A 202,038-nucleotide genomic window follows, 5' to 3' on the forward strand; every position below is an offset into this window, starting at 1 on the left:
GGAAAAGGATTCTTTATACGGCTCATCGAGAAAGTTCACATAGCTACAATTCTGCAAAATTCCTCCTTCATAAAATGCTCATGGCTCTAGTACTGTCCTGAATGCTACAGGGCTGTCTGGAGAGCCGGCACCAGTTTTGTGGGAAGTCAACCCTTCCTCTGACGGAGACTTTTTTTTTTTTTTCCTGTCTTTTTGCCTTTTTTAGGGCCGCTTCCCACAGCATGTGGAGGTTCCCAGGCTAGGGGTCTAATCGGAGCTGTAGCCGCCAGCCTACGCCAGAGCCACAGCAACTCGGGATCTGAGCTGCGTCTGCGACCTACACCACAGCTCATGGCCGGATCCTTAACCCACTGAGCAAGGCCAGGGATCGAACCCGCAACCTCATGGTTCCTAGTCAGATTTGTTAACCACTGAGCCATGATGGGAACTCCCGACAGAGCTTTCTTGAGCTGTACCTGACAAACATGCAAGATATGTCAAGTGTACCTTGGAATGACTTGATATTCGTACACATTGTGAAAAGATACCCCAGTTCATTAATGCACTCATCAACTCATATATTGACTTTTTGGTGAGAATATTTTAAGTTCTACTCTCTTAGCAAATTTCAATTATCCAATACAATGTTAGCAACTGCAGTCACCATGTTACAGGTTAGATCCTTGAGTCAATCTAATCCAGTGGTTTTTCCCCGTCAGTGACTGATAAGACTGATAAGACTATCTCAAGTCTGCTATCATGATTTTGTGACAGTCGTTGACGGATACTTTTGTAAAGTAAAATATTCTGTAAAACAAAATGGTATCACCTTTAAAGCTATAAACTCCAGATGTGAAAATTAAACACACACACAAACCATACACTCTCTTGTTGTTTTGTAGTTTATTTTTAAAATGACAGTAACAAAGGCTCCTCCCTTGTTAGGGAATAACTTATCTAGCTTTAGTCGATAGGGCCGTAAAAAGTAACAGCATTTTGTTCAAATTGAACTTCTATAATTGCACAAAAGTCATACAAAGCATTAAGAAATGCTCATGAAAACTGCAGTTCTCTCAAAACCTCACGAAGCACACACCCCAGGAGGCCTTGGTTTCAGTGAGGACCCATGATCTGAATAATACTGACGCTCACCCCGAGTTCCTCGGGGACCTACAGGGAGGGGGGAGAGCAGCCAGGGAGAGCCACCTGCTTTGTGACAATGGAATTCTGCCCCCTCGCCCCCCACCAGGGAAGAATGATGTATTCACCTTCTCATATTAGGATTCTTAAAACACTTCAGCTTGAAGTATATTTGCCCAGGCTTAAAACTTAACCCATCAGCTTAAGCTTTGGACTACAGATCCCACTTCAGGAAGCAAACATTTTAAAAAATAAAAAAATTAATAAATACCATTAAAAACCTCTTCCAAACAGAGTCCTTTAGGCTGTCACCATCCTGGCCCCTCACTTAGTTTCAACACAACGCCCAATCCTTAACCCACTGAGCGAGGCCAGGGATCGAACATGCGTCCTCACAGATGCTAGTCAGATTTGTTTCCGCTGAGCCATGACGGGAACTCCTGAAACACTTCTTTAAAATTAAGGTTTTCATTAGGAGAGCCTGATGTATATATGAAGTATTTATTATGCTGAGACATAGAACTGCGGGTATGTCTGTGGTACGGCTAAGAATGAATGAGATTTCTGCACTGTGTAGAATTTTCTGCTCAACAAATCCTGAATATTATCAGACAGTCCCTAAAACACTGCTCTGAGATGTTCACTATGTCATTTCTTGAAGGTTCTGATAGTCTGATGCAAATGTTGGCTGCTGTGGTTAACCGGGGACTCAAAAGACAACATACCTGGGTCAGGGACTACAAATCACCAGAATTCCACAACAGCCAATCCGTGCGACCTGCAACACCTCCAGAACCTACCAGAAACCCAGCTGGAAGAAGTCTGTTCGGGTCCAAGTAGGCTGCTACTCACGAAAGCCACCTAGACCTTTAGCTAGAAAGCTGAAGACCACAGAAGATGATTTACAGAAAGAAAAGGAAACGCCTCATTTTAGGATTACAGAGCCAGAGCTGTGGATTTCTTTCAGGTCCTCTTCTTTTAGAGCCTAACACAGGACTGAGAAGCTGGAGGGAGGCGAGGAGGGCAGGCACGGGATGACGACTCCAGCTGTGCAGCCATCCATCCATAGCTGCTTAGCAAAGTCAAGTACTCCTGGGTGAGCACCCCCAGGACACAATTTGTGTCACTTTGGTTCACAACATTATTTTTGCCTCCTGACGACGTCACTGCGGGCCTACCTGGGGTCGTTCTGACAAGATGGGGAAACTGCACAGAACTGCCGCGTGTTAATCCCCTAACCTGTTCTTCCGTAAGGCAAACAGATTCTTAAAAATCTTAGAATTTATGCTTTAACAATCAGCATGTTCTATGCATCTTGGGCTGGTATTCAGGTCTAAAGGAGGTGAACACGCTAGTTCTCAAGGCTGCCCTCTATGCCACAAGCTCTCAAATTAACCACCCACAGTAACTTAGCCCTGTTCACTTTGCAAACTGGGTTTAACATAACCGCATCCGATGCTGTGCTGACCGAGAGAGAGGTCTTTGACCATTGCCCTACCAGTGCTAACGTCCAAGAAAGGAAGCATCACAGGTGCTGAGTGAGCTCCATATCTTGTTTTTATCAGCACTAGAGGAAATCACAGAATGATAACCAGGATGTCTCTGAATACTGGCTGCCATTCCTCTGACTTTAACAGGGTAAGCAGAGGACCTGCCCTTGGCCAGGGAAGCAGCTTTGAGGGTCAGTGCATCAAGAATCTATGAAGAAAGCATGGTGCCTGGGGCAGGAATCATCTTTAGGTCGAGAACAGACGGAGGTGGCCTGGACCTATAGCAGACACAAACATACTTTTCTCTCTCTTCCATCTCTTTCCTCATTATCTAAAAATCTAAATACCTTCCAGGTCCTAGGCAACCAAATCGTAAGAAAGGCTTAAAACTGTTTTTTGCGAGAGCCAGTGTTGCTGGAATCTGGACAGCGGCTGAATGGTGGGGACTGCAGGACACAAGTCCCTGGAGCTCACATGGCTCTGGGAGATCCCTGGGCTCCCGAATGGGTAGGCAGGTGTCATGGACGGTACCTACTGGCCGCCCACAATCACAGGGGCGGCTTTTAGAGTCGGCAAAGACCTTGGTGGTTAGCTCAGGACAGAAGCAAGACACAACCATCTTGTATTAGGTGGACCTCAGGAAAAGCACAGAAAGGGAAGGACTGGAAAGAGAATTTTCTGTGGTTAAATGTGCTAAACTGGAATGCACAGACTAAGTAACCAAGAGCTTTCTTTACGTCTTTTTGTTGCTGTTGTTTTAACGGCCACACCTGGAGCATGTGGACGTTCCCAGGCTAGGGACTGAATCGGAGCTGCAGCTGCTGGCCCACACCACAGCCCCAGCAACACGGGATCGGAGCTGCATCTGTAGCCTATGCTGCACCTTGTGGCAACGCTGGATCCTTAATCCGCTGAGAGAGATCAGGGATGGAACCCACATCCTCACGGACACTATGGTGGGTTCTTCACCCACTGAACCACAACGGGAACTTCCTTTCTTTACATCTTAAAATTAAACATGTCTGGGTCATTAATTCCACAGAATTAATGTTGCTGAAGTTGCAGTAACATACAGTCCAAAATCTCAACTTTCTGGATTTTTAGGTACAGAAAACAAAAAAGATAACACACACAATTACAAAGTCATACAGCTGCTCTCCCCAGTGGAACACGTGTATAAATATACACAGAGAGACCCCCAGAAAGCACATGTCCACAGATGGCAGCGTCCACCCCTCCTGAACCTGAGATGCGTGTGGGCTGCAACGAGGGTCAAGAGGCCCTACTGCATATCTGTTCGATGTCGTTCATCTCTTTGGGACAATCTGCAGAGAGGATGAGAGGTGAGTCCTCAGTCACCACCACATCATCCTCAATTCGAACACCAAGACCGCGAAACCTCTCGGGGGCATCTCTGTCATCCTCCGGAATATAAATACCTGGGAAGTATAAAAAAGTAGAATGGTCTATTCATAAATGGCAGTAACTGTATGATTTGGGGCAAGTCAATTAACCTCTCTGGATTACAATTCATCTGTAAAGCCTGGGTCCTAACGGTACCCACCTAAAAGAGATGTGGAGATTAAATGAGACAATTATACATATGTATGTGTATATATATAACATATATAAAAAGTCTGGCACATAAATGGTCGGTAAATGTTGCCTATCATTACCAGAACTCTTGTTATAGTTATTCTGTATATTAGACTATACGATCTATACAACTACAATAATATTGATCATGATTCTATCATGTTCTAGTGGCTCAAACAGGCCACCAAAGTTACTTAATGTATGAGTATGTCAATATATGCTGGGAACCAGTAGATTCTATAAATGCATTCTTTCTCTGCCTAACTGTCCCCTGGAAAAAGGGCACTTTGCTAAAATAAAAACATAAGGCATTTAAAAGTGTATTTAAATAGCACTTATTTCAGAGTTTCCGTCGTGGCGCAGCAGAAACAAATCCGACTAGGAACCAGGAGGTTGTGGGTTTGATCCCTGGCCTCCCTCAGTGAGTTAGGGATCCGGTGTTGCTGTGAGCTATAGTGTAGGTCACAGAAGTGGCTAGGATCCTGTGTGGCTGTGGCTGTGGTGTAGGCTGGCAGCTGTAGCTGCGATCTGACCCCTAGCCTGGGAACCTCCATATGCCTCAGGTGCGGCCCTAAAAAGGAAAAAAACAAAAACAAATAACACTAATTTAGAGAATATTAGCTTCAGCAACCAGAGGCTGCAAAAAATACTCAAATATGTCACAAATGTAACTGATGTACACGATTTAAAGAGGGAAGAAGGAGGACTTGAATGAACATTTGAAAAATTCTCAGAGGCCAAGGTTCCCTTTCTAATCATGAAGTCAGACAGACACCTGGTCTTTTCATATTAAAGAAAATGTAAACCTCCTTCTCTATACGCACAGATGCTGCTCTGTGAGAAGGAGAAAAAGACCAGCAAAGGAAAACGTAGTCAAAGTCTAAGGAGGCACCCAGGTACCGACTCGACCAGACAAATTGGTACATAAGGCCACATTGGTACATAACGCATGCCTAGGTTCAAAGGAGGGCATAAAAGATGTGTCCCAGCTATAACTTACACAATTTAGAGGTGAAAACACTTGAAATCTAAGACTGAGATCTGCTTTCATGACAGAAAGAGCATCAGTGTTTAAAACCGACTTCACCCCCCACCACTTCCCTACCGAATTCTGCCCAATGCCCACATCATTCCAGGGAAGCCATCAGACTGCCGGCTTTCTCTGATGCTTAGGAAAAAGGATCTGGATACTAAAAAGTGGAAAAATGCAGGCAGTTCAACGCAGCTTGCAGAGGAGCTGCAACCAAGGGCATGGGGAGTCTGAGCGTCTCCGCAGGAAAGCACGGGGGAACTCGCAGGTGTGAAAGCCCACTGCCAGACGGGCCCTGGCAAAGGCAGGGTTAAAGAAAGATGTATGTCTTAATATTTACTTATAGAAAGTATTCCCCATCACTTATTTATTGGAGAAGTCGAATTAAACAAACTGCATGATGTTAAATAAAAAGCTCAGGGTGGGGCCCTTCTACACCGGAGAGGTTCATTTTCTCTGTCTCTCTCAATTTAATTACACTGGTTCAGGGGAAAATAAAGTGTTTACCTTTCTACCTGACACCAAAACCATGTTTCCCAAGGGGGCTGGGGGCTTCGCGCATCTCCGCTTACCTGGCTCCACTGTGATCACCATACCAGGCTGCAGAGGGAGGGAGCGGGGCATGTCTGGGGTGTCGTGGACATCCATCCCGAGGTAATGGCCAACGTGATGCGGGCAGTATTTTCGAGCAGCCTGGAGAAGATGTTGCCGCCGCGTTAAAAGAGCAAGGACCCCTTAAGGAGAAAGCTGGGCATGCGTAAATCAGGCAGCGGTGTGCTAATTCTCCACCCTCCCACCACTTCTGTTTAATCCATCCTTGGGCTCACGCTTAAGAGACCTGAAAACTGCCAGCTGGTATGTTCAATCCTGCCAACCGCATTCTAACTAATCCACATTTCGGCTCCTGCCATTTAGTACACTACATACACGCTAACTTGGGGCAGCCCCAGGAGTGACCATGGCAAATGAAAATCTCTTTTCCTGGGGAAGGGAAGACAATTATGTTGGAAGGGTTCTCTTTTTGATGCTCATGCGTCCCCTCTCAGGAAGCCTCCTCTGGAGACCCCAGGTATCTCACAGCAACTTGTGGAGTAGGCATGAAACTTCAAATAGCACAGTAATTATTAGGTATTTACCAGCTTGGATATTTCTGTTAATTAAAGATTTGCTGTTGTGAACCAGAGGAGTTTATAGGTTCCTTCCTATTGATAAACTAAACTCTGGTAGCCAGACTTGGAGATAGGAGATGCCTTTAGCGGTCTGTTTGGCTTGACCACCTGGCACCTTGATTTAAAGCTGAGGCTTTCAATTTTTATCGAACACCATCGTATTTTGGATGCAGATGAAATTCACGAAAGACGTGGCAACTGAGGATAGTGTTAAAAGTCTCAACAATGCTACTGAAGCAACACACACCCTCCCTTCAACCCCTGTCTTTTCAAAATCACTACAAAAGGATTAAGAGTCAACCTCTTCTTTCTATGTCCTTTTCCACCCTGTCTGCACCAGACTTCATTTCATGTTTTCTGAAGACTGAGCTAGTTATGCAGTATGCAATGAACCAGAAGGTGCTGCCATCTTCTGGGAGAAATAAATACTGAACCTTTTGTTTTTAATCCATGTTCAGAAAGGTCCCTCTTACAGGTGAAGAAGCCAAATCACCATTTCTAAGTCTCATCAGCTCTACATGGGATAAAAACAAAGCAGCACATCAGGGGTTCTTAAGAACCAGGGTCAAAAGTTTCTGTTGGGGCTCAACAGAAATGAATCTATTATCCATGAGGATGCAGGTTCAATTCCTCACCTTGCTCAGTGGGGATCCGGTGTTGCCGTGAGTTGTGGTGTAGGTCACAGACGAGGCTCAGATCTGGCGTTGCTATGGCTGTGGTGTAGGCCAGTGGCTACAGCTCCGATTTGACCCCTAGCCTGGGAACCTCCATGTGCTGTGAGTGCGGCCTTAAAAAAGACCAAAAAATAAATAAATAAATAAATAAGAACTAGGGTCAAAAAGAAGTGAAGTACCTTGAAGGCATTGTTTTCCTTAATGTTCTTCATGATTCCCAGCTCTTTAAGTTTCTGTCCTATCAGTGTCAGCATCATGCTGTAGATGTTCTCTAAGCTTGTTCCAGGGGAGCAGAGGGTCAGACAATCTTTCTGGACTTCCAGAACAGCTTCATAGAGTTCTGCCTGAGGTGCCGTGAACCTGGGGACAGGAAAACCAAAGAACTTGAATTTGGAACTATCTTACATTGTAGGAAGTTTGCCTGTAAGTTTGATTAGAAAAACTCCAAGGCATAGATGATGGGGCATTGTTGATATTTAGTTAGTACCAATACATCATTAATGACAGGACCTTAATCGTGTCTAGATGCTCAAAAAGAAGAGCAATAATCCTTCAAGCTGGGGCAGCAACAACAGTCTCCCCTTCACACAGTCAGCTGATACACCCCGGGTGGGGCTAGAAGAGGCACCCAGACAAGAATGCAGTCAGAGGGCCAGATCAAGCGCACCCTCACTTTTTCTTTTTTGGCTGTTCCGCAGCATACGGAGTTCCCAGGCCAGGATCAGTTCCTGGGCCAGTTCCCAGCTGCAGCAAGGCCAGATCCTCCTTAATCGCCTGTGCGGGGCTGGGGATTGAACCCATGTTCCAGAGCTCCCAAGACGTTGCTGATCCACTGCTAGACAGCGGAAACTCCTCTTTTCCATTTTTTTTTTTTTTTAAACCATTAAAGAAAAACCAAACAAAAAGCAACCAACCAAACAAAACCCCAGATCCTAAGGATCCGCTTCTTATTGGTGAGGCAGATGTCATGGGATACATCAGTCAATACTTTGGCTACCAGTAACTCACTAGTTTCTAGCTGCCCTTAGAATAATTTCTTTGGAATTCCTGTTGTGGCTCAGCGGATTAAGAACCTGACTAGAATCCATGAGGATGCAGGTTCGATCCCAGGCCTTGCTCAGCAATTTAAAGTATCTGGCATTGCCATGAGCTATAGTGCAGGCTGGCAGCTACAGCTCTGATTCGACCCCTAGCCCAGAAAATTCTGTATGCTATAGGTACGGCCACAAAAAAAGAATAATTTCTTTAGCAATCATGGGGAAAAATGAGAGAAAAAAAAAATCAAGCTGGAGTGATACATGTGTTTTTACACATTGTTGATGGGACTGCAAACTAGTACAGCAAGTTAAATTAATGGTATTAAAGATGCTCGTAAAATTTCCAAGTTCCTGTTGTGGTTAAGTGGGCTAAGAATCCAACTAGTACCCATAAGGATGAAGGTTCAATCTCTAGCTTCACTCAGTGGGTTAAAGGATCCGGCGAAGCTATGAGCTGTGGTGTAGGCTGGCAGCTACAGCTCTGATATGGACCCCTAGCCCGAGAACTTCCATATTCCAGGTATGACCCCATGCAAGCAAAAGATGCTCATAAAATTTGCATTTGCAATTCTACTCTATGAGTCCATCCTGACAAAATACTTGATTTTCATAAAAAAGCTGAATATACAAAACTGTTCACTGTGATTTTTTAAATAATTATAATAGATACATCTAAATGTCCCCTAATAAGAATGGTTTAAACACAACAATGTAATGGTTAAATACAACACACCCATCTCTCAGGTTCAGCTGTTGTCAACACTGTTAACGTTTCTATCATTGATGAATGTACCCATACTCCACCTACCACAGTAGTTCTAAACATTTTTTAACAATTCTTTTTCCTTTTTCTTTTTGCCTTTTCTAGGGCCGCTCCTGCAGCATATGGAGGTTCCCAGGCTAGGGGTCTAATTGGAGCTGTAGATGCCAGCCTACGCCAGAGCCACAGCAATGTGAGATCTGAGCCGCATTTGCGACCTACACCACAGCTCACGGCAACGCCGGAACCTTGACCCACTGAGCAAGGGCAGGGATCGAACCCGCAACCTCATGGTTCCACATTGGATTCGTTAACCACTGAGCCACGACGGGAACTCCCTTTTTCCTTTTTTTTTTTTTTTTTCTTTTTTGGCCACCCTGGGCATGTAGAGTTCCTGAGCCAGGGATCAGATCTGAGCTGCAGTTTCGACCCAAGGTGCACATGTGCCCTGCAGAGATGCTGCACCACAGTGGGAACTCCAACAATCCCTTTTCTAATATAAATTTTACATACAGTGAAATGCAAACCGAGGTCTGCAATTCTGACAAGTGGATATGCTGATGATGAGGAGCGTGGGGACATTTATTGAATCCCTAAATTCTGCTGAGTCTTCTTTGCTAGAAGCAGCAGCCCTTCTAACCCTGGTCTGAGGATGCTAACCCTGTTTTGACTGAGAACCTACAGGTATCTCCTCTGAGCAGCTGCTTCTAGACCTATAACTAGATGCTACTTCCAGCAGGTCCTAAAAAGTTAGGTACAAAGTGTGACCCATGACGAGATGCACTGCATGACGTTTCCTATTTACATAGACAAACATCTGGGACTATCGGTAGGAATGGCTATTAAGGTATGGAAGGGACATAAAGTTGGATCAGGCCGAATTTACTGCAAGAGGTCCACTAAGGAGAGGTTCTGGATTCCAGGTTGAAGCTCCAGGGGTCAGAAAGGCTCTACAATTTATTTGGTTGGTGGCTGAAACATGGATCAAGAGGTAGCCTAACACTAAAAAAATTCAAATGCCAGAACGACCTTCTATGCTGGAGAAAGAATTCTGCCTCGAGACTATAACAGCAACTCTTGCTTGCGATTCTAGCCTGCAGTTCCCTCCAAAATTGGGAAACGCCAGTCTCTCTGACCACATGAGCCAACTCCTTAAAATCAATCAATCAGCCTACCTAACTACTACATATACACACAAATGTGTATCTCGGTGGTTCTGTTTCTCTGGACAACTTGGATCCAGATCCCTACCACTGCCATTCCCCCCTTGGAAGTTCCTCATTTCTAAGCAATACCTTCACCTTCAGAGGGAAACAAGGACTATTTTTACCTTAGTTCTGCCGATTCCAGGATACAAAATAAATGGAATCATACAATATGTACTCTTTTATGTTCAGTTTCCTTCATTCAGCATAATGTCCGTGGTGTTTTTTTATTTTTGTTTTTTTGGTTTTTTTCCTTTTTACGAGTGCACCTGCGGCATATGGAAGTTCCCAGGCTAGGGGCTGAGTGGGAGCTACAGCTGCCGTCCTACGCCATGGCCACAGCAAGACATCTGCAACCTAGCTACACTGCAGCCTGCAGCAACTCCCCGATCTTTAACCCAGTGAGTAAAGCCAGGGATCGAACCCCTATCCTCAGGGACCCTATGTCAGGTTCTTGGCCCACTGAGCCACAACAGGAACTCCCATGGTGGTGTTATTTTGATAGATAGTTTGTCACCTTTTTATTGCTGAATGGCATTTCATTATATGAATAGTCCACAAATTTGTGTACTCATGGACATTTAGGTTGTTTCCAGTTTTGGGCTATTGCAGATAAAACTGTTACAAATATTCTTGTGCAAGTGTTTTTGTCCAGCTGCACTGTATCACTGCCAATACTTGGTATGGTTGGTCTCTTTCATTTCAGCCATTCTAACGGATGCTTGGAGGTTTAATGTACATTTTCTTCAATGACTAACAATGATGAACACCCCTAGTTGTTGATGTCATTATCCTTTTGATATCTGTAGAATTTTTAGCTCCTCTTTCATTTCTTATCACAATAGCTCCAGCAAATTCACGGGAGTAATATTCTTTGAGTTCCCATGTAAGAATCTGTACCCTGTAGAGCTGAAAGTTTCTCTTGCTGTAGATAAAAGCTCTGGTTCCCACTGCTGTTTTTTTTTGGAAAGTCTAATGTCAGTCTGGTTCTTTTCCTTTATAAATCATGTACTCTTCTTTTTTTCTAGAATTCTTCTTTTCCCTGCAGGTTCATAATTTTACTACATGTACTATGTCTGGGTGTTGTTTTTTTTTTTCTGGGATGTTATTTTCAGGTACATGGTATGCGCTTTTAAAAGTAGTTTCAATTTTTTTTTTAAATTAATTTCAGGAAAAATTTACTCAATTAGTTTTAGTATTTGTTCTGTTTCCTTGCTTTGGTTTTCTTCCCTAGGGCTTCCTTTATGTGTATGTTCCAACCTCTTTGCCTATTGTTAATATTTGCCATTTTTCTTGTAATCTTTTCTCTTTTTATTTCATTTGACTTTTAAAAGTTTTCTTCCCTTTCACGGTCTATTTATTTTTGTTTTAATAAAGTAGAGGTGATTTACAATGTTGTGTCAATTTCTGCTGTACAGTAAAGTGACTCAGTCATATATACATTCTTTTTTTAAAATAGTCTTTCCTGGAGTTCCGTTGTAGCTCAGAAGTAATGAACCTGACTAGTATCTGTGAAGATGCAGGCTTGATCCCTGGCCTCATGGGTTAAGGATCCAGCATTGCCATGAGCTGGGTGTAGGTTGCAGACTCAGCTCAGATCTGGTGTTGCTGTGGCTGTGGTGTAAGCTGGCAGCCACAGCTCTGATTTAACCCCTAGCCTGGGAACTTTCATATGCTGCAGGAGTGGCCCTAAAAAGACAAAAAAATTAAAAAAAAAAAATTCTTTTCCGTTGTGGTCTATCCCAGGAGATTGGATATAGGTCCCAGTAGGACCCTGTTGTTTATCCTTACCTTCTATTTCTTATTAAGGTTTCTTGTGCTTCATTGCTACTGGGCACCTTTCAGACTAGTCTTTTTTCTTGAAGTGATTTTAAACTTTATTTCAATTCTTGAGTTTGTCACTTCATTACCAAGATTTTCTAATTCTGATTTATGTTGTTCTTTCATGTTTTGAATAATTTGCTTAAAAAATTTTTAGCTTGTTTTAAAACAGTAGGCCACTGTTTTGATCTATTTTGTAGCCGTTTTCTTGGCATGCTTTCATTTCTGCAGGGATGTTATGCTGCTCCTTGTTCTCTTTTTGCTTTTAATAACTTTGTATGAGATTTAACCTAGATGGTTTTTTTTTCTTTCTTTTTTGCTGCATCCAAGGCATGTGGAAGTACCTGGGCCAGGGATTGAACCCATGCCGTAGCAGCGACCCGAGCCACAGCGGTGACAATGCCAGAACCTTAACCCCCTGAGCCACACAAGCTACTCCCCTAGATACTTTTTCAATTGCTTATTTTATATGAAATTAATTCTCCTATACTTTTAGAATGAAGCAAGATTTAGGAAAGATTTATTTAACTTCACAGAGTGTAATCTTCTGTTGTTTTGGTGTAGTGGTAAAAAAAAAAAATACGGCAGCTTGGTTTGGATCTTCCCCAGTTTAGCCCCTCTCCCTAACTCTTGGTTTTATCTTCCCCAGTTTAGCCCCTCTCCCTAACTCTTGGTTTTATCTTCCCCAGTTTAGTCCCTCTCCCTAACTCTTGGTTTGGATCTTCCCCAGTTTAGCCCCTCTCCCTAACTCTTGGTTTGATCTTCCCCAGTTTAGCCCCTCTCCCTAACTCTTGTTTTGATCTTCCCCAGTTTAGCCCCTCTCCCTAACTCTTGGTTTGATCTTCCCCAGTTTAGCCCCTCTCCCTAACTCTTGTTTTGATCTTCCCCAGTTTAGCCCCTCTCCCTAACTCTGATGTGGATCATCTCAGTCCTTCCTCTCACTCGTCTCAGGCAGAACTTGAGCCACAGCAGTGACAACACTGAATCCTTAACGGCTAGGTCAGCAGGGAACTCCTGTTTGTATTCTGAGGTTTTAGTGATACCCCATCGCCAAGTGTTTGGTTTTGCTACCTAGCTGCCCTAGCTGCTCTTATTTGACAACTGGAGAGACTGAAAAACTGTTTTTTGCTGCCATCTTCCCAGAATCCCTGATTCTTTCTACAGCTTTTCACTTACTGATATTCCTCATATGTTCACACATTATGCTAATATTATCCCCGAACTCCTGAGCACATCTACTGTTCGCTGCCTTCAAGTCCTTGTCTGCTAAATGGAACACTAGGGTGATTCCGGATCTGTTTTTACTGACTACATTCTTCTTGGTTATGGGTCACATTTCCCTGCTTCTTCTTATGTCTAGGGATTTTTTAAACTGAATATTAGAAATCATGGATGATTAGAGTTCCCATCGTGGCTCAGTGGTTAATGAATCTGACTAGGAACCATGAGGTTGCGGGTTCGATCCCTGGCCTCGCTCAGTGGGTTAAGGGTCTGGCGTTGCTGTGAGCTGTGGTGTGGGTCGCAGATACAGCTCGGATGCTGCCTTGCTCTGGCTGTGGTGTAGACTGGCAGCTGTAGCTCCAATTAGACCTCTAACCTGGGAACCTCCATATTCCGCGAGTGTGGCTCTAAAAAGACAAAAGACAAAAATAAATAAGTAAATAAAATAAAAAATAAAAAAAATTATGGATGGTAAAATACAGAGGTTCTAAAATTCTGTTATGTTCTTCTGAAGAGTGATTTTTGTTACCTCAGCTGGATTCAAACTGCAAACTCTTGTCTTAGTGGGAAGCAATTAAAATCTCTGCTCGGTCCATTCACATTCTGGTTGCCAGTGTTTTGCTGAGCCTCCTGGAGTCTTTCCCCAACATACAGTGTAGTGATCAGCCAAGGATTTTAGAATATTTTATATGCAAATTCTGGGCTCCCCCTTTTCTGCAGTACACCCTCTTCCAAGATCTCCCCCCATCTTTCTGGTTGTTTGCTAGTACCTAACTCTGTTCTTTGACATTTTAACACCAAACAGGCTGCTGTGGCTTCCTGCTGCTTAAACTGCATTGACTGGGGAATACTCTCAGCAAAACTCTCTAACCACTTACATCTTAACCATTACAGCTCTTCTTTCAAGGAGAGAGGTATGCTCCCAGCTTTTAGAAGCTCACCGGTGCCCTCGAATACTTGTTTTTATTTTATTTTATTTTTATTTATTTATTATTTTGCTTTTTAGAGCCACATTTGCTGCATGTGGAGGTTCCCAGGCTAGGGGTCCAATCGGAGCTACAGCTGCTGGCCTATGCCACAGCCACAGCAACGTGGGATCTGAGCCACATCTGTAACCCACACCACAGCTCACGACAACGCTGGATCCTTAACCCACTGAGCAAGGCCAGGGATTGAACCTGCAACCTCATGGTTCCTAGTCAGATCTGTTTCCATTGCACCATGACAGGAACTCCTCAAATGACTTGTTTTTAATACTTTACCCAGATTCTACAACTACTATCTGTGGAGGGTTAATCTGGCCAAACTATTCTACTACATCCTAAATGTTACTTTTGTAATGGTAAATAAAAACTTTGAATTCTGTGAGCATGTGTGTTAACGAGCTATTTTTAGGTGCCTGATCCTGTGATATGGTGAATGAAGCAGTCTTAGAAAATAATCAGGAGCTTTGTAAAGGCAGTTAACCTGAGCTAGAGGGAACCTGTATAATTCTTTAGTCATTTATTTCAAATACATTTAGATTTCCACTCATGCTACTAAGAAGCAATGGGATCTGCAGAAGCCCTACCTGCCATTGACAGGCCAGGTACGAGTGATGTCGCTCACATAGCAAGAAGACTCACAACCTCCGTCCAGCAGCACCATTTCCCCATCCTGCAACAGAAGTAAGATGAGGAAAAGTGGGTGACTTTATGACTGTCTGTCGTTTCTTAAATTTAAACTCCTTATGCCTTTCATTTTATATATTCACACATATACATACATACATATATACACACATGTGTATGTATGTATATATATATATAAAGGCTCTAATTTATATATATAATTTATATATATATTATATATATAATAATTTATAATAATTTATATATATATATATATAAAGGCTCTAATTTAAAGACTAATTTTCTCTGGTTCCTTCTCATAAGAAATAGCATCTAAGTTTTTCAAATGAATTAACATTGACTCAAGAAAGACAGCACTGCATAGTGGTTAAACATACTGGCTCTGGAAAGAAAGTGCTTGGGTTTGAAGCACTAAAGGTAAATATCAGCACATTATAAATGTTACCATTATCGATAAGTATTAATTTAAAAAATTCTATATAAGTTGTTATCCAAGGCCTTTATTCAAATATAATTACCCTTAACCATTCGGCTTTAGAATATTACTTCCCCTTATGCTCCCCACCAAAATAAATGTGGAGGCAAAAACAAGCAAAAGCAAAACAAATACCTTTGGGTATATTTCTCTTACTTTTCATGTTATATTGAAAACTTGTATTTGTATTTATCTTATTCATATCTAAAAAAGCACAGAACTGTACATAGGAGAATAATGGTCAAATAAGTACATACATAATAACGGCAAGAAGAATGAATGCGATTTGGAGATCTGTCTCAAAGGCTTTTTTCCTCTTGCATAAAGACAACTCAGAACTGAAACTAGTGATGAGTGTTACAGTACATAGGAAAGGTGTTGCAAAGTGAGGAAGATGAACTGGAGATTCCTGCATTAACCGAGACCACTCATGGGGGATAATAAGGTCATTAGGACCCATTTCTCGTCTGGCAAAAGCATATGCAAATACCATTTAGAGGGAATATTCCCCACATTTGGGATTGCAGAATTTTCCCAAGAGACCAAGTAAATATGAGCTCACCACCAAAAGCTGTCAATCTGAGTGAGAGTCAGCTAGAACAACAAATACCAATTTAGATCTTCCAGGATTCCAGATAATGCAATTATCAGACACAGAAGAGCTATTATGAAATGCTTAAAGGGATAAAAATTGTAATCATGAAAATTAACAAGCAATAAGAGACAACTAAAAAATAAAAATCATTAAAAAATGAAACAATGGAGTTCCCATCTTGGCGCAGTGGAAACGAATCTGACTGTTCCTAGTCGGAACCATGAGGTTGCAGGTTTGATCCCTGGCCTCGCTCAGTGGGTTAAGGATCCAGCGTTGCTGTGACCTGCGGTGTAAGTCGCAGATGTGGCTTGGATCCTGCTTTGATATGGCTGTGGCGTAGGCCAGCAGCTGTAGCTCCGATTCGACCCCTAGCCTGGGAATCTCCATATACTGCGGGTGTGGCCCTAAAAGAGACAAAAGACAAAAAAAAAAAAAAAAAAAAAAAAAAAAAACAGAGAGAGAGAGAAAAGAAAACACAATAAAAAAAGAGACAACTAAAAGTAACTACGCACATTTGAAAGGAACCAAATGGAAATAAAAATAACTGCTGAAATAAAATACTCAATGGACAGCTGAAGTAGTAGATTAGACAAACAAAGAGAAAATTTAGTTTCCTGGAAGAAAAACCTACCAAAATCCCCTAGGATGTGAGAGACAGAGAAGGCAAATGTAAACATGAAAGACAAAAGAAGGAGTTCCTGTTGTGGCTCAAAAGGTTAAGAACCAAATTACTATCCATGAGGATTGGGGTTCGATCTCTGGTCTCGCTCAGTAGGTTAAGAAACCAGCATTGCTGCAGGCTGCAGTGTAGGTGGCAGATGCAGCTGCATATCCTGCATTGCTGTGGCTGTGGCGGAGGCCAGCAGCTGTAGCTCCAATTCGACCCCTAGCCTGGGAACATCCATATGCCGTGGGTGCAGCCCTAACAGGACAAAAAAAAAAAAAAAAAAAAAAAAAAAAAGCCAGGGCACGTGTGATAAGATAATAAATAGAGACAAAATGGCGTTAATGATGTGAGAAGCTGGTTTTTATTTTATTTTATTTATTATTATTATTTTTTTGAGAAGCTGGTTTTTAAAGACTAATGCAAACCAACAAAACTCTGCTGAGATTTCTCAGCATGAATCTTTTTTTTCTGTCTTTTCTAGGGGCGCACCCGTGGCATATGGAGATTCCCAGGCTAGGGGTCCAATTGGAGCTGTAGCCGCCGGCCTACACCAGAGCCACAGCAACACAGGATCCGAGCTGCATCTGCAACCTACACTGCAGCTCACGGCAACACCAGATCCACTGAGCGAGGCCAGAGATCAAACCTGGAACCTCATGGTTCCTAGTCGGATTCATTAACCACCGAGCCACGATGGGAACTTCAAGCATGGATCTTAAGTATACATTGTTAAGTCAGTTTGGTCAAACATATACTCAGGTAACCACGCCCTCAAGCCTCTACCCAGGTAACACCCGCAATAGAAGCAATCACTGATCTGATTTTTATCACCATAGATTAATTTTGCTTACTTCAAGTCTTGATATAAATGGAACCAGATAGTCTGTAACTTTTGTGTGTCTGGCTTATTTTATTCGGCATGATGCTTTTGAAATCATTCACGTTGTTGGTAGTGTAAAGTATGCTCTTTTTTATTTTCATTTTTTTTATTTTTGTCTTTTGTCCTTTTAGGGCCGCACCCACGGCATATGGAGGTTCCCAGGCTAGGGGTCTAATCGGAGTTGTAGCTGCCAGCCTACGCCACAGCCACAGCAATGCCAGATCCTTAACCCACTGAGCAAGGCCAGGGATCGAACCCTCAACCCCATGGTTCCCAGTTGGATTCGTTTCCGCTGTGCCACGACAGGAACTCCAAGTATGTTCCTTTTTAGCTTAAGAACATACTACATGGCAGTTTCTTTATCTAATATCCTAGTTGTGGACTCCTGGACTATTAGAAGCAAACTTGCCACCAACCTTCTTGCACAAGCCATTTTTTGGACGTATGTCTTAATCGTTCTTGGAAAAATACTTATAAAAGAAATTGCTGGTTCATTGGGAATATATGTGTTTACTTTTTAAAGAAACTGTCTATTAAGATTTATTAGAAAAAGAGGAAAAGGAAAAAATACATCAAGAAAGTAAAAACGTACATAAACTACGAGAAAAAAAGAAAAATGAAGATAAAAAGGTAAGACAATACTATGAGTAAAAACTTAAGACAAAATGGTAGAAAAATATAAACTACCAAACTGTGTCAGGAAGAGTGGAAATATAAATTGACATAATCACTTTGGAAATGTTTGGTATGTTCTATTAAAGTGCAAATATGCATATTCCACAACCCTACCACCAATTCCATTATCAGGTATTCCCCTGGCAACCCTGATAACTTAGATACCATGAATAATGTATAAGAATGTTGGAGTTCCCGTTGTGGCTCAGCAGGTTAATAAGCTGACACAGTGTCCGTTAGGATACGGGTTTGATCCCTGGCCTCACTCAGGGTAAAAGTGTAAACAGATACAAATACTTGGGAAAAAATTTATATTATCATACTGGAGTAAAAACAAAAACAGGTGAGTCCCTCAAACCATATACAGCAGTACATAATACTTATACAGTTCACAAACAAGCAGAACTAATTAATACTGTTTGGGGAATCATGTCTATGTGAAAAAAACTGTTGAAAAAAAATAAGAGAATGATGAATAAAAATTTAGGACACCTGCCAGTGACCTATGGGAGGCAAGCAGCAGGACCAAATAGCATAAGGTACATAAGCAGATGTAACATTACTGGTAATGATCCAGCTCTTGAGTTGAGTAACTGGTTCATGGGTATTCACTAAAAAAAAAAATAAAGTTAAATCATTCACACTTAATACACACACACACACGCACACACACACACACACACGCACGCACGCACTTTTTTTGGTCTTTTTAGGGCAGCACCTGCAGCATATGCAGATTCCCAGGCTAGGGGTTGTACTGGAGCTACAGCTGCTGGCCTATGCCACAGCCATAACAACACCAGATCTGAGCTGCATCTGTGACCTACACCGCAGCTCACAGCAACACCAGATCCTTAACCCACTGGGTGACGCCAGGGATCGATCATGGATGCTCGCAGGGTTCGCTAACTGCTGAGCCATGATGGGAACTCCTCATATGTGCTATATTTATTTTTTGAACTTACTGTAAATTAAAATAGATAATTAAAAGTTGATTTAATAAAGGAATATACAACTATTTATTTGTATAGTCACATGGGGGGGGGAACCATAAAAAGTAAGTTCCCTTACAGCTAATAAGATATTCACAAAATCTGTATGCTCCCCAAATATGCCTGGCCTAGTGTTGCCACAAGCCCTTAGAGAAAGGGTGGAGCAGAAGCTTTAGAGTAGAATACTTGGCTCTGTACTAATGAGTCAGTGAATGTTTTAAACTTTATTTCCTTCATCTATTTTTTCCCCCATTTTTTTAAAGTATAGTTGATTGACAGTGGTGTGCCAATTTCTGCTGTACCACAAAGTGACCCCGTCATACATAGATACGCATTCCCTTTCTTACATCATCTTCCACCATGGTCTCTCCTGAGAGACTCGATACAGGTCCCTGTGCAGACCGGATATACAGTGCTGTACAGCAGGACCTCATTGCCCGTCCATTCTAAATGCAATAGTTTGCATCCACTAACCCCAGACTCCCCGTGCCTCTCACTCCCTCCTCCCTTATTTTCCTTATCTATTAAACAGGCATCTTAATAACTGCGCCTGTCTCACGGTGCTAACACGAGGATCAACGGAGATAATGTCTGCAAAAAACATTTTATAAACAGAGTGATCTATACATGCCAGTTAGTTTGTGAAAGCTGAAGGTTAGGGGACCATGAGGTTAGTTTTCTACTAAAGCCGCTGGGGTCAGTGGAATCAGCACTGAAGGGCATTTCCTGTACCTTGATGAGTTGATTGTTCTTCACATAGTGCAAAGTGTTTGCCCGATTCCCTCCAGCCACCACAGGTGGGTAGGCTAAGATGTCTGCACCACGAGCCCGGCACTCAAATTCAAACTGAAAAACAACGGCGGCAAGGTATGACTGGAGGAAGGATTTCCCCAGGGCTGCCCCAGCCAGGATCTCTTCAACAGCCTATACCTCCATTCAAGGGCTTAAGCTATTAATGGAAAACTACTCATCACATCATTTAACCAAACTTTCATGCTCTATAACTTTAGTCTGTGTCTTTTATTCTCACCCAACTACTGTTCATCATTATTATCACATCTGCTCTTTTCTTCCGAGTGCTCTAAATTTCCTAAGATTTTCAAACTGTTAAGTCCAGAAGAGAACACAGAATGCTTATGATCAGGGATGAGTGCAGAGATAGTCAGATACTTTACACGTCACTATTTTGTTTTTTCTTACAGATCCACACTGGAATACGGCCTGCATTTTTCACAGCAGCTCTAAATTACAACTTTCAACCTTTCAAATAGCTACCAAGCTACATGCTCTGGAAACGTGAGAAAAGATGCCAGGCAAACGGTAAATTCTACCAATTTGATTATATATTCCAGGATGGAGCTGGAGAATGGTTCGTATAGCACCACCCCAGATTCTCTGCCTTTGCAGTTACTTATACAGTATTATTCCTACCTCGCTTTTGTGAAAGAAAGGCTTTCCTTCTTGATCTGTTACACTTTGTGATCTTCTCCATTGAATTATAGCTCTGCATATTTTTGACTCATCTAATAAATTACCAGTGACATTTAAGAAGCAAATCCTCTCTACTGATATCCTGGTCACTTCTGTGAAAGCTAACCAGATGCCATATGCGAATCAATGAAATTACACCTGCCGCCAACACAACTTTCCCAGTCATTTAAAGCTCACCTTAGCATAAAGAAAGCCTTCCTCCACGGGGGCTTTGCCGGCAAACATGGTCTCTATGAAAGCCTGCAACGAGAACGGAGGAGGAAAAGAACCTAGTCTCATTTTAACTATGTTCCTTATTCAAACATTCACAATACTGGATCTCAAATAGAAAGCACCTTTTCCACCAATTTTGTCGACCGGACGTTGTGGCTTTGCAGGCCTGATAATATAGGTTTCCCAAGGGGAAAATACTGCTTTCAGGAATAGCTGACTGATGAGAGACTTAGTGGAACAGCACCCAACCTTCCCACTTAGAACATAGACTGTATACTAGAGTAAGCTACATGGAAGCACAATTGTCATTTCTGTTTATAAAATGCTTCTACTGCCTTGGAATGTATGAAATTATGGATGGACTGGTCTCGGGTATGGCAGGGTTTCCCAACCTTGGCAGTATCAATATTTTGGGCTGGGTTATTCTTTGTTTGGGGGCTGTCCTGCTGACTGCAGGATGACAAGAGCGTTCCCCAACTGTGAAAATCAGGTATCGCCAAATTTCCCCGGGAGACAAACCTGCCCCCCAGTGTGAGAACCACTGGCCTACAGCACAAGGACTTTATAATTCTGTGATCGCCGTGTTACACCTGTTTCCTATTCTTGTACCTTGTTCCAAAAAGGATTTTGATTTGCTTAGATGGATACATAAAATACAAAAATATAGCATAAAATTCATGGTAGACTTAAAAAAAAAAAGAAAAAAAGAAGGCAAGGCTAGAGGGGAATGGCGCTAAGACACAAAACAACGAAGGGAAAGGCACACCATGATGATCCTGACAACTACTCTGGCGAAGGCAGACTGGCCGCAAATCAACCCGAGTTCTCCAGCAGTCAATGTGAGAAGGGAAACGCGGCCAGTTACATAATTTCCAATGTCTGTGGGACAAATCAGTCACACAGGGATATGATTATAAGATACTACACCAGTCGTTACAGTCTAAGAACAAATGAATTGTGGAAGGAATGTTTTTAATAACATTTCTTAATATAAGGTAATGACAGGAGTTCCCGTCGTGGCGCAGTGGTTAACGAATCCGACGAGGAACCATGAGGTTGTGGGTTCGATCCCTGCCCTTGCTCAGTGGGTTAAGGATCCGGCGTTGCCGTGAGCTGTGGTGTAGGTCGCAGATGCAGCTTGGATTCTGCATTGCTGTGGCTCTGGCGTAGGCCGGTGGCTACACCTCCAATTAGACCCCTAGCCTGGGAACCTCCATATGCTGCAGGAGTGGCCCTAGAAATGGCAAAAAGACAAAAAAAAAAAAAAAAAAAAAAAAAAAAAAAAAAGGTTTTTAAAGCCCAAGAGAGAAGCAAGTGGGATGAAATGGGAATATCTGCATGGCCTGGTCCCTTTCCTCAGTCTGACCTTTCCTCAAAGATGCCATCCTTAGAAAGGCCTTTCCTGACCATCCTATCCAAGTTAGCACTTTGCATCACACCATGCCCTTCCATTTAAAAAACATATATTTTTATTTATTTGTTTGTTTACTATTATTATTTTTGGCTGCACCCATGGCATGTGGAAGTTCCTGGGCCAGGGATCAAACCTGTGCCACAACAGTGACCCCAGCTCCTGCACTGACAATGCCAGATCCTTAACCTGCTGCACCACAAGGCAACTCCTATCCCTCTTCCACTCTTCATTCTTCTTCGCAGCATTAAATTCCAGATGACTACACATCCTGTTTGTTTACAACTGGAATGTAGACTGACTGAGGACAGGGACACACCGAGAGCCTGTTTCACTGTGTTCTTAGAACCTAGAGCAGTGCCTGGCACCATAGGCAGTCCTTAAAATAAGTATTTACTGAATGAATTAGCAATTACAATTAAAGGTTACTGATTTGTATATATACGCACATGTTGATAAATAACTAGTTTGCCCTGCATTTTTATCATGAAACTAAAACAAAACCAAAAAAGGGGGGGGGGAGTGTAGTGGCTCTGGTGAGGCTCATAGATGTAAAAGAGGGATTTCGTTGTCATTTTATAAATTTCCTTTCAAACCTTTAATGCATATTACAGAGAATTTTTGAAGTCATGGCCCTTTTACACTGCAGACTAAACAGGGTAGAAAAGTTCCTTTTGCTTTGCAGGTGGGCAAATAGCTGACGGTGCTTTACTCAGTGTGCCTCCTACAACCCCATTTCTTCACAGATGCTCTGGGTACATATGGTATGTGTCACCTATCCTTACTGTGTGTGTGACATTCTGTCTATAAAGATCCCTTCTTCTTAGGGTTGTCTTCTCACAGTGTAGCCCATATGCCCGATTAACACGTAACCCTCTTCACTAGGTGCTTTTTAAGTGTCTGTATTTTGAGTCTTTAAAAATGTAAAATGGGTTTTCTTTGCATTTCACACTCTGTGCACTTCATAATCAGAGCACAACATGAATACTGTAGTTTATGGAGAAAGGAGAGTGGAGAGAAAAAGCATTTTAGAAATGATTTCATAATTTTTCGGCTGTGCCTGCAGCATGTGGAAGTTCTGGGGCCAGTGATCAAACTCTCACCACAGCAGTGACAATGCTGGATTCTTAACCTATTTACCACCAGGGAACTCCAATTTCATAAAGGCTTTTCATGTATGTTCCCCATGGGGGTGATGTTAGAATAGGAAGAAGGGCACTCTGGCCAGAGGGATGACACGACACTATGGCCCATCTCAAAGTGTTCAGTATGTGGAGTTCCCATTGTGGCTCAGCGGGTTAAGAACCCAACTAGTATCCATGAGGATGCAGTTTTGATCCCTGGCCTTGCTCAGTGGGTTAAAGATTTAGCGTTGCTGCAAGCTGTGGGGTAGGGTGCAGATGCGGCTCGAATCTGGTGTTGTTGTGGCTGTGGTGTAGGCTGGTGGCTGCAGCTTCGGTTTGATCCCTAGCCCAGGAACTTCCATGTGCCACAGGTGTGGCCCTAAAAAGGGGGGAAAAAATGGAAGCAAGGAGACAGCAAAGCCATACTCAGTGTCCCACCAAGCGAGGGACAGGTGAAAATAACACAGCTTGGTACTTAGAGCCAGGTCTGTTTTCCACTCCACTATTCTGCCACATGGAGTAGACTTGGAGACTAAATAATTAGATATATCTAGTTGGGGAGAAGCAATCATGCAGGTAACTTCCATATTTCTACCTGTAGATATTGATACTATTCACCATGAAAAAGAATTCAGAAGAGTCAGGTCTGGTGGAGGGCAGAGCCCAAGTTTACGTACTTAGAGGAAATTCAGGGAGAGACGTCCAGGCAGGACATACGCTCAGCCACAGGCGAGATCAGCCCTGGAGAAAGTCTGACTCCCGTCTCACTTTTCTTTCTGCCACAAATTATACCAGCTGTCTGTAAGAGTTACTTAGCTCTAATGGCAAGGCCCTTTACTTATATTATACCAAATCTGAGTACAACACAACCCAATGGATCAGTATACACAGGCACTAATTATATTTGGGTTGGTCCACAAAAGAAGGAAAATTTTCACTTGGGCTGAGTCACAGAAATAGAGCATAACTATTCTTTGTTTGGTTTCTATTGTTTGTTTTTGCTTTTCTTAGCATAACTATTCTTAAGGAAACTATTGTGCGCAAATACCCAAAAATCTTCCAGAAACATTCCATATCAGAATTGGGAACACTGAAGGAATACAATCACTGACAGCTAGAAGTTTAAGAAAAACAAGGCCAAACTCCATCTCCCTGTCTGTTGTCATTACTGAGTTGCTAGATAAAGGCAACACCATAGACATAATACTTCTAAATTTTAGGACAACACCAAAATAAAATCTCAGGATAACTATGTATAGACAGGTAACAGTGTGATCAGAATACTGTAAAACCTGGTTTTATACCTTATTCAAAGACATCTGGGAAGTTCTCGTTGTGGTGCTGCAGAAATGAATCCGACTAGTATCCATGTGGATGTGGGTTCGATCCCTGTCGTCAGTGGGTTAAAGACCCGGCGTTGCTATGAGCTGTGGTGTAGGTCGCAGACATGGCCCGGATTCCAAGTTGCTGTGGCTGTGGCATGGGCCAGAGGCTGGAGCTCCGATTCAACCTCTACCCTGGGAACTTCCATTTGCCACGGGTGCAGCCCTAAAGAGCAAAAAAATGAAAGAAAGAAAGAAAGAAAGAAAAGAAAGAAAAGAAAGAAAAGAAAGAAAAGAAAGAAAGAAAGAAAGAAAGAAAGAAAGAAAGAAAGAAAAGAAAAGAAAAGAAAAGAAAAGAAAAGAAAAGAAAAGAAAAGAAAAGAAAAGAAAAGAAAAGAAAAGAAAAGGACATCTGATTTGCCTTGCAGGTACTGAGCAAATCTGCAGACACATTCAGTAAATCTCCAAGTAGAAGCTAAACGTCTATGTGCCATGAGATTACTGCATTGGGTACACAATCTTAATGTGCCCACTCAACCCGAAGAGCTGAGATTTTTTCATTTGGAAGCAACTGTTTCAGTAGGAACCCTACCTGTGAGGTCAGCTTCCCAGCAATCTGCATTCGTTCAATTTCTGCAGGAGATTTGATCAGCCTGAGGCGCTGGACCAGCGGCTGCACAGCCCGAACTTTGTTCTTGCTCTTGGCTTTGACCTCTGCCAGCTGCTGCATGTAGTCACAGTGGAGCTGCGTGTGCGAGGGCCTCGTCCAGTCATACCACAGAGTATGGGTCTCAGCTTAAAACAGATTGCAAACAAAACAGCAACAAAAAATTCCACCTGTCACATCATGACTTGAACAAGAGTCAAAACTATAAGCTGTGTAGTGTAGAACTCTAAAGCGTGGAGCACAAGCTCTCTTAAGACTAACGTCATTGGGAGTTCCCGCGTGGCTCAGTGGTTAACGAATCCGACTAGGAACCATGAGGTTGCGGTTTGGTCCCTGGCCTCGCTCAGTGGGTTAAGGATCCGGCGTTGCTGTGAGCTATGGCGTAGGTTGCAGACACGGCTCAGATCCCGCGTTGCTGTGGCTCTGGCGTAGGCTCGTGGCTATGGCTCCGATTTGACCCCTAGCCTGGGAACCTCCATATGCCGCAGGAGCAGCCCAAGAAATGGCAAAAAGACAAAAAAAAAAAAAAGAAAAACAAAAGGACTGACGTCATTGAAGGACAATCAGAAATCACTGGAAAGGCCATTCTCTGAAGATAGCCAAATCCTCTGAGACTGAATGAATATACAACTTTTCTCCCCTCAAACGTCAATGTTCTTCGTAAAGATGATAGATGAGACCTTTAAAGTTTTATTCAAGCTTTTTTTTTTTTGCTTATTTTTCAATATTTATTTTATTAAATATTTTGCTACAGTATACCAACTTTACATTCTTGGAATAAATCCTTGCTTTTTCCCTATGGGACAATTTTTTTTTTTTTTTATTACTCAATGAATTTACTACATTTACAGTTGTACTCAAGCTTTACTTAACTGTTAAAGAAGAATTATGACAATTGTTTTCCACACCACAACTGAGCTAGAGGCATCGCTACATAATTGAACAAAAAAGGACAGAAAAAGTACTCAGCTCATGGTTGTGTTTCATCCCTTACAATTTGAGTACTGGTGAGATTGTATAACATGTGCTAATCCACACTTATCCAGGAAAATCTTTCCTTTCCTGTCTGCCACGTATCTTCATTAGAGACAACCAGAGTTCTCGTTTCCACTTTAGAGACCCAAGAAATGGTCAGTTCTGGCCTGAGATATAAGATAAGGGTCATTACGAAAATCTTTCCCACTTACACCAGGTCTCCACTTGTTCCCTGCTTTTTTTTTCTGACAGAAGCTGATGCGTATTATTCCTAAGAATCTAAACATGAAGAGTGTATATTTTATACAATGTACTTTGGAACAGAACAGGGGAAAAAAAATCCTAAATATTTTGATGGGATATGTATTAGTGATGTAATCGCCTAAATATATCATTTTAAAGTAAAAATGGTTTTAAATGTAGATTATATGTAAAACTCCAATCTTATTTTCAATAGAAATTTAACTATAATTTTTTGCGTGTGTGTCTTTTTTTGCCTTTTCTAGGGCTGCTCCCGCGGCATATGGAGGGTCCCAGGCTAAGGGTTTGATTGGAGCTAGAGCCACCGGTCTACACCACAGCTCATGTCAACGCTGGATCTTTAACCCACTGAGAATCCTGCTTGATTGAGGAGGTATGGAGTGGGAGCTGCAGATTTTACATTTCTGTCATCAGACATTTGTAATTCTATTATGCATCACCAGGTGATTCTGAGGCTGGTGATGAACAGATCATTCTTGAGAATACTTCTTTTTTTAGAAGAGTTGGCAAAAGAAGTAGTCAAAGATCAGTAGACTAGTCAGTCATCTTAAAGAGAGGCCCATGGCTATCAGCCACTTTAAAATTCTCTCTGAGATTTCAAAAGAGACCAGTTAACAGTCTCTCTGAATAATCTAATGAAAAATTAGCAAATGAACGAATGAAATCTTTAAAGTCTTGTGGAAAAGACTTCTATTCTTTCCCTGGTCCCCAGGGAAATGCTGTGATAATCATTTTAGGAAAAGAGGAACTTTGTCTAAACAGGCAGGGAAGGTCTGAGTACCCATCTGGCCTGGGATTTCACTTCTGCTCCCATTTGTTACCTTTCAGTTTCGGTACCAGATGTTGAAATTCCTCCAGCGTATAAGCTTCGTCCACTCCAGTCAGAGCTACTGCTCCATCCGTGCCCGATCGGGGGCCATCCCACAGTTCTCGACTGGGGTCTCTTCGAGGCACAAAAAGCATGGCTTTGTGTGCTGGTAACTGCTTGCCAGGGAGGCTCTGAAGGACCAGGATGCTATCAGGTTCTTGGAATCCACACAAGTACAGGAAATTGTTGTCTTGGTGGAAAGTATAGGGGATATCGTTGCTCATATAATATGTAGGGTTCGACAGCAGAACCACGGTCTGGTCTGTTCCACTCTGCCCTTGCACTTCCTTGTGGATCAGGGACATCAGTTTGTGTCTGCGAAGTGCATATTCCACCTGGGAAAGTCCTGGCGTCACCTCCCCTAGAAATGACAGATAACAGAGATGCTCTGCATTTCTATACTGCCAAAGAACTTAAGACAGCTTAATACTAGATGGAGACACCCAAGTTCATTTCTTCCATTTATGTCAAATCTCCTCATAGTACATGGTGAATGAAGGATATAACGTAGGTTTTAAATTTCTATTCCATTGCAAAAATGTGGAAGAAATGATAAATGTGGTCCTGCCTGAAAACTAGGGTCATGACCTCTTAAGATCTCTTCCAGCTCTTGGGTTCATACTTTTACTCATTCACATATTTATTAAACATTATTACGTGGAAGGCATTGTTAGGCACGTAATACCAGTTGCGCTGAAGTTTCAATACATAAGGTGAGGAAAAGGATCACATTTTATGTGTATGACTTCCCCAAAAGAACGTAAGCTCCATGAAGAAATACAGGTTTTTGTCTGTTTGCTCAATGTTATATTCCCAGGGCCTAGAATAACAACCAGAATACAGTAAGCATTTGATAACTATCCATCAAATGAGATATAATTTTTTTTTTAAAGTCTCATTTGTTTATTTTTTTTTATTTTATTTTTTTAAATTTTCCCACTGTACAGCAAGGGGGTCAGGTTATCCTTACATGTATACATTGCAATTAGAGATATAATTTTTAACACAATAGAGTTTAAGGCCAAAAAGCTCTCCCCAATTTCAAGAGCTAGAATAAATTTCTCCTTCTGAATTTCCAAGGCATAAGAATTATCTTTTCTTTTCCTTTTCCTTTTCCTTTTTTTTTTTGTCTTTTTAGGGGCACACCGGCAGCATATGGAGGTTTCCAGGCTAGGGGTCGAATGAGAGCTGCACCTGCCAGCCTATACCACAGCCACAGCAACGCAGGATCCAAGCCACATCTGCGACCTACACCAGAGCTCATGGCAATGCCAGGTCCTTAACCCACTGGGTGAGGCCAGGGATTGAACCTGCGTCCTCATGGACACTAGTCAGATTCCTTTCCGCTAAGCCATGATGGGAACTCCAAAGAATTATCTTTCTAACAGGCTTTTCACCTTCCACCTTGTATTAACAGCTAGCTGGGTATACACAACCTCTTGGAGGGTCAGAGTCATCTCTGTATCCTTCAAAACTCTAGTAATATTATCTATCTTTTGGGTCTGTCATGAGAATCAAATTTGGTAAAGCATGTGGTTTGCAAGGATTTGAAGAGGAGTTCTCTTGTGGTACCGTGGGTTAAGGATCCAGTGTTGTCACTGCAGTAGCTTGGGTCACTGCTGTGGCACGAATTCAATCTCTAGCCCTGAACTTCCACATGCCCTGCGCTGACCCCCCACCAAAGGATCTGAAGTCACTCTAGGTAATCTTTTGAAAACTATGTATTTATTTTTCTTTTCTTTTTTTGGCCTTTTCTAGGGCCGCTCCCTCAGCATATGGAGATTCCCAGGCTAGGGGTCTAATCGAAGTCATAGCCACCGGCCTACGCCAGAGCCACAGCAACAGGGGATCCGAGCTGCATCTGCAACCTACACCACGGCTCATGGCAATGCCGGATCCTCAACCCACTGAGCAAGGCCAGGGATCGAACCCGCAACCTCATGGTTCCTAGTCAGATCTGTTAACCACTGCACCACGACGGGAACTCCTCTTTTGAAAGCTATGTATTTATTTTGTTTACTAAACTGCATGCAGGCACATACAAACTTTTGACAATTTCAAGGGTCTCAGATACCTGTAAGCTCACCTCAAAATTCCATATTAATCTTTTTAATGAAATTTTATGTGTTAGTTCTTAATACTGGTACCTAGCAGAGTGCCTGGCTGCTAGCCCAGTGATGAATGGGTGAAAACTTCACTTCTGAGATGGAAATTAAGCCTGCTTTCACTTAAGGTTCTCAAACAAAAGAACTACTAAAACAATCACTCATAAAAGCTGTATCCTTAAGCTTACCCTTAATAGTAATAGTTAAAAAAACATCTAATGCTTACTGAATGCTTACTATGTGTCTGCACTATTCTAACTGTATATATGTACCAACTTGTCTAAACTTTGCAATGACTCTATGATGTGGGGGACTATTATTATTCCCTGGGGTAGCACATGCCAGTATAGGGAGACAGCCATGAAATACAGCTGTATAAAAAAAGTTAAATGACATTTCCATTCATGTTTAAAAAAAAAAAAGGAAAATTAAGATTTTAGAAAAGAATCACAATTTTCATAGTGGTAATCTTTGGCGAGTGAGATAAACTGAAACTTTCTACTTAACGTGATATTTTATATTATTTGAATTTTGTTTCAATGAGTGTGTGTGTATATGTGTGTGTGTATATATGTGTGTGTGTGTGTACATATATATATATATATATATACATACACTCTTAAAACCATGGGCAGTCCTCTGCACTCTCATAACCTACAATGGCTCTTCAATGTCCATCAGATCAAATTCAGACTCAAACCTAGACTGTAATGGCTTTAACCAGGGGACTCCCATTTATCTGGCTAACCTTTTTTTTTTTTCTGGTAACAACTTTATTGAGATATAAGTTAACCACTAACAGTGTACAATTCAATGGTTTTAGTATGTTCACAGAATTGTGCAATGATTACCCCCATCAATTTTAGAATATTTCATCACTCCCAGAAGAAATCCAACGCCAATGGGTACTCACTCCCTGTTTCCTCTGAATCGCCCCTGCCCTTGACAACCACTCATCTATTTTCTATCTCTATGGATTTGTATATTGTAGAGATTTCATATGAACAAAATCCCACAATAGGTGATCTTTGGTGACTTGGTCAACTTTTTTCTTATCATTCCCGCCATTACTCTGAAATGAATTCCTTCTGTCTTACACAAATTCAACCTGCTCTTTCCCTATTACCTCGCTTACAATGTGTCCCTACTATCTTCCCCGTCTCCCGACGGGGAAGTTCCCAGGCCAGGGATAGAATCAGCGCCACAACAGTGACCCAAGCCATTGCAGTGACAATGCCAGATCCTTAACCCACTAAGCCACACGGAATTTCACAAGGTATCCCCTTTGTAAAATTTCTTCTTCCTTCTTAACAATTCCACTCCCAAGATTTGGGGCTCAATACAATGTGTAGACCCTTCTCAATCAAAAGGCTTTTCCTGATTAGCCCGGATCAAGCTGATGTGTTCCTTTGAATTATTTTTTTAAGTCAAATATTTCATTTCCATATACACAGCTTACAGTTGTGTATAAATGTAATCACACCATACTCTTTTAATAGTTAAACACGTTCTGTCTTTGTCTCCACTGAGTCCTCACTCCCCTTCCCTTCTTCTTTCCACATCAGAACTCCCTCTGTATTTGTAATCTAGTAAGTGTTCTTTCCTATTTTTCTCAATACTCACACCCTTACATACACATATACCTACATTTAGGGTTTTTAAAATTACTAGCGTTTTACAGAAACGGAACTGTCTAGTTGTTTTACCTATGCATAGTTTATCTCGCCAGAAAATTCTGTAGTTTGTATCCTATTAATAATTTTTTATCAAACTTCAATAGAAAAATTTACATTTTTATTGACGAACTTGGTAGTAAAAGAGATAAATAAGAGAGGGCTACATAGGCCTGTCTGAATCAGGAAAAGCAAGAGAGTTGGTCCTAGAAGAGCTCATGTCACATTTCTTTCTCTCAGGATTGAGCTGGCTAAGAGTCCCCTAGGGCTCCAGGGCAGAATAGAACTTTGCCCCAGAGCTCAAGAACAGCGTAATTATTTATCTCCCCAATAATTAGTCATGTTAAGTCTGCCACTGTCGGAGTTCCCGTCGTGGCGCAGTGGTTAACGAATCCGACTAGGATCCATGAGGTTGCGGGTTCGGTCCCTGCCCTTGCTCAGTGGGTTAACGATCCGGCGTTGCTGTGAGCTGTGGTGTAGGTCGCAGACGCTGCTTGGATCCCGCGTTGCTGTGGCTCTGGCGTAGGCCGGCGGCTACAGCTCTGATTAGACCCCTAGCCTGGGAACCTCCATATGCCACGGAAGCGGCCCAAAGAAATAGCAAAAAGACAAAAAAAAAAAAAAAAAAAAAAAAGTCTGCTACTGTCATTCAATAATGGAAAACTCCCCCTATTCACCCAAGCAGTAAAAACTCTTCTATAAAAGCAGGAGCTGGGAGTTCCTTGGTAGCCTAGTGGTTAAGGATCCTGTGGGTTACTACTGCCGCACGGATTTGATCCCTGGCATGTTGTGGGCGCAGCCAAAAAAAAAAAAAAAAAAAAAATTCTAAAAGCAGAGGCTGGTTATAATTGGTGGATTATTCAACTTTTCCTTTTTGCCTTTTTACTTTGTCCCTTTCCTGTGCTTTGCTTTTGATTACTTCACAGCTAAAGTCCATGTAATAAAACTAAATTTAAAAAATCAGGACTTCCCGTCGTGGCGCAGTGGAAATGAATCTGATTTCCTAGTCAGATGAGGTTGCGGGTATGATACCTGGCCTCACTCAGTGGGTTTAAGGACCTGCTGTTGCCATGAGCTGTGATGTGGACGCCGCTCAGCTCCTGCACGGCGGTGGCTGTGGTCAGCAGCTGTAGCTCTGATTAGACCTCCAGTCTGTGAACCTCCACATACCGCAGGTGCGGCCCTAAAAAGCAAAAAAAAAAAAAAAAAAAAAAAAAAAACCAAATCATTCTGTATGTTAAAAAATTTTTTTCTGGAGTTCCCGTCGTGGCGCAGTGGTTAACGAATCCGACTAGGAACCATGAGGTTGCGGGTTCGGTCCCTGCCCTTGCTTAGTGGGTTAACGATCCGGCGTTGCCGTGAGCTGTGGTGTAGGTTGCAGACGCGGCTCGGATCCCGCGTTGCTGTGGCTCTGGCGTAGGCCGGTGGCTACAGCTCCGATTCAACCCCTAGCCTGGGAACCTCCATATGCCGCGGAAGCGGCCCAAGAGATAGCAACAACAACAACGACAAAAAGACAAAAGACAAAAAAAAAAAAAAAAAAAATTTTCTGAAATAAGAACAAAATTCATGGTATTTAATGATCTTGATCTATGTGTTCTCTCTTTTTTCATTACAGAGTATACATATATGTATATTAGGAAGTAACTTCAGAAAAAAGATAAAATTATTTGAAAATCAAAGCAGAATTGCAAAACCGTCTTTTACACCCCTCAAAGCAGTCCTCTTTGCTGAATCTAATTTCATACAAATGATTATATGAGAAATATTTAAAACACTGGCTACATTTCCCCAAGCTTATTACTAAATATAAACACTATAGAGTGACCGCTAACTAAAAGCTTTCACACTTCTGAAATTTCAGGAGTTCCCGTCATGGGTCAGTGGAAACGAATCTGATAGTATCCATGAGGACTCAGATCTGATCCCTAGCCTCACTCAGTGAGTTAAGGATCCAGAACTGCCATGAGCTGTGGTGTAGGTCACAGATGTGGCTTGGATCTGCATTGCTGTGGCTGTGGTGTAGGCCAGCGGCTATAGCTACAATTCAATCCCTGGCCTGGGAACTTCCATATGCCACAGGTGTGAACCTTAAAAAAATAACAACAAAAAAAAAAAACCCAAAAAACCTTCTGAAATTTTAAACAAAGAACTCTTGATCAAGACAGAAAAATTACCCAAGGAAAAACACACCTCTTCTTATCATTTGAAGGAGGAAAAAAAAAAAAAGCATGGTAAAGCAATGAACTTTAGCCCCAAAGGTAAACCTCGAAGTTGTTAAGGCCTTTGATCATAGAACTAACTACTATAGTTAATCTAGCCTGAATTTTTTTTCAGATAAAACTGTATTTGAAGACATTCTGGTAATTTTGTCAAATCATAAAGTATTAAGAAGCAAAGTCGGTATTTTATCACGTGGAATTAATTAAGGAAAGACGGGCTACTCTAACAAGCTTATTTAACCAATCAAATGCCTAGATGTCACAATCTGGACTTTGTAAATAGCAAAGTCTCACACTCAATTCCGAGATTCTGCAGCCAAGAAGAAAAGCTCTTCTAGGACACTTAGAATTAGGTCTCTCAAGAGAATAAGAAAAATGCTCTTCATTTTTAATCAGCCAAGCAGAAAACCCAGAGAAGAAAGTTTTACAAAGACTGACAATGGATGGAAAGATGCAAGTCTTTGCTACAATCCAGGTATGTATTTTAATTATTTCCTGAAACTAAGCTAGGATTTTAACGTAGTCTGACTTTGAAGTGGTGTCCTCGGATTCTGCTTATTAGGTAGTTTTTATTGAATATAAGGAAGTAAGTGCTGCATAAAGATCTACTGCTATGTAGTTGGAAAATGGGGGTAAAGAAAAAGCTAATAAACATTTCCTTATAAAGTAAAATAGAGACACTATGAAAAAGTGAAATGACCAAAGAAATCATTTAAAAATAACTCTAAATGGAATTTATTTGCATATACTGAGCAAAACAAGCCAGAGAGAAAAGGTTCAATACTGTATGATTCCACTTATACAAAACTCAAGAACAGGCCAAACAATCAGGTAGACAGAAACCAGAGCAGTGGTTACAGATGGAGGTGGCGACTGCCTAGTGGGGAGGAGGGAACATTCTGGGGTGATGGAAATGTTCTATACCTTGAAAGTGGGATGGGTTATGTTGGTGCACCTTTATCAAAAATCAACAAATTGCATATTTACGGTGCATGCAATTTGGAGTTCCTGCTGGGGCCCAGTGGGATCAATGGTGTTCTCTGGAGCGCTGGGACGAAGGTTTGATCCTAGCCCAGCACAGTGGGGTAGGGATTCTGTGTTGCTGCAATTGCAGTTAGGTTGCAGCTTTGGCTCAGATCTGATCCTTGGCCCAGGAACTCCATATACTGTGTGGTGGCCAAAAAAAGAAAAAAAAAAAAAAAAAAAAAAAAAAAAAAGGACAGTTGAGCCTCAAATTCATAGGTCCTGCATCTGGGGATTCAACCAACCTCAGATCAAAAATATTTGGGGAGGAGTTCCCATTGTGACTCAATGGATTAAGAACCCGACGAGTATGCATGAGGACGCTGGTTCGATCCCTGGCCTTGATCAGTGGGTTAAGGATCTGGCATTGCTGTGGCTATGGTGTAGGCCAGCAGCTGCAGCTCCAATTGGACCCCTAGCCTGGGAACTTCCATATGCCATGGGTAGGGCCCTAAAAAGACCACCCCCCCAAAAAAAAAAAAATTGGGGGGGAAACTCCAGAAAGTCACAAAAAGCAAAACTTGAATTTGCTGTGCATGAGCAACTATTTACATAACATCCACATTGTATTAGGGATTATATGTAATCTAGACGTGGTTTATAGCATACAGGAGGATATGTGTGGATTACATGCAAATACTAAGCCATCTTAGGTAAGGAACATGAGCATGTGCAGATTTAGGTATCTGAGAGGGTCCTGGAAACAGTGCCCTGTGGATTTCAAGGGACAACTATACACCACTCTAACGCTGACACAACTTTTACACCAAGACTTCTCTGAGTTGAATTTCTTCTTACCGAAAATATTAAAACAAAGAGACTTTAAATAAATTTCCAGATGGTAATCTCAGGCACGAGTGTTAGGTGCTGTTCTCCGGTTAAGGGCAGACTCAGTGTCGGACCTCTGGGAGTTGGAATCCTGGCTTAACCACTTACTGGGTGTCTCGGAGAGAGCTACCAAACTGCTCTGCGCCTCAATTTTGACATTTCCTCAAATATAAAATAGAGATAATAATGACAGCACCCACCTCATAAAGTTGTCAGGAAGATTTAATAAGTTAATGAAATACTTAGAACAGCAAGCACTATATAAAAATTACTTATAATTATTACCAAAATAAAGAATTTACACTTGAAGAGGTTGTCATCTGCATAATACAAAACTAGGTAGGATCTTGAAAGAGTAAAATTTGCAGGGCAACCAGAAGTATCTCTATCAAAGCAATTTATTTTAGGGTCGTACCTGTGGCGTATGAAAGTTCTTGGGCTAGGGGTCAAATTGGAACTGCAGCTGCCAGGCTGCAACACAGCCACGGCAACACCAGATCTGAGCCACATCTGAGAACCACCTTGCAGCTTGAGATAATGCCAGGTGGTTAACCCACTGATTGAGGCCAGGGATCGAACCTGCATGCTCAGGGATATTAATCAGGTTCTTAACCCACTGAGCCACAATGAGAACTCCTCAAAGTAATTATGTAAAAACCCCACATGTCTCTAGCTTTCTCACACTAAGACAAGGGTGAGTTTCAAGTGATTCAGGAGCTTTTTAATATTCGATTCTTTTTGTGTGTGTGTGTGTGTGTGTGTGTGTGTTTGCCATTTCTAGGGCCACTCCTGCAGCATATGGAGCTTCCCAGGCTAGGGGTCTAATTGGACCTGTAGCCGCCAGCCTACACCAGGGCCACAGCAGCCACAGCAAGGCGGGATCCAAGACGAGTCTGCAACCTACAACGCCGGATCCTTAATGCACTGAGCAAGGCCAGGGATCGAACCCGCAACTTCATGGTTCGTAGTTGGATTCGTTAACCGCTGAGCCACGATGGGAACTCCTAATACTCAATTCTTGAGAAAATTTCCAATTCTTTTCCAGAATGAATTCTTGCTAATCTCTACCTCAGAGAATTTCTTTCTTTCTTCTTTTTTTTTGGCCACACCCACAGCACGTGGAAGTTCCCAGGTGAGGGATGGAACGTGCGCCACAGTCAAGCACCCAAGCTGAGTGAGTGCCCATCGGGTCAGTGGTGTGCATCAGGAACACTGAGTGAGCGCTTCCAGACTCATGGTCTAAGCCCTTCCCTTGAGATTCTGATTCTCCAAGTCTGTGACACCCTGGTATGTACGTGCATTTTGAAAATGCTGAGAGTTCCCCTGTGGCTCAGCAGGTTAAGGACCTGGCATTGTCACTGCTGTGGCTCTGGTTACAGCTACGGCGCCAGTTTGATCCCTGGCCTGGGGAACTGCCACATGCCATGGACATGGCGAGAAAAAAAAGAAAAAGAAAGAAACAGAAATAGCTCACCTAATGGCCTAGGCAGATTCGAACCACTTCATTTCTTGGATTATTCTCTTCTCTTCTACGCTACTCTACTCTATACTCTACCATGCCTGTACCCATGGCATGCTGAAGTTTCCCGCCAGGAATCAAACCCAAGCAAACAGCAACGACAACACCAGATCTTCAACCCACTTCACCATCAGGGAACTTCCATGGACATATATTTAAATGTTTTAAACAGTATAAAAATCTCACCCCACCAAAATAAATCTTGATCTTCTAGATATTAAAGTCAGCCATGTTCAAAAAAACTTAAAAATAAAAAAATACAACCCTTGCTTAAGGCAGAACCACAACTAAGTTATCACTGAAAGATGCATACCTGATTTTGAAACTCTTTTTCCACATTCCTTTTTTTTTTGGCCACTCCCAAGGCATTTGGTAAGATAAGTGATGAATACTTTGGATACTGTATATCTGAAGATTTCTTTAACACTGATAATTCTCTTTTAAAATTCCATCTACTTCTACTCCTTTCTCACTTATGCCAATGGCCAAAACCAAATTGTCCAGGTGAATAAAAATTAGGACAGGCAATCTTTTCCTCTCATAGTTAATATGAACATATATACAGGTCTGAACATGCATGTGCGTATATTTCTTTACATTTGCTTTTACATAATTAACATGCACATAAAACAAATAATAGTCTAGATACAGAGCCATCATCTTGACAATATGATTACTAGTTTCCAAGCCTGGAAAATGCAGCTCACCATATAAAAATATCTCACCACGAGAAATCAATAATTTTCAAAGCTGGTAAAACTTAATGTCAAATTGAAGCTACAGGTAGATGATTGGGTAGCAAAATACTTAAATGAATACCAACTGTATCGCTAGTAAGCTTACCTTACAGCTTTGAAAAACTCTGATTTCTTGTGTGTTTCAGTGGTGAGCTGCATTTCCTTAGTCTCAGCCAACTTCTCAGCAGGAATTCCAGTCTGATGAAGAATCAGCAAAAGGAAGCCCTCACTGAGAGACACACTGGTATCATTCACTGAGTGGAGACAGTGAAACAGCAACATATTTCTAAAGGCAATTTGATGATTAATACATATGCTTATAGAGCAAGTACAGATTTAAACTTCCATGGCAGAGGCAACAATTAATCTCCCTGGAAAACCTGACTCCTTTTCCTATAAAGCATTTGGTTTTACTCTCCCTACCTCTTTGGGATGAAATTCATCCACCAGAGTTCATCCCTTAACTGTCTCTTTAAAAAAAATAAGAAAACCAGGAGTTCCCATCATGGCACAGTGGAAACAAATCCGACTAGGAACCATGAGGTTGCAAGTTTGATCCCTGGCCTTGCTCAGTGGGTTAAGGTTCTAAAACAAAAAACCAAAACACTAAAGTATGAATTTGAACAACAGTGTGCTCATATCTTCTAGCAGCAACACTGGAATCTTAACAGTAGAAAAAAAAAATTCATAGGGTAAACTTTTATCAACTTTTTACGAAATCTTTATTATTGCTATTCCCACTCAAAGCTGTGAAAATCACATCCGGAAACCTTGTGTAATCTATATAGAAATAGACGTTTCCAGGCCAAGGATGAAATCTGAGCCAGAACTTCGACCTACACCACAGCTTCAGCAATACTGGATCCGTAACTCACTCTGCTGGGCCCGGATTGAACCCGCACCTCCACAGAGACAAGCCAGATCGTTAACCCACTGTGCCACGGTGGGAACGCCGTATTAATATTTTGAAATGAGCATTTAACTTTCAAGAAAAATACTTCCTAAAATGTCTTTAACATGGTAGTTCACAAGGAATCAACAGTTAGAACACAGTTCTAGAAAGAGTGTTTTAGAAAGTGACAGAACTTGTCTTTAAAATTTTTTGAAATATATACTTATGAAATACATACTTTTCACTGATACTTTTTTTTTTTTTTTTAATTTTACAGCCACATCCATGACATATGGAAGTTCCTGGGCCAGGGAATGAATCTGAGCCATATGCCAGATCCTTAACCCAGGGATTGAATCCTTGCATCTTCAAGGACCTTAGCTGCGGCAGGTAGATTCTTAACCCACTGCACCACAGCAGGAACTCCGGATATTTCTGAATTGTAAGGCTAATTCTTTTTTATTTTGCTTTTTAGGGGCACAGCTGCGGCATACAGAAGCTCCCAGGCTAGGGGTCCAATCAGAGCTGCAGCTGCTGGCCTACACCACAGCCACAGCAATGCCGGATCCAAGGTCAGGGATTGAACCCACATCCTCATGGATACTCGTCTGGTTCTTAACCTGCTGAGCCACAATAGGAACTCCAGGGTAATTCTATTTATTGCTCTAGATGTACTGTTATACAGTACTGTTAGCCACAAATAGTCATTTAAATTTAATTACAATAAAATTTAAAAAAATTAGTTCCTCAGTTGCACTAGCAACATTTTAAGTGTATAGTAGCCACTTGTGTACAGTGGCTACTATATTTGACAGCACAGATCTAGAACACTTCCACTGCTGCAAAAATTCTATTGGCTAGCACAGTTCTAGATGAAGCACCTCAAGAGAGAGATGGCATTACAGCTAAAAGGCCTTACCTGGTCTGAGGAGGTGTGGGTGTGTAAAGGGGCTGGGCTGGCCTAAGTATCGGTTTGGAATCCTCCTCTCTGGGATCGGCTGCAGGGAGTACCTTCGCTGTGAACAGGACATGCATCCTGAAGGAGAAACAGAGGATGAAACGGAACGATCTGTCTATAAAATCCTCACAGCACATGTATATTTATTTATCTCCAACAGTAGGATGCTTTAGGAAAATTCAAAATAGAATCTCCCTCAATATTTGTATGGCTCTTCCTGTGTCAGCCAGAGCCTGTATTGGAGCCTAGGAATACAGAAATAGGATCACCTTCATCTTTAGTGACTTTAGTCTGCTACAAAATAATAGAGATATGAGAGGTATGTTTACATACAATATGATTAAGGTATGAATAAGAACCTATGGGAACAGAAGGAAGGCAACAAACAAAAGCAAGGGAGGGGTTGGGAAGTATTTCACTGAGGTAGTTAGGCTCTGTCCTAAAATTCATAAAAAGAGAATTAACATTTTTATTGCGACTATGAGAAGGTTGAGGAAATGTACATACTGTATCATTTCATCTATGAATGAAATAATGTATGAAAAACACTTAATCGTAGTTAGCCCACAAGAACACTATCATTAGCATTCATTCAATAACATTTAGTAAGCCTGTGATTGGAACCCATGATGGGAAAGACACAAGAATAAGATAAGACTATTTGCCCTGGAGTTCCCATCATGGCGCAGTGGTTAACGAATCCAACTAGGAACCATGAGGTTGTGGGTTCGATCCCTGGCCTTGCTCAGTGGGTTAAGGATCTGGCGTTGCCCTGAGCTGTGGTGTAGGTCATAGACACAGTTCAGATTCCGCGTTGCTGTGGCTCTGGCGTAGGCCGGCGGCTACAGCTCTGATTAGACCCCCTAGCCTGGGAAGCTCCATATGCTGTGGGAGGTGGCCCTAGAAAAGGCAAAAAGACAAAAAGACAAAAAAAAAAAAAAAAAAAAAAAAAAAAAAAGACTATTTGCCCTGGTCTTCAAAGACTATAGTCTAGTGGAGGCAAGACAGAGCATTATAAAACTGCATGGTTAATGCAGCAGTGAATTCACAGATGAGGTCTTGGAGAGCACAAGGACAAGTACAATGCTATGGGGCAGGTGCAATGACAAAGACAGGCACACAGAGCTCTGGGAAGCAGAGAAGCACACAAAAGGTGTTTGGGGCTGCAGAGGTAGGTCATGCCTATTCTGAGTAGGAATTAGTCAAGTGATTGTGACAAGGGGAGGGGAAGGTATCGTGAGATTATGAAAGGGGAAGGCACAGAAGGCACTGCATTTCTGTGCGCATGCTGGTGTGTATGGAGGGAAGGGGGACATCAAGAGTTCCAGGTCGATGTTGCTGCTAGAGGGAGAGGAAATGACCGGCAAGGTAAGGACCACTGGAGGCTTTGTATGCCACACTAAGGAATTCGATTTTTTTTTTTTTGGCCCCTCAAAGCAAGTAATTAATTTTTTTCTTTTTTTTGGGTCTTTTTGCCATTTCTAGGGCCGCTTCCTGTGGCATATGGAGGTTCCCAGGCTAGAGGTCTAATCAGAGCTGTAGCCGCCGGCCTACGCCACAACCACAGCAATGCGGGATCCGAGCCACGTCTGCAACCTACACCACAGCTCAGGGCAACGCCGGATCCTTAACCCACTGAGCAAAGCCAAGGATCGAACACGCAACCTCATGGTTCCTAGTTGGATTTGTTAACCACTGCGCCATGATGGGAACTCCTATTATCACTTTAAAATGAAAAAAACAGAAAAAAACAACAAATAAGGAATCTGACTCAGAGAAGTAATTTATGCAATGTTACATAGTACCAGGGAAGTTGAGATTCAAATCCAGTTCCTTTTAACTTCCAAAATCTTTGCTCTTATCCCTCCTCCTGCCACTCAGTAGTCCTTTCTGTTGAATCCCAACAACACAATTAGTACCACAAAATCTCACTGTGAACTTACAATCACTACAACAGCAGAACATGCTTAAATCTGAATCAAGTTAAAGGTTTTTGTAAGGATTATAAAATATGAGTGACAGTGAACATATTTGGAGCCTTAAGAAGTCTTTTTTGTTTTGGCCACGTCTGGGGCACATGTTAAGTGCAGGCCAAGGAACCCAAGCTGTTCCAGTGACAATGCTATATCCTTAACCAGCTGCGCCACAGGGAACTCTGAGAGTTAAGAAGTCTTAAATATTAACTCTGATTTAAAGTTACAGAGGATTATTGAGAAAAATGATAGCTTCTTGAATTGATTAAAAAGATAAAATGGTACAGGTTTCCAGGCAGTATGAAAATAATTAAGAACAGTGGAAGTTGAGAAAAAGGACAGAATATTAAACAAGTATTTCCTAGAATTTATCTTTAGAAAATGTACAAAATACATACTAGGGAATATGCCCAGTCTATACACCTGAAAGTATAACAAATGAGGCAAGCAATTCACAGAAACACAGAAGAACTTGCTAAGTGACACCACAGGGATGCAATCAACAAAGTCCAGACTTTGGGAGATACCACAGGACAAACAACTGTTTCTTCCACATAAATTCCAAGGCAGGTAGGGGTGGTACGAGATGGAAAGAGGAATCTATAGGTTAAGAAAACCTTAGAAAACATTATCAACCAAACTGTAGTATGTGGACTTTATAAGGATCCTGATTCACGCATCAAATTGTAAAACAAATACACTGTTTATTTCATTGATGAGATCACTGAAAATTTGGATAGTGACTGCATATTTAATGGTATCATAGAAGCAATATTTATCTTTTTAAGGTGTGGTCACGGTGTTGTGGTTATGTTAAAAAGGAAGAAACTGGAGTTCCCGTCGTGGCGCAGTGGTTGATGAATCCGACTAGGAACCATGAGGTTGCGGGTTCGATCCCTGCCCTTGCTCAGTGGGTTAAGGATCCGGCGTTGCCGTGAGCTGTGGTGTAGGTCGCAGACACGGCTCGGATCCCATGTTGCTGTGGCTCTGGTGTAGGCTGGTGGCTACAGCTCCGATTCGACCCCTAGCCTGGGAACCTCCATATGCCATAGGAGTGGCCCAAGAAATAGCAAAAAGACAAAAAAAAAAAAAAAAAAAAAAAGGAGGAAACTCACGTTTTAGAGATATAAATTGAAATATTTACAGATGAAGTGGTATGATCTTGGATATGTCTCACAATAACAGGGGGGTGGGGTGGACTGGGGAGAAGATAAATAGGGATATGAATGAAACAAGACTGGTCATGAATTGATCATTGCTGAGGCTGGGTGATGGGTACTTCAGAGTTCATTATACCACTTGTGTATAAGCTTGAAATTTTCCATAATACAAAGTTAAAGAAAAAAATGAATTGATCACAGAGAAAAATAAAGGAAATAAGTATGCACTCTGGAAGGCAATCTAAGACAAAGAGTTACAGGCAGCATGGTATAGTAGAAAAAAAAATGCTAGTTCTAGTTTAGTTCTACTATGTGATCTTGCTACATAATTCCTCTGCACTTATTTCACCTGTGAAATAAAGCTGTTATATTAGTGGCTTTCAAAATTTAAAAAATAAGACGCATGGTAAGAAATATATTTTACACAGAAACCTAGCATATACACATACATGTATATATAACATATACACAAATTTCACTAAAATTCACTAAATCCGGAGTTCCCGTCGTGGCGCAGTGGTTAACGAATCCGACTAGGAACCATGAGGTTGCGGGTTCGGTCCCTGCCCTTGCTCAGTGGGTTAACAATCCGGCGTTGCCGTGAGCTGTGGTGTAGGTTGCAGACGCGGCTCGGATCCCGCGTTGCTGTGGCTCTGGCGTAGGCCGGTGGCTACAGCTCCGATTCAACCCCTAGCCTGGGAACCTCCATATGCCGCGGGAGCGGCCCAAGAAATAGCAACAACAACAACAACAAAAGACAAAAAAGACAAAAAAAAAAAAAAATTGCAAAAAAAAATTCACTAAATTCTTTCTATGACTATAATTTTTGCTGCCCTAGTCTATTAAAAAAAAGTTTGTCCCAGTGCACTAAAGAGTTTACTACTGCAATGTCTTGAATGGTGGCCCCAAAAGATACGTCCACATCCTAATCTCCGAAACCTATGACATTTCTTTGGAAAAACGGGTTTTGCAGGTAATTAAGTTACTTGAGATGAAGAGATCATCCTGCACTGCCTGGCTCAGTCCTAAACCCAATGATGGGTCCTTATAAGAGAAACGCAGAGGGACATCTGAGGCAGGAGAGGTGGCGGCAATGTCACCACGGGGGCAGAATTAGGAGTGGTGTGGCCATGAGCCACGGAAAACCTATAGCCACCAGGAGCAGGGAGGCGTCAACAACAGATTCTCTCCTAGAGACTTTGGAAGCAGTGTAGTTCTGCTGACACATGAATTTGGACTTCTGGCCTCCAGAATTGTGAGTCAATACACTTCTGTTTTGGGGGGTTTTATTTTGGTTTAGTTTTGGTCTTTTTAGGGCCACACCTGTGGCACATGAAGTTCCCAGGCTAGGGGTTGAATGAATTGGAGCTGTAGCTGCTCTGGCCTACACCACAACCATGGCCAGGTGGGATCCAAGCTGCATCTGTGACCTATACCACAGCTCACAGCAATGCTGGATCTTTAACCCACCGAGCAAGGCCAGGGATCAAACCTTTGTCATGGATACTAGTCAGGTTTGTTATTGCTTAGCCATGATGGGAACTCCACACTTCTGTTGTTTTAGGCCACGGTGTTCGTGGTAATTTCCTTCGGTCGCCTCAGGAAACTAAAACAATGACCTACCAAGGCTGAAATAAAAATGTCAACTGCTTGAATATTTTCTCTCATACATAGTCCACAAATTCTTCACTCTTCTAAAACAAAACATGGAAGAACTGAGAAATTATTAAGGCTCAATAACCTTGAGGTCATATTATGCAAGGGGTATGCTGTGGCCGTCAACAGGTCCCAATGGCTTATGAGGCTTTGTCTGAGACGTCCAGGAAAATACAGGGGAAACAGTCCTGAAGACTCAAGACGGTCCAGCATGACTCTGGACTAGCTCCATCTGGAAGGTCAGGTCCACACCCCAACCCGAGTGACACCATAATGCAGCTCTGACAAAAGCCTACAGCTCAGCTTGCCACATAATCAGTATCCTAATGTCTCCTAGCAGTGGCCCAGAGTAACACACTGTCTTCAATGTCAAAATGTGCCTATTTGCAGTCACTGCCTCTACCACCACTACCAGCAGAGTGTGAGCTGAGAGGAAACCACAGTTCTCAATACCAGGGCACCCTTTCCAACCACTTGTTACAACAGAGTGGATTACTATGAAGTTCTAGGAGTGCAGAGACAAGCTTCACCTGAGGACATTAAAAAAGGCTTATCGAAAAGTGGCACTAAAACGGCACCCTGATAAAAATCCAGAAAATAAAGAAGCCGAGAGAAAATTCAAAGAAGTAGCAGAGACATATGAGGTATTATCAAATGATGAAAAACGGGACATTTATGAAAAAAACATGGCAAAGAAGGATTAAAGGCTGGAGGCGAAAGACATTTTGATGAGTCCTCTGAGTATGGCTTCATACTCCGTAAGCCAGATGATGTCTTTAAAGAAATTTTTGGGAGTTCCCGTCGTGGCGCAGTGGTTAACGAATCCGACTAGGAACCATGAGGTTGTGGGTTCGGTCCCTGCCCTTGCTCAGTGGGTTAATGATCCGGCGTTGCCGTGAGCTGTGGTGTAGGTTGCAGACGCGGCTCGGATCCCGCGTTGCTGTGGCTCTGGCGTAGGCCGGTGGCTACAGCTCCGATTCAACCCCTGGGAACCTCCATATGCCGAGGGAGCGGCCCAAGAAATAGCAACAACAACAGCAGCAGCAAAAAGACAAAAGACAAAAAAAGACAAAAAAAAAAAAAATTTTTTTTGGTGAAAGGGACCCATTTTCATTTCATTTCTTTGAAGACTCACTTGAAGACCTTTTAAACCATCCAAGAAGCTCCTATGGAAGCAGAAACAGAGGTGCAAGATCCCTTTCCTCTACACCCAGGGAGTGTCCAGTTTTTGAGAGATTTTCTTCATATGATACAGGATATACACCACATGGTTCACTGGGCCGTGAGGGCTTTAGCTCCTTCTCATCCCTGGCATTTGCTAACAGTGGGATGAGCAAGTACGTATCTGTTACAACTGCAGGTAAAACTGTTAATGGCAGAAAGACCAACACAAAGAGAAATACTGAGAATGATCAAGAAAGGGAAGATGGTGAATTGAAGTCCTTTCTTTTAAACGGTGTGGCAGATGAAGAGGGCTTTGCAGAAGAAGGCAGCTGGAGAAGACAGTCGTTCAACAGTTACTCACCAAAGCCCTACAGCCCCAAACATGTATCTCAATACACTTTTATGGACAACGATGAGCAAGGTATACCTTGGGTCACCAGCAACTGGAATCCCTCTATTTTCTCAGCAGGACTCAAAGAAGGTGGCAAAAGGAAAAACAAAGGAGCATAAAGAAGTACAGAAGAAGAAGTCAACCAAAAGGAATCGTTAAACTGACTCTTCAGACATATTACGGTCATGTAACATTTGAACAACTCTTTGTGTTTGGTTAATGTTCTGCAGGCAATAGTTAACACTACACGAACATTGTTTTTAACATGTTTAGTAGGATCGTAGACATCCGATGAGTGGCTGTTTGGATTAGGTATGATAGGAAAAGATGAGGCTGTCATAACAGTGGTGTTATGAATTTAGAAAACAAAGCTTACTTTACCTTTTTTTTTTTTTTTTTTTTTTTGCTTTTTAGGGCCACACTCACAGCATATGGAGGTTGCCAGGCTAGGGGTCTAATGGGAGCTACAGCTGCTGGTCTACACCACAGCCACAGCAACGCAGGATCTGAGTGTGTCTTTGACCTACACCACAGCTCACAGCAACACCAGATCTCTGACCCACTGAGTGAGGTCAGGGATCAAACCCACAACCTCATCGTTCCTAGTTGGATTTGTTTCTGCTGCGGGATGGAAACTCCTACTTTTTGTTTTTAAGATAAACGTTTATACGTCATAAAGTTTTTCCTTAGTACAATTTATGATCTATTTCATTCCCTTGATCTAACTAAAACTACAGTACAAACATCTGAAATACACACAGCATTAGCAGCTAAAAAGGTATTAAGATACACAGGTTCAGGCTACATAATTATTCATGAAATAACTCTTTTCCCAAGATAGCAGAGCACTTTGCACATAACTTAAAGACATTCTAAGTTAAAAATTATACCTAGACTTATATTTGCACACCCACGTTCATGGCAGCACTTACGATATTTGCCAAGAGGTGGAGCCAATGCAAATGTCAACTGACAGATGAATGGATAAATAAAACATTTATAAATATAGGCATATGCATATAGTGGAATATCATTCAGCCTTAAAAAGGGAAGAAATCGGGGCTTCCCATTTCTTAGTGATAATGAACTCGACAGGTATCCATGGGGATGCAGGTTTGATCCCTAGCTTTGCTCAGTGGGTTAAGGATCTGGCATTGCCGTGAGCTGTGGCATAGGTAGAAGACGTGGCTTGGATCCTGCATTGCTGTGGCTGTGGTGTAGGCTGGCAGCTACAGCTCCAATTCGACCCCTCGCCTGGTAACTTCCATATGCTGTGGGTGTGGCCCTTTTAAAAGGACCAAAAAAAGGGGGGGGGGCGGAGTTCCTGTCGTGGCGCAGTGGTTAACGAATCCGACTAGGAACCATGAGGTTGCGGGTTCGGTCCCTGCCCTCGCTCAGTGGGTTAACGATCCGGCGTTGCCGTGAGCTGTGGTGTAGGTTGCAGACGCGGCTCGGATCCCGAGTTGCTGTGGCTCTGGCGTAGGCCGGTGGCTACAGCTCCGATTCAACCCCTAGCCTGGGAACCTCCATATGCCGTGGGAGCGGCCCAAGAAATAGCAACAACAACAACAAAAAGACAAAAAAAAAAGGGGGGGGGATCTGTAGCACATTACAACATTATGCAAAGTGAAATAAGCCAGTCATAGAAAGACAAATAATTTATGATTCTACTTACATAAGATATCTAAAGTCAGATTAATAGAAACAGAAGGTGGAGCTGTGGTTACTAGAGGCTGGAGCAAGGGGGAGAAAGACTTGTTAATGGCTACAGTTTTCAATTTGCAAGATGAAAAATTTCTGGAGATCTTTTTCACAACTATTTGAAAATGATTAACCTGAGGACTTCCCTGGTGGCCTAGCGGTTAAGGACTCCACATCGTCACTGCTGTGGCATGGATTTGATCCCTGGCATGGGAACTTCTGCATGCTGCAGGAGAGGCCAAAAAAGAAAAAAAAAAAAAAAATTTAATGTGATAAATTTGATGTTACATATATTTTACAATTTTTTTTTTTTTTTAAAGACAGAATTACCCTGGATTTCTCAGAGTATCATGTATGGTGGGTCATCAGTGAATTACACCAGATAGGAAACTTTGTTTTCTTTTCAACTTTGTACACAGAATATACAAACACATCCGCATACCATCTTCAGCCATCATAATTTAGGGTTATGATGGAAAAAAACAGGTAAGTTACAAATTCATCAGATATTGATCAAGTAGTATGATTCAATGTTTGCATACACTGGTTTCTTTTAAATGAAATTAGTTTAATTTCAACACAATTACTTCTTAGCTTCCTATAATTATTTCATTTTCAAAATATATTGCTTTTCAGCCTATTATTTTTTTTCTTCCTTTCATTCAACAGCATTTTCTGAGTACCTACTGTTTGGGCGGTAGTGTCTTAGGTACCTGGGATATCATAATGAACAAAGAGCAAAAACCTTAGCCATCAAAGCTTAAATTGGAGAGACAACAAACAGATACTATGCAAAATGACGTTAGTCATAGGTGCTGAGGAAAAAAAGTAAGTAGGGGAAGGGGATAAAGTTTTGGAGTGTGAGAGCTGAAATTTTAGCTAAGGTAGACAGTGAAGAGTGGTGGTTATATGTGAGTAAGGACCTAAAGGAAATGGAGGAATCAGCCATGTGGCTATCTGGTCAAATCGAATTCCAAGCAGCAGGACTAGCAAGTGAAATGTCCTTCAAGTCAGGCTGTGTGAGGTGTGTTTGAGGAACACAGAGATCAGATCATGCAGGGTCTGCTAGATCACAGTAGGGACGACGTTATAATACGTGGGAGAGCAAGCCATGGAGGCTTTGAACAGAAGAGTGGCACAATGCGACATATTTAAAACAGGCCTACTCTGGCTGCAGTCATTAAAAACAGACTCTAAGTAAGCAGAGGGAGATGCAGGGCAATCAGGCTACTGCCATAATCCAGGCAAGAGACTGCAGTAGCTTGGCCAGGGTGGTGGTAGAGGGATCAAATCCTGGATATCGTCCAAAGGCAGGGCCGGACGGAATTTGCTGACAGACTGGATGCTGGGTATGACAGGAGTCAGGGTTATCGGGCCTTAGCAGCTGAAAGAATGGAAGTGCCATTAATCTGAGATAGGACCACAGGTGTTAAATTTTGGATGTATTACATTTGAGACAAGTGAATTTATTAAGCAACAAAAAAGAATTTCCTGCATCCTGCATACTTCTATCTCTGAATTCTTCCCCTTTTTAGCAAAAGATCTTTTGATCATATTTCTATCTTAGAAGTGTAATTACTGTAAATTTTAATGTGGGAGCAAATAACTAGCAGCATGAAAACCCAATCACAGGTCAGTGGTACACAGCAATGCAACAAATTTGGAAACCAGAAAAAATTCTAAGAGCTACTATTTTTAAATGACTGCTATAGTAAAGTGTGAGCTTTATTGTTTTGTCTGATTTTTAGTTGGTGGGTGGGTGGGAAGAAAAGGTCGTTTATTCTATAGGAGAAACTGGGGACAATTAGCACTTAGTGCTTATTTGCAGAATATAAAATCATGAAAGCTTAGAGTATTTTATTTTTTTTTGGTCTTTTTGCCATTTTCTTGGGCCGCTCTCACGGCATATGGAGGTTACCAGGCTAGGGGTCGAATCGGAGCTGTAGCCACCAGCCTACGCCAGAGCCACAGCAATGCGGGATCCGAGCCGTGTCTGCAACCTACACCACAGCTCACAGCAACACCAGATCCTTAACCCACTGAGCAAGGGCAGGGATCGAACCCGCAACCTCATGGTTCCTAGTCGGATTCGTTAACCACTGCGCCACAACGGGAACTCCAGCTTAGAGTATTTTAGATGCTACTTATATAAAATGTGCTATTTAGCAGGCTTTATTGGTTCTCACAGACGTGGGACTAACAAGACTAAGAAAAAACGCAATTTTTCAACAACAAAAGCAAAAATCAGTGTCTGAAAATTTAAGAACACAATGACGTGCCCTCCGATCCACTTTTATTTTTATTTTTTTTGTCTTTTTAGGGCCGCGCCTGCGGCATATAGAGGTTCAATCCCTGGCCTTGCTCAGTGGGTTATGGATTTGACGTTGCTGTGAGCTGTGATGTAGGTCGCAGACGTGGCTTGGATCTGGCATTGCTGTGGCTGTGGCGTAGGCTGGCAGCTACAGCTCTGATTCGACCCCTAGCCTAGAAACCTCCGTATGCCAGGGGTGCAGCCCTTTTTAGACCAAAAAAACCCCAAAAAATTAAAAAGAAAAAAAAGACATACTTCAAAAAAGCTTCTTCGTGCTTGTTAATGATTTAAAAGCTTTGTACCAGTCTTTCTATTACAGAGTTCTGTGACTTTAGATGTTATGTCCGCCAGGATGGCTCCATTATTCCAGTTGGCTTGGTGAAAGCTTTCTTTCAAGTCTCACATCAAATATCTCCTAATCTTTTAAAGTCACGACCATATTTCTCTGCCTCCAGAAAATAACACCTTTTCCTTCTCCCCATAAGAATATTATAATTACTTGCTTTTTCGTCTATCTCCTATGATGATAGAAACTTTTTGTGCTCAGTGCTCATGTGTGATGCTCAATTAAAGGCTGGGTTTTTTTGGTTTTCTTTTTTTTTTTTTTTTTTTTTGGCTTTTTAGGGCTGCACCTGTGGCACATGGAAGTTTCTGGTCCAGGGGTCGAACTGGAGCTGTAGCTGCTGGCCTACACCACAACTGCAGCCACACCAGATCTGAGCCGTGTCTGCGACCTACACCAGCAGTTCACAGCAATGCAGAATCCTTAACCTACTGAGCAAGGCCAGGGATTAAACACGAGTCCGGTTGCTACTGCTGCACCACCACGAACTCTCTCAATGTTTGTTACATGAACAAACTGCAAACAGGCTTTTAAACTCATTTTCTACTTAATCTTTAATATTTTCAATATTCCCCTTCCTTACTCACACTTACATTTATCTTAAATGACCTAGTCTTTTTAAATATAAATTACTGGAGTTCCCGTCGTGGCGCAGTGGTTAACGAATCTAACTAGGAACCATGAGGTTGCGGGTTCGGTCCCTGCCCTTGCTCAGTGGGTTAACGATCCAGCGTTGCCGTGAGCTGTGGTGTAGGTTGCAGACGCGGCTCGGATCCCACATTGCTGTGGCTCTGGTGTAGGTCAGCAGCTACAGCTCTGATTCGACCCCTAGCCTGGGAACCTCCATATGCCGCGGGAGCAGCCCAAAGAAATAGCAAAAAGACAAAAAAAAAAAAGTATATATATATATAACTGATGCATCATTCCACATTTTGCCCTTTCTCAAATGACTAGATGGTGTTAATATCTATAGATTACAACAAATGAAATCACACTCAAATTAGCTAGTCAAAACATTTTCACTTTGAGAATGCACTGAATTTCCCAGAAGAGAAAGTTCCCTACGGTGCTCAATACACAGAAGGGCCTTTCTAACAAGGACAAGCAAGAGCACCACAGACATTCAAAGTTCTATTTATGACCACCAAAAGCCAGCGGAATTTTCTAAAACTTAATAAAATCCTAGAATAACATATTTACAACCCATTACTGCCTTGCTTGAGCCCCCATGTCACTTGAGTCAAGACACTATTATCATCCTTTGCTATATTCTTATTTATCCGTTGCTTTTCTAACATCTACCTGGACTGAGAGCAACTCTAGTGAAGTGGAGATTCATCCACAATGACGACTAAAAAGTTGTTAACTGAAGATACATTCTTTCTGGCTTACTAAAAAGTTCCAAAAGATGGAGTAGCTCAGCAGAAACGAATCTGACTAGCATCCATGGGGATGAAGGGTCAATCCCTGGCCTTGCTCAGTGGATTAGGGACCCAGCATTGCTGTGAGCTGTGGTGTAGGTCGCAGACGCAGATCAGATCCCGAGTTGCTGTGGCTGTGGCATAGGCCGGCAGCTGCAGCTCTGATTAGACCCCTAGCTTAGGAACTTCCATATGCCATGGGTGTGGCTCCAAAAAGACACCCCCCCCCAAAAAAAAGTTCCAAAAGGGCTCTACTAAGCCAGAGTAAGACCAAGTAGAGGTATAACAGCAAAAGGTCTAGATGGCAATCATACAACTAACATTCCTGACTTCTTACTTGTTACTGTGTTAGTTTCAGTTCCCCATCGGTAAAATGGTATTTGCTCTAACTTATTGGAATTGCAACGATCCAAGAGGATCATTCATCATTCACTCATTCAAAAAGCCTATCTATGTATATTATATTAACATTAAGAGGTGGTTAAAGTTATTTATACTGCTGAAGCAAAACGAAGCATTATGAATACTTTGGTGTGTACCAAATACAGTACCTTGCCCTAAACCTTGATTAATCACGTTTTACACAAAGCCTCAACAAATGCAAAAGTCACAAGTAAAGGCAAAGAACTTTAATTGTTCGTGACAGAGTACACCCTAAAAAAATGGCCCCCATATTCCCGGACTACTCCATCTGGCCTTAACAAGCAAGGCTTCCAGACATAAAAAGCCTCACGAGTATCTCTGACAGGGAACTACTCAAAAGAATTTGTATTAGCAAACATTCGTTTCTTGTCCATTCTGGAGCTGTTAAATCTTTGAAAACACGAAAATACAATCTTACGTTCACTTAATAGAAACGAGAGTCACTCGATGTGAGACACTTTGACACCTGAGCAAGTGTGATACCTGCTACAACTTCCATGAGTCCAAGTTACTGTGAAGACAGCCCCTGCGGGAAGACAGGGCACGCTTTTCTCTCTGCAATCATTTCAACCTCCCCGAATACCTCAACGGTAGAGCGAACACAAGGCCCACCCTTTTCCAGAAGCAGCAGGTAGAGAAGAAATCCCAGGAGCGCACAGAGGGTCTGGGAGTGGAGGCCCCAGCAGGAGAAGGGTCCGCCGAACCAGGAATCTCCCGAGATCGACGTGGTTCCCTCTGGTGCGCCTCAGGCTTCTCAGCGAGCAAGCCTTGGAGGGGACACTGTGGGAGGTGAGTCTAACCTGAGAGGCTGCGGGCGCTTGCTACGGCGGGAACAAGCTTAGTTGCTGAGAGCAACCAAGGCATGACTGCCACGCACACGGACCTGGGAGAAAAGGAAAAAAAAACAGCCGTAGAAGCGGCGCCCCGCAGGGCTGCGTCGCCAGGAAACCTCGGCCAAGCGCCCCTCCCCTTCCGGCCGGCGCCGCTCGCCGGGCTTTCCTCCCGCGGCGGCGCCCAATGTTGACGTCACGTGCGGAGCTGTGACCACTGCTCCGGCCGGAGAGCCCTTTGGGCGTCATGACGTCGTGTTACATTTAGTGGCCACACTCACAGAATGTCCTGTTCTAAATGGCTCCCTGCAGGGGCCGAGAGGTCCTGCCCTCCTTGAAAGCACGGCTGGGGACTTAACCATGCAGAGCTGTGGTTCTGAGTTAAGGCTGTAAGAATGCGTGCGTGCAAAGGCAGGCACCGCACGAACAGCCACACTTCTAGAATGTTCTAGCTAGTGCGCAGGGCAGAGGTAAAGGGAGCAGGAATGAACGGGCGAAGGACCCGGGGTCACGAGACCGTTGGGTGGGCGGAGCCAGCGGCCGGGGAGGTTCTAGTCTGTTCTGCCTCGCGGCAGCCGCCCCCTTTACGCCACGCTGAGCCAGCGCCCGGGCCTGGAATCGGGCCACAGCCACCGCCGAGCCCGCCGCCTCCCGCCGCGCCCGGACCATGGACCCCCGCAAAGTGAGCGAACTTCGAGCCTTCGTGAAAATGTGTAAGCAGGACCCGAGCGTTCTGCACACCGAGGAAATGCGCTTCCTGAGGGAGTGGGTGGAGAGGTGAGACCCGGGCCTGAGGACCGTTGGGGGTGGGAAGAGGGACGGCCGGAGGGGGAGCTAGGCGGGAGCTGGCGCGGGGCGGCGGAGCCTGGAGCTCGGTGGCGAGGCCAGTGGCGTCGCCTTCGCTTTGTGGCTCGCTCCGTGGCCGGGAAAGCTAGGCGCCCTCGAGGGTCCAGTGGGGGATCGGGGAGCTTAGGTAGTTGAGAGGCAGGGAAGGCAGAGGCCCAGCTGCGTTCCTTGCCCCCGGAGGCCGCCGGGGGTGTGTCTTGGGCGAGATGCAGGCGATTGCGGGGACTTGGACACGGAAGACGTGAGGGGGAGGGGCGCGAGCTGCGAGACTCGGCTTTCGCGTGGAGTTGTTTTTCTTGAAATCTGGTGTCCTGCTTAGGTCGCAGTGACACAAAACAACTCCCTTACGCACTGTGTCTTTAAAAGTGTTGTAAAAATGATACCTAGCTTTGATTACATTTACAACGACTTTAAGGGCGTAGAATCATTTTGGGAATCGCTTTTTATATCTGATTAGTGGCAGTACCATCACTTCAGGCACTTTAAGAAAAATGATTTTTCGAGGACCCGCGTGTTAACACGATCTGTTCTTGTTATCTTTAACTCCAGAGTACGTCGCTACGTGCATGGAATTAACTGAACAGGCGTTGTGCCAAATGCTAGCGAGGAAACAGTATAAGTACAATCTATTTAGGGATACAGATGAATAAATACAAAAATTCGTTTTGATATGTAGCGTGTAATAGAGATTAGTATTCTGCGTTTTGTGGAGGAATTTAAGGGAGAAAGGGAAATCTTTCCCGAAGTGATTTTTAAAATTCACTACTACGTGAGGAATTTTGAGAGGTGACATACTAGTTGCACCGCGCAGTGATAAATAGCGACATTGCAAAACAATGTGAGCCCTAAAAGGTACTACCCTAAATGATCTGTTTATTTTACTAATTTTTTTGCGCGGGACATTGAACCCATGTTTAGCAAATATTTGAAAGAATGGGTCTTCCAGTAAGCTTGTTCTAAGGAAGAAACTTAAGTTCAGATCAATCAGCTTTTGGTGGGATAATAATGTTTTTTCTCTAAGAAGTTTCTCAGTTCTCCTCCCTTCCCTACTGGTTTTTTAGCTACTCTAAATAAGATATTTCCTCATGTTATTTATGTAAAATTCTGAGACTACTTAAGGATTAGTTACTGTAGTGATTTAATTGCTAAGTTAGAATACCTTTTTGCCAATTTCTGCTTTTTAACAGAAAAAAAACCTGTAAGGTGCTGTTAGATTTTCAGGACTAGGAATTGAGGTTTAGATTTTTAGTTGTTCTCTCTTTTGTAAAACTTGATGATCCAGAAGCTTCGCTTAAGACATTTGTATGCTTTTGTTCTTTTATTATTTACTCATTAGAGGAAGTAGCTTACAGTTAATAAATTGTTTCTAAAATTCCAGGTAAAACGGACTTATACTACAGGAAGAAATAGCTGGCACCAGGGCTGAACATTGTACTGAGTGGGTACAATGTCTTGTTCCACTTACGTAGAAGTAGAGAGGGTACTGACAAAAATGTTAAAACATAGCTAAGAATAGTGTTGTAATTTGTGCTGGAGTGGCTATGTAGAGAATTCCAATGTAAAGTCTGGAAAATATTGTCAAGCCTTGCTTCAAAACAATTGCCGTATTTCTTACTTTAACGTTTCCCATAGGTGATTCTGGTTCTTCTTTTTGGTTCCACTCATTTTTTTTCTTTTGGTAGCCTAAATTGTTAGTTTGAGTATGGGATGAAGGATCTTGGCGTGTGTATGCACCTTACCCTCAGCTTGAAATTGAGATGTTACAAGTTGAGATATTACAAGTTGTTGTTTTTCTGTTTTAATCTAAACTTACATTTTTGTAGTCTCTGGGATGTATCAGTTCCTCTCTTTTCTGCTTTCTTACCGGACTTATACTACAGGAAGAAATAGCTGGCACCAGGGCTGAACGTTGTACTGAGTGGGTACAATGTCTTGTTCCACTTACATAAAAGTAGAGAGGGTAGTGACAAAAATGTTATAGGAGATTGGACTGAATGTGGAGACTCTAGGTCCAGGAATATTCTGTAAGCCTAGTCCTACTTTTAGGGCTCTTCAAGTAGAAACCGTCTCTGGTTTTTCTCTGCTCCTTACTAAATTAGACATGAATACCCATGCTTAGACATGGAAGAACAGTCCTTTTGCTTATTTGCCATAACTTCTACTATTGTTTAGAGCCTAAATTTTATTTGCTGTTAAGAATTTGTTAGTTTAACAAATTGAACAGAGAGATAAGAAAAAAAATTTGGCCCAATAGGCAGTGGGGATCAGGGAGGCTACATTTTTCAAGAAATTTGTTTTGAAATTTTTTTGTTTAGAGGTGGAAGCATTTTCTGAGCTCTTTTCTCCTGTTTGACAATCTTACCTACTTTGCATCTTGTAATTGCTTTCATCATTTCATTTAATGGTAATTTAAGAATAAAGAGCATATCTTTGTATTCTAGTCTCCAGCACAGTGTGTGGCACCTGGACTTTCAGCCAGTATTTCACATTCTTGATTTTTTTTTTTTTTTTTTTTTTTTTTTTTTTTGCCTCGCCTGTGGTATATGGAAGTTCCCTGGCCAGGGACTGAACCCATGCCACAGCAGTGACAACGCTGGATCCTTAACAGGATCACTAAGGGTGGGCCACCAGGGAAATCCTAGCAAATATTTTAAATGAACAGAATGCATTTGTACTTTCAATGAATTTGGAATATAACACCTCTTGTTTTATATAATTAACTATAGAACAGAGTAGATTGAATGTTACCAAATCAAGAGAATTATGACTGAAATCTTCCGTGGCCAACGTAAGGAAGGTCTCTGCACTAGTCCTACTTAGAAACATAAATGCTTATACTGGCAAAATCCAATTTGCAGTTTTTGGCAGGGAACTAGCTTGTTTTAAATCTTGGAAGCACAAAATGCAACTTTTGTATCTATAAATAGGTGTTACCTTCCAATAGTTAAACAATTGGGAATGTGAGAAACTCTAGATTTAGTTTATGAATAACTGTCTTGTGTTTTCCCAAGCTTTAAATTTTTTAACTTCTTGGAAACAGTTTCTAGCCTGCAGATAAAATGCAAATACAGTACAAAGACCTTTTTTCCTGAACTATTTCCAATACTGTGTCTCTAACACCATTTAGCGTGTGTTTTCTACAAACAAGGACAGTCCTTTGCAATATAACCATCTCCTCAGGAACATGACACTGAGGCATTAGCATTATCTAATCTTCAAAATTATATTGTCATGTCTCTTAATTTCCTCCGTTCTGAAATAGTTCTTCAGTCTTTCACTGATTTTCATGATCTTGGCAATTTTCAGTATTCTGTGACAGTTATTTTGTAGAATTTCCCTCAATTTGAGTTTGATCTTTCCTTAGGATTAGATTTAACTTAACACATAACTTGGTAGGACTGTCACCTCCCAAAGTGTTAACATAACATTAGACTGTTAGGACTGTGTTTGGATGTCATCCTAAACACATTCTTGGATGCTGCATTTTGAAACTTAGGGAAAACACAGTTTAAGAAGACTGGTGTCTTCATTGAAATTTAGCTGCAAAAGGATTATTTTGCAGTAGTGCTTACTGTGCTCTTCCAAATAGGTTTTCAGTAGAACAGAATTTTAAAGAATTTTGGGAGTTCCCATCATGACTCAGTGGTTAACGAATCCGACTAGGAATCATGAGGTTGCGGGTTCGATCCCTGGCCTCGCTCAGTGGGTTAAGGATCCAGTGTTGCTGTGAGCTGTTGTGTAGGTCCCAGACGCAGCTCCGATCCTGCATGGCTGTGGCGTAGGCCAGTGGCTACAGCTCCGATTCGACCCCTAGCCTGGGAACCTCCTTGTGCCACAGGAGCAGCCCTCAAAAAGGCAAAAAAAAAAAAAAAAAAAGAATTTTGTCCTGTTTGTATGCTTATTCTTTATTTTTTTCGTTTGGAAATGAAATGTTCCAAATAATTTCACTTTGCTGAATTGCATTCTTAGTTTGGATCATGTAATGATTTAATGATTGCACACGGGAGCCATTTTTCCATATCAAGCATATTGAGTAACTAAAAAAAATTTTTTGTGACTGTCACATTAAATAGAATGGGAAAGATGCGCGTTTTTCTTTTTTGGCCGCCCTGCAGCCTATGGAGTGCCCATACCAGTAATCAGATCTGAACCACAGCTCTTGCAGTGCTGGCTCTCTTAACCCCTGTGCCAGGCCAGGGATTGAGCCTGTGTCCTGGTGCTGCAAAGGCACCACTTTCCTTTTGTGCCACAACAGGAACCCACCTTTTTTTCATTGAATGATACTTAGGAAAAATTACAAATCTTGTTTCTTATTACTACATTCATTATTTTGCATTTATGTTTTTGCTTGGTCAAAAGATAACCATTGAGTGAAAGCGCAGGTCACAGGGTGGGAGAAGATAATTTGCAATTTGTAAAACTGACAAAGAGCTTGTATATAAAATATATGAAGAGCACCTACAATGTAAATGTAGATAACTTAGTAAAAGGCTGGACAAGAGTTGAACTTTTTGAAAAAGGGTTTTTTTTTTTTTTTTTTTTTTTTTTTTTTTTTTTTTTTCAGCATGTAGAAGTTCCCAGGCTAGGGGTCAAATGGGAGCTGTAGCTCAGAGCTGTGCTCAGAGCTGTAGCTGCTGGCCTACACCACAGCCACGCGGGGTCCAAGCTGTGTCTTAGACCTACACCACAGCTCATGGCAGCTCTGGATCCTTAACCCACTGAGCAAGGTCAGGGATCGAATCTGCATCCTCATGGATACTAGTTGGATTTGTTTCCACTGAGCCACAATGGGAACACTCTACAAAAAAGGTTTTTAAAATGGCAAATTAATAGGAGTTCTTTGGTGGTGGTTCATCGGATTAAGGAGCTGTTGTGGCGCTGGTTTGAGCCCTGGCCCCAGAACCCCCCCCCCCATCTTTTTAGGGCCACATCGGAGGCATATGGAAGTTCCCAGGCCAGGGGCGAATCAGAGTCTAGCCACTGGCCTATGCCATAGCCACAACAACGCCAAATCGGAGCCACATCTGTGACCTACACTATAGTTAACGGCAAAGGCAGATCCTTAACCCACTGAGTGAGGCCAGGGTTCAAACCTGCGTCCTCATGGATACCAGTGAGATTTATTTCCACTGAGCTTCAACAGGAACTCCCTGGCCCCAGAACTTCTGAATGCATCTGGCCCGGCCAAACAAAACAAAAACAAATATGGCTAATAAATACATGAACAAACAAAGATGGCTAAAAAATACATACAAAGACTCAATCTACAATGAGATACTTCTACACCCTTATCAAAAATGGCTAAAAATTTGAAAGATGGATGGTAGCTGAGTGTTGGCCAAACTGTGGAACAGCTGAATTCTCATACACTGCTAATATTTGTAAGTTGGCAGAAGAACTTTGGAAAACCAGTATCCCTTTAAATCCAGTGTACACATACTTTATGTCCAGAAGTTTCACCCAACCGAAATGAGTGTAAGTATGGGTGTGATAGCTCTAGTTAAAAAGAATTCGATGCTTGAGGTGTTGTGGAGTAGGTTTCCTTTCTGGTGTCCAAGTTAACGTATCTTTTTTTCATGAAACTTAATGGCTTTAAGAATTTTTTTTTTTTTAAACGGCACATGTTAAGTCTTTGTGACCTTGAGCCTCCATTCACTCTTGTGGAGTGCCCTTGATCATTTTAGTCACTGGGCTGTTGCATGTAGCCCTTATGCTTCAGAGTCTATCCCCAAAGGAGCATGTAATGTTAATTCTTCATGGTCTTTTATTCCTTTGTTTTTAAGTTATTTGTAAGTAACTCACAGTGTTGTTCTGGAATATTTGGGAAAGAAGGCAAGGTCAAGAAGTTGTTCTAATGGGTGAAGTGTAGAAGGGTAAGGAGGAAAATCTGCAATGTGAGAGGCATTTGAACAGAAGCAAGGAAGCATCCTTGTGGTAGGAGTTCCGTCGTGGCACAGTGGTTAACGAATCCGACTAGGGACCGTGAGGACGCAGGTTCGATCCCAGGGCCTTGCTCAACGGGTTAAGAATCTGGTGTTGCTGTGAAAACCCCGTTTAGACCCCTAGCCTGGGAACCTCCATATGCCGCAGGAGTGGCCCAGGAAATGGCAAAAAAAAAAAAAAAAAAAAAATCCTTGTAGTAGACACTACTCAGAGGAAATAAACGTTTTCAGTATTGTACTGTGACTTCATAGATATTTCATGAACTGCCTATTTGAATTTAATTGAGATAATTTTACTAAATATCAAAATTTGATTTAAAAATTCAAAGTTTTGGATTCAGATATATCTACTGAACTCTAAATTAATGACTTGTACAAATGATTTTGTCATTGCATATTTTTCTGCTTCATTTTTCCCTAGGAATGGGCAAAGAAACCATATAATTATATTATTTAGACTTTTTTATTTTTCCCAAATGGCCACACTCATGACATATGGAAGTTCCTGGGCAGGGGATTGAATCTGAGCTGCAGCTCTGGCAATGCTGGATCCTTTAACCCACTGTGCTGGGCTGGGGATGGAACCTGTGCTTCTGCAGCAACCCACGCCCCTGTAGTTAGATTTTTTTCTTTTTAGCCGCACCTGTGGCATATGAAAGTTTCTGGCAATGCCAGATCCTTAACCCACTGAGTGAGGACAGGGATCGAACCCATATCCTCATGGATACTAGTTGGTTCTTAACCCAGTGAGACATAATGGGAACTCCTTGCAGTCAGATTTTTAACCCACTGTGCCACAGCAAGAACTTCTATTTAGGCTTATTGAGGCAAGGAAAGGGATAGATTTTTATTAACCAGTGTGCTATAAAAAGAATTTTTTAAGCTGAAAAAATACTTAATCATAATACTGAAGCATTCTAATTAATTGAGTTAACTCTTGAAAGTTTGTTTAAAAGATGACTAAGTGTCGGATTTTTTCCCCAGCATAAATATATGTTGCTTGGCTTAATGAATTTTAGTTTTCTAAACAAATGTCTTTTTTTTTTTTTCCCATCATCCTTAAGCATGGGGGGTAAAATACCACCTGCTACTCATAAAACTAAATCAGAAGAAAATACCAAGGTAAGTTATAAATCAAATTTGTATGTTTAGTGATAAAGTACTATATGGCTTCTTAGGGATGTTTTTCACCTGCTGTCTTCAAATTACCACTCCTGATTTCCACAAGATCACCTTGTAAAATTTCTATTTGGACATCAAATGTCTGGAGTCTGAGTTACCACTGAGAATATGGGGTTGAATGTTCACTGTGTTGTAGAATAAAAGAGTTGAATGCTGTATGCATGTTATATGCATGACCTGGAAGTGGTAGGCTTTGTGATTGTGTGCATTTGTAGTTTTCATCATCATTTTTTTAGCATGTGGCGTAGTGTTTTTTAATACTTTATTAATATTTGGTAAGTGAACAAAAAATAGCTCAGGTTAGTAATTCTTAATTTTTTCTGCCTAACATCCAAAGGATATTTATTTCCAAGAATGATTCGTGGTGTTGCTTTATAAAAAAGTATGTACAATCAGGAGCTGAAGTTTGAAGATGAATGTGGGGGAAGATGCTCCCTTCAGAACTCTTTTTTTAAGAATGCTCCCTTCAGAACTCTTTTTTCCTCCTCTTTTTGCCGTCACTTATGAAAGGTTTTTTTCTCAGTTTTCTGATTAGCTGTCTTAAATTGATAAGAAAATTGGCTGTTTTATTATTTAGCATATCTTTGGTGAAATGAAAGAAGTCAAAGCTTCAGAAGTATTCTTTTTTAGATGAGTCATTTGTTGGTTTGGTAGGTTCTGAGCCCTTGATAATTTGCCATATGATAAACTTGTATGAAGACAAAATTACATTTAATCTATATCTCTGCTAAAAATTTTTTTATTTTGCAAAAGTAGTAATGTGTTTGATTATGGAGAGTTGTGGACTGCAGTACCCATTGAGGGTACTATGTAATATATCTACTTTATTAGCGTCTTAAATTCCAGAATATTTAAAGTTCTAAAACTCAGTGTCTAAAAGGTAGGGGCTGGACCTATACTTTAAGAAGAAATAAAAATAAAAAACTGAAATTAGTTTAATAAAACAGGAAGAGAATTAACTAAAATACAATGTATGTGGATAGCTTATACATACAGCATACTATACTTTGTAAATTAATAGCACTATATTGGGTGTGTTATTAAATACTGATAGCATTGTTTGCCTTCCCTTTACTAGGAAGAAAAAACAGATAGTAAGAAGGTGGAGGAAAACATAAAGACAGATGAACCGTCAAGTGAGGAAAGTGATCTGGGTGAGGAGATGGTAGTGGTATTTTATCTGATAATCTCGGGATATGGTCCTGTGTTGATTTTTTTACTAAATTGATTCATTGTTATCTAATAGAAGTGTAACATAAGCTACATATGAAACTTAAAATTTCCTAGGAGCCACATTTTAAAACTCAGGAACAAGAGTTCCCGTCGTGGCGCAGTGGTTAAGGAATCCGACTGGGAACCATGAGGTTGTGGGTTCGGTCCCTGCCCTTGCTCAGTGGGTTAAGGATCTGGCGTTGCCGTGAGCTGTGGTGTAGGTTGCAGACGCGGCTCGGATCCCGCGTTGCTGTGGCTCTGGTATAGGCCAGTGGCTACAGCTTTGATTTGACCCCTAGCCTGGGAACCTCCATATGCCTCAGGAGCGGCCCAAGAAATGGCAAAAAGACAAAAAAAAAAAAAACCTCAAGAACAGTTGAAATGATGTATATAAACCAATATATGTAAAATGTTACCATTTCAGCATGAAATCAGTATGGAAAAGTTATTAGTGAGCTATTTTCCTTTTTTTCCACTACGTCTTCAAATTCGGAGTTTTTATAGCATATCTCAATGCAGATGTTATCTTTTTGTTGGAAATAATTGATCATTATTCAGTTGTAGTTGGAAAAGTTGGGTCACGTACCCAAGTGTTTCTAGGCACATGTAAAAGGTTTCCAGTAACAAAATCGAGTACCACAAAATTATTTCCCTTTAGTACCTGCGTCTGTGTTAATAAAACTGGTTCAGCTAGAAGAATTGATACCTATGCCCTGGGTTTGGGGTTTTATTTGGTTTTGTGTTTTTAGGCTTCAAACGGACCCATTTCTTCATAAATTTGGACTATATAAATACATACCCCAGTTATCAGTTGGGCAGTCTCTTAATTTATAGAACCTATCTAAAAGCTAAAGAAAAATACTTAACATTTTTCAGATTGTTGAATCTCTTGATCTTTAATATGTGAGGAAGGTCTTACTCTTTGGAGGCTTAATGAGATCTTTACCTTTTTTTTGCTTTTTTTTAATGCCACATCCACAGCATATGGAGGTTCCCAGGCTAGGGCTTGAATCAGAGCTACAGATGTCAGCCTATGCCACAGCCACAGCAACGCCAGATCCGAGCCTCATCTGCAACCTGTACCACAGCCCACTGTATCACTGGATCCTTAACCCGCTGAGCGAGGCCAGGGATCGAACCCGCACCCCTATAGTTCTGGTTGGATTGTTTCCACTGCACCACAATGGAACTCCAGATCTTGTGCTTTTACAAAGTGTTTCTTAGTCTAAAAATTTTCTAACGCTACTATGACTATAATAATTTTTAAAATTTAACTCTATCTGGGAGTTCCTTGGTGGTCTAGTGGTTAGGACTTGGCATTTTTCACCAGTGCAGCTCAGGTTTGATCCCTGGTCTGGGAACTGAGATCCCACATCAGGTCACTGCACTGCACATGCTGTCGTTTCCCCCCCCCCGCCCCAAGAAAAAACCGCCATTTGAAAGCATTTTTTGCATGAATCAAGCTGTTTTATAATTAGAGTTACAAGCTCAGTGTTTGATTTAAAGTTTTTTGTTGGATGTTCTGATTTCAGGTAGCTTATTATTTATTTATTTATTTATTTATGGTCTTTTTAGGGTCTCATCTGTGGCATATGGAGATTCCCAGGCTAGGGGTCAAATCGGAGCTGTTGCTGCCAGAGCCATAGCAACATTGTTCTTTTGGGCTTTGTTTTTTTGGTCTTTTTGTCTTTTCAGGTAGCTAATTTTAATTTCATTCTTTTTTGATTAAGGGGAAACTGCTTTTATCACATTCACTTTATTTGCTAAAAAGTCTCTTGTTTATTGTTTTTAAAAGTTTTTTATGTACAGCAATTATTTTGTTTTGCTTGCAGTAGCAAACTACAGTCATCCACCATGAGATTTGCAGCATAGCCTTTACCAGTCTCTTTCTTTACCATTTTGGTCATAGTGCTATCTTTGGGGCTCAATTCTGCATCAGTAGTATGCATCAGTTTGCAGTTAAAGTTTAGGAGTTCCTGTTGTGGCTCAGTGGTTAACGAATCTGACTAGGAACATGAGGATGCAGGTTTGATCCCTGGCCTTACTCAGTGGGTTAAGGATCTGGCGTTGCCGTGAGCTGTGGTGTAGGTCACAGATGCAGCTCGTACCTGGTGTTGCTGTGGCTGTGGTGTAAGCTGGCAGCTGTAGCTCCAATTTGACCTCTAGCCTGGGAACCTCCATATGCCGCAGGAACAGCCCTAAAAAGTGCAAAAAAAAAAAATCAAATTTATCCATACTATGTCTTCAAGGACAAAGAATAGTAAAATTAAATATTTCATCATGATTTACATCAAAGTGCTATTATAATTTGTGCTGTCCGCATAAAATATTTTTAAAAAAACATTGTAGTATACTGCTGTGTAAAACAAAATTGAATCAGTTTGTTGACACTTAACAAATCAGTGGTGTGTGTAATATGTACTGTAAACTAGGTACTTGCCAGTATTCCCACTACAGTATAATAAATGTCTTACATAACATAACTGTTCAAATGAAATGTCTTTCTGAAGCAGTTAAATTGTGTTTAATAGAGAAATTTTTAGTGTATCAGTTTAAATAAAATCAGTAAAGGAAATATTTAAATCAAATAAATTAACCTAGAGTGGAATATTCAGTTCATCAGTTGTATTAGTCAAGGTTAATTAATTTTTAATTTAATAGCCTTATGTGGCCAAGAACTACCATATTGGACAGCACTGTTCTTACTGTTGTTTTTTTAACTCTTTCAGAAATTGACAATGAAGGTGTGATTGAACCAGACACTGATGCTCCTCAGGAAATGGGAGATGAAAATGTAGAGGTAAGTTTAATGACTTATTTTCTGCTTGCTGTATTGTGATTATTTTATATATTTCTTACAGGAAAAGCACAAGTTGAGTCTTCTCTGACTTAACGCATTTAGGAAAGCATTTCATTTTATCACTTGTGAAAACTCCGTTTATTTTTAATCATGTTCTCTAACAATCTCTGAAATACTTGTTTTCTGTTTACCTATTTTATTTTTTATTTTTTGTATTTTTAGGGCCGCACCCACAGCATATGGAGGTTCCCGGGCCAGGGGTCTAATTGGAACTGTTGCTGCCGACCTATGCCAGAGCCGCAGCAATGCCAGATCCAAGCCACGTCTGTGACGTCCGCCACAGTTCATGGCAACGCTGGATCCTTAACCCACTGAGCAAGGCCAGGATTGAACCCACAACCTCACGGTTCCTAGTCGGATTTGCTTCCACTGTACCACAACCGGAACTCCTCTGTTTACCTATTTTAGTTTGCATCTGATTGTACTGCTCTTGAGACTGTAGAGTTCATCTAAGTGGAATATCTAATGCCAGGTTATTTTCAAAAATGGTTTTGTCACAGTGGGAATGATACTGCCCTCGAGGTGATGAAAAATCAGTTCTTGGGAGAGGGGCTTTAAAAAGCCTAGATAATACAATGGTTAGTAGTGTTCCAAAGGTCATAGCCCATTAACATATATGCAGTATATCAGCAATATTAAAATAGAGGGACTGAGTAAGGAAAAAAAGGTCTAAAAAGGCTCTTTGGGGGTTGCTCATGAAAAACTTGAGAATCACTGTAATATACTTCGGCTTAAAAGGCTGCTCTAGATCATTACCAGTACTTGATACTGTTGTGTGCAAGTATCATATCAAGTATTGGTGAGGATCTGGACCTGTCTTTTAAGGTGTGATTAGTATGTTACAATGATGGTGTATTTTTATGAAACTTGCTGTGTGAAGTGATACATCCTTGTGGCTTTTAGTTTGCATTTTCCTGATTACTGATGAAGTTAACATATTCTGATGTTTGTTGTTCATTCACAGGTGATTGTGAGGTCCTCTTCTGAGTTTTTATATATATTTATCTTTGGCGGGGGTGCTCACCAGCAACATATGGAGGTTTCCAGGCCTAGGGGTCGAATCGTAGCTACAGTGGCTGGCCTACACCACAGCTTACGGCAAGGCCAGATCCCCAACCCACTGAGTAAGGCCAGGGATCAAACCCACAACCTCGTGGTTACTAGTGGGATTCATTTCCACTGAGCCACAATGGCAATTCCTACATTTGTTTATCTTTTTCTTTCTGATTTATAAGTTCATTTTATATTCCGGATGTTTCCTGTGTACGCCACATTTTTTCCTGCTAGTTTGTGGTTTATCTTTTCTCTACATTGTTTTATTTTCGTATTTTTGCATTGTTTTAATAACGAAATCTTTTAATGCAGTTAAATTGAAAGTTCTGTATATTATGCTTTATTATCTCAATTTTAATTGCTTTAATGTTTTTTTCTTTCTGAAAACTGTACCTTTCATTTTTTTTCTTTTTAGGGCCACGCTCCCAGCATATGGAAGTTCCCAGGGGTCGAATTGGAGCTGTAGCTGCCAGCCTATGCCACAGCAACACAAGATCCAAGCGACATACACTACAAGGAGTCTGCAGCAAACACTACAGCTCATGGCAACACCAGATCCTTAACCCACTAAGCAAGACCAGGGATCGAACCGCATCCTCATGAATACTAGTCAGATTTGTTTCCACTGTGCCACAATGGGAACTCCTGCCTTTCACTTTTAATGGAACAATCAGCACCATTACTGAAAAAGGTCTTTTTGGAGTTGCCGTCGTGGCACAGTGGTTAACGAATCCGACTAGGAACCGTGGGGTTGCGGGTTCGATCCCTGCCCTTGCTCAATGGGTTAACGATCCGGCGTTGCCGTGAGCTGTGGTGTAGGTCGCAAGACGCAACTCGGGTCCCGTGTTGCTGTGGCTCTGGCGTAGGCTGGCAGCTACAGCTCCAATTGGACCCCTAGCCTGGGAACCTCCATATGCCGCAGGAGCGGCCCAAGAAATAGCAAAAAATTAAAAAAAAAAAAAAGAAAGAAAAGAAAAGGTCTTTTTCTCACCAGTGGCAAGAACTATGATTTCTGTGTATGTGTGGGTCTCTTGGTGTTTTCTTGTTCTACTTGCCTGATTTTTTTCCACGTACTCAGTGATGCATTGTTGTACTTAGCTTTATATTGCCCCCCAGCCCTTGAGCATTTTTGGTTATTACCAGCTCTTTGTTCATCCATGTAAAATTTTTTTTTTTTTTTTTTTTGTCTTTTTTGTTGTTGTTGTTGCTATTTCTTGGGCCGCTCCCGCGGCATATGGAGGTTCCCAGGCTAGGGGTTGAATCGGAGCTGGAGCCACTGGCCTACGCCAGAGCCACAGCAACGCGGGATCCGAGCCGCGTCTGCAACCTACACCACAGCTCACGGCGACGCCGCCGGATCGTTAACCCACTGAGCAAGGGCAGGGACCGAACCCACAACCTCATGGTTCCTAGTCGGATTCGTTAACCACTGCGCCACGACAGGAACTCCCCAGATCCTTTTATAATTGATGTTTGCTGATGTAGAGCAACTCTGGGGGTGTTCTTTTTTTTTTTTTTTGGTCTTTTTGTCTTTTTTTGTTGTTGTTGTTGCTATTTCTTGGGCCGCTCCCACGGCATATGGAGATTCCCAGGCTAGGGGTTGAATTGGAGCTGTAGCCACCGGCCTACGCCAGAGCAGCAGCAACGCAGGATCCGAGTCGCGTCTGCAACCTACACCACAGCTCACGGCGACGCCGCCGGATTGTTAACCCAGTGAGCAAGGGCAAGGACCGAACCCGCAACCTCATGGTTCCTAGTCGGATTCGTTAACCACTGTGCCACGACGGGAACTCCTGGGGTTGTTTTTTATGTTGCTCTTGTATCTGAACTTTATTGAATTGTTTTAGATTTAATAACTATTGGGTTTTCTGGGTATATATAAATAAAAATAGCTTGGTTTTTTCCTTCCATTTCTTTAGCCTCTCAACTCATTTTCTTAATGAATTACCTAGCACCTTCAGTAATATTTTACAGTGATGGTGAGAGTGGTTTTTTGCCTGTTTGTTAAATTGTCTCTTACACAGAATGTTGCTATACATTTTTTTTTAATATTGTTATACGTTTTTATTACTAATAATCATTGTACTCTTAGCATCTTTTGGCGGGGGGGGGCTCTTGTCTTTTTAGGGCTACACCCTCAGCATGTGGAGGTACCCAGGCTAGGGGTTGAATCAGAGCTACAGCTGTTACCCACAGCCACACCAGATCCAAGCAGTCTGTGACCTACACCACAGCTCATAGCAACACAGGATCCTTAACCCATTGAGCGAGGCCAGGGATCAAACCCACAACTTCATGGTTCCTAGTTGGGTTTGTTTCCCCTGCACCACCACAGAATCTCAGACTCTTTCGCATCTTGTATAGTGGTGGTTCTGTCTAGTGTAGGTGCTCAACAGGTGTTTATTAGACCAAAAGAATAAGACATTTCTCTTCTGAAGATTCAAGTTTCTTATGAAATTTTTCACTTAGGAGGAGACTGCGTTTTAGTACAGGTATACCTCCTGTATGATCTCATTGCGAGTTAGGGATCTCATTTCAAGTTAGGTTCCAGACCACCACAATATAGTGAGTGAGTTTTTTGGTTTCCCTGTACAAATATAGTTTCATTTATGGAGTTTCTCCTGTGGCGCAACAGGAGCAGTGTCATCTCTGGAGTACTGGGATGTAGGTTCAATCTCCAGCCCAGGACAGTGGGCTGAAAATCTGGTGTTGCCATAGCTGCAGCTCATATCTAATCCCTAGCCCTGGAACTCCATACGCCACAGGGTTACCAAAAAAAAAAAGAAAAGTTGCATTTGCACTATACTTTAGTCTTAATAGTGTGCAATAGTTTTATGTCTAAAAATACAATGTACATACCTTGATGTAAAAATACTTTATTGTGGGAGTTCTCTGGGAGTTTAATGGATAGGACTAAACATTTTCACTGCTCCAGCCTTGGTTCAGTCTCTGGTCTGGGAACTGAGATTCCCACATCAGGCTGCTGCACGCTGCAGCCAAAAAAAAAAAAAAAAAAAAAAATATTGCTAAAAAATGCTAACCATTTACGCCTTCAGCAACCCATAGTAGTAACATCACAGATCACTGATCATCAATCATTGTAACAAATAAAATAATCAAAAATTTTCAGTATTGCAAGAGTTATGTGACAGAGGCACAGAGTGAGCAAATGCTGTTGTAAAAATGGCTCCAGTAGACTCAGAGGTTGTCATACTCTTCAATTTAGAAAAAGCACAATAATGTCTGCAAAGTGCAATAAAATGAAGTATGCCTGAGCTTGTGAATACCTAGAAAGGAGTTGGTAAAGCTAGGGCAGAAAAACCTACTCAGATTGGAATGGAGGGAAGTCTAGGGCAGAGTATAAGGAGCGAAATGTATTGTTCAGTGGAAAGATTAAAAGTTACTGATCATTTACCATAATTAACCTCTTAGAGTTCCCTGTTGGCTCAGAATGTTAAGGCCTTGTCACTGCTGTAGCACAGGACTGGTCCCTGGAGGTTGTGATTGCACATCCCTAAGAAAGTCCAAATTGCTTCCTCCTTCTCTTTGCTCTTCTGCTACTTCTAAGTTGATCTTTACTTTTCCCCTAGATAACCGAGGAGATGATGGATCAGGCAAATGATAAAAAAGTGGCTGCCATCGATGCCCTAAATAATGGTGAGTGATTTTTTTTTTCTTTGCTGCATTTCTGTAGTAGTCTGAATGTTCTCTGCTTCTACTTCTCTACTGCAGCAACTGTTAATATGGGAAAGTGGAAGATAACTTAAATTTGAGTGTATTTTACCGGAGAAGGAAGTGTCCTGTCTCCACTCACCCCTTTTCAATTGATGAAGAGCCTGAAATGACTCAGGTATCAGTTATCTTGCCTCACGGTATGTACAGCTACTGATGTCACTGTCCTTTCTGACTATATTCTGGTGTTTCTCCATTGACAAGAGGCTTTAAAAAGGTGAAAGGTTTTTCCCCCAACTTGGTGTTAGAACAGTGAGCCTCACGTTTTCACATAGTAACACCCTTGACAGACGTCGTCCATCAACATAACACCTCTTGTTCTAGTTTCTGTATATTAGAACCTCTTCAGGAAATCCTTTCAGAGTGGGAGAGTGCTGATAGCATTCATTATAATGTTTAATCAGTTGTAATTTATAAGAACAAGTTATCAACGTGGGTACTTTGCAGACCTCTTCATGGCAGTGTGATGTATTGTGTCACAGTGCCATTGTTGAGTGCATTTGGACTTCATCCATAAACTTACAAGATGACTAAAGTTTTATTTTAGAATGAGTTCAGTTTTGATTGCTGTTCCAAATTGTTTTTTGTGTTTTGTTTTTGGTAATCGTACTGCCTTCTTAGTTTAGATCCTTATGTGTTACTATTGCAGTTACTTGAATAGTTTGCTTGCCTGAAATGTCTCTTTATTATTTCTGTTCGATGCCCCTAGTTATTCTTATTTTGATTGGCTTTTTATTGTTACACACTCCTTTGTTTGTAACCTGTGACTAACTTTTGCATACATTTTGAAGGTCATCATAGCATTAGATCTGCTAGTCAGATCCCATATTTTGCCTTCCTAGCCTTATTCTCTTTTTGAATGTTAACCCTTCATTCCAGCCAGACCTCACTTTCCTAGAATGTTCCCTTACCTGTGCTTCATTGCTTCTCTATAAAACTGTTCACCTGTGTTGACTTGTAATTTGTACCCATCAGTTAGTCCCAGCTGCTGCTCATCCTGACCATCCTTTCTTCATTTTTCTGCTACCGAAGATGTTTACCCAACATTTTTTGTGCTTTCCACATTCCTGGAAGCTTTATTATGCTTTGTTTTTTGTTTTCTTGTTTTTTGCTTTTTAGGGCCACACCCTTGGCATATGGAAGTTCCTAGGCTAGGGGTGAAATGAAAGCTGTGCCCGCCAGGCTATGCTGAAGCAATGCTGGGTCCCTGACCCACTGAGCAGCGCCAGGGATTGAACCTGCATCCTCATGGATACTGGTCAGATTTGTTTCTGCTGTGCCACAATAGCCAACTCCAGTTTTATTGTTTTAATTGTGCATTACTTCATTAAAATTTCATACTTGCCCATTTTACAGATAAATGAATAACCTGAGGGCTCAGAGGGGTTTTGGCTTCCCCAGGATCTTACTGTGTCATACTGTCAACTCATTTATTATTTTTGTCGCTTATTTTTGCATATTGTCTTGCTTTATTAATTTATTTTTTTGGTTACACTTCTGACATGTAGAAGTTCCTGGGCTAGGGTTTGAACCTGCAACAAAACTGTAACCAGAGCCACAGCAGTGACAATGCCCCAAGGGAACTGCTGTCTTATTTAAAAAAATTTTTTTATATATGTTGCCTAAGCAATAGTTAACAAAGTGAAAATGAAGCAGCCACCACCTAAGTAACATTCTTGTTTTTCCTTATTTTTTTCAAAGCTGTGTTTATGTGTAAATATAGCCTAGTTCTGACTTTAGAATAAGTGCAATTTTATGGTACATCCTAAAGAGGTAAAACAGTAGTATTCTAAGCTAGGGATTGTAGGTTCAGGCCCCATCTGGGGTTGGAGAGGCAGGAATATAGTTAAACCCTGGACTTAAGAAACCGAAGTTCCTGGGTTTGAATCCCAGCTCTGGTACTTACTAGCTGGGTAAACTTAGGGAAGTTAACTCTCTTTGCCTCTGTTTTTGTTTCCTTCTCTGTAAAATAAGGGTAATAGAACCTACTTAATAGAGTCATAAGAAATAAATGAGTAAATATGTGTAATGTCCCTGGAGTAGTACTGTTCTTATTAAGACCTTAGTGTTTCCAGCTGTCACATATTTTTGTTATGCTTTTTTTAGTTTAATATGTTGGTTCAACAAGTACTTATTGAAGGCATACTGTGTTCCAGGCAGTGTTTTAGATGCTGAGACCTCTTTTGTAGTCCATATGGCTAATGATGATGGCTTGCATTGGGAAAAAGGTTCCCAAACTTCCGATGTTTATACTGTCCTTACTGTTTTCATTTTTTTCACAGCAATCCTAGTCCAAAAGGAATACATATTTTATACTGTATTTAGGTCCAAACAGTCTAACAGGTATCTGTGTCCTAGCAAGTTGGAGTTTGAAAAAGTAATTAAACACAAATTGAAAGAAAATATATTCAATTTAATTCTTAAATAACTATTTTCTAGTAAGCTGTGGATATGTGTTGGGCACTAAACAGCTTCTCAAATCTTGGAATAAGTTGGGACACTGCCACCTTCATTGCCTACTCCACATCTTTTTTCCTGCAGTTCCTGATTTTTTATTTTTATTTTTTCTTTTAGGGCTGTACCTGCGGCACATGGAAGTTCCCAGACTAGAGGTCGAATTAGAGCTGCAGCTGCCGGCCTATACCCACAGCCACAGTAATGCGGGATCTGAGCCACATCCACGACCCACGCCACAGCTTGCAACAATGCTGGATCCTTAACTCAGACCAGGGATTGGACCCGAGTCCTCATGGACACTAGTTGGGTTCTTTTTTTTCATAATTGTCTTTTTAGGACACACCGGAGGCATATGGAAGTTCCCAAGCTAGGGGTTGAATCGAAGGTGTCACCGGCCTATGCCACAGCCATACTAACATTGGATCTGAGCCATGTCTGCAACCTACACCACAGCTCACAGCAACGCTGGATCATTAACCCACTGAGCAAGGTTAAGGATCAAATCTGAGTCTTCGTGGGTACTAGTTGGGTTCATTACTGCTGAGCCCCAACAGGAACCGCTTAGTCAGGTTCATAACCCACTGAGCTGCAATGGGAATGCCAAGAGTTCTTGATTTTTACCACAGCAACTGCTGAACAACAGTTTTTTTGGCTCAGTGGGTTAAGGACCTGAAGGTGTCTTTGAGGATGCAGGTTCCATCCCTGGCCTCTCTCATTAGGTTAAGGATCTGGGATTGCAGTAAGTTGTGGCGTAGGTTACAGATACAGCTTGGATCTGCTGTGGCTATGGCATAGGGCTTTGATAGATCCCTGGCCCAGGGACTTCCATATGCCACAAGTGTGGCCATAAAATGAAAAAAAATTTTTTTTTTCTAAGATACTATCAGAATATAGTGGTAATGAATGTAGTGATCCAGTGTTGAAACTAATAGACATCTAGCCAGCAGTTCATGTGATGCCAGATAAACTGTCTAAATCTCTTTGGTGCACTGTGTGGAAACCTTGGGTCTAGGGTGATAAGGTGAGGAATAGTTTTATATATATCTATCCCCCCGCCCCCCCACACACACCCATGGCATATGGGAATTAAATTCCTGGGCTAGGGCTTGAATCCAAGCAGCAGCACCATAGCTGCTAACCCACTGCACTGGGCCTGGGATTGAACCTGTGCTTCTGCAGAGCAAAGGCTGGATCCTTAACTTTCTGTGATATAGTGGGAACTCCAGATTCTCTGGTGGTTTTTGTTTGTTTTTGCTTTTTTGCTTTATAGGGCCCAACCGAGTCTGTATGGAAGTTCCCAGGCTAGGGGTCAAATTGGAGGTGCAGCTGCCAGTCTACACCACGGCAGCACAGGATCCCCAGATCCTTATCCCACTGAGTGGGGTGATGGATTGAATCCGAATCCTCATGAGTACTAGTCAGGTTCTTAACGTTCTGAGCCACAGCGGAAACTCCCTAATACTTTGTTTCGACTATTTCTCAGTAAACTTTTGTTTCACTTCAGGTGAACTGCAGAAAGCCATTGACTTGTTCACAGATGCCATCAAGCTAAATCCTCGTTTGGCCATTCTGTATGCCAAGAGAGCCAGGTGAGAACTCTAAATAAAAAAGCTAATTTCTCCTTCTTTATTTAAATAAGAATTGCCTTGTGGCAATCCCAAAGATGTAATTGTTTGAAATGAATGCTTTTTAACATCATACTTATTTTTTAGTGTCTTCATCAAATTACAGAAGCCAAATGCTGCCATCCGAGACTGTGACAGAGCTATTGAAATAAATCCTGATTCAGCTCAGCCATACAAGTGGCGAGGGAAAGCACACAGGTAAATAATGAGACTTAGTTAATTTTTAAATCTGATGTTTTAATATATTTTCTTTAAAAACAAATTGCATTTAACTTTAATGTTATACATGCTCAATATGAAGAATTGTTGGACTGTCATAAGAAACAAAGAAAATAAAAATTCTTTTTATACTTTCCACTCAATGAATGCCACTGACTTTGGCAATATAGAGCCAGATGTAAGGTAAGGGTTTTTTCCAAAGTTATCTTGAGGAAAAAGAGTGGCTTTGTATCAGTGTCTTAAAAACTTTCTTTTATTTTCAGACTTTATCTTTGTACCTTAATGTTAAAAAACCTATATATATATTTTTTTTTTAATTTTATTTTATTTTATTTTTGTCTTTTTGCCTTTTCTAGGGCTGCTTCCCACAGCATATGGAGGTTCCCAGGCTAGGGGTTCAATCGGAGCTGTAGCCACCGGCCTACGCCAGAGCCACAGCAAGGCGGGATCCGAGCCGTGTCTGCGACCCATACCACAGCTCACGGCAACGCTGGATCCTTAACCCACTGAGCAAGGCCAGGGATCGAACCCGCAACCTCATGGTTCCTAGTCAGATTCGTTAACCACTGTGCCACAACGGGAACTCCCCAGTATATTATAGAAAAGGGAATTCACCAGCCTCAAGCTACTTTAGTGATGGTTGGGTCACCTGAAAAATCAGATAAAGAGGCGAATAAAGACGTTAATTTAGGAGTTCCCATCGTGGTGCAGTGGTTGCGGGTTCGGTCCCTGCCCTTGCTCAGTGGGTTAACGATCCGGCGTTGCCGTGAGCTGTGGTGTAGGTTGCAAACGCGGCTCGGATCCCGCGTTGCTGTGGCTCTGGCGTAGGCCGGTGGCTACAGCTCCGATTCAACCCCTAGCCTGGGAACCTCCATATGCCGCGGGAGCAGCCCAAGAAATAGCAACAATGACAACAAAAGACAAAAAATAAATAAATAAATAAATAAATAAAATAAAATAAAGACGTTAATTTAACCCAGAGTAGTAATCAAACCAGGAAGCAAAACGTAATAGGCAGATGAGTATTAGTGGTTTGGGGGATAAATGTCCAGCACTTTAACATCTTACGTGGATTGAAAAAGGAACTGTGCTTTAAGTGTGGATGGAAACGAATGAAAATAGATATGCTTGGGACCAACTGCATTAGATAACTAAAAAAAGTAGCTCTAGTGATTATGAAGATAAAAGTCAAAGGTACAGCTAAAAGGTTTGGAAAATTTTTTTATCAGTGCTGAGTATACAAAAGGGTCACGCATTGCTGTTGGTTGTCTTAGGACTGATCGTACTAGTCTTTGAGCGTTTCTTTGCCTTCTGGTACAACACGTCATCTTGTACATGGACTTAGAATAGGCCGTTTCTCCAGGAAGCCATGGTTTATTTTAGTGGAGATTATTTTGCAGAAGAAGAGGTTTGACCACTAGGTATGTCCATTGCTTCCAGGAAAGCATCACTATCATTTCAATTAAGAAAGTCAGAAAAATGTGTTTTAAAAATAATCATTTTAGGGAAAAAAGTTTTGAAATTTTGAGCTGGTATTTTCAATTAAAATTCAGCTTTAAATGTTTTCCTTTTTATTTTGTATTTTTGACATATTATCCTGGTATCAGAAGTCTTTGCTTCTAATATATTTACTTGTGTTACCCTACAATATACGTAAAATTGTTTTAGAATCATACCTTTTAAATCATGTTCTCCAAGTAAAGCTTAAAGTGCTCTTGCAGTTTTTATCTTCAGAATATACTTAAGATACACAGAATCCTAGTTTAAAACTTAACTTGAGGAGGAGTTCCCGTCGTGGCACAGTGGTTAACGAATCCGACTAGGAACCGTGAGGTTTTGGGTTCGATCCCTGGCCTTGCTCAGTGGGTTGAGGATCCGGTGTTGCCGTGAGCTGTGGTGTAGGTCACAGACACGGCTCGGATCCCGCATCGCTGTGGCTCTAGGAGTAGGCTGGTGGCTACAGCTCCAACTCGACCCCTAGTCTGGGAACCTCTGTATGCTGTGGGAGCGGCCCTCGAAAAGGCAAAAAAAACAAACATTAAAAAAACTTACTTGCGGAGTTCCCGTCGTGGTGCAGTGGAAACGAATCTGACTAGGAACCATGAGGTTGAGGGTTTGATTCCCCCCCCCCCCATTATGTAAACCGACAACTTTCAATTCAAAAACAAGGTTAATGTGATGTGTATTTAGCATGCTACCTTCTATATGAGATACAAAACAACACATTTAAACAGGAGAGGCAGGGTGGATCAGAAGAGAAAGGTAAAAATGGGAGTATAGGACAGCAGTGCAAATGAGAGACTTCTCTGGGTATACTTACTAACTCAGTTTTAACTCTTTTTGTCTTTTTGCCTTTTCTAGGGCCGCTCACAGGCTAGGGGTCAAATCGGAGCTGTAGCCACCAGCCTATGCCAGAGCCACAGCAACGCACGATCTGAGCCGTGTCTGCGACCTACACCACAGCTCACTGCAACGCCGGATTCTTAACCTACTGAGCAAGGCCAGGGACCGAACCTGCAACCTCAAGGTTCCTATTCGGATTCATTAACCGTTGAGCCACGACAGAACTCCAGTTTTAACTCTTTAAACATGCCAAAGTTCCTGGGTCAGGGATTGAGCCTGAGCCATAGCTGCGACCCAAGCCACTGCAGTGATACCATCAGATCCTTAACCTGTTGTGCCACAAGGGAACTCTCATATCTTTTTAAATTCTATTATATTCTGAATTTAAAACCATTTTTAAAAAATTTTTTAAACATTTTCAGTTGCTATTACAGAAAATTTAAGCTCTTAAATTTTTATAGAGTAGAACATAGTAATTGAATTTGTTCAGTAAAATTTATAATTTAGTATTTAATGTATTTAAATCTCTTTAGTATTTAAATCTCTTCTGTAACAGTCCTTTTTTAGGAGTTTCTGTCATGGCTCAGTGGTTAACGAACCGAAAGTGGGTTTACTCCTTGGCCCTGCTCAGTGGGTTAAAGATCCGGCATTGCCGTGATCTGTGGTGTAGGTCGCAGGTGCGGCTCAGATCCATGTTGCTGTGGCTATGGCGTACGCCGGCAGCTACAGCTGGAATTCATCCTCTAGCCTGGGAACCTCCATATGCCTCAGGTACAGCCCTAAAAAGACAAAAAAGACCAAAAAACAGTCCTTTTTTATAGTAAGGAAGAAAAGCACCATGCTACATAAATATGTACAAAAGGATCATAAAATTACTTTAAATCTATTTCAGACTTTTGGGCCATTGGGAAGAAGCAGCCCATGATCTTGCCCTTGCCTGTAAGCTGGATTATGATGAAGATGCTAGTGCAATGCTGAAAGAAGTTCAACCAAGGGTATGTTAGGGAAAGGGAGGTCATTAACTGATGGTCCATGGCTGTAGTACTTATACTTACTCTCTGGCAGTAAATTAACTGCAAAACAGATGCAAAGAAATAAACATTTGGAAGTTACAATCTGTAATCACTTAAATTTCTATTGAATTCAGGAAATCTCATTGAGTTCTCATGTTTTCATTTGTCATGCAGTATTATAGCAAGCTATAAAATGTGATCCAAGACTGAGTCTAGTCTGTCTTTATTTCTGTCTAAAATTATTAAAATAATTTTGGTGCATTTACATGGTAAATCTTTCAGCTTTGTGGGAAGTTGCATTATCAAGATTTTCAGAGATTTTGAAATTACGGAGCTAACTCAACAAAGTTATGTGAGATATTCTAGAGCTAGGTTCTTTAAAAATAATCATGAATAAGGTGTAAAGTAACGAATGTGAATCTCATATTTATTTTATTCTGTGAATGAATAATGTACTCCAGATATTTGGCATGGACTGTGTACTGGTGCCTGGTGCATATATTTTCCCATCATCTTATAGCAGTTAAGGCTATCATACTTTGGAGTTCCCGTCATGGCTCAGAAATGAATCTGACTAGCATCCATGAGGATGCAGGTTCGATCCCTGCCCTCGCTCAGTAGGTTAAGGATCTGGCATTGCCCTGAGCTATGGTGTAGGTCACAGACTTAGTTCAGATCCAGCATGACTCTGGCTATGGCATAGGCTGGCAGCTATGGCTCCCAACATTTTCGACCCCTAGCCTGGGAACCTCCATATGCCGCAGGTGCGGCCCTAAAAAGACCAAAAAAGACTATCATACTTCTCCTCCCTGCTCCCTTCCTTTACTGAGGAGAAAAACCTAACTGCTCTGTGTTAGGGAAGTAACTGACTGGTATGTGTGTTCCCAATCTCTGCCTTCCAGTGGCAGATAGCAGGCAGGAGTTGTCATGCGATTTCATACCTGTCCTTGCAGTAGTCAATGTGTTGAGACTTACAACACTTATCTTTGACTTCAAATCCAAGCCTCTTTCCTCTCTTTCACAGTGGACTTGTTAAAGCCTGAGTTAGATCTTTTTCTAAATGATAAATCTAAGTCATTATTCAGAAGAACTATGTGTTAAATTAAAACTCTTTACAAAGGAAAGTAATTCTTTAACAAAACCATTGATTTGGGAGTTCTCTGGTGACAAAGTAGGTTAAGGATCCAGCATTGTCACTGCTGCAGCCTGGGTTGGTGTTACGGTGTGGGTTTGATCCCTGCCTGGCCCAGGAACTTGGCCAAAAAAAAAAAAAAAAAAAACCATGTTGATTTGTGTCGGTATTATTCAACTTTCAGAAAAGACATATGGCGCTTCTTTTTCTAGGCCCAAAAAATTGCTGAACATCGGCGCAAGTATGAGCGAAAACGTGAAGAGCGAGAGATAAAAGAAAGAATAGAAAGGGTTAAGAAGGCTCGGGAAGAACATGAGAGAGCCCAGAGGGTAAGACTTGTATGATTAAACTGTGGAAGGCAAATGTCGTAGAATTTTTTTTAACATCTCTCTTAATTCCTACCTCTCTTACTTAGTGCTGGCTGCAGTACTCTGTAGGATAATGATTCTGCTCTGGAGTTTTCCTTCCCCTCATTATCTCTAATTTGTGGGGATATTTTTAGTCTTCAAATTCTTAAGTGAGTTTATATTTCACCAATTTATATTCTTATTTGTGTTCTCCTAAAATCAAGGCTTTTTCCTGGTTAGGTAATTAATTTTAAATTTGGGGAGTTGCCATTGTGGCTCAGCAGTAACAAACCCAACTAGTATATATTAGGACACGGGTTTAGTCCCTGGCCTTGCTCAGCAGATTAAGGATCCAGCATTGCCATGAGCTGTGGTGTGAGTCGAAGACGTGACTCTAATTCAGCCCCTAGCCTGGGGACTTCCATATGCCTTGGGAGTGGCTTTAAAAATACAAATCGATAAAACTTGGCGTATTTGTCTTTTTTAGGATACATGCCCTGATATCTTTAAGTTTTATGATTCTTTCTGTTTTAATAGGAGATTCATAGCTATTTATAATTGACTTTAGTTAGAGTTCCTCCTATGGCACAATTGGGTTTAGAATCTGACAGCATGGCTCAAGTAGCCACAGAGCCGAGAGTTAGACCCCAGCTCATCACAGTAGGTTAAAGGAACCAGCATTGCTGCAACTGCTGCCTAGGTCACAGGTGCGGCTCGAATTCAGTCCCTGGCCTGAAAAAAAAATGAAATAAAATTGATTTTAGTCGTTGTAGCAACATGGAGAGACCAAATAAGTGAAGTAAATCAGAAAAAGACAAATAATCATATGATGTTGCGAATATGTGGAATCTAAAAACATTATACCAATGAATTTACCTTCAAAACAGGAATAGACTTAAAGATATAAAAACTTGTGGTTTTCAAAGGGGAAGGAGGCATAAAGTAGGAATTTGGGATTAGCAGATTCATACTACTATACATAAAATAATAACAAAGTCTTACTGTATATACTCAATATCTTGTAATCTATATTGGACAAGAATTTGAAAAAAGCTTATATAGTTATATATATGTTATATACATAAATATATGTGTTATATGTAACTATGTATTTCACTGAATCACTTTGCTATCCACCTGAACCTAACAACATTGTAAATCAACACTCAAATTTTTAAAAAATTTAATAAGTAATGTTCGCTCTAGTTTTTCTTTAGTTTCCATTACAAATTATGCTATATAAAATTGAGAAGAAAAAAGTCCATAATTTCTCTGCAATATTGTTGCTGCTATTATTGAGGTTTCTTATAGCTTTTTTCTATATTAGCTTCTTACATCAACAGAATCAATTTTCATATGCTTATTTCCAGCATCGTTGAAGGATATAAAACTATGTTATAGTTACATAATGTTACAACCTGTTTTGTTTAATATTTTTAATTCAGTATGCTTGATTTTTTTAGGATTGTCGTTCATAATACCCAAGAGTAATTTTTACATTTATATATTCCTTCATAACTGCTCATGAGGGAAATTGTTTTCCCTTTGTTTTTAAGAAAACAGCAAAAACAAACTTGTAAGTCTCCAGTTGTATTTGTTGTTGAGTTTTGTAGAGGAGAGTGTGGAAATGGTGAACCTGGGGAACAAAAGCCGTGGCAGCCTTAGTAATGCCAACATGTGCTTTTATTTTGGAGCTTTAAAACAGTAAGAATTTAATTTTCATAATCATGAGCAGATGTCAGTGCTGTGAATTGCTTTCCAGGTTTTTTCCCTCCCCCAAGTTGAAGTAAAATACGACTTGAAATCAGTACCAAAAGTAAAATGTGCTCATTGAGAATCCAAATGAAAATTGTTTTCTTGGAGGATGGGGTGTCTCCTTTAGTTTAGTATTGCCATTTGAAACTTTTCATTCCTTTTAGTCCTTTAACTAGCTTATTTTATATTTTTTTCATTGTTTTGCTTAGCATAGAAGTGGACAGCAGACTTCCCCCTCTCATTAAATTTTTTTTTTTTTTTTTTTTTTTTATTATTAAAGGAGGAAGAAGCCAGACGGCAATCAGGAGCTCAGTATGGCTCTTTTCCAGGTATTTTAAAAGAAAAATTAAAACTCTTAATATTAAGTAATTGCAGAATACTCTGATTTGGGGGCTCAGGTACGTATATTGTATTTAGTACTATTAGTCTCTCAAATACTGTATGTCAGCCTCTAGAAGTTTGGTTCTCTTTAAAAATTTTGTTAGTGGAAATACAGTATATGACTTCCCTCGTATTTTGAGCATTATACTTTTTTGGTGGGGGTAGGGGGGTTGGTCTTTTCTATGGCCGCACCCACGGCATATGGAGGTTCCCAGGCTAGGGGTCCAGTCAGAGCTACAGCTGCCGGCCTACGCCAGAGCCACAGCAACGCGGGATCCAAGCCATGTCTGACCTACACCACAGTTCATGGCAACACTGGATCCTTAACCCACTGAGCAAGGCCAGGGATCCAACCCACAACCTCATGGCTTCTAGTCAGATTTGTTAACCACTGGGCCACGACGGGAACTCCTTTTTGGTCTTTCTCTATGGCCGCTCCTGCGGCATGTGGAGGTTCCCAGGCTAGGGGTTGAATCGAAGCTGAAGCTATTGGCCTACACCACAGCCACATCAATGCCAGATCTGAGCCTCATCTGTGACCTACACCACAGCTTATGGCAATGCCAGATCCTTAACCACTGAGTGAGGCCAGGGATTGAACCTGCGTCCTCATGAATACTAGTCAGATTGATTTCCGCTGAGCCATGATGGGAACTCCGAGCAGTATATTTTTTAAAGATAGGTGACTTTTATTGAGGCCTGATCTTTATATTTTATTAAAAGGCCATAAGAATTTATTATGACGGAAGTATTAATTTATTAAAGTATTCTTAAATTGCCGTAATAGAATTTTGTTCTGTTACACATTGGTATTCATGAGGATAGCTGGAAAAGCATGGAGTCATTAAGCACAAAACATGTTTTGAGTTCAGTGTAAAAATAATATACATTCTTCCCTTTCTTGCAAATGTCAAGTGATTAGAAATTACTAGTGAGGCAAAACCTTGAATGATTGCAGAGGCCTATGTGATACAGGCAGAAAAACTTTTTTTTTTGTCTTTTTGCCATTTCTTGGGCTGCTCCTGTGGCATATGGAGGTTCCCAGGTTAGGGGTTAAATCAGAGCTGTAGCCACTGGGCTACGCCAGGGCCACAGGAACGTGGGATCCAAGCCGCGTCTGCATCATACACCACAGCTCATGGCAACGCTGGATTCTTAACCCACAGAGCAAGGCCAGGGATCCAACCCGCAACCTCATAGTTCCTAGTCGGATTCGTTAACCACTGCGCCACGATGGGAACTCCGCAGAAGAACTTTTAAAAAAGCACTCAGAGAATGTATTTTGGGTACTTCCTAAATGAGACATTATGAAATTTACACAAAGACCAGAAGAGACCTTTTTTTTTGTCTTTTTAGGGCCATACCCACAGCATATGGAGGTTCCCAGGCTACAGATTGAATTGGAGCTGTGGCCAGTGGCCTACGCCATAGCCACAGCAATGCCAGATCCAAGCCACGTCTGCAACCTACACCATAGGTCATGGGAACGACAGATCTTTAACCCACTGAGCAAGGCCAGGGATCGAATCTGTGATTCAATTTGTTTCTGCTGAGCCATGATGGGAACTCCCAGAAGAGATTTTTTTTAAGTTAGTAATTTGAATAGGGAATCAGCGGCCCCAAAGTAACTAGCTTTCTTTTAAAGGTTTATAGATTATAGAGGCAGCTTCACACCATTTAATATGTCTCGGCCACTGCTCAGCACTTACATGGTTAGAGGTTAGAAAAGGTACTCTGTACTCTGGAAGGTCATGTGCCAAAAGCAACAACAACAGAAGAAAGAACACACTTTGCATACATTGACGATGACTTGGGAGAGAATGTGAGAAAATAAATTTTAGCTCAGAGCTGCTCTTTTGTTCAACTTACAAATCAATTTTATGTCAGGTACCTGTGTTTTAGAAAATGACCACTAATTTGGACTAATACTAGAGATAGTTTTTTGTTAAATGGATTTTATCATGTAGATTGGACAAGCAGACAGGCTAACTATTGTTGCCTTGGGCCAGTAATTTTTTTTCAGGTAGAAACTTGTTTTTGAAAGTCAGTGGCAAGAGCTCCCGTCATGGCTCAGCGGTAACAAAACCGACTAGTATCCATGAGGACACGGGTTTGGTCCTTGGCCTCACTCAGTGGGTTAAGGATCCGTCATTGCTATGTGCTCTGGTGTGTGGGCTGGCAGCTGCAGCTCTGATTTGACCCCTAGCCTGGGAACGTCATGTACCAAGGGTGCGGCCAAGACCAAAAAAAAAAGTCAGCAGGAAAAGAAGCCAGAAGTTGTTTTCAGACCCCATTAGATCTCTTTATCTGTGATGGTTAATTATTTATGGGTATGTTTGAATTATTGAGGCAGATGGAAATCATTTCGTTATACATATTTATCGTCTTAATTAAAATGACCCTTTATCTATAGAATACATTGTGACTTGTATTTCTCTTCAGTATGTCCCTGTATTAATGGTTAAGTGTGATTTTAGGATATCTCTAATAGACATGAAGATTTATTATAGTGGAAAACTGAGTAGAAAAGTTTGGGTTTGTAATCTAAAAATATGCCAGGAGAATTAAATCCTTTTTGCTAGAGCATTCTTTTCAGTATAAAGAGGCAGCACAGCACCAGGACTGTTTGTTAAAAGTACAGATTTCTGGAGTTCTTTTGTAGCACAGCTGGTTAAGGATATGGCCTTGTCACTGTAGTGGCTCTGGTTGTTGCTGTGGCATGGGTTTGATCCCTGGCCCAGGAACTTAAAAATGTTGCAGGCACGGCCCCCAAAAACCAAAACAAACTAGTGAATAAAAATAGTACTTCATATTTAAAAAAAAATAACAGATTTTCAGTTTCATTTTTAGAAATTTTGATTTTAGACGGGGTGGAGATCAAAACACAGCTGCTCTTTTTTTTTTTTTTTTTTTTTTAATGTCTTTTTAGGGCCGCTCCTGTGGCTTATGGAGCTTCCCAGGCTAGGGGTCCAGTCAGAGCTGTAGCTGCCGACCTACACCACAGCTACAACCAAGCCAGCTCTGAGTCAAGTCTGCGACCTTTACCGCAGATCACAGCAGCACTGGATTCTTAACTCAGTGAGCAAGGCCAGGGATCAAACCTGCGTCTTCATGGATACTAGTCAGATTTGTTTCTGGGTTCCCAAAAAAAAAAGGTAGTTCCACAATAGGAACTCCTCCACAGCTTTTTATAACAAGCATTTCAGGTAGTTCTTGAAGGAATAACTGCTCCAGGGGAAAATAGTTTTGGGAAAAAAACAACCTCTCTTGAATTTCCATTATTGAAACAGGTAAGTAATATCAAAGAATGAGAAAGTAATTAATTTCTTAATTCCAAGAGACTGTTAGGTTTCTCTTTAAAGTAGGATTAGTTTTCTTTTTAAAGTTTTGTTTCTAGGAAAAGGTATTTACAGCCTTATATTTTAGGAGAAAATCTGATGTTAAAAATTGTCTTGTTAACCTCCAGTTATGTTTAGGGTACTTTGTGTTTGGTAGCACCCTTGCTCTTTGCGCATGATGCATTCGTGAAGGACGTTACAGTACACTCTCAGGGTACTTGGAAATACGGTTGGTGTCTATACTGATCTTTCATTAATTCTTGCAGGTGGTTTTCCTGGGGGAATGCCTGGTAATTTTCCTGGAGGAATGCCTGGAATGGGAGGGAGCATGCCTGGAATGGCAGGAATGCCTGGGCTCAATGAAATTCTTAGTGATCCCGAGGTTCTTGCAGCCATGCAGGTAAGACTTGGAAGAACAGAGTTGGCGTTTATGTCACTAAAGCACTCTTTCATAGTTCCATGTGAAGACAGGTTACCCTGTTAACCATATTTTGTTGATCTGAATTACCCAGTAGCCAATTATGGAGGTGTAACATTCATTTTCTGTTTTCAGAATAAGTAGCTTCAGTTTTTAAAAAATGGTTTATTGTGGGGGAGTTCCCATTGTGGCTCAGGGGTAATGAACCTGACTACTATCTGTGAGTTTACAGGTTCGATCCCTGGCCTTGCTCAGTGGGTTAAGGATCTGGTGTTGCCGAGAGCTATGGTGTAGGTCACAGACACAACTTGGATCTGGCATTACTGTAGCTGTGGTGTAGGCTGGCAGCTATAGCTCTGATTCAACTCCTGGCGTGGGAACCTCCATATACCGTGGGTTCGGCCCAAAATGATAGGAAAAAAATGGGATTTATGGGGAATGCTCTGCATTAGTTAACAATTACATCCAGTTCTTTTCTTTGTATCAAAATTTTATGTCTTTTTCATTGTCAGGTGACATAATTGTTTGACTTGGAATTGCACATTAATATTTATACTTTAGGAGTTGCTTGGTAGCTCAGTGGGTTAGTGATCTAGCATTGTCACTGCTGTGGTTCGGGTTTGATTACTGGCCTGGGAACTTCTGCGTACCGTGGCATGGTCCCCAAAATATTTGTGCTTCATTGACTTGCCCAAATCTGAGTTAACTTGGCCATGACAAAATTATAGGTCTAAATAAAGAGATAGCACTTAAAATAATAAAATTATTGACCCATAGGACATTTTTTTAAATAATAAAAAAAATCTGTACCCTTTATTTGCAGGATCCAGAAGTTATGGTGGCCTTCCAGGATGTGGCGCAGAACCCAGCAAATATGTCGAAATATCAGAGCAACCCAAAGGTTATGAATCTCATCAGTAAATTGTCAGCCAAATTTGGAGGTCAAGCGTAATGCCCTTCTGATAAATAAAGCCCTTGCTTAAGGAAAAGCAACTTGGATCACCTAACGGATGTCGCAATAATACAAACCAGTGTACCTCTGACCTTCTCATGAAGAAAGCTGGGGTGCTTTGAAGATAATCCCTACCCCTTTGCCCCAAGTGCAGCTGAAACATTTTACAGTGGTTTGCCATTAGGTAGTCATTCATTCAGATAATGTTTTCCTACTAGAAATTAAAAACTTTAAACACTTTTTAAACCTTAAAAATATTTAAGACAAATTAAAAGGTTGTGTTAATCCCTACTTTTTTCTTTACTAATCATTTTAGTTTTTTCCTTTGAATTAATTAGGCAAGGAAAATACTTCAGTATGGAAGATTTATTGTTCACATTTGAGTGAAATAAAGATTTATTAATGAGGAGCAAATACAGCATTTAAATAGATAAAATTTAAGTTGGATATTTGGCTACTGAGGCATTTTGATTTGTCTTTTTAATTGCTTTGTTACTGTTATTTTTTAATGATTTGCTTCCGTAAAAGTATTGGGACCACTGGTATTGCAGTAGGACCTGGGTAGGGACTGGAAGTACTTGGCAGGGCAGCAGCAATCTTACTACAGTTTCTATAATACGTACCCTTGTGCAGATGCGTTTAAATCTTACACTGTGGTGAAGGGATGATTTTTATAATGCTGCAGTAGAATTGGGTTACATAGCTCTGTTCTTGTCTGATATCTAAAATAAATGTTTCATTTTATTTCCACATATGGGAAATAAGGGAATATTTTTCTCTTTATGTTTCTATGTTTAAAATGTGCTATTCAGATCAGAAAATGCCCAGACTCTTTAAAGTGTACTTTCTACTTGTTTTCACATTTTTTTCCTCTTCTTGGGCTAAAGATGGTCCTTTTTCACTAGCGTCATTACTGCTGTCATCATTCACAGTGTAATCATGCAAGCACATTTAATGCTGGGTTTAATATGTGGTACATATAATGACTATGTAGAGTAATACCCATAATAGCTGTAGTTTCTTTCTTGGCCAAGAGATTTCATATTTTAAATGTTAGATTTCCACTTCAGTGAAATTTTAACGTACCAAATGTTGAAAGAAAGGATTCCCTTTGCTGTTTGGCCTCCTACTTGGGAATTATCTTTTGTGGCTAGAATTTATTTTGTACTAATCTTTATAATTTGGAGAATACGAAGGTTGATACACAAAGAGGGAAACCTAAATTCTTAATCCAGCATGACCTAAAAAACTGATAAGATTAATGGTGGTTGTTCCTTGTGGAATTGTCAGCATTATGAAAGAGTCATTGTTCCATTCAGCTCTTAAACACTGCACCTATATACCCACCTCTCTTTTTTCCTTTCCTCTCCTCTAAGGATGGAGAAAACTGATAAATTTTCTGTTGTACATCCAGTTTTTATTAAATGAGACTGAAGTTCAGGGAGTGTATGAGGAATTGCTAGGTTTCTACTTACTATCTTTCAATTTAAATTGCTAGTGTTTAAAAGCCATTTCAAAGGATGAAACTCTGAACTTTGCTTATTTGAAGAATCAATGGTAGGAGCATTAAAGTAAAATCCATGGAATACATTTCTGAAATCCTAAGTTAATTCAGATTCTTACCCTTTGCTGTACACAAGCAAATAGAAATGCATCTGTTATATAAGAAAAAGCTGTATGCTGGCTGAGCATGCTTTTTAAGTCCTTTAAAAATACTCAGCATATAAACCTGTTTGAGCTTGCTGGTGTTCTCTTAGTTAATTTGAGTTCCCCTTTCTCAAAATTTCCAATATGTGCTGTGAATAACTCATGACCAGCTGCTTCTGGGTTCTTTATTTGGTTTATTTGATTAACTACTTATTACGTAAGTGCATTCTGTCATTGCACATACTCCCGTAAGTAGGTAAAAGTAAAATGGTCTTCTGAAAATGTGTCCTGTGCTTTTAGACTCTTTAAGTTACACAGACATACTTCATTTTCACAGAAACTCCATATTTCTAAGCCAGAAATGTTCTTTTCTTGTGCTGATGATGCTATAAGAAGGAAAAGGAGGGTTTTTTCCCTGCTTAAAGATATATAGTTATTGGATATTTCTAGCCATGTTAAAAATAAAGTATGGTTTCAAATTGCGTATTGGCTCTTCCCACCACCACTTTTTATTCCAGCACATGTTCTATTTCTTGTATTACTCTTGTCACTTGCCCTGAAGTATTTATTGACAGTAGATTTTTAGATTATAAAGTGTTGTTAACAAGGACCTCTAAAAATACATTCACTTAAGTAAAACAATTTTACTTCAGATAGTAGCTCTGCTGAACTCCTAGGGGGCTTCCATTTCTGCTCTGAGCAAGCAGAGAACATCTTCTAGCCTGAAAAAAAGTGGGACACGGGGTAAGTGTATGCTGAGATCCTGATGCTAACACATGGAATTAACATTTTATCCTTCTATCCCATTGGTCAGCTTTATTTTGTCCTTTATTTAGCTGCAAGTAAAGCTACGAAGTAAGAGTCCATAGCTGTGTTTTCACGTGCCCAACAAAAAATAATTATTACTGTGGAGAAATGCAGGAAAGATCTTAAGTAACAACCAGCAGTCTGCCAAAACTAGGAAATACTGGCCCAATGGGAAGAGGGAGAAACATTTCAGAGATTTGCTAATAATAGCCAAAATTAATGCACCCAAGTAGGCAAATGTATCAAGTGAGTAGTATTTAATCTGTGCCAAGCACTTCTGGTGATGACCCAATTTTATTTGGATGAGGAAGCTGAAGCACCTATGTAAGTAAATTGCCCATGGTAGCACAATTTACGGAACTTATTAGCAGGCTCTTCCCTTAAGATGTCTTTTCTCCTATATTCTGTGTTTCCCCCTATGTGTACAAGGTTGCTTCTTGGAGAATTACTCGTCTATTCAAGAAATTGTAAACAATGTATATTTGAAGGGCATTAGTTAAATGAGTGCCACGCTATTGAGTGCTGATATTCACAAACATGGGAGCTTCTCATAGGGGCTGTCCACTTGTGATGGGCCCAGTAAGAGGGCTAGTTTTAAAAATCAGGGTGTAGGAGTCCCCATTGTGGCACAGTGGAAAAGAATCCGACTGGTATCCATGAGGACACAGGTTTGATCCGTGGTCTTGCTGAGTGGGTCAGGGATCCAGCATTGCCGTGGATGTGGCATAGGCCGGCAGCTGTAGCTCTGATTCGACCCCTAGCCTGGGAGCTTCCACATGCTGCAGATGCGGCCCTAAAAAGCAAAAAATAAAATAACAAAAATTATGGTGTAGGAGTTCCCGTTAAGGCTCAGTGGTTAACGAATCTGACTAGGAACCATGAGGTTGCAGGTTCCATCCCTGGCCTTGCTCAGTGCGTTAAGGATCTGGCGTTGCTGTGAGCTGTGGTGTAGGTTGCACATGCAGCTTGGATCCAGTGTTGCTGTGGCTCTGGTGTAGGCCAGTGGCCACAGCTCTGATTCAACCCCTAGCCTGGGAACTTCCATATGCCACAGAAGCAGCCCTAGAAATGGCCAAGAGACAAAAAAATAAAAATTATGGTGTAGTAATTTTTAAAATTCAGTGTGTATCACTATTTACAGCGAATAAAGTGTAACTTTAAATGGAATGCATATAGTTGGGGGGGTAGGGTGAGATTCCCTAAAGTAGATGTAAAATTAATGAAGCTATTAAACTTATAAAAGCTCAAATTTAGCAGTTCCTACTGTGGCTCAGCAGTACAAATCCAACTAGCATCCATGAGGATGAGGGTTCAATCCCTGGCCTCAGTGGTTTAAGGATCTGGCATTACTGTGGTGTTGGTGGCAGCAAAAGGCACCACCGTTTGCACTAGTTCAGCAAACATTTTGAAACGATTGTTAAGTATTAAGCAGAACCAGAGTGAGGGGGGTTGTAAATAGAACTAGTATGAACACACACAGAAGTGCTATGAAAATCTTAGTACATGGTATATAATCAGGATGTTTTAGTGGCTCACTCAGATCACTGGGATACTTGCAGGTTGTAGTGTAACTTGACCATAAATATGCCAGTGTAGAAACTATGTACATGAAATGTAAGGTTCTGGCTAAGTTACTTTTATTTTGTAGTGACAGTGTAGATGTGAACAAAATGACAGTAAATTTTTTGAAGTTCCTGCAGTGGCACAATGGCTTAAGAATCCGAATGCAGTGGCTTGGATAGCTGAGGAAGTGCAGGTTCAATCCCTAGCCCAGGTGCAGTGGGGTAAAGGATTCGGCGTTGCTGCCGCGTCAGATTCAGTCCTTGGCTTGGGAATTTCCATGTGCCCCAGGTGCAGCCATAAAATTAAAAAAAAAAATTTATAAGTACTGTTTTTGCAGTGTGGAACTTCATGCTGATGTGATTCAGGAAGGTCTCTGAGAAAAAAATAGTAAATAGGAATACTGAGATGTGAAAGTGAATTTTAAGAGCAAGCAAAAAAGTTACGATTTTTAGAAATTGAAAATAGCTCTGTAAGAAATGCAAATCAAAACTACCATGAGATATCACCTCACACCAGTCCGAATGGCCATCATTAATAAATCCACAAATAACAAGTGCTGGAGGGGCTGTGGAGAAAAGGGAACCCTCCTGCACTGTTGGTGGGAATGTAAACTGGTACAGCCACTATGGAGAACAGTTTGGAGATACCTTAGAAATCTATACATAGAACTTCCATATGACCCCGCAATCCCACTCTTGGGCATCTATCCGGACAAAACTCTACTTAAAAGAGACACATGCACCCGCATGTTCATTGCAGCACTATTCACAATAGCCAGGACATGGAAACAACCCAAATGTCCATCGACAGATGATTGGATTCGGAAGATGTGGTATATGTACACAATGGAATACTACTCAGCCATAAAAAAGAATGACATAATGCCATTTGCAGCAACATGGATGGAACCAGAGAATCTCATACTGAGTGAAGTGAGCCAGAAAGACAAAGACAAATACCATATGATTTCACTTATAACTGGAATCTAATATCCAGCACAAATGAACATCTCCTTAGAAAAGAAAATCATATAGACTTGGAGAAGAGACTTGTGGCTGCCTGATGGGAGGGGGAGGGAGTGGGAGGGATCGGGAGCTTGGGCTTATCAGACACAACTTAGAATAGATTTACAAGGAGATCCTGCTGAATAGCATTGAGAACTTTGTCTAGATACTCATGTTGCAACAGAAGAAAGGGTGGGGGAAAAATATAATTGTAATGTATACATGTAAGGATAACCTGACCCCCTTGCTGTACAGTGGGAAAATTAAAAAAAAAAAAAATAAAATAGCTCTGTAGAGGTAGTTCTGTTTAATAGATAATGTATGTACATAAGTGCTTGCACTGTTTATATGACTTGTAGAGTAGAAAGGTAATTCTGTCTTGATTGAGATATTTTTTGATAGCTGGGATGCAAAAGATTTCACACAGATGAACATGCTGTCTGCTCTAGGTCATACCCTACAAATAGAATTATGAGAAATTACACTGTGGGAGTTCCCACTGTGGCTCAGCTCAGTGTTTTTCAGTGTTAGAAACCCAACATAGCCTCCGAGAGGATCTGGGTTGGCTCCCTAGCCTCCCTCTGTGGGTTAAGGATCCATTGTTGCCACAAGCTGTGGAGTAGGTAGCAGAAGTGGCTCGGCTCCAGTGTTGAGGTGACTGTGGCCTAGGCCACAGCTGCAGCTCCTATTAGACCCCTGGCCTGGGAATGTCCACATACCACAGGTGCGATAGTAAAGAAAAAATATTAATCGTGTTCAATTACCATCATAAAGACAGTATATTTATAAATCTGCATGCTACATAATCCGGTTTGTTCTTGAGAGAGCTTTCAATTTAATTAGGAGTTCATGAGAACTGAGTTCTCAAATTTTCAGCAGACAAGCTTCTATGTTCTAGTGCCAGAATCCTATCTTCATTTGACTTTCACTGCGCCTTCCTGTCATGACTCTAGAGGGTGGTAGAAATGATTCCTACAACAGGACATCTAGCGGCAACTTAAATTAGTACATACAAATAAGCACTTCTAAATACGTGTCCCCAGCTCGTCTTTGACTTAGCTGTGGTCACCACCCTAAATGAAAGGGAGTTTAAAGGGAAAGGGATCCTAACCAGTGGTGGTTAAAATATTTTCTGCAAATTTTGTGAAAACACAAGCAGGTGAACATCTTTAGGGCCCTCTGCTGGGAGTAAATGTAAAGGGCAGAAAACATTGAGGCTGGCTGTAGTAAGTACTCGAGGATTATCAGCAAGGATTATAAAAGTAAACTAACCGGTCCTGAAGCTGGCAGAGACGCTGAACTATGGTGCCCAAGTGAAGAAGTAAGGTTGAAGTTCTAAAGCATGGTGTATTATGCTATGATGTCGGTGAGGGGTGGTAGCGTGTGGTTTTCTAGTTCTGTGTAGTTTGGTTTTTCACTTTTCAACACAAAAGAAGTTTTTTCTTCTGCATTTTATAAAGTATATCTACATAATTTGTAATCCTCACAGCAGGTAGAGTCGATTTTAATTATCATTTCACAAAGGAAACCAAAAGGTTAAATGATCTTCCTAGCTGCTAACTAGTTTGTTCCCATCTCTTTATGATTATCTGATTCCCTGAAGCTCAAGTTCTCTTCCTACCAGGAGGTAGACCTGCCCAAGCAATACTTACTTCCGCTTGACCAAAATGTGACTAAAAACACTAGTGAGAAGAAAACAGGAAAATGAATCCCCCATCTTTCTTGTCTCCAGCTTGTCTTACGGACAGAAGTGGAGAAAAAGGAGGCTGCGTAGGTTTTCTGTCGCCCCCTGTGTTGGAGTTGACGTGAAGCACGACTGGCCAAGCCCTGGGAACTCCAGGGAACCACAGGGGTGGTGGGGCCAGCACGCACTGCCCCGCCCGGCGCAAGCCTCGGGGGCCAATCAGAACCAAGGGGCGTCCTCAGGCCCGCCTTCCCTTCCCTCCAGCCTCTGGCCGGGAGACTGGGCGCCCTGTGACCCGGAAGGAGTTGTTTTGGAGGAGGCGGGCTTGAGAGGGTGGAGTTTCTGACGCTACCTCTCGGGGCTCCAGTGCTTCTTTCCTCTCTCGACTGGCTGTGGCTCCTGCTGGAGAACTGTGACCAGGTCTGCGGGAACCGCACCTATGGCTTCCGTGCTGTCCTACGAAAACCTGGTCCACGCCGTGGCAGGAGCCGTGGTGAGGCGGGGTCTTCACGTCCGGGCCATTGCGGGTGTGGGGCTTCTCTGGGGCCGGACCGGGATGTGACTGGGGGATGGGGATGAGAAGGAGTTCGTGTGGAGTCTCTTGGCCTGACTGGGGCGAAGAGGAATGGGGCTTAGGTGAAGTGTTGCTAGAAGCATTTGGGGTGAAGGCCGACACTTACCCTCCGCCTCTGGCTACCGCTCTGGCCAGTTAGAGAATATCTGGGATGTAGGCAGCGGTGGTCCCACACACCCTCGGGGAGAAAGTAATTGCAGTTTTCTTTGACTTCGGAAATATAAAGGGCAGTCATTCCCCCTCTCCCTCCCCCACTCCACACACAGACTTTGTCTCACTGGGCCAGAGGCGAGCCTTGGTGTAAAGCTGTGTTGCTTAATCACATGCTTAATTACACATCTTGCTGCAGGCAAGTGGTAGAACCTAGTCGGGGTACCTCTTGTTCTTGGCAGAAGAAAAATACCTCTTTTTGTTTTGTTTTGTTTTAATTAAATCAAGATCAAAGTTCCCCTCTACCCAGGTGTGGTTTACTCTGAGGAATATGCTTGGTTCTTGGGCTTCTGTATGTCTCGCTTCCATTTGACACCACTCCCTTTTCCTAGGAACTTTACACTCTGGGTTTGGGTAATTTCCCCTCCTGGTTCTTATCCTGTTTCTCTGACTGCCTTTCCTTACATCCCTCTCTAGCTGTCGACGTGCACCTGGACTCATTGGGACTTCAGAAGAACATTACTGAGTCCTCTCCTAGTCCCCCCAAACTGCACTGTGAGCTCAGGATTCTGTGCATAATAATGGGAATTGAACCGCAACTCCATCATGTGTTGGATAGGTGGTCTTTAAATGTCACTTTCCGAATCTGTAAAGGGGGGGTATTGACACCTACTTCACAGAGTTGTTAACGTGATTTAGGTGACACAGTAGTTCATGGAAGTGTCTGATTTGGAAGTCTTGGTTCATTCAATTAGACTAGAAGAGCTTTCCAGCCAGTGTAAAGTCTTGCTCTGCAGTGGAGGCTTGCTTGACCTGCTCTAGGATGGGCGTGGAGACCTCTGTGTCTGGAATGGAGACAACAAAGATGCAAGTGGGTTTCAGGGGACCAAGTGGTGTGAGACTTTTCACTCTGAGTGTGAAATACAGACAGCTAGCCAACTGTTGCGTTTTTGAGCATGCAGCAGCTTGCTGGTTTACATCATTCTGGCTGCTCTGTTGAAAGTAGACTGTCAGGGAGCAAGGGTGAAAACAGAGACGCTGTCAGGGAACCAGGATGGTAGCAGTGGAGGTGGTGAGAAATGATCGTTAAACCTGTAATAGGTTGCTGAGATTGAACCACCAGGGTTTGATAGTAGGTTGGATTTGGGGTGTAACAGAATGAAAGTTAGAGTTTTGGCTTCAGCAGCTGGACGGACGATATTCCCATTTACTGAGATGGTGAAGACTAAAGGAGGAGCAGTTTGGGGCAGGGGGAGGATGAGGAGTTTGCTTTTTGACTAGTTGAGTTCAAAATGCCTGTGAGCAGTCATGAGACAAGATGAGCTCACCAAAGAAGTGAGTGTGGACTGAGAGAAAAGTCTCAAAGACTAGCCTTGGAGCACACCAACATTAGGAGGCTGGGGAAATAAGATAGCACCCACAAAGGGAACTAAGGAGGGGCCAGTAGGGTAGGAGGAAGACTGAGAGAGTATGGTATTCTGAAAATCACGTGAAGAAGGGTATAGATCAGCTGGGTCTGATGCTGCTGATGAATCAAATGAGGGCTGAAAATTAATCCTTGCATTTGTCAGGTTGGTAAACATGTTGATAAATCCAGAGGTTAGTTGTGAAGACCTGTTTTGGTGGATTGGTGGGCTGAATAGTTGGAGTACATCAAAAGGAGAATGGGAAGAGGAGAAATGTTAGTTCTCCTTTCTTTCTCTCAATAAATGCCATTCATTCGACATCTTTATTGAGTGCTTTTTGTATGCCATGCCCTTTGCTCAGTGCTAGACTATAGTAGAGAACAAAGTCTTTTTCTTCTGAGGTTTGCATTCCAGTGAGGAGTCAGACAATAATGGAGTAAATCAAAACATAAATAGAAGTTCCCACTGTGCTATTGCTGGTTTGATCCCTGGCCCAGTGTGTTAAGGATCCAACATTGCCAGATTCAGTGCCATTTGCTGTGGGTGCAGCCAAAAAAGGGGGGAAAAAACAAATAATTTTGGATGTGTTAAGTTCTATGAAAGAAACAAAATAAGGGTTGTCAAACCTTTTCTTTAGTTTTTTTTTTTTTTTTCCTTCAGTTTTATGACAGGGGTTCCTGCTGTGGCGCAGTAGGATCAACAGTATCTCTGCAGTGGAAGGGAAGCAGGTTCCATCCCCAGCCTAGTGCAGTGGGTTAAGGATCCTGCATAGCTGCAGCTGTGGTGCAGGTCACAACTCTGGCTCTAATTTGATCCCTGGCCCAGAAACTCCATATGCCGCCAAGGGATAGCCAAAAAAGAATAAATGATTGGTTGATTGATTGATTGATTATGGCTGCACCGTCATCATGGGGAAGTTCTCCAGCCAGGGATTGGATATGAGCCGCAGCTGCGGCAGCGCTGGATCCTTTAACCCATTGGGGCAGGCCAGGGATCAGAACCCTACCTGAGCTGCTACAGCTGGATTCTTAACCCACTGCAACACAGTTGCAACTCCATGTTAAGGAGATGGTAAATATTTTAGGTGTATAGTCTCTAGTGAAGCTACTCAAAACTGCCATGATATTTTGGAAGGAACCATTAATAAGTAAGAGAGTGGACAGAGCTGTGTTCCGCCTATTTACAAAAAGAGCAGTGGACTGGACTTGACCCTTGGGCTCTAGTTTTCTGAGCCCTGCAGTAAAGAGTGACTGTGAGTAGAGGTGATATATCTGTTAAAGATGCAAAGACATTTCTATTTTCTTCTCTCCTTGAGGCCTGTTTTCTCTTCTTAAAAATTCTGCTTGAAATTAATGCACCCTGGAGTTCCCATTGCAGCATAGTGGATAATAATCGGACTAGTGATCATGAGGTTGTGGGTTTGATCCCTGGCCTCGCTCATTGGGTTAAGGATCCGGTGTTACCGTGAGCTATGGTGTAGGTCAGAGATGTGGCTCAGATCCTACGTTCCTGTCACTGTGGCGTAGGCCAGCAGCTGTAGCTTCGATTTGACCCCTAGCTTGGAAACCTCCATATGCCATGGGTGCGGCCCTAAAAAGGCAAAAAAAAGAAAGCACCCTGAATTTGCAATGGCTTTTCTTTCTCTCCTAAACTGTGTTAGATTACCTAACATATATTTTTTTAAGAATAGTTTTTTTCCTCTTCCTTCGGGGCAGTACTGTTCCTGGTGCATGTCTGAATGAGAAATTACACTGTGTTTTGTTAATCTTTTGAACTATGATGCTGAAGAGAGGTTCTCAAACTTTTTTCAGAAATTTCTCTGTTAAGGTTAACCCACACAACATGGACCCTGCTTTCTTCTGGTCGCCACCAAAGGAAAAAAATTCCACAAAAATGTCACTACATTTGATGAGAAAAATGGCATTGCCTTTGCTGGTACAGTACTGTGATAATAACTCATGTTTAGTTAAATATTCCTGCCTTGGATGTTCAACCAAAGGTTTGAGATGACCAAGGAGCACTTGAGTGCCTGGTGGCTGACTGACTTGAGCCAGGCAGCCTGGGTGGGAATCCTGGCAGTTTCCCTCGCCAGCTCTGTGTCTTTGGCATAAATGCCAAAGCTGCCTGGGGTAGTTAGTTCCTGTTTCTCCCCAAAAGATTGTTGGATCATTGTTTTAAGATGTTGATTTAGACCCTTTTTGAGTCGACACGTTTCATGTTTGTTTACTCACTTCCAAGTTCTACACTTCCTCACCTCAAGGGTGGTGTTACGCGTGTATATAACGCATACACAACACAGACACACTTTAAAACTTAAAATAAATAAGTGATTTCGAGTGTTTTATGGCACACTGTGATATAATTTTTTTAAGATTGTTATTTTTTCCATTAGAATTGATTCATAACACTTTGGTATAATTACAAATAATCTCAAGTATTTGAAAACCAGAATTGTGCTGTTTCAGGAGAATGCTCTATCTCCAGTTGGTGACTGTTGTATGTAAATTCTCAAATTTTTTAGCTTAATTAGATTTACCATTTTATATTTTTGGTTCTCAAATGAGCTTTGAAAGGTAGATTTTATTTAATTACAAATGTACATTTGTAGTTAAAAGAGATTTTACTAGTCTCAAATTTGGACGGTGAGATTAGTTGGAATTGACTAGGGGTTTAGATGCTGATACAGGCTTTGGAATTGTAATGATAATAATTAATAGGTAACTTTCAGGGGTGACTTCATTTTTCCCTCCTGTTTATTTAAACATTAAAAAAATTTTAATTGCATAATTTATTATAAAATAATTACATTTCATCAAATGGGTGAGCAGAGAGGAGCACGAGCACGACTTCTCTTCGGGCCGGTTACCCACCAGGCCATCAGCAGGGGTAGGGAAGTGGGGGAGCATGCGGGAAGCCCTTCAGGGTGACCAGAGAGGGAGCCCTCCAAGGGGGCGGCGGGTGGCACTGTGAGAGGCGGCAGGGGTCGGGGGCGGCTGTGCCAGCATCTCGGGTGGGTCTGTGTCCAGCCCCATCCTTACTTCCATCGCCAGTGACATGAGGGCAGAAACTGGCTGGCCTCCCAGATCAGGGAGGCAGCAGATCAAGTGGGCGAGATCCAGATGGACAAGCGGGGGCCAAGGACCGGGGGCCAGCCCTGAAGATGCTCCCCAACGGGACTCTGCACAGTCCCCCCAATCAGGCTCCCCAGGGTAACGGGGGTGGGGTGGCGGTGGGGTGATCGTCCTGCCCTGTGACGGGAGCCTGTCTCCTCTCCCATCCCCCATGCACCCCACCGCCTGGCTGCCCACCAAGTGAGGCTTCAGCCCTGGCTTTATCCTGAATGTGGAACCAAGGAAGGCCCTGTTTTGTTTTGGTTTTATTTTTGAGGCAGAAGGATGGGGAAGGGGGAGGATATCACGTCACTTCAGAGAACTGGCCCCTTGTGACTAATTAAGCAAACTTACACTCATTAATTGACCCAGATCTTTTTTTTTTTTTTTTTTTTTTTGTCTTTTTTGCTATTTCTTGGGCCGCTCCCGCGGCATATGGAGGTTCCCAGGCTAGGGGTCGAATCGGAGCTGTAGCCACCAGCCTACGCCAGAGCCACAGCAATGCAGGATCCGAGCCGCGTCTGCAACCTACACCACAGCTCAGGGCAACGCCGGATCGTTAACCCACTGAGCAAGGGCGGGGCCGAACCCGAAACCTCGTGGTTCCTAGTCGGATTCATTAACCACTGCGCCACGATGGGAACTCCCAGATCTTTTTTTTAAAGGTATTTTGATTTTTAGTCAACCTTCTGTTTAAATAATGAGTTTCAGAGGAAGAAGAAGTCAAAGGCTGTGTTGTTCTTGGAACACTGATCATTAAACCATGAGGAATTCTGCCAGCACCATCTTTTTTTTTTTCTTCTACACGGGTACTCCTCCAGAGTCACCCCAGAAAAAGAAGAGACCTTGATTAACTTCTAGTTAGTTCCTTCCCCGCCCGCGCGCCTCCTCCCCCGTGGCCCCATCTCCTTGCATTGCTAGCTGAACCCTGCATGCAGACAGGAACAGCTCGAGCATGGCCAGTGGGGAGCAGAGTCAGGATTCCTTTGAGTCCAGGCACCCACATCCAGCACGGAGCTGCTGCTGCTGCCCTGGGCTGCCCCACTGCCGACAGCTGCTGCCGGTATCGGCTGCCAAGGGCTCACACCTGTGCCCCCCTCGAAGCGTGTGCTCTTGGCTGAGGAGATGCTGGCAGAGGATGGCCGCCCCACAGCCCCTTGCCTTTTGGGGAACCTCCTCTGTGGGACAAGTTATACTCCAGAGCTCCCCCAGGGGTCAGGCTGAGGCTGGACTTCTCCTGAAACCGCATCTTACCCCAGCATCTTCCCCTGACAGGTTTCTCTTGAGAGCCCTCCCTCAGTGAATCCCTTGCACGAGCACCACAGTCTCAGGTTCTGCTTCTTTGGGGCCTGACTACGGCACTCTCACCTGCTTGCTCTCTTTGCAAGATCGGGGGGTTTAAAAGACCCCTCCAGGCAGGAGTTTGGCCCCCCTGCTCTTCAGGTGTCAGCTCCACCTTGGAAGCTGTCCCAGCAGCACTGACCTTCTATGGTGACAGCCATCTCACACATGCACAGGTGGGAGGGATCTGGAGGTGGCATGTGGGTGAGGATGCCATCAACCTGAGCATCTCAAAGGGCCCCCTCTGTGTCCTGGCGACACCAATGGGGAAACCATGCTCCCACCAGCATTGGTTTCCAGGGCTGCCGGAACAAACTACCACAAACCACCACAAACCAAGTGGCTGAAAACAACAGAAATTTATGGCCTCATCGTTCTGGAGGCTAGAAGTCCAAAATCAAGGTGTTGAGAGCAGCACGCAGCAGGCACACTCTGAAACCAGGAAGAAATCCTTCCTTGCCTCATCCAGCTTCGGGTGTTGCCAGCACTCCTTGGCTAGCGGATGTGTCACTCCAATCTCTGCCTCTTTTGTCACACAGCCATTTTCTGTATCTCTCTTCTTCTCATAAGGACACCAGTCAGGGGGTTCCTGTCGTGACTCAGTGGTTAACGAATCTGACTAGGAACCATGAGGTTGAGGGTTCGATCCCCTGGCCTCAGTCAGTGGGTTAAGTGTTGCCGTGAGCTGTGGTGTAGGTCACAGTTGAGGCTCAGATCTGGCATTGCTGTGGCTGTGGTGTAGACTGGGGGCTACAGCTCCGATTAGAACCCTAGCCTTGGAACCTCCATGTGCCGTGAGTGCAGCTCTAGAAAAGACGAAAGAAAAGAATTATATTTCATCAAATAAATGCTGACGGTTAGAAAACTCAAGGCATGCAGAAATACGAACCCAACCTGTTATTGTTCTGTGACTCAAAGCCCAGACATACCTGTCCTTAGAATGGTGCAAGAAGCTTATTCAGGGCCCTTTTCTCCAATTGGTATCAAAAGAGAAAATTAGGCTCAACTTTCTGACTCTGTAGCTCATACACTTAACATTACAGTGGACTTTTTACCATGTAGACTCACTACCTCCCTTTAGAAGAAACCAAGTAGAACTTGTTGATTTCCGGTACAAGGCCTTCTGGATAGTAAGGTCAGTGGAAGAGTCCATGTCCTTGGGATTTTCTTCTTAGGCGAATGGAAGTGGTGTGGACTAGCCTCCTGGTGGTACCTAGGAAGAGGTGGTGGGCTGTGCCTGTGAAGGTGATGGGAAGCCCCCAAGGTTGACATATTTAGACCTGGTCTTGAAGAAAGAGTAGGAGTTTGGTAGGCAGAATGAAATAGGAGGGAAATAGAAGACTTTTAGACAAAACAAAAAGGCTCTAATGTGTAAATCAGCATTCTAGAACCTTCACCTTAGCTGGTGTCAAAGGAGATAAGTCAAAGGATGTGAGTGAAGTTGGAGAGTCTAAAATACTACAGCAAGAAGTTTGGGTTAAAGTTTGTCAGAAACAGTGCTTGTCAAAATGTAATTGTATCTTCCTCATTCTCTGTTTTCTCTGTGACATGTTATTCTCATGTCATTAAGAAATCTTTAAAAATCATTAGTTTTATAATACGAAATATTCTGTCATTTGGGTATTCCGTAATTTATGTATGGACATTTGCATTGTTTCTAACTTTTACTATGATAACTATTTAGTGTGATGTAGAAGTTAATGTGGAGTTCCCGTCGTGGCGCAGTGGTTAACGAATCTGACTAGGAACCATGAGGTTGCAGGTTCGATCCCTGCCCTTGCTCAGTGGGTTAAAGATCCAGCGTTGCCGTGAGCTGTGGTGTAGGTCGCAGACACGGCTCGGATCCTGCGTTGCTGTGGCTCTGGCGTAGGCCGGCAGATACAGCTCCGATTGGACCCCTAGCCTGGGAACCTCCATATGCCGCGGGAGCGGCCCAAGAAATAGCAGAAAAAAAATAATAATAATAAAAAATAAAAAATAAATAAATAAATAAATAAAAATAAGTTAATGTGACTTCCTACCACCCCATTATGAAGAAACGATGAGATTGCTTCATTAAATGACTTCCCTAATTTCGCTCATTGATTTATAAATTTAAAAACCTATGTTTTCAGATTCAATTTAGTTAACTCTAATTTAAATTCAAAAACCTCACAGAGCTCTGTGAATATTCATAAAATAAATTAAGTAAAACAGCTTTTCTATTCTCTGACACCTAATAGGGGCCCAGTAAGTGAAAGCTATTGATCATTTCCTCCATAACTGTGTTTTCTAGTTTTCTATGCATCCTAACTTGAGTTGGTTAATTTAATACTAGATTCTTTTTTTCTTTTTTCTTTTTAGGGCTCCACCTGTGGCATATGGAGGTTCCCAGGCTAAGGGTCTCATCGGAGCTGTGGCCACTGGCCTACGACACAGCAACACGCCAGATCCGAGCCACGTCTGTGACCTACACCACAGCTCACAGCGACGCCGGATCCTTGATTTGCTGAACGAGGCCAGGGATCGAACCCACAACCTCATGGTTCCTAGTCGGATTTGTTTCTGCTGCACCACAATGGGAACTCCTCATATTAGATTTAATAATAATACTTAGAATTTTCTAACTTCTCACATCTCTTTAAAACTTTGATAGGTAGGCAGTGTAGTTAGTGGTTAAAAGTGTAGACTGAAATCAGGAGTTCCTGTGGTGGCTTAGCAGGAATGAACCTGACCAGTATCCATGAGGACGCCAGTTCAGTCCCTGGCCTTGCTCAGTGGCTTAAGGATCCAGCGTTGCCATGAGCTGTGGTTTATAGATCACATATGTGGCTGGCATCCTGAGCTGCTGTGGAGTAGGCTGGCAGGTGTAGCTCCGATTCACTTCCTAGCTTGGAAACTTCCATATGCCCCAGGTGTGGTCCTAAAAGAAAAAAAAAGTGTGTAGACTGAAATCAGACTGCCTGAGTTCTGATCCCAGCTTTGCCACTTATCACATATGTGAGCTCCGACATGTCTCTCAACCTCTCTTGTCTCAGTTTCCTCATCTGTAAAATGGGACAATAACAGTACTCACTTCATAGGGTTGTTTCCAAGGTGCTTGGTCAAGTATTTTTATTCTCACATAGAGATAGGAAAATGGAAAAAGGTATATTAAGTGACTTCACCACATTTACCAGTAAGTTATTTGGTTATGGGCCTGAAGGCTAAAGCCCAAGTCTCCCTTCTCTGCTTCTCTTCCGCTGTTATGCCTAGATGCCTTCTCCTCCTTTTCTTCCCCTCTCTTTTCTCTCTCTCTCTCTCTTTTTTTTTTTTTTTTTTTTTTTTTTTGTTGGCCTCCCCACAGCATATGGATAGAGTTCCCCAACCAGGGATCAGATCCAAGCTACAATTGCAATGTACACCATATCTATGGCAATGCTGGGCCTGGGATCAAACCTGCATCCCAACATTTCAGAGACACTGCCAATCCTGTTGTGCCAAGTGGGAACTCCTGCCTTCTCCTTACTTCTTGCTTTTTTCTGCATCCATTTGTTTAATTCAAAACTAGCTTCAGAATATCTTAAACTTATCAGAACAAAGTGATATTAAATATTGAGTATGCACGTGTATAATCAAACTGGAGGTACGCGGATATTAATTGTTCACCAGGAGCACTTGAACTATATCTCTGACAATTTACATGTTCAGTTCTTTTTGGAAGGGCTTTCTTTTCCACAGCTGGCTTATCCAGACCCAGAGTTTGAATCTAGTTGCTCAGATTCTTACAGAATTAACTTAGGTTGGTACGTGTCTGAGGGCATTATATTACTTTGGCTTAAAAACCTTAAAAGGGAGTTCCCGTCGTGGTGCAGTGGTTAACGAATCCGACTAGGAACCATGAGGTTGCGGGTTCGGTCCCTGCCCTTGCTCAGTGGGTTAACGATCCGGCATTGCCGTGAGCTGTGGTGTAGGTTGCAGATGTGGCTTGGATCTGGCGTTGCTGTGGCTCTGGCGTAGGCCGGTGGCTGCAGCTCCGATTCAACCCCTAGCCTGGGAACCTCCATATGCCGCGGGAGCGGCCCAAGAAATGGCAAAAAGACCAAAAAATAAATAATAAATAAAAACCTTAAAAGGAGGTAATTAGAAAAAGTCTTTAGGAGTTCCTGTTGTGGCTTAGCAGAAACAAAACCAACTAGTATCCATGAGGATGCAGGTTTGATCCCTGGGATCACTCAGTAGGTTAAGGATCCAGCATTGCTGTGAGCTGTGGTGTGGGTTGCAGATGAGGCTCAGATCCTGTGTTGTTATGGCTGTGGCATAGGTTGGCAGCTGCAGCTCCAATTTGACCCCAAGCCTGGGAACTTAGATATGCTGTGGGTGTGGCCCTAAAAAAAACAAAAACAAAAAGAAATAAAAATAAATTTAAAAAATAAAAAAGAAGGAAATAATGCCATTTGCAGCAACGTGGTCCTAGAGATTATCATACTGAGGTAAGGCAAAGACAAATCACATGGTATCACTTATATGTGGAATCTAAAATAAAAAATAAAAGATAGAAATGAACTTATTTACAGAACAGAAATAGACTCACAGGCTTAGAAAACAGTCTGTGGTTACTAAAGGAGGAAGGCAGAGAGATAAAAGAGGAGTTTGGGATTAACATGTACAGACTATTATATATGATAGATAATCAACAAGGACCTACTGTATGCACAGGGAACTATACTTAACATTTTATAATAACCTATAAGGGGAAAGAATCTGAAAAATATATATATAAATATATGTGCATATATTTATATATATTCACTTTATATTTTTATAAAAATATATATAAAGTGACTAAACATTTTAGTATATTTAACATTTATAATATAAAAGGTGAATATATATTTATATATATATAGAGTGAATCCCTGTGCTGTGTGCCTGAAACTAACATGACATTGTAAATCAACTATATATTCACTTTATATGCATCTATTAAAGTGACTAAACATTTTAATATATTTTATATTTAATATATTTAATATTTATAATATAAAAGGTGAATATATATATTTATATATATAAAGTGAATCACTGCTGTTTACCTGAAACTAACATGACATTGTAATTCAGTTTTTTAAAAAAATGCCCAAAGGGTTTGAATAGACATTTTTCTAGTGAAGATATACAAGTGGCCAATAAATACGTGAAAGAAAACTCAACAGCATTAGTTATCAGGGAAATGCAAATCAAAACCACAATGAACTACTATTTCATATGCACTAGGATGGCTGTAATCAAAAAGAGTTGCAAGAATATGGAGAAATTTGGAACTTATATTTTGCTGGTGGGAGTATAAAATTGTGTAGTCACTATAGAAAACTGTTTGGTAGTTCCTCAGAATGTTAAACAGAGTTACCATTTGACCCAGCAGTTCCACTCCTGGAGAACTGAAAACATAGCCATATAAAAACTTGAACACACATGTTTATAGCATTATTCATAAAGCCAAAAAGTGGAAATAACCCAAATCCATCCACTGATGAATGAGTAAATTGATATATCCACATAACAATGTTTTTCAACCATAACATAGGCTGAAGTTCTAATTCTACAACGTAGATAGGCCTTGAAAGAAGCCTGTCTGTGTGTTATTTGTTCCATTTATATGAAATGTACAAAACAGGCAAAACAGAGACAGAAAATAGATTAGTGATTCCCAGGGTGTGGGAAGACGAGAGAATGGAGAGTGACTGCTAATGGGTACAGATTTCCTTTTAAGGTGATAAAAATGTTCTGCAGTAGATAGTGGTGAATGTTGTGTAACTCTGTGATTATATGAAAAACCACTGAGTTGAAAAACTTGCAGATACAGCTCAAATACCTAGAGGGAAACTTTTTTTTTTTTTTTTTTAATGGCCGCACCCATGGCATCTGGAAGTTCCCAGGCCAAGGATTGAGTCCAAGCCACAGCTGTGGCATATACAACAGTGCTGGATCCTTTTCTAACCCACTGCACCTGGCTGGGGATTGAACCTGGGCCTCAGCAACCCAAGCTGTTGCTGTCTGATTCTTAACCCACTGCACCACAGCAGGAACTCCAGGGAAATGAGTAGGGCTTTGACATCAAGTTTGGAAAAGAAAGACTTAAAATCAGTGGGCTAAGCCTCCATCTCAAGACGTCATTAGACAAGAATATCAAAATACACCCAAAGGAAAAGGAAGGTAATAAAAAGAAGAAATCAATAAAATAGAAAATATAAACACATGATGTCCTGCTATGTAATATGTTTTCAGTAATTATTTGTTGAAAATGAAATAACACACAATCACATTGTTAGTAAAATAGTGATCCTACCCACCCCCAACAAAAACCTGTTGGGTCACAGTACAGTCATTATTGTCTTAAAGGGGAAGAAATATACTATATTCCAGTAACTTCCAAATCTGCATTTCCTAGAATCTCTAGAACTCCAGACAGATCTGGCAACCTGCTGGACATCTTCAAATAGAAGTCTTTGAGGCGCTTAAAAGTTCAGTGAATGCAAAGCCATAATCAGTATCTCTTGCTCAGAATGGCTCCTCCTGCAGTATTTACTTCTCAGTTAATGAAAACACTGTCTCCCTGTTTTTTAAGCCAGAAACCTGGGCGTTGTCTTCGAAGTTTTACTTCTTCCTCTCCCCACATCTTGTCCAATCACTCACTAGAATAGTCTTTAATATATTTAGCAAAAGCCTTTGACTTGACCGCTGCTTACCCCTAGAGACTTTCATTCCCTTCTTGATTTTGCTGTCTGTATTCTGACAATAGTAGCCTTTGAATTTCCAGAATGTTCAGGTTACTTCCAGACTTGCATTTGCTTTTCCTTTCAGCATCTTGCTAGATGTCCTTTATCAACTGTCTAGTATCCTTAGGACTTAAAAAACCTCACCAAACCCAAGCCTCTAATAAACGATTTCCCTAAGGCATTAATTATAGGCTGTATTTATTTTTCTTAGAGTTATTTGCCTTTTAAAGTTTCTTGGAGAAGATAGTGCCCAACCCAGTTGTCCTGTGACGTTTTCATCTCCTTACGCCGCATTGCTATAACATCAGCTGAAAGGAATATTAGAAGTGATGTATTTAATAATAAAGTTTGTTAATAATGTACTTCTTTTCCTATTTAATGGCATGTTTATAACAGCACTTCTCAAATCACGTGGTCTCAGAATTTCTTTTTTTGTAGGTCTGCACCTGTGACATATGGATGTTTCTGGGCTAGGGGTCAAATAGGAGCTGCAGTTGCAGGCCCACACTACAGCCACAGCCATGCGGGATCTGAACTGTATCTGCGCCCTGTGCCACAGCTTGCAGCAACACTGCATCCTTAACCCACTGACCAGGGCCAGGGATCAAAGCTGCATCCTCATGGACACCATGTCAGATTCTTAACCCACCTAGCCACAGTGGGAACTCCCAGAATTTCTTTATACTCTTAAAAATTATTGCATATTCTAAAGAGCCTTTGCATATGTGGTAAATAACTTGATATTTATTGTATTAGGAATTAAAACTGAGAAATCATTAAGATTTATTTATTTGCTGAAAATATTAAACCTGTTACATGTTGACGTACCTTTCATTAAACTATATTTTCCCCCATATAGTAAGAAGAGTGGCATTGTTTTGTATTTTTGCAAACTTTTCCAATGTTTGACTTAATAGAAGACAGCTGGATCTTTTATCTTCTGCATTCAGTCTGTTACCACATCACGCGTCATGGAGCCTCTGGAAAACTTCATTACACACTGTGAGAAAATGAGAGTGAAAAAGGCAAATAACGTAGAGTTTACTTTGTAGTATTTTTTAATGAAAATAGTTTTGATCCTATAGAGCCCTGGAAGGGGCTTGGTGACTTTCAAGGATCCCCAGACCATACTTTGAGAATCTTTACGGTATATTATTCTGTATTCTGATGTCTTTGTTTGTTTGTTTGTTTCCTCACTTCAAAACTAAAACACATGCTTATTGTTTTAAAATAGTAATTATATAGAGATGCTTAACAAGGGAAATGGAATTCACCTTTAATTCCTTCCTCTTCCCATATAATCCCTGTTAAGAATTTCCCATATCTTGTGTGTATGGTGTATACTTTTACGTGTAGAAGAGAAAAATGAAAAATCACTCATGTCTTCATTGAAAAAAAGGTTGAGAACTGAGGTGGAAAGAACAGTGAGAGCTAGGTTCAAACTCTGCCAGTCCGGCTTTGGGCAGACCTCTTAACATCCCTGACCCAGACGCCTCAGTTTCCGGGGAAAGGGTCTGCTCTGCTGGGTGATTTCTAAAGGCTTTTCCAGCTCCAGGTGCCAATGCAGTGTAGGAATTAATTTGTTTCCCCAGCACCAAGTGGTTAAATGCCAGAAGGAGCTTTAGAAAGTTGTGACTAAAAATGTTTGGTTTTCGTGAGATACAAGAAGGTTGTTTCTCTGGAAATAGAGCCTTTTAAATTGTAATTGTTATCAGAAATAGAACTCTCACTCAGATGGTTAGAGTTCTGTGGGACTCAAAATAATGGATTGATTTGTACGCCTCTCTGGCACAACAGTATTGTACATTGTAGTGATCTTCTCAGTATTTTGTGCCTTCTGATTTTGTGTAAGTGAACAGAGTGTCCTAGAGGAAAAGAAAAAACAAAACACTTAGTATTTATGAAAAGATGAATTTTGAAAAATCATATGATAGAGCTTAACGTAAGACTTACGTAGGTAATAAATATTTTGCTTCAGGTAACAGCTGCTTATGCAAACAGTCATCTTTGTGTTCGCTTGGTGAGGTATAGATAGCAGTGCAGCAAGTCCTCAGTGTACGGAACAGCTATATTCTGAATTTACTTTGAGCACTTGGAACACATTTTCTCATGGATAGTAAGTGTATTTGTAGGTGGACACAGTCATACATTTAGTAACAAGTTCAGAGCTTATGTTGTGTCAGGCTCTGTGCTGGGTTTCCAGACCAGTCCATAAAAAAAAAAAGTTTGACAACACATAAAATAGATTCCATATTACTATATTACCTTTTTTAAACTGATTTTTAATTCCGAATTAGTAATTTCTTTTAAGTTTTAATTACAACAGTGGTTTAAGTGTGTGGACTCTGGGGCCAGACTGTCTATGTTTAAACACAATTCTGCCACCTGTAAAGTGTCTGACTTAAGGAAGTTCACTTGTGGTGCAATGGATTGAGAACAATACAGGGTGGACAAACCTTGAAAACATTGTGCAAGTGAAAGAAGCCAGACATAAGAGGTCAGTCACATCTTGAACTTTTTTTTTTTTTTTTTTGGTCTTTTTAGGGCCACACCCACAGCATATGGAGGTTCCCAGGCTAGGGGTTGAATCAGAGCTATAGCCACCAGCCTAAACCACAGTGACAGTAATGCCAGTCCCATTAAACCACCGAGCAAGCAAGGCCAGGGATCAAAACTGCATCTTAATGGATACTAAGCAGATTCGTTTCTGCTGAGTCACAATAGGAACTCCTGCTCAGTTTTCTCACTGGGCCTGTGGCATTGGCAAGTTCCCCAGCCAGGGCTCAAACCCACACAATAGCAGCGACCCAAGCTGCTACAGTGACAACACCAGATCCTTAACCTACAGAACCGCAAGGGAACTTCTTGCATGATTTTTTTGTAATATGAAATAGAAAGCAAATTAGGCGTTGTTGGGACTGAGAGGAGGGGAACTTAAGATGTGACAGCTTAATGGTTACAGGGTTTTCTTTTGGGGTGATGAAAATATTTTGGAACATGAAATAGGTGGTGGTTACACAATATATTATGAATTCATATATTACAAATGTATTAAATGTCACTGAATGGTATACTTTAAAATGGTTAATTTCATGTTATGTGACCCCACTTCAATTTTTTTTTTTTTGTTTTTTTGTTCCCAGGCTAGAGGTCAAATCAGCTATAGCCACCGGCCTACACCACAGCCACGACAGGAACGCTTCCACTTCAATTTTTTTTTTAAATAGTAATAAAAAATCCTCAGGCAGCCAACACCAAAGAGCCTGCTTAACCTTATGCGTTTCTACTCTTTCTGGCCCCTAGGAATTTTGGTTAATCATCTAAAGGGTGTTTGTTATATTTTTAAAATACTTTTATATTATTTTTAACAGTTCTAGTATTTTGTAGTGTGTGGTCTACACTAACATATTGCTGAAAGTAGAAACCCTCATTTCACCCTTAAATTTTAACTCATATTTAAACTTAAGCTTTCTAACAAAACTGAGAATAAATTCACATTTGTGTGTGTTCACCCTCTCCTTAAATAGGGTACGCTTTTTATTTCCTTGCCACTGTGCCCCCTTCCCCTGCCTCTACCTGTTTACTGCCGTTGGCCTCCAGGAGTTGTCAGCAGGTGACATAGGTTCTAGCAAGGTGTGGCACTGGCTGTGTCCGAGTGTTTCTCCTCACCTCAGGCAAGTTCAGATTTTCACCTTGGCAATTGCTGCCTGGAACTGGAACTGCCTGGCTGTAGCTATCATGGTACCAGCTAGTTAACTGAAAGCCACTCCAGAGATCCCTTCTGCTTCCCAGCACTTGTCCCCGCTATTTGTCATAATCGTGTTGTTTTTTTGTTTGGTTGTTTTTGGGGTTTTTTTGTCCTTTTTTTTTTTTTTGGTCTTTTCTAGGGCTGCACGTGCAGTACATGGAGGTTCCCAGGGTAGGGGTCTAATCAGAGCTGTAGCCACCAGCCTACGCCAGAGCCACAGCAACACGGGATCCGCAACCCACTGAGCGAGGCCAGGGATCGAACCCCCAACCTCATGGTTCCCAGTCGGATTCGTTAACCACTGAGCCACGATGGCAACTCCGTAATTGTGTTGTTTTAGTTTCTGTTGCTGCTGTAACAAATTGCCAGATTGAGTAGTTTAAAACAACACACATTTAATATCTGTAGATGTGTAGGTCAGGAGTCTGATGCAGGGTTCACAGAGCTAAAATGAAGGTATCAGGGAGTTCCCATTGTGGCTCAGTGGGTTAAGGACCTGACATAGTCTCTGTGAGGATGTGGGTTCGATCCCTGGTCTCGCCCAGCAGGTTAAGGATCTGGCATTGCTGCAAGCTGTGGTGTAGATAGAAGATGCGGCTTGGATCCAGTGTTGCTATGGCCGTGACATAGGCTGCAGCTACCGCTCTGATTCACCCTCTAGCTGGGAAACTTCCATATGCCACAGGTGCGGCTATAAAAAGATAAAATAAAGCAGAAGTGTGTTCCTTTCTGGAGGCCCTGGGAGAGAATCCTTTTCCTTACCTTTTCTGGCTTCTAAAGGCTGCCCACATTCCTTGGCTAGTGGCCCCTTTGTCCATCTTAAAGCCATCAGCGGTGGGTGGAGTCCTCACGTTGCCTCACTCCCATCTACTCTACTTTTAAGCACCCTTGTGATTACACTGGGCCCACTCAGATAATCCAGAATAATCTCCCCATTTTAAGCACCCTGCCATGTAATATGACATGTTCACAGGTGCTGTGGGTTAGGATGTGGTCATCTTTCAAGGGACCTGCCGTATCTGCCTGCCATGCCTTCTGTGCATTTTGGTCTGTGATTTCTTCTTTGAAAAAAGCTCTACTCTGCTGTCTTTAATTTCTGATCCACCTTTCAGACCCCTCTTTGTTTTTCTATGCAGCACCTTTCTATTTAAATCTCTTCTAGTCTTTTTTTGTTGTTGTTGTTGTTGCTGCTATTTCTTGGGCCGCTCCCACGGCATATGGAGGTTCCCAGGCTAGGGGTTGAATCGGAGCTGGAGCCACCGGCCTACACCAGAGCCACAGCAACGCGGGATCCGAGCCGCGTCTGCACCTACACCACAGCTCACGGCAACGCCGGATCGTTAACCCACTGAGCAAGGGCAGGGCCGAACCCGAAACCTCATGGTTCCTAGTCGGATTCGTTAACCACTGCGCCACGACGGGAACTCCCTCTCTTCTAGTCTTTACTGGTGATTGGAATGGGGAGGAGGGAAGGGTGGGTTTTCAGTTCACCATCTTGATCTTTCCAGTACTGATTACTTTTTTTTTTTTTAACAATTTTTCTATAATAGGTATTTAATTCTGTAGAAAAATGCAAACATCACTTTTATTGTTAATATTTACATTTGGTTCTATAAACACGGATTACTTTTTAAAAAGTGTTTTCTAGTCTTAGAGTTGCGGATTTTTTATGCTAGTCCTTGAGGAGATAATAGGCCTTTGAGCTCTTTGGACAGACTTTTCTCTTTATCTTGGTATGAGATGTTCTTTAAGATTTCAGGGTAGCTAGGGCAGAGTCTTCTAAGGAAACTTCCTGTGTGTCTTATCTAAAGCTGGCAGGGAAGAGGGAGAGAGGTGATTCAGTTTTTTGAAAAAGTAGTTTCCAGGCAGGACTGCTCTGCCTGGAGCTGCCCTGTCTGTTCAATACCCTGCAGAGATGTGCTTATACCACGCTTGCTAGGAAGTAAACCTTAGCCTTAATAACTTTGACATGCATTCTCCAGCTTCTCAGCCCGTGTTTTTCTTGGAAATTGCCTGTAAGATGAGCAAGGACGCTGGAAGAATAGATTTTGTAGACAGTAAACCTTTGCAGATCCAGTGTTTCCCAGATATTACCTGGTTCTTACTAGGAGAGGACATTTATGTGGGAGCCATCCAAATAGCATAAATAACTGAAAATAGGAGTTCCTGTTGTGGCTCAGTGGGTTACAAACCCGGCTAGTATTCATGAGGATGTAGGTTTGATCCCTGGCACTTGCTCACTGGGTTAAGGATCTGGTGTTGCTGCAAGCTGTGACATAGGCCAGCAGCTGCAGCTCCAATTCTACCCCTAGCCTGGGAACTTCCATATGCCAAGGCTGTGGCCCTAAAAAGACCAAAAAAAAAAAAAAAAGAAAGAAAAAAAAACAACCAACTTGAAAGTAGAGTGAATTTAATAAACATTTATTTAAGAATCTGCACTAGGAGTTCCTGTCGTGGCACAGCAGAAACGAATCCGGCTAGGAACCATGAAGTCGCGGGTTTGATCCCTGGCCTCACGCAGTGGGTTAAGGATCCGGCGTTGCCATAAGCTGTGGTATAGTTTGCAGATGCGGCTCGGATCTGGCGTGGCTGTGGCTGTGGCGTAGGCTGGAAGCTATAGCTCCGATTAGACCCCTAGCCTGGGAGCCTCCATATGCCGCAGGTACAGCCCTAAAAAAGACCAAAAAAAAAAAAAAAAAAAAAAAAAAAAATCTGCACTATACAAAGAGATAAAATGATTCTTAAAATCTGGTGGAAGAGTTAGACCTCACTGTGATGTGAGTGCTGTGAGAGACATAGAAACAAGTGCTGTGGGAACGTAGCGCGACAGACAACCAGTTGTGTGACCTGATGGATGGGAATGGTAACTTTTTTTTTTTTTTTTTTTGTCTTTTTGCCATTTCTTGGGCTGCTCCTGCGGCATATGGAGGTTCCCAGGCTAGGGGTCCAATCGGAGCTGTAGCCACCAGCCTACACCAGAGCCACAGTAACGCAGGATCCGAGCCGTGTCTGCGACCTACACCACAGCTCATGGCAACGCCGGATCGTTAACCCACTGAGCAAGGGCAGGGATCGAACCTGCAACCTCATGGTTCCTAGTCGGATTCGTTAACCACTGCGCCACGATGGGAACTCTGGGGATGGTAACATTTAATCTGAGTTTTGAAGAGTACTCATAGGACAATACAGTGTTCTCCCTTGTCAAGCAGGCTGACCTATTTAAGTGGATAAGAGACCTAGAAAATGTTTGTTCTTATCTGTAAAGTTGACCTAGTTTCTGGTTGTTTTCATGATAAAAATATTGTATGTAACCATTATTAGATCAATAGCCTAAAACTTAATCTTATGCCTAAGAATATCCCCCAGTGGGCCTGCATCTAGGCTGAGAACCATACACCCATCTGGAAATTTCATGCATGTAATTTTAACCCTAACTATATGCTTGTGGTTTTACCTGTCATCAGGCCTTGTGAATGAAAAGACTGGTTGTTGGCCTCTTTTTATTTTATCCGCTGATAATTTTTGTCATTGTATTACCTTGAATGAATTACTTATAGAATTTTGGCAAAGGTATTGTCCCTGTTTTAATTAAAACACAAGCAAACAACTATTTTAAAGAACAATGTAATTCTTAACTTTTTACTTTGCGGTGAATATATATATTGATTAAATTAAGAGTATAGAAATGTGTATCTTGGAGTTCCCGTCGTGGCTCAGTGGTTAACGAATCCGACTAGGAACCATGAGGTTGCGGGTTCGGTCCCTGCCCTTGCTCAGTGGGTTGATGATCCGGCGTTGCTGTGAGCTGCAGTTTGGGTTGCAGAAGCGGCTTGGATCCCATGTTGCTATGGCTCTGGTGTAGGCTGGTGGCTACAGCTCCGATTCGACCCCTAGCCTGGGAACCTCCATATGTCATGGGAGCAGCCCAAAGAAATAGCAAAAAGACCCCCCAAAAAAAAAAAAAAAAAGACTTGTTTATCTGTGTGATTACTAGATTTTTTTGATTTCTGAGGGTATCAGAGGAGAGCATAGGAGTAATAACCAATCAGTAAAAGTTAAAAAGCCATTTACTTGCTGCCTTTGACATGTGTCCTAGATTGTAAATCTTTAAGTTTATCAGCTCCAGGCACTCACTACATTTTTTTTTTTTCAATATCAGAGAAAGAGATTTCTTCTGGAAAATTAAATATATGTGTTAGAGTATGTAATTATAGAAGTTCAAACAATAACTTCTATAATATATAATGACCCCAGTAGATTAAAATATTTCTATATATTTATTCACCGAAAATTTGATTTGGCCCATTGATAATAATGAAGTTGTGTTCATTTAAAAGTCATGGCTCATTATTTTTGTGATACTCTAATGGATAAAGGCTCTTCAAACTTTTCAGGGAAGCATGACGGCAATGACGGTATTTTTTCCCTTGGACACGGCTCGACTTCGACTTCAAGGTGAGTCTTATTGTCATTATATTCCTGTTCATTTGATGCCAGGAAGCAAACATGTCTGTAATAAGTTCTAAATGAACCTAAGGATATTCCGTTTTATTAGAAACGTACTGCTGTCTATTTTCACTTTAAATACTGGTCATCATTGCTGTTTCCCAATTAACAGACATGTTCGTGGATCAGTCATCGCCTCAGCCGTTTTCTGGTCTGAGAGACCTGAGTGGGCTGGCATGAATAATTGCGAATCCCTACAATTCATTCTGATAAACAGTATGACTTTTCCAGGGCACAGTGTGGAGATTTTTTACTGGTAGATTTTCTGGAAAAAGAAGAGAGAATAGCAGACATGGTGGCGTCGCGTGTCATTGTCGTTGCTCATCGGGGCATGTAGTCTGTGTTTACCTCTTTCGCTTTAGAGGACGATGCAACTTCCTATGCCTCCTGCTTGGTTTTTTGTCAGTATTTTTCAGCTTGAAATTATAAGCCTATCCCAGGACTTACCTAAAAAAGATGGGAGTAAGATTAGCTTTGAGTAAACTAATTCCTATCTTAAAGCCCTTCGTGTCTACTATTTTTAATTAATTTTAGAGGTTTTGGAAAGTTCATAATTTTGTGTGACTCAGAACCCAAAGTACATAAAAAGATATATAGTACAATGAAAAGTCTCGCTCTAGTCAGCCCCCTTTTCTCTCCTTTGTAGATAATGTATTTATTAGTCTCAGCCCCATTGAAGAATAACAAGTGCATGTATATATTCTTAATTTTCTCCCCTTTTTACTCAAAAAGCGTACTTTTCACAGTGTTCTCTACCTTGCATTTTTCACTTAACAGCATATTTTGGATGCCTTCCAAATCCACGCACTGGGAGCCTTATTCCTTCTTCTGGCTATACAGTGTTCATGCTGTGGATGCAACATAACCTGTTTACCCCTCCCCTATAATAGCTTCTTGGATTGTTTCTTCTCTTGTAGAATAGATTTGTTCATATGCCAGTTTGTTTCTGTAAGTTCTATGGGGTATATTCTCAAAAGTGGAATTGTTGGGTCAAAAGGCAAATGTTTCTAATTTTTTTCTTTTTTGGGATTTTTTTAAATGATTTTTATTTTTTCCGTTATAGATGGTTTGCAGTGTTCAGTCAGTTTTCTGCTGTACAGCAAAGTGACCCAGTCTCACATACATATTTACATTCTTTTTCTCACATTATCCTCCATCATAAGTGACTAGATATAGTTCCCAGTGTTATACAGCAGGATCTCATTGCTTATCCATTCCAAAGGCAATAGTTTGCATCTATTAAACCCAGATTCCCAGTGCATCCCACTCTCTTCCCCCTCCCCAGTGGCAACCACAATTCTGTTCTCCAAGTCCGTGAGTTTCTTTTCTGTAGAAAGGTTTATTTGTGCTGTATATTAGATTCCAGATATAAGTGATATCATATGGTATTTGTGTTTCTCTTTTTTTTTAAACTTTTTATATAATGATTTTTTCCCCCATTATAACTGGTTTACAGTGTTCTGTCAATTTTCTGCTGTACAGCATGGTGACCCAGTTACACATACATGTATAGATTCTTTTTTCTCACATTATCGTGTTCTATCATAAGTGACTAGACAGGAGTTCCTGTAATGGCTGAGTGGTTAACGAATCCTACTAGGAACCATGAGGTTGCAGGTTCGATCCCTGGACTCACTTAGTGGGTTAAGGATCCATTGTTGCCATGAGCTGTGGTGTAGGTTGCAGATGCAGCTCAGATCTGGCGTTGCCATGACTGTGGTGTAGGCCAGCGGCTACAGCTCCAATTAGACTCCTAGCCTGGGAACCTCCGTAGGCCTCAAGTGCGGCCCTAGAAAAGACAAAAAGAGACAAAATAACAATAATAGTAATAATAAGTAACTAGACATAGTTCCCAGTGCTACACAGCAGAATCTCATTGCTTATCCATTCCAAAGGCAATAGTCAGCATCTATTAATCCCAAGCTCCCAATCCATCCCACTCTCTCCCCCTCCCCCTTGTCAACAAGTCTATTCTCCATGTCCATGATTTTCTTTTCTGTGGAAAGGTTCATTTGTGCCATATGTTAGGTTCCAGATATAAGTAGTATCGTGTGGTATTTGGCTTTCTCTTTCGGACTTACTTCACTCAGTATGAGAGTCTCTAGTTCCATCCATGTTGCTGCAAACAGCATTATTTTGTTCTTTTTTATGGCTGAGTAGTATTCCATTGTGTATATATACCACATCTTCCTAATCCAATCGTCTGTCAGTGGACATTTGGGTTGTTTCCATGTCTTGGCTGTTGTGAATAGTGCTGCGGTGAACATGCGGGTGCATGTGTCTTTTTCAAGGAAAGTTTTGTCCAGATGTATGCCCAAGAGTGGGATTGCTGGGTCACATGGTAGTTCTAAGCTACCTCCTTACTGTTCTCCATAGTGGTTGTACCAGCTTACATTCCCACCAACAGTGCAGGAGGGTTCCCTTTTCTCCATACCCTCTCCAGCATTTGTTATTTGTGGACTTGTTAAAGTTGGCCATTCTGACTGGTGTGAGGTGGTACTTCACAGTAGTTTTGATTTGCATTTCTCTAAAAATTAGCGATGTTGAGCATTTTTTCATGTGCTTGTTGGCCATCTGTTTATCTTCTTTGGAGAAATGTCTGTTCAGGTCTTTTTGCCCAGCAGATGTTTCTAATTTTGATAGTTATTCTCAGATTGGCAACCATTAGCCATAAGATACCAATTTTAACTCTTAGGAAATTGATTCATTTTCCCATTTTTAGGTTTTGAAAATATTCTTCAGATGTGGGTAGGAAATTTGAAGTTAGTTGAAATAGGTTTTGTTTTCATTGAGAATGCCAAGAAAAGCAGGGTTCTTATCCTTTAGAGACCTTATTTTTTTTTTTAGGTTAGGAAACAGAGCATAAGCGTAAAACTTTAGAAAGAACGTTAATCCTAGCTCTGCTGCCAACTACATGTGTCCTTCACAGCTTTTGTGCCTATAATCTCTTCTCTAAAAGGGAGATGGTAATTTATTTCCTCTCTACTTTGTAAAATATTAAGATAAAAATAAGAATATATAACCTTAGTTTTTTTTCAGAGTTTTTTTTTAAACTTAATTTTATTGGAATGTAGTTGACTTACAATGTTGTCTTAGTTTCAGGTGTACAGCTAGAATATGTAACTTTGAAAAAAACAAGAGAGCCCTCTGAAATACAAGAAATACATTTCTCCTATTACATCTTTTACTTTGGAAATTAGATGCTGAATTAAAATGCTGAAAGGTTCATGAATAACAGATGAACGCCAACGAACCTGTAGTTGGGAGTTTAACATACGGGGATCATTGAGTGCTAAGGCAAACTAGGGGGTTCATTCAGTAGGGTGGGAGATGGCTTGGCTAAGGTAAATGGCTTTCAGTGCAACTCGCTCATGGTGAAGATAACAATTCTCAAAGGCTTGAGTTTAAACATAAACTCTTTGGTCTTGTAGTTGATGAGAAAAGAAAGTCCAAAACGACACACATGGTGCTCCTGGAGATCATTAAAGAAGAAGGCCTGTGAGTACTGCCCTGCTCATCTTTGTTAGACAGAGCGGCTCATTAGGAGATTCATGGGCCCCCGTCACACCTGCTCTCACTTTCTATCCATTCTCATAGCCTTGGGTGTTGTGAGTTTATAACCGCCTGACTTTGTAAGCACACAGTTTATTTCATTTCCTTAAAGTTCTGTGGTCAGCCGTTTTGATTCCTGATCATCAAGTCTCCCATGAAACCGGTGTTTTGTTTTATGTACAGTAAATTGAAGAAAGCCATGGTTGTTTAGTTCATTCCTCTCAGATGCAGTCAGACACTGTGTACCTTTTAACCTTTTCATTTGGGAATAATTTCAAATTTATAAGAAGTTGCAAAACTAAATATAGTATAAAGAATACCAGTGTGTAGCTTTACCCCGATTCACCTGTCATTAATACTTTTTCCCATTTGTTTTACTATTTGTGCTCATGCTCTCCCTCCCTTTGTCCTTCCCTCTTACTACAGACACACGCACACCACACACAAGTTTTTTCAGAATTATTCGAGAGTAGAGTTCCCGTCGTGGCTCAGTGGTTAACGAACCCAACTAGTATCCATGAGGAGTGGGTTTGATCCCTGGCCCTGCTCAGTGGGTTAAGGATCTGTTGTTGCCAGGAGCTGTGGTGTAGGTTGCAGACGTGGCTCGAATCCTGCATTGCCATGGCTGTGGTGTAGGCCGGCAGCTACTGCTCTGATTGGACCCCTAGCCTGGGAACCTTCATGTGGTGTGGGTGAGACCCTAAAAAAAAAAAGAAAAAAGAAAAGGAGTTATTTGAGAGTAAGTTACATGCCATACATCAAAGCCCTTTACCCCTATGACTTTGACATTTTCAGAGAATATGAGCCTTCTCCCCTTTTACCCCTCAAATTCCTCTTTTAAGTTTACCTTATTTTTCTTCATGATTAGATTGAAGCTACTCATTCTTGGCCAGCGTAATGTATCAGCAGGATGTCACATCTCCAGTCATGTATTGTTCATTGCCCTTCATTGGTTAATTATGATTTCTTAGATTTGAGTTAGCCAGTGAATAATTTTATTTTTCCTCTCTTACAACTATAAATAGTCTATGAGGAAGTAGAAATTCCTGTTTTTAAGTGGTTTAAAATGGACTGTTTTGGTGCTCGAATTATCCGGGTGCGGCTAGTTCGAGCCCCTTCAGTGTGGTTCCTGTGCCCTTAAAACAGGCCCCCTTCACTTTTTTTCCTCTCCTATTCTCTCTCTCTCTATATATACACGTATATATGCGCTTTTTTTACTTTTTTTTTTTTTTTTTTTCTTTTTAGGGCCACATGTGTGGCATATGGAAATTCCCAAGCTAGGGGTCAAATCAGAGCTGTACCTGCCAGCCTCCACCACAGCCACAGCAATGCAGGATCCAAGCCGCATCTGTGATCTCCTCCTTCGTTTTAGATGTTCTTGCCCTGTAACAAAATGCAAAGGGTGCTATGTTGATGAACAGCCATGAGGAAATTGTCTCTAATTTTACGGAGTAATTTAGTAGAGGAAATCAGTAAATTAGTATTTGAATGTGTGTTGTTGCTTTGTATCATTCATGCTGCAAAAGATTTCTTGGTTTGGCATCCTTCAGAATGGATCCTTCGGAAGGTAAAGCAGGTGTGCGGTTTGGAATACATTGCGCGTGACAGGAGCCAACACTGAGGAAGTGGGAGTGCCCATCAGCCTTTCCTAGGACTCTCCTTTCTAGTGGCTCTTGTCCAGCATCTTTACTTTGTTCCTTGTGTTCTTTCCCTAGCCTGGCACCATATCGAGGGTGGTTTCCAGTGATCTCCAGCCTCTGCTGCTCCAATTTTGTCTATTTCTACACTTTTAATAGCCTCAAAACAGTCTGGGTCAAAGGTCAACATTCTACTACTGGAAAAGATCTGATAGTTGGCTTTGTTGCAGGTAACTAAGTTTTCTGAATATAAATTATTTTTATATTTTATTGTTTATATTGTAATTCATATATTCTCTAAGAGGTTATGTTAACACAAATTAATGCTGCAAAAAATGTAATTTGTTCTCTGACTTGACCATGTGTATGTTAAAAATGCATAATGCAAAACTCACCTTCTTAACAATTTTTAAGCGTACACTTCAGTAGTAGGTTTCACATTATCGTGCAACAGCTCTCCAGAACATTTTCATCCTACAAACGTTAGGTTCTACCCATTAAACAACAACTCCCCTTTCCACACACCCCCAGCCCCAGCCTCTGGTACCCACCATTCTACTTTCTGTTTCTATGAATTTGACCACTTTAGATGCCTCCTATAAGTGGAATCATCAGTATTTGTCCTTCTGTGACTGGTTTATTTTGCTCATCATAATGTGTACTCAGGGTCCATTCATGTTGTAGGATGTAGCAGAATTTCCTGTCTTTTAAAGGGTGAATAATATTCCATTATATGTATTCACGACATTTTGGTGATCCAGTCACCTGTTGAGGGACATTTAGGTTGTTTCCACCTCCTGGTTACTGTGAATTGTTGCTGCTGTGGACGTGAGTTGTACAAATATTCCTTTGAGTCCCTGCTTTCAATTCTTTTGGATGTATACCTAGACGTGAGATCACTGGTAGTTTGTTTAAACTTTTGAGAGGAATTACAATACTGTTTTCCACAGCAGTTGTACTGTTGCATAGTCCCACCAGAAATTGGCTTCAGTTTCTCCACATCCACACCAACACTTGTTATTTTCTGGTTTTGGTTTTTTATTGTTGTTTGTTTTGTTTTTTAAGATTTTTATTTTTTCTATTATGGTTAATTTACAATGTTCTGTCAGTTTCTGCTGTACAGCAAAGTGACCCAGTCATATGTGTGTGTGTGTGTGTATATGTATTCTTTTTCTCACATTATCCTCCATCATGTTCAAGTGACTAGTACCATGTGCTACATAGTAGGATCTCATTGTTTATCCACTGCCAGTGCAATAGTTTGCACCTGTTAACCCCAAACTCCCTGTCCATCACATGTTTTTTACAGTAGCCATCCTAATGAGGGCGAAGTGATGTCTCATTGTGGCTTTGATTTGCATTTGTCTGATGATCAGTGTATCTTTTCAAATGATGTTGAGCACCTTTGAAAAAATGTCTGTTCAAATCCTTTGCCCATTTTTTGAGTTATATAAGTCTGTTATTAAGCTGTAGGTTTTCTTTCTTTCTTTCTTTCTTTTTTTTTTTTTTTTTTGTCTTTGTCTTTTTAGGGCTGTACCCGTGGCATATGGAGGTTCCCAGGCTAGGGGTTGAATCAGAACTGCAGCTGCCAGCCTATACCACAGCCACAGCAATGCCAGATCCAAGCCTCATCTACAACCTACACCACAGCTCACAGCAATGTCGGATCCTTAACCCACTGAGCAAGGCCAGGGATCAAACCTGTGTCCTCATGGATGCTGGTGAAATTCGTTTGCAGTGAGCCATGACCAGAACTACTGTAAGTATTCTTTATATATTCTGGATATTAGCCCTTTATCAGAGCTGTAATTCGCACATATTTCTCCCATTGAGTAGGTTGCTTTTTACTCTGATGACTCTGTCCTTAGATGCACAAAAGTTTTTAAATTTGATATTGTGCCCTTTGCCTATGTTTTGTTTTTTGTCTGTGCTTTTGGTGTCCTGAGAAGAAATCTTTGCTAAGTCTAATGCCATGAAACTGTTCTCCTATATTTTCATCTAGGATTTTTATAGTTTTAGTTAGGTATTTAATCCATTTAGAGTTAGTCTTTGCCTGTGATGTAAGAGAAGGATCCAACTTCATTCTTTCGTATATGGAGATCCACGTTTCCTAATACCCTTGGTTGATGTGACTAGACTTGCCTTTCCCCACTGAGTGGTCTTGGCACCCTTATAAAGATCAGTTGACCATATGCACAAAGTTTTATTTCTGTGTTGACTTGGTGTATTTTTTATCTTCTTAATCCAAGGAGGAGGATCAGTTATCTCTGTTTAGCAGCCTGTACCAAGAATTTATGGTCAATAAGGTCTCTTTTTTTAAAAAATGAAAATTATAATACCTTTCCTACTTACTTTCCTTTTTTTTTAAAGTATTTATTCTTTTTTTTTTTTTTGGCTTTTTGCTATTTCTTTGGGCTGTTCCCACGGCATATGGAGGTTCCCAGGCTAGGGGTCTAATCGGAGCTGTAGCCACTGGCCTACGCCAGAGCCACAGCAACACGGGATCCGAGCCGCATCTGCAACCTACACCACAGCTCACGGCAACGCCAGATCGTTAACCCACTGAGCAAGGGCAGGGACCGAACCCGCAACCTCGTGGTTCCTAGTTGGATTTGTTAACCACTGCGCCACGACGGGAACTCCTTTTTTTTTTTTTTTTTTTTTTTTTTAACCTGAGGATCACGTGAGATGTTTAACATGTACAGAACTGGCTGCATAATTTGCAGGGCCCAGTATAAAATGAAAGTGTCATTTCAAGGTTGTTGACACTAAAGCATTAAACCAAGCAAAGACAGTTTGCACACCCATGAGTGTGAAAGCTTTTAGTCAGATGGGACAAAGCTATCTTGATGCACAGCCTAGTATAATTAGTATCATAATACTTGTTAATGTTTTGGAGGTTCATAAGAGAAAAAGAGGTCACTTGTGGTTGGTAAGTTCTGCATCTAGAAAGCAGTGGCTCTTAAACTGAGCTTTGGCAGAGTTAGTAAAACTTGTAGATAAGTGGCAACGGAGAGAATGGTAGGGAGCTGAAAAATATAGGACTGTGTTTAGAACAGTGAGTTCTGTAATTTAGTTAGTGGGTAAAGTGAGTATAGGAACATGAGCAATAAAGTTGGAGAGTTGAGTAGGAGATAGATTTTAGAAGGCTTTGAATCCTTGTCATCTGAGACTTCAGAAGCACTAGGGAGCCATTAACCTGATACTGTGAAATTTAGTTACTATCTGTCTCTACTTAGTGGAATGTGAGCTCTATAAGAGCAGGTATCTATATCTATAAATAGTATATCAAAGATATGTGTGAGATGCAGAGCAGGTATCCTATATATTGCAATTATGTGTATGTATATAATTGTTTTATGTATATGATAACATATACATATGATAAATGCTCTTATGGAGAATGTGTGTGTGTATATATATATACAGCATGTAGTTGGAGCTAAATAAAATATTTGTTAATTAATCAGTTTTATTAAACAGATAGGGAGAAAGTAGATCTATTTCCTGTGGGTTTTTTTGTTGTTTATTCATTTAGTCTGTATCTAAATTAATTTATTTAAATCTTGCGTGTTTAGGAGTTCTCTGATGGTGCAGTAGGTTAAGGATCCAGTGTTGTCATTGCACTGCCCACAGTGTGATCCTTGGCCCTGGAACTTCCACATACCATGGATGTGGCAAAAAAAAAAAAAAAAGAGGAGTTCCCACGGTGGTGCAGTGGGATTGGCAGTGTCTTGGAAGCAGTGGGGCACAGGTTTGATCAGAGTGGGTTGGGGATCTGGCATTGCCAAGGGGTGTCTTATGTCATAACTGTGGATTGGCTCTGAACCCTGGCATGGGAACTTCATGTGCTGCAGGGTGGCCAAAAAAAAAAAGAATTTGTAATTCATACCTCATGTAGAAAACATCTGCTGGCTAGCTTTATATATGCTTCCAGTTACTTTTTTCTTTTTTCTTTTTTCTTTTTGGTCTTTTTGTCTTTTAGGGCCACAGCATATGGAGGTTCCCAGCCTAGGGGTCCAACTGGAACTGTAGCTACCCACCAGCCTACTCCAGAGCCACAGCAATGCTGGATCTGAGCAACATCTACAACCTACACCACAGCTCACGGCAACACCAGATCCTCAACCCACTGAGCGAGGCCAGGGATTGAACCCGCATCCTCATGGATGATGGTCGGGTTTGTTAACCCCTGAGCCACAACAGAAATTCCCTGTTTCTAGTTACTTTAAGAAGATAGATTGAACACATCCTCACACCATGCACAAAAATAAATTTAAAATGGCTTAATGACTTAAACATAAGACACAACACCATAAATCTCCTAGAAGAGAACATAGGCATATCAAGAGAACATATCATAGTTCTCTGATATGAACTGTACAAATGTTTTATTAGGTTAGTCTTCCAACACAATAGAAATAAAAACAAAAATAAATAAATGGGACCTAATCAAACTTACAAGCTTTTGCACAGCAAAGGAAACCACAAATAAAACAAGGACACAACCTACAGAATGGGAGAAAATAGTTTCAGATGTTACAACCGATAAGGGCCTAATCTCCAGAATATACAAACAACTTATACAACTCCACAACAAAAAAACAACCAGAGTGAAAAATGAGCAGAAAACCTAAATTGACATTTCTCCAAAGAATACCAAAGACTCTCCAAAGAAAAATGGTCAGTAGGCACATGAAAAGATACTCAACATTGCAGATTATTATAGAAACACAGATTGAAACTACAGTGAGATACCACCTCACACAGGTCAGAATGGCCATCTTAATAAGTCTTCAAATATCAAGTGCTGGAGAGGGTGTGGAGAAAAGGAACCCTCCTACACTGTTGGAAATGTAAATTAGTACAACCACTACGAAAACAGTGTGGAGGTTCCTCAGAAAACTAAAAATAGAAATACCATATGATCTAGCAATCCCACTCCTGGGAATATATCCAGACAAAACTCTAATTCAAAAAGATATATGCACCTCTATAACAGCACTGTTCACAATAGCCAAGACATGGAAACAACCTAAATATCCATCAACAGATGAATGGATTAAGATGTGGTAAATATGCACAATGGAATACTACTCAGCCATAAAGAAGAACGAAATAATGCCATTTGCAGCAACGTGGATGCAACTAGAGATTCTCATACAAAGTGAAGTCAGAAAAAGAATGACAGGAGTTCCCGTCGTGGCGCAGTGGTTAACGAATCCGACTAGGAACCATGAGGTTGCAGGTTCGGTCCCTGCCCTTGCTCAGTGGATTAACGATCTGAGCTGTGGTGTAGGTCGCAAATGCGGCTCGGATCCCGTGTTGCTGTGGCTCTGGCGTAGGCTGGTGGCTCCAGCTCCGATTGGACCCCTAGCCCAGGAACTCCATATGCCGCGGGAGCGGCCCAAGAAATAGCAAAAAGACAAAAAAAAAGAAAAAGAATGACAAATACCATATAATATCGCTTATGTGTAGAATCTAAAATATGGCACAGATGAACCTATCTATAGAACAGAAAGAGATTCTCAGACCTAGAGAACAGACTTGTGGTTGCCAAGGGGGAGGTAGGCAGGAGTGGGATGGATTGGAAGTTTGGAGTTAGTAGATGCAAACTCTTACCTTTAGAATGGATAAACAATGAGGTACTACTGTATAGCACAGGGAACTATATCCACTCTCCTGGGATAGACTATGATGGAAAATAGTATTTTAAGAAAGAATGTGTGTGTGTGTGTGTGTGTATATATACACACACATATATGTATATATATATGACTTAGTCACATTGCTGTACAGCAGAAATTGGCACAACAGTGTAAATCAACAATAATAAAAAATCAGAATAAAGATTTAATATCAATAAAAATAAATTTTTTCACAGCTCTTGGAAAAAATAAGCTATTGGGGTGGAGCGATTTCCCATCTTTTGAGATTTTCAAAAATAAATGAATAATCACTCGATGATTGGATTATATCAGTGGTTCTCCACTGAGGCTGATTTCAAAACACAGGGAACATATTGCAATGTCTGGAGACTTTTTTTTTAGTTGTCACAGCTGGTGGGTGCTACTGGCATCTAGTGGGTAGAGGGTCAGGGATACTGTGAAACATCCTATACAATTGCACCCTCGCCCCACCCCAAATATAATTATCCAGCCCCAAATGTCAACAGTATCACATAGACCCTTAATCAAAAGGATTTTATAGTTCTTTATAATTCTGAAGTTGATTGTAAGTCCTCTCTTTTTCTGAAGGTAGGGAATTCCTTGAAAATCACTTTTGTGAGTTTCAAACTTCGCCTCATAACATTTTTATATCTTAATACCTATGCATTTTTACAATAATTAGAACAGCTTCTTCTCCTGCTGGGAACCCTATCGTTGTATCACAGTCACTGTAGAAAAGAGTTTCATTATCTCCAGGGAGAACTGGGAACAGTTTTATTGCTATTCCAGTTCCGTTAGAAACGTAGAAATTTATTATTATTTATTGTATTTTCGTAAAAAAGCCCGTATGGCTTAATACCCTGGAGGGAAACTTTGAGATCAGACCTTTTCAGACAACTTAAATGAAGATGACACTTGCCATTTTTATGAAATTGGAATTTTTATCAATAAATCTTTTTGAATACCAATGGTGTTATCGTTGTGACAGTTGAAATTAATTTCCTGCCCTTAGGCCTTAAATCTGGAAAGGCAGGTTTGTTCCCGTAGTGTATCAAGTTGCATTCCTTCGTGGGGAGCCCATCAGTTAGATTTTGTGCCCCCAGTCTGCTGTTTTCTTGTCTCAGTGGCCATTGCGCGTATCCCAGAAGTACACACCCAGTTAGCATTTTGTTTTCTCTAAACACAGGAGACCCGCTGCTAATAAAAATCTTAGTTTTCAAGATTTCGGAAGTAAATAGCTGTGTTCCAGTTATTTCTTAAGTCAGTGATTTTAGTGTGTTCAGTTATCGCTCGTCATCTCTTAATTTTGGTTCTGTTTTCTTGTAAATGATTTTTTATGGAAAAAAAGAATGAAAGTAGAATCATTTGAATTGGAGGAAAAACAATTTCCTGCCGAAGTAGGTAGAGCATTAGTATCCCCATCTTAGAGCTGAAGTAACAACCACGGCTTGGAACTAGCAGAAGAATTTTGTACACATAAATAAGCAGATAGCTGAATTTATCCTGCAGCTACATCTGTCGCGCTTTAGTAAGAGTTGGGGTTGCTCATCGTGTTGGTTTGTAGCTTGTTTCTCCTCCTTGGAATGTTGTCCTTTGCTTGATGATGTAGGTTGCACGTTTTTAGAGGATGAACAAAGTACTTAACTTCTCAGATAAAAAGCTTTGAAATACACAATGTTCTTACAAGGACTTTATATTCCCTTATCTTTAAATGATGTGGTGCATTTTTGTACTTGACATTGTCCTTAGAATCCTCTCAGTCTTTCGGCTCTTGTTAATAATTGGGATATGTAGGCAGAATTTTAAATAATGGCTAAATCCTAATCTTGGCTGCATTGCCTCTGAAGGGTGTTGTGTGTGCCTACCCCTTGAGTAGAACATGAAGGCAGTTTTGATTTCTAAAGAATTTATTTAGTAGGCAACCTGTTTCGTTTGTTTAGAAAGGTATGTACACTGTGCCTGTCTGCGGTATTCACAGAAGCTTGTGATCTCTGCTTTTGACCTCTGTCTTCATCTTTAAAAAAAAAAAAAAAAAAGGCAGTAGACAGCTCAGTGGCACTTTCTAGCCTGATTTTTCTGGCTCTTGATTTGCTTAAGTGATGTGCACATTGCATTGAACAGGAAGACACCATCAAGTCTGGGTAAATGGGTGTGCATTGATATTCTTCCATCTTGGTCTTTTGGGCACTTGCACTTTTTTAAAACGAGTCCAGCAGAATCTCTAGGTAAGAGTTTTTCAGATTATGACCAGTGCCTCAAATGACCATGTATGAGTATATTAAGTCATAACTGAAGATGACTCCATGGTATTATATGAAAAAATAACAAATACAACTCATAAAATTATTTGATAGTGGCTTTTATTCTGAAAGATGTGTTCTCATAATATTCCTAAGAGAGAGGTGTCAAAATATCTTACGTTTGCAACTGCATGCACCTAGTGGGAATTTAGCATTTGAATTTCCTGGTGGTTTCACCAGACTTTTAGCCTTGCTGTTTATTACGTAGTATGTTTGGAGATTCCTTAAATCAAAACACTCTTAATCTTGTATTTAAATGGCTTTTAGTAAAAGAAGAGTCCTCTTCCTTATGATTGTGCCTCCTGGTTCTTCGAAGCGTGAGGAGCCAGATAGCTTGATAAATGGTTGTTTGTGGAGTTTGTTCATTGGTTTGCTCGTTCAGTATTTAACAAATATTTATAAAGTATATCCTGTGCGTCAGGCACTTTGTTACAAGTTTCTCTGGTATCTTTCTTTAATCATTTCAGGACTGTTGAGAAATATTTTAATATCTCAAGATGGTGTTAAATTGGGATCATGTTTTTTCAAATAAGAAGCACCTGGCTCAGGGTGTCGTTCCACTCTGAGGCCACCTTGGGCGGCCAAGATCCCCGTCCTTAAGCTTGTAAGGATACGATGCTTGTGTAGCTGTTTCAGATGTTGTAACTGCTGCCTGCTGCCTGCCTGTCTAATTCCCCAGGTGATGAGGAGCGCTTCCTTGAGCCTCCACTCCCTGCTGAAGCACTTACAAACATCACCCTTTTCCCACCTGTCACCCACTGTACTAGATCCCTACTCACTTTAAACCATGTGAGTTGCTTACATGAGAGTTGTAAATTGTGTGTTTTATGTCATATTGTCATGGGCTTATTTAGCATGTGATCATGAAGTCACTTCTGTCTTAAAGCTGTTTTTAAATGTGTTTAAAACTATATCAAAATTCCAACTTTGGATACTATATAAATCGGCAAACAGATTGCCTCCTGTTATACGAATGAGGAAACTCATTACTCTTTTCATGTGGAGAGGTACTGCTGCCAGCCCTTCTGCTATCAGCAAGGCTTCTGAATTGCTTCTAACAGCAGTGGCTTGTGTTGTACCCAGCACAAGGCCACCTTACCTTAAGTCTCCTAATAGGTCAGTGGCAGAAGTGTAACTGGAGCATTGGTATGTAGCTTTAACATGAGACAGCAAAGCTTAAAAAGTTACATTTTGCTTTCTCTCTGTCCCCCCCCCTCTTTCTTTTTGCAGGCGTGGTGAACGTGCTGCTAACAACCCCACTTTGGGTGGTAAACACCAGACTGAAGCTGCAAGGGGCCAAATTTAGGAATGAAGACATTGTGCCGACCAACTACAGTGGTATCATTGGTGAGTGTCTCTTGGGTGAGTTCCTTTTAAAGGTTTTCTTTCCTCTTTGCACCTGGGATTTACTGCCGTAATAATGCTACATAACAGACAACCTCAGATCTCAGTATCCAACCGTAAGCCATTTATTTATTTAGCTCACGTGTCTGTGGACGGACAGGGATTTGACTCACCTAGGCTGACTCCAGCCCAAGACACTCAGCTCTCCTTGTCTGGGACCAGCTCTTCCTTTTCCTGAGACCAGCCTCAGCATCTTCTTCTCTTGGTGATGGCAAAAGCACAGGAGGACAAGCTCAATCATATAAGCATATTTCCAAGCCCCTATGTGCATGTCTGCTAACATCTGCTTGGCCAAAGCACAACCAATGGCCAGGCCCTGAGACCAAGGGGTAGGAGAGTATAGCCATGGAGTATATCCCATGGAGCAGAGGTGAGAGGGAATGAATGTTTCCCAAGAATAATCTGCTGCACCTTTTTTTTTTTTTCCTAGTGCTGTTGTTTGTGTTTTTTGCTTTTTAGGGCTACACCCTCAGCATGTGGAAGTTCCCAGGACTTTACAATAAATCGGAGCTGTAGCTGCCAGCCTACACTGCAGCCATAGCAATGGGGATCCGAGCCGCTGTCTGTCACCTACACCACAGCTCTTGGCAATGCCAGATCCTTAACCCACTGAGCAGGGCCAGGGATCAAACCCATATCCTCATGGATCCTAGTTGGGTTCATTAAGCGCTGAGCCACGGAAGAGAACTCCATGTGTTGTCTTTAGGTAAAGATAACAGATTAGTGTCTGATGTCTTTGAGCTTCTGCTTTTTCATAGTATCACATGGCCAGGTTCTCCCTTCCCATGTTTCCAACGTCAGTGAGAATAGTGGTTTTCTTATAAGGCAGTCTTCTCATAAAATGGACTCCAGAGAACTAGCTCATCGTTTTCTGTATTGGCCTTTGCTGTGAACCACATGGGTTATGTTGTTACAGTTCTGTGTAATACATAGTTTCCTGTGGTGGTGATAATTACTTAGGAAAATTTGACATGCTAACCCCAGATTTTTAGGAAGAGGAGTTGCCAAGATTGAAGTTGGTCTCTCAGTAACTTGGTGACTGTCAATATGTAATCATTATCCAAAAGCGGTTCACTGATTAACTTGCCCCTGAAATGTCATTGCAAGAAGGAAGTCTTGGAGTTCCCGTCATGGCTCAGTGGTTAACAAATCCGACTAGGAACCGTGAGGTTGGGGGTTCAATCCCTGGCCTTGCTCAGTGGGTTAAGGATCCGGCGTTGCTGTGACTGTGGTGTAGGCCAGCGGCTACAGCTCTGATAGATCCCTAGCCTGGGAACCTCCATATGTCATGGGTGTGGCCCTAGAAAAGCCAAAAAAAAAAAAAAAGAAGAAGGAAGTCTTGATAGAGTCAGTATGGTTTGTGTTCTGGGTACATTGTCTTCTCTAGTTAGGGCTTGTTATCAAAGGTCCTTGGTTTCTTGCTTAGATGCTTTTCACCAGATCATTCGTGATGAAGGGATCTCGGCTTTATGGAACGGCACGTTTCCCTCGTTGCTGTTGGTCTTCAATCCTGCCATCCAATTCATGTTCTATGAAGGTTTAAAACGGCAGCTTTTAAAGAAACGAATGAAGGTAATCCCTGACTTTGAAAGCAGCACATAATCCCTGACACCTTCTTGCTGGTTCAGTTGATGAAGTTCGTTCTTTCTTTGCTTCCAGCTTTCCTCTTTGGATGTGTTCATCATTGGTGCGATAGCCAAAGCCATTGCCACCACGGTCACCTATCCCATGCAGACAGTACAGTCAATTCTGAGGGTGAGTGCTGGGGTTCTCCCTGCATTTAGTTAAACAACATTCTCTTTTTTTTTTTTTTTTGCTTGTTGTAGGACCGCATGTGAGGCATATGGAAATTCCCAAGCTAGGGATTAAATTGGAGCTGCAGCCACTGGCCTACACCACAGCCACAGCAGGATCCGAACCTCATCTGTGACCTACACCATAGCTCACCGCAACACCAGATACTTAACCCACTGAGCAAGGCCAGGGATCAAACCCACCTTCTCATGGATCATGGATACCACCTGGGTTTGTTACTGCTGAGCCACAACAGGAACTCCCAGCCAAACAACATTCTAAAATGCATGGTTTTTCTCTTTAAAGCAATGTTATTAAAGCAGTGAAGTAGTCACCTCCTTGACCAAAACATTCCTCACCAGTTTTTTTTCATTGTTTGATATTTTGCTAACCATTCTGGTTATCAGTTGTTTTCCTCTTTGGTTTGGAATGAAGTTTACTTTTGCAGTTTCTTAGGTAACATGGTATCTTAGAAATCCCAAATATTGAGGAAGGTTCTTTAAGGACCTCAGAAAATAGAAGTTTGCTTCCTTCTCATTCAAGTTGATTTGCTTGGTGCCCAGGGTAGAGTATCCTTTATAAAATCAGAGGCTGATTCCTTTGGTTCATTCAGGAGGAATTCGTGATTTAGTTTTTCTAAAGAACTTTCACATTTCTAGTCTTTCATTCATTCAGTTATTTATTCATTGAGATATTTTTCTTAAGCACCCACTCTGTGTAAGGAGCTGGGTGAACATGTTGAATAAGAGAATCATAGGTCCTGGTGGAGTTCCCATCATGGCGCATCAGAAACGAATCTGACTAGGAACCATGAGGTTGCGGTTTGATCCCTGGCCTCGCTCAGTGGGTTAAGGATCCGGCGTTGCTGTGAGCTGTGGTGTAGGTCACAGACATGGCTCGGATCCGGCATTGCTGTGGCGGTGGCGGTGGCGGTGGCTGGCAGCTGTAGCTCCAATTTGATCCCTAGCCTGGGAACCTCCATATGCCTTGAGAGCGGCCTTAAAAAAAAAAAAAAAAAGAAAAAGAATCATAGGTCCTGCCCTTATGGAGGTTGGTTAACGGAGGAGAGAATGAACAGGTGAATGAACACAGTACATGAGTGGTTGCAAACTGAGGAAAGAGCTATAAAGGAAGTGAACAGCATCTACAGTTTAGTGGTGAGGGGCATGGTGGGGGACTTCTTAGATGGCCTAACTGGGGATGGGCTCCTCTGAGGAGCCATAAGTGAATCAAGACTTGAAAGGAAAGGTACAGCCATGCAGAGAGCAGAGGAAAGAGCATTCCAGGTAGAGGGAACCTAGTGTGCCCAGGGGTTCGTAAATCTTTTACTTTTTTTTTTTTTTTTTTTTTGCTTTTTGCTTTTTTTAGAGCTTCACCCATGGTGTATGGAAGTTCCCAGGCTAGCGGTCAAATTGGAGCTATAGCTTTTGGCCTGCACTATAGCCACAGCAGCACAAGATCTGAGTCTCCTCTTCGACCTACACCAGGGCGTATGGCGACGCTGGATCCTTAACCCACCGAGTGGGGCCAGGGATCAAACCCGAGTCGTCATGGATACTAGTCGTGTTCATTACTGCTGAGACATGACAGGAACTCCCAGTCATATCTTCTTAAAGGACTGGAAGCCATATCATCAATATCTAAATATTCAATGTGGGCATGCCTTTTCTTTTGAGGTAGAATTTTCCCCATGATTCTCTATAAAATGAAAATTCTCATGCTTGCTTCATTGAAAAAAATATTTCTTTGTTTTATTGAAAAAAATTTTCTTTCTTTTTTTTTTTTTTTTTAATTTTGCCAGGCCCTTGGCATGCAGAAGTTTTTTTTTTTTAATTTTGCCAGGCCCTTGGCATGCAGAAGATTGAACCCAAGCCCCAGCACTGACAATGCCAGATCTTTAACCTACTGTTCCACCAAGGGAATGACCTGAAAAAAAAAATTTTCTTATTTTCACTTATTTCATCGAACTATGTCATTTATTTCATTGAAAAATAGAGGATTAATGAAATCTCCATACTAATTGGGTATTTTTATTACGGTATGCTATAAGATGTTATTCCAGGAGTTCCCGTTGTGGCACAGAGGAAACGAATCTGACTGGGAACCATGAAGTTATAGGTTTGATCCCTAGCCTCGCTCAACGGGTTAAGGATCTGGTGTTGCCTTGAGCTGTGGTGTAGATCACAGATGCGGCTCAGATCCTGTGTTGGTCTGACTGTGGCTTAGGTTGGCAGCTACAGCTCCGATTGGACCCCTAGCCTGGGAACCTCCATATGCCACAGGTGCGGCCCTAAAAAGACAAAAAAAAGATGTTACTCCAACATAATTTCCTCTGCAAGTGGAAATTAAGATAAAGCAGTAACAGGAGTTCCCGTTGTGGCTCAGTCGTAATGAACCTGACTAGTATCCATGAGGACTCGGTTCGATCCCTGGCCTCGATCAGTGGGTTAAGGATGTGGTGTAGGCTGGCGGCAGCAGCTGTAATTCGATCCCTGGCCTGGGAATTTCTATATGCTGTGGGTGTGGCCCTAAAAAAAAAGACCAAAAAAAAAAAAAGAAAGAAAGAAAGAAAGAAAAGAAAGCAGTAGCAAACAGTAATTACCTTTTTTCCTTCCTCCCCAGTTTGGACGTCACAGACTAAACCCAGAAAACAGAACACTGGGGAGTCTTCGGAACGTTCTCTATCTTCTGCACCAACGAGTGAGGTGAGCTTTGGAGATGTTCCACATTCTGTCCTCCCTTGTCACCACCGTCTCTGCCGGGAAGTGGATTTGCTTATCTTGCACTTCTGCCTTGGCAGTGCCAGCCTAGAAACCTCTCTCTTGGCTGCCATGCCCAGACGTTTCTCACTTGAGGGGCTTAGTGACGTGCGAAAGCATTTCAGGGAATTATGGCTGTTTTCAGGTCCTTATTGTGTGTTGGTGACAAATATCCAGGACTCCTTTAAAAAGTGAGCCCTCCTCTGAAATCCTGCTATTTGCAACAACAGGGATAGACCTTACAGGTTTTTTGTTAAGTGAAGGAACTCAGGCAGAGAAAGACAAATACCATGTGACGTCACTCATCTGTGGCATCTACAAACAAGCAAACGCATTGAGGCAGGAAACAGGTGAGTGGTTTTACCCGAAAGGAAGAGGGTTCGAGGGTGGCCAAAATGGGTGAAAGGAGTCCGCTATGTGGCAGTAATGCTGGCTGCTGGACTTCTGGTGGTCGCTGTGTCACGTATGCAGATGCCAGTTTATAGTGCCGTACCCCTGAAACATATAATTGAAAAGAGAAAGAGACCTCTCTTGTAATGTAACGCAGAGGCCATCATTAGTGGAACTTGCCTGTGACCTCTGGAAGGCAGAAACAGGCAGCTGTTAGAGAGTACTAGTCACAGCAGGAAAGGAGGAGGAAGGAGGGGGTTTCACAGTGATCATCCTCCCGAAGGCAACAGCGGCGATGAGGACGAGAGGAGCTCACACCTCTGAGTATTTGCTCTGTGGCAGACACTGACCAGATGCTCTCCGTGGTTAATGCCGCTTCATCCTAACAGTAGCCCTGCACGACAGGTACCGTTGTCATCCCCCACCTCATTTAAAGCAGCTGACCAGGAGTTCCCATTGTGGCTCCGAGGTAACGAACCCAACTAGTATCCATGAGGACGCGGGTTTGATCGCTCCGTGGGTTAAGGATCCAGTGTTGCCATGAGCTGTAGTGTATTTTGCAGATGCAGCTCAGATCTGGCGTTGCTGTGGTTGTGGTGTAGGCCAGCAGCTCTAGCTCCGATTTAGCCCATAGCCTGGGAGCCTCCATAAGCTGCGGGTGTGGCCCTAAAAAGACAGAAAGGAAGGGAAGGAAGGGAGAGAGAGAGAGAGAAAGAGAGAGAGAGAGAGAGAGGAAGAAAAGAAAAAAGAAAAGAAAGACCCTTAGGGAAGTCAGATTAGTCAGGGCACCTTTGAGGCAAAAGCTGCTATAACCCTATTACTGTTCCTAGATGTCAGATATTTTGAAAATAAATTTATTATGAACATAGAATGTGTTTGGGATAAAAAATAAAATAAAATATAAAGAAATAGTATGAAGTCAAAATAAATGCTCACCATACCAATGTTGGCAAGAATATGAAACAATTAGAACTTGCCTATGCTGGTGGGAATTTGGAATGGCACAACCACTTTGGAAAGCAGTTTGGCATATTCTTAAAAAATTAAACATACATCTACTATAGACCCAACCATTTCCATTCGAAGTATTTACCCAAGAGAAACAAAATAGGTCCGCACAAAGACCTATACGTAAGTGTTAATAGCAGCTTTGTTTGTAAGAGTTGAAAACTGGAAACATCCCAAATGTCCAACATCACATGAGTAGATACAAGTTGCAGTGTATCTGTATGGTGGAATACTACTCAGAAATGAAAAAGAAAGAATTATTGGTACACGCACCAACGCGGATGGATCTCAAAATATCATGCTGAGTGAAAAGTCGGACAAAAAAGAATTCATGATTCCATTTATATAAAACTTGGAAAATGCAGATAACCTACAGTGACAGAAAACAAATCAGTGGTTGCCTGGGGTCAGAGTAGGTGGAGGGAAGGAGTAATTGCACAGGGATGTGGGGATGCTTTTGGGGGTGATGGAAATTTCACTGCCCTTGAATGAGGTGCTGGTTTCCTGGGTGTACCCATCAGTCGGAGCTCATCAAACTGAGCCCATCAAACTGAACTCTATCTAATTTAAACTTCAGTAAAGCTAAAAATATGTGCGTACTACTCTGTTTTCTCTCTTCCTATCTCTTTTCCAAGAGGTAGTCACTGTTAAGAAAAAGTATTATATATTACCAGAATAATTAATGTATAAAATATATATTTTGGATATTCATTTTTATATAAGTGGGGTCATATGGTAGTACTGTTTTGCAGTTTGCCTTTTTGTAAACTGAATGGCACACACAATCTTTCACATCAATAGCTATGGATCTATCTAATTTTTTAAAATGAGTAGCTTGTCTTTTGTTACATAATATGCCATAATTTATTGACCAGTACAGTTGTGATGAATATTTAGTTCATTTCTAGGTTTTTGCCTCTACAAGCATTGACAAATGAATAGTCCATAAATTTAGCTTTGTACAGCTGAATTATTATAATTGTAGAGAAAATTCCTTGAGGTACAATGATTTGGTTAAGAAATTTGAATATACAAAATTTTAATAGGTATTGCCATATGGACCAAAAAAAGTGATACCAATTTCCATTTCTGTCAGCATTAGGAGAGTTAAGAAAGATGTAATTAAGAAAGTTAAGGAGTTCCTGTCATGCCTCAGGTAATGAACCCAACTAGTAACCATAAGGACGTGGGTTCGATCCCTGGTCTTGCTCAGTGGGTTAAGGATCTGGTATTGCTGTGAGCTGTGGTATAGGTTGCAGACAAGCCTTGGATATGGGGTTGCTGTAGCTGTGGCAAAGGCTGGCAGCTGCAGCTCCAATTCGACCCCTAGCCTGGGAACTTCCACATGCCTCGGGTGCAGCCCTAAAAAGACAAAAAAAGTGAATGTGGAAGGGTGACTGTATTCCCATTTTTGCAGATCAGGAAACAGATTTAGAGAAAGCAAGTGACTTGCCCAATGCCAGTCCAGTCAGATGGAGGCAGAGCCAGGCGTTCAAACTCATGCTCAATAAGCACTCAGGAACTTATTACTGAACGAATGAAGAGCTTTCATTGGTCCATGTTCTACAATGATGGAAAAACCTGTGCTGTTCAGTAGGATTGCCACTAACCACATGTGGCTATTAAGCACTTGAAATACGGCCAGTACAGAACCTTAATTTTTAATTATTTAAATTTGTCAGTGTGGCTAGAAGCTACCATATTGGACAGTGTGGTATATCATTCCAGGCCTCTCCAAACTTTTGATTGATTAAGAACATTTGAAGTGCAGAGTTGCCTAGTGGCTCAGTGGGTTAAGGATCCAGCATTGTCATGGCTGTGGCTCTGGTTACTACTGTGGCAAGGGTTCAACCCTGACCCAGGAACTTTGCATGCTGCAGGTGCGGCCAAAAAAAAGAAAAAAAAAAAGAACAACACTTGAAGTGCGTGTTAAAATACAGATTCATGGAGTTCTCGTCAGGTACAATGGGATTAGCCGCATCTCTGCAGCACTGAGATACAAGTTCAGTCCCAGTAGCTGCCCTGTAGGTCACAACTGTGCCTAGAATCTGATCCCTAGCCCAGGAACTCCACATGCTTCAGGGTGGCCAAAATAAATAAATAAATACACTTTCCCTCTGGGGTGGGGCCTGGGCCTGGCAATCCTCATTTCTAAACAGCCCCTGGTGATTCCGATGGGAGTAGGTGTAAAGAAAATCTATGCTACTGTATATATTTCCTTTACTGCTCACACAGAAAATTTCACTTTGCATTTCTGGTCACCAAATGTGAGGGAGGCTTCCCACACCAAGCAGTTCTGTGTGACACCAGCTGGGTGTCCTGTGATTTAACTCAATTCTGTCACCATCTACTTGAAGATAGCATTAGATCCCACAGGTTGGTGAAGGCTCGGTCCCATGATACTGACCCCCATTTCAGATGAAAACCACAAGAAGTAGCCTCCCAAGTTACTTGGCAACAAATCGGAGGTTGCAGTGACCTCCTTCCTCCCTTGGATTTGGTTGTTTGCTAGAGCAGCTCACAGAACTCAGGAAACACTGCATTTACCAGTTTGTTAAAGGGTGTGATAAAGCATACAGATGAATAGCCAGATAATGAGATCTGGGAGGGCCCCAAGAATAGGAGCTGCTATCCCCGTGGAGTTGGGGTGCATCACCAACGTGGAAACTCTCTGAACCTCCTCCTTTGGGGATTTTTATGGCGCCTTCATAGCATAGGCATGATCCATCATTAACTCCCTTTCCAGCCCCTCCCCTCTCTGGAGAATAGTGGGTGGGGCTGAAAATTCCAAGCTACTAATCAGGCGGGGTCTTTCTGGTTATCAGCCCCATCCAGCACCCCACCAAGAGTCACCTCTTTAGAACAAAAGACACTGCTATCACCCAGGAAATTGAGGGACTTAGGAACTCTTTGTCAGGAACTAGGATCAAAGACCAAATATGAAATGAAGAAATGCTCCTAGTGCTCTTATCACTTAGGAAATTACAAGGGTTTTAGGAGCTCTGTGCCAGGAACTAAGGACAGAGACTGCTATATATTTTTTTTCTATTAACTCACAGAAGACCTCACCTTGAGAGATAACTGAGGTAGACTTTTCGGATTCCTTGGAGGAACATAATTTAAGTTAGTCAATGAACTAGAGATTCATGGGTCAAGACTTACCACATGATTTGCTCCAAATAATAGGTTTCACACAGAGCAAATATATAAAATAATAGCATCTGAATGGAACATTTGATTATAGCTTTAAAATCTCAGTCTGCGTGTTTTGAATAGCCCTAGAGTTGCTGATGAATTAGCACGAAATTAATTCGGGAGATTAATTCGTGGCTAGGATTTGGCAATTTCATTACTGTGGCCTGGGTTCAAGCTCTGGCCTGGTAACTGAGATCCACGTCAAGCCGCTGCATGCTGTGGCAAAAATAAATAAATAAAGATTCATTCACTCTCAGCAAGTAGCTTTGGCAATACCACTTACTCAGAACTCCTGGTTCTAGCTGAAGCATCCTTCTCTGTGGTTAGAGCAGTGTTTCTAAAGGGCTGGTTTCCAGGTCAGCCTCCTCATCTTCATCACTGGGAGCTTGTTAGAAATGCGGATTCTTGAGTCTCATCCCAGACTTAATGAATCAGAAACTCTGTATCTGGGACCTCGCAATCTGTGGGTCACTAAGGCTTTCAGGTAATTCTGATGTACACTAAATTTGAGAACCACCAGGTTAGAAGATCAAATGTGGGAAGACTCAGAATTGGAGAGCTTTTCATTTCTATTACTTTCTTTAGTTCTGTTGAGACTAAAACAATCTAAATCAGTTGGCAGCTCTCCTATCATTTAGGGCTGTTAGGTTGAAGTAATTGAGTTGGAAGAACCTTGAAGTCAAGATCTAAAAGTTCTTTGTTAGGAGTTCCTGTTATGGCTCAGCAGAAGCAAATCTGACTAGTAGGACGCAGGTTCAATCCCTGGCCTCGCTCAGGATTAAGGATCCAGCATTGCCATGAGCTGTGGTGTAGGTTCCAGATGCAGCTCAGATCTGATATTGTTGTAGCTGTGGCGTAGGCCAGCAGCTACAGCTCCAATTCCACCCCTAACCTGGGAACCTCCATATATCGTGGGTGTGGCCCAAAAAAGACCAAAAAAAAAAAAAAAGTTCTTTGTTAGATCCCAGATTTTGGCATTTAAATGGTTTTAGGATTTTAGGATCTATACCCTAGCTGTGGGATATTGTCAGTATTCCTCCAGGTAATGGTAACTATGAAGAAATACGAAATGTTTATCAGTCCCCAAATACCTTTAAAGATTAGAAGTACTTAAACAGCAGAAGTCTGTTAATATCTATGGAGTTCCCATCATGGTGCAGTGGAAGCAATCCGACTAGGAACTGTGAGGTTGCGGGTTCGATCCCTGGCCTTGCTCAGTGGGTTAAGGATTTGGCGTTGCCATGAGCTGTGGTGTAGTTCACAGACATGGCTTGGATCCCACGTTGTTGCGGCTGTGGTGTAGGCCGGCGGCTGTAGCTCAGATTAGACCCCTAGACTGGGAACCTCCATAGGCTGTGGGTACGTCCCTCAAAAGCAAAAAAAAAAAAAAAAGTCTGTTAACCTATTGCTTGTTTTGATCCCAAAGACAAACCTTTTCAAAATAGTGTATTTCTTTGTTACAGGAGTTGATTTTTATAAAGAAAACCCTTTGTTTTTTTCATTCCTCTTCCCTTGCAGGCGTTTTGGAATAATGGGACTCTACAAAGGCCTTGAAGCCAAACTGCTACAGACAGTCCTCACTGCTGCTCTCATGTTCCTCGTTTATGAGAAACTGACGGCTACCACCTTCATGGTCATGGGGCTGAAGAGGGCGAGCAAGCACTGAGAAATGCCTTCCACCGCCCAGCTCGGAGATGCTCAGGATGGGGGGTCCCTTCTGTGTGAAGAGAAGCGATTCTCCTCTTACTCCCTCCTCCCCCTGAGAACTTCACCCTCATTGGCTTGAAGTGTGTCTAAGGTTAAACAGGGAGTATAGCCAGCGTGAGCTATTACCAACTTGATTTTTGTGATGGGTGCTTGAATTTTGTGGGGAGATTGGACCAATGGCCACCTGAAAAGAAAATATTATTGAGAACCTAAAAGTGAAAGTTTATGCCGGTTTAATTGATTTTCTGGAGAGGAATAGACTGTTGCTCTCATGTAATATTTTCCAGTAAAAATGTTTCCTAAATGTATCAGCTGTTCTCTTTCCCTAGACCCTTCCCCACCCCAGGTTCTAGGACAAATTTGCTACTATATCGTATACTTTGTATGTCTTCATGTTGGTATATGGGCATGGCTTTATTCTTGCTGGGCTTAAGAAAAGATGTCTTCTTTAGTATGTGAGCTATTTATTTTGTGGGGGAAATGAAAATTATTAATCCCAAATGATTCTCTTATAAACTATTTGTAAACATCCCTTATTCTTCAGTATTTGACGTAATTAAAAAATGCCTATTTTGAGTCAACCTTTTCATCACCAAACCTGAGGTTTTATGTTCATCCGTATAGGTCCCAATAAATTGTCAGCACAAAAGATATTCTTAAACATTGCCCCTTATTATAGTATTACATTGTGTTTATAACCAGCTGGTAGAAAAAAACCAAGGAAAAGGGAGGGGGAGCAATACCTTGTTTAGGTTCTGGATTATCTTCTTTGACACACTCTTGGTATATTTGGCGACTACACGTCTGATTGAGGTTATTTCTATTTGGAAACATTCCTTAGTGTCCTGCTTCTCAAAGTGTGGTGCCTCAAGCAGTAGCATTGACGTCACCTGGGAGCTCTTTGGCCATGTGGCCCAGACCTTCTGAATCACTCTGCATTTTAACAAGACACCCAGGTAATTTGTACTTACAGTAAAGTTTAAGAGACCTTAGAGCCCCTGGCCCCACAGAAGATACAGTTGCTTCCAATTCTAGAAACCAAGACAAAGATTGTTCTCAAAGGAAATATAGACGGATGAATTCAAACAAGCTCTGGAAAAAAACTAGGAGTCCCATGTTACCATTTACTTTCACCTCATATAGCACACGTTAAGTTAGTAGGACTTAAAAGTCCTACTGTGGCACAGCGGAAACAATCTGACTAGCATCCATGAGGACGTAGGTTCAATCCCTGGCCTCACTCAGTGGGTTAAGGATCTGGCGTTGCCGTGAGCTATGGTGTAGGTCGCAAGCTCAGATCTGGCGTTGCTGTGGCTGTGGTAGAGGCTGGCAGCTACAGTTCCGACCCGACCCATAGCCTGGGAACCTCCACATGCTAAGGGTGCAGCCTTAAAAAAAGAAAACAAAGTCGGTATGACCAGGAATGAATTTAGACATCTCAAGGCACTCAAGCAAACAACTCTCTTGATGTTAGTAGAACAACAGCTCTTTGGGTTCTTATGACTTAGTTCTTTTGGGTTTTGTTTTGTTTTTTTAATGATTTTTATTTTTTTCCATTATAGCTGGTTTATAGTGTTCTGTCAATTTTCTACTGTACAGCAAGGGGACCCAGTCACACACACACATATACATGCCTTTTTCTCACATTATCATGCTCCAGCGTAAGTGACTAGATAACAGTTCCCAGTGCTGTACAGCAGTTATGACTTAGTTTTTGTCCCTCTAACAACATGACCGTTTTTTTCTTTTGTATCTAATTCAGTCAGAATCAGAGCGAGTAATAATGAAATGTCTCTGGGCTCCAGTGTGTAAGTTCAGTTTGGAGAGGGGAAATCTCTACTCCCTCTCATCCCTGCGGTGATTTCAGAATACATGGCTGTTAAACTAGTAATAATCGAGAGATCATTGTGTTGTTCTAGAAAACAAGAATGAAGAAGAACTAATAATCCGGGAACTAGACTGAACTCTCTGCTATTTAAGTGAAAGAACCGAAGACGGAGAATTGACCCCATTGCTACTTTTTATTTTGTGTTAAGGTTTGTGTGCATCTGTGGCGAGGCTTGGGTGGGGAGCACAGGAGGAGGAGGATCATAACGGTGCCACGTGTGTGCTTTTGTTATTTTAATGATGCTGCTCGCTTTGGAGCTTTCATTTTGAGCTCAGGGTATTGCGGGTTGTTAGGATGGTAAAATAATTTCCAAGTCAAGTTACAGTTATATTAGATGCTTATGATGTGAGAATGTATTTGATGTTTCTTTTTTTCCGATTTTATAAGGGGACAATTTCATACTGAGGTTTTATATTCCCTATGGCAGCTTACAGCCTCACTCCATAGTTGAAACTAGGTCATGACTCAGCCAGTTTTGTAACCTTTGGTTATAATTAATAAGTTACTTGAGAAAACTAAGGAGCTGAAGGTTACTATGGAAATGGATTTTTTTTTCTTTTTGATTTTTTATGCAGTTTCTCTAGAATATGAGGATTAAGAGCCTTAGAGATAGGGTTAATGTCACCGAAGTAGAAAGTTTAATCTGAGTTTAATCCGTATTTAATCTGTATTTTGAAGTGGACACTATCTTTAAGTTTGAAATGAGGAAGTAGAATTTACCATAAGGGAGTTCCTGTTCTGGTGCAGTGGAAATGAATCTGACTAGGAACCATGAGGTTTCAGGTTCGATCCCTGGCCTTGCTCAGTGGGCTAAGGATCTGGTGTGGCTGTGAGCTGTGGTGTAGGTCGCAGACACAGCTCAGATCCCGTGTTGCTGTGGCTGTGGTATAGGCCAGCAGCTGTAGCTCCGATTAGACCCCTAGCCTGGGAACCTCCATATGCCACAGATGGGGCCCTAAAAAGCAAAAAAATAAAAGAAAAAAAGAATTTACCGTAAGACCATAAGCAGTGGGAGTTAGAATCTTGGGGTTTACTCCCAGCTCTCCCCCGGGCTAGCACATTTCCTCATCTCCTTGTGCATCAGCTTTTTGATAAGTGGAGATGATAATACTCACTGCCCACTTCAGAGGATGTTGGAGAGCTAATGATGTCAGCTAAATCCCTTTATGATCGTGGGAGAAGGAAGATCTGAGTGAAATTTGTGGCAGGCCTAGATTTATGTAGCACTTTCCCTTCTTAAACTGTATACTTTCTCATTTGATAATCCCATTATCTCTGTGAAATAGGTAGGGACAAGGAACAATATCCCGTTTAATGAACAAGGAATTTGAGACAGAACTATCCAGTCACTTGCCTCATTGGAGCCAGGCCTAGAGCTGAGTTTCCCGTAATCACATGTAATGATTATGCGAATGGGTTCTGGAATTAGACAGACTCTGGGTCCACGCTGCTCCTGCTCCTGATGAGCCGCGGAACGAAGCAGTCGCTGGACTGGTGTAAAACTCTGTTTCCTCAACTATGAAATGGAGGTGGTCTTCGTCTTTTTTTTTTTTTTTTTTTTTTTTTTTCTTTTTCTGGCCGCCCCCGTGGTATATGGTCGTTCTTGGGCAGGATAGACTCATCCAATCCAGAGGTCTGGGCCTATGCAACAGCTGCAGCAAAGCCGGAGCCTTAACCCCCACTGCACCACAGCAAGAACTCCCCGAAATGGAGATCTTGATAAACCTACCTCCTAGGGTGATTGTGAGTATTAAATGAGATCATATACATAAATTGCTTAACACAGGGCTTGCCACATGAGAAGAGCTAGATAAATGTTAGTGACAGCTCTTCTTATAGTATTATTATAATTGATGAGAGATAGGACCGAATAGATATAACTGTAGTTCAGGAGTTCCCATTGTGGCACAGCAGAAACGAATCCGACTACTATCCATGAGAATGCGGGTTGGATTCCTGGCCCTGGCATTGCCTGTGAGCTGTGATGTAGGTCACAGATGAGGCTCGGATCCCACGTTGGTGTGGCTGTGGTGCAGGCCGGCAGCTGTAGCTCCGATTCAACCCCTAGCCTGGGAACATCCATATGCCACGGGTGCAGCCCTAAAAGGCAAAAAAAAAATGAAAATAAAATAAAAATAACTGTAGTTCATAGAAAGCCCTCTGGATTTTGAGCCAGACCTGGGTTCATATTTTCATTCTATCACTTAGTGCACTGTGGCCACAGACAAGTAATTTTTTCACCTTTCTAGGTCTTTATGTGTTTATCTGTCCAATAGAAAGGATTGCCTCTCAAGGCTGTTTTAAGTTTTTTAAAATTTTTCTTTTCTCCTTCCTTAATCTTTAGAACAGCCTTGTGAAGAAATCATTTCTATTGGGCAGATGAGGATATGTGTGTGTGTGTGTGTGTGTGTGTGTGTGTGTGTGTGCGCGCGCGCGCGCGCATCTGGCACATATCTGACATATATATGTGCCTAATAAATGCTGGAGTTTTCTGTGGAGATGTAATTGATGTGTAATGTTATATTAGTTTTAGATATATAACATAGTGATTTAATATATTTATATATATTGCAAAATGACCGCTACAGTAAGTCTAGCAAAAATCTATCACTAGGAGTTCTCGTTATGGTGCAGCAGGTTAAGAATCCGACTAGTATCCATGAGGATGAGGGTTCAATCCCTGGCCTCGCTCAGTGGGTTAAGGATCTGGCGTTGCCATGAGCTGCAGTGGAAGCGGCAACAGATGTGGCTCCAATCTGGCATTGCCATGGCTGTGGTGCAGGCTGGCAACTGCAGCTCTGATTTGACCCCTAGCCTGGGAACTTCCATATGCCTCAGGTACAGACCAAAAAAAAAAAAGAAAATTCTATTACCAAACCTACGTCAGATAAATGCTGTTTGAACCAAGAAAACCAACCAGGTTTTATTTGGAGGAAGATTTCCTCTTTCCACTTGCTTTAATTGTGAACATTTTTTTTCTGGGCACTTTTGGCGTATCTCCTCAAAAGTGAAGCCAAATCCAATAATTTTATGTTTTATCCCATATTCAAATTAAGGCCTTCAGACAGTTAATCAGCAAAATACGAATTGCTTCCCTAACAGAACAGTCACTGGTTGATTTAGTGTCTCATCTTGGCTTTCTGAAAAAGCTGAAGAATTGTGACCTCATGGTGCCAAAGGCCACACATCTATGGAGAGCCCTCCCTTTGGGCAGGTCAATTACTTACCTGGCAGTGCGGACTGTCACCAGAATACCAAGTATATACGCAGGCTCACTTGTAGGATATGTGTATATGCCCTAAATGTAACAGCGTATGACTCTGTAGAAGAGCTTTGGGTTTGTGGTAATGTTTGTGGGGTATACTGGTAGCCCCTGGAAATTATGTTCATTCGGACATGATAGACAAGAAAATAACTTGTCCATGGGCTGAGCAAGAGAAGAAAAGGGAGAAGAGTACTATGTGAAGACAGAGTGAAGAGGAAATTGGGAGGTGGATATGAGGTCACGGGGAGGGAGGGCCGAGGCACCAGTGCCTAGCACAGCATTCAAGAAGACATGCTCAAAAAACGTGTGACAGCTTTCCAACCAGGGCCGGGGAAAATGGGCTCCCCGCAAAGAAGAGTGGCGAGAAGAAGAGGGGCCGGTCCGCCATCAACGAGGTGGTGACCAGGGAGCACACGACCAGCATTCACAAGCGCATCCACGGCGTGGGGTCTAAGAAGCGTGCCCCTCGGGCACTCAAAGAAATCCGTAAATTCGCCATGACAGAGATGGGAACTCCGGATGTGCGCAATGACACCAGGCTCAACAAAGCCGTCTGGGCCAAAGGAATAAGGAATGTCCCACGCCGAATCTGTGCGCCGTTGTCCAGAAAACGTAACGAAGATGAAGACTCGCCAAACAAGCTCTATCCATTGGTCACCTGTGTACCTGTCACCACTTTCAAAAATCTACAGACAGTTAATGAGGATGAGAACTAACTGCTGATCGTCCAATAAAAGTTGGTTGTAGAGGCAAAAAAAAAATGTGTGACAGCTGCGTAAACTGCACAGTGAACTGCGGAACCCAGCAAATGAGATCCAATCTGCAATGACAGGGAAAGGGAAGGGGACACTCAGCTTAGAACCAGCCACCTGAGTGGGTAATGAAACTCATGTGCATTGAGTGTGTAGTTAACACCAGACATAATTAGTTTACGTATATCTTTTCAAAATAATTTTTATTTTAGTTGATTTACAGTGTTCAGTCTATTTCTGCTGTGCAGCAAAGTGACGCAGTTATATATACCTTCTTTTTTTGCTCATTATCCTCCATCGTGTTCCATCACAAGTGACTAGATATAGTTCCCTGACCTCTATGAGTGGGTTAAGGATCTGGCGTTGCCGTGAGCTGTGGTGTATGTCATAGACGAGGCCTGGATCCTGTGTTGCTGTGGCTGTGGTATACAGCAGCATCTCATTGCTTATCCACTCCAAATGCAATAGTTTGCATCTAGTAACCCCAAACTCCCAGTCCATCCCACTCCCTTCCCCTCCCCCTTGGCAACCACAAGTCCATGTCCATGAATTTGTTTCTTTTCTGTAGGTAGGTTCATTGTGCCATGTATTAGATTCCAGATATGTGATGTCATATGGTATTTGTCTTTTCTCTTTCTTACTTACTTCACTTAGTATGGAAATCTCTAGTTCTATCCACGTTGTTGCAAATGACACTATTTTGTTCTTTTTTATGGCTGAGTAGTGTGCCGTTGTGTATATGTACTACAGCTTTTTTCCCAGGCTAGGAATTGAATTGGAGCTATAGCTGCAGGCCTGTACCACAGCCACAGCAACACAGGATCCAGGCCTCGTCTATGACCTACACCACAGCTCACGGCAACGCCAGATCCTTAACCCACTCATCGAGGTCAGGGATCAAACTCGCATTGTCATGGATACTAGTCGGGTTTGTTTTCACTGAGCCATAACAGGAGCTCCTGTACCACATCTTATCAATCCATTCATCTCTTGATGGACGTTTAGGTTGTTTCCCTGTCTTGGCTGGTGGTGAATAGTGCTGCAGTGAACATAGGGATGTATGTATCTTTTTCAATGAAAGTTTTTTCCAGATATATGCCCAGGGAGTGGGATTACTGTCTCATGTTGTAGTTCTATACTTAGTTTTCTGAGGTACCTCCATACTGTTTTCCATAGTGGTTGTACCAATTTACATTCCCACCAACAGTGTGGGAGAGTTCCCTTTTCTCCACACTCTCTCTAGCATTTGTTAGGTAATTTACATACATCTTGATATCCTTGTAATAACTCTAAATATATGAGGTTCACGCTCATTAACAAACAAGTTAGTTCAGTCTTTAACTTATTCGGGGGAGTTCCCGTCGTGACTCAGTGGGAACAAATCTGACTAGCATCCATGAGGACGTAAGTTCGATCCCTGGCCTCGCTCAGTGGATTAAGGATCCTGCATTGCCGTGACCTGTGGTGTAGGTCACAGATGTGGCTTAGATCTGGCATTGCTGTGGCTGGTGTGTAGGCCAGCAGCTACAGCTCCAAGTCATCCCCAAGCCTGGGAACAGGTCCAGCCCTAAAAAGACCAAAAAAAAAAAAAAAGTTATAACTTATTGGGAGTTCCTGCTATGGTGCAATGGGCTAAGAATCTGACTGCAGCGGCTTGGGTTGCTGTGGAGGTACAGGTTTGATTCCCAGCCTGGTGCATTGGGTTAAGGATCCAGTATTGTGGCTGTGGCATAAGTCGCAGATACAGCTCGGATTCAGTCCCTGGCCTGGGAACTTCATACACCACAGTGTGACCATTAAAAAAAAATAATTATTTGGAGTCACTAATGATTAGAGGTTAGGATTTACAATTTAGGCTGACTCCAGGACTTCCACATGGCTATACTAGATTCCTCAGATGACCTTCAAAGTAAGGCTTCTAAGCCAGTACGAAGTTCCCTTTCACAACTTAGAGTACATGTGAATAAAGATGTGTAATTCTTTCCCTGACGAACTGTCTGAACCCCAGTATGATGCTGCAGGGTTCAAGGGAAGCTTGTGGCCTCTGTATCCAAGGGTGAATCCTTAAATCCATGCTGTTTCTTGCCTCGGTGCCTGTGTTTATACTTTCTGGGATATCAGGAAACCCTTCCCGCTATGCTTAGTGAACTCTTCTCGTCCTGGAACCCTTTCTAGAGCTTTGCTTCCTCTTTTGTCCTCCTACACTATTATGTTCCTATGTCTGTCATTGAATCTCCTCCACTGAGGTTTGAATTGCAGTAGATGGACTGATCTGTCTTCCCCTAGATACCGAGTTCTTTCAAGGCAGAAAATGAGTCGAGTCGCAGAGTGTCTCGTTCACACTTGGCACTCGGTTGTAGTGTCAGTGTTTTTGGCTAAAGAGAGGGCTGACCTTGCTCCAGTCAAGTGCATCTGTCAACTAGGAGTGTACGTGTTTTTTTAGAATTCAGGTACTCTGGTGTTTTCTTGGTTCTTGATTTGTCAGTTTTTCATTTTTGTTTTCCTTAGGTTAGTTAGTTCACACTTTTTTGAAGTATACTTTATTTTGCTAGTCTTTTGGCTCTTTTAATCTTTAGATTCATTTTTTTTTCCGGCATATGGAAGTTCCCAGGCTAGGAGTCGAATCGGAGGACCCACAGCCACAGCCACACGGGATCAGAGCCGTGTCTGCAGCCTACACCACAGCTCACAGCAACACCAGATCCTTAACCCACTGAGCAAGGCCAGGGATCTGAACCCGAATCCTCATGGATGCTAGCCGGATTTGTTTCTGCTGTACCACAATGGGGAGCTCTTTTTTTTTTTTTTTTTTTTTTTTCCATTATCTCTTTGTGGTTGTGTGTGTGTGTGTGCGTGCACGCGCACCATAGCATGCAGTGGCTTGATGATCTCAGTTCCCAGATCAGGGCTTGAGCCCAGGCTGCCTTGGTGAAAGCTCCAAGTCCTAACCTCTAGACCACTAGGGAACTCCCGATTTCTTTGCTTTAATTGGAGTCACCCTGGTGGTATCACTTACTCTTTCATATGTGCCTCATTCTTACTTTGCTTTCGTTTCTGTAGAACCTATTGACAGAGTAGATTGCCAGCTAAGTGGGTCATCTCCTCTGTGACTGTTGTAAGGAGGACCTTTTTGAATTGCAGATTCCTCTTCTAGGAATAACATTCTGTTCATTTATTCAAGAAATCTTTTTTGATGACCTACCATATCCAAGCACTATGCCAATTGCTGGGATTATCCAGATGAATAAAACTCTTTTTTTTTTTTGTCATTTCTTGGGCCGCTCCCTCGGCATATGGAGGTTCCCAGGCTAGGGGTCTAATCGGAGCTGTAGCTGCCGGCCTACGCCAGAGCCACAGCAACGCAGGATCCAAGCCGCGTCTGCAACCTACACCACAGCTCATGGCAACGCCGGATCGTTAACCCACTGAGCAAGGGCAGGGATCAAACCTGCAACCTCATGGTTCCTAGTCGGATTCGTTAACCACTGCGCCACGATGGGAACTCCCAGATGAATAAAACTCAGTCTCTGCCCTTACGTGTCTCGTTGTTCTCCGCAGGAGTCAGACAGAAGAACAGCTTGGAATGCTACTGCTGATGAGTTCTGATAATAAATGTAATTGTCCAGGAGTTGCTTTGGGAGCGTGGAGAGGTTGAGTCCAACGCTCTCCTGGTCAGTGTCATTAGGAGACAACATTGGAAGTTCCCATTGTGGCTCAGTGGGTTAAGAACCCGACTAGTATCCATGAGGATGCAGGTTTGACACCTGGCCTCACTCAATGAGTTAAAGGATATGACTTTTGCTGCAAACTTCAGTGTAGGTCGAGGATGCGGCTCGGATCTGGCATTGCTGTGGGGTAGGCTGGTGGCTACGGCTTTAATTCTGCCCCTAGCCTGGGAACCTCCATATGCCATGGCTGCAGCCCTAAAAAGCAAAAAGAAAAAAAAAAAGAAAAAACAACGTTTGATCTAGGAAAACACCACGCACTGGATAGAGGACCTTCTTGACAGAGAAAAGAGTGTTTGCAAAGTGGAAAGAGGGTGACACTCTATTATTTGTACATTGGTTTGAATTAGATCCAGAAGCTTCCCAACCAGGATCTCTGAGTAGAACAAATGTTGGCGTGGGGGTGACCACTGAGCACCTGCAGCAAGGGGAGAAGAGGTGGTCAGGGCCCTTATCCCATTTAATGGTTTTGTCTACAGTTAGGCTTGGATCTAAACAAAGAAGGTACATTCCCTGTACTCTGTAAAGTTGAAAATCTAATTTTAAACATACTTTCAAGATCAGACAGAACATGAATTGTTTAATTCTAATCTATGAAGACTGGCCAGCAAGGATGGTTTATGCTGTCCCCAATTGCAGGTACTCTGAAGGTCTGGAGCTGCACTTTATACTGATCAGTATGGACACGTTTACTTAGAAAATAGTTCAGAGCCTAGTTGAGGCTAAAACCTGAAGTACTTTGACATGCATTTCTTAATGTATTAAAAATTGTAAAAAGCAGTGAAGGCTTAAGGTGAGAGGAATTTAAAAATTGACGAAGTCCTCTCTCTTTTTTTAATTTTTATTATTTTTTTAGGGCCACACCTGCTGCCTGTGGAAATTCCCAGGCTAGGGCTGGGATCAAAGCTGTAGCTACCGGCGTTTGCCACAGCTCACGGCAACATGGGGTCCTTAACCCTTGAGTGGGGCCGGGGATCCAACCTGCATCCTTGTGGATACTAGTCAGGTTCGTTACCACTGAGTCACAACGGGAACTCCTAGATCAACAAACTTTAGTACCAGTTATTAATTTAATGTGGAGTATTTCTCAGTTCACATAAACATAAATTTTTTTTTTTTTTTTTTTTTGTGTGTGTGTCTTTTTCCTATTTCTTGGGCTGCTCCCGTGGCATATGGAGGTTCCCAGGCTAGGGGTTGAATCGGAGCTGTAGCCACCAGCCTACGCTGGAGCCACAGCAACGCTGGATCTGAGCCGTGTCTGCAACCTACACCACAGCTCATGGCAACGCCGGATCGTTAACCCACTGAGCAAGGGCAGGGACCAAACCCGCAACCTCATGGTTCCTAGTCGGATTCGTTAACCTCTGCGCCACGATGGGAACTCTTGAACATAAAATTAATTCTGGCCAGTTACCTTCTGTATTTTTAAGAACTTAAATAAGCCTTAATTTTTTAAGCCAGTTAGTTAGAGCTCATTGACAAATTAATTTTGATAGTACCATCCAAAAGTAAGGACATACGCATCATACACACAGACACATGGACACACACAACCAGAATCTCACAACTTCGTTTTCTCCACTTAGTCATAAAAGAATGTGTACATGTATGTGTGACTGGGTCACTTGGCTGTACAGTAGAAAATTGACAGAACACTGTAAACCAACTATAATGGAAAAAATAAAAATCATTAAAAATAAGTAAATAAACTTAGTCATGAATCCAGTATTACAGTGTAAAACTCACTAGTCTATAAAAAGCCTTCTTTCCTCATTTTTCAGTCCCAGGAATTAGAGATGATCTAGATAAGTCATCCTGAGAGCCCAGGTCTCAAGGCCCAGGGCGAGAAAAGCAAGTTCTCCTAGAAGGACTTACTCCCTCAAGGTCAGAATTCTGAAGAGATATTTTATCAAGCTTGCTTTTTCTAACTGTATGTGCAGAAGAACCAGTTTCGGAAATTTCAAAAAAGTCTCACCTGAACCAGTGTTCTCTGGAGCTTAAAGATTTAAAGACTATTGTGGCCATAGAGAGTTACAATAAAGTATCATCTTTTTCTTAGTCTTATTAGCTTCTTTCCAGTCAGACAGAATTCGCCCAAGAGGGCTCCACAGTGGAACAGAACCAGAATTCCTACTTCACAAGGCAGAATGGCCATCACGAATCACAATACAGAACATAAAGTACACATCACACAGGCCTGGTCGTCTTCATCAGACACTCCCTTAAATTCAAGACTAGTCTCCCAGAAAAGCCTCAGACCCACAGAACCTTCAGGACAGAGAACTAAGAAAGAGAATCAAAGGAAATATCTTGGGTCTTCAAAGGTTTCAAAGGGAGGAAAAGAGGCCGGATTGAATGAAAGGAAGGAGGGACAGAAGGGGTGGCCTTATGGATGTCTCCCGCCACCTGCAGACACCCAGGTGTTATGGGACTTTTCCCTGGGCTTCAGAAAGGGTGTCAGGAACTCGGCCCCACTGGAATACAGAATACAACATGCAGAATCCGATGCAAGTTCTCTGCCAACCAGAGGTGATCAGCCTCCAGCCCTCAGACTGGCTGAGGCCCTCAATCAGGCATCTGTGTCCAGGACAGGAAAAAAGGACGGTTTGATAGGTGGGGTTTGAAAAGAGAAAAGGGAGAGGGAAGGGGAAATGTCAGCTAAGTCTAGTCCCTTACCCAGGTGGGGCAAGAGAAGACCAGGGACAAAAGGGTCTGGTCTGTTGGCAGGCGAGCTGGTCCTCAGGTGCCCTAAGGTGTTGGGATGTCCCTCCAGAGTCACCTCTTGTTGCAGGAAGGGGGACCCCTTCCACGGCCTGAGAACGGGCTCTCGTCTGACACTCAGGAATGAACTGTCTGAGGAGACACGTGTGCTGACAAAGCAAGAGACTTTATTGCGAAGAGGTGCCCAGGTGCAGAGCAGCAGGGTGAGCAAACCCAGGAGAACTGCCCAGTCCTCTCTTTAAATTCGCAACTAGTTTATAGGTGTGGCATTTGCAGATTTTTTTTTCCCCCTAATGCATTCATTCTTACTTTATTGTGAGAATTATTTTAATTACCCTATACTGTATAGGTGGAGAAATTGAGACACAGATCTGGCGCTGGTCACATAACAAAGAATTAGGAGTCAAAAACATTCAGGCCTCTGGAGATTCTATCCAGTTAGCTTTCACTGGCTTGTACTGCTTGAGGGTGTCTGTATTTCCTACTTTGTTTATTTTTATTTTTCTGTCTTTTTAGGGCCACACTGGTGGCATATGGATGTTCCCAGGCTAGGGGTGGAATCAGAGCTGCAGCCACTGGCCCACACCACAGCTCACAGCAACACTGGATGCTTAAGCCGCTGAGCGAGGCCAAGGATCCAACCTGCATCCTTGGGGATCCTAGTCAGGGTCGTTAGCCACTGAGCCATGAAGGGAACTCCCAGACAGGGTTCATTTTTTGTTTTTTGGTGTTTTTTTTTTTTAATAGCTATTTCCCCAATACAATTTTTTTTTCTACTGTACAGCATGGTGACCCAGTTACACATACGTGTACGCATACTATGTTCGCACATTATCATGTTCCATCATAAGTAACTAGACATAGTTCCTACTGCCACACAGCAGGATCTCATTGCTAATCCAGTCCAAAGGCAATAGTTTGTATCTATTAACCCCAAGTTCCCGACTCATCCCCCTTCCCCCTTGGCAACCACAAGTCTATTCTCCATGTCCATGATTTTCTTTTCTGTGGAAAAGTTCATTTGTGCCGTATATTAGATTCCAGATATAAGTGATATCACATGGTATTTGTCTTTCTTACTTACTTCACTCAGTATGAGAGTCTCTCGTTCCATCCATGTTGCTGCAAATGGCATTATTTCATTCTTTTTTATGGCTGAGTAGTATTCCATTGTGTATATATACCGCATCTTCCTAATCCAATGGTCTGTCAGTGGACATTTGGGTTGTTTCCATGTCTTGGCTACTGTGAATAGAGCTGCAGTGAACATACGGGTGCATGTGCCAGACAGGGTTTTTAAAACGAGGTGGAACTTGGAGTTACCATTGTGGCACAGCAGAAACGAATCCACCTAGGAACCATGAGGTTGTGAGTTCGATCCCTGGCCTTGCTCAGTGGGTTAAGGATCCAGTGTTGCCATGACCCATGGTATAGGTTGCAGACGCAGCTCAGATCCCACATTGCTATGGCATAGGCCGGCTACTGTAGCTCCAATTAGACCCCTAGCCTGGGAATCTCCATATGCCGTGGGTGCAAACCTTAAAAAAAAAAAAAAAAAAAAAAAAAGGAGATCAAACTATGCCAAATTTTGTAACTTTTTCGTTTTAAATATAATTTGATGTCAATAAATATGTCATCATTTAAGTTGTTAGATAAAATCACATCATACGAATATAGTTAGGCTCCTTTATGTTGTTTCTAGTTTTTTGCTATTACAAATAATGTGATAAAGTCCTTAGTATATGATACTTTTTATATTTTCTGATTACCTTTTTTTTTTTTTCCTTTTTTAGGGCTGCACCCTCGGCATATGGAGGTTCCCAGGCTAGGGGTCCAATCAGAGCTACAGCTGTCGGTCTACGCCAGAGCCACAGCAATGCTGGATCTGAGCCTCGTCTGCAACCTGCACCACAGCTCACGGCAACGGCAACGCCGGATCGTTAACCCACTGAGCAAGGCCACGGATCGAACCCGAAACCTCATGGTTCCTAGTCAGATTCGTTAACCACTGCACCATGACAGGAACTCCTGATTTTTCTTTAAGAGAAATTTCCAGGAATCCAGTTATTGGATCAAAAGATATGCCTAGTGTGACGTCATGTAGTTATTAAATTAAAACGTCCCCCTATTTATTCCTTCGTGTTCATTGTCACCTTGGAATACATTTGTGAACATTTTCTTTCTCTTTTCACCCTACTTTGGCAAACTACGGAAGAAATTCCATTCTGAGTGTGATAGGGAAGAAGAATTGTACTCAGCCAGGGGCTGAGCTTTACATGCTTTTTCATGTAATCCTCATACCAGTTCTGTGGAATTCAGAGTTAAATGAGGTATATAAAGTGTTAGAGGAGTTTAGATTGGCTGAAAATTAGATTTCTTCTGGCAGAGGGCTGGGATCGTTGAGTATCACATACTAAAGTATAATAATTTATTGAGAACTTACATTATGCAAGTTGCTGTACTAGGTGCATTATATATATTATCTTATTTAATCCTCCCGCAAAGGTTCCAAAGCCCATGTACTTGCCATAGTTCTCCCCTTTGAGCTTTGGTTCCAAGGCTGCATGCTGGCTCCTCCTGTGCCTTTGCTAGATGGCAAATTCTTTTTTTTTTTTTCCCCGAGGCTTATTTTATGATTTTTTATTGTAGTTGATTTACAATATTCTGTCAATGTCTGCTGTACAGCAAAGTGACCCAGTTATACATCTATATTAAAATTCTTTCGCATTATCCTCCATCATGTTCCATCACAAGTGACTAGATAATTCCCTGTGCTATACAGCAGGCTCTCATTGCTTATCCACTTGAAATGCTGTAGTTTGCATCTACTAACCCCAGACTCCCAGTCTGTTCCATTCCTTCCCCCTCCCTCTTGGCAACCACAAGTCTGTTCACGTCCACGAGTTCGTTTCGGATGGCAAATTCTAAAGGGCAGGAACTTGCTATTTAAATCGTGTTACGAAGCACCATGAACGTGGGGTTCCATTGGCCACGTCCCTCCCTTTATGCTTTATGATTGTGACAGGAGACCCAAAGAAGACTTTTGCAATTTGTCTTTATTGACGTTTTAATGTATAAATAAGCTATTTGATAGAGAATGGCTGTTTTTTGCAGTTGCAGACACAGAGAAACCTTCAGGCCACCAGAGGGCATTGCAGTCAGCCTCTATCATCTTCATTCTAAATCACAGCTGACAGACATGCCTAGTGAAATTTGTTCCCAGTTAAACCAAAAAAAGAAGCATTCTTAGACTCAATGAGCAATCTGAATAGGACCTGTGGCTTGAACCTGGCAGAGCACTACCTCGAAGCACCCTTTTAATCTACAAAAGCAAAGAATGGATTAGGTAGTATTTTGCTAAAATTATACTTACTTTTTCCTTTCCCCAGGGATCTGCCTAAACTTTTAATTTGTCATCCATAATGTAAAATCTTCTCTTAGCCAGATAGTGAAGCTAGCAGCTTTCAATATCAATTGAAATTGACAGTAGAGGAGTTCCCATCGTGGCGCAGTGATTAACGAATCCGACTAGGAACCATGAGGTTGCAGGTTCGGTCCCTGCCCTTGCTCAGTGGGTTAACGATCCGGCGTTGCCGTGAGCTGTGGTGTAGGTCGCAGACGCGGCTCGGATCCTGCGTTGCTGTGGCTCTGGCGTAGGCTGGCAGCTACAGCTCCGATTAGACCCCTAGCCTGGGAACCTCCATATGCCAAGGGAGCGGCCCAAGAAATGGCAAAAAGACAACAACAAAAAGAAATTGATAGTAGAGAAACAACCGACACCATTTTTGTTCAGTAGCATCTACCTCTTTACTAGTTTTTCCTGACATTAAAAACTTGCAAAATTGGCTGATCCACCATTGAGTAACTCCCTCATTTCACCATCTGATAGAAGTGCCAGTGGGCATAAAAAATTATTAAAAGGCAGAGCAGGAGGAGAAGAGGTAAAAGATATTTTGACAACCCATGAATTTAAAAACCAATTTAAATCTTTACTAAACAAGTGTTTATTAAGTTTTTTATGTAAACAGGTAAATCTTTCCACATAATCTGAAATAAATTTTCTAATATTGAAGCTTCTAAGTTGTAGCCAGCTGGAACTCTCCTTGATCTATGCCCCAGGAACATTTGAGATACTAATTTATTTCACAAATGCTTTGGGGGTTTTTGTTACTGTTTTTATTTATGGCTGCACCTGCGGTATATGAAAGTTTCTGGACCAGGGATCAAACCTGTGCCTCCAAAGCAACCCAAGTCACTGCAGTTGGATTTTGTTTGTTTGTTTTTGTCTTTTTAGGGCTGCACCAGTGGCATATGGAAGTTCCCAGGCTAGCAGGATAGGGGTCAAATTGGAGCTACAGCTGCAGGCTGATGCCACAGCCACAGCAACTTGAGATCCAAGCCACATCTGTGACATACCACAAGCTCACGGCAACACTGGATCCTTAACCCACTGGGAGAGGCCAGGGGTTGAACCTGCGTCCCCATAGATACTTGTCAGGTTCATTACCATTGAGACAAGACGGGAACTCCTGCCACAGCGGAAGCTCCACAAATATTTTTGTATCCGGGACTTGATAAGCACTGGCATACAGATATGAAGGATAATTAATCTTTGTATGTTGCTTCGTAGTTTCTAAAACAATCTGGCACCTACCCTTTGACTCGGTACTCCCTTTATGCCTCTGAGATTCGTGGGGCAGTAGATGTTATCTCCCTTTTACAGGTGGGGAGATGGACTCCAATGGTGAAATGACTTGTTCACGGTTTCACGGCTAGTGGCAGAGCAGGACTCCGGCGGAGGTTTCCTACCCCTAAATCCCATCCTTTGCCATAGCACCATGCTGTCTTCCTAGAAGAAGTGAGCCTCTTACTCTCCAGGGAGGACCTAAGGGATGTAATATGCCAGAGGACCAGGGTTAGAAATAGACACAGTAGAGCCACTTGGTGGTTTTGATTGTTTAAAGCTTAATAAGCAGCTGAGCAAATAAGTTCAAAATTTTACCAGTACTATTTCTCTTTTTTTCCAAAAATGGAAGGTAGGTTCAGTAGGCAAGCAATGAAAAAAATTTTTTCCCTATTTGGTTGACATATTTACGAGGAATTTAACTCTTTCAAGTCTGTGAGTCCCTGCATCTTCCCCTAAGGGAATGTCCATGTTAAAAAGAGCAGGCCTAGAGAGTTCCTGTTGTGGCTCAGTGGAAACGAATCTGACTCGCAGCCACAAGGTTGCAGGTTCAGTCCCTGGCCTCACTCACTGGGTTAAGGATCTGGCATTGCTGTGAGCTGTGGTGTAGGTCACAGACACAGGTTGGATCCTGCGTTGCTGTGGCGTAGGCCGGAAGCTGTAGCTCCAATTGGACCCCTAGCCTGGGAACTTCCACATGCTAACGGTGCAACCCTAAAAAGCAAAAAAAAAAAAGAGAGAAAGAACAGACCCATCATTTGAGTGTCAAGCCTGAGTAAGGCTGTCCCGAACACAGAGGTCTTTGTGTGCTTTTCATTTCCTGGGTAATTTTTGGAATACCCCGGCTAGAGCTCTATCAGGTAGCTTCTGCTTTAGGTTATATCTCTCTGTTTAGTTACCTCCTTCCCTCGATAAATGAAGAGCTCCGAATCCTCATCACCATTACTGTGTCCCAGGCCTTACTGTGAATACTCTGTAAATATTGATCAGATGAGTATATACATTGAGGGAGCTGGAGTATAGCGTTGAATTTTGGTTTGTCTAAACCAGAGTACCTAGAGTGGCCATCCATGGGATTTTATGTGTAAAAAGTAAGGCATGGCTTCCCTAAGATTTACTGTCTTAGTAATTTCCCCACATGAAATACAGCATGGTACCTGTACTCCTACCTTAGTCTGAATAAAGTGTGAAGTATATCCAGGCAGAAGGGAGCTGGGAAGTGCACACACAGGTTTAGGAGTATGTAAGCAGAAGGAATACGGCATAATTAAAACAGGAACGTTGGTATCATCCTTATCACACGTTGGTTTTGCTGTTGTCCATCTGTCCTCCCATTCCTGGAGTGCAGTTTTCACTTTTGTGTCTCCAGTACCTAACAGTCAAGACTTAATAGTGGTGCTTAATAAGTCTCGTTGCCTCATACCAAAGATGGGTGTGCTTCTGCTCATCAAGAAGTCAAAGAATTTTTTTGAGTACCTGCCATGTGCCAGCAACTTTGCAATAGGGATACTTCGAGCAGAACAGACGAGATGCCTGCTCTTGTGGGACTTGCATTAGAGTGGAGGGAAATAGACAATGAGCATACAAACCAGTACAGTGACTTCAGGTGCAGTTAAGTGCCATAAACAACATAAATTAGGGGAGTTCCCATCGTGGCTCAGTGTGTTAAGGAATCCGACTAGGAACCATGAGGTTGCAGGTTCCATCCCTGGCCTCGCTCACAGCGTTGCCATGAGCTGTGGTGTAGATTACAGACACGGCTTGGATCCCACGTTGCTGTGGCTCTGGCGTAGGCTGGTGGCTTCAGCTCCGATTCGACCTCTAGCCTGGGAACCTCCATATGCCTGTGGGAGCGACCTAAGAAATGGCAAAAAAGACCCAAAAAAAATAAATAAATAAATAAAAATTAGGGAGCATATCCATCTAACATATACTAATGATATTTTAGTTACCAGCATCCATGTGAGAGAGTATTCAGACAGTGTGTGCATGCGCTGATATGAGGGAGGTAGGAGAACAGCAGAGCAGGCAGATCACCAAGCCACGCGGAGATAGGAGAAAAACTAGAATGTACGAAATCAGAAAGCACTGGGGGAAACTAAGGTCATAGTGGCAGCATAAATGTGAAACTCCCAACTAATCCTCTGAAGAAATATAAAAAGTAGTAAAGAAACAGGTGAAGAGAAAAGCTAGACTGCAGTATAATGTCATTAACTAAGGGAATCACTGTGCCAGGTTAATATGTGTGTGTGTGTATTGTGATGACAATCGAGACTTTCCCCTCAGGTTTGGATCTTTGTATTTGACTGTGTGGCAGGTGATAGGAGACCAGTCTTTCTTCTGCTCAGACGTCATAGGTTCCGTTCCTCAAGTTGATTGACCCTCCTCACAAACAGTGTCTCCTTTATCTGAGATGCCGATTGGGCTTTGCACGTGCTGTGCTCAATTCCAAAATACTGATTCCACCCACATGGTTGCGAAACCATACATAGGACCTCCCTGACCCGTCTCGGTCCAGAATGCGCTGTCTACATACAGACTGCCACGATTCTACTCCCACTCATGAATTTGGTGCCCTTTCCCCCACCTACATCAGGAGGTTTCAAATTCCCCCAAATCAGAACTTGGTTCAGAATGGAATTTTAAGCATGACCAATTAAAATCTAAAGTAAGCGAAGCTGTCGCTTTTCTGTTATTTTCTTTTTTCTTTTTTTTTTTCTTCCTATGTCTGTGAGCCTATCCTTCGTGACAGTGCTTCCCCCTCCCCACCCCGCCCTCTTCTGATGGTGCTTTTTTAAAAAACAAAACAGTTTTATTGAGATGTAATTCACATGCCATATAATTCATCCATTTAAAGTGTACAATTCAGTAGTTTTTAGTGTATTTACAGATGTATGGAACCATCACCACAGTCAATTTTGGAACATTTTTCATCATCTCAAGAAGAAACCTCATATCTTTTAGGCTTCATCTCCCAGTTCCCTCCCCCGAGGGCATAAACAACCGCTAATCTACATTCTGCCTCTTTGGAGTCCTCTGTTCTAGACTTTAACATAAACAGAATCATATAATACGTGGACCTTTGCGACAGGCTTTTTTCAATTAATTCAATTTAATACTTTTAATGTTCATGGAAGTTTCAGCATGTATCAGCACTTCATTAGTTTTTGTGGTTGACTGATACTCCAATTCATGAACAGAGAACATTATCCATGCATCTGTTGATGGACATTTGGGTTGTTTCCATTCTTTGGCTATTCTGAATAATGCTGCTATGAACATTCATTTATGAATTTTTGTGTGGACATATATTTTCATTTCTCTTGGGTACCTACCTGGAGGTGTAATTACTTGCTGTTGTAGTAACTATATGTTTAATCATTAATCAGATTGTTTTCCAGAGTAGCTGTTCCATTCAACATTCCCACCAGCAATATATGAGTTCTCATTTCTTCACATCCTTGTCAGCATTTGTTATTGTCTTGCTTATCCTAGTGAATGTAAAGTTGTATCTTATAGTGGTTTTGACTTGCATTTCCTGATGACCAATAGTGTCAAGTTTCTTTTCATGTGTTTATTGGCCATTTTATATCCTCTTTGGAGAAATGTCCATTCAGATCTTTTGCTTATTTTTTAACTACATTTCGTCTTTTATTATTGAGACATAAGAGTTCTTTATATATTCTGGTAAGTTCCTTACCAGATACATGATTTGCATACTTCTTCCATTCTGTGGATTGTGTTTTCACTTTTCCTTTTTTTTTTTTGGCTATGCTTATGGAATATGGAAGTTCCCAGGCAAGGGATTGAATCCGTGCCACAGCAACAGTCTGAGCCACTGCAGTGACAACACTGGAACCTCACTGCACCACAAGAGAACTGTTTTCACTTTCTTGATAGTGTCCTTTGAAGCATAAAAGCTTTAAAATTTCATCTAGTCCAATTTATATCTGTTTTATTTTGTTGCTCATGTTTTTATGGCATATTTAAGAATCTGTTATAATGGAGTTCCCCTTGTGGTGCAGTGGAAACAAATCCAACTAGGAACCATGAGGTTGCGGGTTCGACCCCTCGCCTCCCTCAGTGGGTTAAGGATCCGGTGTGGCTGTGGCATAGGCTGGCAGCTGTAGCTCCAATTGGACCCCTAGCCTGAGAACCTCTATATGCCACGGGCCCTAAAAAGCAAAAAAAAAAAAAAAAAAAAAAAAATCTATTGTACATCAACTATACTACCAAAAAATCTTTATTGACCTAAAAAAAAAAAAATTATTGCCAATTCCAAGATCATAAAGATTTACCCAAGGGGTAACTCTGTTTTTTTCTAAGAGTTTTATAGTTTTAGCTCATACACTTAGGTCTTTGATACATTTTTAGTTAACTTTAGCACATGGTGTGAGGTAAGGCTTCAAATTCCATTTTTGCTTATGGATATCCAGTTGTCTCAGTACCATTTGTTGAAAAGCCTGTTCTTTCCCTATTGAATGATCTTGGCACTACTGTCAAAAATCACTTGACTGTAGGCATATGAGTTTATTTCTAGACTCTCAATTCTATTCCACTGACCTACATACTTTATGTAGCACCACACTGACTTGATCACTGTAACTTTGTAGGAACTTTCTTTTTTTTTTTTTTTCTTTTGAGCCACACCCCAGGTTAGGGGTTGAATTGGAGCTGTAGCCACTGGCCTACACCACAACCACAGCAACACCAGATCTGAGCCACGTCTTCGACCTACACCACAGCTCTCGGTGATGTCAGATCCTTAACCCACTGAGCGAGGCCAGGGATCAAACCTGTGTCCCCATGGATCCTAGTTGGATTCATTTCCACTGTGCCTCAGCGGGAACTCCTGTAGGAACTTTTGAAGGGGTGAGTCCTCCAACTTAGTTCTTTTCAGAATTGTTTTGGTTGTTTGGAGTCCCTTAAAATTCCACTTGAATTAGAATCAGCTTGTCGGAGTTCCCATCATGGTGCAGCGGAAACAAATCTGACTAGAAACCATGAGGTTGTGGGTTCGATCCCTGGCCTCGGTCAGTGGGTTCAGGATACCGTGTTGCCGTGAGCTGTGGTCAGAGAAGCGGCTCGGATCTGGTGTTGCTGTGACTCTGGTGTAGGCAGGTGGCCATAGCTCTGATTAGACCCCTAGCGTGGGAACCTCCATATGCCATGGGTGTGGCCCTTAAAAAAAAGGACAAAAGGACAAAAAAAAAAAAAGAATCAGCTTGTCAATTTCTCCTAAAAAAAAAAACAAAAAAACAGCTGGAATTCTGATAGGAATTGCACTGAGTGTGTGTATCCATGTGGTGAATATTGCCATCTTAACAATGTTAAATCTTTGGACCTATGAACAAGAAGTGTCTTTTCCATTTATTTAGATTGTCTTTAATTTCAGTAATGTTTTGTAGTTTTCAGAGTAAAAATTTTGTTTTTGTTAAATTTATTCCCAAGTATTTTATTCTTTTAATGCTATTGCAAATAGATTATCTCCTTAATTTCATTTTTAGGTTGTTTGTGGCAAATATATAGAAATACAGCTCATTTTTGTGTTTGAGCTTTTTAATTTTATGGCCTCACCTGTGGCATATGGAAGTTCCCAGACCAGAGATTGAATCCAAGCCACAGCTGTGACTTAAGCTGCAGTTGTCAGATTCTTAGCCCAATGAGCCACAGCAGGCACGTGTGTGTATTGATCTTGTATTCTGCAACCTTGCTGAACTTACTTATTAGGTTTTTGGGGTTTTTTTTGTCTTTTGTCTTTTTAGGACCACACCCACAGCATATGAAAGTTCCCAGGCTAGGGGTCTAATCAGACCTACAGCTGCCGGCCTACACCACAGCCACAGCAGCGCAGGATCCGAGCTGCATCTCTGACCTATACCACAGCTCACGGCAACACCGGATCCTTAGCCCACTGAGCAAGGCCTGGGATCAAACCTGCGTCCCCATGGATACTAGTCGGGTTCATTAATCACTGAGCCAAGACAAGAACTCCCCATTTATTGGTTTAATAGGTTTTTAGTGAATTCCTTAGGATTTTCTATATACAAGATTATGTCATCCAAGAGAAAAAAAGTAAAAATCTTAAAAAAAAAAAAAGATTATGTCGTCTGAATATGGAGGAGTTTGTATTTCTCCCTTTCCAATCTGGATGCCTGTTATTTCTTTTTCTTGCCTAATTGCACTGTCTAGAACTTCCAGTACAGTGTTGAATAGAAGTGGTGAGAACAGACATCCTTGGCTTGATCCTAACTTAAGAGAAAATAGCCAGTGTTTCACAACTGAGTATGATGTTAGCTGTGGGGTTTTTTTGTAGATTCCGTCCATTCTTTCTTTCTTTGCAATCAGTTCTCAGGAATATGTGATAGTACTCTCAAACACCGTTTTTCTAATATCATTTGCCACTTCTTTATGCACTAAAATGCTTTCATTTATTACTTTGTTTTGTTTTAACCATTCGTACAGAAATCGTAGAGAATGGTAAACATCCCTGGCCACTTTAAACATGATAGAGTACATATAATTCAAACACTACTTTAAAACTTGGACATTGTTGTGATGTGTTAGTGTGCCGGCTAATACCTTTGGGAGATTACTGGATGGTTTGTCCCTTCAAAAAATCACTCAAACTGCTATGCATTTTTCATTTCTCTATCTTTTACGAATACAGATTGTCCTGTCCCTAGTTGTTAATTGGCACTTTTTCTGGCCTTAATATGCCTGCCTCTGAGAACATGCTATTCTGGGGAGCAGTCTGCCAGAGAACCAAAGTATTTAGAAATGTTCATAAAATAAAGAGTAGAGGAAGAAATCCTCCAGTGAATAAAGTGCGTGGACTTTCCAATGCCTTGTTCAACCACTTAAATACCTCTTGTTTCCTAAGTCCTCCGTTCTGCTGTACATGAATCACTGTCAGATGTGAGGCATTACCGTGTCGTAAATACATTTATTTTTAAAAGCTTATTCTAGTCCCCTCCACCTCATCCTCACTCCTAGTCAGTTTTCATGAGTTGAACTCCCTGTTTCTCTTACTCTTCCAGTATATAAATTCATAGCAGCCTCAATCATAATAGCCAAAAATTCAAAACAACTTACTATTGAATACATAACAGTTTTCACATTAATTAGCGCATCTGAATACTATATGCAGCATAAATGTGAATATATATGTAGCTATATACAATAACATGGCTGAATCACACAATGTCAAATAAAAGAAGCCAGACATGAAATTTAATGTATTATTCCATCTACATAAATTTCAAAAACAATGTGAGAAGGCGAGACGCCAGTTACCTTTAGGGAGGGAGGTAGGTGAGTAAGACATCCTTAAAATAAGGCAGAAAGGTAGGAAAAAAGAGATGAAAATAGACATACCAAGCAAATGATAAACCAAAGGGAAGTTGGGTGATATTCAAGGAAAGAGCATTTTGCAGGATAGGAGAGGTCATGAGTTATCCTGGTCATGGATAAAACAGCAGAAAGAGATAAGATTCCTAAACCTAGATGCACCTAATAACCGAGCCTCAAATACATAATACAGATTTATAGAATTACCAAAAAAAAAAGGGACAGGTCACCTGGAGATCTTAACATATCTCCTCAAGAAAATTAGATAAAGACTATTTGAGCAATATCTCATAATTATTCATGCCCTCCCCAGTTAGAAAATACATTTTTTTTGGCCACACCCAAGGCATGTGGAAGTTCCTGGGCCAGGGATCGAACCTGTGCCACTGCAGTGACAACACCAGACCCTTAACCTAATGCACCATAAGGGAACTCCTAGAATGTACATTTTCAGGCACTCTTAGGTTTTGTCTTTTTAGGGCCACACCCTCAGCATATGGAGGTTCCCAGGCTAAGGGTCTGATCGGACCTGTTGCTGCCGGCCTATGCCACAGCCATGCAACACCAAATCTGAGCTGTGTCTGCGACCTACACCACAGTTCATGGCAATGCTGGATCCTTAACCCACAGAGTGAGGCCAGGGATCGAACCCACAACCTCATGGTTCCCAGTCAGATTCATTTCTGCTGCGCCATGACAGGAACTCCAGCTCTTAGGATATTTGTAACAACTTACCATCACATACTGAGCTGATTTCTATCTCCCTGAGGTTTCTATCTTCTGTTCTTAGTTCTGTTCAATGGAACCATAAAGACATGTTGCTTTTCCAATGACACCGCTTCCCATGTTTAAAGACAGCTTAGGTGCCCAGTGAGTCTTCTCTTCTTACTAAATATTTTCACTTTACCTTGTACTGTTCCTTCCAGGACATAGATTTACTTTCTCTTACCCTCCAGGTTATTCTTCTCTGAATATATCCAGTTGACGGCTCTCTTTGTCTAGAGCTCATCTCTCATTTCAAAAGAAATTATCACTGTGCTAGATGTGATATACACGTTGCCCCGTTTAGTCCTTATAATAACCTTATGAGGCAGATGGTGACATCTTTATTTTACAGATCTGGAAAGTTAGAGATGTTTTCCCAGTGTCACATATTTGGTTTGACCGGGTAGGCGTGATTGAAAGGGGACCACCACATCTCTGTGGATGGTGGTGCCTTTTATTGGAATACAAAACACTGGTGATCGTGATGGAGCAGGTACCAAAGACTTGGCTCTGACAGTTTAGTAGTTTAGTAGCCTTCTGAAACCCAACATGTCCCCAAGGTCTCTTTTCCTGTATAAAAATCTGCTGTTCTGCCAGTGCTGCTCATCTCTGTGAGAGGCAGCACCATTCACGCAGCTGTTCAGTCCCCAAACCTCAGAATCATTCTTTCTCCTTGCTTCCACCTTCAGCAAATCCTTCCAGAACATATTGCAGGTCCTGCTGTTTCCTCTTCCACCTCCACCTCCACCTCCACGCTTTTATCCCTCTTGTCTCGACGACAGCAACAGCTTCTTAACTGTTCTCTCTGCTTCTACAATTCCCCCACACGTTTTCTCAACATTGGAAATTGGATCCTGCCTTTCTCCTGCTCTCATTGCTGCAGTGACTTCCAAAAAAATTAGAATAAAATCCAGACTTGGCACAGCCCCCAAGGCCCTTCGTGATCTCACCCCAGCTATCTCTCTGATCCTGTCCCATTCTTGCTTCTGTGCACGCGCACACATACACACACACACACCCTGTGGCTACGTTCATCAAGTAGCTGGCTTGGAGTCTTTGTACCTGCTGTTTCTCCTGCTTCCCTGCATTGTCACCTCATTCAGTACTGCTCAGGTTTCCCCTCTTCCGAGGCCCCTGATCACTCTAAAATTGCACCAGCCACTCCCTATTCCTTAGCTTGCATTATTTTTCCGCATAGCACTTATCACTACTTCTTGATATTTTATTATGTATTTATTTATCTGTTCATGATCAGTTTCTCTAGGATTAGCTTCTTTTTTTCTTTTTGTCATTTTTGGCCACCCCTGTGGCATAGAAATTCCCAGGCCAGGGATTGGATCTGAGCCACAGCTGTGATCTGCGGCAATGCCAGATCCTTATCCCACTGCACTGGGCCAGGGATTGAAACCAAGCTGCCACAGAGAAAATATCTGATCTTTAACCCACTGTACCACAATGGGAACTCCCTAGGTATTTGAGTGGCTATAACCTCACCGTTCAAAAATCTTCAGTGGCTCCTCATTGCCTAGAGTAGGGTTTCTCAGCAATGACACCATTGACATTTTGAGCTAGAAAATTCTTTGTTGTGGGGCCCTGTCCTGTGCATTGTGGGGTATCAGCAGTACCTTCATCCTACCTGCTACGTGTCCGTAGTACCCACCATCAAAAATGTGGCCACACATTACCAAACATCCCGTGAAATAGACATCATCTGGTTAGAACTGCTGGCCTAGAGCAAGCCAATCTCTAAATCAGATTCATCTGGAGATCTTTAAAAGAAAAAAGCAAATCCCAAGCCTTCTCAGAGGCCTGTAGGTTCAGAATCTTCTTAGGCTTAGGTCTAAAGTGGCTGGTCAACAGGTACAAGGGGCTTGCTGGACTGAGTGAGAAACCCGAAGCCCTTCCTCGTCCAACTGCTCCCTGCCTTTCTCAACATTGCTTTTCTTTTTTTTTTTTTTTTTTTTTTTTGTCTTTTTGCCATTTCTTGGGCCGCTCCCACGGCATATGGAGGTTCCCAGGCTAGGGGTCAAATCGGAGCTGCAGCTGCCAGCCTACGCCAGAGCCACAGCAACGCAGGATCCGAGCCGCGTCTGCAACCTACACCACAGCTCACGGCAACGCCAGAACCCTGACCCACTGAGCAAGGGCAGGGATCGAACCCTCAACCTCATGGTTCCTAGTCGGATTCGCTAACCACTGTGCCACGACAGGAACTCCTCAACATTGCTTTTCTGTCACCTAATCCTCCAGCTACACCAGGCTGCGGTGACTCCCTTCCTCTGCGTGCTTTTCCTTCCCTGAAGCAGAGAGGGCGCCGATGCTTCTTAATACCACATCCTCTCTCTCCATTAGTGACAAAACACTTGTTGAATCGTGACTATGCACACAATTAAAAAAAAGAATTTCCCAGCCTTCCTTTCGGATGACAGTGGCCTCCTCCCCTTCGCCGCCTCATCCTTCTTAATTGGCTCAGGTTATGCGGGAATGCCTTCTGGTTGTATAGGCTGTAAACAACACGAATGGGCATCTTTGACCCTCCCCCCCCGACCCCCCCCCCGCAGAAATAATTACCATCAACAGTTTGATATAAAACCCAACACTACCCTCACAGGAATTAACATCAGTTTATTTTCTACATAGTCATCTGGTGTTATTGATTCCTTATTCCCTAAATAATGTTCATCCAGCCTTTTTTTTATTGAGGAATTTAAGGGCACATTTTAAAAAAAAATATCCCTTTGTAAGGAAAAGAAATCCTGAAGTTTTAGGTTAGGAGAGCCTTGTGGAATGCACTACCCTTTAACCCCAGTCCCATTCCTCCTGAGTTTGAGTTCTTGTTTTCCAAAGGATGTTGAAAATCTGTTCTTCTCCTTTCGTCCTCTACGAGCCAGGTTAAAGTTAGGTCATCATGACTGTGTGATCTTCAGAGAGGAAGCACCTTATGTTCCTTAGGACAGAGGCACCTGCTGGCTCAGTAGGCAACAGGCCTATAATTTAGGGGTGGCATATATCATTTCCAGTCCAAAACGTTTACCAAATAGCATTACTGTAGTCAAGGCATCGTGGAGACACTGCAGGGTGTATAAAGAAATAGGAGGCAATCCTAGCCTCCAAGAGGCTTGCGGTTTATTTTGAAAGATACTCAGCAATACAAGATTGTTTACCTTTCTTCTGCTTTTTTTTATTTTTGGGCCATGACGGCCTGTGGAAGTTCTTGGGCTAGGGATCAAACCCATACCACAGCAGCAACCCAAGCAGCTACAGTGACAATGCCAGATATTTAACCCACTGTGCCACAAGGGTACTCCAAAATTGTTTACTTGTATGTGAAAATTAGTATCTATAATATCCCTATATTGTAATTTCTTCATATATAAATATCTCATCAGTGCAGCTAAACTGCGGACTCCATGAGGACAGAGACTTTATCCTGTGTCTCATTGCATATCCCAACACAAAAACTCTCATTTGGGTTTAAAGAAGATACTGAGTTGGAGTTCCCATCATGGCTCAACTGGTTAAGGACCTGACATTGTCTCTGTCAGGATGCGGGTTCGATCCCTGGCCTTGCTCAGTGGGTTAAGGATCTGGTGTTGCCATAAGCTTTGGTGTGGGTCACAGATGCAGCTCAGATCTGCTGTTGCTGTGGCCTAGGCCAGCAGCTGCAGCTCTGATTCGACCCCAGGTCCGGGAACTTCCATATGCTGCAGGCGCGGCTGTAAAAAAAAAAAAAAAAAAAAAAAAAGACGATACTTAGTTATACAGATGATAATGTTCCTGAGTTTCAGCCTGTCTCTTCCATCAACAGTGAGCTTCTTTGGAAAAGAAATAGCATCAGTTGCCAGAGGTTTACTGTGAGAATGCTTGTGCTGTCAGGAGGTGTTGGCCAACTGCCTCACCTGTAGAGCGTAGACCATGTCTTGTGTTCCTCCCCTTCCCGGCCCTCTGTCTTCAGCCAAGTGGGCAGAAAGGTGAAAAGGAGAACTTGGATTCAGCCGCGAGAGTCACAGATGTGCTGTTGGTGACTTGTGTGAGTCACCCTCTCTCAGCATGTTTAACTCTGAGCTGGTTCCCCCGCTCACGTGGGATTGGGGTCAACATGACACCCACTGAATGACAGTCAGGGTTGTGTGCGTCCGTCTTATCCCTTATTCGGCTCTTCTCCTGAGCCAACCCACCCATCCAATGCCAAGTTCTAGAGCTAGCCCTGTTACAGCAACCTGAACTTTGATAATTTTTCTAGTCCATACTCCTTATACCCAAGCAAGTTTAGCATAAAGTACTCCCAGTTACATGACTGGAAATTCCATACCTTCATACACACATTTCCCCACTGAAGAAAACGTCGTCCCGTTAGATAAATGGATGAAGACAAAAAAGTCACCCAGAATTCTACCACCATTGTTAATATTTAGTGTATTTTTCATTTATTTGCCTATGTGTGTCTATGTAAAGCGAGGGTTGAGATGTACACAATTACAGTTTTGAATCACAGTGTAACAGGACATTTTGCACTATTTTTTTTTAGGGCCACACCTGCGGCATGTGGAAGTTCCCAGGCTAGGGGTCAAATCAGAGCTACAGCTGCTGGCCTGCACCACAGCCACAGCAACACCAGACCTGAGCCACATCTGCAACCTACACCACAGCTTGCGGTGAGGCCAAATCTTTAACCCACTGAGCGAGGCCAGGGATCGAATCCGCATCCTCAATGATCGTGCTCGGGTTCCTTTCCCCTGAGCTTCAACAGGAACTCCAGTTTTGCACTGGGCTACACTCTACCCCAGACTATATACCTCGTTCCCCGTGGTGTGACGTGGTTTGGTAAACATAAGTTGTAATGGTCCACCCTGCTGTTCATGCAAACCAATGAGTGCCAGGATCTCCACATCTCACAAGTTAGGAGCCGTGATGGGGTCGGGAGAAAACCCGGAAGTCTCCTGTCCAAATGCTCTGCTCAGGAAGAAGGGTCAGGATATCTCAGACTCATTCTCGTGGTTGAGACCCAGACTGGCCCTGACACGGCTCAGGCTCCAGTCTCAGCTCCCCCACGAATTGGCTGTGTGACCCCAGACAAGCCACTTTGCCTTAATTTTCCCATCTGCAAAGTCAAGATGACGTAGCTCCTTCTTCTTAGGGTTTTTGGGAGGATTCAGTGAGTTAATATTTATAAACTGCATAGGACAGTGCCTGGCAAATCCTTCATATTATGTAAGTGGTGACTGTTTTTCTTAGCTGTGGCTGGAGGTCCTAGAGTGGGAGGGGGAGCCGTAAGATTTTTATTTCGTATGCCTCTACTGTGATTTAACAGCTTTTATGCCTTTAGAGGAGGTCCTCTATCTCACTTAGGAACAAATGTGCTGTTGCTTCAGTATAAATATTAGAATTTAATTTAATTCAGAAGGAAAGGAAATAGATTCAAGGAAAAATTATCTCAGAAACTTAGCATATCATTACTTTTCCCCATCAAAAATGCCAAAAGCCTGATTCCTCTTGATAAATATGCCATAGAGCTCTCCTAAGGCTCTGAGATGCCAGTTTGTAAAAGCCTCTCATAGGGCCCTCTACGTGAGCTCCGTTACCCCTTTTGCTTCTAGAAAATGTCCTTTTTTTTTTTTGCTTTTTAGGACCACACCTGCAGCATATGGAGTTTCCCAGGCTAGGGGTCTAATTGGAGCTATAGTCTCCAGCCTACGTCACAGCCACAGCAATGTGGGATCCGAGCCGCGTCTGCGACCGACACCACAGCTCATGGCAAGGCGGGATCCTTAACCTACTGAGTGAGGCCAGGGATCAAACCTGCGTCCTCATGGATACTAGTCAGATTCATTTCTTCTGAGCCACAATAGGAGCTCCTAGAAAATCTCTTCATCTAAGTTGCTTTTCCAAAATCTTAGACAGGAAAGTAAGTTGTTTTTTTTTAATTATCACTGGGCACGGTAGCAAGCTCCCTGGACACAGAATCAGGAGACCTGGATTCAGATCCCAGCTGCTTCCTTAGTTCTTTCACTGATTGGGTGGTTTTTGACAAATCACATGGCATCGCTGAAGCTTGGTTTTTTCCCCTCTGTACATGGGAATGGATGTTGTACATCACAGCCATGGCAGGATGCTAGAGGATTAGATTAAATATAGTAATGAGCAAGGAAGTGTCTTAGAAATTAAAAGGCATCATACGGTTGTGTCATTCTTATCATTAGAGGGCGTAGCATAATCTCATTGCTCCGATTCCCCATCTGAAAGGGGTTTTGTTTTTTTCATTCTCCGGCATGTCTCTGGAGTGTGCTTTCTGGAAGCATGCCATGTCCAATAGCTAAAGATGCATCACAATGAACAGATAATTGCAGGGTCCAGTTTTGTGTTTCCTCTTGGCTCCCACAATGGTCTAGCTTGTTTAGTTCTATCCAGGGGAAGCAGACCCATTATCTTTTATTGGATCTTGTTCTGTCACGTCCATTAACTCTTAAGTTCCAACGGAAAATATCTCTAATTAGGTAGAGATCTACATTTCATGTGACTGGCATGGCCTTTTTAGGGCACCTACTGTGTGGTGCCATGTGCTCCCTAAGAGACAGGCTTGTAGCTTTGGTAACTGAAACCTCCTTCCATGTGGATAAGGCAGGGGCAGTGCTGACTGTTGATTCCTCTTCTTCTCTTTGCTTCTAAATCCCCTGGGCACGTTGGTGGGATTACTGAGAGCGAATTCCCTTGGCGCTCAGCTATGACTTTTGTCCCTTTATACCATGAGATGTCAGTTTAAAGAGGATAGTACCGGAGTTCCCGTCGTGGCGCAGTGGTTAACGAATCCGACTAGGAACCATGAGGTTGCGGGTTCGGTCCCTGCCCTTGCTCAGTGGGTTAACGATCCGGCATTGCCGTGAGCTGTGGTGTAGGTTACAGACGCGGCTCGGATCCCACGTTGCTGTGGCTGTGGCGTAGGCCGGTGGCTACAGCTCCAATTCGACCCCTAGAGGATAGTACCTAGAGAACCGCATGTTTTAATATCCTTGTGCCAGAATGATTTACGGCCCTGAGCACCGTACCCATGCCTGCTGGGAATGGGATATGGTTATCCGTTTATCAAAAAACATTTATCGAAGGAATGCCTTTTAGATGAGCGTGAATGCGTTTATAACATCCACATCCGCAAAAACCTGTTTTCAGGCCCCGTTCTGTACCAGTACTGCTTCTGCCCCCGCAGTAGAACCTACAGTTTGGTTTTACAGTAAAGAGGGAGCAGTTGTGGTGATCTGTCTCCCTCTCTCACCCAGTCCTCCTTGTGAATGGCAACGATTTGCCAAAAGGCTGGCAGGGGTTGGGGGTGAGTCCACACCGTGACCAAATCTGGCCTTGAACCCAGTGTCACTTGATCAGCATGTAGTAAGTATCCCAGCCACGTGCCAGGCATACGCTCCGTGCGGGAGAAACAGAAATCAATGGAGCCCGGCCTCTGTCTGTGGTTCGTGATTCAGTAGGGAACACACACGTGGAGTGAATGGCTAGGAAGGGGGGTGGGTCAGGGGTAACAGGGCACTGTGAGAATAGCAGCCGTGGTCTGGCCCGCCAGGCCTGTGCCCCATGCCACTTAGCACCTGCTGGTCCCCTGCAGGAGATGGTACCCCCTACCATTTCCACTTGGACAAATCCTCATCTGACCTTCCACATTCAGTTCAAAGGTCATCTTCTCTGGAAAGCTTTCCTGATAATTCTACCCACCCCTGAACCTGTTTTCGCAGAACCCTGCATTAAATGGTCAGTTTGCTTGTCCATCTCACCGTTTTTTGATGCTATACTATGTTTAGCACTGTGCTTAGCACAAAATTAATTGGGCCCTTGAGGGATTGACTCATCTGATTCCCACAAAGCAAACTCACACGAATCTAATCTATTAACCCCGGAGTCGTTTCCGTGAGGAAGGAAAGAAGGGAACAGGGATTCTACCTGAGGGCTGGGTCTGCGTGGTAGTGAATTTTACGTCCTCCGGGCTAGGCTAGGGCACCCACTTGTTTGGTAAACACCAGTCTAGACGGTGCCAGGGAGAGGTTTTCAGATGTGATTAGCATTTCCACCAGTAGACTCTGAGGAAACAAATCACCCTCCATCAGGTGGGTGGGACTCCAGCAGTCAGTTGAAGGCCTTCAGAGAAAAGACTGAGGTCCCCAGAGCAGGGAGGAATCCTGCCAGCAGTCGGATCCGATTCCGCAACCCTGGGGCATTCCCTAGTGGCCTCCAGGTTAGGACTCAGCATTTTCACTGCTGCGGCCCGGGTTCAGTCTCTGGTGTGGGAGCTGAGATCCCACATCAAGCCGCTGCACGCCATGGCCCAGACTACAACCCTGACTCCTGTCAAAATTCCCAGCCTGCCGACCTTCCCTGCAGATTTCCAACTTGCCAGCCCCCATAATCACATGAGCCGAGTTCTTAAAATCAATCTCTCTATAAATACATCCTTTTGGTTCTGTTTCTCTGGAAACCTGGACTAATAATATGGTCTCGTGTGGAGACTTCTACTGGAACCGCAGGAATTAGTACTCTGAAAGTTGTGGATTTTTTTTTAGGGCTACCCCCACGGCACATGGAGGTTCCCAGGCTAGGGGTCGAATTGGAGCTGCAGCTGCCAGCCTACACCACAGCCACAGCAATGCCAGATCCGAGCTGCATCTGCCATAGCTCACGGCAACGCCAGATCATCCACCCACTGAGCAAGGCCAGGAATCAAACCTGCATCCTCATGGATGCTAGTCAGATTCATTTCCACTGAGCCATGATGGGAATTCCCAGAGTTATGGATTTTTGATCAAAGTCATCAAATCTTAAGCTTTTGGACTTGAAAGTGCTCTAAAAGATTATCAAAATTATAGTTTCATTTTATTATTGAGAAAACTAAGGCTCAGAGAGGCCAAGTTTCTTATTCAAGGTCACCCAGCAGAGAAATCATTGTAATAGGTGAGACTGGTACTTGGTCTTCTGACTTATCTCACTTTTTTTTAAATTTAATGATTTTTATTTTTTTCCATTAATAGCTGGTTTACAGTGTTCTGTCAATTTTCTACTGTACAGCAATGAGACCCACTCACACACACTCATATACATGCCTTTTTCTCATATTATCATGCTCCATCATAAGTGACCAGACATAGTTCCCAGTGCTGTGCAGCAGCATCTCATTGCTTATCCATTCCAAATGCAATAGTCTGCATCTATTAACCCCAAATTCCCAGTCCATCCCACTCCCTCCCTCTCCCCCTTGGCAACCACAAGTCTATTCTCCATGTCCATGATTTTCTTTTCTGTGGAAAGGTTCATTTGTGCCATATATTAGATATCAGTGATATCATATGGTATTTGTCTTTCTGACTTACTTCACTTAGTATGAGAGTCTCTAGTTCCATCCATGTTGCTGCAGATGGCATTATTTTGCTCTTTTTTATGGCTGAGTAGTATTCCATTTTATATATATACCACATCTTATTAATCCATTCATCTGTTGATGGACATTTAGGTTGTTTCCATGTCTTGGCTATTGTGAATAGTGCTGCAATGAACATACACGTGCATGTGTCTTGTTCAAGGAAAGTTTTGTCCAGATGTATGCCCAAGAGTGGGATTGCTGGGTCATATGGTAGTTCTAGGTATAGTTTTCTGCGGTACCTCCATACTGTTTTCCATAGTGGTTGTACCAGTTTACATTCCCACCGACAGTGCAAGAGGGTTCTCTTTTCCCAAACCCTCTCCAGCATTTGTTATTTGTGGACTTATTAATGATGGCCATTCTGACTGATGTGAGGTGCTATCTCATGGTAGTTTTGATTTGCATTTCTCTAATAATCAGTGATGTTGTTACCTCACTTTTTATATATCAAAAGAACATCAGTGAAAATGAAACAGATAGTGTCTTTACACTGTACCTTGATTTATGATGGCATAAGCAATAAATATCTTTTCCAGGTCTGATTTACATGTAAAAGAGCCATTCTGGGTGTTCCCGTTTTGGCTCAGCGGTAATGACCCGACTAATATCCACATCCATGAGGATGCAGGTTCCATCTCTGGCCTCTCTCAGTGAGTTAAGGATCCAGCGTTGCCGTGAGCTGTGGTGTAGGTCGAAGACGTGGCTTAGATCTGGCATTGCTGTGGCTGTGGTACAGGGCAGCAGCTGTAGCTCCAATTCAACCCCTAGCCTAGGAACTTCCCAATGCTGCGGGTGCCGCACTATAAAACAAAAAACAAAAAACAAAAGCCATTCTGGTTCCATTACAGAGAATAAAAATGTTGGGGTGGGGATTGTAGAAGCAGGGGAATAGATTAACAAGCAGGTTTATAAAATCAACCAGCTTGCAAACCCCATTTGTTACCTGCTTAAGGAAATCCTCAAACCCTCCTAGAATGATGCTTTTTATTTCCCCAATTAATTCTAAGAGAAGCACCTATTCCTACACTAAAACTAGGGAAGGTCCTGCAGCCTCCTGAGCCGGCAGCCCCTCTGTTACTCACCACTTCCCCGCAGGGCAGGCTGTACACTTAAATGTGGCTGGTTGACTGCCTTTGGTTTTGAAAGACACCATGAAGACCTTCCCTAACAGCTGTTCTTTTTTAATGTTTGAAATTCATCCATCAGAAGCTGAATCATCTATGGTTAAGGATTGTCCTGGATAAGCGAGGAAGTTCAGCAACTTTAGGAAAGAGGCTGGAAAAATTGTTGTAATATTTTGGTTTATAAAATTCTTGTGGGAGGCTTTGGTGGAGATGGTGGAATAGGAAGCAGAAGGACTGTCTCCTCACCCCGACAACTGCTCTGGCACATCTGTCTCATGTAACTATTTTGAAACACTGAAGCCTGCTGAAGGCTTGCAACTTCTAGGCATGGCCCAGAAAGAGAACTTATATAAAAATTGTTTTCTTCCAATTAAAAAAAAATGTTTAAATACATGTAACATGAAATTTACCATTGTAGGAGCTCCTGTTATGGCTCAGCATGTGAAGCCCAACATAGTGTCCATGAGGATGCAGGTTCAATCACTGGCCTCGCTCAGTGGGTTAAGGATCCAGTGTTGCCGCAAGCTGTGGCATAGGTCGCATGTGCGACTCAGATCCAGCGTTGCTGTGGCTGTGGCATAGGCCTGCCGTTGCAGCTCTGATTCAACCCCTAGCCCACGAACTTCCATATGCTGCAGGTGTGGCCTTAAAAAGAAAAAAAATTACCGTTTTAAGTATACTGTTCAGTGATATTAAATACATTCATTATGTTGTGTAACCATCAGTACATTCATCTCCATAGCTTTTGTCTTCTTGTTAAACTGAAACTCTGTACTCACTAAATACCAACTTCCCGGAGTTCCCCCTTGTGGCGCAGCAGAAATGAATCCAACTAGTATCCATGAAGATGCAGGTTCGATCCCTGGCCTTGCTCAGTGGGTTAAGGATCCAGCGTTGCTGTGAGCTTGAGCTGTGGTGTAGGTCGCAGATGCAGCTCAGATCTAGCATTGTTGTGGCTGTGGTGTAGGCCGGCGGCTACAGCTCTGATGCGACCCCTAGCCTAGGAACCTCCATATGCTTCAAGTGCAGCCCTAAAAATAAATACATACATACCAACTTCCATTCCTCCCTCTCCCCAGCCCTTGGCAACCACCGTTCTATTTTCAGTCCCTGAATTTGACTTCTCTAGGGTCGCTCCTATGAGTGGAAACATACAGTATTATCTTTTTGTGATGGGCTTATTTCACTGAGCGTAATGTCCTCAGGTTTTATCCATGTCGTAGCATATGTTAGAATTTCCTTCCCTCATGCAAAGGAAAATATGCTTTCTGCTTTCTGCACTCCGCTTTATATAGTAATTTCTTTTATGAATTTAGGCATGAGTTTGATGTGTGAAACAGATGCCTCAGTTCCTAAGAACCTGACCAGTTTTGTATGCACTAGGAAAGGTCTGTTTCTTCATTTATTCATTTCTTGGACAGACACTGATTGAGCACCTCCACTGGACCAGAGCCTCTGCAGTGCTCAGAGTGCAAAGCAGAATAACACAGTCTCTGTCCTCGAGTAAAGAGCTACCTGTATTAAGTAAAGAGAAGAACTGAAAAACCTTTTTGGGTTTGTTTTTTTTGTTTTTTGTTTTTTGGGTTTTTTTTTTTTTTTTTTTTTTTTTTTGTCTTTTTGCTATTTCTTGGGCCGCTCCCTTGGCATATGGAGGTTCCCAGGCTAGGGGTCCAATCGGAGCTGTAGCCGCCAGCCTACGCCAGAGCCACAGCAACGCAGGATCCAAGCCGCGTCTTCGACCTTCACCACAGCTCACGGCAACGCCGGATCCTTAACCCACGGAGCAAGGGCAGGGACCGAACCTGCAACCTCATGGTTCCTAGTCAGATTCGTTAACCACTGTGCCACGAAGGGATCTCCTGGGTTTGTTTTTGAAAACCTTTAAAGCTCCTTTTATACTAACAGGTTGTGTGATTTTATAAACATCACAATTTTTTTGATGCTGGCAAACTCCACCACCCCCACCCCCGCCCCCGCCTGTCCCGAGACTGGATCCCGCCATCACCTCTCTCGCCCGCCCGGCGGCACCAGGATTCTTGGCTTGCCTCTGTAAGGGCAAATGAGGAGGTTGCTGAGGTCCAGCAGTTCCGAAGAGAAAACGTTTCACTGATTTTTACGATGGGGAACGCAAAAATTAGTATATCAAATATTGCTTTTCAGTTCTGTTTTCAGACTCCGTTTTGGAATGAGCATATCGATGGCCATTAACATGAAGTATTATTTATTCTTTGTGTTGTGGCTTTTATCTCAAACCCTTTCCTTAGGTCTCTGGAGAGCTATCTGGTGGCTGTAATTTACCCAGACGTTTTCTATTTCATTTTCAGCTGACACACACTGATCCATGGCATAGCTCCAAGGAGAGTGCCTGCGGCTTCGGCAGGACAGAAAGGAGATGGCCCTGGCCTGGCCACTAGCAGGAGAGAGGCTGTGGAATCAACAGACCTGAGTTTCGAGCCTGGTTCTGCTCCATTTATGAGTGAGTGACTTTAACCAAGTTTGCCCGTGTTCCTGACCCTCCATTTCAACGTCTGTAGAATGAAAGATGCCATACTCACCCGAAAAAGTGTAGGGGAGGACTGAGAACCCGTGGTGGGTTGTCTCCCCACAGTATCTGGGTGTTTTTTTTTCTCCTTTGGTTTGCAACAGTTTATAAGATGTTTGATCAAGGCTTAGGTTGTACTTTTTTATTATTTGAGTTTTTTTTATTTTTAATTTTTCATACAACTTTTAAAGGTTACACTCTATTTACAGTTACTACACGGGAGGGTCCCATCATGGCTAAGTGGAAACGAACCTGACTAGGATCCGTGAGGAGGTGGGTTCGATCCCTGGCCTCACGCAGTGGGTTAAGGATCTGGCATTGCCGTGAGCTGTGGTGTACGTTGCAAATGCGGCTCGAGTCCCACCTTGCTGTTGCTGTGGTGTAGGCCATCAGCTACAGCTCCAGTTAAACCCCTAGCTTGGGAACTTCCCTATCTGCAGGTGTGACCCTAGAGAAACAAAAAAAATAAATGAAGTTACTACAAAATATGGGCTCTATTCCCCATGTTATGTAGGACATCCTTGCTGTACTTTGACTTTAAGCTGGGGGCGCTCCTGCTCTCAGCCTTGTGTTCTAAAGGGGGAAACCCCAGGTCTACCTCTAGGCGTGGTTCCTGACTAGCTTAGGACCAGCATCCCCACCTCTAGCCACAGGGACAGGTCTACTGCTGGGCATGTACCTTCGTCAGGGCTGATGGGAGACAAAGAAACACGGGCTGGGAGTTTCTGGAAGGAAAAGCTTCTCTCATCCATGTGGACTTGAACAAGGTAATTTATAACCCAAGGAGCAGCTGACAGCCCTTCAAACCATAAGGGAAGAGCCTGCCTGGGGGTGGAGCCAGTCCCGAGTGCCTCACGTGGAGCCAGTGCTGCCCTGGACCTGTTGTCCACAAGAGCCAATAGATCTATTTTGTTATTTCAGCCAATTCCAGATGAGTTTTATGTTTCTTACATCATAGTCCTATTTGATTGTAGTGGGTTGAATGGTGGGCCCCCAAATGATACGTCAACATCTAAACCCCTGGAACCCGTGAATGTGACCTTATTTGGAAAAAGGGCCTTTGCAGAAGGAATTGAGTAAAAGATCTGGAGATGAGAGCATCCTGGATTATCCAAGTGGGCTCTAAATCCAATGGCAAGTATCCTTGTGAAAGACACAGACTGAAGGCCCTGTAAAGATGGGGACAGAGATAGGGGTGGTGCAGCTACAAGCCAACGCAGGTCTGGAGCCACCAGAAGCTAGAAGAGGCAGGGAAGGATTCTCCCCCTAGAGCCCGCAAAGAGAGCCAGGCCCTGCTGACACTTTGATTTTGGACTCTGGCCCCCAGAACTGTAGATGCATAAAAGTCTGTTATTTTAAACCACCAGGTCTACGGTTATTTGTTACAGCAGCCTGAGGAAGCAAACACACTGATCAGTGTGCATTTAGAAATATCAGTGTCTCCCCACAAGCAGAAGTCCAGGACCAGATGGCTTCACAGGCAAATTCTACCAAACATACAAAAAAGACTTTTCACTCATTCTTCTTAAACTCATCCAAAAGATTGAAGAAGAAGGAACACTCCCAAAGACATTCTATGAAGCCACCCTCACCCCGATACAAAACCAAAGACACTCCCAAAACGAAAATTACAGGCCAATATCTTTGATGAATATAGATGCAAAAAATTTCAACAAAATACTAGCATTTTGCTAGTATTCATTTTGGATCCAACAACACATTTTTTAAAAAAATCATATACCACAACCAAGTTAGATTCATCCCAGGGTCACAAGAATGGTTCAACATATGCAAATCAACCAATGTGAGCCCCCACATCAACAAAAGACAAAAACCACATGATCATCTCAATAGATATAGAAACAGCATTTGATAAAACGCAACATCCATTCATGATAAAAAAAAAAAAAACTTATGAAAGTGGGTATAGAGGGAACATATCTCAATGTAATAAAAGCTATTTAGGACAAAGCCACAGTCAAGATAATACTTAACCATGAAAAGTGAAAGCCTTCCCACTAAAATCTGGAACAAGACAAGGACACCCACTCTCACCACTTCTATTCAACATAGTATTGAAAGTCCTAGCCACAGCAATCAGACAAGAAAGAGAAATAAAGGTAGAAATATTAATGTCCTTTTCTTTATATAAAAAAATAAAAAAGAGGAGTTCCCATCCTGGCTCAGTGGTTAACAAATCCGACTAGGAACCATGAGGTTGCGGGTTCGATCCCTGGCCTTGCTAAGTGGGTTAAGGATCCGGCGTTGCTGTGAGCTATGGTGTAGGTTGCAGATGTGGCTCAGATCCCGAGTAGCTGTGGCTGTAGCATAGGCCAGCGGCTACAGCTCCGATTGGACCCCTAGCCTGGGAACCTCCATATGCCGTGGGAGCAGCCCAAGAAATGGCAAACAAGACAATAAATAAATAAATAAATAAATAAGAAAAAGAAAAAAAAAAGAAGTCAAAAGTCAACACACCTTAGTGAAACAGAAAGACAAAAGCCTGATTTAACTAATAAGCTCTTCAACATTATGGCTTCTATGGGCTCTCTCTAGACTTTCCTTTGAAGTGCTTATTTCATAGAGTATAAATAATGTAATTGATTTTTGGAATAACTGACTTGTTTTTGGCAGGGGCTTCTATGTCTGGTTTGTGGGGGGTGTCGATGCTGGGAGAAGGAAGGATTAATAGGTTTAAGGAACCCTCTGACTGTCTTGGTTTCCGATTTTAAAGTCGGCATTTGTTTTTTTGAGTGTGTGTGTCTTTTTTCTTTTCAACTTTTTAGAGCCACACCCTCGGCATATGGAGGTTCCTAGGCTAGGGGCCCAATCAGAGCTGTAGCCACTGGCCTACTCCAGAGCCACAGCAATGATGGATCCTTAACCCACCGAGGGAGGCCAGGGTTCAAACCTGCGTCCTCATGGATGCTAGTCGGGTTCATTACCCGCTGAGCCACGACAGGAACTCCTCAGCATTTGTTTTTAAAGCAGTCATTGTCTCCTTTTCTTCAAAGGGATTTAAAAGTAGGCCTTATCTTAAAAATCACTTGGCTCCGAACGGCACGGCAGCTTTTATGATTCTTCCTCATCCAAACACTGGCCATTTCAGACAGCGTTGAATTGACGAGTTCAGCTGGACTTTCAGAGCTCTCCTCCCACACTGCATTAGCAGCCAAATGTCCCTAATTCTCTGCCCATGGACAAGGCCTCCTATTCTTAAGACTGAGTCAGTTGCCCTCCCAGAGTGCTGCTACCCCAAATAAGCTTGGGGTCATTAATAGAGAAGAAGGGAAGAGAGGATAATAGAAGCGAATGTGTGGGCAATTAGCAGTGCCTGTTCCATAAGGTCCTGAACCTGGGCTCCATGGACTGCCTGAGAGCTCTGCCGAGTATCCATGGAAACGTTTGCACACATCTGCTTATGTGCATTTTTCTGTAAATTCTAAGCTTTTATCTCTTCAAATATTTCCTCTCCCCTGTCCTCTTCCATCTTTCCTTTCTGGACTCCAAGCAGATATGCATTAGACTATCTCATTTTTTGAGATGATTTCTTTGACATTTTTCATCTCATCGTCTCCCTGTGTTGAATACTGTGTAATCACCTCGGATCCACTTCACTAATTTTCCCTTCAAATTGTCTATAATCCCCCGCTTAACCCACCCATATATATGTATATTTTTTAACTGAACCTCATACTGCGGGTTAAGGATCCATTCGGCGTTGCCACAAGCTACAGCACAAGCCACTCCTGCAGCTCTGATTCGACCCCTGGCTTGAGAACTTCCATGTGCTACAGTTGTGGCTGTAAAAAGAAAGGAAGGGAGGGAGGAAGAAAGGGAGGGAGGGAGAAAAGAAATCGTAATTAATGGGTAGCAAAATATTTAGAATTGAGTAACAAAACAATTTAAATAATAAAATATCGGAGATGCCATAAAGACCATACTTCAAGGGAAATTTGTGGCCTTAAATGCCTATATTAGAAGAGTAGAAAGGTAATGAGATAAACAGTAAACTAAAGATGGTAGAAAGAAGGGAAGGATAGGGATAAAATTGGTAACTAAACCATGGACCTGAGCTGAGACCAGGCTCATCCACCCGTGGCCACTGCCGTGATGCACGTGGCGGATGTCCTGGACACCATCGGGGGTGAGGGGGGCGGAGGGGGATTGGGCTCCCTGCGATGAGCCGACAGACCGGGCTCCACTGACTTGGCAAAGCAAGAGGTCCGGGTTGCCCCCGTCCACAACGAGCTTCCCACGTTGCCCTGCTTCTTTCCCACTTGCCTCCCACTGAAAGCGGTTCCCAGACTCTTCTTGGCACCTTCTTCATTGTGAACCACGTCGCCTTCCTCCTTCACCCCCTGCACCTTCTCTCCTCTGCCAAGGTCACCGCCCCCAGAAAGCCTTCTTCTCAGTTCCCGTACCCATCAGTCCTAGGGCTCTGGGGATGGGTTCTCATCCTCTTCCATCACCGCCCACAGCCGGTTAACCACGCCCCTCCTCATGGATCCTAGGCTTGCCCCCTAGCCCCATCTGTCCTGCTGTCTTCATCTTTTCCTGATCATCTCAAGAGCCTCTTCGTGGCCTCGGCCCCTTCCGTCTGACCCTTCCTTTATTCTCCACACAGCAGGCCATTTCCAGAGCAATCTTTCTAGAAGCACAGATCCTGTGGCCTCCTTCATTCTGGCTGACAGTTACTGGAAGGGCTCCATTAGCTCCCCAGGCGGTTAGGTGATCCTGTAACATCCAGAGCAAACTTGGTCCTATTACCTGTCACAACCCTGGCATATCCATGGACCTTGTTGAGGGGAATGCAGAATCTCCCAGTCTTCACCCAGACCTGCAGAATCTTTTTTTTTTTTCTTTTTAAAGGGCTGCACCTGCAGCATATGGAAGTTCCCAGGCTAGGGGTCAAATCAGAGCTGCAGCTGCCAGCCTACACCACAGCCACAGCAACTCGGGATCCAAGCCGAGTCTGTGACCTACACCGCAGCTTGTGGCAACTTGGGGTCCTTAACCCACTGAGAGGCCAGGGATCAAACCTGCATCCTCATGGATACTAGTCGGGTCATTAACCTGCTGAGTCACAGGGGGGAACTCCCAGACCTGCAGAATCTTAATTTGCATTTTTAAAAGGTCCCCTGTGATGCGTTTATACCTTAAAACTTGAGAAGCACCAATGACTGTTGAGAGGGCCAGCAAGGTGAGAGGGCCAGAGAATTGGAGATTCACGTTGGCTTTCCTTTGCGTTCGTTCTGGTGAGCTGGGGGTGGCGGGTGGGGCGGCATGGGAACAGTCTGCGTGCATTTTGAGTACAGTCAGTGCAGAAGCTTTGAGACTTCGATCAGGAAGAGAACTAATTATTCTGGAAGCAGCTGACAATTTCAGGTTGATGCTGTACTACCCTGAATAAAGCAGACAGATGCGAGGATCTGACAGCAAAGGACCTGTCACAGCAAAGAACTGCAGAGCACCCGCTCCTTTGTTGGAGCCCAGTGGGAAGGCGCTGCAGCAGCCAGAGGCCCAGAAGCGGGGAGGCTCTGTCCTGGCAGCAGAAAATTGCCTGGGGAAGGTAGATTTGCATCGAGGAGTCATTGTTAGACCAGAAAGGGCTTTGTGTTGAGCCTTTTGTGCATGTTCCACTCATCCAGGCTGTCCCACCCAATATATTCTTAGCACTCCTATTGCTCATCAAGCAGTCACAGGCAGTGGCACTTAAACAGTGGACCCCGCGGCCTGACTTCCTAAAAGGCTCCCGTAATCTTTCATTGATACAAAATACAAGTCCAGGAGTTCCTGTGGCGCAATGGAAACAAATCCGACCAGGAACCATGAGGTTGTGGGTTCGATCCCTGGCCTCGCTCAGTGGGTTAAGGATCTGGTGTTGCCATGAGCTGTGGCGTAGGTCGCAGACTCGGCTCAGATCTGGTGTTGCTGTGGCTGCGGTGTAGACCGACAGCTGTAGCTCTGATTAGACCCCCGCCTGGGAACCTCGGGTGAGGCCCTAAAAAGCAAAAAAAAAAAAGAGGAACAACCATCTCCAGGGCAGATCTAATATCTCTGGGGCAGAGGCTAAGTTTGGTGGTGGTGGGGGAGCACAGGGCTGCAACCATAGCTGGTGGGGACCCCAGAGAGCGCTGCCAAGGGGAGCATCACCCAGTGGAAAATAATGTACATGACCCCACACACCCCTCCCTCCAGCCTGCAGCTGAGGAGGCTGAAGCTAAGAAGTTATCTGGCTTTCTTCGCACAGCCAACAAATGGCAGAGATGGTATTATGGGTTGGATTGTGACCCTCCCCAAATTAAGATGCGTTGACATCCTACCCCCAGTACCTCAGAATGTGACCTTATTTGGAAATAAGTCTGTGGCAGGGGTAATCAGTTAAGAAGGGGTTGTACTGGATTAGGTTGTCAAGTATGACTGGCACGTCCTTTTTTTTTGGTCTTTTCTAGGGCCAAACTCATGGCATATGGAGGTTCCAAGGCTAGGGGTCTAATCGGAACTGCAGCCACTTGCCTACACCACAGCAATGCAGGATCTGAGCCGCGTCTGCGACCTACACCACAGCTCATGGCAACACCGGATCCTTAACCCACTGACTGAGGCCAGGGGATCAAACCCTCAACCTCATGGTTCCTAGTCAGATTCGTTAACCACTGAGTCACGAAAGGAACCCCCTGACTGGTGTCCTTATAAGAAGAAGAGAGATACAGAAAATGGCTGTGTGACAAAAGAGGCAGAGATTGGAGTGACACATCCGCTAGCCAAGGAGTGCTGGCAACACCCGAAGCTGGATGAGGCAAGGAAGGATTTCTTCCTGGTTCCAGAGTGTGCCTGCTGCATGCTGCTCTCAACACCTTGATTTTGGACTTCTAGCCTCTAGAACGATGAGGCCATAAATTTCTGTTGTTTTCAGCCACTCGGTTTGTGGTGGTTTGTGGTAGTTTGTTCCGGCAGCCCTGGAAACCAATGCTGGTGGGAGCATGGTTTCCCCATTGGTGTCGCCAGGACACAGAGGGGGCCCTTTGAGATGCTCAGGTTGATGGCATCCTCACCCACATGCCACCTCCAGATCCCTCCCACCTGTGCATGTGTGAGATGGCTGTCACGGTAGAAGGTCAGTGCTGCTGGGACGGCTTCCAAGGTGGAGCTGACACATGAAAAGCAGGGGGGCCAAACTCCTGCCTGGAGGGGTCTTTTAAACCCCCCGATCTTGCAAAGAGAGCAAGCAGGTGAGAGTGCCGTAGTCAGGCCCCAAAGAAGCAGAACCTGAGACTGTGGTGCTCGTGCAAGGGATTCACTGAGGGAGGGCTCTCAAGAGAAACCTGTCAGGGGAAGATGCTGGGGTAAGATGCGGTTTCAGGAGAAGTCCAGCCTCAGCCTGACCCCTGGGGGAGCTCTGGAGTATAACTTGTCCCACAGAGGAGGTTCCCCAAAAGGCAAGGGGCTGTGGGGCGGCCATCCTCTGCCAGCATCTCCTCAGCCAAGAGCACACGCTTCGAGGGGGGCACAGGTGTGAGCCCTTGGCAGCCAGTACCGGCAGCAGCTGTCGGCAGTGGGGCAGCCCAGGGCAGCAGCAGCAGCTCCGTGCTGGATGTGGGTGCCTGGACTCAAAGGAATCCTGACTCTGCTCCCCACTGGCCATGCTCGAGCTGTTCCTGTCTGCATGCAGGGTTCAGCTAGCAATGCAAGGAGATGGGGCCACGGGGGAGGAGGCGCGCGGGCGGGGAAGGAACTAACTAGAAGTTAATCAAGGTCTCTTCTTTTTCTGGGGTGACTCTGGAGGAGTACCCGCATAGAAGAAAAAAAAAAGATGGTGCTGGCAGAATTCCTCATGGTTTAATGATCAGTGTTCCAAGAACAACACAGCCTTTGACTTCTTCTTCCTCTGAAACTCATTATTTAAACAGAAGTTTGACTAAAAGTCAAAATACCTTAAAAAAAAAGATCTGGATCAATTAATGAGTGTAAGTTTGCTTAATTAGTCACAAGGGGCCAGTTCTCTGAAGTGACGTGATATCCTCCCCCTTCCCCATCCTTCTGCCTCAAAAATAAAACCAAAACAAAACAGGGCCTTCCTTGGTTCCACATTCAGGATAAAGCCAGGGCTGAAGCCTCGCTTGGTGGGCAGCCAGGCGGTGGGGTGCATGGGGGCTGGGAGAGGAGACAGGCTCCCGTCACAGGGCAGGACGATCACCCCACCGCCACCCCACCCCCGTTACCCTGGGGAGCCTGATTGGGGGGACTGTGCAGAGTCCCGTTGGGGAGCATCTTCAGGGCTGGCCCCCGGTCCTTGGCCCCTGCTTGTCCATCTGGATCTCGCCCACTTGATCTGCTGCCTCCCTGATCTGGGAGGCCAGCCAGTTTCTGCCCTCATGTCACTGGCGATGGAAGTAAGGATGGGGCTGGACACAGACCCACCCACCCGAGATGCTGGCACAGCCGCCCCCGACCCCTGCCGCCTCTCACAGTGCCACCCGCTGCCCCCTCGGAGGGCTCCCTCTGTGGTCACCCTGAAGGGCTTCCCGCATGCTCCCCCACTTCCCTACCCCTGCTGATGGCCTTGTGGGTAACCGGCCTGAAGAGAAGTCGTGCTCGTGCTCCTCTCTGCTCACCCATTTGATGAAATGTAATTATTTTATAATAAATTATGCAATAAAATTTTTTTAATGTTTAAATAAACAGTAGGGAAAAATGAAGTCACCCCTGAAAGTTACCTATTAATTATTATCATTACAATTCCAAAGCCTGTATCAGCATCTAAACCTCTAGTCAATTCCAACTAATCTCACCGTCCAAATTTGAGACTAGTAAAATCTCTTTTAACTACAAATGTACATTTGTAATTAAATAAAATCTACCTTTCGGTGGACTGGTAAAGGAATCTGCCCAAGTTTCGGTACCAGGTTTAAAGCGGTGCTTCTCCTAAGAAGTTGTGGGGTTTTGTGGACTGGTTTATGTGATGGACTCTGTGGTTCATGCTTTTGGTTGTTGTTCACTCTTTGCTCTGTAACTAGTATTCTCAGAGTGAAGTTTATGGGCCTCATTAGCAACTGTGCAGGACCACTTATTTTATCTGTATGGATACTGATTTTACTCCTAATTGCATTATTTTCCCTCCCTTTATTGACCTTCACTTTAATTCCCAAAGCTGTCTGCTTTATTCCTTGACATTGCGCACATTTTTGTAAGCCATCTAGATCGAGTTCTTTGTGTAATGAAGTGGGTGTAAACAAACACATACATACATAAATATACCCCATCATGCCTAACTAAAATATAAATTTGAATCAGGTGCCCAGAGGCAGACTTGACCTCTTTTCGACCAGCCCACCCAGCATGATGCACAGGCTCCGTCCCTGAGCCTCCTGTGGGGGCCCCGACCTAACGGTTCCGAGAAGCTTGCTTTCCCTTTGCTCAAAATGCATCAAAATGCCTCCAGGCTCTCCTGCCCCAGACAAAGGCTGAGACGAAATCTGACTCCAACTCCCACACTCGGAGCAGTGGTGGAGGGGAGAGGAGGAGAGGACTCACGATGCTGCCCCCTGCCCTGCATCCGTCTCCATCTGACGTCCTGTTTGTTAGTGCAGCCCCCTCATGCCTTGCCGTCCTTTCAGCAGCAAGCCCCAGTCGCTGCATCCCACCCCCAGTGTTCTTTTTGCATCAGTGTGAGAAAGTAATTTGCATCCAACTAGCAGGATTAAGTAAAATAGAAGAAGGCAGCCTGCCTTCTCATCTCAGAAATCCCTTTCATCTTGCTGAGGCTGTTGTGCAGAAGGCGGATGGAGCAGTTTTATTTTAATGTGGACCCTGCAGGCTGAGTTCAACTTTGTGGTCCATCTGCCTTAGAGATGGATGCGTGAACAGCCGGAATGGTGCAGTCTGAGGACCAAGCGCCCTTGAACCCTCCTTGCGTGCCTCTAGCTCCTGCACAGGGCAGCTGTTCTAAATCAGAGGGAGGACCAGATCTGTTTGCAATATCTGGGTGGGCGTGGGGCACATGAATAGTGCTGTAGATAATAGGATTCAGGCCCCAGATGTATCTGGACTGCTGCTCTCTCCCAGGGTTTCTCCTTTGAGAAGGAAGGCTACCCAAGAGAGCAGAGAAGCCGAGAGCCTGAGTGCCATTTTGCCAACCTCAGCGTCTTTACCTGCAAAATGGGTATTTCAGGTTACTGGGCTCTCAGAGTTGTTGGGAGAATTAAGTAGTGATATCTGGTACTTTAATAACTCTTATTACATGCCAGTCATCATTCTGAGTGCCTACATACAACAATTCATTTAATCCTTACAGCACTTTTAGTTGGTTTCTTTTCTTTTCTCTTCTTTTTTGTCTTAGGGCTACACCCACAGCATATGGAAGTTCCCAGGCTAGGGATCAAATTGGAGCTACAGCTGCCAACCTATACCACAGCAATGTGGGATCCGAGCCACCTCTACGACCTACACCACAGTTCATGGCAATACTGGATCCTTAACCCACTGAGCAAGGCCAGGGATCGAACCCGCATCCTCATAGATACTAGTCAGTTTCGTTCCCACTGAGCCACGAAGGGAACTCCCACTCTTAGTTATTAATATCCCCATTTTTCAAAGGAGGAAACGGAAGCTCAGACAGCTTAAATAATTTTTCAAGTTTAAGAAGCTGGTGAGTGACAGAACTGAGATTTGAACCCAAATCATCTGATCCCTGAATCTATGCCCTTAAGCACTGGGGCTCTAAGACTTGTCTGCAAAGACCCTGGGGCAGTGCCTGGCACCAAAAGCTCTCATCAAAGATAGGTGGTGGTCTGGTGTCTGAGCTGCTGAGCTGGTTTCCTGGCTCTGCCTGGGAGGCGAGCTCCAGCAGAGGTGATCCGGGTGACTCTCTGGCTGCCCCCCCACCCCCGCTCCCCTTCCCCAGATTGGCAGCCCTTCTGGTACTCCAGGTACTGCTTCCGAGATGTACTTAGCACCTAGCACTTCACTCCCATATCCTCGCTCTTAACATCGTTCTCAATATGTAATAGGTGCTAATTGTTTCCTTAAAGATTGTTTCTTCGTTTGGCACTGGAGCGGTGAGCTTCTCCGGGGAGGTGGTGAGCCTGTGGCTGGTGACCTCCCCCTCCTCCGGTGGCTTGGCCCTGGGACAGCTCTTTCTAATCTGTTCTTCTGCTTTATCTGTTCATTTCTCAGGCTGTTTCGAGGCCCTTTTAAAAATATCTTTATAGCTGAAAGAAATATATATCTTTTTAACTTATTTTCCAGCGCAAAGCAAACCGTACTGTTTAAAGAGGCATTTGAACATTACGGCAACTTTGAAAATGAGAGGCCTCCATAACCTGCTCTTCCAAATGTGGTTCCTGGTTTGGGATCACCTAGGAACCCGTTGTAAACTCAGTTTCAGGCCCTTTGCACCCTGACCTGCAGAACGGGAACCTGCATTTAACCAGATCCCACTGACTCACGGGCACCTGAGAGTGTTTTGTGTGCACTTAAGAGCCTTTTAAAAAGCACACTCTTCCAACCTCTTCCAGTAATTACCAGCAATTTTCAGGGCTCCTCTAAAACTAAAACCCTAGTCAAAGTCATGCAGCAGGGAGCTAATAAAGACGTCATTATCTTGTCTGTCTGCTGCCACTCTTGCCCCCCTCCAACCCCAGCAGCCACGGCGATGCTTCTAAAACATCAACCAGATTGAGTCCCTCTCGGCTTAGAATCCTGCGGTGCTTTCCCCCGCCCTGGGAACCGTCGCTGGCCCTCTGCTTCCTGACCCCCTCCCCCCATTCTGGATACCGTGACCTTCTCTCTTGTCCTGCTCTGGGTCTTTCTTGGCAGCCTCTGCTTCCTTGCCTGGATGCCCTTTCCTCCTCCCTCCCCAGCTGGTTGCTTTTCATCCTTCAGGTCTCAGTTTAAATGTCACCTCCTCAGAGGTGTGAGATGAAATGACCCCATGGGGAAAGCACGCCCTTGCCTGCCGATGCTCTCTATCGCAGCTCGTGTCTCTCACCAGCTGTGGTCAGGACTGCCTCCCTGGAGGAGTGTGAACCCCACGAAGGCAGGGACCATCCTGCGTGCTCACCGCTCTCCCCTGAACCGCCGCACGTGGCACAGAATGTCAATAAAAACCTCTTCTGTTAATGACTGCTTTCTGGAGATCGGGCATAGGAATATCACTGCCCCGTTTGTATTGGCTTGTTGAAATTATAAAAATAATAGGAATTCCTATTGTGGCTCGGGGGCCACAAACCCGACTAGTATCCATGAGGATGCAGATTGGCTCCCATGCCTTGCTCAGTGGGTTAAGGATCTGGCGTTGCCGTGAGCTGTGGTGTAGGTCGCAGATGCAGCTCATATATCTGGCATTGCTGTGGCTGTGGTGTAGGCCAGCAGCTCTGATTCAACCCCTAGCATGAGAACCTCTATACCTCTGTATGCCGGTGTGTGGCCCTAAAAAGCCAAAAAAAAAAAAAAAGGAAAAAAGGGAAATTATAAAAATAGTAGATGCTAATTATCTTAGACTCTGCAGGAAGGGATAAAATGAAAAGTAACACCCTTCCCCTACCTCAGTTCCTTCCAACTGCAGAAGTAACTGCTGATAACAGCTTGTCTCGTTCTGAAATTGTAGAACCCTTTAAAAACCACACAAATAAGATCACACTATAACTGTTAATTCTATTCTGCAACTGCTTTTCTTTAAAATTATGGTAAAATCAACATAACATAAAATTTACCATCTTCACCATTTTTAAGTGACGGTTCAGTCATGCTAAATGCATCCCCACTGCTAGGCAGCTGATCTCTGTGACTTTTTTGTCTCGCAAAACTGAAACTCTGCACCTGTGATGCTCTCACTCCTCATTTCCCCCTTCCCCAGTCCCTGGCAAGTACCCTTCTACTCTCTGTTTCTATGAGTTTGAAAGACTTGCTTTTTTTCTTTTTTTAATTATTAAAGTTGATTTACAACGTTGTGCCAATTTCTGCTGTATAGCAAAATGATCTAGTCACTTCCATCATGTTCTATCCCAAAAGGCTGGATATCTGTCATTCCCTGTGTTGTACAGTAGGACCTCATTGCCTATCCGTTCTGAGTGTAATACTTGCTTACATTTAAAAAAAGCAAATGACTTGCTTTTTGAACTTAACAATACAACTTCCCACACAGGCTGCTGGGGTCTAGTTAGCTTTTCTTACAGCCACATGCTACTCTAGTGGCTACAGCTGATATTTAAGCAATGCTATGGAGTGAGGGTTGCTCCTGGTTTGGGGTGACTGCAAACAATGCTCTAACACCAGGGTTCAACTCCCAGAGCCATGAGGTCAAAGGGTCACTTCCACTCTGCTAAATTGCTGCCCAAGGAGGTTGACCAGTTGTCTTTCTCTTCCTCACCTGCCGAGGAAGAGAGAGAGGGGGCTTTTCCCAGTGACAGTCAAGCAAATACGGTCCCATCCCAGGAATAGGTGTACAGGCCTTAAAGGGAGGGGTGACGCCTAGGGGTGAGCTGGTGGCAAGATGGGGAATCAAGCTGCTAGATGTATACACAGGAGGAAGTCAAATTCAAAAGCCATATAACAAGTGGACTTGGGAAGGAGCTCGTTGCTGTGGCAACCCTGCTCTTCCCCTGCTGCCAAGAGCAGGGTTTCTTCTTTCTTCTGCACCTGGCAGGAGCACTTCTCCCTCAACATTGCTTGAGAAAGACAGTTCTGAGTTCTTTTATGGGGGTCAACGCACAGTTCCTGACACTAACCACCCCCAAGTCACTGACACGGCGTGGTTCTCAGATGTCCTCTGTAGGCCAGGAGCTGGCAAGGCCCGCTTCCTGCAGCAGACAGATGCCCTGGGCATGTTGCCTAAAACTCTGCTGTGATGGGTCCCCCTGACCTGTGCTGTCCTACTTAATACTCCCTAGAGGTGCCAGGTGGGCCAGGGAGACTGTTCTGTTCCCTTCACAAGAAAAGGATTGCTAGATTTTTGGGTTTTTTAAAGAACGCCAAAGGTCAGAGGAAGCTTGCTAGAGCAGGCCTCTGAAGCCAGTCTCCAGGTCTGAGTCACTTTGCTCTGCTTTCACCCGGGTATTTAATCCTGAAAGTGCCAACTGGAATAGAGCTGGGAGAGGGGGCGGCAGACAGATGGCGGAATTAAGTTAAATAGTTTTCACCCATTCCTGCATCAATGCTAGGCACACAGTGAACACGCCCTCATCCAATCCTCTTAGCTTCTCTGTAAGGTGGAAATTCTTATCCTCATAATTATAAGAATGAAACCTGAGGCTCTGAAGCATGAGTGCTTGGCCCAAGATTCCGAGGCAGGAATATGAACTGGGCCTCTGCCTGGGACTCAAGGTCATGCTCCCCACTCCCCCTGAGAGGCAATTTAGAGAATCTCAGCAGCAAATCTTCCCCTAAGCAGGAGGGGGAGGGAGTGGGGTGGATGGACGGGGAGTTGGGGGTTAATAGATGCAAGTGATTACATTTAGAATGGATAAGCAGTGAGGTCCTGCTGTACACACAGGGAACTGTATCCAACCACTTGTGATAAAACTTGCTGGACAATAATATGAGACAAAGAATGTAGATATATGTATGACTAGCTCGCTTTGCTGCACAGCAGAAATTGACAGAACATTGTAAAGCAACTGTAATTTAATTTTTAAAAAATGTTTAAAAGATTAGATAAATTTACCCCTAAGCAAAGGGGTCTGTGGGGACAACCAGTGTCCCCTGTCCCTTCCTCTTTTAATCAGGCATTTGGCTAAGTGGGGACAACTCCAGCCTCAGAACAGAAATATGGGGAATCGGGGCCCCAGGGTTTTGTTTTTTTTTTTTGTACAAACACCTAGTGCTCTAAGGAGGATTAAGTGAAGGGGAGAGCAGGTGTTAGGTTCCATGTGGCTTTTCTATTAAACCGCAGCAGCCTAGGTCTCCACCCTCGGCAGTGTGGTGGCTTTCCCACTCTCTCTTCCCAGGGCTCCCCTGTGGGAAGGTGCTTCCCCTCAGCCTCCAGGGTATGTGACAGTATTGATTTGTACCCTTGAATTTGATTTTTCTACATTCTTGCCCAGAGGCAAGCATCTCTATTCCCAGGAGGTAGTTCCCAGAGTCGTTCCCAGGAGAATCTTTTTCACTCACACACCCCTTTGATCGCCACCTCCCAGGCCCCAGGAGCCCTTCGCCACAAGCCCCACCCCGACCCCCTCCTGCAGGGATATTGCTCTGGACGCTTCCTGGCCTTTGGCGCCCTGCCTGCGTGGCTGTGGCCTGGGTAGCGGGAGCACAGACGAAAATTCAGGGGAAAACGCAAGGACAAATGTTGCCGCTCAGTTTCCTATGTCTGATCCGATGAGCTCCCACCCCACTGCAGGGAAGTGAGAAGGAACCCTAATTTGCCAATTCATGCTGTGACGGTGTCTTCTAGCTTCAAGAGTCTCTGGGTGACTCAGTCTCTGTAAGCTAAATGCTCAGTCCTTTAAGTTTCCTCTCCTTTCCTCCGCCACTGTCCATGATGGTGGTGGCCAGGCCTGCCAAGTGGTCCCCCGTGGGCCTTCTGGAGTGCCCACTGACACCCAGTGCTGGAATCCTGCCGTGTGCATGCCCCTCCCCCACAAAAGTGGTCTGTTTTTCCCTCCCTGAGTCTCCGGGACCTCCCTATCTCCGGAGTCCCTGCAGCTACGGGGAGTGGCTCATTCATCTGACCATTCACCCACCTCAGTGTGGCTCTTCTGCCCCTTCTGACCTGCTGGACACAGGTCTCGCTCAACATGGGTCTCCTTCTAGAGATTCAGATAGGAAAGAGTGTTGGATACAGGGCTCTTAGATGTCCCCTCAACCCCTGGCTTTGGCCAGAAGGAGGATTAAAACCATGTGGCGGGACGTTCCTGTTGTGGCTCAATGGGTTAAGAATCCGACACGGCGTCTGTGAGGATGAGGGTTCAATCCCTGGCCTTGCTCAGTGGGTTAAGGATCCAGCGTTGCTCTGAGCTGTGTAGGTCGAAGATGCAGCTTGGATCCTGAGTTGCTATGGCTATGGTATCAGCCAGCAGCTGCAGATCCAATTCGACCCCTAGCCTGGGAACTTCCACATGCTGCAGGTGCAGCTGTAAAAAAAGAAAGAAAGAAAGAAAGACCACGTGTGGGACTACCCGTATCCCTTGCCTTCCTTCACGGTTGTCCTCAGGCCACACCCTCTGCATCTTTTCCTGATGTCCTTCACTCCTGGCCTAGGACAAAACTCTGGGTGACCTCTTCCCCCAGGCCTGGTCCTGAATGTTAAAGCATGCTTCAGTTATTCAAAAAATCCTTTTCTGTCTTGGCACAGATTGGCTTTCAAGGGTGTTCCTTTGTTTTACACTCACAGATATTTTTTTTGATGTCCAAAGCTGAGCCCTTCCTCTTTGCATTCCAATCCTCTCCAGGCAAACAGATGCTTCTGGCAGACGAGGAGGGAGCTTACCGGAGAAAGCTCAGGGATGTCTTTCGACAGATATTCTCCCCAGTCCACCGGCTTATGATGAGGTGTGTTTGGGATTCCTCCCAGCCCTGAAGTTCTGTGAATCTGTGAATTCTATCCTTTAAATCTTTTGGTGTAGGACCAGCTTTTTTTTTTTTTTTTAACGGCCACATCCTCGGCATATGGAGGTTCCCAGGCTAAGGGTCAAATCAGGGCTGCCGCTGATGGCCTACCCCAGAGCCACAGTAACGCCAGATCCAAGGCACCTCTGTGAACTACACTGCAGCTCACGGCAACACCAGATCCTTAACCCACTGCACTGAGTGGATCCAGGAATCAAACCCCTGTCCTCATGGATACTAGTCAGATTTGTTACCGCTGAGCCACAATGGGAACTCAATGACCAACTTTTTCATTAGTGTTTTTTTTTTTTTTCCAAAGACCTTTCCTTTAAAGGACATTGCTTTAGTTTCCACCGTAGCTTCTGTCTCCCCTATAGTCAAATGTCCTACTGCTTCAGAACCCACCAAGGTCAACCAACAACCTCTTTATTTCTAAATCCAAGCCCTGGGTTAGTTTCCTAGGGCTGCCCCGACGGGGGTCCACCAACTTGATAGCCTAAAACAAACCAACAAAAAATTGAAAGAACTTTATCCTTTCATGGTTCCAGAGGCCAGAAACCCAAAATCAAATTGTTGGGCAGGATATAGGTTCCTTCTGGAAGCTTCTGAGGCAGAATCCATCCTACACCTCTCTCCCACTCCTGGTGTCCTTTGGCTCATTAGACGCATCACTTGCTGTGTCTCATACTCCCTCTATTTAAATAAAAATCCAAGGACATCAGTCACTGGATTTAGGACCCACCTGAGACCCTTAACTTACCTATATTCAAAGAGCCAATTTCCAAAAAAGGTCAAAGTCTCAGGTGTTGAGGGTTAAGACCTGGACATATCTTTTTAGAGGCCACCATGCAACCCAGTCGCATTCCCTTCAGCCCTCAGCTTGACCTTTCTGTGGCATTTTGCACTCTTCATCACTTTCTCCTGGAAACTCTCTTTTCCATGGGCTTCCAGGCTTCTCTCCTCTCTCTCTGGCTGATCCCCCACAAGCTCCTCCACTGGTTCCTCTTCTGCCCAGTCCTGCAAGGTCAAGGTCCTCAAGATCCTGTCCTGTCATTGCTTCTCTTCTCCTCTCAGTCTCCCCCAGGTGATCACATCCATTCCCTTTGTCTTCAGCAAAAACAGGGGAGTCATCCTGAAATGTAACAGGCCACATTATTACAGATTTGGGGGCAAGAAGGGTGAACATACTCTTTTGAGATTTCTCTGGTCTTGGTGTTTGGGATGGATTGGTTTGGAGAAAGGGACCAGAAAATTGGGGACCTTTGGGAAGTTACAGCTATAACTCAGGTATGTGATGAGAAGGGCTTAGACTAGGATGCTATCCAGAGAGATGGAGCAGGGAGAAGAAAATTCACGTTTCATGGGGCACCTATTGTGTGCCACTTTATACATGCTTCAGCTCTCACAACAACCCTGCAAAGAATATATTCTTACCTCCAATTTTTAGATTTTAAAAAAGCTCAGAGAGGTGAAGTGACTTGTCTAAGGTCACACAGCAAGTTAGTGGTCATGCTGGAGTAAAAACCCAGCTGTCTCTGAATCTAGAAATCAGATGGAAGGAATGCATCTGCGCAATAATTTAATATAAGATTTGGCAAGACTTTAAGATGGAACAGATATGGGGCTAAAAAAAAAAGAGCAAGGGAGGGAGTTCCTGTTGTGGATTAGCGGGGTACCAACCCGACTAGTATCCAAGAGTACTCGGGTTTGATCCCTGGCCTCACCCAGTAGGTTAAGGATCCGGCATTGCCGTGAGCTGCAGTGTAGTTTGCAGATGCGGCTTGAGTCCCACGTTGCTGTTGCTGGGGCACAGGCCAGCAGCTACAACTCCGATTCGACCCCTAGCCTGGGAACTTCCACATGCTGCAGATGAAGCCCTAAAAAAAAAAAAGATCAAGGGACACAATGCCCTGGAGAAAAATGGGGAATTCTGGAGGGTGAGTTAGTGTGGGAGGTCAGGGGTAAGATGATAATGAAGATATGGTTTCCATCATATTGCAGATGTCATGCCGACCGATGGAATCATTGCAGTGGGGTCAGGAAGGGAGATAGGGCCTTGGGGGCAGCAGTAAACAGGGGGAGTGGTTTCTGAATGGTCAAGGAGCTGGAGGTGAGGAGCAAGGCTGCCACTGGTGATCATGGTAGCACCTGGCCTGCTTTATTTCAAAGGTGCTGCTGCATTTGAGGTTCTTTCCCCATTTCCTTCAGAAATATGCTATCTTCATGTCTGATTTCTTCTTCTTACCTCCATTTCCCAAGGGAGGAGGGAGAGTCAGGGAGGCCACCAGAAGTAATGAAGCTCCCAGCAAAGCTCTTGGGATCCCGGGTGAGGCCAGCAGGTGTACAGGTTACCTGGCTCACTTTGGGTGAAAGGTGGATGCTAGTATCAGGAGACTGGAAGCAGGACAGGGGGAGCTGACCTAGGGAGCGCTAGGCAATGAGGTGGTTGCAGGGTAGTTTTTGTTCGAAATCCACTTGTCTGACAAGTTAGAGCTTTGTCAAGTGTTGGTAATGGAGCTGGCATTTGAGACACATGAGATCCAGGAGAAACCAGGATGGAAAGACAGCTGAACTGGTGTGAACCAAACTCTTATCTTTCCCTTTTGCAATGAATTGGTTTGCCCCAGGCTGCTGTTGCAACCACGTAATTGCAACCAGATTGCTTTCTTGTTACATGTTGCAAAATAGATTCCAGGAGGACCTGAGAACACTGTGTGGATCTAGCTGAGACATCTCCTGGGCTCATCCATATCAGGCGTCCATCAGCATTCTCTTAAATTCTCTCCAAGCACAGGGCCTTTGCGCAGATAAGGCCCCCCTCCCCTCCTTATCCTTCAGAGCTCAGTGGGTCAGTGGGTGAAACACCCCTCCTCTAGTCAAGCCCTCCCTGACCTGCCCAAGCACCTAACCCCTCTCCCCGGCCCTGATGCTCTCTCATCCCTCTCCTGCGTAATTTTATATTTCTCCATGAGATTATCTGATTAACATTCGCTCCCCACTGGAGTTGGAAGCTGGGCAGGGCCAGGGACCCTGCCTGCTTTTGCTCTGACAGTCGGCATCGGGCCTGCTCACAGCTGTCTTGGGTCTTCTGTCTGACTTTGCTGTCAGATAACCAGGTTCCTACATTACCAGGGGTTCCTGCTAATGCACTGGGAAGGAAGGATGAACCTCCAAGCTTATCGGCAGTATTTTCTGTGAAGGTGCAAATGTGCGCTCAGGGCAGGGGGAGAACCCAGAGTTCCAGAGTTTTCACCAGGTTCGAGGTTGAAGATTCTTTCCTGTGCAGAATCCTGCACAGTAATCGCCTGGCTCCCTGGCTTTCCGCTCACTCTTCCTTGATCCTCCTACCTGTCCTTGGCCCATTCTGTTTTCCAGGAAATCGAAATCATACAATATGTGGCCTTTTGTGACTGGCTTCTTTCATTTAGCATCATTTCCAAGGTTGATCCATGATGTAAGCATCTAGGAGTCCTTCAGTCTTTCCCATGGCTGACTAATGTCCCACCAAATGCATTTATCACATTTTGTTTAACCATTAATCAGTTGATGGACATTCAGCTATTATTCAGATGCTGCTATGAACGTTTGTATACAAGTCTTTGTGTGGACCTGTGTTTTCATTTCTTTTGGTTGAAACCTTCCAGTGGAGTTGCTGGGCCAGATGGTAACTCTGTATTTAACCTTTGGAAGAACCACAAAACTGTTTTCCACAGTAACTGTACCATTTTACAGTCCCAGGAGCAGTGTTGGAGCCTTCTAGTGTCTTCATATCCTCACCAACACTGATTATTGTCTAATTCTGCAGCTTTCAGCCCAGTGATGCATATTGTAGGTGTTTAGTTAGTTAAATTGAAGCTCTCTGGGACTGTCATGCTCCTGAGGTTCTGTGAGGCTGTTTTGTGAGGCCCATAAGAGGTACAGTTTATCCATTGGTGGCATTAAGGTGACACTGTGGATTTGGGGAGAACTGCTGTTTCCACCTTCACTCTGTGCCTTACTATGTGTCATGCCCAGTGCTGGGCCCTAGGGTCTGTGGAGCCATGGATAAGTCAACAGGTTATGAAATCACCATGTAGTAAGTACGATCCTGGAGGGCAGCCCTGGGGCATGGGGGAGATGATAGCAATGCCCCCATCACAGGGGGAGGAAGCTATTCAAGGAGGGCTGCCTGGAAGCAGTGCTGCCAACCTTTGTCCTAAAGACTGAATAGGAGTTACTCAGGCAAAAAAGGGGGATGAAGTTCCTGTCATGGCTCAGCGGGTTAAGACCTCGACTAGTATCCATGAGGATGTGGGTTCGATCCCTGGCCTCAATCAGTGGGTTAAGGATCTGGCATTACTGCAAGGTTAAGGAACTTCCATATGTGGTGGCTGCGGCCCTAAAAAGAAAAAAGAGGAGGCGTTGTGTGTGTTCTCAGGCAAGAAGAACGGCTTAAGGAAAGATGTGGAGACGGGAAATGGCTGGACCACGCTGTGAAGGTGGTGAGAGGAGAATGAAGCAGAGATTCACTGGTGAGGGAAGAGCAGAGAACTCTGAGTGCAAGACGTCCAGGTTCCCTTCTGGGGACAGAACAGGCAGGAGGCCTGCCTCAGCCCCTCTTCCGTGCAAAGTGGGTAGCAATACTCGGACCTGCCTTGTGAGGATCTTGTAGGTGTTTAATGGGCTTGAACAAAACGTCTGTGCAGCATTTGAAATATGTGTCTGGCACGTGCTCAGTAACCATTGGCTCTAACTGCTACTCTCTGCCAGGAACCCCGTGAGCTGTCCTCTGCACATTTCTCTCTGGGGCTCCGAGAAAAGTGAATGTGGGTTTTTGCCGTGGAGACATAATGCTTCCACTGAGGCCACGAGGATGGAGGGGGACAGTGGAGAGGCAGTGAACAGCTCCCAGGAAAGGAAGATGAACTTGGCAGACAAAACAATGTGTCCCCTTCTAGGAAGGCGTGACCAAGGATCCACCAATGATTATGTATTGAATACCTACTATGTGCACAGCCATGTGTAAAAATTGCTGGGTTATGAAGAAATACAGCTTCCACACTTCTAACCACAAGTTTACAATTGAGCTAGAGAGATAGGGCAGGAATTCAGGTAAACAACCACCAAATCACACAACAGAGCAATCATTTCGTGAGTAGCATAGCTTAGAAGTTGTACAGGAATCCAGAGAATGATTAACTCATCTGAGGCTAGAGAGCTGGGTGGGCTTCATAGAGAAGCAAGGAACTGAGCTGGAGTGGAAGGTTGGGTAGGATTCCAGCTGGAGGAAAGCACAGGGCCGGGGCAAGGCTTCTAAGTCACTTGCAGTCAATCAGAGAAGAAGAGAAAGAGTCCAGAGCAACCCATGGAGGTTAATGGAGGACAGGACAGGGGAAAAAATAATTTACAACTAACATTCATTAAGTGCTGGGCATAGAGTTAAATGCTTTCTGCATTTAGCAGAAATAAAAATCACCCTTTTAAGTTTACACTGCAATATAGAACTTACTGCTCCAGGACCAAGGTCGTTAAGTAGAAATGCTTCCAGGAGCCAGAAAAAACAAATGTGACTCAGGCGAATTTTAGACAACAGGGAGTGGTGGGGATTGGGGTAAACTAGGGAACATTTGCTTCCCCTAAAAGAATTCACTCCTCAGCCCCAGCCAGCTATGGGCCCCGGGGGCCCTTCCATGCCTCACTGACCTGACCTCCCGGCCAGCTTTGGTCTAGTGGACCACTGTTCCTTAAACTTCTCTATTTCTCTTGCTACTATGATGCCACAATTCCTCAGGTTTCCTTCTACTTCTCCGGCTTTTTTTTTTTGGCTTTTTAGGGCCACACCCACAGCATATGGCAGCAGATGGAGCTTCCTAGGCTAGGGGTTGAATCAGAGCTACAGCTGCTAGCCTACACCACAAGCCACAGCAAGGCAGGATCTGAGCCACGTCTGTGACTTACGCAACAGCTCAGAGCAATGCCGGATCCCCGACCCAGTGAGCGAGGCCAGGGATCAAACTCGCATCATCATGGATACCAGTTGGACTCGTTTCTGCTGAGCCACAATGAGAACTCCATTCTCTGGCCATTTCTTACGGATGTCTTTGCTGGCTCGGTGGTTCCTCCTCTGTCCAGCCTCTGCATGGAAGTGTCCTGCCTCTTCTCTGACTCTGCACTTACTCCCTCCTTAGGCCATGTCATCAAACTCTAGGCCAGTGACTCCCAGATTTGTATTTCTCCTTCATCCTCCACACCCAGCTCAGCCCAGGCCCATGGCTTGTGCTTTACAAATATATCTCACCTAAACGGCCCTCTCTCTGCCTGCCACCACCCTAACCCAGGCCGTGACCATTGCCTGAATAACTGCTGTAGACTGTCTTTTGCTTTCATTCTCCACCCTCTTCTAAGCCATTCGCCACACAGAATCCAACATATCATTTACATGTTTAAAACTTTTTGATGGTTTCTCCTGGGTTTCGCATAAAATCCAGAATCATTGATGTGTTACACAATGCCCTACCACAATTGGGCCCAGGGCTGTGAAATCAAATATCTCTAGTATCCAGATGAGTGACTTAAATCAATGAACCTGAGTCAGGGATGCATTAGGGAGGGGTGGAAACTGTGGCAAAGGCAGTGTGCGTGCTTGTTGAAGGGCATCATCTCTCCATCCAGCAGGTCATTGCGTGTGGGAAGGTAGATCTTCCGACATTTCAAGAGAAGCTAGTTGTTCAGATTTTAAAGTACATCTGTGAGGAGTTCCCGTCGTGGCGCAGTGGTTAGCGAACCAGACTAGGAACCGTGAGGCTGCGGGTTCGATCCCTGGCCTTGCTCAGTGGGTTAAGGATCTGGCGTTGCTGTGAGCTGTGGTGTAGGTTGCAGATGCAGCTTGGATCCCGCGTTGCTGTGGCTCTGGTGTAGGCCAGTGGCTGCAGCTCCAATTGACCCCTAGCCTGGGAACCTCCATGTGCCATGGGAGCGGCTCAAGAAATGGCAAAAAAGACAAAAAATAAATAAATAAATAAAATAAAAATAAAGTACATCTGTGAATTTAAAAGTTGACACACAGGAGTTCCCATCGTGGCGCAGAGGTTAACGAATCCGACTAGGAACCATGAGGTTGCGGGTTCGGTCCCTGCCCTTGCTCAGTGGGTTAACGATCCGACGTTGCCGTGAGCTGTGGTGTAGGTTGCAGATGCGGCTCGGATCCTGCGTTGCTGTGGCTCTGGCGTAGGCCGGTGGCTACAGCCCCGATTCAACCCCTAGCCTGGGAACCTCCATATGCCGCGGGAGCGGCCCAAGAAATAGCAACAACAACAACAACAAAAGACAAAAAAGACAAAAAAAAAAAAGACAAAAATAAAAACAAACAAAAAAAAAGTTGACACACAAACTATTTTATCCCATGTAAGACAAAAAATAAAAAACACATCTGTGGATCAGCTGCAGCCTCTCAGGAAGCCAAATGCTGATTCTGTTACACGGATTGTGGACAGAACTTCTTTTGGAAGAACTACCAACACTTTATCGTGAGAAGCCTTCAGTGGGGTTCGGTGAAGTGTCACAAAGATAAAGTGTCTCGTCGTCGTCTCTCTTCGATGAGAGACTGGGACACAGAAATACATTGCTCCGCATACGCAGGTAGAAGAGGCTCTTCCTTGACATGAACGATGTTGTGTTTTACGTTGGATTGTGGGTTTTCTCCATGGTCAGAGGAGAGGAGACTTGGAGGTCCTAAAACAAAGAGGAATGGGGGAAGGACCAATGTCCATGGCTCAAAAACAGCAGCAGGCCACAGAGAGAGACCACGTTACACTCATTAGAGTGGCTATTATCTTTTTTCAAAAATAGAAAATAATAATTGTTGGCAAGAATTGGAACACTCGTGCCTTGCCAGTGGGACTGTAAAGTGATAGAGCTGCTGTGGAAACGGTTAAACAGAGAATCACCATAGGATCTAGAAATTCCACCTCTGGGCATATTCACAAAAGAACTGAAAGCAGGATCTCAAACAGATGTTTGTACTCCCATGTTCATAGCATTATTCACCAGAGCCAAAAGGGAGAAATAACCTCAATAGCCCCT

At 42.8% G+C, this 202,038-nt stretch overlaps 4 protein-coding genes and 1 pseudogene across 11 annotated transcripts; 4 read left to right on the top strand and 1 right to left on the bottom strand.

Moving 5' to 3' along the window:
• Positions 864-52,852, bottom strand: XPNPEP3 (X-prolyl aminopeptidase 3). Of its 8 annotated transcripts, none has more exons than XM_021091471.1 (11): positions 52,482-52,834; positions 39,288-39,404; positions 37,583-37,730; positions 27,323-27,730; positions 25,191-25,393; positions 20,706-20,768; positions 19,770-19,883; positions 14,693-14,778; positions 7,258-7,438; positions 5,808-5,928; positions 864-4,048 (listed from the first exon to the last, which is right to left on the bottom strand). In XM_021091471.1, the coding sequence occupies exons 4-11, from the start codon at positions 27,672-27,674 to the stop codon at positions 3,882-3,884; spliced, it is 1,287 nt and encodes a 428-aa protein (XP_020947130.1). In that variant the 5' UTR covers positions 27,675-27,730; positions 37,583-37,730; positions 39,288-39,404; positions 52,482-52,834; the 3' UTR covers positions 864-3,881. The 8 variants fall into 8 exon arrangements, with proteins under 8 accessions (XP_020947130.1, XP_020947129.1, XP_020947128.1 ...); XM_021091470.1 differs by having other exon boundaries at positions 37,583-37,674; positions 52,670-52,832; XM_021091469.1 differs by having other exon boundaries at positions 52,670-52,832.
• Positions 44,600-46,095, top strand: DNAJB7 (DnaJ heat shock protein family (Hsp40) member B7; the record flags this gene model as incomplete). The annotated part of the gene is given in 5 exon segments (XM_021093090.1): positions 44,600-44,656; positions 44,658-44,795; positions 44,798-44,899; positions 45,202-45,776; positions 45,778-46,095. Coding segments are annotated over 5 exon segments (924 nt in total), but the record flags the coding sequence as incomplete, so codon positions are not given.
• On the top strand, positions 52,945-87,637 carry ST13 (ST13, Hsp70 interacting protein). The gene is made up of 12 exons (XM_003481531.4): positions 52,945-53,476; positions 60,552-60,609; positions 61,748-61,823; positions 64,611-64,681; positions 69,385-69,451; positions 73,488-73,572; positions 73,696-73,806; positions 77,063-77,165; positions 78,528-78,644; positions 80,698-80,746; positions 84,403-84,536; positions 85,378-87,637. Exons 1-12 carry the CDS (start codon positions 53,367-53,369, stop codon positions 85,504-85,506), a joined length of 1,110 nt encoding a protein of 369 aa, XP_003481579.1. The 5' UTR covers positions 52,945-53,366; the 3' UTR covers positions 85,507-87,637.
• Positions 92,509-139,851, top strand: SLC25A17 (solute carrier family 25 member 17). Its single transcript, XM_003126004.4, has 9 exons — positions 92,509-92,704; positions 113,672-113,732; positions 117,215-117,281; positions 119,051-119,202; positions 128,172-128,288; positions 129,772-129,917; positions 130,005-130,100; positions 132,762-132,844; positions 139,010-139,851. The coding sequence occupies exons 1-9, from the start codon at positions 92,651-92,653 to the stop codon at positions 139,155-139,157; spliced, it is 924 nt and encodes a 307-aa protein (XP_003126052.1). The 5' UTR covers positions 92,509-92,650; the 3' UTR covers positions 139,158-139,851.
• LOC100624537 lies at positions 143,883-145,112 on the top strand (annotated as a pseudogene).

Source organism: Sus scrofa, chromosome 5 (assembly GCF_000003025.6).
Source record: "Sus scrofa isolate TJ Tabasco breed Duroc chromosome 5, Sscrofa11.1, whole genome shotgun sequence".
Lineage (NCBI taxonomy): Eukaryota > Metazoa > Chordata > Mammalia > Artiodactyla > Suidae > Sus > Sus scrofa.

Excerpts from the sequence above, each read along its gene's own strand:
- XPNPEP3 (XM_021091465.1), bottom strand. The coding sequence starts at position 52,733 with ATGCCTTGGTTGCTCTCAGCAACTAAGCTTGTTCCCGCCGTAGCAAGC. Across the intron at positions 20,769-25,190 it reads CTGGGAAGCTGACCTCACAG|GCTTTCATAGAGACCATGTT; the intron begins GTAGGGTTCCTA and ends TTCTCGTTGCAG. Across the intron at positions 14,779-19,769 it reads AGAACAATCAACTCATCAAG|GATGGGGAAATGGTGCTGCT; the intron begins GTACAGGAAATG and ends CTTCTGTTGCAG.
- ST13 (XM_003481531.4), top strand. The coding sequence starts at position 53,367 with ATGGACCCCCGCAAAGTGAGCGAACTTCGAGCCTTCGTGAAAATGTGT. Across the intron at positions 60,610-61,747 it reads AATCAGAAGAAAATACCAAG|GAAGAAAAAACAGATAGTAA; the intron begins GTAAGTTATAAA and ends TCCCTTTACTAG. Across the intron at positions 78,645-80,697 it reads AACATGAGAGAGCCCAGAGG|GAGGAAGAAGCCAGACGGCA; the intron begins GTAAGACTTGTA and ends TTATTATTAAAG.
- SLC25A17 (XM_003126004.4), top strand. The coding sequence starts at position 92,651 with ATGGCTTCCGTGCTGTCCTACGAAAACCTGGTCCACGCCGTGGCAGGA. Across the intron at positions 113,733-117,214 it reads GGCTCGACTTCGACTTCAAG|TTGATGAGAAAAGAAAGTCC; the intron begins GTGAGTCTTATT and ends TTGGTCTTGTAG. Across the intron at positions 119,203-128,171 it reads GATAGTTGGCTTTGTTGCAG|GCGTGGTGAACGTGCTGCTA; the intron begins GTAACTAAGTTT and ends TTCTTTTTGCAG.